The sequence below is a fragment of the Sitophilus oryzae genome, unplaced genomic scaffold (assembly GCF_002938485.1).
Source record: "Sitophilus oryzae breed Bouriz unplaced genomic scaffold, Soryzae_2.0 scaffold_1913_pilon_pilon, whole genome shotgun sequence".
NCBI classification, from domain to species: Eukaryota; Metazoa; Arthropoda; class Insecta; order Coleoptera; family Curculionidae; genus Sitophilus; species Sitophilus oryzae.
Genome location: NW_022146628.1, coordinates 271,943 through 560,300, shown reverse-complemented (window position 1 = coordinate 560,300; position 288,358 = coordinate 271,943). Strand labels below are relative to the sequence as shown.

The window sequence follows — 288,358 nt, the reverse complement described above, 5'->3', positions numbered from 1 at the left end:
GAAAAAGCACTAAGAAATGCGTGCGATAGTGTTAGGCCCAAAGGGCGACCACGGAAAGACACCGTGCATTGGTGGACACCTCAAGTCTCCGATGCTCTTAAAGTAAAAAATGCTGCACATCGCAGGCTTGCGAGGCTACACAAGAGAGGTGCACCAACGGAGGAAGAGACTGCTGCAAGGCAAGAACTCGTAATAGCCAGGAGAGCTGCCAAACGCGCAATTGAGGCTGCAAAAAAAGATTCGTTCAGAAATCTCATCAACGAGGTGGAGAACGACATTTGGGGCACGGCATATCGTCTTGTGACAAAAAGATTTGGCAAACAGGTGAGCCCGGTAGTGCCGGAGTTACTAGGTAGTGCCGGTAGTGCCGGAGCTACATTACAAGAGTGCAGGTAGATAGACTGTTTCCTGACACACCTATAATTAGATGGGAGCTAGATTCAACTGATGGAAATAGTATCCCTCTCATCGAACGAACGGAGATAAAAATTGCGGCAGCCACCCTGAAAATCCACATGGCTCCAGGACTTGACAACATTCCTGCAGAGGCGGTAAAGATTTTGGCAGATGATTATCCCGAAGAGCAGGCAGAGGCCATGACAAAGTTACTGCGCGAGGGACGTTTTCCTGATCAGTGGAAAAGTTCACGAGTCGTTTTTATTCCCAAGCCGGAAAAAGACCCAGGAGAGCCTGGAGGCCTACGACCAATCTGTTTAAACAGCGCGATGGGCAAATTACTTTAGCGTATAATCCATACCAGATTGGAGGAAAATATGACAGCCAATAATGAAGAACTGAACTCAGAACAGTACGGGTTTCGCAAGGGATGCTCCACCGTGGAGGCTGTTAAGAGAATTTTGCAGCTCGCTGAGAGCGCAAAGACTGGTGGTTACAGGCACAGGGAGACCTGCCTGATGGTAGCTTTGGACGTGAAAAATGCGTTTAACACGGCCAGGTGGGTAATAATTATAGAAGAGCTGGAGAAAAGGAGAATACAGAAATATTTACTCAACATCGTAAAGAGTTATTTCTCCAAATGGGTGGTTCTTACTGGGAGTGGTTACAGTAAGACAGTCAGTATGGGAGTTCCACAGGGGTCAGTTTTAGGACCTTTTTTGTGCAACATCATGTATGATCCGGTTCTCGCCATCGATCAACCCAGTGGCGTCTACACGATAGCCTTTGCGGACGACTTAGCCGTTGGGTCTATAGGTAAAGGTCTGGATGAAGCCAAGAGACTTGCAACGGTAGCCGCTGAAAATATAAGACAGTGAATAGAAAGCAGAAGGCTAGAACTAGCTCCTGAAAAGATCTGTGTTTGCAGACTGACCGGCAGAGCAAAACTGGTAGGGGCTTTGGAGGTCAACATTCTGGGAGTACAAGTGCCAATTAAGGACGAGATTAAATACTTGGGCGTCTGGCTAGACAAAAATGGCACCTTTGTCTACCACACTCAGACAAAGGCAAAGAATGCAGCGGAGAGTGCAAGAGCTCTAACAAGACCCATGCCGCGCGATGGTGGCGCCGGCGATTGGGCACGCAGGATGCTGGCAACTGCACACGCGTCGGCTATGCTGTATGCTGTACCCACATGGGCAGAAACCGCTCTAAAGCTGGCAAAGAATGTTGACGCTCTAAACTGGGCACAGAGGACGTGCTCCTATATGTAAGCAGGGCAAACAGGACAGTGTCCACAGAAGCACTACAAGGGCTCGCTGGGATAATGCCTCTAGACCTATACAAGCTAGATATAGGAGCGAATCTTACGGGTTAGAAAAAGGTGCCATCAAGGCAAAAAAAGAAAAATTCCTGGAGCTGTGGAATAGAAGATGGCAAAGTAGCGATCGGGGCGGATGGACTCGGCGCTGGATATCAGACCTGAGACCATGGCTACGGAGAGACCATGGGAAACTGACTTACTGCTTGGTGCAGTTTCTGAGCAGACATGGTACGTTCGCTGCCTACAGGCATCGCATCGGAAAAGCTGGTGGACTAAGCTGGTCGGGGGCCCGGGGCGGCGAAACTAAATGTGGCCCTCGGTCTGTTTAAATAATGATATACTTCTAATGCACATTATGTAAAAATTGATGACGTATGTATAATGGTTGACAAAATTCAAGTATTTATACAGGGTGTCCCAGGCTGAGCCTGCGGTAGAAGTTTCTAGAGAACGACAATATCTAGATACGAGATTTTGTGCATATCATTGTTTCACAATGAGATCTATCGACTAAAAATATTTTCAATATGGCGGCACTTTCGGAAGTAGGTACCGGAAATTGACAGCAACTTTCTTATTTTAAATGGGTGACCCCATTTTTTATTACATACTTAAATTCTCTGTTAAATTTTATGAATTTTGATATTAAACACTCTATACCTAACGTTAGGCCACGGCCACACAGAAAGCGTTTTTTGGGCTTTTAGCGCAAAGCGTCTTTAGCGACTAAAACAAAATAACAGGATTATATAGGAGTGGCCACACCAAAAGCGTATAGCATTCGGCGTGTCTCGAAAAAACGCAAATGAAAACAAATCAGTTTGTTTTCTGTAGCGTCTTTAGCGTTTTCTGATATGAGACCCCATCATAGGCGGACGTTATATTTAATAATACAATAAAAACAAATTAAATAGTATGCATTTTTTTTTATTTTAGGATAATATCTAAAAATATTTTTATAAAGAACATCTACTGTTTAGGAAGATTCTATTAAATTGAAAAATTTGAACGAAATGTTTGAAAAAGTGTAGCTCGAAATCTTGAAAAAGTAATAAATTAAATATTTTCTTACGCGTAAAAAGTGTTTTTTCTGCGTAAAAAAGTTTTTTTAACAGAAACAAATAGTTTTTGACAAGTAAAAAATATTTTTTTACCTGTAACAAATAATTTTTTATTCGTAAAAAATATTTTTTTTTGGGTAAAAAAGTTTTTTTACCAGAAACAATGTTTTTGACGCGTAAAAATTAGTTTTTTACGTGAGTTAAATAACTAGAACAGCCAAATTCGTTTAAAAATATTTATTTATTAAAATTACAACTTTTAAAATGGCATCTGCCTGAACAATAACTAGTAAAAAAAATACAAGTTGTCTAAGCTAGTAGAAAAAATGTCTATGCTGCCGCGGCGACGCGTGCTGCGGGTATATCAGCGAAATATGATGAACCAGACCAGCACTTCTGGGGTAGCGTCACGACATAACTCCTCCCGCCGAAGAGTCAACTATACCGTCTGGAGGGGTAGTTGAATGGTAGGGGTGGTTTCTGTCCTTTCTTTCTTCATGCAGCAAGTCCGTCTAATTTTCTTGACTAGAAGGTAGCTGCACCAAATAAATAATATTCCATATATTATTATAGTCCATATGCTGGGTACTTCTGTTGAATGGAGTCGAAAGTATTCATGGATTTCTTTTGTCTAGTTGATTGATGATCGATTGGTAAAAATGTACTTCGATTTGTTGACAATTTCTTGGTGTAGATTTTGGCATGTTCAACAAACTGACAATACAAGGGATGTCTTCTGGAATTTCTGTAAGCTCATTGGTTTTAGCATAAACAAATTGTTTCAGAGATTTTTTGACAGGGCTCGTTAGAAAATGTGAAGTGCAATTTTTTTTTTTGAAGATATTTTTATTTTTGAATGATAACCTTAAAATGACCCTTATGTTCTATTGGAATAGAATATAAGGTTGTACCCTTGATTATGTATAAATAGATGTACAATGAGGGCTTAGTACAAGCCCGTCTTCTAGATGGCGCCTTGCCCGTTCTGCGTTTTTGTATTCCCCTACGATTTTCTTTGAGGGGAATCCGTTAAACCCGCCCATCGTTCAAAAATGGAAGGGCGCGAGGTCACATCTATTGGGCTACTTATTAGCACGTTTCACGCATGTTTTACGAAAATAGCTTTATCCTTGTTTGTTTCAACTGTGACAAGAAAAAAGGAAAAAAAGTCATATTCGTTTCTAAATTCGGCAGTTTTGTTTATCTTTCTCGACTTCTGATTTCGTTTCGTTTAGGTTATGTCTTAAAAAATAATTATTTATAAGCTTTTGAGTTGAAATATACCTTAATGCATATCTAAATAATTAAAAAAATCAATTTTTTCGTCCCTCACGAAGAAACGAAACAGTATTTTGAATATTTGGATTACAAACTATTATTTTATGAGTTTTATGTGTTGTGTTTACGTGATGTGTAATGTGTATTTTGTACCTGCTGGATAATATTTTGAAACATATTTAATTAAACAAAAGCATCTGTATTACAGGTGAGTAAATACTGTTCATATTTATTTCTAAATTCATATAAATTTGTTTTAAATCACTCTTGGTTTTTAGAGTTTTTATCTTAGAGTTTTACCTCATAGAGAGTCTGAGATAACTTTAATAATAAACATTAAATTTGATAGATTGATAGATAGATTAAACGATAATGGCCAGTTGACTTAAAAATTTAAAAAATACTGATTTTATGCTATAAATTATGTTTCATTTCTTACTTTGCTTTTTTGGAACTGTCAGATATATTGTGTATTTTATAATTTTTCTTAATTAATAACGTAAAATATTGTTTATCTACATTCAACCCTGTGTTTAGATAAAGCTTCATATCAGATTTCTTATTTTATATTTTCACTCAAATCATATTTTTGTAAAATAGGTATGCTTGCATGCAAAAGTAGCGTAAATTTAACAGGAAGGTATTTTTATAGATATACAGGATGATTCATAGATTTAAATACATATTTACTTTAGAGTTGTATAGTTCGTCAAAAGAAAGGCTATATTTTTTATTTTTTCTTGGTGAATTTGTCAAAAAATTGTCATTCCAGAAAATACTATAATGTCGTAATCGTATAGAGTTCATTTTGACCATTTTTGGATTAAATAATAAAATTTTTTGTTTATATAATAAAATATATATTTAAAGCCCTTTCTAAGTTAAAAATAAGTAATATGGAAGTTTTTTACTGGAACTAATTTAAGGTAATGTTCTCTTCATATAATTATATAAAAATATGCTAAATTCCTAAATTATTTATATGATTAAATTTTCTTTATATTATTTTTTTGTATTATATACAGGATGCGTCAAAACTAGATATTATATTTTTCTTTGCTATTTCAAATGGAACACTTTATTTTATATCATAAATCAACAAATCTTTTATCCAACTTTTGTTTTGTTAAGATCTATATCCCAAATTAATAGTTATTGAATTGTTCTCAATAATTGTCTCTTTGAGAATAAACATGATTTGTTTTTCGCAATTTTTATTAGTAGGTTTGTCGTTAAAAGTGATGTATCTACATATTTATCAGCGACAAAAATTAAGAATTAGATGCCTAAAATAATTTCCTAATTATTTTTTTACTTGGCTTATTTTATCGCTGCAGCTGAAAATAATTATGTATTCCAAAAGAGGACATTACTGTATAAATATCGATTATTTGGATTTAAAAATTATTTTTCAAAACAAAGTTGGAAAAAACTACGTTTATGTCATAAAATGTGGAGTAAAAAACGAACAACCAAACCAAAAACCCAACATCTAGTTTTGACGCCACCAGTATATGTCATGCATTATAGTTGATTATACTGCAATTTATTATACATACGTAGTTTTGTTTGGTGAAAATGAAACTTTCTAAAAGTATTCCCAATTAAAACATATTAAGAATTTCCTACATTATAATTTTGAAAGACGTTTGAGTGGGCAGACAATTTGGTCTAAAATAATCATATGTTTAAAAAAATTAGTCTAAAATAATCAAAAACCACTTAACACATATAACTCGCTTTTAAAAAATCTAAAAGAAATAAGTTTGTTTATTATATTCATATTTTATTAAATTATTATAGGTGTGACTGCTAAGTGGTCGTACTCGCCACTTTAACCAACCATTGGTGGGACCATGGTAGGACCTTCAGAGATTATAATGCGAATTTTTCATACCATGTAAATCTATATACATATATTAATAAATGCGTTTATTTTATTAAATTTGTTTTCTTATACGGTATGAGCGAAAAAAAACGGCGTCTATTTGTTTACGTACAAATATATGACATCGATATTCATTTCCAAGCCACCTCTGACGCCGTTTTTTTTTAACGTATGGTATACACTTACATATCCCTTATCCTTTAAATCCGATTTATTTCTAATAATTATAAAAATAAGATACCTGATTGATTCTTCCGAAATATTATAAAATGAGATATCAGGAAGTAAATAAAGTTAATTATCTCGCTTGTTTTGGGAATTCAAAAAAAGGGTATAGAGAATCTTAAGAGACACAGTTCAAATATTATTTTTGAGTATAATGGGTGCTTCAAAAAATGTGGCGGATATAATGTAACATGTTTTTTAATGCAAAACTCTTATTTATAACTTTTATTTTATTTTCGATTCTGCCTAAAATTCTATAATTTTTTTTATAAATAACGTTAGTATTTGCAAAATAAAATTATTCCTATGTTACATAATTGTCAGTTGTTTCCGAAGTTGGGCTACACAAATTTGGTAGGAGTGTTTTACAGAGGTGAAGAAAAAGATATATGTAAAAATACTTGGAGTTAGATGCTACACTGTGTTTTTTTGGGCTGATCCTATATATTATTATTTTTTCTAGTGATTTTAGAAAACCTTTCAACATTTGTTAAGAAAGTATATTAAGTACATCTATACTCTATACAGCTTGCAATCTGTTCTGAATTTTTCAATTTTTATCCTTCTTTTACTTCATTTACACTATAACAAGTTTTGCCATGACAAAACAAAAATTATTTATTATTAAGCATTAAAGTAATTTATATAGTTATATTAATTATATAGACATTATTAATAGAAATTGAAGAATTTTGTAAAATCTATCAGAAAAAAATATAATATACCGGGTGTTTTTCAAAAGTGGCTTGAGTGACGTATTCAATTAGTTTCGGTTATTTCTTGTTTCACCGGAAATGACTACAACTTGGTTTTTAAATGGTACCGTCGGTATTTTTTTACCTTATTTGACAGAATATGGCATTGTGAATAGAATAATTTAATGTCAACTTTTGACATATTTACTTAAAAATTGTATTTTTAAATTACAATCTAGAGTGCCATGATAAAAAACAACATGTAACCGGTCGTAAAGGTAACGACAGTTTGACTCGATGTACGAAGTGTGTGGCACCAAATTACCTATTTACCAGGTACCAAAAAGGAAAAGACACAAAAAATATTAGACGATCAAATCAATTTTTCCGAAGCTCCTTGATTAAAAATTAATGGTTTTAACACAGCCATGACACTAGATTGAATTTTAAAATGCTATTTTTTTTAATTGAAAATGTCAAAAGTTGACATATGATATATGTCATTCTATTCGGAATGTAATTTTCTATCAAATAAAGTATAAAAAATACCGAGGGTACCATTTAAAAATCAAATGTTGTACTCGTACATATAAATTTCCGGTGAAACAGGAAGTGACCGAAACTAACGGAATACGAATCAATCTCGATTTATGTCATATACCTACTAACATTCCGAATTTGGTAAACCCCGAGTTTAATTTTGTTATCTCAAAAAATAAAAAAAAGTTATAGAGGTGAACCACTTTTGAAAAAACACTCAGTATAGGCTGCGTCATTGAAAGAATCTGCAGATATTTTTCTATTTTAAATACGTAGTCGAATTTCAAAAATATATATTGAACACCCTGTAGCATCTACCTTAAATATCTACATATAAATATCTAATATTTTTTCTTCATCAACAAATTGAAATATTATAAAACTAGTTTTAGCTTACACCATTATACAAGAAATATACTTAAAAAAAGTAATAGAATTTTACGCAGAATCTAAAATAAAATAAGATGTTACATTTAAAAAAAACATTATGTTAAATCCGCCACACTTTTTACAAAGTTACAGACGTAGGTAGGTATAGTTTCATATTATATTCTTTAATTATCCATCTAAAAATAAAATATTTATATACCTAATATCATACTTTAGTATCCAACAAGTGGCCATGAAAATCAAAATAAATATAAATCCATGTCCAAAAATAAAAAATGTAAATAACGCTTTGAGGTATAAATTCGGTTCGAATCAGATAAGATATTTTATTCTTTACCGAGAATTAAATTCGAAGAATTCCTAGTCCCTACTTCTTTGCCAAATTCAATAGTCTCCGCCCCTTTTTACGTTTTAATTTCTGCCACCAGTTGGCAGCATCGACTTATACAGGCACATTGACTAACTATTAATATATAAACAAGGGTTGTACTATTGGTACATCTCTAATAAATAAAATAAGCATTGTAAATAAAATAAATCATCTAATTTTTATAATCCTTTTAGACAGTAAAATATTTTCTAACGATATTTTTTTTTAATAAGCTGATAGTAAGAATAAAATTATAAATTGTTTAAAATTTTGTAAATCAATTATTTACTAAGCAAAACTATATATTTTTCTAAGCGGTTTTTTAATATTACTTAGGTGTGCTTAGGTGTACTTTATCGCGAGACTCTGTTGTCGCGGTTTTACGTTTCGTGTTCAGAGATACGATTTGAGTTGGTCTTGCAAATTTTCTCGCGTTCTTTTGTCGTTTCTTGACTCGAACTTCTTGACCTACCTCAAATAAATCTGGGTTGTCACGGTCTTTGTAGACGTTCGATAACCTCGTTAGATTATCGTAGATAACCTCGTGGGTGATTTGGAAAACAAAAGTGTATTTTAATTTTATGCAACTGTAATAATTCAGTAACAACAGTATTCTTAAACTCTGTACCATCATCAATGACAATTTGTTTTGATACGCCATGATGTGAGAAGAAAGATAATAATTTATCGACAATTTCTGTACCCGAAGCTGATTGTATTGCGTACGCTTGTGCGTATTTTGAGAAACTATCTGTTATCGTTAAGAATTTTCCTTGTTCGAGAGTATAAGTGTCTCGCGTTCTTTATTATTTATTTATTTCTTTATTAATTCGAAATATTATAAAAAAAGTATAATATTTCGAATGGTTGTGTAGGTGTGGGTGTTATTTTCATTATCATTTTTACAGGGTGTTGCTCGTATTTTGTCTTTTGGCATATTTCGGGGGTTTCTTCATCGAAATTATTAAAATTAAAATTTTCAATAGAAACGCGACCAAATTTTTCGGCTTCGATTGGTTCGCAAAAATTTAAAGAAATAGAATCGTCGGTATTATTCAAAATTGTTGTAACAACTTTTTTATTTCGAGCTATAGTTAAAGACTCCGGTATCTCGCAATTATGCAGTTTTTGATAAGGTGCTATGGTCTCACCGTTTTTTATAGTTGTTTTAATTCCAATGACCTGCTCCGCACGTGGCGATACTGTAATACAGTTCAACCTTGTTTGAGTGCGATGATACTGTAATTTTATCTTCGCGTGCGGTGTTAACAAGAATCCGTTTTCAAAATCTAAGTTAGCTCGTAAAAGTTTCAAATTATCAAGTCCTAGAAGTCCATCAAACACGTTATGAAATTTAAAGACTCCGGTATCTCGCAATTATGCAGTTTTTGATAAGGTGCTATGGTCTCACCGTTTTTTATAGTTGTTTTAATTCCAATGACCTGCTCCGCACGTGGCGATACTGTAATACAGTTCAAACTTGTTTGAGTGCGATGATACTGTAATTTTATCTTCGCGTGTGGTGTTAACAAGAATCCGTTTTCAAAATCTAAGTTAGCTCGTAAAAGTTTCAAATTATCAAGTCCTAGAAGTCCATCAAACACGTTATGAAATTTGAATAAATAGAATTTTAATTTTTTGTTTTTAGATAAGTTGAATATTCTTGAAATAGAAATATTTGCACTATATTGATGTGCCGATTTTTTGAAAAACTGTTGACACTATAAATGGATCTTTAATAATATTTTGTGAATAAAATTTTTCTGCAATATGTGGATTTAAAAATGATTGAGTTGAACCTGAATCGATAAGTATTTTAAATTTTGTTCTGGAAAAATTACAAAGGGTAACTCACTAGGGCTAAACATATTAAAGGAAATAATTTCTGGTGTTGTGTATTTTTGGTTGTCGAGGAAATTTTCGTTTTCTTGTTCTTGTGAAAAAATTGTTTAAATTTTCGGTATTATAAAATCAGTTTCATACTCGTTTTCGAAGTTATCACTCTGAATTTCAGATTGAGATTTTTGTTCATTTTCCGTTTTGATATTATATAGTTCCTCAAAGGCAAATTGAGGTGGACGGAAATTATTAAAATTAGGATTGTTATTCGGCCTAAAGCTATTAGATGTTTGGTTTGTTGAAATGCTCATAGGCGTGGAACGTGAATTATTAAAATTAGGATTGTTATTCGGCCTAAATCTATTAGATATTTGGTTTGTTGAAATGCTCATAGGCGTGGTATTAAGTTGTGGCAAATTTGGATTCGGTCTAGTAAAATTTGGTTTTCCAAAAACTTGCGAATTTATGAAAAACTCTTGCGGTTGTTGATTTACATTAGGCCTAATTTGAATAGGCTGTGAGGGAAACACGGGCTTTTGTGCAAAATTATTTTGTGTGTTATTATGAGTATTAGGATTAAATGGTTGAAAATTAGGCTGAAAGTTAGGTCTAAAATTATTGGAAAATACGTTTTGATTTTCAAAACTATTTGTACTGTTGTTAGATAAATTATTAGACAATTGAGGTTTAGGCATAAATTTTCCTGAATTTTGTAAATAATGAATATTATGTTCTTCACTCACAAACTGTAGGGCTTCCATTAACTTTTGAGGGTGCATACAACGTATTGTTGTACCCAGAGGCTCCCTTAACCCCGATAAAAATGTTTTCAAGGCAAGTTCATTATACAATTTTCTTTTTAAATTTTAGCTGTTTCTGTTAATTCATATAAATCAATATGCGAACACAGTCAATTTAGCATATGGAGAACTCTATCGTGAAATTGATTGGGTTTTCATTAGGATTTTGTCGCAACATAACCAAATCTCTGTTAAGGCATACTTCAACTCTTTGATCGGCAAAATTACGTCGAAGAGTGTCTTTTAACTCGTCCCAAGTTTTAACGTTCTGTATATTAACAATTAATTTTGCATTTCCCGTCAATTTTCCGATCAACGAGTTAAGTAAATAAGTATTTTGAAAATTCTGTGGTTCAGCAGCAATATAAAAATTATCAATTAGACTCTGACAAGTTACTAAGTATGTATTTAGATCATTTGGGTTACCGTCAAAGAACGGAACACAGTTTAGATATTCTGGTTTTAAAGACATTTTTACGTTTAAAATTAAATTATTTTCTCTAAAATTTCTTAAATTATTAGGTACACTAGGGTCACTTGAAGGCGTTAAATTTAAATTTTGTAAATTATTTATAATATTTTCGAGCTCAGACATTAAATTAAAAATTGCACTTACATTAGTATTTTGGCCATTCTTTTTCTATAAGAATCAGGTCTCTGGTTAGCGATGCTGTCTTCCCAAATTACTGGTTCTTGCGAAATTCGACGATGCTGTTCAAATTCCTGTGGAGTTGATGTTCTGAAGACCAATCTTCGGTAGACCAAAATCTTCTTTCTTGAACACTACTCTGTTTTGGACAGTTTTTGGTTGATCGTTAAACGAAAAATTCAACGTACGATACGCTAGAATCCCAAAAACATCCTACCGACTGCGCCAGTTAAATAACTAGAACAGCCAAATTCGTTTAAAAATATTTATTTATTAAAATTACAACTTTTAAAAATGGCATCTGCCTGAACAATAACTAGTAAAAAGAAATACAAGTTGTCTAAGCTAGTAGAAAAAATGTCTATGCTGCCGCGGCGACGCGTGCTGCGGGTATATCAGCGAAATATGATGAACCAGCACTTCTGGGGTAGCGTCACGACATAACTCGTGTAACAAATAGTTTTTACACGTAAAAATATTTTTTTTGCGTAAGAATGTTTTCTACCAGAAACAATAAGTTTTGACGCGTAAAGAAATAGTTTTTTACGTTAAAACAAATAGTTTTATATGCGTAAAAAATAGTTTTCTACCAGTAACAAATAGTTTTATACGCGTAAAAATAGTTTTCTACCAGTAACAAATAGTTTTATACGCGTAAAAATAGTTTATTACGTGTAACAGTTTTATTCGCAGAAAATAATAAAAATAGTTTTTACGTGTAACAAATGCTTTTTACACGTAATTTTGATTCACTTTACAAAATTTGTATTATATTTTGATCAACACGTGTACTGATCACAAATAGTCGCGTCACTACGTATTTTTAAGCCGTTAACACGTTTCGTTACAACGAGCTCGTGTGTCAAGGCCGTCTCACTAGCTCGTATGTCACGGCCTTGAATTTTTACTCCCAGAGCGCGTAAAGAAGTTTCGTATTCTATTATATAATTATAATTATTTATTATATTATATTATAATTATTACAAGTACTAACCACAACACTACAATATAAAAAAACTATACACATATAAACTAAAATTCGTAATATAAATGGCAAATAATAATTATTATTTTTACACACACCACTGGCACTAGCAGTAGATTGTGTTTGTCTCCGAATATATGCCCCGGCCCGTCCACAATTCAATCCCAGCATCTTTTTTCTTCGTCTTTTCAACGCTAACGGCGCCGATCTCGCCTATCTCTTTCTCACAGGATTGATTGTTGGACGGGCCGGGAATCCACGAGCTTGCGACGTTACTAATTGGCATCTTGATAGAAACTGCAAACCTGCCGCGTCTTTTGCGTGTTTTTAATGGACACAAATCGATAAAAACGCTTAAAACGGTAAAATCGCAAAAAGCGCTTGAGACGCAAAAAACGCAAAACGCTTAAAACGCTTTCTGTGTGGCCGTGGGCTTAACGGTTTTAGAGAAAAAAAATATTTATAATTTTTGGAGGAAAAAAACTGCCTCTCAAAAATATGTATATAGCGTAAACCTCAAATTTAGTGATTACCACAGTCACTGTACCATAAAGAGAAGATAGAATTGAGCTATTAAAAAATTATCATAAATAATTTTTTTTTCAAATGGAAATCCACTTTTTTTATTTCACTCGTGAAAAGACTTTCGTTACTTTCGTTTTTTTTTTTTTAATTATAAATAAAATTTGTTAGTTTTTGACTATACATGTTCTTGTACCTAAAATAAATCGTTTTTAAGTTATTTAAGATTCAGCTTTAAAGCGTACATTTTTCTTGATTTTAACGAGTAGCCTATAACAGTATATTATAGATCATTATTTCCAAGCTAACTTTGGGCGCTATTTTTTTTCGATCGTACGGTATATTATTAAAATATCAACTATTATATATCACTAAAGAACGAAAATACGAGATATATTTATATAAATACACTTTTTAAACTTTTAAGACAACAGCAGTAGTTATAATATAGGAAATTCAAATAATTAATTCATTTTCTGACAGCTGTAAATAAATTGTCTGACTGTTTGACACTTAATGTCAAAGGAAGCGAGATAAAATCAAGAAAAATATACGTTTTCAAACTAAATCTTAAATAACTTAAAAACGATTTATTTTAGATATAGGAATATGTCTAGTTAAAATGTAACGAATTGGAAAACCTTTTCACTAGTGAAATAAAAAAAGTGGGTTTCCATTTGAAAAAAAATATTTATGATAATTTTTTATCGCCCAATTCCATGACAGCTACCGCCATTATTATATGACATTTGAACAATTTAATTTTTGAAATAAATAGCCACATGGCTTTTCTTTATGTCACAGGGGCTGTGATAATCACTAAATTTGACTTTTAGGTTGTACAAATTTTTTTGGCTTGTTTGACGTAAGATTTCTTCTAATGTTGCTGTAAACAGCTTTGTGGATATCGCGTCTTCCTGTCGTACTCCTTTGCCAATTGGGAACTCTGGGGGGTTTTATATTTCATTACTCTTGCTTACTTGGCTTCTTTGTATATATTGGCGAGAGTTTCTATGTAGGGGGCCCCATCTACACGTGTTTTAACTGTTTTGAAGAGTAATAACTTTTTGTCCGTACCTGTATAAAGCTACTCTAGGAGTCAAAGCATATACATTTTTTTACGTAAAAAATGTCTCTTGGTTAAAATCGCTACGAGCGAACCGTTCTCAAGATATTTAGAATGGAAATAGTCAGTACATGTCATTATTGACAAAAAATAAACATATGTTGAGTAGATAGTTATTTGACAGAAATGATAAATTTAGTATTTTTTTTTAATTAATCATGACTTTCTTCGAAAATCAAATTTCTCATCACAAAAAATTCCCAGACACCAATTTTTATCTAAATATTGACTTTACTTCAAAAAATTAAGATTTTCGAAAAAAATCGAAATAAAAATGAAACTTCTACACCATGTATCTCCGAAACTAAGCATTTTAGGACATACATTTATACGTTTTTGAAATTCAGCTCTTTTGAATATTTTTATATTGGAGTTCAAATTTATAAAAAAAATCACAAAAAAAACAGTTTGATAATGACTTAGTATGCCCTTTGTGTTTGAAATTTTCAAAAATTAAGATTATAATTGACTTAGTACCAAACTCTAAATATTCTATACTTAAAATATATGTTTCGATATGTTATAATAACCGTATATACTGAGATTAAAGGAGAATAAAGACCTTTAAAATGCATATATTATACGTTGCATATAAAAAACTAATATGAAATACGTATACTATTTATACCTTTAAAACGATATACGACATTTATACGAGTGGTACGTTTATTAAAGGTATATACTCTTGAACTGTGTTGCTTGGGAATGCATTTTTCTCAAAATGTCAATAATAAATAAATTTTTCCTCTTATAAAGACAATCCGGGGACATACTGTATATAGTATAGAGTTATATTTATTTTTATATAACTATGTTTTAGCTAATATTTCTGTACAGGGTGTCCCCCACTAATAATAGCTTACGGAAAAAAATATTTATAACAAAAGAGGCTATGAGAAATTGCTGGAAATTAGTTTCAAGTTTGTAAAACGGCCGCTAGTGGGCGTAACTGCTATAGAAAATAATAAAATAGAATTTTTACAGAATTTTGCCTAAATAATGTGTACTATAAATAATAGCTTCATAATCTTCAGTAAATTTTGGATTTTTTTGTTAGAACCATTTTCCCCTATCTGCTAAAATAAAGGGGTGGGGGAAGGTTAGATCTATCTTTATTTAAATGTTAATAACTCCGGACTGGATGATCAGAATCCAATAAACAGGGCTTGTTTAAAAGAGCGTTTCTTACTCTATATTATAGCATAAAAATAATATCAAGGTTTTGAACGTAGACGCTAGGGGGCGCTTTCTTACAATTACTAAAACATAACGCGTTTTTTCAAAAAAAATTAAATACTATAGTATATGTAATTTTAGCTAATACTAAAGAGTAGTAAAAGTTTAAAAAGTCAACGAGAACCGCATCTTGATATCTTCTTTCAAACCGAAGATATTAGCAAAATTATAATAAATACCAAAAAATAAGCCTTTAATTACCTTATTTTTACAACACTGTATCAGTAGCCCTCTTGATTATGCCCATTCTAACAAAAAAATAAGATAGAAACAGTTTATTTTAAAATCGACGAAATACCAGAATACCATAATACCAGATGTATTAATATCTAATAATTAAGATATTAATAACAGTGAACAAGAAACGATGATTTAGTGAAGTCATGATAGACTTTGCAAAAAAGTTGCTTTTGACGTAATAGTATAAACGTCAAATTGTTATTAGATCAACATTTTGATAGTCTTAGCAGCGTTTTTTTATCTTTTAATTGCTTTTTCAAAATGCCCTTATTATTTGGAGTAGTTGAATAAGTTGTTGACATTTTGAAAAAGCAATCAAAAGATAAAAGACTATCAAAATGTTGATCTAATAACAATTTAACGTTTACACTATTACTTCAAAAGCAATTTTTTTTCCAAAGCCTACCATGACTTCACTGAATCATCGTTTCTCTTGTGTGTTCACTGTTATTAATATCTTAGTTATTACATATTAATACATCTGGTATTATGGTATTCTGGTATTTCGTCAATTTTAAAATAAACTAACTGTTTCAATCTTATTTTTTTGTTAGAATGGGCATAATCAAGAGGGCTACTGATACCGTATTGTAAAAATAAGATAATTAAGGGCTTATTTTTTGGTATTTATTATAATTTTGCTAATATCTTCGGTTTGAAAGAAGATATCAAGATGCGGTTTTCCCTGACTTTTTAAGCTTTTACTACTCTTTAGTATCAGCTAAAATTACATATACTATCGTACTTATTTTTTTTGAAAAAACGCGCTATGTTTGTTAAATTGTAAGAAAGCGCCCCATAGCGTCTACGTTCAACACCTTACTATTATTATTATTATGCTATAATATAGAGTAAGAAGCGCTCTTTTAAACGAGCCCTCGTTTATTGGATTCTGATCATCCAATCCGGAGTTATTAACATTTAAGTAAAGATAGATCTAACCTTCCCCACCACTTTATTTTAGCAGATAGGGGAAAATGAAAAAAAATCCAAATTTTTCTGAAGATTATGAAGCTATTATTTATAGTACACATTATCTGGGCAAAATTCTGTAAAAATTCTATTTTCTTATTTTCAATCGGCCGTTTTACAAACTTGAAAATAATTTCCAGCAATTTTCCCATAGCCCCTTTACTTTTATAAATATTTTTTTCCGCGCGTTCTACGGCTAATACTTTCCGAGATATAGACTTAGTGGGACACCCTGTACATTTAAATTATCTATTATTGCCCGCATATTTTTCAACTAGATTAAATTTAATACGTCAAATAAGGATTATATCTGATATAAAGTATTGTCAGAACACTAACTGAATCAGAAACTTGGCTCGCCCTGTATAAAGTAACAATTTAATTATTAAATGTTTTAAGTTTAAACTAACTTAGTTTAATCTATAACAAAATATAAAAGAATTTTTATACATTTTTACGATATTTTTGTTCATAATTAACACGGTAACAAAGAGAAATTAATTGGAGAATTAAAAAAAAATAAAAACGCTGTTTTTTACCTTCGTGGTGTACCTATTGATAATTATTCTAATTCTTATAATCTTACACGAAAAAAAAAAGAAAATATCGTCTTCTAGAAGAGCATCTGCATCATTTTTTGTCCTTAAAACACTCTAAATATTAGTATAGTTATTATTGCTTTTTTTGGCACAATATATCGATAGGAATATAGGGCTAAATTTAAAATAACTCTAGTTGAGTTCAGTGTTTGGCTGTGTGAATATTATTTTAAATTGACTATGGCTTTTTCTAAGGCTTCAAGATTCCACGAACAAATTACATGTAAGTTATACAATCTTCTTTAACTTGACTTGTTGAACTTCCTCCCTGACTTGCTGAAGAGACTTTATACCGGGTGCGCCACAAAAGTGGCTCACCCCTATAACTTTTTTATTTTTTCAGTTAAAAAACGAGATTTGGTATGTTAGTATATGACATAAATTAGGATTGATTGACGTATTCAATTGTTTTTGGTCACTTCCTGTTTCACCAGAAATGGTTACAACTTTTGATTTTTAAATAGCACCCTCTGCATTTTTTTTACTTTATTCGATAGAAAATAACACTCTGAATCCCAAATGACGTATCACATGTCAAGTTTTGACATTTTCGCATATGGTTTATTTCAAATGATAACTTGCGGTTTGTAACGAATATTTGACTCGAAATGCCAAGTGTGTGGTATCAAATTATTCGTAAAAAATGCTTTTTCCAAATATTCTAATAATCCACCCGTTCCATTTGAAAAAATTGAAACATGATTAAAAATACGATTTGAGCATTTTTCAACTGGCCAGGACAAGACACTAAAAACATTAGACGATCAAATCTATTTTTCCAAGGTTCCTTGATTAAGAATTAGCGTTTTTAACATAGTCATATAGTCATAGACACTCTAGATTGTAATTTAAAATACGATTTTTTATAAAGCAAGAATGTCAAAAGTTGACATATGTATAATATGTCATTAGAATGTCATTTTCTATCGAATGAAGTAAAAAATACTGAGGGTGCCATTTTAAAATCAAAAGTTGTAGTTATTTCCGGTGAAATAGGAAGTGACCCAAAACAATTGAATACGTCAATCAATCCTGATTTATGTTATATACTAACATACCAAATCTCGTTTGTTATCTCAAAAAATGAAAAAGTTATAGAGGTGAGCCACTTTTGAGACGCATCCGGTATACCGAGTGTTTCTCAAAAGTGGCTATAACCCCTATAACTTTTTTATTTTTTTTATTAAAAATCGAGATTTGATAAATTAGTATACAGGGTGGTGACAATTTCGATGATCAACATTGGCATCTCAGAAAGTACGATAGATACGAAATCGGTTAATGAGACAAAAGATGCGTAATTAGAAGTTTGACAAACATCTATGAAGAAAACCCCAGTATCTTGATTAGTTTCGGATTTATGTAAAAAAAATTAAAATAATCCGTTTATTTTAAATGAGAGTATCTTCAGAACTAGTGTATCTATTGCAGCATAAGTTGGTAGTTTTATATTTTTGACACCGGCCAATTAAATGCCGTTTTCAGAAAATTTCTAAGCTTTCTAGATTTCACAACAACAACAGTCAACTTTTTGTTTTCTTATGGCCGCCATTTTGAATTTTTATACTATTAGATAGAGTAAAAAATAATCTATACGGTGGTGTCTAATTTTTATTCATTATTATGTACATTCACCAAAAAAAAATGTTTTTTTAAAAATTCGCTCAAAAGATCAAGTCTGCCTTGGAAATCGAATTGACACTTTATATGACAGCAAGTTAATTTTGGTTTACTCTATTAAGTATCAGATCTGGACACAAAAAATTATAGTAGATTAGTAAAGTGTATTAACAGTCAACAATATGTTCACAAGTGAGGAAACACGAGATATGTATGATGTTTACTTAAAAAATAATAGAAATTCCGATATGGCATGCGCAAGTTATGGAACATTGTATCCTGAAAGGACTCAAGCTCATCGTACTATTCTCGCAAAGGATTTCAAGATATTTAGCAGTTGCTGGTTGCTGGTAGCTTTAAAAAACAAGAGGGCACTATTTTAAAAAAGCTTATTATATTAATGTACCAGCTTAGAATGAAATAAATCCGGAAAGTTCTAGTCGTAAAATAAGTCGCAAGTGTTTTGTAAGTGACTCTTATGTAGGGAAAATTATCAAAAAACATAAATATCGCAATAATATGATTTTTTTTCTGTTAAATGTACCAGAATTTGTAAATAGAGATTCAACCGTCCCTGATATTTTTATAGAAAAAAGAGGGCTCTCTTGAACATCTTCCCGAAACCGTTTACAAAATTGTAATCTTCTTTCGTAATCACCAGCATGTAAAAATGGTAAACTTGGTAAACATTTAAATTAAAAGTTGCGATATTTATATTTTTTGATAATTTTCCCTACATAAGAGTCACTTACACAACACTTGCGACTTATTTTACGACTAGAACTTTCCGGATTCATTTCAATCTAAGCTGGTACTTAATATCATAAACATCAAACATATCTCGTGTTTTCTCACTGGTGAACATATTGTTTACTGTTAATCGAGCTGTTAATACACCTTACACTATCTACTATAATTTTTTGTGTCCAGATTTGATAATTAATGGAGTAAACCAAAGTTAACTTGCTGTCATATAAAGTGTCAATTGGATTTCCAAGGCAGACTTGTAGGCCAGTGCAAATAATTTTGAATTTGCAAAAATTTTTAGAAAGCTGCGACCATTGAAAATAGTTAGCCTTAGTAACCCTTATTAACATACTAAAAGTACCCATTTGTCCGATGTGTGCGTCATCAAAAAAATCGGCCGCCATCTTGAATTTTGGTACTTTTTGGGAAAAAATGTAAATAACTCGAAAACAGTGCGTTATAGCGAAAAACTTCGAGAGGTAAAACTTAAAGAGAATAAAAAACTCTATGAGAATCAATAATAGAATAGTTTATTATCCTAACGCAGTGACGTACAATTTTTTTTTGAAAATCGAGCAATTTTTAAAAGGAATCACCGAAATGCAAATTACTATTTTTTTAAGCTTATTAACAAGTAACATGGATATTTAGCATCAATTCAACTAAAATACAGTCCTTGTGACATTTTCAAGAAATATTTATAGGTGGTTTAATAATATTTCAAAATTAACAAAAATTGTCAAAGCTATCCTTTACTAAATACATGTGTACTAATAATGTGCGACAGCAGCCTCCACCTTGTTCCGGTCGGGGCTATTTGCACTTAAACCAAGGTCTTTTTATTACCATTTTGTAAACAACTTGTTTTTAAAAATACAGTGACAGTTTGAAAAATTAGGCTACAGGTTGGAAGAAAAAAATAAAATGTAATAAACTACTTGCGAATGTCTTTTTGACATAAATATCATCTACGATCTTAACCTAAGATCTTAACACTTTTTCATTATGATAAATACATTATAAACATACCCCTACAAATCGAATAACAATAATTCAAATTATGACCATTTTAATAAAAATGTGTTACCAACTTGTAACCTAACTTTTCAAACTGTCATCTCCAGAAAAAAAAATGAAATTTACAATTTTATTCGATTTGTTCTTCATCGACCGATATTTGTTTGTTCTCGCAAGAAATACCATTACAGTTACCTCACAAGCATGAACATGGCGTATTGGATTTTAAACATGTACCATTGCGATTAAAAAAAAATAGTACAACAAAATATGATTTAATCTGCTGGTCTATATTCTTGTGTCAGTGTCACGTAATTTTTAAAAAATGCCTTTAACTTCAGAGCAAAAATCGATTATATTTACGCGATTAAGGGATGGGGTTCCCATCTCGGTTCCCATAAAGGACATTGCAGATGCATTAGGGATAAACAAAAAAACAGTGTTGTTGGGTAAATCCAAAAAAAAAATTCAATATAATTCAAATATCCTTATAGACCAGGAGTTCCATCTGGGACTACTAATTCTTGTACTAATTTTTTTTATCGCAATGGTACATAGTTTATTACATCCAGATTTGCAATTACAGTAAATCTTTTTCAATACAAATTCTGGTGCCACTGCGTTTGACATTGTTTTTGGAACTGAGGTATCCGTTTTTTTACTCCATCCACATTCTGTTGCCTCTTCTCGTTATTAAGCGAATACTGCATTTATAAATAGGTCCTATAATAATGATTATCAGCTGCGTTAGTTGTTGGAGGTAAGGTAGCTAAATCAAAATTTTTACTATAAGTACCTGACGAGATGTAAGGGCTTATATTTAAAATACCTCAACTGATCTAAATCTTTTGCTAGCCTATGTCGACCATATAATGAAAATAAGAATGTATTTCCAGCTTCGACTAGCTCAGATTTTTGCTGCAGGATCTAAAAAAAACCGATGTAATTTTTCGCAGATGAGGATCTTTTTGCAACGTTTTGAAAGTCGCCAGTTTACATTACATTTAATTTTTTTCTTCCAACCTGTAGCCTAATTTTTCAAACTGTCACTGTATTTTTAAAAACAAGTTGTTTACAAATTGGTAACAATAAGACCTTGGTTTAAGTGCATATAGCCCCGACCGGGACAAGGTGGAGACTGCTTTCGCACATTATTAGTACACATGTATTTAGTAAAGGATAGCTTTTACAATTTTTGTTAATTTTGAAATATCATTAACCCACCAATAAAAAATATTTCTTGAAAATGTCACAAGGATTGTATTTCAGTTGAATTGATGCTAAATATCCATGTTATTTGTTAATAAGCTTAAAAAATTAGTAATTTGCATTTCGGTGATGCCTTTTAAAAATTGCTCGATTTTCAATTTTTTTTGTATGTCATTGCGTTAGGATAATAAACTATGTTTTATTGATTCTAATAGAGTTTTTTATTCTCTTTAATTTTAACCTCTTGAAGTTTTGCGCGATAACAAACCGTTTTCGAGTTATTTACATTTTTTCCCAAAAAGTACTAAGATGGCGGCCGATTTTTTTTGATGACGCACACATCGGACAAATGGGGACTTTTAGTATGTTAATAAGGGTTACTAAGGCTAACTATTTTCAATGGTCGCAGCTTTCTAAAAAATTTTGCAATTTCATGGGGTCTTTTCATTTGCAAAATACTGGAGTATTGATCTATAAAAATTAGATACCACCGTATAGATTATTTTTTGCTCTATCTAATAGTATCAAATCCAAACTGGCGGCCATAAGAAAACAAAAGCTTGACTGTTGTGCGAAATCTAGAAGGCTTAGAAATTTTCTGAAAACGGCATTTAATTGGCCGGGGCCAAAATTATAAAACTACCAACTTACATTGCAATAGATACAATAGTTCTGAAGATATTCTCATTTAAAAAAAAAATGCATTATTTTCATTTTTTTTTACATAAATCCGAAACTAATCAAGATACCGGGTTTTTCTTCCTAGGTGTTTGTCAAACTTCTAATTACGCAAGTTTTGTCCCATTTAACCGAATTCGTATCTCTCGTGGTTTCTGAGATGCCAATGTTGAGCATCGAAATTGTCACCACCCTATATACATAAATTATTAGGATATGTTGATGAATTCAATTGTTTTCGATCACTTTCTGTTTCACCGGAAATGACTACAACTTTTGTTTTTCAAATGACACATTTGATAGAAAATTGCATTCTGAATAGAATGACGTCAAAATGTCAACTTTTGATATTTTCAATTAAAAAAAATAGCATATTAAATCTCAATTTAGAGAGCCATGACCATAAAGGTAACTACAATTTTACTCGTAATATTCCAATTTATTAGTAAAAAGATACCGTATGATCGAAAAAAAGCAATATCAGCGATGGCTACGAAATGAAGATCGCTGTCATTTTATATGGAACTGTTATCGATCGTCATTTCCCAGGGAACTGGACGCCCTTTTTATTCGAATATACGATATTTTTTCCAAATATGCTAATGGGCCACCCTCGTTCCTTTTGAAAAAATTGAGTTATGATTAAAAATACGATTTGGGCATCTTTTACTCGGCCAGAACAAGACGCGAGAAAACATTAGATGATGAAATCTATTTTTCCAAGGCAATTTTTTTTGTTTTTTTTATTAAAAATGAATGTTTTTAACACAGCACTCTGGATTGAAATTTAAAATACATTTTTTTAATCAAGAATGTCAATAGTTGACATATATGTCATTCTATTCAGAGTGTCATTTTCTATCGAATAATGTCAAAAAATACCGATAGTGCCATTTAAAAATCAAAAGTTGTAGACATTTCCGGTAAAACAGGAAGTGACCGAAAACAATCAAATATTTCAATGAATCATGATTTATATAGTAATCATATAGTAATTACCAAATCTTGATTATTTATTTGAAAAAAAAATAAAAAGTTATAGAGGTGAGCAACTTTTTAGAAACACCCTGTATACGTATTTGTTATAGTTTCTTCTACCTAAATATTTTATTTCGTTATATTAGTTAATTGAGAATATAAGTAGTAGTACGAGAGCTAGCAACGTCGGAAAAACAAGTATTTAAGACGCCTTAAAATACTTTATCGAAAACGTTGCTAGCGACTATAGTATTGCTATTAAATATTCTAATATCCGGATCAAAATAAAATTATTTTTGTTGTTTATTCGGGAAAATACAACTTTCTTTAAAATTTTATAAATAAATGTAGTGTAGGGTTTTCAGAAATTTTTGGTACAATATTTGCAAGCTTATCTATTGGAGATTGGAGGTGGTAATATAAACTTAAAATATACAGGGCGCGTCTTAAATAAGTGCAAATATTTTCAGGGCTGGTAGATCTCGATAAAAGAAACATACATACATATATTCTTTTTACCATTTTTCAGATAAGTCCAAAAACCTAGTCATTTAAGTTTGGAAATCTAAAAAAAAATCTTTTTTTTTTGAAAAAATTTCGAGAGCCACCGGACTTTTTCTGTATTCGCATCCCTTTTATTGCCGTAACTATAGAGTAAAGCCGTAACCCTGGTAATATCAGAGATTAAGAAATTATACCGTGGGAAAATTTACGGTAAACAGGTAGATCAAAAAAGTTTTCGAAAAATATACAGGAAAATTTAAAAGAAACTGCACGATTTTCAACATCTTTTTTTAGCAAAAAAACTCATAGACGTGTTCGTGGGGTCGAAATATACTACCCCTTAAAATATTTGCACTTATTTAAGACTCACCCTGTACAAACTTTAAATATACATCGTTTTCAATTAAAAAAATATAGCCGTAAATTATTGTTAACCCTCTGAATATCTTTTGCATATTTTTAAGTTAAATAAAACTTCCATATGTTTTTGAAAGATGCTTTAACTCAACCCCTATAAAGTGAAATTAAAATAAACAAATGACAATCAGAGAGTTAAAAAAAATTGTGACTTTATTTTTTTAATGGAAAACCATGTAAATTTGAACTTTTTCTGAAAAACATTTTTCTTTTGATTTTAAACATATACAGGGTGGCGCACCCGAGGGCACACCTCATTCACCTCGGTTGATTATGCGAAAATGGAAAGATGTAGAAACAAAATATTTTATGGGTATATGTGCGGAGGTAATGTGCACTATTTAAAATTATTTTGAAATGTACAGGGTGTTTCAGAACTAAGATCCATACCAAAGTTATATTTTTTCTTATGGAACACCCGGTATTTTATTTCATTTTTGGATTCTTGGTCCCAAAAAAAGGCATTTATTATAAGGGTTAAGTATGTTTAAAATCTTTCGTTTTTGAGATATTGAAAGATATTTAAATTTGCATGCTACAATAGAATAGATTATTAACACCCTGTACATTACTTTTCAGCATTACTTGTTGTGCTGAGTTTAAAGGTAGAGAAATAAACTGTACAGAAAAATGTTATTCCTTCCTTAAATGTATACAGGGTATCAAAAATTGCTGGTCTATTTTAAATATTTATTTTACATAAAAACTTCGTTATTTCAAATGCAACACTATGTATTTTTTTAAATAGGTTGAAGCAGATTTAAATGCTCTTTCAAACTATATTAGGGTTTCCTATACCTATCTGGCTCAGATTTTGAATAAAAAACGATTTTTGAATAAAATTGTAATCAAGATGGCTAGTGTCAAGTGTCATGGCAAGTTTCTAGAGACTAAACAACTAAATCGAAATTAGTTTATGGACTTATTTAAATTTATACTAGTTTACTTTTATTTAATATTGTTTATATAAACTTTTATTTAATATTGTTTATATATATTTATATAAATAATATTTATTGAAGAGGTATGTGTTTATTATTCTATCAAGAAAAACGAAGAAGTAGTTTTTTAATTATTTTACGATAACTTGTAGATACATGGATTTTCTATAAAACAGCCAATTACGGCATATTCATTTTCTTTACGACAGGTTTCTGACTAATAGGTTTTTTATAAACCACACTACCAGGCGAAATAGGACAAGAAGTTTTTCAAAAAAACTCTTATAAGGAAGATTCCTATTTGGATATCTTTGAGCATAAGCCCTTGAGGCCAAGAAGCAATTTTTCTCACAAAATAATATCACTATTAACATATCTATTCGTTTCGCCAGCAGATACTGCTTTATCTTTCTTGAAAAATTAATGAATACTTACTTATTAAACTATTGTAGGTAAATTTAAGTAAACTGTTATAAATTATGAATAATAATGTCCATAAACTAATGTCGACTTTGAAAATAGTTACTAACTGTGACTAGAAAATTGCCATCTTGATTTCAATTTTAATATTTACTAGCGTGTACCAGCGACTTCGTTTGCGTCGAATTAATCATTTGTACTGGTGATGATAAAGCAAAGCAAGAATTTCCATTAACATACAAACTGGATAAAATGTTCTCACATTTATGTCAGCATGAGAAAAAACAATATGGTGATATTCTTATATAACTTGGTAATATTTGAGAGGTAGTTTCATCTCGTTGAAATTTGACTTTCGAAAAATCCGTTTGCCAAAAATAAGCTTTTTACGTCAAGCAGTTTAAGCAGAATCGTGGTTAAGAAATTACACAACTTTTTGGAACACCCTGTATGATTTTTTAAAAAATTTCAAAATATGTAAAAAAAACAAATAAATTATGCTTGTCCAAGCGTTTTCCCGAAAGACTAACCGTTTTTTAAATAACAAATATTGTAATATTTGAGGGGCGTTTTCATCCTCTTGGAATTTGAGATTCGAGAAACCCCTCCTTATTGAACCCCTACATCCCACAGTCAATCCGTTTGACAAAAATCAGCTTTAAACGTCAAGCAGTTTAAGCAGAATCGTGATTACTCAATGGTCATATTTTATGAAACATCCTGTATAAATTTATAAAAAATCTTAAAATATGTAAAACAACAAAATAAAATATACGTGTTTAAGAGTTTTTCCGAAAAACTCATCGGTTTTTAAATAAAAAATATTTTAATATATGAGGGATAGTTTCACCCCCTTAGAATTCGAATTTCGAAAAATCCCTTCTTATCGAACCTCTACACCCTAAAGTCAATCTGTTTTCCAAAAATCAACTTTTTACGTCAAGCGCTTTAAGCAGGATCGTAATTAATCAATGACCAGATTTTTCGAAACACCCTGTATACATTTTTAAAAAGTCTTAAAATATGTAAAAAAACAAAATAAAATATACGTGTTAAAGCGTTTTTTTCGGAAACTAGCCCGTTTTTTAAATAAAAGATATTGTAATATTTGAGGGGTGGTTTCACTCTCTTAAAACTGGAATTTCGAAAAATCCCTTCTTATTGAACCTCTACACCCTAGAATCAACATGTATCCGAAAATTGAGCTTCTTACATTGAGTGGTTTGAGCAGGATCGTGATTAATCAGTATGTTAGTCACTTAAGGATTTTATACAGGGTTGTTCACCACATACGACACGGAGTATTGTAGCTAAACGATGAGATTTTTACAAATTGTAAGCTTGGCGTTCGTTGACGGACTATTAGAGCTACAATTTAAAAATATTTTTACAAGATACAGAGTGTCCCAAATAAATAAAAAATATCAAAGTTGTATTTTTTTAAATGGAACACCCTGTATATTATTACATTTTTAGTTTCTACGATTAAAATAAAGGTAAATTTGATTAAGGTTTATTATACTTAAACCTTACCGTTTTTGAAATATTTTCAATTTTGTGAAATTGCAGTAAAAATTTTAAATCTTCATTTCTCCAAGGGTATCAATGTTTTTAATACTAAATATTTAATGAAGTTTATTTATTAATCAGTTATTGTGTTGCAATAATAAAAATAATACTACTTTATACAGAGTGCCTAAAAATTTATCTTAAATAATTATTAGCTTCAAACGGCAATAACTTCTTTAATTTAAATGGAATGCCCTGTATATTTTACGAGAATCAGATGCACAATCAAATTGTCTATCAAGTTGTATTATACCTATATTTTTTACCTATCCCTTCAAGTTTTCGTAGAAAATGCATTTTCTTATAATTTAGACATCATTTATCAATATACCCATGGAATACTGACATTTTAGATGTTTTTAAAGCAACAAATGTACAAAATGTACAGACTAGTAATATTATCGTTTTTAGTAAAGCGATAATATTACTAGCCCATTTGTATGCAAAAAGAAAACTATTTAAATCTTTATAAAAGACTATACCATTAATTAAATATAACACCATTATTTCCGCCCATATACTAATTAATGACATACTTAATTGTGTTCGTTAATAAATTATTATAAATAAATGTGGATTTTTAGTCAGAAATCAATATAATAATAAATTATCAAATTAAAGTCTTTGTTGTTATAAATAAGCATTTATTAAAAAATGAAATATCATTTTTAAGGTGTTACTTTTTATCACACTTTCTAATGCCCATACAAAATTCAGTTTTTTAGTATTTGGAGCAATTATTATTAATCAACGCAAACAGTCAGTTAATGTAGTTTGAATACTGGAATCATATTAATTGGTCCTCTTTAACAAATATTTAAACAGTAATGAAATAAACGAATTATATCGACAATATTAGTATCTGTACTCTTTAAAAATTTGGTACATCTTTAAAAATAATCTAAAATGTCAATAGTCCATGGGTATATTGATAAATAAGTTCTAAATTACAAAAAAAATGCATTTTCTACGGAAACTTAAAGAGATTTTCCTTAAAGAGATAGGTAAAAAATGGTATAATATAATTTAATAGACAATTAAATTGTGCATCTGATTCTCGTAAAATATACAGGGTGTTCCATTTAAATTAAACAAGTTATTGCCGTTTGAAGCTAATAATTATTTAAAATAAATTTTTAGACACTCTGTATAAGGTAGTATTATTTTTATTATTGCAACACAATAACTGATCAGTAAATAAACTTCAGTAAATATTTAGTATTAAAAACTTTGATACCCTTGGAGAAATGAAGCCTTAAAATTTTTACTGCAATTTCACAAAATTGAAAGTATTTCAAAAACGGTAAGGTTTAAGTATAATAAATCTTAATCAAATTTACCTTTATTTTAATCGTAGAAACTAAAAATGTAATAATATACAGGGTGTTCCATTTAAAAAAATACATTTAATTTTATTAACTTTGATATTTTTTACTTATTTGGGACACTCTTTATCTTGTAAAATTATTTTTAAATTGTATCTCTAATAGTCCTTCATCGAGCCCAAAACTTACAATTTGTAACAATCTCATCGTTTAGCTACAAAACTCCGTGTCGTATGTGGTGAACAACCCTGTATATTAGTATAGATTTGATAGCCCTGTATAAATTTAAGGAACCAATACCATTTTTCAGTAAAGTTTATTTCTCTACCTTTAAACTCAGCATAAGAATTAATTCTGAGTAGTAATGTACAGGGTGTTAATAGTCTATTTTATTGTAGCATGCAAATTTAAATATCTCAAAAACTAAAGATTTTAAACATATTTAACCCTTATAATAAGTGCCTTCTTTTGGGCCCAGTAATCCAAAAATGAAATAAAATACCGGGTGTTCCATAAGAAAAAATATAACTTTGGTATGGATCTTAGTTCTGAAACACCCTGTATATTTCAAAATAATTTTAAATTGTACACATTGTCTCCCCACATATACCCCTAAAATATTTTGTTTCTAGATCTTTCCGTTTTCGTATAATCAACCGTTGACTTTCTGAAGGTTAACTATCTTAAATTGGAAATGGCCATAGCACATTGCAAGGATAAATTATGAGCGATAGACAAAGAAAATATTAGAATAGAGACCAAGAAATAATGCATTCAGAAACAGAGGCCGTTCACCAACCAAAAGGAAATATAAGCGATTAAAAAATGCATGTTTTTACTGCGAACGCGTCGTTTTCCTGTCATTATTTGATGACGTCGCGTGGTGGGTTCTAAAATCAAAGTTGACATAGACATTTCTTTAATAATAATGACATGTAACAGATGCCATTAGTATCCAGTGACGTCACAATGGTTCCAGCGCTTTTGTTTCTGTTTGAATTAGTTTGGCGAGGATTACAATATTTAGTATATTGCTCGGTATATTGGTTTTTTATACAAAAACACATAAATTAAGAACCTTATTATCTGAAAGCAAAATAACACTGAACTCTCGACTGAACTGCTACGGACTAGGACTGATATAAAATTGGAAGATAAAATGAATTTTAAGGCAGCTCAAAAAATATGTTCCATTGAAGTCCTTGAATTATTTAATACTGTTGCTGAGGGTGCAGGAACCAAGGAATAAATAAAATAACAATAAATTTAAGAATGGTGAACTTAGTTATATGTTCCTATTTGGAAGAAAATTTGGATTTAAAAAGAAGGTTATATATATGTATGGTATATATATTTATGGTATTGTGTGTTTTTTACGTATTTGGCGTAAATGGCTAATGATGATTAATAAGAAAATTAGAGAACATTTTATTTCAATAACTGTTACACACGCATCGAGCTGAACGATCATGCTCTGATTAATTTAATTATACATTTTCGAGAAAATCCAAACCTCACAGAGGATATGTTCCTTCCTTTGCTTTTTAGCAGTCAAAGCTGTGAGAAAATATTCCGAGCCACAAGGTCCATGACAACAACGCAATCTACGGTAGTAAATTATAGTATTAAAGACATACTGCAACGATTGGACAGAATTAGATCGATTAATAATATTACCCATGATTTAAGAGCTATAATACGTTTCCCAAGAGAGCAGAAAAGATTTGAAAGAGTTCGTTCTCAGGGCCAAAAGGATGCACAAATTGAAGCGCAGAGTGCAAATAATGAGGTGAAAGATATTGAAAATGTATTTACTGATCAATACATTGAGAATATTGTGATGGACTCTTTGCAGGAAGTACATGCTGTAACTGAAAAGCTGGGAATGCAAGTTGAAAATTTTTCATGGAACTCAACCACTATACCAAAAAATTCAGAAGAACAATCTGCAGTAAGTGATGAAACAATCTGCAGTAAGTGAAAACGAATTTGTCATTTATGATTCGCAAATAGCCGAAGAAAGTATTTTTGAAAATCAAGAGGAAGAGATAGATGATTTAAGAATAGGAATCGACCATACTAATGAGCAAACCAAACCAAACTCTTTTTTATCGAGTCGATTTTGGATGCTTTTTACAACTTTCTGTAAAGTTTGAAACTAATTACAAATTTCGTATGCTCAATAGTATCAGGAATTCCCCAAAAATATATATGGGATTTCCCAGGAGGTATTCAGTAATTCTTTAGCTATTAGGAGGTTCAGTGTACAGAATTTGGGTCAGCTGTTTACCCCTCGGGGGAACCCTACTCCATCTATCTAATATATTTTGAGCGTTACAATGTTTTCGCATTATTTGAAAATCTTTTAGCATCTTTGTTATTTTAAATAACATATTTTATTATTCCATTACTATAATTTATTATTTTCTTTCTAATAACTTAGGTACACCTTCTCCCATGGACTACATAATACCAAGCAATTTTGACATAGTTGTTACCAAGAAGCACATATCGTGGTTGGTAAGAAAATTATGGGTTTATTATAATATAAAATGTTTTTTTTAATTACTTATAAAAAAAGTTGTAGAGAATTCAATTCTCTACAATGTGCTCATATCCTTTTTGTCGAAAAAGACAAAGCAAATCGCAAAAAAACATAAAATCCAAGATGACGGACTGACGGACACTTCTCATATCAAGTATATGGGCAAGACTGTGAATTTGTCATCTACTTGTCTGTTGTATAAAAAAATGATTTGATCGTCTAATATTTTTCGGATGCTCAAATCGTATTTTTAATCATAACTCAAGTTTTTCAAATGGAACGAGGGTGGCTCATATATGGAAAAAGCATTTTCTGACAAATAATTTGGTACAACACACTTGCTATTTTGATTCAAATTGTCGTTAAATTGCCATATCATATATTTTCAGATAAAAAACAAATCTCGTTATTTTATCTGACAAAATAAAAAACTTATATGGGGGTAAACTTTTGAAAGACACCCGGTATAATAAATAAATATGAATGTCATTAACAAATATATTTTTATAGCACTTTTTGATATGGTAAAACCGAAAACTACTAATTACTTGTTAATTGAATGAGTTTTGAAAATGTTACATGTAATTTTATTGTTTTAGAAGAATAATCCAAACCTGGGTTTCGGAGATTTTCTAAAATTTTACAACAAAGACTTAAAAACTCTCTCTGAAAAGGTACTTTGATCTAGTTATTAAATGATTTGATTAAAATTTATAACCCATGTTTTTGCAGATATATCACCAAGAATGTTCAAGCGATTCTGGAGACACATATATCGTCAAAAAGAAAACTAATACTGTGTCAAACAGAAGAATAAAGATGGCTGAATCTAAAGTAAGTTTCATACTTATATTTTTCCTTTATGTAATAAATCTTAAAGTAGAAGAAATATACTACACTCACCGGCACGAAAAACGGACTCGCTTAAAATTTTGATGTATTTTAATAGAGTAAGATCGCAGAGTCTGACGTAACTTATTTTCACAAGGATGAAACCTTAGGACACAAACATAGTGAGGCATCTCGATGCGATGCTCGCCAAGACGCTGGCCGTGCTGCTCGCCAGGATGCTAGCCGCGATGCATCCTACGCGCACTGTTTTAAAACGGCGAGTAACTGCGCGTAGGATGCATCGCGACTATCGTACAAACATAGTGCGGGGCATTTCATCTCAACGCGATGCGCGCCATTCACCTCGCCATCCGGCGATGCTGAATCAAACATGTACAAATTAATGCGTCAAAACATACTGGAGCCTCGCACCTCGCCACGCACTTATATGTTTAGCGCGATCCTTCCTATTTGATTGGTCGGTTTAGAATCACAATAATTCGTTGAGCATATGTCGAACTAGAGTCGGGTGGAATAAAATGTTCACAATACTAATATTTAATTTTTCACCAACAATGTAATAACCTTGATTTTACAGGGTCCGGCAATAGTGCGTCGGGCATCTGCAACTCCTATAATAAAAAACTTAAGAATTTTGTAGTTCAGACATAAAGTATGTATTAGGATTTATTTGAGGAAAATATTTGAACTTCTAAAGGGTGGCTCAAAAAAGTGTGAGTAGATCGCGAATATTTTTTTTAAATGGAACACCTACATTTATACGGGGTGGCGCAACTCATTCACCTCGGTTGATTATACGAAAAAGGGAAATATGTAGAAACAAAATATTTTATGGGCATATGTTGGAAGACCATGTGCATAATTTAAAATTATTTTCAATTATATACAGGGTGAGTTTCCTACGATGTTCTCTATGGGTATGTCGCAAACTACTGGAGATAGAGAGTCGGTTAAATGGGGAAATAATTGCAGTTTTGTGGGGTCATAAATATGCGCCTTTCAGATTTTTGAAAAAGTTCATGGCTTACTAGATATTTCGAAAAAAACAAATTTCGGCTATTTTAAAAATTGTCCCTAACTCCATTATAAGATGTTTTAGACAAAAAGTTTTCAGATAAAAGTTGTAGATAATCACATCCTTAATGAGACTGTGTCCTCCGTTTTCTTCTAAAGCCTGTCATTTTTGACATATGACACAAACATATGTTTTTTTTAAATGGAAACCATAGTTGGCCATGACTTCATAAAAAGCGCCATTTTTTAAGCTTTTTAGCGATATAAGCTAAAATATGTTTTCTTCGAGAAATTACTGAGTTATAGCCAATTCTTATAACTTTTACACAATTTCACTTAGTTAGCCATGGAAACAAGTTCTCAACAACAAGAGTCTTTGCTCTCGGAAATGTGAAGCTGTCACATCCAAACTTTGTAAATTAAAATAAGTAAAATTTGTAAAAATGAATTTTTCAAATGCAAAAAAGCGTGTAGGATTATGGGTTCAACTTTTCTTGGCCATATATTATCGAGGATACGTTAACCGGTGAATGTTACGTTTTTTAGAGAACGTGTTTCAAGACATGTTAGAAAAGTTACATTTAGTTATAGCCAATTCTGATCTTTCTTGATTAATTTCAATTGGGTTGCATGGTATTCTTATTCTATTATGATTTATAAAACTTATAAGAAGTTAGAATATATTACTAAACGGTTCTTTACAATTTACACTACACAAACTAAAACTTAAAAAATAATATCACTGCATACACTTTAAGATATTTTAGAAAATACGCCATTGTTTTGAGTTGCATCTTTTTAAAACTGAATTACTACCTATTCTCATAGAAGGACCGGTGGACTTAATTAAACTTCTCTCGTACCGCCACTTCCAGTGCCTCTCTTAATTCACAAATTCTTTTGTAAACCTTATTGTTAACCATACCGCATAAAAAAAATCTAAAATGGATAGGTCAGGTAATCGAGGAGGCCCATGCAATTGGTCCATCTCTTTCTATTCCTGAGTTTGCATAATTTTGATGTAAATAATTTTTAACATTTCTTTTATTATGAGGGGGGATCGTAATAAAAGTCATGTCGGAACCACTCTATTGATGCGGGAGTATCTACACGCTTTTCTTCATTTGAAAAATTCATATTTATAATTTTTGTTTATTTTAATTTACAAAATTCGGATGTGACAGCTTCACATTTCTGAGAGCAAAGACGATTAAACTTGTTTCCATGGCTAACTAAGTGAAATTGTTTAAAAATGATAAGAATTGGCTATAACTCTGTACTTTTTCGAAGAAAGCATATTGTAGCTTATATCGCTGAAAAGCTTAAAAAATGGCGCTTTTTATGAAGTCATGGCCAACTATGGTTTCCATTTAAAAAAAAACATATGTTTGTATCATATGTCAAAAATGACAGGTTTTAGAATAAAATGGAGGGCACACTCTCACAAAGGATGTAATTATCTACAACTTTTATCTGAAAACTTTTTGTCTAAAATAGCTTATAACGGAGTTAGGGACAATTTTTAAAATAGCCAAAATTTGTTTTTTTTCGAAATCTAGTAAGCCATGAACTTTTTCAAAAATCTGAAAGGCGTATATTTATGACCCCACAAAACTGCAATTCTTTCCCCATTTAACCGACTCTCTATCTCGAGTAGTTTCCGAGATACCCATAGAGAACATCGTAGGAAACTCACCCTGTATAAATATTATAAATTATTTTCAAATTTGGATCCTTGGACACAAAATAAGGCATTTATTATAAGGGTTATTATATATTAATATGTTTACAAGCTTTGGTTTTTCAGATATTTAAAGATGTTTAAATATGCATGCTACAATGGAATAGATTATCAATACCCTGTACATTATTTTTTAGAATTAATTATTGTGCCAAGCTTAAAGATAGAGAAATTAACTTTACCGAAAAAATGTATTGCTCCCTTAAATTTATACAGGGGTACCAAAAATTGATGATTTATTTTACATAAAAACCTTGTTATTTCAAATAAGACAACCTGTATTTTTTAAAATAAATCGTAACAGATTCAAATGCTCTTTCAAACTATATTAGAGTATCCTATACCTATCTAGCTCAGATTTTGAATAAAGAGCAATTTTTCAATAAAATGGCAACAAAGAGGGCTGATGTCGTCATGGCAAGTTTCTAGTGACAGTAGCTATTTTCAAAATCGAAATTAGTTTATGGACTTTATTTATTTATAGCAAGTACTTTAATCGCTAGTTGATTAAAAAAAAGTATACCATTAATATGGCAAATTATATGTTATCCTCTCATAGTATAATATGTCTTTTTAATTTTTGGATGATGTAACGAGCACTTTGTTTACTCACTTGTTTTGTCGAACTGCTTGAATCCATTTTTGCTTTTGATCAAATCGGTGTGAGAAACTATAAAGCTATAAAATTTTGTTTCGGGAGAGTTGAATATCCGGGAAAGTTGAGTTATTGAATGTAATTGCACCCAACAACGCCCTAATTACGCTCTCCTTTACGCGTTAACATTTTTTCGGCAATTTTATTAACATTTGAAATTGTCACAACACAGCACGACGCCTGTTCGAATTCTTTTTCATTTATTTTTTACTACCCGAAACATCGTTACATCACACAAACCTCGTACCTGAGTGGTTTATCTCTTTTTTGTCTCAATAACTGCAATAGCAAAAAACTAAAATACTTAAATATTATAACTTTTGTTATAATATTTAAGTGGTTTTCCACGATTTCAATATTATTCTATGGGATCAACATAACGGCGCGCGGCGACGTGAAATAGATAGGGATAATTTCTGATTTTTGCCACTGAAGCGCTGCGGTAGGAATTTGTTGAAATCAATTGAAATGCACCAAACCTATACTAATTAATAACTACTATTACATAAACTGGTGCTTAATAAAACGGCGATGGTAAATGCTTCAGTATGCCTACGCGCACCTATTCGCCGTTTTAAAACAGTGCGCGTAGGATGCATCGCGTCTACCATCCTGGCGAGCAGCGCGGCCAGCATCTTGGCGAGCATCGCATCGAGATGCTACACTATGTTGGTGCCCTTAGGCTCTCAGTAGTGCTCTCATGTGCTTTGAATACCGGCGGCGGCGTGTTTGGGGAGTTCACCCTGTGACACGTTGGCAAAAACCAAACCAAACCAAACTTTGATATTTTTTATTTATTTGGGACACTAGCTTGTAAAAATATTTTTAAATTGTAGCTCTAATAGTCCTTCAACGAAGCCAAAACTTACAACTTACCTTACAACAAAAATCTAATCGTTTAGCTACCATACTCCGTGTCGTACGTGTTGAACAACCCTGTATAGTAAATGTCATATGTGTTTAAAAAAATAATGTTTGTAAACGTAAAAAATTGTACTCAAACAGGCAAAAAGCATTATCGTCAAAAATGTACATTTTATTTTATTTTAATTTTAAGTATGGAATTACTGGTTATTGACACCAAATATTAAACTGTTCTATTAATATTTTTTTTTCTCTTTGAAAATTATCATTGTTACATTACTAGAAAAAAACTGCCTGTAAATTCTAATTAAATATTTTATGTGGTAAAACAAATGTATTTCATTACTGAAAGATTTCAATTGTGATTTTCTTTAGTATAGGTATTTTTCATTAAAAAATAAAAGATTCTATTAATATATTTTTTTCTATTTGAAAATTATCATTGTTACATTACTAGAAAAAAACTGCCTGTAAATTCTAATTAAATATTTTATGTGGTAAAACAAATGTATTTCATTACTGAAAGATTTCAATTGTGATTTTCTTTGGTATAGGTATTTTTCATTAAAAAATAAAAGATTTCTGGGTGTTTTTGAATCATTTATTTGCCAACGCGACGTTTCGATTTTTTTTATGCAAATATTTTTCAAGGCATCTAAAATAATTTAAAAAAACATTACAATACGATTACAATTTTTTTTAAATATATAACTAACATGTGTATAGAGTTAAATATTCTTAATACATAAAAATATAAAGTCAGTTAAAAATCTTACAAAACAATACATTAAAAACGAGGGGCAAACCGCTGCCAAAAATGGTGTACATTAAATACCAATTTTGAGAAAAAAGTTCCAAAAATACCAAATTATTTCCAAAAAATACCAAATTAGAACCAAAAATACCAAATTAGTATTATTCTTTTTAGTATCTAAAGAATTTAAGATATTTGGAGCTTTAGGGCCTATTCATGTCAAACTACGATAATTAGGTCAGAAAAACATATAAGCTTAATTCGAGTTCCAAAAAAGTACGGTTCAAGAACGGTTTAAAATAATCGCACAGTCTAATTACGACAATCATTCATGTCAAAAGTTGCAAAAAATCATATTGTGCTAGTGTTTTGAACCGTTCTAGAACCGTACTTTTGGGGAACTCGAATAAAGCTACTGTCGTGACACGTTTAAAAAGTCATTTTAACGGTTCGATTAAGATCGATACTTCAAAAATTTATAAAATAAAATTGAAAATGTTTCTGTTATCCTATATAAGGGAGCCCAAATCGAATTAAAATGCTACATTTGCCACACCATGACGTCATATATACAAGGGTAGGTATAGGAAATCTCGGCGCAGCGGCGGCAGTCGGCCAGCGCGCGCAAAAACCATTACATCGCTAATTGTTTATTGATATATCTTTATTAGTTTAAAAGCAAAAAATATGGGGTTTGCTTTGATACCTTGTCAAGACATAAGCGAAACTTTTAAATTGTTTCTTTTTTTTCATTTAGGCCTTCGTTTTTCGTTAAATGAAAGTTATATTAAAAAAATCTATTTTTTAAACCAAATTTTCGCATGATTGAAATGATTATTCATGTTTAAAGTTTTTTTGGTCATAAGCGCTAATGGAAATGTTTTTTCGTAAATAATTATAAAAAATTACTCCCTACGAAGACTTTATTGTGTACTGGATCAAAAAATAAGTATTTGTTTTCTCTATACGGTGGTATTAATATATCGATTTTTGATGATAGTGCCCTTTTACCCGGTCTAATTTTGTACTATTATCGGAACAAGGGTCCCCATATCATGTACTGTACTTCCATCCCTGAAAAATTCAGCTTGTGACACCGAAGTGAGAGGTAACGTCAAAATAAGCTTTAATCTACCTACATCATAGGTAGGTGTAGGTACTCTAGGTATATTCTACCTAGACAGTAGCTGAACTAGCTGACAGTAGTAATTAATTTGTTATCCGATAAGTAGTTGTCATTATATAAGTTTAATCATCTTATACCTCCTATAACGGTAGGTTTTGGATTTTTCCTGATTGGGTTTGTTAAACAAAAATATACTGGGAATTTAAATGTCTGTTACAGGTTAATTCGTTAAAGAAATATGTTACACATATATTATTTTAATAATAATGGTATAATAGTAATGGCTATATTATGTTATAACACATAAATATGTACTGAATGTACTTATTTTAACCAATGCATTGTTTTGTTTTTTTAATCTCACAAATAAGAAATGTTTTATAGTTTTTATTATAAAAAACAGTGATTATACAATTTATTTACACCCCTTACACTGTTTTCTGTATGGGGTGTAACCAGGAGTATATTTCGTAACATCTTACGATATAAGAGGGCACAAAGTGTTCGTGACCCCTTATTTAAAGTGGACAAGCTTTATTAGTCAATGTTTTAATTACCCAGCGTCTTTAATAAAAATCTAATGTAATTTTTCATAGAAATGATCTGACATAAAAAGCAAATTTTATCAAAAAACTTTTTGATTATCTACAAGGAGTAAACCGCTGACAAATGTCTGTATACTAATCCCAAAAATTCAAATTAAATACCAAAATTTCTCATATAATGCCCCACTAATGCCAAGCTGATTCCAATATAATACCACTAATACTACGAATAGTATGTAACACATTTGTTTCGCGCATTAACCTGTAACAATACTGGTAGGTACGTGCACAGATTTTTTCCTAGGTAACTTAAAAGTCGTTAAAAAGTCTAATTATATTTAAAGAAGATATAATTCCAACAAATTACATTATAAGGCCAATAATGCACAAGTAATACCATTAAAATTTTAGCGTTTTTAACTTGTGTAACATATTTCTTTAACGAATTAACCTGTAACAATAGTGGTAGGTACGCGCACAGATTTTTTCGCTAGGTAACTTATTAAGTCGTTAAACAGGCCTATAAAAACTATAACAACATAGGTAACTAATATTTATAATTTAATTCGAGTTTTAATCTCAAATAATAAATGTTTTTACTGGTGTATTTCTGAAGTGTTCATTATTAAAAGTAGATATTCTTCAAGTTATGCGAAGTAATAAGTAATGTTTCCGGTGAGACCGCGTATATGTCACCGGATTCTGGTTAGTATAAAGATTTTTTTCTATAGAAAGAGTTTTTTCTATATTTTCCTTTCAAAATAAGACTAATTTCTCCTTATTCTTTTAAATATTACAGTGTTTCTTTTTCCTAAAATGTTATACTTAATTTTCGCTTAAAATTAAAAAATCACCAAATGGAGGAAAATATACTTTATTGAATAAAGTTTATAAAAATCATTTTACCATAACAAAAAAGTAAAAACATGTCATGGCGGAAGATACTCAGGTGGCATTTCACATATTTATCTATTAAAATCGAGATTAAGATAATAAACTTGCGTAATATGTTATAAATGAGATAAAAAGTTTCAGAATCGATTAATACGCAATACGCTACGCAGTCAACTTGCTCCTCTGCGCGGATGAGCGTCTTCAGACTCCTCCATCAGCCAGGGTCACGACGCGACGCCGCACGCCTCCGAAGAGGAATCGGCCTACGTTTGGCTAAACAGGCTGGACACTGTGGACTACGATATTGGCGAGTCTGAATATTTATAAAAATTTGCAAAGTAAAATATGTTGGAAAAATAATTAATCCATACATATATAAAACCTCAAAGGTTTTTTTTGTTGCATCCATCCCGCCGAAACCGCTTCACCAATCTTGATGATTCTTTTTTTGAATGAAATGTATATATGTGTAGATTTGTTATGAAGTATTTTTATAGTGCTTAATGGCTATTTCTTTGTGTAAAACGACTAAATACTAAAACATACCTGAAAACACCTACACACAATACCTCCAGAAATAAATTATTTGTCATTGTCAGTGGTGTGTCAGTTAGATTATATTTTAAGTTTTTAGATATTTTAGGAGTGAGTTCATACCGCCAGGTTTAGATACATAAATATTAGCACAAAGGTTCGTTTAAACGCCATTAGTGAATTAGCTACACAAAGCGATTTTAGGAAATTCATCCTCTTAGAGAGTAAAATTATGTCGGAACAGTTTGCTGTATGAAAATTCCTTACTATTTGGTCTAGAAAAATGAAATCCTACAAAAATAATTAGAAGAAATTTTTGAAATTCATCAACCAAATGGGTAAAGTTAGTAAAAATTTATATAAAACTTGGTGACCTCTGGATTATACACATAAAAATTGGCACAAAGATAAAGCAAATTATGAAATTTATACCCTTAGGGAGTAGAATAGGGAATGAAAATTTGCTGTACGAAAATGCAATATTATAACATTATAAACCAGACAGTATAAAATTTTATACAAGGGTTTATTTAGTGACATCATAACGAAATATATCTTCCTCAATTATCCTTCAAAGAATAAAAAATAACCTATAAAGAGAGTACTAGTGCCCTTAATAAATAAAAAAAAAGATGAAAAATAAAAAACATCTATGCTCACTAGCTATAAAGAAGTAAAAAATCATTTAAATCAATGCATGAACGATTCGAGGTGTAACGCGAACGTAGTCGCGCGAAAAAGCTAGTAATTTATTAAATTATCTTATTTAACTCATTAATTTTCATTGAAAAGGAATTTTTGTAATTCGCCACTATATTAGTTAAAAACTAAGAAACTCATATCAAATTTAAGTTTTGCGATTTTGACTTATACTTTTTACAAAATCTGAACACGTTTTAAAAGAAAAAAAGTTTTTGATAATATTTGTGTAGATTGACTACAAGTTGTATAACATAAATTTCTACGACCGGTCTACCTAGTGGTCTGCAGCATCGCGTTGTGGTGCAAACGTTGGCCTGTTAATCTGTGACGTGACGCACAACAGCCAAGAAAAACAGAAGCGTGGCTAAGAATTTAATAATTTAAAAAAAAAGTCTTTTAGATACAGTAGTAGGTATTAAAAAGTTTTGTGTTTAAATGGGGTTTGCCTTTAACATTAAAACATTATATCGTAAAGTGTAACTTTCCGTAAGAATTCTTTTTTTTTTGCTTGCTTGTTTTACGGATAGGTGCAATCGCATAATTATTATTGATAATGTTTTATTTAATTTTAACATTACTACTTTTTCAGTGAATCTTTAAATCTATTGTTTTTTGTTAAGTTCGTTATTTAAACATATGTATGTAATACACTCATATTAACACTAATCATATTTTTACGTTTTTATTCATCATTTTCAATGCCCCCCCGGTTGCATCTTTGTAAAGGACTGTGATTTTTTTTTCTTATTTACGCTATTTGTTACTTATAAGCTCAAAAATATAATTATATGCACAAGAAAAATAAGAAATTCTAACGAGATCCATATTATGCACTGTAAAAAAAATTGAGTGAAATTTCACTCAGATTTCACTCAATACTTTCTCAATTTCTGTCCACACCCGATTGAGTGAAATTTCTACTCTACAGAACTGAGTGAATCTTCAATTCACGCAGTGAAAAGCACTGAGTGTTTTCACTCAATCGAGATTAGACGAAAGACTCGATTTTGATAATTTATTCACTTTAAAATGAGTGAACTCACTAAGTGTTGAGTTCAAGTACACCTTTTATTGAGTGACTTTTACTCAACTTTGTATTACACTTAACTCGATTAGTACTCATATCTGAGTATTAATTTCACTCAGTATTGAGAAATATATTCTAAATGATTTTTTTAAAGCTATATGTAAGCTAACTTGTCATTTTAAAAGAGGTGGGCAGGTGCCTTTCAAAGGTAAGTTTCAGTTTAGGACATGGTCTCGAACATGTCCATTTCCTAAAATTCACTTTTGGGAGGCATCTGTTCACTTGTAATAAAATAAGAAGTTAGCTTACATATAGCTTTTAAAAAAATCATTTAGAATATTTCGTTTTTTTTTAACAAACCAAATGAAAAACTGTAGAACCTTCAAAAATATTTTTATTTGTCATTTTTATTTGAAAAAAACAAATAAAACCAAATATAACACTATTATTATAATATTAAAATTTTTTTTTAACTCTTTATACAGGAACTTTTTTAAGTTAGATGTCTAGAAAAGTTGCATCACATCGCAAAAATCCGCTTTATTAAGAGCATTCGTCAGTTCGGCCACCTTCTCGAATATTTCTAATTTCTAAACTAACTTTTAATAACCAAAATCCCTCGGAAAATCCAGATACTTTTGCTCCTGAAAATTAAAAAAAAATTGTTATTCTGCCAAATGTTCCAGTTCCCAATTCATGATTGAGAGAAAGTACCTAGATTTTCGCTACGCTAATTAGTCAAGGAAACATCAGCATTGCGGCATTGGCGCAGTCGAATTTGAATCTATGCTATGTTGGGCGGATTTCTGCGATGTGAAAAAAAATGTTCTTAACATAAAACATATTATTAACAGTCACACTTTACATCACACTTTACACACACACTATGGGCTTGTGACCTTGGCACCTTCGAAGGGACAAGACAACCTACGACGTGCTACGACTCGAACAGATAATTACAAACTGAGGAACCGGGGAATAGCTTATTTGGTATCGAAGAAGCGCGTATGACGTATGATTAGTAATGAGCGAAAATACTCTAAACTGGGAGATTTCACTCAAATTTTTAATGTGTTAAACTATAACATGAGTTTTTAAGTTAATTTTTCTATTCCATTACTCAAAGATATATGCTATAACTCGAACATGAGCTTATTCAATCGCTATTGATTAAATAGAGATCATATTTGAGTAAAATGATGAATTTACTCTATTTTAGATGAAAATGTACTCAATTATTTCACTCAAAAAATTCACTCCCTGAGAAATATGTGTTCACTCAGGCTGATTTTTTACAGTGTGTTTCCATGATGCGAGTTCTTTAATTTCTTGACATTTTTTTGTATGACGCTATGTACCGTTTTTGCGTAAAAACCATTTTTATGCATTGAAAACTTGCAAGCTAGACAATTAGTATCGGGTAAAAATAACCTATTTTTCAAATAGGCCAGCAACCTAACCTCGAAACACAAGTAATTATTCTTAAGTATGTATATTACGAGGTATATTTTATTGTTAAGTAGGTACTTACCTTGGACACTAAATATAAAAACTTTAAAATACTTCATATAGAATAGGTCAACACCAAAAATTGATCCTGTAAAAAGCGCGAAGGCCGCTCTTTTTCAATGCAAATGGGCTAGAAATGATGCAATCAGCTTCTATCCCACATCCACCTTTGCCAGATCTCCAACAAAATACCTGTTTAATACCAGTTTAAAACCAAATAAAACCAGTTTATTACCTAATAATACCATTTTTTTATTAAATAATACCAAATTAGTACCAAAATTACCAAATTAGTATCAAAAATATCAAATTAGTATCAAAAGTGCCAAAAAATACCAGTATTACCAAGTGCTTGTACAATAAATACCATCAGCGGTTTGCCCCTCGACTAAAAATTAACAATATAAATATTTTTCAGTGTATTGTATTGAACGATTTTTTAACTGACTTTATGTTTTTATGTATTAAGAATATTTGACTGTATATACATATGCCTTGAGAAAGATTTGCATAAAAAATCGAAACGTTAGCGATTAAACGATTTAAAAACACCCAGAAATCATTTAATAAAGGTTTAAGAAAAAGAAAGATATCTATTACTGAAAGAGACACAATATCCTTAGCTTTTTTCGATTAGTTCATACAGGGTGAGTTTGAAATAAGTGCAATTATTTTCAGGGGTCGTATATTTCTATCCCAGGAACACGTCTATGAGATTTTTTGCAAAAAACGATGTTGAAAATCGAGCATTTTTTTTTAAATTTCCCTGTATATTTTAGAAAACATTTTAGAACTGCCTGTTCATCGTAAATCTTCCTACAGTATAATTTTTTAATATCTGATATTTACATGGTTGTAGCAATATAAAAGCTGCAAATACAGAAAAAAACCGTTGGCACTCAAAATTTGTTTAAAATAAATTAATTTTCTTTTTAATTTCTAAACTTGAATAACTCGATTATTTTGGACTTATTTGAAAAACGGTATTGTAGCAAACTGTATATTAGTATCCTTGCAGTATAGCTATAAATGTATTTTTTATATATAGGGTGAGTTTTCTACGATGTTCTCTATGGGTATCTTGGAAACTATTGGAGATAGAGAGTCGGTTAAACGGGGAAAGCATTGCATTTTTTGTGGGGTCATGGATATGCGCCTTTCAAATTTTTGAAAAAGTTCATGGCTTTTTTTAATGGAAATCATAGTTGGCCATGACTTCATAAAAAAGGATATTTTTAAAGGTTTTCAGCGATATAAGCTATAATATGTTTTTTCTTAGTTATGGTATTCTTATTCTGTTATGACTTATAACTTCTAAATAGACAGAATATTTTATTAAACGGCCCTTTACAATTTCCATTACAGAAACTAAAACTTAAAGAAATAATATCACTACATACACTTTAAGTTATTTTGGAAAATGTTCCGAAAATCCGCCATTGTTTTGAGTATATAAATGCATCATTTTAAAATTGAATTACCTATACTAGTTTTTTTCACAGAACGACCGGTCGACTTTATTAAACTTCTCCCGTACCGCCTCTTCGAGTGCCTCTCTTAATTCATAAGTTCTTTTGTAAACCTTGTGGTTAATCATACCGTATAGAAAAAATAAAATAGATAGGTCACGTGATCGAGGAGGCCCATGCAATTTGTCCATCTCTTCCTATCCCTGAGTCTACATAATTATCATATAAATAATTTTTAACACTTCTTTTATTATGAGAGGGAGTGCATAATGAAAGTCACTCTATTATTGTGCGAGTCTCTAAATTTAACTTTTTTTACATCTCTTGAAAACCGTTATCTAAAAAGCGTAAGTAACGTTCACCGGTCATTGTCTCCTCGAAAATGTATGGCCAAGAAAAGTTGAACCAATACGCTTTTCTTCATTTGAAAAATTCATATTCACAATTTTTGTTTATTTTAATTTACAAAGTTTACATGTGACAGTTTGACATTTCTGAGAGCAACTAAGTGAAATTGTTTAAAAATGATACGAATTGGCTATAACTCAGTAATTTTTCGAAAAAAAAAATATTATAGCTTATATCTCTAAAAGGCTTAAAAAATGGAGCTTTTTATGAAGTCATGGCTAACTATGCTTTCCATTAAAAAAAACGTATGTTTGTGTCATATGTCAAAAATGACAGGCTTTAGAAAAAAACCGGAAAACACAATCTCATTAAGGATGTGATTATCTACAACTTTTATCTGAAAAATTTCTGTCTAAAATAGGTTAGAAAGGAATTAGGGACAATTTTTAAAATTGCCGAAATTTGTTTTTTTCGAAATATCTAGTAAGCAATGAACTTTTTCAAAAATCTGAAAGGTGCATATTTATGACCCTACAAAATTGCAATTCTTTTCCCATTTAACCGACTCTCTATCTCCAGTAGTTTTCAAGATACCTGTATAAAAAGGTACACTAACATTACGTGCATATCTTTTAAAAATACTGGTTTGAAAATTTAAAACAGAAAATCTGAAGTGGAACTTTTTCGGAACACTGAATCACACTGTAGCGACTACATTAATAACGTATATATTTTTTTCTAGGCTCCGTCTTTTATGAATAGAAAAAAGATCGTCCACTGTTGCACATCGGAAAAACCAGCAGTTAATAAATTTCAAAAAAATAGCAGATTTTCTAGCAAGAGAAAGTCTATATGCCCTACACAAAAATCAATAAAATCAGCTAATAAAACTTCAGAAAATCAGCTTCCTTTAGAGAAACATTCTTCTACAAGCTCTCTTAATTACAATGCAGATAGCGAAGGTAGTAAATCTGAGGCAAAACCCTTAAGCGAAAATTGTAATCAGAGAAAAGGGACTTTCATTATAACTAAAAACGATGACCATATTGAATCCGTCCCAAAGTTAGCAGATAAGACTGAATCGCTCAATAATGAATTAGAGCAAGCATCTACGTATTCCATAACTAGTAGCTTAGAAATTGAAGAGATGTTAACCAAAAATTTGTTTTATAATGAAAGTATGTTAGAAGAGGAGCTTAAAATGCAATTGAACATATATTTAGAAGCTGAACAGGCTCAGTCTTCCGATATTGAAGAATGGTTCGAAAAATCGCGTAGTGAAGATAATGAAAAAATTTTAAACTTTAATGCGTTGGAACAACACTTGGAGGAAACGAACAGCGTTAGTGCTGAAAATGAGACTGAATTCTATATGAGTGAAACGTTCATTGATGATGATTACGACTCGTACCTGAATATGGAAAAAGGTGGAGAGCGAGGTGGTATAGATAATGAAAGTTTCTTTGAGGTAATATATTTATTTTTTTTTGAAAACTTTATTCTCTTTCAGAATAACTTGCATTATATTAATTTATAAGGCTTTCCATAAATTTGTCATACTTTTATTACTTAATTACTATATTTTTATACTTTTGCAATTCAGGACGGCTCTCAACTCTCACACGACATGGAAAAGTAAAACGAAAATATATATTGGAAATAATTTTTAAGCCTTTTTGTAGTCTTTTTCACTTAAACATTTTACGGAAATTACTACAACTTTTAATTTTTAAATAACGCCCTCGGTATTTTTTTACTTTATTCTGTTGAAAATGACTCTGTAAATAGAATGACATAATATGTCAACTTTGGACATTTTTCTTTTGGATAAAAGAAGCATATTTTCTCTTTGCTGTTTTCACATAAATTCAAAACAACCAAGTTATTTTACTTTGAAAATTTCCAAAATAAATGATTTTTTGCTAAAATTTTGAAAACCACTGGATCTTTTCTGGATTTCCTTTCTTAAAATCTTTAAATTTAGTCTACTACCTATGTTGCTATATTATCAATAAATTATGTTTTTTAATTAAAAACTAAAAAAAATTCCAAAGGTCCTGGGACGATAAGAATACCGAATCGGCCCCAGAAAGGAATCGGGCTCATAATTTCAGGAAATATTTGTAGGTACCCATAAAATACTTCGATACAGCAAGTGTCAGATTTTTAGCCGACCATACCAACAGGTATGGTAGGCTATTAAGATCTGTCTGTCTGCCTGCCTGTCTGTCTGTCTGTCTGTCTGTCTGTCTGTCTGTCTTTTTTTTTCTGAGGATGGTAAAAAAATCTTCTTAGACGCCTGGTCTGTTGTTCTGGCGACCGAGGTGTGCCGGATTCCTACCGACTAAAAAAATTCCACCCTATTTGGTAGACAAACTGCGCTGGAACTGCTCACGCATTACTTCGGCGCAGATGCCCCTCTCTACGTTAGACTTTGGTCATTCTTCAACCCTCCGTTGATCCAGTTCCTTCTGTCGTAGAATTTTTGATATTAACGCCACGAAAGCCTCCCATATATCTTCGTCCTCCACAATAGATTGTACTAAGTTTTCTTTTTTAAAGGGTACCTTAAAAATCCCTTTGATCTTTAATCTACCTGGTTCCCAGGCCGAGCATTCAAAAATGGTGTAACTGACATCGTCGATGGCACTGCTGCAATATTTACAGGCCGCACTAGCTCTTTTCTTGAAACGATATAAATAATGTTCGAAAGCTCCGTGACCGCTAAGTATCTGGGAAAGATAATAGTCTACCTGTCCGTGTTTTCGTTCAGTCCATCTTTTTATATTCGGGATTAACATATGTGTCCATTTTCCACCGTACGCCTCATCCCATCTTCTTTGCCACAGTTGATATAATATCTCCTTCGCTTCATTTTTGATATCAGCCTTATCTGTTCTTCCTGTAGTTTTCTGATCATATATATAAGCGCTTTCCTTTACTACCAGGTCTATTGGTGGTATACCTGCGACTACGAATACCGCTTGCTCCGCTACAGTTCTGTAGGCAGAAACAACTCTCAAGGCGCTCCGTCGCTGAACTGATAGAAGTTTCTGTTTTTTTAACCTCCAGTGCCTTTACCCATATTGGAGCGGCGTACAAAATACTGGCGTGGGCCACCTCATTTAAAAGTATCCTTTTCTCCTGCCTTGGACCTCCGATGTTTGGCATTACTCTTGCTAATTTAGCCACTGTTGTCTGAGCCTTTACCACTACTGCATGTATGTGTTCTTTGAAATTCAGCTTTTTAGCAATTTGCACTCCCAGATACCTGAGGCTTTTGGACCATTTGATTTCCGTCCCATCCAACACAATCTTTGGATACGTAAAAGATCGCTTATCCGTTATCAGTACAGCCTCTGTTTTATGGACAGCCCCAGCTATCACCCGTAGTGCTTTTCACCGCCTCGATAAGATCATTCTTGGTAATGGAACCGTCTAAGTCTCTTATTTCAAGAAGATATAGTTTCTGAAGAGATTTCACTGATCCTTTGCCTTCCATTGCTGTCTCCATTGCTTTTTAAAAATTTTCAGTGTCAGTCCCCTTTTTAAATTCAACTAATATATCGCCTGACCTAGTGCGCCGCACAACAGAAATCTCCGCTCCTGCACTTTTTGGATCTACGTCTGCTTTCAACTTACGCAGAGTATCTGCATACGTTATTCCCTCGTTTATTTTAATTGTTATGGCCTCAGGTAGATATTTTTCCTCGCTTCTTTTTCACCCTGAATTTCCGATTTATTTCTGGTTTTCTTCCCTTGTCCTACTACTCTCCATTCAGGCTCACTAGGTGTCCCCAGAAATGAGAATGGAGACTAGGTGTCCCCAGAAATGAGAATGGGTCCTGTTGCCTGTGGTGTTAACCCATCTATACCTAATTTTAGTCTCCCGGGCCTTTTATTTGCACTTTTTCTTATGTCTTCCGGTGATTCTGATGCATCCCGTTTTTTCGATCCGGTTGTGTTTGGTGTTCACATTCTTCATTCTCTCCCCTTTCTTTTGTCTTTCTCAGCTCCTATAGCTTTTTTATTTCCTCTCTGTTGTTTTTCATTCTTTTATAGTAGAGAACCGTCAGTCTCAAAGAATCTCTTAAGGTTTTGTGAATGTTCCTTGCACCGCTGACTATGGTATCCATAGACATTATGTTTCCTCCCATTTTAGCCAGGAAAATCTCCTCTGACCTTTCTAGTTCTTCCAGATGCTTTAACTGGCTTTCTTCTATTTCCGCTTTCGACTTACTTTCGTAATCGCCTCTAGATGCTGGTGGCGATCTTAAAATTGAGTCTCCCCTTTTGAAAGGGTTCTCGCTGATAAATGGATGAGTGTCCCCCCCAGAATCCGAGGGACAGCCCTCCGCGCAGGAGGGGTGGGATTCTCCAGTATGTCCGGTACCCACCTGGGGAATATTTCTTTTGTTTTGTTCTTCCATCTCAACTTTTCTTGGTATCTCTTTAGTCCGGCATCTCCTGTGATCCCTGCGGCCAACTGATGGTATGACCCCAGGAATCACAGAAGCGCCGAAGCCCCCTCACCACGTCAAGGTGGAGATACCATAGAGGGGGCCTGTCTGTCTGTCTGTCTGTCTGTCCGTCCGTCTGTAACACGATAACTCAAAAACCGCTAAACCGATTTTAACCAAATTTGGCACAAAAATATTGTGGCACCCGAGAATCTGACCATTAGTTTTTGGTGAGGGTGGGGGTTGGTAAGGGGGTATGGGAGGGGGTGAAAAATTTTAAAAAATCGTAACTCCAAAATTATAGTAGCTAGCGAAACGCGGTTTTCAATTTAAGATTAGGAATAATAATATTTGCAACAAAATTTGTAATAACATGAAAATAAGTCAAAGTCGCAGTTTTTAAGATATTCCGTGTTTCCGTAGTCCGTTTTTGAGAAAATCCGTATGGGGAACTCCAAACTCCCATCGGAGGCGACCCCAAGTGGCGGATATGGGAAATAACCGCTGACCAAAATTGGAAAAATTCCTGTACTTTAAAACTAAAAAAACTGCCTACCAACTTTTTATTAACATATTTTAGTATGGGCGGCTATACGTGCCTCCGGGCGCCAATTTTTTTCTGTAACCCTGTCTGAATAAATCGAGAAATACTGAATATGAGTAAAAATTGATATTCTCGGCCTCTTGTGAGTCAAATGATCTAGTGACCGAATATGTTTTGGGGCATGATGGTAGCTTTTTGGAAAAAAATAAGAGATATATCCGTTCGCAAGAACCTAAAAAAACGAGGTTTTATTCTTAATTTTTAACCATGTTAATAACCGTAAAAATATGAAACTATTTTTTTGAATGAGGAATTCATGAAATTATCAGCTTGGGAAATTTAAATTTTTTTCCCAAGGTAGCAACCAATGTGCTCAAAAATCGGTTGTAGCTCTTATATTTTTCAAATGGATGTAGCTCTTATTTTTTTTCCAAAAAGCTACCATCATGGCCCAAAACATATCCGGTCACTTGATCATTCTTGTGAATCGAATTTGAGACGCTCAGACGAATGAGACGCTGAGAATAACAATTTTTACTGATTTTCAATATTTTTCGATTTATTCAGATAAGGTTATAGATAAAAATCTGAAACTTCCTGTATCGAAGTATTTTATGGGTACAAATATTTCCTAAAATTATGAGCCCGATTCTTTTCTGGGGCCGATTCGGTATTCTTATCCCAGGACCTTTTCAAAAAAAAAAATCGCGAAAAAACCTCATAATCGTGTTTCTGGGATGGAAATAAAAAAATTACCCCTAGAAATATTTGCACTTATTAAAGACACACCCTGTATATGCGAAATGTCAAAATTTGACATATGATATGTCATTCTATTCAGCATGTCGTTTTATATCGAATAAAGTAAAAAATACCGAGGGTGTCATTTTAAAAGCAAAAGTTGTAGTAATTTCCGATGAAACAGGAAGCGGCCAAAAACCATTAAATACGCCAATCAATCCTGATTTATGTCATATACTCATAACGTATAACGTATCAAATCTCGTTTTTTTTATCTGAAAAAACAAAAAGTTAGAGGCGAGCCACTTTTGAAAAACGCTCGGTATACAGGGTGGTCCGAACTATTTTCCGGAAACTTCGGTATCATATTCTGCAGATAAATATAAGTAGAACAGTTCGTATAAATGTATTTATGTCCTAAAATGCTTAATTTCGGAGATACAGGGTGTTAGTTAGTTAGTGTTAGTTGTTTCATTTTTATTTCGATTTTTTTCCAAATAATTGCTGAAGTAACGTCAATATTTGGATGAAAACTGGTCTCTGGGTGTTTTTTGACATGAGAAATGTGATTTTGATGTCCATATGACTCCTACTAGTAGAGGGCGGCACCTACATATTTTTTAACTGGTTTGAAGAGTAATAACTTTTTGTCAGTACCTGTATGAAACTACTGAGTAAAAAATATACATTTATGACGTTTTTTACGTGAAAAGGGCTTCATAGTAAAAATCGCTACGAGTAATGGTTTTCGAAATATTTGGAATCAAAATTGTCAATACCTGTCATCATTGACATAAATTAAACATGTTGAGACTAAATAGTTATTAGACGGAAATTATAAATTTGAAATGTTTTTGTGCCAAAAGTTCAACAGAAACTGTTTTATCATAATTTTTTGCAGAAAATTTTATGATTAATTTAAAAAAATAAAAATTTCCCAAATTTATTATTTCAGTGAAATAACTATCTACTCAATATGTTTATTTTTTTGTCAACAATAACATGTATTGACTACTTTCATTCTAAATATCTTAAGAACGGTTGCTCGTAGCAACAAAGAGACATTTTTTACGTAAAAAGTGTTGAAAATGTATATTTTTTCACTCGGTGGTTTTATACAGGTACGGACAAAAAGTTATTACGCTTCAAAACAGTTAAAACACATGTAGGTGGCGCCCTCTACTAGTAAGAGTCATATTGACATCAAAATCAAATTTCTCATGTCAAAAAACTCCCAGAAACAAACTTTTATCTAATTATTGACGTTACGTCAGAAATTATTTAGGAAAAATAGAAATAAAAATGAATCTTCTACACCCTGTATCTATGAAACTAAGCATTTTAGGACATACAGTCTGACAAACGGATCTGAAACAACGGGGCAACGGTAAGGGGATCGCAATTTTGTGAAATCATGACCGATTTCATTCATAAAATATCCAGGAGCGTGCGGTGTTTCATAAAAATATATCAGGAATTCTTATAATATTTTCCAGTAAAGTTTATAATATTATTTTACTTTAAATGTACCTAGATTTTGTTTAGTCATTTGCCAAATATAGTAATATTTGTTAAAACGCGTGTACTAATTACAATAAGCAGAAATAAAGTTAAAGGCATAAAACACAATATAATACACCGCCACTGGATTTTTCAGTAGTAGTGGCTGTTTCTACTATTCAGAGAGAGGGGTACTATTCAGAGAGGATGCGAGAATCTCGACCAATCAGATTGGTTGAATCCGGGATGCCATGATGAATTTTGTCTGCGTTGCCAGCTTGCCCTAAGCGGACGTTATTTTTAGGAAATACTTTACCTTTTATAATAAGCAGAATGAGGGAGATCAGTTAATTAGATAAATATACATTAATACAATAAGAACAACGTCAAGATATTAGCATATATATAATTATGTATGCTGAAATGGACTAAAATATATTCAATTTATAGGTAATATTGAGCAACTTTGCTTATCTATTATTAAACGTGACAACGTCGACTTTTTTTGCCCGCATTCCTCTTGCTGTTTTAGATCCGTTTGTCAGATATTATATTTAAACGAACTTTTTTACTTATTTTTATCTGCAGAATATGCTGCCGAAGTTTCCGGAATACAGTTCGGACCACCCTCTATATTATTATTAATATTATTAGAGTTTACACTTGATAACGGTCAGTGATACATCTGACTGCAACGTTGATTGCATAGGGTTTCCGGAACCAGAGTTGTCCGGAAATATCGGTACCATGCTTTTAAGGAACCGAGATTTCCCGGTTTTCTGGGTACTTTCGGTACTAAGTAATTTTTGTTCAATGATTTTGATCACTGATGTTTGTCCAGCAGCAAGCAAGGGATGATTTTCTAAAGTAAAATCCATGAAATTGTTTTTTTTCAAACGTATTAATTTTTGCCTAAATGACCTCGGTTGAATTCGGAATACGAGGCTGTCAAACGTACATCCTCTCCACAAAGAATTACTCATTAATACTCCTAATAAAACAATATACTATTTTCATATAAACTAATCAAAACAAATTAGTGATCACATATGTGTGTATCTGTAATTACTATATTTATAGACCTATCTCCGTATCACTTCGATACAAGAAAAAATTCCCGTCATAAAAAATAACAATAAAGACGCACTTGAAAACGCATAAACTCCATAAAATCAATTTCTTATTTAGTGTGAATTTGCCTTCTTGATCGTCAAAATTGGTGTTAAATATGACAAATTTTAATGTTTTGGAAAGACCAAACAGTGTTAGAAGGCGTTTAAATACTGAAGAAGTCATCAAGGAGTCACAACTTTATTGCAGGAGTGTCGGTCGCAACGACACGTGTCGCAGCTTTTTCATGTTACACAATCGGTCATTTCCAGGCTTCCGTTCCGTATCACTTTTCCATACTTTTTATTGTGAAATTTATATCATTACAAAAGTTTAATTTTAAAAATTTGTGTCTTTTGAAAAAGGTATTAGATTTAATTAAGAGGTGAAAGAATAAATAAATATCAGAAAATGTTAACAGAGCTGGTACAAATGTAAGAACTTGACAACGCTGTTTCCGATACGCTTCAGTCCGTCCGTCAAAAAAATGTATGGAAGGAAAGGATATGGAACGGAAGTAAAACGGAACGGATAGTGTGCATTGTCTTATTCATTTACATGATATAATATTTTATGTAAACGCACTGATAAAAAAATAGACTTGAACTAAAGTCGTCATCGTTCTTAAAAAAAAAAAAATTAGTGACAAGAGAATTTATTTTAGCGTAAATGAAAATATTTTGCCTGAAGAAAAATTCTCTTAACTCAAGTAAACTTGTTCTCTTGAAAAATTCGAAAATTTCTCTTGAATCTATTTTCATTCAACCAAGTGCAAGTTACTTTGTTTTAAGATAATAACAAAAATACGCTAGGAAGTCCTTCATTCAAGAAACATGGCCATTTTTCCAATAGCTAAATACTCTTTTGATGAAAAATAATAACGACACGCAAAGACGATGTACGAAGGACGGTATATACAATCAGTCGGCAGTCCGATCAGTCTCACGTCGCATTTTATAGGTCGCTCATCATAATACGCACGGGTTTTGTTGCTTGGAATTGTCCACCTGGGTTTTTGCATAATTTGCTTTTTAAACGCATATCGTATAACAAATTAGTGATCGTTATTAACATGCGTTTATCATTTTTTATGGACACATTTTAGGATATTTAAGATGATATTCTTTAAAGGAGTTTCTGAAAAAATAGAAATTAGAGCATTTATTTGCTATATTTGAAGGTAAGAGACATTTACCTAATGCACCTGTATAGGTAATGCATGCGTGACTATAGATAGAATAAGAATATAGGTATCGATTTTTTTATGCAAATAATTACAAAAAATTTAGAATTTCAAGACGTTGTATTAAAAAAATCAAAATGTGACCAAAGCTTATAATTTTAATAATTTGTTTGCTTTACTTTGATTTCTCGTGATGTAACTTTTTTTTGTAATTTGTAGAGTAACGAACCACCCCAAAAAATACCAAGGAATGAAGAAGCAGAAATAAATACCTACTATCGAAGAAAATAATATCACTTTACTTAGTACAGACTACGAAAACCTAAATTTATCAGAAAATAATATACCTCGTAATATGCCTGTATATGCCTGTATATGATGTATAGACTTCTCTTAGATCAAAATAAATTTTAGTTGAGTCAATGGTATTCGCTATTGGTTTAAGAAAAGTGTCTCTTTAATCAAGAAATGTCCCTTTTCAATCAAGAATTTTTGCATGAATCAAAGAGGCTATTGTTCATGTAGCAAGAACTTCTTTGCATATTAATTTTGGGTCAAGAGTGAAATACTTTGGACAGATATATTCTTCTATTCTCTAAAGTAATTTTTTAAAACTTATGAAAAGATAATTAATGTTTTGGGTAAAGAAACGTCGTTCTTGGCCCTATTGAAAAGCGCGAATCTTTTGGGGTCAAAGTCATATTCATTTCGACTGAGAGATCCTTTTTCTCACTGCGGAAGGGAGCTGATATGGAAGGTATAGTGAGAATCAATCTTAAGGCGGACAACTATGTTCAACAATCAATTCAAACTAAAAAATTCATCAAAAGACAATCTTGTTCAAGCCGCTCTTCCTGAAAAAACGCTTATCGCAAGAAACCTATAAAATCTTCTTACCATTGCCAGAGAAACTCGAATTTCAACTCAGAATATAAGAAATATGAATATGACTTTGACCCAAAAGATTGGCGCTTTTCAATAGGACCAAGAACGACGTTTCTTTGCCCAAAGCATTAACTATCTTATCACAAGCTTTAAAAAATTACTTTAGAGAATAGAAGAATCTATCTGTCCAAAATATTTCACTCTTGACCCAAAATGAATATGCAAAGAAGTTTTTGCTACAAGAGCAATAGTCTCTTTGATTCATGCAAAAATTCTTGATTGAAAAGAGACATTTCTTGATTAAAGAGACTTTTCTTAAACCAATAGCGAATACTATTTTGACTCAACTAAAATTTATTTTGATCTAAGAGAAGTCTATACATCATATACAGACATATTACGAGGTATATTACTTTCTGATAAATTTAGATTTTCCTGGTAGTAAGTAAAGTGATATTATTTTCCTCGATAGTAGTTATTTCTGCTTCTTCACTCCTTGCTATTTTTTGGGTGGTTCATCATTCTACAAATTACAAAAAAAAATATTACATCACGATTAATCAAAGTAAAGTAAATAAATTATTAAATATAATTTTAATAATTTATTTACTTTACTTACTTTTAAGTACTAAAAACAATTTATTTCAGGTATAGGAACATGTATAGTCAAAAAGTAACGAATTGGAAAGCCTTTTCACTAGTGAAATAAAAAAAGTGGGTTTTCATTTGAAAAAAATGATTTTTGATAATTTTTTAATCGCTCAATTCCCTGACAGCTGCCGTCATTAGTATATGACATTCGAACAATTTAATTTTTGTAATAGCCACATGTCTTCTCTTTATGACACAGTGGCTGTGGTAATCACTAATTTTGACGTTTAAGCTATACACAAATTTTTGACAAGCAATTTTTTTCAACCAAAAATTTTAAATATTTTCTCAAAAACGGTTAATGTTAGGTATAGAGTGTTTAATATCAAAATTCATAAAATTTTACAGAGAATTTAAGTTTGTAATAAAAAATGGAGGCACCCATTTAAAACAAGAAAGTTGCTATCAACTTCCGGTATTTCCGGAAGTGCCGCCATATTGAAAATAATTTTAATCGATAGATCTCGTTGTGAAACAATGATGTGCAAAAAATCTCCGATATGGATATTGTACTTTTCTAGAAACTTCTAATGCACACTCAGCCTGGGACACCCTGTATATCAAATTTATTATGGCATCAGTCATGGAAATATTGAAAAACATGAACACAAGCGAAAAAAAAATAGGCAACTTAAAAGTCACATTACACATAATTAACCATCATTATATCACCGTTTTATTTTTATTTTGTCTGTTACCTATGCTTTGGCCTGTATTTTATTTAATATTTCTTTCAGCTCTATCAATCTATAATAGAAAAATACACTAACGAAGTGTTGCCGGCCCAAACCGAAGACCAAGGAAATTATCAGAAATTGGCACTTAGTATGGAAGGTCAAAAACAGGAGAACTCCTTTCTTGCCACATTCGACATGTTGTTTGGCGAATGTAAGAACGGCCGCCGTTTGAGGACGGAAATGGAGAAAGTTGTCAAGAATGCCATTTCTGAACTTAAAGGTAAATGTCCCATTTATAGAAAGTTATTCTCTCTCATAGCATATCATCGTGTTGTTATCGATACTCAGAGATATAGAGGTAAGGAGAATGAGCGTCGAAATTTGTTTATAGTAGCCCCATATTCCCGCTTAGGTCTATAGAGGAGATCAATAAGTAATAATAACAGCTGATAACTTCAAATGTGTTTGAGTTTAATTCTGTTTTTTGTCCTATTATTATTCCGAACATGAACATAAAAAGAAATGTTGCCCAACAAATTTGAAGGAGGAAAAGATCAGTTTGGAAACGCAACGCAAAATGGAAAAAAAGAAGGAAATTGAGAAGCGACGAAAAACACGCCAGTCAAGGTGATTTGAATAAACTAAATAAGGAAATATCAAGCGAAATCAGAAAAGACATAAGAAAGCACAGAAACGAAAAAATTGTTAAAACTATCGAGGATAATAAGAGCATGAAAATAATGAGACGCAAGCTCACTAATGGAAAAAAAGAAATCGTCAAACTCAAGGACAAAAATGGTAATATAACATCTCTAATAGAGAACATTTATTACAGATTGTGGAAACATTCTATGAAACACTATACACCAACCATTCCACTCTAGACTCGAGGAAGTACCTACAAGGAAAGGTTCAAAATCAGGGTACTGAGAATGTTCCGGAAATCTCTGTAAGTGAAATTTACAATGCTCTAAAAAAGATGAAGAACAATAAAGCTCCGGGGGATGATGGTGTCCTCACAGAAGCGATAAAGATGGGAGGAACAGTATTAATGACCAATATTCAACGGCTGTTCAATCTCTCTGGAAAATCAAAATATTCCTACAAAGTGGAATAACTCAATAATTATCCTCTTACATAAAAAAGAAGACATAGCAGACCTGGAAAATTACAGACCAATTAGCCTTCTTAACCATCTTTATAAACTATACCCGAATTATAACAAATAGATTAGAGGCAAAATTGGACTTCTACCAACCTAAAGAGCAAGCTGGTTTCCGTTCCATATTTGGTACCAACAATCATCTGCAGTGTTTAAAAACCTTAATAGAAAAAACCATCGAATACAATCGTCCCCTAGCACTGATATTTGTCGATTTAAAAAAAGCGTTTGTACGGTAGAATTGCCGGCCATCCCAACAGCGCTACAAGAATGTAGAATCGACCATCGATATTGTAACATAATAAAAAACATATATGACAATGCTACAACAACTGTAAATCTACATTCCACAACTGACCAAATAAAAATAAAAAGGGGAGTTAGGCAGGGCGATACCATATCGCCAAAATTGTTTATTACTGCTCTTGAGCATGCATTCAAAATGCTGGCTTAGCAACAAAAAGGAATAGTTATCGATGGAGAGAGACTCAACCACCTACGCTTTGCGGATGATATCGTTATAGTGTCGGATAGTCTGGGCGAGATCAAAGACATGCTTCAAGAACTTAACGATGCATTACACGAGATTGGACTAACAATAAATTTTGACAAGACTAAGATAACGACTAATATGGTGCCCAGCGAACACATACAAATTCACAACAACAGAATAGAATTAGTCCACAAATATGTATACTTGGGCCATGAGATCAAAATAAGCAGAGATAACCAAACCTGTGAACTGGCTAGACGAATTACCTTGGGATGGGCGGCTTACGGAAAAATGAGGGACATCTTTAGAGCAAATATCCCAATACACCTGAAAAGAAAGGCATTTAACCAATGTATCCTCCCGGTTTTGACCTATGGCGCAGAGACACTCACTCTAACAAAAGCAACCGCAGAAAAATTGAGAGTGACACAGAGGCGGATGGAGAGAAAAAATTAAAATTTTTAAAGTTAAATAACTCGGTTATTTTCAATTTATTTTGAAAATGGTAAAGAGAAAAGATGTTTATTTTGACTAGATCCACCATCCCTTAAAATATCTGCACTTATTTCTGGGACACCCTGTTTTGGCTTTCCGTTGGAACTGTTGGTACTGCCGAAAACTGACAAAGTTAGCGAGTCAAATTAAATAAATAAATAAATGCCTTTATTGTCAAAAAATTTTTCAATTTGTGGACAAAGGTAAACGACCCCAATGACCTCTAAATAAATTAATTTCCATGTCATTAGTAAATATAGCAATAGCAAACATTAGACCAGTGTTTTCAAGATCAAATTCGATTTTCAATTCAAATATAATTCATTTACGGCGTAGAAAGCCTTGTCTAGTAAATAAGAGTTCAATGCTTTGCGAAATGAAAAAAATGATGTTATGGATTTGATTTCAAATGGCAGGTGATTGTGTATTTTTTCGAGTTGTATAATATTGAACTTTTAACTAACTCTGAGCGTGGGGTAGGTAGATAAAGATCTTGCTCCGCGTTCCTGAGTGGATAAGTGTGAGATGGCCTTTCTTGAGAAGCTGATACATGTTTACGTATTAGGCAAACGGATTCAAATATAAATAAGGAAGGAAGAGTCAATATTTTCAATTCTCTAAAAAAGCCCCGGCAATGAGTTCTGCTGTTTAGTCCCAGTGAATATCGAACAGCTCTCTTCTGAGCTTGAAAATGTGGTCAAATTGAGCCGCACAACACGTACCCCAGAATGGAAGGGCATACCTGAGGTGCGACTCAAAAGTGCATAATAAACAGTTCTAGCCACTGACAAGTTAAGCTCCTTAGAAACAGACCTTAATGCAAAACAGGCAGAGCTCAATTTTTTTCGACAAAGCTTCGATATGTATGTCCCATTTCAGAGAATTGTCCACAACAAGCCCTATGAATTTTACGGATTTTACGACGTCAATGGTGGTGTTGTCAAGTACAAAAGGCTGCAACGAGTTTTTTATACGACAAAGCCTTAGTTTTAGAAATGTTGAGACTCAGGAGGTTCGAATCGCACCAAGATTTAATGGTGATTAAGTCATTTGATATAATCCTATGAAGTGCCGCGATGTCCTTGTTGCTCCAAGTGAAGCTAGTGTCGTCCGCAAAAAGACATATTTTGCCACTGATGTTTATGTTAGCAATGTCGTTAATAAAAAGAAGAAACAAAATAGGGCCTAGTACTGAGCCTTGTGGTACTCCACATTCTATTGGCTTGCTAGAAGACAACGTGGTATCCACCCTCACAAGTTGACTTCTGTTGCTCAGATACGACTTAAACCATTCGAGAGATGATCCCCTGAACCCATAGTGCTGCAGTTTATTAATTAGGATCTTATGATTTACACAATCGAACGCCTTAGAAAAATCACAGAAAATTGTTGCTGTAGAATGATGGTTGTTTAGGCTGGAGTAAACTTTATTAAGGAGGGAAAACATAGCGTCATTTGTGGACTTGTTGCTCAGAAATCCAAATTGATATTCAGTAAGTATTTTGTACTTAAACAGAAAAGATACCAGCCTGCTTTTAACCAACCTTTCTATGATCTTAGATAGCGTTGGAAGGAATGCAATTGGGCGATAGTTAGAAGCTTCATCTTTGTCTTCTCCTTTGTGCAGTGGAACGATTATTGCCGTCTTAAGACATTTTGGAAAAATACCATTTTGGAACGACATGTTTATTAAAGTTGTTAGGTGATTCAGAGTGCTTTCTGGCAGATTCAAAAACATTTTTAAAGTTAGCCCGTCGGTCCCAGAAGAGGATTTATTTTTGATGGTAATAAGATAATGTTTGTAATAATACAAAACTAATCGATCATAACAATTAATTACCGAGGCAGAGCAATAAGAACACTGAACTAGAAGGAATTGGACCATTATCTCTGTTCATATTATCTTTACATTAATTTATTTATTTTGACGCTCCCATATGGCATATCATTGGCTGTAATTTGAGATTTGTATGATTAATTTTAAATTATTAACATCTATACAATTATCATCAAAAATATGTTGAGTAACGCCAAATTTATCAGCTCAACCCAAAGACATTATAAAGATAGACCGAACATCTCATTCATAAATACTCGTTGGTAGTGTATCAAACATTCCAATGTGTCAAACGAGGACAGAAGAGACAGAGACGTCTAAAATTTCCGACCCCGGCAACTAGGCGCATTTGGATTGTTCTAATGGCCAGTGGCGTATCGTTTTATGGAACGAATTTAATTAGTAAAGTAAAAGTAAAGTAATTAGTAAAATTTTTACTCCATATTAATATACTACATTAACACTTTTTCGTCAGATGAGTTTTGTTATAAGGTCTAATATAATAATTCAATTAATATCCCACATATACTTATGTTGAAACGTTAGTAGTTTTCGAAAATCACTCCAACGTCGATTTTCAATTTAAACTTTCAGTTACTTCTATATAAACTTTCAGTTACTTTTAAATATTTACAGGGTGACTCAGGCTTCCGAAACAGTTCTATATTAGGTTTGTGGTTGGTGACTTTTCTTTCAATTTTTTTTTCAGAATATGGAGGCATTTATGCACATTTTAGACATTTTTGTAAACATAGGTGGCCGGAACATATTTTCAAACCAAAGTTGTAGATTTGCCATTAAATTTCCATTCCAGAAATACCTAGGGTTGCCACTTGTCCTTTTTTGAAAAGAACAGTCCTTTTTTTGGAATAACTTGTCCTTTTGACTTTTTTTGACTTAAAAAGTCAATTTTATTTACATATTTTCCCTGAGAAAATTACCTACAGCAAACAAAAATATTCTTTTCGCCCAAATTTAATTAGGAATGTTATAAAACTTAACTTATAAATAAATTTTTCTTGTTTAGAATAGGCAACATTAATTAGAACTTCCCGTTTAATCTCAAATGATAGTTTAGGTTTTAGTTTTACCTTTTTTTATCTTAAAAAGGACTTTTCAAAATTAGTACCTAATTAGTAACGATTTAGTTAGTTCGCAATCGATAGCTTCCTGTGAAGCTGTCGATTCAATGAAGCTATCGCAATCGATAGCTTCCTGTGAAGCAGCGATAGATAGGTTGTCTCTGTAGTAACGGTCGTTCCCTGACGACTCTGCCGAGAAACACAACACTGTCTTTCGTTTCTCAAGTACACCTGAACTCTCCGTATCATAGCCGGGTATTTTTTTTATTTTAATGAAGCTATAATTAAATTAAAAATATATCGTATTTACTTTTTAACTTTTTTATATTTTATTAAGATTTATGACAGGTTTTTTAAATAAAAGTTTAGAAAAAACAATTTTGAGTCCAAAAAGGATAAAAATAATAAAATATACGTTATAGAAGAAATTTTAGAATCGAAATTGCGTAATTTTTGAAATTAATAATAAATTATTAATTTTAGTCAAACATTTACAACCCCTAATATTAATCAAAACAGGATCTATTCCACAGATATAATAGAATCGGCGACAGGGAGAGAAAAAAAAATATGATTGTTGTAAATTTTTTTTCTGGTTAAGTGATGTCTTATTATGTAAGTTAGGGAAAACATAAATCTGTTCCATTAAAGCAAGGAAGGTGATAGTAAGTGGATAAAATAAAAACTACATTTATTTAACTCGGTACTGTCTTTATTATACCGGGTGCGTCCCAAAAGTGGCTCATCCCCATAATTTTTTTATATTTTCAAATAAAAAAACAAGATTTAGTATGTTGGTATATGAAATAAATTAGGATTGATTGACGCATTCAATTGTTTTTGGTCACTTCCTGTTTCAACGGAAATGACTATAACTTTTAATTTTTAAATGGCACCCTCGGTATAGTTCTACTTTATTCGATAGAAAATGACACTTTGAATAGAATGACATATCATACGTCAACTTTTGACATTTTCGCATACGATTTAATTGTAATTGTAACACGCGGTTCATAACGACAATTTGACTCGAAATATTCGGTGGTATCAATATATTCATAAAAAAATGCTTTTTCCAAATATGCTAATGAGTCACCCTTGTTCCATTTGAAAAAATTGACATATGTATGATTAAAAATACGATTTGTACATCTTTTAACCGGCCTATACAAGACACGAAACCTATTAGACGATCAAAACTATTTTTCCAAGGCTCCTTGATTAAAACTTAGTGTTTTTAACAACATCATGGCACCCTGGATTGAAATTTAAAATACGATTTGTTTTAAGCGACAATGTCAAAAGTTGGCATATGATATGTCATTCTATTCAGAGTGTCATATTTTATCGAATAAAGTAGCAATATACCGAGGGTGCTTTTAAAAATCAAAAGATGTAATCATTTCGGTGAAAAGGAAGAGACCAAAACAATTGAATACGTCAATAAATCCTAATTTATGTCATATACCTACTAACATACAAATCTGTTTTTTTTACCTGAAAAATTAAAAGTTATAGGGGTGAGCCACTTTTGAGACGACCCGGTATATTAAAAAATATTGTTTCATAATGTAATATCATTTTAAAATTCTTGTATGTTATTTTAGATTCTGAAGATAATTTTAGAATAAACCGGAATATATTTTTAATAAAAACATTATTAATTATTAACAGGGTTATAATTATGATTTTGTTACAATGTAAGTAAGTAAATAATGTAATGTAAGAGAAAAAATTCAGATTTTACATTTTACTAAAATATTATCTAAATAAGCGCCTTTCTACAACAACGCCACTGACTCCCAATGGGTAAATTGAGAGTTGCCTACCGGTCAAAAGTCGTTTCAAGACTTAAATGGATTATTTAAGTCAAATTTCTTGCAAATTTGGCACTGGCGAACCATATTTTATAGTTCTTGAACAGAAAAAGTCAATAAAATAAACACTTAAGCACTACAAGCTAAGAAAATGCGTTAATACAGCCGGGGAGATAGCGGCAACAAAGCTTTACCGCACACGTGCGACACGTACTACAAGGTAATAAATGAATGAATAGGCTCCCTCGCCTCTAATCGGTGTTGTCATATTGTAAAGAACTTATCCTTTTTAAACAGTATCCGACTTATAATTTAGTAGTATAAGGACTATTTAATACATCTCTGGAATATTAAAACCTACTTTTTAAACTGTAGTATTAATATCTCAATATATGTGTGTAACAAGAAAAAAAATATTGATAATATTAAAGACGTGACAACATAGGCTGGATGAGGAAGGCTCGGTCGACTGTACCCAGAAGTAAACATGTATACAAAAAAGATTGTTTGACCGCGTTGAGATGTAAATAGTGTAGTCTATATTTTATTTTAAGTCTATGACTCAAACGAAGATTACCATAATAGAAAATTGCCCGAAATGATAATTCCCCTTAGAACATAATACCGAATCAGAAAGTTGATTTTAAAGCCATATATTTTTTAGTATGTTGTTGTAATGATTTTTTCGGGTAATTCTCCTTCGGCTAACTGTTTCGGTCAATTTTGCTATATTCTCATATTTAAGATTGACTGTAGATGAACGCCAAGACACTTATAACCAGGATACTTATTATTACATACTTATACTTCCTGACCTCTCCCTATGCTGACTCCTCACCTCTATATTTCTGTTTCTATCGTTACCACATATTTATTTAATGTTATGCCTTGTAGTACAATTCAAGAAAGAAATCTACAGAAACACTGAAGATAAGTTACATGGGCTTATTTCAGAAATAGTACTGCTGAGTAGAGAGGCCGATCGAAGTACCGAAGATATGTGCGATGTGGCTTCTAACACGTTAATAGCGAAACTGGAAAGTCTCATGAATTAACCATGGTGGTCTCTCAAGGAGACGCAATTATGTGTAATGTGAATGTCCCAATAAAAATGTATTGTCAATATACAATGTTTAATTTGTCAATATACAATATAAAATAATTAAAATAATTTGATTTTTTGCCCTAAATTGCATTAAATTATCAAAATTATTAATGATATTTGCATTTATGATCTTATAGAGTATTTATAGAAATAAGTGACGTTATTAAAATCTGATTTATGTTATTATTATTATAAAAGAGGTACCCGGTGGCGTAGAGGTACAGGCTTTCGTCTACCAATCTCAAGGTAGTTGGTTCGAATCTCACACCCGGCATTTCATCAGCCGACTGTTTTTATTAAAATAAAAATAGTTTGGGTACCTAGGTCGACTCAGCCCTAAATGAGTACTTGGGATTCACAATCCTGAGGTAATAATAGGCGGTTGAAGCGTAGTGCTAGTCACATTACCTTTCTTGTATACCGAACGGCTCTAGTATGGCAAGCTGTACCTTGCTACTCCCAAGGCGTCAAACGCTATATACGGGAGCTATTATTAATATTATTATAAAAGAGAGTTAGAACTTTTAAGTTTGAAACCATATTTTTTGTAGTTGTTTAAAAGCTTGCTAAGAGGATTAATGGATATGACGAACAACAGAGCGCTCAAGCGTTCTCCCTGAAATATTCATTTTTTTATTCTCATGGATGGAACTGTAAGTAACCCAACAAGCAAAATTTATTGCTGGAACATTGCCAAAACTTCGCAAAGCAAGGTGTAACATTGCTTTTTTCATTGTAGGGAGGTTTATGCAAGGTTTCAGGGTAGCTTAATCTTCCGCCTAATAACATTGCAGTGCAAGGTTGCATTTCACAATATTATTGAAACGTTGCTAACGTAACGTTCAAGAAAGTACTAATTTCGGATGTATTAGCAATATTGTTAATTTTACGTCAATATTGGTAAAATTATATTATTAATTATAATTAACTAACTTATTGCTAAAATAATATAGCAAAAAATAGATAATGTTTGCATTAAAAAACCATTTCCTTCATCAGAGGCAAAATATAAAAATTATTTTTTTAATATTAACTTATCAATTAATGAAACAGTTTTTTCTTGCGAACATTAGCAATTTTATGTTAACAATAATACATCAGTAGTAGGTTATAATCAACAGAAACATTAATGGGTATTAAATTGTGGACTTTCACATAGGTATGACATACTTTTACTAATATTGTATTGACGAAAAACATAAACAATATTGATAAAAATATGTAGGTATATCTCTATATCCATTGACTTAGAAAAATTAAAAATGCTCGGTAAATATATCCGAATAAGTCGAATTTGTCAAACAAATTGAAAAAAAAAAACAAATAAAAATTAGAAATTTATCACTTACTTGTTTCAAAAATATCAAAAATACTGTCGAGTACTGAGAACTTACTGATCTTTTCGGCTGCTCATTAAATAAGGAATTACTCAACTCTGACCTCCGAGTCGAATTTCTAAAAAAAATCTTAAAGTTCAATGTCTGAAATAATACAAAATATATAGGTACAGTATAAACATTATTTTATATTTCTTATTCAAAAATACAAAAGGAAAGTATAACATTAAATGTATGTAGAAGGAAAAGCAAACTTATATTTAATTGATTTTTTGGATCTTTCTTTTTTGTCTTCGCATGTTGAATTGTCTTATTCATGGTTTCAAATTCCTTTTCGGTTGTAAATCAGTTGTAATATCAGTTGTAATAAATAAAGCAATGAGAAACTTACCTCTTGTGACAGTAATCTTTGAGGCCCCTTTATGTCCTTATTTTATAACATTTCAAATGATTATAACATCATTAAAAAAATATTATTGAGAATAATTAATACTGAATATTATTTGTGATTTTATCATTATATTGATATACTCGTATCCTGATTTTATCTACTTCAATCTTCAGTTGGCTCAAAGCTAACCTAAAACATAAAATTTAGCTTAAAGACAAACTAAACCAAACAAAATTTGTTATTCTTATTCATGGCTAAGTATTATTAAAACACACATAACAATAAAATTATACTTACATTTACATTCATTAAAATCTCATTCAAAAAGCTTAAAATGTGATATCAAAAACGTAAAAAAACGAGTGCGTTAACCTAACCTAACTTATACCGTATGATCGAAAAAAAAGTCGCCAGCTTTGGCTATGAAAAGAAAATCGCTGTCATTTTATATGGGGAATGTCATCAATATTCATTTCCAAGCTAACTAGACGCCGTTTTTTTCGGTCCTATGGTATATTTGTTATATTATTAATTAATATTAACTTGCGCGGATCTTTCATTTGAATCTTTGTTGCAATGTTGCAGAAAAAACGTTTTAATCACCATTCAAAAACAATGTTTCTGTAGCAAGGTTCCATCAATCACGACACAACGTTTAGAAATCAACATTACAAAGCAAACTGTTTGGGGATTGACTGCAATGTTGCAAATGTAATGTAAGGTTTTTTGCTTGGTGGGAACTTTCCATGGTGATTTAATGTTAAGTCACTACTCCATTTCAACATACAGTGGCTAAGGAAGGATCGTAACTCAGGGTGGACACCGTGTAACTTTAGTACGTATTTCAACCATGAATGTGGCACGGAATCAAAAAAATTGCCTTTTGATAATCTATACAGGGTGGTGACATTTTCGATGCTCAACATTGGCATCTCAGAAACTACGAGAGATTCCAATTCGGTTTGGTTTGGTTTGGTTTTCTTCAACTCGTTTTTAGTTTATTTTAAATGACAATATCTTCAGAACTGTTGTGTCTATTGCAACTCAAGTTAGTAGTTTTATATTTATGACATCGGCCAACTAGATGCCGTTTTCAGAAAATTTTTAAGCCTTCTGGATTTCGCACCACAGTCAAGTTTTTGTTTTCTTATGGCCGCCTTTTTGAATTTTTATACTGTTAGATAGAGCGAAAAAAAAAGTCTATACGGTGGTATCGAATTTTTATTCATTATTATGAAAATTCGCTAAGAAAATAGATTTTTTTAAAATTCGCCAAAGATCAAGTCTGCTTTGGAAATCCAATTGACACTTTATATGTAATCAAGTTATTTTATTTATTCTATTAAATGTCAAATCTGGACGCACAAAAATTGTATAGTAAAGTTCAATACAGATCAATACAGAACCTAAAATTTTATTGTCAAGAATGCCAGCCCAGACGTTCAAAGAATAGGTATATTACTGTGGTCTTGTTTCTCTAATTAAATGAGGATTTTCTTTTGCATAAAAATATGATTTTTTTTTCTGTTAAAGGTACCAGAATTTGTAAATAAAGATTCATCCGTCCATAATATTTTTCTAGAAAAAGGGGGCTCTTGAACACTTTCCCGAAACCATTTGCAAAATTGTAATCTTCTCTGGTGATCATCAGCATGTAAAAAAAATGTAAGTATAATGTGTATAAAGTATAAATGAGTAAATACTAACAACGTAAGCATCATATTGTCTAGGTTACTAAAATAATATGTATCTGTTTTTTTTTCTTGTAAAAACTACATCAATTAAACACTTATATTTTTGTTCATCTATAATTATTTTTTTAAATTAAAATTTAAAATTATTACTTTATTTTCTTCAAACCGTTTGTTACATAAGCTTACAAATAAAGTTTCAAAACTAACTCGATCTCCCGTCTTGGTCTGATCCATCCAGTGTATGTCTGTCCTATGAAATTCTCGCCCTTTTAGACAATGAGCTTGCAAGCCAAACAGGGAATTAGAGCGAAAATACTCGAAAATCCTCCAAAACTGCACTGGATAGATAAACGGGACTCAAAGGATCTTAGCGGAGTCTGTTATTCCTGCTCGATGTGCAACTTGTAGAGCGATGCCAAACGCTGATTGTGGTGCGAGAGGATAACTTGTCAGGGACTTTCCTTTTTTTATCAACCGTCTTTTTTTTCAATCTCTTCCTTGCTGTTATCTTTAATATAATCTATGCTATAAATAATTACATATTATAATTAATATCATAATTAACGGCAATTTTCTATTTTCGTAAAAACATTAACCAGTCTAGGCCTATCAAAAATAAGCATAATAAACCTTGGACCACTAAAGGTTGCACTAAACGCATATCTTCTAAAAATATGCGTTTATTATCTCACTTAAAAAAATTGTCAGACAGTGTCTTATTCCACAATTACATAAAACTATACAGAAAAATTTATCATAAGACTATAAGAGCCGGTAAGAACCTTTATTATAATAGGAGAATCGCCAATTCTGGTAATGTTGCTAAAGAAACATGGTCTATTGTTAATGATTTGAAAAACAAAGCTTCTTCGTCTAGCAATATCTCTACCTCACCTGAGAACCTTAACGATTACTTTGTAAATGTAGCGAAAAATTTAACTAATACCATATGTCCTTCTCAGGATCCACTTTCATATCTCTCTAATGATAATGTAAACTTACAGTTTCTTTTTTTCGCCCGTAGTTTTAGAATAGCTGCGCAGTACAACTAATACCATCAAAAATAAATCCTCATCTGGGACCGACGGGCTAACTTTAAAACTGTTTTCGAATCTGCCAGAAAGCACACTGAATCACCTAACTACTTTAATAAACATGTCATTCCAAAATGGTATTTTTCCAATATGTCTTAAGACGGCAATAATCATTCCTCTGCATAAAGGAGGAGACAAAGATCAAGCTTCTAACTATCGCCCAGATGCACTCCTTACAACGCTATCTAAGATCATAGAAAGGTTGGCTAAAAGAAGGCTGATATCTTTTCTGTTTAAGTACAAAATACTTACTGAACATCAATTTGGATCTCTAAGCAACAAGTCCACAAATGACGCTATGTTTTCCCTCCTTAATAAAGTTTACTCCAGCCTAAATAACCATGATTCGACAGTAACAATTTTCTGTGATTTTTCTAAGGCGTTCGACTGTGTAAATCGTAAGATCTTAATTAATAAACTGCAGCACTATGGGTTCAGGGGAACATCTCTCGAATGGTTTAAGTCACCATTAAATCTTGGTGCGATTCGAATCTCCTGAGTCTCAACATTTCTAAAACTAAAACTTTGTCGCATAAAAACTCGCTGCAGCCTTTGTACTTAACAACACCACCATTGACGTCGTAAAATCTGTAAAATTCTTAAGGCTTGTTGTAGACAATTCTCTGAAATGGGACATGCATATCGACGCTTTGTCGAAAAAATTAAGCTCTGCCTGTTTTGCTTTAACATCTGTTTCTAAGGAGCATAACTTGTCAGTGGCTAGAACTGTTTATTATGCACTTTTTGATTCGCACCTCAGATATGCCCTTCCATTCTGGGGTACGTGTTGTGCGACTCAATTTGACCGCATTTTCCAACTCCAGAAGAGAGCTGTTCGATATTCACTGGGACTAAACAGCAGAAATCATTGCCAGGACTTTTTTAAAAAATTAAAAATATTAACTCTTCCTTCCTTATTTATATTTCAATCCGTTTGCCTAATATGTAAGCATGTATCAGCTTCTCAAGAAAGGCCAACTCATACTTATCCACTCAGGAACGCGGAGCAAGATCTTTATCTACCTACCCCACGCTCAGAGTTAGTTAAAAGTTCAATATTATACAACTCGAAAAAAATGCACCTGCTATTTGAAATCAAATTCATAACATCATTTTCTTCATTTCGCAAAGCATTGAAATCTTATTTACTAGACAATGCTTTCTACGCCGTAAATGACTTATATTTTGATAATCGAATTTGATCTTGTAAACACTGGTCTAGTGTTTGCTATTACTATATTTACCAATGACATCGATATAAATTTATTTAGAGGTCATTGATATTTATTATAAACTTACTAAATATTTTTGAATCTTATTTTTATTTTTTTATTCTTTGACATTGTAAACATTATTTATAAATGTTTATTTTAAACAATAAGACTGACAATGTAATTTGTATAATGTTTTGTATTCCCTTTTGTTTGTTTGTTTGTTTTGTTTGTTTACCTTACCTTTGTCTACAAATTGTATTTTTTTTTGACAATAAAGGCCATTTATTTATTATTTATTTATAATTTATGACATAATATGAGAATTTTTAGATTCATTTTTCCAATTAATTTTAATTTCCCCCGAAGTAGTAAAATTGGAAATCATTGACGGATTTTAACTGGAGGAATTTTATGACAATTAGTCTTCTTCACAAAAGCGCATATACGGGAGGGGTTATAGGGGCAATTACCCCTTCCAGAATAAAATTTATAAATATGTTAAAATGTTGTATTAAAAAAGAGCATTTTAAACATTGCGATGTTGGCAACACCACTAAAGTTTTCCTTTACAGGTTTATTCTGTTGCTCTTGGTGTATGGAACCACTCATTATTTAACCACTTTTCGAATATACCTACAGGGTGGGGCCTGTCATACGCCGCGGAAACGGTAGTTTATATCGAAATGAAATTTTGTCAGCATAAATGTAGGTTAACTGAGAGCATTTTATAAAAATATATAGAATTATACAGGGTGTCCCGAAAAAACGTTACAGATCAAAGTTTGTGAAAAGAAAAGTGTTTTTTCTAATAGAACGAACACCCTATATATTAATTGATTTTCGGATTTTAGGAAAAAAATAAAGGTGAGTCTTATTAAAGAAGCATATACCTAAAATCTAACGATTTTGGCATATTTCACATTTTGTGAAAATGAAGAGTAAATTCTAAATTTTTATAACAGCTACCTAAATTTTAGATGACCTTATATAGCCTAATATTTAATTACAGTAACCATTGTATGTTAAACCAAATTGAAATTTTACTCGAAAAGTTATGCAGGGTGAGCAAAACTAATATAGAACATTAATCACTTTTAAAAGCAAGTTACTCCTTTATCTTAAATGGAACAACCAGTATAGTATTCCGGTGTTCAAATATTATCAAGGTTGCCTACCCCTCAGACAAAGATTTTTCTAGATATTTTAATTTTCATGATTTTGCGTCAGTAGATTTTTACTATAGCCACCCTAGAAAAAATCTAGGGTGGCTGTGTTAACAAAAATTAAAGATTGTAGAGTAAAATACTCAACGGTAATAAAAATATTTAAACGTTTAAAACATATTTTAATTATTACAGAATTAAAAACTAGATATAAACCTATAATTATGTGACAAAAAATTAGCTAGATGAAATCAAATACTCAAAATGCTTCCTTTCCTGTTAACTGCATAAAATGATTGTCTTTTTAAAAGGATCTTTACATTTTAAAAGGCATTATATGGAGTTCTACTGCGAAAAGCAGCTACAATAATTTCTCTCGTGTTGTCGACAATAGTTGGTCGAGTTTTATAAACCCTGTCTTTAACATATCCCCATACAAAACACACTAGACAAAATCAGTAGCATTTAAGTATTATATTAATTCTCTCTGATGTAGAATAAGTTTGCATTTTCGGCAAATTTCTGTGAATTTTTTTTGTTGTAACTGACACAAGATAATAACTAGTTGTTAAAGTTGGATTAATTAGACAGCTATGTTGAAGTAACGTCAGACATATGACACATCACAGCCACCTATATTTTATCAAATATAAAAGATCTACTCAGATCAAATCATGCAAATGAAAATATCTAGGAAAATCTTTGTTTGAGGGGTAGGCAACCTTAATAGTATTTTGAAGAGACATGAATTCTCCACTTAATATCGGAGTAATATACTGGGTGTTCCATTTAAAATAAAAGAGTAACATACTTTTGAAGATGATCAATGTTCAATATTAATTTTGTCTCACCCTGTATAACTTTTTGTATCAAGTTTTAATTTGATTTAAAGTACAATAGTTAATTTAGCTACATATTAAGTTATACCGGGTAAATTACAATTTAGGTAGCTTTTATTGTAATTTAAAAATTGTTCTTTATTTCTAGAAAATGTTAAATATGTCAAAAACCTTACATTTTAGTCATATACTTCTTCTTGGGGGACACCCTGTAGAACTCTCTATATTTAAAAAATGCTCTAAATTAACCTACATATGCTCACAAAATTTCATTTCAATTCAAACTGTCGTTCTCTTTGGAGTCTCCGCGGCGTATGATAGGTCCCACCCAAAGAAATTATAAAGATAGACCGAACATCTCATTCATAAATACTCGTTGGTAGTGTATCAAACATTCCAATGTGTCAAACAAGGACAGAAGAGACAGAGAAGTCTAAAATTTCCGACCCCAGCAACTAGGCGCATTTGGATTGTTCTACTGGCCAGTGGCGTATCGTTTTTTGGAACGAATTTAATTAGTAAAGTAAAAGTAAAGTAATTAGTAAAATTTTTACTCCATATTAATATACTACATTAACACTTTTTCGTCAGATGAGTTTTGTTATAAGGTCTAATTTAATAATACAATTAATATCCCACATATACTTATGTTGAAACGTTAGTAGTTTTCGAAAATCGCTCCAACGTCGATTTTCAATTTAAACTTTCAGTTACTTCTATATAAACTTTCAGTTACTTTTGAATATTTACAGGGTGACTCAGGCTTCCGAAACAGTTCTATATTAGGTTTGTGGTTGGTGACTTTTCTTTCAATTTTTTTTTCAGAATATGGAGGCATTTGGCACATTTTAGATATTTTTGTAAACATAGGTGGCCGGAACATATTTTCAAACCAAAGTTGGAGATTTGCCATTAAATTTCCAGTCCAGAAATACCTATGGTTGCCACTTGTCCTTTTTTGAAAAGGACAGTCCTTTTTTAGAATAACTGGTCCTTTTGACTTTTTTTGACTTAAAAAGTCATTTTTATTTACGTATTTTCCCTGAGAAAATTACCTACAGCAAACAGAAATATTCTTTTTGCCCAAATTTTATTAGGAATGTTATAAAACTTAACTTATAAATAAATTTTTCTTGTTTAGAATATGCAACATTATTTAGAACTTCCCGTTTAATCTCAAATGATAGTTTAGGTTTTAGTTTTACCTTTTTTTTATCTTAAAAAGAACCTTTCAAAATTAGTACCTAATTAGTAACGATTTAGTTAGTTCGCAATCGATAGCTTCCTGTGAAGTACTGTGTAATAGTTGTTTAATCTTGTATTATTAATAACTTCCTATACCTAAAATCAATATTTAATGAGAAAATTGTGTTTGTTTTTGAAAATATGAGACAAGATTTGACTTTCGGTCTTCTTTTTGTATTATGATGGCTCTGATACGAGGCAATTGCCTTTTAGTCTCGCAATAGAAGGCATTGAAGGCACAAAATCTGTGTGCTACAGTATGGGATTTCTGTCGCATAATAATGAATACCTATTACGTTTATTTACAAATCCATTACTTTTAAAGGTAGCTTCATCAGATAATCAAATTTTAGTTAAATGTCCTAATCTTCATGAACTGTATTAAGCATATGTATTGCGGTTTGAATCACCCTGTATGTTGACAAAAATATTTGAAAATGTGCGTTACAATGGCCCCCATCTTATGTAAAAAATTGAAATAAAAAATCACAAACCAAAAACGTAATAGGTAAAAAGCTTTTTGGAGGCCTGGGTCACTCTCTATATAGGAATGCATAAAACTAGTAGCCTAAGAATTATTTACAGTTCGTCCCATTCTAAAAAGAACACACCGTACAAATAACTCTAGGAAGATGTATTTGTACGGTGGTAAAAAATTGTCTAAACAAGGCCGAAGGGGCAGATATAATAAAGCAATAAAATGTAAAAAAGGTCGGGTAAACACCTTTGTTTATTTGTTGAGCAAAATTCCTTTAGAATATCGTATATAATGACCAAAATAGGACGCAATTTTTAAAAAAAAATGTCACTTTCTGGCTTATAATGAAGTTTCAAATGTAACGTTTATATTCAAATTTGTTATGATCTACAACAGTTAGGTAGTAATTGAGACGAATTATAATTTAATTACCGGCTACTACGTTCTTGTTTTAATAGATCAAAGTTCAACAAATATAATTGGAAATTATTTTAATTGTGAGAGGCTCCCTTGTGGGACGCCTATGTACGATTACGGCGCGGCGGGAACAATACCTACCTGTGAAAAGACAAATTCGGGTAATTTGAGCTTATTTGTCCACACATTTGACACAGTCGTACCATATTGAAAATTCGCAGCTTCAAAAGTATATTAAACAAAAACAAAAACTACTGAAAAACACTGAAAAGTTAACTTCGGTCTTGATTCCGACTTCAAACACACCGTAAGCTAAACGGACCATGGGCCGTCGCGAGGGGTGGTGGGACGGACGACTCATTTCATTCTGGAAGACTAGCAGCGACGTTGCCAATAGTTCTAGACGTTTCAGCACATTAAACAGTAAACATGTCCTTTAATAGTAACGTATATATCCTCTGGTTAATAACATATTATTACGCATGCTTCTTTAAAAATAAACTATTAATTTAATTAAGAAATTGAGATTTATTGATATCCGGTGAAGGTTTTAAATTCACCTTTTCTGCAAATCAAACCAAGTAGATAGGCGCAAATTTGATATGTGGCAATGTCGCCTTCTCTATCTCAGTTGGTTTTTACAGTACGTAGTCAACCTCCGAATGTTTGATCGGGTTAAAATGCATAATGTGATATCTGTTCTTCCTAAATCTATGGTCCCACCCTGTATTGTTGTTTAAAGTTCTAGTAATAAGAAATAGAATGGCAACAACGCATCGTGCTTCAAATAAAATTAATGTACTATATGCAAAGTTAAATGTTTATGCCGAATACAAGTATCTACAGAAAAATGAGATGCGCAAATTAAAAAAAAAACTTTTTAAAACGTGATCATAACATTTTTGTAATACACTACATATATAAAACAAAATATTAGGATATGTCGCTTTGTAAACCATGCAACATCTGTATAAAAGTGTTTTCATATCTTCAACAACGACGGTATTGGACTTTCTCGCACTAATGGGCCACCCTGTATATTAAAACTTTTCTATCTAACACTTTTTTGGTCTAATTAATTATGTATATCAAGCAATCATTAAATTAATAAGAAATTGCCAATTTTAATTACATTTTTTAATATCTTTTTTCAAAATTTATCAAGAACTGTTTCAGTTCTATAATTATTCTATTATTATATTATATTATTCTATTATTATTCTATATTATTCTATAATTTAATTCTTAAGTTTAGGAATAATAAATAACATAGACTTTATTAGGAGAAATCAATAAATTATTAATATTTTTTTATATGTTAATTTCATTCATCCCTAAATTGTCAGAATTGTCAGAATATATTTAACAAGTTATTAATTCGTATTTTATGACAAATCCTTGGTTTTGTGTCGGTTTGGTATCTGCAGTGGTTCCTATAGCTTTGAAATGGATGTAAAATGGCCCTGGGACAAAACCTAGAAAAATATTGAATTATTTGAATAGAAATTCACATGTATATTAATTTATTGGGAATTGCAAAGATGGGAAAATCACTATTTTTTTCACACTAAAATAACAGTAAAAATTGACATCAATTAACAATTTGTTAAAGCTTATTGAACAGAATGCGGACAAAACACATTTAAATAAACAGCAATATATTTTATAAATCGCTACCTCTTCGTATGTCTTCGTATGTTTACAAGAGGAAAAACTTTTTTATTATTAGCATTTTGAGAAAAATGCATTCTTCATAAAAAAAATTGTTCTAAAATTGTTAATCCCGTTTATACTTTTCCAAATTTCCATACTGTTTTAGAGAAAATTATAAAAAAAACATGAAACTAGGGTTGATTTTTTACTAAGTCCTAAAAACAAAACGCGTTTCTATGGTATCGATTCTATTTCGATTTCATTCTTTGATGGATGGTTATTATCAGGGGCGGGAAAGTGAAATAGCAAAAGCGGTTCCACCGTTTCCACGGAAATCTCAAAAAAAATAGTTCCAGCCCTAGCCACTAGGTGGTAGTGCAATTAATTTTTAGGTTAAGAAGTTGCTACTAGTTATTGCCAGATGGCGTTAAATCAGATTTTTTTTGTAGTTTCCATAGTTTCCAACGGCCATTGTCATATTATTGGCAAATTCTCAAAAAATATTGTCGTTGTCATAGCGCCAATCATAATATTATCAAATAAATGATTATCAAAACGTTTTTCAAACTATAATTTGTTATATGTGTTTTAATTAGACAATTCCTTTTGTTTGTGGCGCTAAAAATATAATGTAAGTCTTTTATTTTTGCCATCATTTAAGTACCTATTTATATTTACTCCATTTACAAAACTTTGGGCGTATTACGTTTGTCTTGTTTTATTATAATAAACGATGTTTAAATATTTGACTTATAAATAAAAACTTTAAATAATAAATAATATTTCACATGTTTGGCTTTAATTTTATTTAATAATTGTATAAATTATTCTGTTAAATCTTATTTTTTACACATCACAACGATACTTGTTATTAGTATTGTTGAATTTGTGTAAAAAATAAGATTTAATAATCAATTTGTATATATTTTAGAGTAAAATTCAATAAATACGCTCATTTAAAAAGCCCGCGCTTCGGTCCATTTCAAACAATTATCACCCTTCCCGTAGCATTGAACTAAATAAATTTTATGCTTCTTTAACATTTTAAAACAGACAAAAAATATGACTTTAATTAAAATTCTATCAATAACAATCAATCAAAGAATGAAATCGAAACTATATTACCATAGAAACGCGTTTTGATTTTTTCAGTGGCGGCTCGTGACCCGTGTAACTGAGTAGGCGACAAAATTTTAGTTGCGTCTATTTACCCCACCCCCTCCCCAAACAATGTTATCTAATATTTCATAAAATAAAATTCGCAAAGATATTTGACTTACCGCTTTTATTAACATATCGAATTGAAATAGAACAGAGACTTTTCTGTAATATCTGTTGTATCGTCTTCTTGCACAGAATAAAATAACGCGCTTTTTTTTATTTCGGATTCTTTTATTTCTGTGGCGTGTTCTGAAATACAACCGGTTATATCATTTTTAATAATCTCGGACAAGCCCGAAAAATGTTTCCAATGCTTTAAACGATTTTTAAATTTTCATATAAAAGTTTTAAATACTACGTATAATGAATCATATGAAATATACCCTTAATGAAATATAATATATCTCCTTATGAAATATCCGGAATATCTCCTTAACATCTCTGCCTACCGAACCTTCACGACTTCATGCGAAGGCGACCGGAGATTTCGCCTAAGCCCCGCTTATTAATATGATACAACTCCGACCAGGGTTGGAAAAAATCATGATTTTTTTAAAAAAATTAAAAAAAATCAGATTTTTTTTTTATTTAAATCAGATTTCTTTGATTTTAATTCAAAACAATATTTAAATCGGATTTCTAAATGACTAGGACTTATTTCCAATTAAAGGCCTATCCTTAATGGCTAAATCTATACCCCGATACCGATAACATTAACAATTTTACAGGGCGTGCGATTTTTCCACATCGGTCACCAATATATTCCGCAAAAAAAGTCGTTCGCTTCGGATCAAAAGGATTTTTTTTCAAACGTCTCAAAAGTATTAATTTTTGTCATTTTAACGCCTAGGCATAAAAGTAAAGCACTGTTACGCCTATAAGTGCAAAAGTACAGAAATATATTATTAAACTGACATGAAGTGTCAAATTCAAAGAGTGTACAAATTGTTGCTCGATTACTATTTATATTATTTGCAATGTTTGAAACTGATTAAAAAAATTATTTGTAATGTTTAAAAAAATAGTATGTTCTATTCAGAGTAAAAATGTACTTTTTGTGCCTCCCTGTAACATCGGAATAGCTTTCCGATGGTCCTTCAAAGATACAGCATCGTCAAAAAAGTATAATTTTTACTCCTAATAAAACAATACAGTATTGTTCGGAAATAGTCTTAAGTCGAAAATGAAAATAGTATGTATTATCTAATGTCAAAGTGTAAAGTACTTGCCGCAGATAAAAATGTCGGTAGGAATTTGGAAACATACAACCGATTCAAAAAAAATAAAACAAAATATTTTCTGAAAACGATTATAGATTCTCGGGAATGAAGATATAGTCTCTATATTAGAAGGACTTAGTTCTGCACTAGACTTTGCCAATGATATATTATGTATTGGAACAGCGAATTTTTGTCACTTAAACATAAATTTTAAAACAAATCTCCCTGCGTTTAGCCGGTCTTTAGTTCAAAAATCGGTCCAACAATTAGATTGATGAATATATATTTTTATATAGTTTTATAACATTTTCAATTATTTTTTGCGATTTACTATCTGTTATATATGTTATAGAAATATTTTTTATAGGTTTCTAGGACACATTTTTATAACTTTTACAGTTATTTTTTTATTTATAATAAAGTTTCAATAAAATATTTTTTTATTTAAATCACATGATTATAATTAAAAAAATCACTTGATTTAAATCACGATTTAAATCATGATTTAAATCGTGATTTAAACCACCAAACCGCCAACCCTGACTCCGACTTACGTCGCGTCGCTACCGCACGATGAGTTAGATAGAGACAGAAGACTGCCGTACGTCGTGCATCGACTCTGATAGTAGGCGATGTAGAAATCGCCGAACAAAGGCACTCCAACCGTCAAAATTATTTAGTTTTCTAAGCAGCGGCACAGTCAGCGGTCAGCGTACGCCAGCTGTAGTGAATATGTTAATATCGTTAATATACAAGACCACAAATATTAAAATAATATTGATTATTAAAACACACTACCGTGTATTAACAGTATTTTTATGTATTGGCAACATTAATAGTAAATAATGTAATGTAATAAATCGCTTAAATTCTGCCAAAATCTTAGGGTAGGCGCCGCCTACCTTACCTACCCTGACGAGCCGCCACTGGCTCTTTTGGACTTGAAAATTCAACTATATTTTCATGTTTTCCTTAATTTTCTCTAAAACGGTATGGAAGGGATTAAAACCATTTTAGAATAAACAAAATTATTTATGAAAAATGCATTTTTCTTAAAATGTGAACAATAAAAAAGTTTTTTTCTCTTGTAAAGACAATCCGGGGACATACTATACAGGGTGTTTCAAAAAACATGTGCCATCTCTTGCGGGGAGATTCCTCACGTAAAAATAAGATTTATTTTTCATATCAGCATAGGTCTGATTCTGCTTTTTTTCGTAGCTACAGGGTGTTAAAGTGTTAATAATTTTTCGATTTATTATAATTTTCTTCCACAAACTTTCATTGATTTGAATGAAATTTTGAAGGTAAAAATTACTATAAGTGCTACATATTTTAATGCTAAAAAAGTGTCGATAAATTCACCAGGGACGTGCATACGGGTTATCAGATCACTGAAATAATTTTCCAAAAAAAACATGTGCGCCACTGAATTTTTTTCTTTTGATATCAAAATTGTGTAGGACGTTTCATGCCAATTAAGAGTTATCTCTTGATATTTTGTCGAATTCGGCCTCCTTGATGAGATAAACTCAGTTTTATTAATCACAGTTAATACAATTAAAATAAAAGTGAAATTAATAAATAATTAATTATTTTACCTAATTTATGACTAAATATTATTACTATTAGTTATTATTACTATTAGTCTAACATACAGCAATTTCAAATAATAAAATTATGGTATTTAAGATAATTACAAAAAACCTAATTTTAAAAAGTTTTAACATCCTGTAACTCTAAAACTATGCATTTCTATACCCATGTTTATAGGAACTTTTTTCATGTTTTTTGATGAGAAATCAATGAGTACTTATTTAAAACTTTCTCAAGTTAATGATTTTTTATAGGTTGCTATCGAGGGGCAAAAAATATACACGTACTGCCAAAATAATCTTTCACTGTCAAGCGATTGCCAATGACTACGAAGAAGACTGCCATGTAATTATTATAGGCAACTGCCAGAATACTGCCAATGACTGCCAGCGACTGCCAAAAAAATGTACAGGGTGTCCAATTTTAGTCGAAATCATACGGTATCTCCGTTATTAGTAAAGATAGGAGGATGCGGTTTGCACAAACCTGCGCCACTATTTTGTCAAACGGAAGATGCTGTCAACAAAATTTTCATAGCCATCTTCGTTTCTGAGCTACAGGGTCTTTCTTTCGACTTTCAACTTTTGCAATTTGGGACAGTTCCCGTATCTTCGTTATTATGGATGATATCGAGAAGGTGAAAACTGATTCTTGTAGAACTTTTTACGTAGAATACAGCGGCGTAGTCTATTTTTCTAAGGAAAAAATATTTTTGAAAATATGAACTAAACTTATGTTTTTTCAAATGGTTTTCAAACACCCTGTATATTTATAAATCATATGATCCGCCTTGCTATGAGCTTCTCAAAAATATATATCACTCTATATTTATTTTCACTATTTACGGCAATATTTAAAATATATCGTTTTCTTATTAGTAGGCCGTGATAAATAACAAAAAATCATAAATAGTATTTACTAAAATAGTCATACACTTATTAAAATTTTGTTTGGAATTGATATATTTTACTTTTGAACTGTTACCACTCAATCTCTGAATATATTTTTCTTTTTTTTAACGGAATTAATTATAACGGGATGGGTTTGCAAATATCTAAAAGCCTTGCATTAATAAAGAATTTTCCAGGTGTTCAACATTGTGTTAGTTGCCACGATATATTTCATATTTCAAAAATCCCCAAAATCAGAAATCGAGAAAGGACAACTTCAGAGAGGCCATCATATGGGTCCATTGGTTTCAATTATTCATTGATTTGAGAAATAATAATTTTTTACAAAATTCTAATATTTTTGTTGTAAGTTGTGAGTGGGAGTTCCATCTTTGGGGGGTGAAAGTATATTTCACGTAAATTAGCTAAAGGATTATTTAAAATTTCCGGTACGATAGCTTCCAAGATTTACAAATAGCGGTAGAAAGTTAAGTTTCCCTAATATATAAAGAATTTATTAGTGGCTCTCAAAATAAAACAAGAGACAAATAGCAGTATACTTTTAATAATTCTTTAGTTTCCTTTATTATCAATCATTGCCTACTAATAAATATGTTCTTTTAATATATTTTTTAAATATTGCAGTAAATATTGAAAGTAAATATGGACTGATATATATTTTTCAGAAGCTTATGGCAAGCCAGATCATATAATTTATAAATATACAGGGTGTTCCGTTTAAGAAAGCATAACTTTAATTCATATCTTTAAAAATATTATTTTCGTAGAATAACCGACTACGCCACTGTATTCTACGTAAAAAGTTCTACAATAAACAGGTTTCACCTTCTCGATACCTTTCACAATAACAGAGATACCGGGGGTGTCCCAAATTGCAAAATTTTCAGAAAGACTCTGTAGCTCAGAAATGAAGAGGGCTATGAAAATTTTGTTTACGGTATATTTTGTTTGACAAAAAAGTGGCACAGGTTTGTGCAAACCGCACCCTTCTATCCTCACGAATAACGGAGATACTATATGATTTCAACCAAAATGGGACACCCTGTACATGTAATTCCAATAGTGAGACACCCCTCGGTTGCTATTGACTTGGACCAAGGCAAATTAATAAAATTATGTTTATCTCATCAAGGAGGCCGAAATCGACAAAATATCAAGAGACAACTTTTAATCGGCATTAAACTGCTTACAATATTTCGCTAACAAAAGAAAAAAGTCAGTGGCGTACTTGCTTTTTTTAGAAAAATATTCCAGTGATAACTCATATGCACGTCCCTGATTAATATAGCGACACTTTTTAGCCCTAAAATATGTCGCATTTATAGTAACTGTTACCCTCAAAATTTCAATCGAAACGCTCAAAGTACTTGGAAGAAAAATATAATAAATCGAATAAATATTAAGACTTTAACACCCTGTAGCTAGGAAACAAAGGAGACGTGAGGAATCTCCCCACGAGAGATGGCACATGTTTCCTGAAACACCCTGTATATAGAAGCGGCAGAGAGTCCACGTGGACTTGACGTGTATGTCACCATAAACACTCCGCCACCCATTTCACTGGCTACTTGCAAATTTGTCGAAATTTTATTGATGGGACGCGTCGTCGTCGTCTAATTTTTTTACGAGAAAGATCGATTAAACGGTAACAGAATATCGTTTCCCCTCTTACGGATGCCGCATATGTACAGAACGGATGACGTACTGTAGTAGTATAAATAAGAGAATTATAATAATTGTAATAAAATAAATGTGTGTTTTCCTGATATTACTCTTGTAGTTTAATTACGATTTAAATCATTGATTTTCTACTTTGTTAAAGAAAATAAAATAAAGTTTATACATAATTTCTTATTAAAATTTAGAGTAAATATTTAAGTGTTATTGTGTTTTCTTCTATCATAAAAGATTTATACTTACTATAAAATATAGTACTGGTATCTGCAGAACACACTCCTCCAGTACTACTCACACTATTTTTACTACTGTCTCCGTACACTAATTCCGGTATGTATAGGTAATGAACACATCCAGTGGAATCTTTATAGAGATTTAAATAGACTGGTGTAAATCTAAAAACGACAAAAATATATTAATATTACTCTGTTGACATCTATATCGACATCTGTAAGGTAGAACACCAAGTAAATAAATATCCAATCGATACACTTTATAGTTCATTTTCTGCTGATCAATAATATGAAATCTCGTTGTTCTATCTCATAGAGAGCACTGCTAAATTAACGAACAAATTTATTGATTTTAACTTAACACAGAAACTTTTTAGTAGAATTTAGGCAGATGGCGCTGATGTATTTTTGTAAAACATTCAAATTAATATGGAAGTATAAGTCGATAATAGTTGTAGTTTTCTTAATAAATACAAAAAACAATCAGAAGAAACGGGGATTTAAAAAATATATATATTTTTCCATATCTTGTAAGAGTGGAATGGAGTCTGGGTGTGAGGTGGGACCTTTTCTTCTTCTGCAAGGGGCTAATCTGGACAGGACCTACTTTGTTTATACTGAATTCAAAAAAAAATAAATAATAAAAAACTACAGTTGTTTCATGTGTGTCAAGTCTTTAGTATAACTACCTACTAGTATGTAAATTTTTATGTCAGCAAATAGGAAAAGGTATCCTTATTGTCAGTATTTTATCAATGTAGCAAAATTGTTTTGTAATTTTATTTTTAATATAAATAGGTCTTAAGAGGAAAAAAATAGAATATTTTGCACTTGTTATAAGAGGTCATAAATACCAATTACTCCAGAATATTATGGAAGAAAAAATCCAAGGAGGACGTAGTCGGGGCAGAAGACTAGTGTTGCACAAGAGTCTTGAAAGAGTCTTGCAAGACCAAGACTCTTGCAAGAAATTCAAGACAAGACTTTCAAAATTTCTTGTGTTGAATTTCAATACAAGACAAGACTTTAATATGCAAGAAATTTCAAGAGTCTTGCAAGATTTCCTGAATTCAAGATTTCTTGAAAGTTAGAAATGATACATCTTATTAAGTGATAATTAGGTCTTTGCGCAAGTTATGCCGGATTTATACAAAATTTACATAGTCGTAATCACAATCATAGTCATAATCATAAAAGATAAACTATCCACTTCTTATAAACCTGTTGTCATCTACCATGAACTTAGCCTTTAATTATGTTACCCAACTTCACTGATATAAAAATTATGATTATGAAAATGTTCTATAAACGTACATTAAAATTGCGTTGTGTTTATGACGATTATACAACTCTATGTATATTTTTCCTATATAGAAAGATGTGATTAATAAGTTATAATCATTTAAGTGATTATCGCTTGGTGGCTATATTGTAATTGTCATTTTTTGAAATATTAATTCAGAAGTCATTTCTGTCAGTTCCACAAAATATCCCGTCAATTCTTATTACAAAATGTAAAAAATATATGTACTTTATTTCGTTGTATACATATAATCTTGTGAATATAACTCGATGTTTCGGGATTACCTAATACTTTTACCTGTCACTCAATGCGATAGCGGCAACACTACTCTTCCTTCGGAGTCGTATTTACGAGTAGGGTAACGCATTTCGTGTCAGGTAAAAGTATTATTTGGTAATCCCGAAGCCCATCTTGTGGTATTACATTCAATAATTAAGACTGTTATTATGATTACGACTTATGCAAATATTGTATAAACTCGGCATTAAAATTGACCAGTGTTCATTTTTTTTTCTATTATAGCCAGTGTTTTAGATTTGAGAATGAAATAAAATAAAGTCGAGGCAATACACCGTATATTGGTAATTGGTATTATACACAAAATTATATTGGTATAATGGTATTATGAAAAAAAAAACTGTAATAAAGAATGTAAATTTTTCAAAACAAGAAATTTCAAGAGTCTTGCAAGACAAGACAAGACTTTGCCATTCAAGAAATCTGCAAGACAAGACTTTGAAAATTTCTTGTCTTGAATTTCAAGACAAGACAAGAAATTGATTTTCAAGACAAGAAGTCTTGTCTTGTGCCACACTACAGAAGACGAATATCCTGGCTGAAGAACCTCAGAGAATGGTATTGAATGACGTCGAATGGAATAGCCATGGTGATAGCCAATCTCTATTAGGAGATGGTACTTGTAGAAGAAGAAGGGTTGGTCATACAAAAAAAAAATATTGATAAAAATAACAGAACAGATTCACACAAATAGGGAAGATACAAATTAGATATTGCGGTGTTTCTTTACTTTGTAATTTCTTCCCAATGCCATGCACGATATACTCAGTTTTATTTTTCTCAGGTAAGATTTCGACAGATGATGGCAGAAAAATAGAGTTTACTCTAGGAAGGGGAGGAAAACTCATAAAAAATTAATTGTTGACCCAGACCATAATTTACAGTTAATATTCGGTGCTCAGAGACAGTTTGCTATAGTATTAGCCACAAATAAAGGTTGTATACCATCTCGTATATAGTACCAAAAACTGGAGTATCTGTAAAATAACATAACACGATAGGTAAATAATAAATTTTAGTACTGCAGAGAGTCATAATGTCGAAATGTACTGTTATAAAAAATTAAGATTACGGTTCATTAACCAACTTTTAAGGTAAACTCAATAACTTGTCTCAATTAATAAAATATTTTGTTTTATTTATTTCTATTATGATTATTGCAATATACTTTTTTTATTTGTACATAAGTTATTTTGATAAATGTAATAATTAGTGATAAATTAAATAAGTAAAATTTCCAGAAATATGTTTTCGGAAATATTTCCTGAAATATTGGAAATATATGAAATATTTAAAAAAATAAGATAAACTGAAATATTTATTTATAAAAATCATAACAAAACATCGTAAAACACAAAATGCTTATACATAAACACAAATAAAGAGTTATTCTTCAAATTAAAGTTAAATTTGTACAAAAAAAAAATATTTTTGGCACACTAGTCGAGCAAGAGGCATATCTTCATCGCTGTCATCAGCATCAGGCATATCTTTATCGCTGTCATCAGCATCACACTCAATAACATCTTCTTGCCAGTCTACTTCCTCAAATTCTTCAATAGTATCGGAAATAAAAATTGATATATTGCCGTTTCCTATTTTCTTCAGCAAGTTTTCATTGTGGAATACAAGGTAGCTTAGCGGCTCTATCATTAATAAGCCTGTTTCACTTTTTGAATGAATATGACTATAAACGCTAAAACTGCGTTCCGTGGCAGCTGAAGATGCTGGCATTATCAAAATTCGTGACGCTACTTGTGATAATGAAGATGAAGAACACAGTCCTATCCACCAGGAGACTGGGTTATCAAAACTACTTTTCCATATGAAGTTATTTCCAAATAACTTGCCACTTCTACAACGGTAATCTGCTATTTCATCTATTATTTCTTGCTCCTTTATATTGAGTTTATTTTTTGATATATTAAGTAAGCATTCTATGGCAGAAAGGATTTGGGTTTCATCAAGTTCAGAACCTTGTGATTTTGGATTTAGTAATTCTGCAGCATAATGAATGGGTTTAATAGCAAATTTTTCTCTTTTGTCAAAAAACTCCAACAATTCGGATTTTTGTTTGTCGTCAAGTGAGGACAATGCAAGATTATTCTGAATTGCCCTCCCAACTAGCATTTATAGTGGCAGATATGTAACTGCCACTATCAAAGCCACTACAAAGTGGGCGGTTACCATCGGCGGCTACGTCGTATATTCGTAGCGGCTAAGTAACTGCGACCAAAATGGGGAAAGATTTTGAGTAGCCGGGTAGTGTCTTGGGTAGTTTTTGCCACTAAAAGAGTTACTATGATGTGTTACTATAAAGTAGCCTACTGGTGAATGCGACTTATCCGTTACGAAATTGCCTAGTCGCGGGTTCGTGGCAGCCAAGTGTTAGCCACCGACATGTGGAACTTTCGTTAAACTGTTGAACTTTATTCGCAGCGACCTCTTCATGCAATTTCACATTTCATAAAAATAAATGTCATGATGGAAATAATTATGGAAGCCATTATTATTTTTTCGTTATTTAATTTGTTATTTACCGTGCGATTTTAACGCCTTTTTTAGGTAAATTCTAGAACGCAATCAACTTTACTGAATAAAATAGTGGGTTTATATAACAAAATTTTCGAGCGCCTCTCAAAATATTTCAAATTATTATATTATTTGCAATAAAAACTCATGTTTGTAATTAAAAAATAATAATAATTTGCTTGAAACCGGGGTCAAATTTTAAAATATTAGTCCACCGTCAGAAATAACAAAATAACTAAAGAAAAAAGCTTTAATCTAGGTATATTTAGCTTAAAAACGCATAATGTTTGAGCCATTTGGCTGTTCGTCTAAAAATTCATGAAAAAAATATGGCCGTTTAATCCGAAAAATACTGTATAGTCCCATATGCTTCCACAAAGTACCGGGAACAATAACATATTAGGCCAACCCTACCCGTTTGAACCTTTAAAATCTTCGGATTGATAAAGTGACAATTGTAGCTATCCAAAGGCGACTTTATAGAAACAATAACTTTTTTGGAACTACATGGTCAACGATTCTTTGGAACCATAAAGTGATTTTTCCAAGAATGTTCCCTGCGCCACCAAATTACCACTTAATTGGAGCGTTGCTACACTGATCGTGGTGGTGGCGACTATACATTCCATTGGTGCCACTATAACGTTCCGCCTTGTCCTTTGAAGTTATTTTTTATTTATTGTGCATTTTCTATTATAAGTGTTTCTATATTATTCAGAGCTACAAGAGGTATAGAGTATTTTAACGCCCACTCTTTTAGCTCTTGTTTCATATTGTTATTGGTTCTCAAATTAGTTCTCCTCTGAGATTCAGTTTCAGATGAACTAACACTACACTCATCTACAGAAACAGCTTCAAAAATGTCTCAGTCACTAACTGATTTATGATGTTCATCAGTAGGACTATAGAAAGATGTAGTTTTTGTTTCTGATGTTGATGCATCGGCTCGCAGTGATTCATTTTGTTTAATTCTTCGATAGAAAGTACTAGATATTCTAAATTTCTTTTTATTCACCTTAGGGATTTTACAAAATTTTAATACAGCTTAAAAGCAAGTAAAAGAAAACATTAAAACAGAGCAGCACACTATGCAATCTGACGCAATTATATTTATTAGGGTATATTAAGTTACGGTCACTATAAAGTAGCCGTTTTTGACCCCCGTGACTTTTTAGTGGCAATGGATGTGCGACGGCTACTTTATAGTGACCTAGGAAGGTAGCAGTAACCATTTTGCTACTTTCAATGCTACTATAAATTAGAAGTAACTAGGTGTTGTGGCCGCGACTACCCCGTAACTTAAATTGTTACTATAAAGTAACAAAAACTTAATGGAGGCATTATGGTAGCACTTGTTGGTAACCCCTACTTTGAAAAGTTACTATAAAGTTTTTGGTCTTTTATGGTGTCATATTCGAAGATTCGGGTAGTTCCAACCACTTCTTTAAATTACATGTTTGCGACTTGCAATCGGGGTGTTTATTTTCCACTTTTATGGTAGGTAGGGACTAACCGGTCACTCTCGAAATATACTTCAAAGTGACTATTCCTTATAGAGTAACATTTTAAGTGGCAGATTGGGTCTAGGAACTATACTTTAGGGGCAGTGACATTTTAAAAAGGACTGGGAACTATATTTGCTAGTTGGGCTTCTAATATCACAAAATACTTTTACAGCAAAATGAATAGTGCTATAATCTCCTTCTACAATTTTTAACCATTTGCCAATAGGTTCAAAAATGTTAATATCTACGAGGTCGGGACTTGATAAGTTGGTGAATCCTCAAACTCGATATATTCACCATATTATATGTTTGTAAAACTGTTTTATAGTAAGTTTAATGTTTATAGGGTTACAAAATATGAAAGATATATTAATAAACATCGGGTTTGAATCGTTAATGACAAGATTTAAGTATTTTTAAAAATATGTCCAATATTCCCAGAGACACGTTTGGAAATTTCCAATATTTCCATTTACACAACACTAGTAATAATAAATAGCAGGAAGTTGCTTGAGCTTGAAAGTGAGAAATAGTTCTTTATTACATTTTTTTGGTATGTGGTGTTTTGTTTAAAATACACTCTTGTTTGTTTTGTATTAACACATACCGTATTTTTTTTCTAATAAATTAATTCGATTAGAATTATTCCGTTATATAAAGTTTTTTGTTCACAATATTTTGAAGTAATCGCTTGACACTCAAATTTTAAATATATTATTTTTCTGCTATGCGTTGCAACTTGCAATTGTACCAACTTATTTTTTTTGTAAAATAAAATAGATTACTTTGAAATTAAAATGACAGACACATATATCACTGTCAAGAATCTCGTCGTTGGACAGACTATAGATATTTTTTAACGAAACTTAGTGAATAGGTATATACTTACTTTATTCCACAGACATAATTCGGCCTATGAAATCCAATGGCGTAATATTCTGAGTAGGGATAGCTTAGGTAACTACTAGTCGTCGTATCATTGTAACCAAAAGATCTTATTTCGCCAGAGTGTCCTCTGAAATACTGTATTACACCTTGGGGAGCTAACATAAAATAGTAGTTTAGTCAAATACATCAAACTAATAATTATATCGCTAAAATATTAATATATAAATATTATTATTTATACGCCAAATTAGCATCTCTCGTTATTACTGCAAAATAGCTATACCGGGTGCGTCTCAAAAGTGGCTCACCCCTATAACTTGTTTCTTTTTTCTTTTTTTATTTTTATAATATAAATTAGGATTGATTGGCATATTCAATAAATTGTTTTCGGTCACTTCCTGTTTCACTGGATATGACTACAACTTTTTGATTTTTAAAGGGCACCCTCGGTATTTTTTTACTTCATTCGACATAAAATGACGCGCTGAATAGAATGGCATATCATATGTCAACTTTTGACATTTTCGCATATGGTTTATTTGAAATTATAATTTGCGGTTCGTAACGAAAATTTGACTCGAAATACCAAGTGTGTGGTTTCAAATTATTCGTAAAAAATGCCTTTTCCAAATATGCTAATGAGCCACCCTCATTTCAAAACAAAAACAATTAAACTTTAAAAATTTAAGTTATTTCAGAGTTCAGTTTTACTTCATTTAGCTCAAGTTTGTAGTTGTTTTGCACTTTTTTATATTTTCTCTATATTAACTCCAGAATCCCGAAATGTGTTCAGCAGTAAAGGAAAATTTCAACAAAATATATAATATATTGTGTTCCACGTATAATTGTTCAAGGTGTCCCACTAAGAATAGCTCTCGGCTGTATCTCGGAAAGTATTAGCCGTAGAGCTTACGGAAAAAAATATTTATAAATAAAGGGGCTATGAGAAATTGCTGGAAATTATTTTCAAGTTTGTAAAACGGCCGCTAGAGGGCGCAACTGCTATGGAAAATAGAATTTTTACAGAATTTTGACTAGATAATGAATACTATAAAGGATAGCTTCATAATCTTCAGTAAATTTTGGATTTTTTTCGTTAGAACCATTTTCCCCTATCTGCTAAAATAAAGTGGTGGGGGAAGGTTAGATCTATCTTTATTTAAATGCTAATAATTCCAGACTGGAAGATCAGAATCCAACAAACGAGGGCTCGTTTAAAAGAGCGTTTCTTACTCTGTATTATATCATAAAAATAATAATATTATGGTTTTGAACGTAGACGCTAGGTGGCGCTTTCTTACAATTTAACAAACATAGCGCGTTTTTTCAAAAAAAATAAATACGATAGGATATGTAATTTTAGCTGATAGTAAAGAGTAGTAAAAGCTTAAAAAGTTAGCGAAAACCGCATCTTGATATCTTCTTTCAAACCGAAGATATTAGCAAAATTTTAATAAATACCAAAAAATAAGCCCTTAATTACCTTATTTTTACAACACGGTATCAGTAGCCCTCTGGATTATGCCCATTCTAACAAAAAAAAATAACATAGAAACAGTTAGCTTATTTTAAAATCGACGAAATACCAGAATACCATAATACCAGATGTATTAATATCTAATAATTAAGATATTAATAACTGCACTGAGAGAAAAAAACGTTGTAAAATCAAAAATAATGCTAATGAATCAAATAAAATCAAACATGTTTTGGCCTCATTAATGGTCATAATTGCATTAATAAGATATCTATTGATTTTATGCATATACTCGTATACAAAACATACATGATCATTGTCATTGTTAGTGGTATATCAGATTTGGAATAAAAATGCTGCCAAAAATGCTGCTAAAATAAAAATTTGATTTAAAGAGATATACATTTGTTTATTAGTGTTTTGTTTTTGTTTTTCAAATACAGTCCTTTTATTTCAAGCTTTTCTCTTTATATTTTCAAATGCAATGCTTAATGATTTATTAATATGTCACTTTGTTTAAAACTTGAGTTGATTTTAATCGAATAGGATCAGTACTAACAATTTAAATGAAATAAATATCAAATTTATTAGGAAACTAACTTTATTTCGGAATTAATCTTTTGGTGATAAGTAGGTAAATACAATTGTATTGAATGTCTTCCAAAATCAAAAAAAATAATAGATATCAGGGTATCCTGGTGAATTTTGTCTAGTGACGAATGGTTTTTGTAATGTCCTGAAATTGATCTGTCTTTATTAGATTCCTTCAAAGGTCACAGAGATTCTAAAAAAGAAAGCAACGTTTAGTTAAATATATGATATACTTTTCTCCATCTTAAAACTGGAGTTAACCTGAAACAGAAATGTTTATATACAGGGTATACAGGATTTGCAGGTTTTCTGAATCGTATAATTGCAAAAAACAATATTTTTTAGGTTCCTAACGCCACTATAGATGAGAAAACCGCGCTATGTTGAATTTAAAAAGTGGTGTTCTTAAATTTCTTGAAAAAAAAATTCTTCATTCTTTCGCGAAAAGATATTGTCGTTGGGTAATACATTAAATTTACCACCCTGTACAAATTTCTGTTCTGTACAGGATGAGGCAACGATAGAGTATAGTCCATTATCTCAATAATTGTTTGGAGGTCTACAAATAAATGTTATAGGGAAGGTTAAGATACACGTTTTAAATTATTGTAGAATATATTTGTATTGTATATTTTTTTGTAATATTGTATATTTTTTTGTATTGTATATTATTTGTATTGTTATATTGTAGAATATACTGGGTGCTTCATAAAGTAAAAAAAAAAAATAAGGAAGGTTGGAAAAAATATTTTTTTTATTTATTTATTAATATCTCTGATATTATCGAAATATATTTACTCATTATAATATATTATGTAAAGTGGTCCAAAAGGAAGCCAAAAATGCAATAATATACAGGGTGTTCCATTTAAAAAAAAAACATACCGATCCACTTACACATTTTTGAGCCACCCTATAGAAGTTGAAATATTTTCCTGAAATACATCCTCGTACATACTTTAGGTTTGAACTTAAACAAAATTGTGAAGTTTATTATTCTAGGAGCTACAGATGCCCGACGCACTACTGCCGGACCCTGTATATTATAAAAAAAATAATATTAGATAAAAAAGTTATAGAATTTTACGTAGAATTTAAAAAATAAAATAAAAAATAGGGTGTTGCATTTAACAATTTATATCCGCAACACTTTTTTAAAGCACTCTGTATATTCTACAATAATTTTAAAATGTGTGTCTTAACCCTCCCTATAACTTTTATATTTAACATTTTTTGTAAATCTCAAAACAAAGGAGATATTGACCTTACTCTATTGTTGACTCACCCTGTACATTCTGTAATGTTCATCAATATATTTTTTTAGCTTTTATACTGGTACGAGCTGTAGTAAGTTCCACCTTTTTAACAATTTTGCTAGCTTGACTTCGTATTCCTTTACATCTGAATTTTCATCATTTAGTGAAATATTACTTTACAAATTTGAATTGTTGAATTCGTCCAGCGTTAAATTCAAAATCACAATGCATCATTTCGGCCGGCGTCGCGCGTCGGTCGTTTCCATCACTCTTCAAGGAAACCTTTGGCCGCCATAATGCTACTGAAATAATATTAACATTTGATCATTCTAAACAACTACTTAAACAACACATTACCTGTAAACATTACAATTCTCCTTTTTGTCACTAACAACTGTCATATACAAATTTGAATTGTTGAATTCGTCCAGCGTTAAATTCAAAATCACAATGCATCATTTCGGCCGGCGTCGCGCGTCGGTCGTTTCCATCACTCTTCAAGGAAACCTTTTGCCGCCATAATGCTACTGAAATAATATTAACATTTGATCATTCTAAACAACTACTTAAACAACACATTACCTGTAAACATTACAATTCTCCTTTTTGTCACTAACAACTGTCATATACAATAAATATCATTGTACTATTCAAAATCAGGGAACGCGACAAAAATCATACAACAACGTGTGGCTTAATCGGGCTTATCCCGTCAATACCGCCAAACACCATCTTTCGATGTCCACCTCAAATGCATGCATGACTTTCTATTGGCAAATATTAATCACGTGGCAAAAGCCTAACAGAAATGTTAGCAATTCTTATAGAAATAAAATACTCTGGTGCTTAAAATAAATTTATTATAAGGATGTCTTATTGGAATAGACAAGCAACACTTTTCAAAAATAATAAAGCAATGCCAGTTTATTTTAAACCTGGTTCTTTTGAAACATATAGAGTAATAATTACTTTAAAAGGACTAAATATTAGATATCCGATTTTTATTTATTTCGAATGCTTTAATTTTTATTATGTATATACAACAATATTATATTACCAGCAATCGTTATTAAAACAAATAATTAGATAAATCGAATTCCATACAACGAGTTAATTATTTTAACGTGATTTATTGTACATTTTAAAATGCATTTTTTTTGAGTGTGTGAACAAGAAACGATAATTCAGTGAAGTCAAGTAGGCTTTGATAAAAAGTTGCTTTTGACGTAATAGTATAAACGTCAAATTGTTATTAGAGCAACATTTTGATAATCTTTTATCTATTGATTGCTTTTTCAAAATGTCAACAACTTCAGCTACTTCAAATAATAAAGGCATTTTGAAAAAGCAATTAAAAGATAAAAAACGCTGCTAAGACTATTAAAATATTGATCTAATAACAATTTGACGTTTATACTATTACGTCAAAAGCAACTTTTTTCCAAAGCCTACTTGACTTCACTGAATTATCGTTTCTTGTTCACAGTTAATAATATCTTAATTATTAGATATTAATACATCTGGTATTTCGTCGAATTTAAAATAAACTAACTGTTTCTATGTTATTTTCTTGTTAGAATGGGCATAATCAAGAGGGCTACTGATACCGTGTTGTAAAAATAAGGTAATTAAGGGCTTATTTTTTGGTATTTATTATTATTTTGCTAATATCTTCGGTTTGAAACGAGGTTTGAAAGAAGATATCAAGATGCGGTTTTCACTGACTTTTTAAGCTTTTACTATTCTTTACTATCAGCTGAAATTATAAATACTATTGCATTTAATTTTTTTGAAAAAACGCGCAATGTTTGTTAAATTGTAAGACAACGCCCCCTAGCGTCTACGTTCAAAAGCTTATTATTATTGTTTATATGGTGCAATATAGAGTAAGAAACGCTTTTTTAAACGAGCCCTCGCTTGTTGAATTCCGATGATCCAGTCCAAAGTTATTAATATTTAAAGAAAAACAGATCTAACCTTCCCACACCACTTTATTTTGGTAGATAGGGAAAAATAGCTTTAACAAAAAATTATCAAAATTTACTGAAGATTATGAAGCTATTACTTATAGTACACCTTATCTAGGCAAAATTGTGTAAAAACTCCATTTTCTTATTTTTTGTTGCAGTTGCGCCCCCTAGCGGTCATTCTAGAAACTTGAAAATAATATCCAGCAATTTCCCATAGCCTCTTTAGTTAGAAATATTTTTTTTCCGCAGCCCTTACGGCTAATACTTTCCGAGATACATCCGAGAGCTATTCTTAGTGGGACACCCTGTACACTGTCCAGCTACGCACTACCATAAATAATTTTTAGGTATGTTATGAAACTTTTTAGTTAGGAATACCCTTTGGTATTAATAAGGTACATACCCAATAAACTAAAATCGTTTGCTATCTCATCAATATCTGAAAACTTGCTGATATCAAATCGGTGTTTCTTCAAAGGACATTCCAGTTGAGTAAACTTAATTTTCCAGCTTGGTTTCAACAAATTAAGTGTTGTCAATCTATTAGCCATGTTAATTTCTAGGGTAATAGCATTGACGTGGTCATCTGATTGGTTCACATGGACATAAACTTAAATAGAAAAAAATAGTGTTAAACAAAATTATGTTATTATATTCTTAGTTACATTTTTCCCTATGACCATATACTGTAATAATATTCATTGTTTTCTTTGCTGCCTAATATTGTACAGCAGAGGTTGTAGTCTGTGTCAATTTTAACTGTGTCAATTTTAAAACTTTCCACCCTTAATATATTTCTTGCAGTTACAAATATGAAAAATCGGAAAGACACGTCTTACAATTTATTTGTTAGGGGGATACTTTAAATGAATAGTTTTAGCCTTTTTCTTTCAACCCCCTAAGAGGGATAGATGTCACCTTTACAATCTTAAATGGGAATGGGGGTCAAGTGGCACATCGTTTTAAAGGGCGTTTAATTCTCTTTTCAGTGGTATCCTACTTTGTTGCTTTTTCTCCAGAGGTTTTCGAATAATCGCGTTTCAAAGTTGTAGAAATAATTAAACATGCCTGCATTGGGATTTTGGTTTTCAGGCTAGCGTTTACACAAAAATTACTGCAATGGATCTCCTTGTAGTACAAATGATTAGAAGATCCTACATACTACACCACTTACGCCCTTATAAGTTGTTCAAAATGTTTTCCATTTTTCTGTAAACAATTATAAAGTCTGTAAACATTCCGGAAAACTTCACAGGAAATTGACCGGCATTCTGCTGTAATTCGCATTTTCAGATCATCAATCAGTAGGTTGTGTTTTATAAACAATGGATTTAAGATGTCCCCAAAGAAAGAAGTCTAATGGTGTTAAGTCACAGGTGATCTTGGAGGTTATTCAATTGGCCCCTTTCTATCAATCCATGTACCCGGAAATCTCTCGTTTAGCCACTGTCGGACCGGAAGAAAATAATGAGGTAGAGCACCGACCTGCTGGAATGTTAACAAATCCTCTTGTAAAACTGGATTACCCTTTGCATCAATTTGAGTTTCTAGCTCTTGTGTGATAAGAAGATTAATAGTCTCTTGAAGCATATTAAGATACAGATTACCTTTTCCTTCAATCACAACAAGATCACACAGATTCCTTCAATAAATAAAGGACCAATAATGGCATTTCCAAGAATACCAGCCCAAACATTAACTTTTTGGGGATATTGTATATGTCCTTCTCGAAAAATATGCGGGTTTTCGTCATTCCAATTCGTTTGTTCAATTTTGTTTGTTAACATTTCCTACATTCATCGGAAAAAACAGATATTCGGCAGAATGTTAGGGTTGGCGTTAATTTGACGAATCATGATTTCACAAAACTCTATTCTTCTATCAAAATCATCGTCATAGAGTTCTTGAAGTACCTGCATTTTGTATGGATGGAATTTATGCATTTTCAGTGTTTTTCTTACAGTCTCGTGTGATATTCCTGTCTGTTGTGCTACTGTCCCCAAGGAGCTGGTGGGCTCTGCAGCAAATAATCCTAAAACCAATTTGAGCTCCTTCATTCATCACTCGTAGGCTATTTCTTTTTCTATTACTCACCGAACCAGTTTCGGAGAACTTTGCCACCAAATCCAGCACATATCTGTGACTTACTTCACGATATTGATTTCATTCATTGAAAACCAATGCCGTTCTTCGTGCGCACTTTCCAACCTCTCCATAAATGAAAATAATTTCAGTTCTTCCTTGAAGAGAATAAACCATTCTCACACTTTATGGCACTTATTTCACTTTATGCACTTAATTTCACTTATCACTGAACAGCCCAACAAGCAAAAGCGAATTAAGAATAGTCATATTCCTGTTTTAAGTTTTTTAGCTATCTTTTAAATTTGCTGAACATTTTTTTTTTCTTAACACAACAACGTATTTTTAGAATTTGTTGATAGAATAGCAAGGCATTTTGTGGAATTTCAGTAATAAGACATCGAATAAACGCAAATTAACTAGGTAGGTACTATTTTTTTAGATTATTTTTGATGTAAATTTTTTGAGGTTACTTTGCCAATCCCGAATTTGAGAAAAGAAACGTTAATATTTATGATGTTTTCAGTATTTCGACCCCCTAGAAAAAAGTAATGGCTACGTCCATGTTGCCACCTAATCTTCTAATCATTTGTACTACAAGAAGACCCATTGCAATAATTTTTGTGTAAACACTAGCCTGAAAACTAAAATCTCAATGAATGTTTAATTGTTTCTGCAACTTTGACACGCGATTATTCGGAAACCTCTGGACTAAAAGCAACAAAGTAGGATACCATTGAAAAGACAATTAAACGCCCTTTGAAACGATGTCCACTTGACCCCCATTCCCATTTAAGATTGTAAAGGTGACATCAACCCCTCCTAGGGGGTTGAAAGAAAAAGGCTAAAATATTCATTTAAAGTGTCCCCTTCACAAATAAAATTGACGTGTCTTTCCGATTTTTCATATTTTTAACTGCAAGAAAGATATTAAAGGTGAGCAGTTATAAAATTGACACAGTGTATAGATATAATACGTAAACATCATTACACCTGACAATCTATTTGACTTATTAACTTGAACAAAATAAAAGTGGGTAAATTTAACAAAATTATCGTAGCCCTGGGGGGTAGATACTTATATTTCATATAAAGTTGTTATTTGAATTTATTTGACATTAAGTTCACATCTTATACTGCCAAATGAATTGTACAAGACATTTAGCCAATGTAATTAGATAAATATAATACCAGAAAAAAAGGTGGCATTATAAAAATATTTACAATATAAATAAGCATAGTAATAGTATTATAAAGAATATACAAAAATAATTATAGCTTACCGTGCTGGTTAGAATTATTTCCACATAACAGTGGAATTCCGTAAAAACTGGGACCAACTCTTAGTTCATCAGTTGTACATAAATATACTTGCTTATTAGTTTCAGAAGGTAAGGTTACTGCTGTAGTTCCAGCCAATACAAGTTCTTCAAAATCTAGCCTATAATTTATAAGTACAAATTAGCTTTCTAGCGATTATTTGATAGCATCACGTCTGATGATATCAAGAATTTAGGTATATAAAGTGAGCTTCATGAAAATCTCACTAAAGTTATTCGACAATATATGGACCAGAGTATTTTAAAATGTTCTGAAAATTCATCAAATCACATTGATTTGATGAAAGACTAGTCTCTAAAGAAAGCAATTTTACCATTGTTTTTTGTTGACGGTAAAAAAATATTAATATAATCAATAGATATTAAAATATAGCATGCACTACATTTATTTTTTACTGACCTCACTTGACAAACATTTCTGTTTCTTAATTTAATTGTGTATTTACACTGGGTTACCGCCGGATTTAGATTGATAGAATCGAAGTAATCGCTCCTCTTGTCTGTGCTTTTGATACAGTTATTTTCATCTAAAATATGTTTAAATTTATCAATTATGTTAAATGGATTTATTAATAAAAATAAAAAAGAATTAATTAAAACAAAAACTAAAATAATCGGATACTAAAATGACTAAAGTTAATATAAGAGAAATATCTTATAAGAAAAACACAAATAATTTCACTAAAATGAAGCGCTTAATAGTAAAATATATTCCAATGCCAATATCCACTACGGTTACGAATCCTTTACTTGAAAACAATTTGTATTTTTATATTTTAAAAAAATTGATAAATGTTTTATTTTTGTTTAGACTTGCATATATTTTAAACAACTAGTTAAGGACTCAATACTGTACCGGGTGTCCCACTAAGAATAGCTCTGGGCTGTATCTCGGAAAGTATTAACCGTAGGGCATACGGAAAAAAATATTTATAACTAAAGTGGCTATGAGAAATTGCTGGAAATTATTTTCAAGTTTATAGAATGACCGCTAGGTGGCGCAACTGCTATGGAAAATAAGAAAATATATTTTTTACAGAATTTTGCCTAGATAATGGGTACTATAAATAATAGCTTCATAATCTTCAGTAAATTTTGGATTTTTTTGTTAGAACCGTTTTTCCCTATCTGCTAAAATAAAGTGGTGGGGGAAGGTTAGATCTATGTTTATTTAAATATTAATAACTCCGGACTGGATGATCAGAATCGAACAAGCGAGGGCTCGTTTAAAAGAGCGTTTCTTACTCTATATTATACCATAAAAATAATAGTAATAAGGTTTTGAACTTAGACGCTAGGGGGTGCTTTCTTACAATTTAACAAACATAGCGCGTTTTTTCAAAAAAATTAAATACGATAGTATGTGTTATTTTAGCTGATAGTAAAGAGTAGTAAAGCCTTAAAACGTCAGCGACAACCGCATCTTGATATCTTCTTTCAAACCGAAGATATTAGCAAAATTATAATAAATACCAAAAAATAAGCCCTTAATTACCTTATTTTTACAATACAGTATCAGTAGCCCTCTTGGTTAGGCCCATTCTAACAAAAAAATTAGATAAAAATAAGAAACAGTTCGTTTATTTTAACGATATACCAGAATACCCTAATACCAGATGTGTTAATATTTAATAATTAAGATATTAATAATAGTGAACAAGAAACGATGATTCAGTGAAGTCATGGTGGGCTTTGGAAAAAAGTTTTTTTGCGTAATAGTATAAACGTCAAATTGTTACTAGATCAACATTTTGATAGCCTTAGCAGCGTTTTTTATCTTTTAAATGCTTTTTCAACATGCCTTTATTATTTGAAGTAGGTAGTTGGAAGTTGTTGGCATTTTGAAAAAGCAATCAAAAGATAAAAAAAACGCTGCTAAGTCTATCAAAATGTTGATCTAATAACAATTTGACGTTTATACTATTACATCAAAAGCAACTTTTTTCCAAAGCCTACCATGACTTCACTGAGTCATCGTTTCTTGTTCACTATTATTAATATCTTAATTATTAGATATTAATACATCTGATATTATGATATTCCGATATATCGTCGATTTTAAAATAAACTAACTGTTTCTATCTTATTTTTAGGTTAGAATGGGCATAATCAAGAGGGCTACTGATACCGTGTTGTAAAAGTAAGGTAATTAAGGGCTTATTTTTTGGTATTTATTATAATCTTGCTAATATCTTAGGTTTGAAAGAAGATATCAAGATGCGGTTTTCGCTGACTTTTTAAGCTTTTACTACTCTTTACTATCAGCTAAAATTGCATATACTATTGCATTTAATTTTTTTGAAAAAACGCGCAGTGTTTGTTAAATTGTAAGACAACGCCCCCTAGCGTCTATGTTCAAAAGAAACGCTCTTTTAAACGAGCCCTCGCTTGTTGGATTCCGATCATCCAGTCCAGAGTTATTAATATGCAAATAAAAACAGATCTAACCTTCCCCCACCACTTTTTTTTGGTAGATAGGGGAAAATGGCTTTAACAGAAAATATTCAAAATTTACTGAAGATTATGAAGCTGTTACTTATAGTACACCTTATCTAGGCAAAATTGTTTAAAAACTTCATTTTCTTATTTTTTATTGCAGTTGCGCCCCCTAGCGGTCGGCTAAAAACTTGAAAATAATTTCCAGCAATTTTCCATAGCCTCTTTAGTTATAAATATTTTTTTCCGTAGCAGCTACGGCTAATACTTTCCGAGATACAGCCGAGAGCTATTCTTAGTGGGACACCCTGTACAATGCCAAGAAAATGTACAATGATTTGCCTTCGAATATCAAGTCACTTTCATTCTTTCCCGCATTTCGCAAAGCTCTGAAATTATACTTACTGGAGAGAGCCCTATATGCGGTAAACGACTTTTTTGTTGATGTTTAATCATGAACAATTTTAAATTTTAAAATTTTGATCATCTCACACACTGGTTAAAGGTCTAGTATTTAATATTTAATATTTTATAACATAATTTTATCCATTTTTACAGTTTTCCTTTTGTAAAATCTTCTAGATACGCCTGTGTTCTGCAATGTCCATGTATGTTTTATTTGCAATTTTAATGACGTAATTTTTTTGGAATTGATTTGTATTGTATGACATTTTTTATTATTTGTATATTTGTTTTTGTGCTTTTTTGTTATGTGAATGCTTTGTCGATGAAGGTGTTTTGGCTTTTTGTACAATAAAGCGTGGTTTCTTTTTACCAACCTTGTGATGTATAACAATTAACAATAAATTTAACTTACAATTGCAACAGGTAAACAAAAATCCGTAATGTTTATGTGGCGTTCCACCAGTCAATTTGCATTTTAATTCTTCCATGAGAATACCCGTTCTGGAATCATCAATTTTACATTGGGCAAATGGTTTATGCTTTTCTAAAATAGTTATAAATATTATGTATATGTATGAAATAATTGGTTATTAATTTCAGTTCAATTCTATGTAGGGTCAGAGTCATCTCATAAGCAAAAATACAACTTTGACATATTCATTTGAATCAATAAATGTATGCCTACCATATTGTAAAAACTGTTAATCGGCTCATCTCATTATAAATATACCGTTACGATAGGTTTAATAAATAAAATATGACCACTACATTTAAAGGCTTATAAACAGCCGCCCATAAAAACATACAAACATAAAAATAAATGAGTAAGTATTATTGATTTAACTGTACAGGGTGTCCTATTTTGGTTGAATGGGACTCCGTTATTCGTGAAGATAGAAGGGTGCGGTTTGCACAAGCCTGTACCACTTTTTTGTCAAACGGAAGATTCCGTAAACAAAATTTTCATAGCCCTCTTCGTTTCTGAGCTACAGGGTCTTTTTGAAAATTTTGCAATTTGTGACACCCCTTGTATCTCTGTTATTGTTAAATATATCGAGAAGGTAAAAACTGTTTATTGTAGAAATTTTTTCGTAGAACACATTGGTGTAGTCTGGCATTCTACGGAAATAACATTTTTAAAGATATGAGCTAAAGTTATATTTTCTTGAATGGAACACCCTGTATATTTATAAATTATATGATCTGGCTTGCCATAAGCTTCTCAAAAATATATATCACTCTATATTTATTTTCACTATTTAGTGCAATATTTGAAAAAAAATATATTAAAAGTATGGAGGGCTTAAAAAGGAGGTTTATCAGCAATGGGCATATTTGAAATTTCTGTCCCCACTTTTAAGCAGGTTCCTCGGTTTGACAGTAGAGGCACTGCGATCGATAGGGATACTATATTTTCATTGTTATTATACGGTTTAAGTTTGCTTTTGCTAAAATTATAGTTAATTTGTTGAATTTTTAGCAGTATAACAATGAGCACTGTGAAAAAAAAAACTATACAGTAGAAATAGCTCGGTATCTGGCTGTAGAAGTGAATATTTCAATGAAAAAAAAGCGAAGAAAGAAAAGTAACCCAAAACTTTTCAAAGCTCCTAATGTAAGTAATATGATTATTTATTTAAAAAAAATTATGATAGATGTTAAGAAAAACATTAAAATTATATACTATCAGTGTACAGATTTATTTAAAAATCATATTAATAGAGAATATAGCCCAAAATCGAACATCTGCATGACATAACCTAGAGAGCCTAAAATAATAATAATTTAATACTTTAATACCTACTAACATGTTATTATATATGTGCTACTAGGTGTTTAAATTACCTGTTATTAAATAAGTAGGTATTAATAATATATATATTAACAACCATTGCTATTAAATATTATTTGAATATTATAGAAAGTGAATATTAAACATTATTTACACTTCAAAAATGTAGTTTCAAAATAACAGCTACTTCGAATAGAGAAAAATATTTTTTTAAATTTATTTAATAATTAAGTATATCTCTTTTACTAGGATGACTAGGATCCTAGCATCGACAAAGAAGAAAGACATCCTAACTTCCTACAGCATTGGCAAAGTGCAGTTCCCCAGACAAAATACTTCACAGTAGTGATGTGTTTTATGCACTTATTTAGACAAAATTAGTTGACGGAACTATCAGTAGATAAGGGTAGATAATTTATTTTACTATTAGTAGATAATTTCTTTATTGTATATTCAGGTGTATATTACATTTATTAAATTTACCTACTTGGAGTTAGTCAATTAATCGAAATAAAAGTTATGTATTTATATTCCTAAATAAATAAATTTAATGTTTCAATGCTTTCAATGTTTTCTGTAAGCCTATTTTTTAATGTAGTTTTTAGAGAAGGTTTTTTACCATGTTGAGTAAGTTCTTTCTACTTAATGACTTTTATAGTCTTTTTTCTGTAACATGTATTTCCATTTCAGTGTCCTGAGGATGGAATAAATAGAGATTGACCATTAACAAAGTGTATTAATTGTAGTCCAAACTCTTCCAACTGCAACCCCACTAGTTCCTAGATTTTCTTTCTCACTAGTCAGTCGATACTACTCGATAGAATGTATACACTAGGAATACATACAATATGATAGAAAATACGGCGTCAGCGATCATTTTATATATAAAATTATTTGGGGAATGTCATAGATGTTTATTTCCCAGCCAACTGGACCCCGTTTTTTTCGATCATACGTTAGTCCTTGACTTATTATTTTATTTAGAAACCTACCTCATACTCGTATTAATAAAAAAGTGGATATCAACAAAAGGAACTTTAATTACAGATCAAATCAAATGTATACATATGTATTTATAACACAATTGTTAGGTGACATTGAACATAATACATCTTCAATTTAAATGTCTGTGAAACAGTCATAATTGGTAAAACTTTGCTAATGACATCAGAGATGACATTAAAACTTACAATTTAGAAAAGCTAAAAAAAAAAAGTAAAAAGAGATACACAATACCAATCAAACAAGATAAGTGCAATATTTATATTATATAATTCCTGATTAATTTTCGTCATTCATTTGCTGTAATTTGTCATAAACCACTACTAGTTTGAAAGTTTTTAATGTCTATTATTAGTATCACAATGAACTGCACGTAAACATGTCCATTCCAAGTGTTTTCATGAAAAATTATGAAACTTTAAACTGCATCAGCAAAATTATTAATAAATCACTAACACACTCACATCATAAACTATTTAATTCACATTTCTCATCAAGGAACAATTACTGTTTACATCAAATCAAAGGTTGAACTGGTGATACGTTTGTTGCTGGAACTTCTATATTTTGTGTACACCAGTTGAAGGAAACATATACTTTAGCAGCTTATATTTTTCTTCGGCCGTGTATGCACTAAATAGAACCCCATAATAAGACATTTTTATAATAAGAACTTAGGAAAAGAATATTTAAAGCCGGCATCTGATATAACCTAACTAACTTTTCAAACTCAAATTTAAGGTTTTGTATTCACAATTTTAGCCACGCACATTGCTCAATTAGAAAAAAAAAAACACGTTTCTAAAAGCTAACTCTGGTAAAAATATGCCCAAATATTAACTTGGCTCTATAATTTATAACAAAATAGTTATTCTTGCCATAAGAAGCTGTGTATTTCTAGTATCCCTATCGTCACATGCGCCCCTAACGGCGATTTTCGAACTTCATTTAGATCATGAAATCTGGGCCCAAAATTTTTGCGTTCGATTCGCCTCCTCCTTTTAGACTCCATAATTAAAAGATCATATTTATTAGTAGGCCATGACTGATAATAAAAGAAACTAAAGAATTATAAAAAGTATACTGCTATCTGTCTCTTGTTTTATTTTGAGAGCCACTAATAAATTCTTTATGTATTAGGGAAACTTAACTCTCTACCGCTATTTGTAAATCTTGGAAGCTATCGTATCGGAACTTTTAAATATTCCTTTAGCTAATTTACGTAAAATATACCTTCAGCAAGATGGGGCTCCTCCTCACAACTTTACTTACAACGAAAATATTAGAATTTTGTTAAATTATTATTTCTCAAATCAATGAATTGGAACCAATGCACAGTGGTTCCCCTTAATTAGCTGCGCGGTCATAACTGTTAGATATCTAGATACCTATAGCTTGACTGCACTTTTTTTAATAGAAATTAATAACAAATGCTAAATAAATGTATATAAAAAACTTAATGTAATATGTATTAAAAAAATGGGCCCAGTTCGTGTGATTTGCATTTTAAGTTCTATCTATTCGGAAAGGTATACAGATTATGTTTGCACATATGTACATGTTTTTTTCATATTGAAGAGGTCAAATTTATTTTAAATGTTAAAAAAAATAAAAGAGACAGACATTTTATAAATACAATTTTATTGTCAATTGATATACAGTGTGTCCACGAAATAGTTGACACGAAGAGGAAAAAATAAGTTACTTATTTATTTTAAGACAAAAAGTCAAATAACCACCCGATATAACCAACCGGTATAAGATCCGGCGGCAATTCGCGGCAGCCAGTGGCAATCAATTTATATGCAATATACTTTAAGCAACAAGTATTATCATGCCGTTTAAGAGGATTTGAAAGGGAAAGTAGTTAAAAGTCTTAAAGAGTGACAAGCAAAAATGTAAAAATACAAGGGAATATAAGAAAAGTATTAGCAACAGTTTCATGCAAACATTTTGAAATTAATATTTCTAATGACCTATCTGGGAACCACTGTGCAATGGACCCATATGATTGTCTCCCTGATTCCCGGATTTACCCTTTCTCGATTTCGAATTTTGGAGGATTTTTGTAATATGAAATATATCGTGGCAATTAACACAATGTCGAACACCTGGAAAATGCTTTAATAATGCAAGCTTTTAGATATTTGCAAACCCATCCCGTCATAACAAATTCCGGTATAGGTAGAGGTTGAGTGGTAACAGAACAAAAGTAAAATATAACAATATTTTAATATGTGTATGACTATTTTAGTAAATACCATTTTGATTTTTTGTTATTTATCACGGCCTACTAATGAGACAATGATATATTTTAAATATTGCCGTAAATAGTGAAAATAAATATAGAATGATATATATTTTTGAGAAGCTCATAGCTAGGTGGATCATATGATTTATAAAGATACAGGGTGTTCCATTTAAAAAAGCATAACTTTAGTTCATATTTTCAAAAATATTTTTTCGTAGAAAAACAGACTACACCACTGTATTCTACGTAAAAAGTTCTACAAGAATCAGTTTTCACCTTCTCGATATCATCCATAATAACAGAGATACGGGAGCTGTACAAAATTGCAAAATTTTCGAAAAGATCCTGTAGCTCAGAAATGAAGAGGGCTATAAAAATGTTGTTGACAGCATCTTCCGTTTGGCAAAAAAAGTGGCACAGGTTTGTGCAAACCGCATCCTTCTATCTTTACTAATATCGGAGATACCGTATGATTTCAACCAAAATGGGACACCCTGTACTTAAATGAAAAATACTCTGAGATGAAACAATAATTTCATAAAGAAAAATAAAAGTGAATTAAAAAAACTAAAAACTACCCTGAAAAATTCCTTTTTGAGATTTTAATTTTGTTTTAAAATATGCGGACAATGGTAGGATACATTTTAAAACATGGTCAGCCAAATTATATTCATACTGCAGTAGTAGTTTATTAATTAGAATGGATAGTGTTTGCCTATCATTTTAAAAATTAGTGCGTGGTCCCAAAAAATATTTTGTTTAAAAGTGTAGACATATACTGTAGGTGTGCTAGGTTATATCCCATGAAAATATGTTCATGTACTGGTGTGTACGTAAAACTGTAAGCGGGTGGGGGGGATCGCTTTTTTAAAAGGGTGGATTTTTTAAACCCCCTACATATTACTTTATTTCTGTATTCTTTTCTGATAGGTTATACAGGGTGTTACATGTGCCTTCTCTCGTGGGGACATTCCGCACGTAAAAATAAGTTTTATTTTTCATATCAACATAGGTCCGATTTTAGTTTGTTTCGTAGCTACAGGGGGTTAAAATATTCATCTTTTTTCGATTTATTATAATTTTCTTTCAGGTGCTTTTAGTGGTTTGAATGAAATTTGGAGAGTAAAAGTTACTATGAGTGCTACATATTTTAATGCTAAAAAAGTGTCGACAGATTCACCAGGGACGTGCATATGGGTTACAACTAGAATATTTTTTTTAAAAAAACATGTGCGCCACTCCCAAGTAGCAAATTTTGTTTTATAAAGGCTGTATAAACAGCTATGTGATCATTTTTATAGGATACCTCAATTCGTATAACGTGCTATAAGACCGTAATATGATAGCTTTACAACCAAAAAAGGCCCATTTTTATACAACCGTTTAGTAGTATAGAAGTTCTATAAAAAGGGTATACACTCGGGTATACAACTCTTATGCAAGTATTTTACACAGCGTTATATAACTATTATAAAACTAGTTTTATTGTGTATTACGTGCTCACATCTAAGAAATAGAACAATAAAAACATTTGATCATTTATCGAGGTAAAAGAGTATTTTATTTTTTACCGAAGAAAATCAGGATCAAATTATATTTTAAGCGTGTCGTAAAATGAAACTGGAGGATGTGGATTGTTAAAAAGGAGACTTTACTCGACGGTGAAAATGGCGAGTAGAGCTTCTGACACAACAAATATGTAATATTTAACAAATACATACAACATATATATATATATATATAAAAAGTATTTGGATTTGAAAAGTAGGGACAATTTTTGTTGCGCCGAAAATTTTACTGGTAGATTATAGGTAAGTATTTGGCAAAAAATTAAAGCGCTTTATTTTCGATTAAGGTTTACGTATAAATTTAAACAATAAAATAAAATAAAATTTTCAAAAATTCTTGTTTTTAATTTAATTAAACAGATTATTACTGTTATGTGGAAATCTTATAACAAAATAGTTCTCAAAAATAACATTTTACAATTTATTTTGATGTTTTTAATTTTGCTTCATATAATGGCGGCCATAGGCCATACAAAAATTCTGCCTTAAACATGGCGAATTATAATGCAACCATTTTATTATAAATGAATCCCTTAAATAAGTCTTTGTTGTAAAATAAAACGGTATAGGATAAATATCTATCATTACGCAGAATTTCCAGGCACTATAGAACTATTTTTGACATATTGAGATTTGTGACAAATAGATGTTGCCAAATCTCATTTGGTTAGTATTTAAACTAACAAACATGATCAGATTTTCATGGATTCATACACGCAATGCATTTCATGCATGCCCGACGAGTGAGCGGCAACCTAAGGACTTGGAAAAACAACAATAAAACAATACAAACATTACTACAGTAAAACTTTTACATCAACATGGCAACAATGCTTTGAAGAAGCCAGACAACCCGAGAGATTTTGGCTTTTGGGAACCCAGGGAATTCTCGGGATTATTTGCCGTAATTTCGAGGAGTTTTTTCTTACATGCACTTTATAACTACCACTGCGTTTGTTAACTTTTTTCCAACTTTGTCCAGAATTCATAATAGCTGTGATTATACTTCTACGTAGATATTACTTTTGCAACAACAATAACAAAATAAATAACTAGGTATACCATTTAATTTAAAATGAAGTTATATTATACATTACCAGTTTTATAATGCAAATATTACAGCGAATTTATTTTGTTAATCACAATTTTATCATATAAGGCATAAGGCTATATAACTAGTGTTGTATACAGCACCGTAGTTTAATGCAATAAAACATTCTATTATACAACGTAATACAACTTTAATAAGACAATTTTAAGTAACTATTATATGATCTTGTGACTACTAGTTATATGAATATTATAGAACTCTTACATGGTGGGTATAAGAGTCTAATAAAATAATATGTTTTTATCATATAGCATTGTCTTATTAAGTGTTATATCATACTAAAAGAAATTATCGTTTAATGCGTTATAGGATACGTTGTAAAAACCACTAGAAAATAGTTTAATATGATAACTTTTATTAAAAAACAGAATGGTCGAAACCAAACGCTTAATAAAATCAAGCAGTCCTTAAGACAACGCTATTCGACTGTTATAAAATAATTCAATCCTTTTAGAATTTATTTTTGCTACTTGGGCTGACTTTTTCCTCTTATCAGCAAAAGTATGTAGGTCATTTAATGCCGATTAAAAGTTGTATCTTGACATTTTGTTCATTTCTATCACCCCGACAAGATCAAGCAATTTTATTAATCACAATAAAATTAAAACAAATAAATAAAATTAATAAATTATTTACTGAATGTAATTTATTACTATTTTTTTTTTAATTTTGAATACTGATGTACAGTGCTACCTACAGCAAATTTCGCTCAAAAACAATGGTATTTAAGATAATTACATAGGGCCTATTTTTTAAAAGTTTTTACATCCTGTAACTTAAAACTATTTCCGCCTATTTTCAAAAGCCATGTTAGGTTTACATAGAAACTTTTTTTTATATTTTTTGATGAGAAATAAATGAGTAAGTAAATAAATAAGTACTTATTTAACATTTTGGCAAGTTAATGACATTAATTTTTTTAAAGGTTATTGCTATTAGAATTGGATTAAAGCAAATTAATTAAGTTGCGTTTATTTCATCAAGGAGGCCGAAATCGAGATAATATCAAGAAACAACTTTTAATCAGCATTTAACGTTTTACACAATTTTGCTAACATGAGAAAAAAAGTTAGTGGTGCACATATTTTTTTTAGGAAAATATTTTAGTAATAATCCATATGCATGTCCATGGTGAATATATCGATACTTTTTTAGGTAAAAATATGTCGCACTTATAGTAATTTTTACCCTCAAAATTTCGTTCCAATCGCTAAAAGCACTTGGAAGAAAATTATAATAAATCGAAAATGGATTAGGATTTAACGCATTGTACTTGTCGAAACAAAGCAGAATCGGACCTTTATCAATATGAAAAATAAATCTTATTTTTACGAGATGAATCTGTCCAAGTGGAATGGCACATAATTTTTGAGATATCCTGTATAATCCTGGGCTATTATTAAACTGAGAAGAAATAATTAAAGATGCAAATTATTCCGCCGAAATACTTTTTGTTTACTACTAGTGGAGTAAAAACGATATCAAAATGTGTCAAAATTTTTTTTGGAGGTATAACTACATGATATCTATACAGGATTTTCAGTTAGGGCTTTGTGCATGTGAAATGACTAATTACGACCTTTTTGGAGGGATCAGAAATTTTTTATCCCGGAAAATGTCAAAAATCTGTCAAAAATGTATAACCATGTTTTTTACCTTTTCTACGCGATAACTTCTAAACTAATCAACTTATTCACATACTCTTTTTTTCAATCGATTGAGAACACATAGACGGTGATAGCTGAAGTAATTAAAGTTCCATAGTGAGTGTAATTTTTTTTTTGAAAAAAGGATTAAACTTCAAACATTAATTTTATTGTATCATGATTTTCGGTAAGAGAGAAACTTTTTTATTTGAAGGAATTTTTACATAGTATCTGTGTATGAAATAAAGTAAAAATATTACGAGACCGCTCGGACCTCGCCGCCCCAAGACTGATTTTATTTAGCGGCTCGGCGGACGCGATGTTCCGTGGGCCTATTTCTGATTATGTGCATTGTACCTGCAGTTTGAAATTTAGTAAATTCTGTACTAAATTCTCTGTTATAAATTATTTAGTTATGGACTCTTTAATTTGCAAAAAAACTATAAACAAAAATGATAACTTTTTTTTAAATCCTACTATACGAGACCTAATCATAAATGCTGCGGAAAAAGGCAAGATTATGATAGCCATGCGAATATTAAATTAAAAGATGATATTATTATCTTTTTAGCTTAATAATTGTTAATATATTATATTAACAATTATTAAAGTTAATGTTTGAAGTTTAATCCATTTTCCAAAAAAAAAATACACTCATTATAGAACTTTAATTACTTCAGCTATCGCCGCCTATGTGTTCTCAGTCGATTAAAAAAAGTGTGTGAATAAGTTGATTAGTTTAGGAGTTATCGCGTAGAAAAGGTAAAAAAACATGGTTATACATTTTTGACAGATTTTTGACATTTTCCGGGATAAAAAATTTCTGACCCCCCCCCCCCCAAAAGATCGTAATTAGTCATTTCACATGGACAATGTGGTTATACCTTCAACATTTTTTTTTCGTGAAGGAAGCGACTTTTTTTAAGTGATTTTACTCGACTATACAGTTCATCTGTACTTACTTATTGTAAATATCGTAATCGTAAATTTTACAGGGTTGGTTAAGATTTTCAGTTACTATATTATTGTACTACTAAATGTGCTAAATCTGATGCAGGCTTTGGAGATGGTAAAAACCATTGGAAATGGTAAAAAAAACATGTAGGAGTTGTAGGGTTTTACCTGAATTATCAGAAAGGGAAATAAAAATAAAAAAAAAGAAAAGTCTTAAGAAAAATGTATAGCTTCACTTTTCTTAATGGAACACCCTGTACTTATTAGGTTGTTTGGACACCTTGTACTTATATGCTTTCTGCGTGGTACACTCTTGACAACACATTATTAGCCAAAACGTAAATAATAAACACTTACGTGGTAAATTCCACAGCATAGTTAGGGGGTCTTCAACGTCGGTCAAATCAAAGAAACCCGCATGAGCGATCGTCACAACAACACTAAATAATAGAAACCTCAACATCACGCTTGTATTTTTTATAACTATAGCATCAATTTTTCTAATTTTATTGATGTTGTCTAGATTTGGATAACATATAAATTTCGTACTGGCCATAAGTAAAGACAAGCGGACCCTTTTATGCTTTTTTACCCGAAGATGATTGTTTGTATAACAGGACAGTCGGCATTTTTCAAGCAGTGCCTATAGTAAATTAGATGGAGTTGTTAACGGTTCTTAATGGTTGAGTCAACAGCTTTGGTTTTTGAACACATTTTCTTCAAACGATGAGGAAAACAAGGAATTTCTTTAAATAAACATTTACAATTATGCAAATGATACACTAAAACGAAATAATAGGGAACAACGACTTTTAGTTAAACTATATTTGTGTGTGCTTAAGCGCGGTCATTGAAATGTCGTATTAGAAGTAACATTAAACAAGAATTAGATAATATATTTTTAACTGATCATCAAATTAGGGAATATAAGAAACGAATTCCCACAATCTTATATAAAAATTATTTTTTCTACAATCCTGCAAAAATTAACTATTTTTACACTACATGGAAAAAAATTGCTTCTATATTTAAGAACAATCACATACTTAAAATTTTACACTTTCTTTAAGGATAGTATTCTTACCATGAGTACAACAAATATTTGGATCTATTTTACTTTTACACTTGCTTTTTAAATATAGTTATAGTCACTTTAAGTAATTTTGAATCTAAAAAAAAAAAGAATAAAATGACTTATATTTAAGAAAAACTTATATTAATATCAAGTGAATAAAAATCATTTAGCAAAGAAGAAACTATTATTAAATGAAGTATAAATACTTTTATATAATAAGTATTCTTAACTTTTAATAAAAACTTTTACTTGAAATCTGTTTATACTTTAAATAAGCATATTATTCTTGGCGCGAGAATAACACCCCATTTACAAAAGTTACTATTCTTATATTAAGTGACCATCCCCAACAGCAACAACGCAACGTGCATTCCTGATTTCTACCTTCATTTCATTGGATTTCTGTTTCTCTGATGCTACACGAGACGCGCCGACTAGTCGGGTAGGTTTATAAAGTTTTCTTGTTATTGTTTGTGCTCGTGATATGTGAAAATGGAGGACCTTCTTCAGGCATGGGAAATGACGGATTTGATCCCAAAATTTCAAGGTAAGTTTAGCAATAATCCTACATTATTTGATGACATTGGTTGGAGGTTAGGGGGACTCCATTTTAATATGCATTATTTCTTATACACCGGTGGTAAACTAGGTATGTACGCGTTTGGAATGATTTTAATTAGCGATGCCGCTGTTCAATATCTATCTATATTGGGAAACTACACAGTTTTATTATATTTTATTATTACGAAAAGCATATAATTTTGTAGGTGATGTTTGGCTAATCTAATTTAAAAAGTATCAATCATATTCGGGGTTATTCTAGTGATATTTCAATATTCCATACCTATTGTAAATGAAAATTAAAATTTTAATAAACCAATTTTTCTTAGGCTAAATCAGGGTATCCAAAGAGGCGCGGGTTTGAAAAACTATTATGCCGCGCTTAAAGACTTTAGACTGATAAGGAAAAGATTTTACCAAAACAAGAGTTTCTAACAAGATCGAACCCGAACTACCGAAAGCATAGGGAACACGTTACCGAATTTTATGAAAACTATATAGTTTTTGGAACCCGGCTGGTTGAGTGATACAGATATTGAAAAACGGTTTGCGACAGTCAATTCTACGTAAAATGAGCTATCCATAAGAATATTTTAGGTGCGATCTGAAATATTTCGGTTTTTGATAAATTCGACAGGGGGGTGCCGAGGAATTTTTTCGAAAATTTTTGAAAAATCGTTGTTGCTTATTTCGTAATATGTTGTTGTCCTGAAAATGTACTTTACGTAACCGTTTCGTTATTGTGATTCAGACTTTATGTCCCAGAGATATTCGTAGTTAAATATTTCGGAAAAATTAAAAAATGTTTCTTTTGGAGATTTTCTCAAATAACTCAAGATGTCACAGATATCGAAAAACGGTTTGCCACAGTCAATTCTACGTAAAATGAGCTATCAGTAAGAATAGTTCAAATGCGATTTGAGATATTTCGGATTTTGACAAAATCAACAGGGAGAGCGAATTGGAACCCGGAATTTTTAATATTCGGCCTAGGAAAAACTAATTTATTCTAAAATCGGGTTTGTTCGGTACCTAAATAGTGCATATTAAAATGGAGTCGCCCTAACCTCCAACAAATGTTATGAAATAATGTAGGATTATTGCTAAACTTACCTTGAAATTTTGGGATCAAATCCGTCATCTCCCATGCCTGAAGAAGGTCTTCCATTTTCACATATCACAAGCACAAACGTTAACAAAAAAACTTTATATTATTATTTGCATTAACTCTTGTAACGATAGTAACTAACCTAAGAGTAAGAAGAGGCTTTATTTCAAAATAAAGTAATTATTATTGTACACAAAGAATTACTATACTTAATGCAATAATTTGCTAATTTACAAATAAGTATAAGTAGTACTCGAAACAAGATTTTATCTAGAATTGTCTGGAGTGTAGTTATAATCTTAATTTCAATACTAGGTAAATCTTAAATAAAAGGTAAATTCAGTAGTAAGATTTTCTTGAAATGAAGTATAACTAGATTTGCGGAATGGGGAAACTAGCATATCGTTGGTTCAAGATTAATAATCTTTAAGCGAGTTTAGCTTTTTTTCCGTGTATCTACTCTATTAAAAGTCAAATTTTTAAAAGTAGAAAACACCTTAACCCTTGGGCTACGCGCGTGCCCGAGGGTTAAGGTGTTTTAGTACCCAATATGACCGGGCGGCATTTAAGCAAAATGTACCATTATATAGTCCATAATGTGATTTTCCCTGCTCTCATTGGTTGAGACTAAACGCTGGTGCGTTTTGCCAACCGTGACTAAAACGTGGTACGTTCTGCCATATTCTTTCCAGCATCATGCAAATGTTTTAAGGATAATGCCGATTACACTAATATGTTATAAACGCCATTATTAAAATCTTTGATTTTTAAGAATGACCACAGAATTATCCTATTTAATATTTGATCGTCTTTTTAGGACCAGCGTAAAATGTTAAAAACGCCTATTTTATAAAAATATTAGTCTGACACTTTGATTGTGTTGACACTGAAAAATTTGTTTGTTTGATTTCCGTGTGTCGTGGCGTCTCTGTAACACAGACAGGTATATGTGGTCAATGTACATAATTTAAAATTATTTTGAAATGTACAAGGTGTGTCAGAACAAGATCCATACCAAAGTTATATTTTTTCTTATGGAACACCAGGTATTTTATTTTATTTTTGGATTTTTGAACATAAAATAAGGCACTTATTATAAGGGTTTAATATGTTTAAATAGTTTGGTTTTTGAGATATTTAAAGATATTTAAATTTAATATGCATGCTATGATAAAAAAAGTAAACACCTTGTACATTACTTTTCAGAATTAATTCTTGTGCTGACTTTCAAGCCAGAGAAATAAACCTTACTAAAAAATTTGATTGCTTCCTTAAATGTATACAGGGGTATCAAAAATTGCATCATACATAGAAATAACGAAGTTTTTATGTAAAATAAATATTTAAAATAGACCAGCAATTTTTGATACCCCTTTATACATTTATGAAAGCAATACATTGTTTTAGTAAAGTTAATTTCTCTGGCTTCAAAGTCAACACAAGAATAAACTCTGAAAAGTAATGTACAGAATGTTGACAAACTTTTTTATTAGAGCATGCATATTTAAATGTCTTTAAATATCTCAAAAACCAAAGCATCTAAACATATTAAACCCTTATAATAAATGCCTTATTTTAAGCCCAAGAATCCAAAAATGAAATAAAATGGAATAGTATGGATCTGTATCTGTAAAATGAATAGTATGGATCTTAGTTCTAACACACCCTGTACATTTCAAAATAATTTTAAATTATGCACATTGTTTCTCTACATATACCCATAATTTTTTTTTCTCCATCAACCGAGGCGAATGAGGTGCGCCACCCTGTATAATAATGGTCGACCTTCTTTGGAAACTGCGTGATTTTTGTCCCAAAGCCACCTCCATACAGCCTGTCCAATACGGAAAGTACAGAGTAAAAGTTCGCCGTACAATCCAGGCAACTGAATTTAGCGCGAAAATTCTGAAATCCATGCGTCGCAATCGTCTGCTGTTTTTAGTTCAGCATAAATAATGCTACCTTAAACCAAAACTAATTTTACACTGAATCGAAATTGATCCGGTAAAATATACGTCAAACCTTCAGATGTCATGGTAGATATCAATTAAAAATGCTAAAGTTTATTCAAACACACAAAAACAACGTCTGTCTAATGAAAACTACTTGAGAAAAGCGTATAACGGCTGCGTGTTTTTGGCGAAGTTGTCATATCAATCCGTCAATTCTTTTTTATTTTTCTCAGGGCTATTCAAAAGGTTAATGCCATTCAATCTTAGGCATAATACACCACGTTTTAGTTAAGTTTAGCAACATGTACCTGCGTTTGGAATGCCTCACGCTAACGTGGCAAAATTTACCACATTTTAGTCATGTTTGACAAAGCGTATATACCAGCGTTTAGTCTCGACCAATAAGAACGGGGAAAATCACATTATGGACTAAATAATGGTACATTTTGCTTAAATGCGACCGGGCGCCTAGCGGTATTCCGTACCGCAATTATATTTTTTAAGTATTCTATAATTTATTATATTTTATTGTAAAATTTAGCATGCTAAACAAGAACAAGCAACATTTTTAATACATATTACTTTTATTAACACATAAAAAAACTTATAACAAAATATTTTTAGTACTCTAAATAAACTAAACCAAATAGAACCTTTTAAATATAAAAAACATAACCACTGGAAGAAGATGAAACTATCATCTAAATGTTTAGTCTTCGTCTATAGGTAGATATCTACCGGTAATCATTAGAACCTAGATCTTTTTTTTTTTAAATGAAGAATAATTTAAAAAACACATTTTTTGAATAAAACGTCTACATGAATTTTTCTATCAATAAATTTCATAGACTTGGTTATCAAACCGTGTTCTCGTAGATTACTTAAAGGCTGTACTTAAACTGCCGTTAAACGGTAGCTTATTAAAATGCCGTTAATAGGTATGACGACGTTGATGTGACGCACTTGACGGTTTATGAAATATAGGAATTTTATAAGGACTAACCAACACTATCCACCCCACCAAATAACCAACTTAACCAACGCAACTAACCTCGACACTCATAAAAAAAATTAAAAAACAAATATAAATTAGTAAAAACCAACCAACCCCACCAAATAACCAACTATCCAATGAATTAACACCCTCTTTCCGCCGACATGAACGACGTCACAATATCTATTAACGGTATTTTAGTAGGCTACCGTTTAACGGCTGTTTAAGTACATCGTTACTTAAATACCTTCAAATTTTATAAAAAAAATGAAAATTAACACATTTTTTGAACACAACAAAATATTATTAACTAAACCAAACTAGAAAACGTAATTTTTACTACATCGCAAGCAAATAAAAATTAATGCGTAGCCAAGAGTCATAATTCAAGATTTCTCTGGGTGGTGCCCAGGGGGGGGGGGGGGGGGTGTGGGGGCGATACTGCCGGTCACCACTGTAGGACCAATGCCGGTAATACAATTGATTAGTTCTTCACTCTAGTTTTTGCGAATATATTTTTTGCATTAGCTGCAAAAACTAGTAGTTTTATGGGTTTCACATACATGGCAGAGACAAACTTGCTTCTTATTGTTTTTAATTAGTACTCTGAAGCATATTTAGCAAGTAAAACTTCGAAATTTTTGGAGGAGTTTGTATACTGGCCCTTTTCTTTCCGACCTCGTAGCAACATTCCGGAAAAGAGTTTTAAGTGAGGAACAAGAACCCGAGACGTCCACGAGCAGTAATGGAAATAAAATTTAAAGGACTACTGTAAATAAAATTTGTCCATCAATTACTTTAATGAATTTTTCAAAATGCGTTATTAAAATTAAAACGAACTCAAAAGAAGTTATTAAAAAAATTAAAATAATATTTGTTTATAGTGTCATTGTTACTGGTAATATCTTTCCCTAGGAGATGCAAGACCTTGTCTTTGGTGTGGAAGGTGTTAGTCAGGTGCTGGGGGGAATTCTCTCTAGCACATTGGCTTGATCTAAGAAGCATCTCACTCATCGTCTTGTACCAGGCTATAGTATCGTGGCCAGAGAATTGCACCAAGACATATAACGATACCGGACGGGGCTTCCCAGTCCGTCATACTAGGTACCCTCTACTCTCTGTGGCTTTGTCTCACGGATAGAGGGTGGGGGGGGGGGTCTTGTCTTAACCGCCAGGACCAAGAGGAGAAAACCGTACCATAAACCTAAATCCCACGATGGCGGGACGCATATTCATATTCTGCCAACGTAATACGATATTCGGCTAAAGTCGCAAGCGTTCGAGCATAACGTTTGCAAAATATGATTACATTGAACTAACGTTGGCAGTTTATATGGCTGAATTCGCGTTTGAACCTAGCGTTTGGATAATATGATTGAATTGAAGTAACGTTGGCAGTTTATTTGCCATCCGACACAGTTTGTTGTTTAATCTTCAAATGATTTATTTAAACAGTTGGCTTTGCATGTTGTTAGCTATTAAAAATTGTTTAAAAATTGACCATTATGTCTATTCAAAGGCCTCAAGAGTGCAATTATTTTGATCGGCCAGAACGAGTTCGGAATTAACATTGATACTGAAAAATAAGTAGATGTAAGTTGACTTTTATTAATTAGGTACTATTAACATAACCTCACCATTATGCTCACCATATGTAGTATGATGAAAACCACGAATGTTTACGCGTGATTGATCCCTTTTTACCATCCAAACTAAGCTGTTGGAAGGTTCAAGGTCCGAATCAAGGTCCGTGGAACCTTGATTCAGATTAACAGATATAAGCTTTGTTCGGCTTCTTGTTATTACCGATTCTGAACCGTCCTAGAACTCTGCAGCGCATGCGCAAATGAAATAATGTCTTCATATTTCCTTCTGCGCATACGCATCACAGTTCTAGGACGGTTCAGAATCGGTAATAAGAGAAACCCGAATTAAGCTATAAATTGAGTGATACTAAATTTATATCTGTTTTACGTTAGAAGCATAGTGCCGTTTGAAGCGATGAATCATGTGCAAAGATTGATTGAATTCTATTGATAATATTATTATGATTGGAATATTCGTGGCTAATTTGTTCACTAGTTTATTTTTGCTTTGGAAAGTTATATTAGGTTATAACGTTTACTGCAGAGAAACACATAGAGTTTATGTTTTTTTTTCATAATCGGAGCACTTATCCTTCTCCAAAGTTAGGAAATGGATTCTATCTAAAAGTGGAAACTGATGGCGCTTAGGTCGCATCGCCAGTGAAAAGAAGAGCGTAACTTTACGCGACTCTCTACTCAAAAAATGTTATATTAGGTATTAAAATTTAAATAATTTATTACAGAAATGGGTAACCGAATTAGGAAATTTAACAAAAATTACTTGGCGAGCTACCACGACTGTTAGAACACCGTTGGAAAAATCTAAAAAAAAACATATTTAGACGCTATTACCATTGTCATTTATAAAGTTTAACAATCGCGTACAACAAAAAAATCTCGTAATATCGACTGTCCTGCAAAAATGAAAATTTTAATAGAAGAGCCCATGGATACTGCAAGTACATGGCCTTGTGTTGTGCTTTTTTATGAAGAACATAATCACACAATAGAAAGCGGAGCAACCTTGTTAAAAAGACCTATTGTCATCGTTTTAGTTAAAAATTGCATTTCAAGAAGTTTGAAACCGTTCTCATAGCACTTTTTGTTCTTTCCCTTCAAATACTAACCATTCACGCATATGATCATTAAATTACTTAAATTACACCTAGTGCTTAAAAGCTAGATAAAATCAAGAAAAATATACGTTTTCAAACTAAATCTTAAATAATTTAAAAACGATTTATTTTAGGTATAGGAATATGTCTAGTTAAAACGTAAATTGGAAAGTGAGATTTGGAAAGAGATAAAAAAGCGGGTTTCCATTTGAAAAAAAAAAATATTTATGATAATTTTTAAATCGCTCAATTCCATGACAAATGCCGCCATTATCATATGACATTTGAATTTAATTTATGAAATAGATAGCCACATGTCTTTTCTTTATGTCACAAGGGCCATGATAATCACTAAATTTGACTTTTAGGCCGTACAAATTTTCTGGACAGGTAGTTTTTTTCGTCCAAAAATTTTAAATATTTGTTTCTTAAAAATGTTTCCAGGGAAATACCGCGACAAAATATCGCGATTTTGTAAGTCCTCTAAGATCCGAGGGGCCCCTTCGCTGTCTCAGGCCCGTGGCCCCCGTTATACTAAAGACTTCACTGCTCATCATCAGTAATGAAGCTAGAATACAAGTTATGCTTTGCATTGGTTGTAATGTTTATTCAGTAAAAATAAATAATGAAACCATTGAAAAATAACTTAAAAGCTAAAATAAATAAATTCAGTCTCAAAATATATAAAAAATAATAATTATTCGATCTTTTAAACAAATAAAATTACCCCTTGATTTAATTTCCTAAATAGAAAATGCCATTGACAATTACTGGGGCCTGATAATTGATAATTAGGTAAATAGCTGCTTCTATTTATACTGTTTATAGTTGGCGTATACCTATGGTTTGCATACTCCACCTACAAACTGCTTTATAACTACTGCTTTATAACTACTTTATAACACATATTGGCCTTGTTTGCCAGTTAAATAAAAAATTACTTATTAAGATTCGCAGGCCCTCTAAGAGACGGGGCCCGGAGCGGACCGCCCCTTCCGCCCCCCCCCCCTTTAGTCCGCCACTGCTTCTACTCGTTGTAGTTGCAGGAAAATACCATCTGAAGATTCAACACAATATATTCTTTAATTTTACATAAGTTTTGAGTAACTACAAGTGGTAGAAAATTGCGTTTTTGCATTAATTTACCTTTCATAAACGCTTTATTGGTATGGAATTCATAACCAGCGCGCAGCGTCAATCATAAAAGGCTGTGATCATCGTATTTTGACAGTTCAAAATATCAGAAAAACTCGCGTTTTGTTGTAATAAAGAATATTTTGCAGCTTGAAAAACCAACAAAATTCTTTGTTTTAAAAATGCGTGAAATTGTCTGATGTAATGATCAATCACCGTGCGAAGACTTATTTACCCGCATTAATAGAGGATTGTGGCCCCTACTTGAAGAAAGAAAATTTGTTTCAAATTGTTTACGAATATTTGTATCTAAACTAGTCGAGGAGGATATTTGTATCTAAACTAGTCGAGGAGGAACTAGTCGTGGAGACCTGTGACATTGCCTTGATACAAGAACCCTGGATAAATCAGGGTCAAATAAAAGGCCTAAAGGGAGTCGGGGTGGAACTTATATACAGTAGAACCTCTGACAGACCTAGGACCTGCATATTAATTAAAACACACTTAAAAGTACTGCCCTTACTAAAATTCTGCAACAGGGATCTGAGAGCGGTACACATAAAAACGAACGGAGAAGGGCCGAAGGACATTATAATCGGATCGGCTTATCTTCCTTTCGATGACCCTGATCAACCACCACCAGAGACTGTGGAAGAGCTAGTGAGGTACTGCATCTCAGTTGATCATTGGCTCGGACGCAAATGCGCACCACACTTTCTGGGGAAGCACAGACACAAACCCTAGAGGCGAAGCTCTGCTGCAATTCTTTATGGCAAATAATTTAGACGTAATGAATAAAGGTAACAGGCCTACTTTTGTGACCACACAAAGGCAGGAAGTTATAGATCTAACATTAGCCACCACTTTTGTTAGCAATTTCATAAAAAACTGGAGTGTGTCAGAGGAGGAGAGTTGCTCGGACCACAAACACATAAGGTTTGAAATCTCGGGAATACAAAGGACCGTAGAAACCTACCGTGATCCTCGGAATGCAAATTGGGAAGCCTTTGGGGCAGACCTAACTAGCAAACTGACGAGTATCAAATCAATGGTAAGGAATGCGACTGAGGTGGAACTGGTCGCGGAGCAATTGACTGACGCGATCAGATCTTCTTTTGAGGAAAACTGCCCCCAGACTGTCAGAAGCCACAAACGGGCAACACCCTGGTGGACCGTCCAGCTAGAGGCAAGGAGAAGGCAGGTAAGGAAAAACTGGAATAGGGCAAAAAGATCCGGCGATTGGGGGGAATATAAGACCTCTTTGACCGAATATAACAAGGAACTGAAGAGAGCAAAGAGATTATCTTGGAGGAGGTACTGCGAGGGCATTGATAGTACCTCAGAATGTGCCAGACTTCAAAAAATACTCTCTAAGGACTCTCAGACCTCAATTAACTCTCTTGTAACTAGTGCAGGAGAATACACATCCACTGGGAAAGAGACGCTGACCGAACTCTTTCGGGTACACTTTCCCAGATCAATAGCCTTGGAGCAATCCCCAGAAACCTGGAAGAGTAGTGGACTTGAGAACTTCACGAGAAGAGCCTCAAGGGAAGACTGGCAGGTTTCAAAAAGGGTGATTGACCAATCAAAGTTAAAATGGGCTATAAGCTCATTTGAGCCATACAAATCACCGGGACCGGACGGTATTTGTCCAATAATGCTCCAGAAAGGACCAGACCTCTGACGAGCAAACTTTGTACACTACTAAGAGCTAGTCTGGCCTTAGGATATATACCGAGAATTTGGAGGCTGACCAGGGTAGCTTTTATACCCAAGAATGGGCGTCTGGACTATTCTACGGCAAAGGCTTTTAGGCCCATCAGTCTTATGTCGTTCGTACTAAAGGCTCTTGAGAAACTAATGGACAGGTATGTTAGGGATGAAATAATGGGAAAAAGACCATTTCACCAAGACCAGCATGCCTATACAGCAGGACGATCAACCGAATCGTCACTCTATCAGCTAGTAAGCAAAGTGGAGTCGACGTTCGAAACAAGAGAAGTGCTTTTAGGGGCATTCCTCGGCATAGAAGGGGCGTTTGATAACACCTCATTTCAGTCACTGACGAGAGCTACAAGGAACCTCGGATTAGAGGAGACCTGCTGCAGGTGGATAGACTGCATGCTCAAAAGTCGAGTGGCATATACCACCCTCCTAAATGAGACTGTTGCAGTCCGGGTGGCGGGAGGATGCCCGCAGGGGGGAGTTCTCTCCCCTCTGCTGTGGAATCTCGTTATGGACGGACTGCTTAGTCTCAACAGGGCTGGTTTCAACACTCTGGGATATGCAGACGATTTGGTCGTGTTAGTCAGAGGTGAGTTTAACACAACAGTAAGGGAGCGAATGCAAAGGGCCTTGAAGATTGTGGAATTACGGGTGACACGGGAGGGACTAAATATTAGTCCTACAAAGACCGTAATAATCCCCTTCACCAAGCGCAGAATACTTGAGGGATTAGGCCCTCTAAGACTCTGCGGTGATGAGATTCCTCTCTCGGGGGAGGTCAAGTATCTAAGAATCACGCTTGATATCAAACTGACCTGGAACCGACATTTGGAAAATGTCACAAGGAGGGCGGTGACTACACTAGCGGTAGTCAGACGCCTTCATGGAAAAATCTGGGGCCTTAGACCACAGATGGTGCACTGGCTGTACACTGGAGTGGTGAGGCCTTCAGTAACATATGCATCCTTGGTATGGTGGCCTAAGGTAATGCAACAAACAACAATGCTCAGCCTCAGCAAGGTGCAAAGACTTGCTTGTCTGAGCATAACAGGGGCGATGAAATCAACGCCCACTGCATCAATGGAGGCGCTTCTGGACCTTCCGCCTCTTCACATAGTGATCCAGGCGGAGGCAAGAATGGGACTCTATCGACAACAAAGTGTCTTGTCTCTGGGAAATAGGACAGAAACAGGACACTCAAAGATGGGAATCCTATCGGGGACCTCTACTCCAAATGAGATCGGATCAGATGACCCCTCTTTATCACTACCACAAACCATTCGAGGTGAACACAAAATGGATCGAGGAATGTGGACAGATATAACATTCCTTTAGGATGGACTAACCTGGTATACAGACGGGTCAAAGACCGCTGAAGGAACAGGAGCTGGAGTATTTGGGGAAAGACCAAGGGTAAGTTTATCCTTTTCCTTGGGTAAACACTCAACCGTATTCCAGACAGAAATCTTCGCCATTCTACAATGTGCGAGAGAAAACAATAGAAGAGCTTATTCAGATAAGCTCATCAATATATGCTCAGACAGTCAGGCGGCACTTGGGGCGCTTATGAGCCCAAAGGTATCGTCGAGACTCGTCTGGGAATGCCAAGGTGAACTGGAAGCTCTGGCTCGACGGAACAGAATTAAATTATTCTGGGTGCCGGGCCACAGCGGCATCCAAGGCAACGAAAAAGCCGATGAGCTAGCTAGGCAAGGATCATCGGCATCTTATCTTGGTCCAGAGCCAATACTGGGAATACCCAAATGTATGGCCCGTAGTGCATTAAAACTCTGGATCAGGGAAAAGCAGAATGTCCACTGGAGAAACAGACAGGGGCACAGGTACAGCAAGGCTTTTATCCAAGGACCTAGCTCCAAAACCGCAAAAGAACTGCTAATGCTTAGCAGGAATAAATTGCGGATTACAACAGGCCTCTTGACAGGACATATGGCTGCCAAGTGTTACCTGAACAAGCTCAATCTGTATCAAGGAAGTCTTTGCTGCAGACCCTGCGATAAAGATCCTGAAACAGCGGAGCACATAATATGTCACTGCGAGGCTCTGGATCGCAAGCGACACTTTTTATTTGGGAAAGCTAGGCTAGAACCGGAGGAACTATGCTCCCATCCTATCAAGGACCTGCATAAGTTAGTGCAGGGCACAGGGATAGGAGAATGGGTGCAGATATAGAAAGGGGACAAACACAATAGGCCTCACAGGTCGCAGTGTTTCCGGCAGAGGACGGCCCCTTATTGTGGAAAAAAAAATCTAAACTAGTCAAAATTCAAAGTGCTAAATAGTGAATAAAATAGTGTCTAAATCTCGGTCTAAATATTATATATATTTCATTAGACATAGACATTTAATTCAGTCCATTTTTCTAGTCCTACATTTTCGCCATTAAGAAGAAAGGAGGTGTCCAAAGAATATATAGAAAACATCTCAGATTTGTAATTGAAATGTATCAAAATTATCATGTAAACATATAAAAGCCAGACTCTGAAAAAGATATTCTGTCATTATAAACGTCAAAAAATTTCCAGTATAAAGCGTAGTTTACACGGGATAGAAAATTGCGCTAGAACTTGCTAGAGTAACTTGCGATAGTGTTTATATTTAAGCAAATTTTTAAGCAATTTCTTGCAAGAAGTACTTTCTACGCATATGCTTTGAGCAAAAAATTGCATGCACGTATACACGGTATGGTGTATATTGCCCTAGTATATTGTTTAGTAAAAAAATGTCGCGCCGTAAAACGAGAGCTGCAGCCACTGCTCTTCTTGTTGCAATTTTACGCAAACAGCCAAGAAAATCTAGAAAAAGAATATGGGTTAAAGAATGGATTGCCAGAAGGCCTAGTCTTGGAGCTTACGCGATGTTATTAAAAAAGTGTTCAGTTGTGTTGAATTTGTCAGCTATAAATTTGATTGCTTTTTGCTTTTTAGCTCTATCTCTGCAAATTTTCAATTTTTTTTTGCCACAGTTCCGGAAATCCTTCAAATAAATTAATCAAAGTGATGGTATCTTCTTTCGACCACATACTCCATTTTAATATCGTTATTAACACGCCTTCGAAAATCACTTGCACCAAAAACTTTCAACAAGACGGAAACAAATTTTAACTTACCATAGCACTCTCCCAACCTGTTTACACTTGCAAAAGTCTTTCGTCGCAACCACTTCCCCGCCAGTTTTGTGACTTGCTGGGAGAGTGCTTTCGGATAATGTTTACATTATGCAAGTTTGGTAGAAGTGCTCTCAGACATATACTTGCGATAATTTACTTGCCCGTGTAAACTACGCTTTTTATTCGCTGTTGGGTGTTCACAAGGAAAAATTTTTCACTAAAATTTATCCGTTGCCATGGTCATTTGTCAAAAAAACACGTTTTGCTTAGTTAAAAATTACAGGTATGGAATTTTCACTTATAATATCACAAGAGCTTAAATTATTTTCCTAAAATATTCGTGCCCGAAAGAAAATTTCCAGGAATAATTTAAGCTTGCGTGGTATTCGGTAAGAAAATTTCACACCTAAATTTGAAAAAAAAAATATTAATCCAACATGACATTTTAAAATAATTTCAATTTGTTAAGTTGGCCAAGGTATTGATGTTTTTGACATATTATGTGTTTTGTCATTTTTGTTTGCGATTCTGTCATTAAGCTATTACTAGTTTTAAAACGTCTGTACGTAGAGTAAGAAGTATATAGCGAAATGTCGCGATTTGGAAAAGTAAACCAACAAGTCATTAAAGAAGAAATTGAAAATATAAAACCAGATAACACCCGAAAATCAAAATCAAGTGTATATCCATCATATTTCGTTAAATAGAAAAATACCAGCTTTAGTTAAATAAAGGCGGCAGAACTATATTTTTTAGAACATGGCAATTTCGAAGAAATTCATATGTAGGTATATCTAACATATTTCCTTAAATAAAAATATTACCAACCTTAGTTACATCAAATGCTAAAACTCAAATGGGTAATATTTCAATATATAGACATTGTAGTTCATTCACATTATGATTGTAGATCTTATGTTTACCTTTTCAACTGTCAAAAAATTTCCACTAAAGTTTCGTGGCGCCTCGAAAAAATTTCCGGAAATTTTTTCAGTTGCCATGGTAACTAGTCAACATTAAAGCATGTTATTGGTTGAAAAGTAGAGGTGTGAAATTTTCATTGTAACATCGTTTATAGAAATTTTTTATCGAAATTAATTGGAACAGTAAACTTATTACCTGAGCAACGTGATCTGACAGACAGTTTTTTCATACACAAGCATTGACATCATCGATATTATGACTAATACACGTGTAATCTATTAAATTAACAGAAGCTGCTGTAATGCGTGTTGGCTCATTGATAACATTACGCATACCATAACAAAGTAACGTATCCATGAAATTCTGGGCGTCGCTTCGGATGTCAATTCCAGAGAATTAATATTAAAGTCGCCACACAGAATTACATTGTTTTTACCACTTTGACAAATATTGTGAAGCAGATCATTCAATTTTGACAGAAAATGGTCAGTTTCTGTATTTGGGGCTCTGAAAATACAGATGACATACAAAATATAATCTAGATGTTCGATGATAATATCACATTCTTCAAATACGCCATCTGTACATTTTTTTTTTATTTTGTTTAACCTTTTCACAGAAACCCCAAAATTATTATTATATAAAATCAATGTGCCGCCACCACTTCCAGTTTGTCTGCAGTAATAATCACCTAATTTGTAGTTGCTATTTTATACAGTTCAATTTTGGATTCCGCTAACCAGTGTTCCGATATGCAAGCCACATTGACTTTTTTGACTCCAAAGCAAGCATAAAAAACGAGATTTGGTATGGTAGTATATGACATAAATTAGGATTGATTGACGTATTCAATTCTTTTCGGCTACTTCCTGTTTTACCGGAAATGACTACAGCTTTTGATTTTTAAATCATACTCTCGGTATTTTTTACTTTATTTGATAGAAAATGACATCCTGAATAGAATGACATATCATATGTCAAGTTTTGACATTTTTGCTTATAACAAAATTGAATTTTAAATTTCAATCTAGAGCACCATGGCTGTGTTAAAAACACTAATTTTTAATCAATGTGCCTTGGAAAAATAGATTTGATCGTCTAATGTTTTTCATGTCTTGCCCTGGCAGATTAAAAGATGCCCAAATCGTATTTTTAATCATATCTCATTTTTTTTCAATTGGAATGAGGGTAGCTCATTAGTATATTTGGAAAAAGCATTTTTTTACGAATAATTTGGTATCACACACTTGGTATTTCGAGTCAAAAAAGTCGCATGTTGAAAATTCAAATAAACCATATTTGAAAATGTCAAAAGTTGACATACGATATGTCATTCTATTCAGAGTATCATTTTTTATCGAATAAAGTAACAAAATACCGAGGGGGCCATTTAAAAATTAAAAAATGTAGTCATTTCCGGTGAAACAGGAAATGACCAAAAACAATCGAATACGTCAATCAGTTCTAATTTATGTCATATACTAATATATAAAATCTCAATTTTTTATCAAATTTTATTATGAAAAAATAAAAAAGTTATAGAGGTGAGCCACTTTTGTGTCTCAAAAGTGGATAGACGGTATACCCGACACGTCATACTAAATGTGGAATGGTTAACATCGTAATTCAGTCTGTATCATAATCTGTATCATAGTATCTGTATCATAGTATCGTTTGCAACTACACGAGATTTGTACACGAGATTTGTACTTACGCAATCGTCAGCAATATGATCATCCTCACCACACTTTCTGCAAGTGCTTTTTTCTACACACTGATTTACACCATGGCCATATTTGTTACATTTAAAGCATCGAAATAGAGAAACGTATTCGAACACGAGACAGAGAAAATCCCAAACGTAGTTTCCACTGTGACTCCATAATGCGCCAAAACGTATTTGAGTCGCATTCTCTAATAGCTCTATATTTGTTTTTTTTTGGATTTTCTAATAATAGCCATATATTTGGTTTACATCTTTTTTATTGTTTTTACATCAATATGTATATTTTCATGCTGAATAAATTTATTCCGTTTCAGTAAACTGGATTTAATGGCTTCTTTATCAAGATTTTCTTCTATATCTAAGACCTTAATCTTTGGAAGTTTTCGTCCAGGCATTTTTACTTCGTATTTGTTTTTTAATTTTTTTTCAACAGAATTCTATAATTTACTAATATTTTCCTTTGTGCTACATTTCATTAGAATTCCGCCATTATTAACATCTTTCATTTGAATAATGCCTACCTCCAGCTCAGAAGGATTTACAACATTCATAATTGCTTCTTTAGTTTTCTTGTTATCTTGCTTTGTCTTGGGTTTAATATCTAGAACTTCACCTTTACCATTTTTTAGAGCATCATAGGATTGAACATGCTCATTTTTTCCACTCTGTGTGACATTTGCCAGAACATTTGCCTCCTCTTTAACTGCTATATTTTTAATATTGCGTTTTAGTGTATTTTTAAAATCCACAAACTCCTTTCTAAAACCTTCTATTGAATTTAATACTTGTTACAACTTGCACAGAACCAGTTAAGTGCGGGGCGTTTTTAATTACATCATAATGGGATTTTCTAATACCAATACATTCTAAGTGAAATATCAGTTGGCAGACACCATCACATTTGACGATTCCAGTATCGTTTCTCTTAAATTTCAAATTACAATTGCCGCACTTATCACTCATTTTTCAGTTTCCGGCCTGGCCATACTAAAATAGGCCTACCGTCGAACGAACGATGCTATCAGTTATCACTTGTTCCACTAAATTCCAACCGAGATTCCCACTGATAAAACATCGATCGTTTAAGATGTTTGTGACATTATAATGCAATTTTTAACTAAATTTAGAGTTCCAGATATTATCAGATGAACCAATCCTTCACTGCAACACACTTTTTAAAATTTTTGATCACTTTTACTTATTCAAAACTCATTTTTATGACGGACTAGTAAAAAGAAAACATTCACTCAACAAGTTATTTTTCAATCATTATTTATTGATCATTTATTGAACTTCATTAATATCATTTTTCTTTTTATATTTAGTCTTTAATTAAATTATTTTTGGGACGTGTAAATTCAAAATGATATTAAAACAATGATTTTTTAAACCTTATTTTTGACAACACTGACGTCAGTTTGACATTAAAAAAAAATGAATTCGAAAGTGGTATGTTTGTTATTCCAATCAGACTGGATTATTTTTTCATTTAATTTAGTATTTTTTATCTTTCATGACTCCAAAAGGAATTCGTAGAATCTATCGAAAGTGCACAATTTCCTTCATTTTAAGTAGGTTTTTACAAAGTTTCATTTGTATTTTTCCATCGCAAACTTATCCATCAGTTTTAAAATTTTATATGGAATACAACAGAGTGTAAAGGCGAACTCGCACGACTCGTCTACTTGGCAAGTACGCCAATATTTGCGTACTTGGCAAATATCCCCACTTTGTAAACAACATTGGCAAGTGTGGCGCTCACACGACCGGACGTGTCCATTTTAACAAATACTCCAGCACAAACATTGTTTAAATTCTTCGCAAGTAAAGAATATAGTCGGATCCATGGATACCGGTCGTCCCGAAATTGTCGTTGCTAGTGATTCTTTTTTCTTTTTAAGTTATTTTATTATACACTGATTGTAATAAAAGAACATAGTCAAACATAAAGAACATAGAAATCGTATTGACGATTTGTATGTTCTTTATGTTTGGCTATCCATTCAAAAGGCTCATTTTCGCATAAGTCCATAAATTCAAAAACAACATCATTTGAAGACTAGACGGGAAAAACCAGCTTTGTCCATTTTTATTGGACCCGAGAAAAATGGAGTTTAGTGTTTTTAAAGAAATATGTTTATATTTTCGGTTGAATAATTAGAAAAAATATATATTACTACAATCATTAGCGTAACTAGCATTTTATCCTGGGAAGGGCCTGGGGGTTGGGCCGGGGTTGCGCTCAGGGGGGGGGCCTAAAGCTTTTGTTTTTTTTAAATGAAAAATAATTTTAAAAGCACATTTTCTGAATAAAACGTTTTTTTTTACATGAACTTCTCTATCAATAAATTTCATATACTTGGTTATCAAACCATGATCCCGTAGATTACTTAAATACCTACAAATTTTCTAAAAAAAATAAAATTTTAACACATTTTTGAACACAACAAAATAATATCAACTAAACAAAACTAGAAAACGTCGTTTTTACTGCATCAGAAGCAAATAAAAATTAATACGTAGCCAAGAGTCATAATTCAGGATTTCTCTGGGGGGTGCTCAGCAGTACCTGGGGGAGGCCCGGCACCACCGGGCACCCCTGTAGTTACGCCAATGCTACCAATTCTGAATTACTAATATTGTTAATTATCGCCATATTCTGAAATACCGAAATAAAAATGTCAAAATGCAAAACAAAACAGGGAAAAAACCAAGGATGTCCAATTAAAGTTTGTACAAAACCTAAATCTAAACTATTAGTTTTTTGTTGTAGGAAGAAAATTAATATTTAAGTAGTTTTTTTACTAAATGTAACATTAATTGCAAAATGCATACTTTTTGCCCATTCGTAAGGACATCTCTGGTTTTTGCCATTTACGCGTGGACTACACTGTTTTTTCCCTTGTAGAGCAAAATAACCAAGCTGTAATATCTCTGGGACACACTTTTTTGAGCTACTCTGTAGAAGTTAAAATATTTTCCTGAAATACACCTGGTACATTCTTTACGAGGGGTGTCTCACTTGGGTAAAAAATGTACATGTACTGCCAAAATATCATCTTCCTACCAAGCGACTGCCAATCACAGCCAAGAAGACTGCCTATGACTGCCATGTAATTATTATAGGTGACTACCGTAAGACTGCCAATGACTGCCAGCGACTGCCAAGAAAATATACATGTAATTCCACTAGTGAGACACCGCTCGATTCTTTAGCTCTGCATTTAAGTAAAATTCCCAATTTTTTATTCTAGGTGCTACAGATGCCCGGCGACTATTGCCGGACCCTGTATGAGGAAGAAGTTTTTGAACAAAGAGGATGTAGGTGTACAAAAAAACGATTATCCTCTATACCGACGATTTCAGCATAAATCAAAAATCGCTTTGTTTTCTCGCTAGTTGCGTACTGAGTAATCCCCGAGGATCGACAAAAATCCTCGTGACATTCCGAGGATTTGAATATTCGAACAGCCGAGTATTTTTCTTTGGAGTGATCTCATCGCTAGTAATTCCATTAACGGACGAAACAGCTGATGTAGCTAAATAAGTTAGCGAGAATACTAGAGACTGGGCTGAAAATATTATGAACTGATATAATTTTTAAAACGCTCCTACCACAATGAAAACCAAACAAAATTTGTTAATTTGATGCGATAATAAAACAACAATATTTTACAATATTTTTTATTTAAATATCAATGATATACAGAATATTGACTTGCCGATGAGTTTCAATTTTGTAATAATAATTATAAATATTTTTTTTAACATATACAGTACCTATATACAAAATGTCTTACAAATAAATTATCATTTAGGATTACATATTAGGGATTTTTAAATTTAAATCAAACGACAATAAATACCTACTATGATTTTATTGGATCTAGCCATTCTTTTGCATATATCCGCTATCATAAAAAAAACATTGCCAAATCAAAACATTTTTATTCCTTTGATATAACCTATATTATAGACCATTACGTTCGCAGTGATAAATCTTCACTGGTCTTTTTTGTTGTATCTGTAAGAGCTTATTAATTTAATGTATCTAATTTTCAAACGCAAAACAAATGCAAAAAATTCATACTTTTAGTGACAGCGTCTTACTTTTAGTGACAGCGAGTTCTGCATAAAGATAACTACTCTATTATTATTTAGTGCCAAATAAATATCAATAATATTAACAGTTTTCGTTGCACAGTATTTTCTTTGAATTTGTTTATAGACTTTTACTCTTAGAATTGAAATCTGCTGTTGTATCTGTTTTTCATGGAAATTTTTAAAAATGATGACTTATTTTTTATTTCTAATATACATAAGATTCTCTACATATTAATGTGTATTAGAAATAAAAACTAATAATTATATTTAAAGTTAACGGAAAACAAAATTTTCATATAAAACTGCACATATACGCGGATTTCAAATTTTAGGATTAACAGTCTATAATATCAAACATTCTATACATACTTTGTTCCATAACAGTCAACTATTAACAGTCATTGGCTTATCAGATACATACTTCTTTGTTAAGCTTTAATATCATATACGGTTAATATGTGATGACCTGAAATGCAGACAGGACGGTGGCAAAAAAGTGTAAAGCGGCTCTTACATTATCAAACAAATTGCGCAACAAAGCGATGCGCATCTTAGCGTTGCACAACTGATTTAGCGGTCAATACATTATCAAACAAGTTGCGCAACAAAGCCATGTGCAACGTCCCGTTGCACAACTGCATCACCCATGCACGATAAAATTTTGATCAAACTTTTTATTAAAAGTTGTGCATTGTTTGAGAAAAAATCGTGTCCTGAATTGCCATTGCGGCAATTATTATCGTATATACCGTAGATGATGTCAATGATACCAAAAAACGAAAAAGAAAGCAAAGAATTTGGATGAAAGAACTAAAATATTGCACAACGAAGCGCAACACATACATACACTACACAACGCGCTGCGCAAACGCCTGTTGCACAAAAGAATTCAAACGTTCTTGAAACTTATCAAACAATTGCGCAACGCATCACACGTTACCATACATTGGCAACTCGTTGCGCAACAGCCTGTGTTGCGCAATTTGTTTGACAATGTATGGGCCACTTTAGTAAAGAAACAAATAAATATGCTTTAGGAAACATTTTACAAACAAACAATATCTCTGGATTACCTCCTACTATATGATATAATCAATAATCAATAATGATTAACAGATTATATTAAATATTTTTTTGTCAATTTGTCAATGTGCTAAACACAACAATATTTAATAATTTAATTAATTTTGTCATTGTTATAGAAGTAGATAATTTTCGATCACATTTGCCCTACAGGATGATATGCAAATTTTGATATGCTCCCGCTCTATACAAAACAAAAATATCCGCCCATAGAGTAAGGTATTTTTAAACGATCAGTCCCACAGTCCATATATGACATTCCATATCCGCCTACTCGATCATAGAGAGTACAGATATTTTGATATTCATACATGCGGATATCTGATCATTCACATCTAATTCTCAATATCCCTACAAATATTTATCGGTGGTAGTCCAGTAACCTACAGATATTCATGAAAGGTAGAAACTACGCCAGAACAAATCTTTTAAAAATCCCTTGCCTGTATAGGCGGCTAATCAAGCATTGACAGATGCCAATGCTTTTTTATGTGCTAGTTGTGTATAGCGCATCTGCACGGGCTGGAGCCCTTCTTGTCTAAATTAGTTTTTTCTAATGACATATTTTTAACTGTAAATATAATATATTTTTAAAAAAACTTAAAAAATTCCTTAAGGGGAAAAACTACGATGTCACAAAATCAGAAATTTGTTACTGTACGCGTTAGTATTTGGGCAACGTGTGTTATATTCAATTACAATTTAGCATGTGTTTCGGACTTGGCTTACCCAACAAATAAGTTGGTAACTTAAAAAAAACTTAAAATAGACATAGTTTTAAAAAAAAAAAAAGTGAAATCAGAACAAGTATACCGTATGGTGCATCGGAACACGGGACATAGGAAATCCCATGTAAATTTTGAAAGTACAAATATCTCCATAGATAATTTTATGCAAAAGTTGTATTAGACTTCTTTGAAGAGGCGTTAAAGTTATAATTTTGTTTAGAATTTCGTTTCATTTGGAATAGTCATTTAAAAGTTATTTGCAAAAATCTACCTTCAATTTAGTAAAATTTAAATACGGCCCAGAGAAAGCTACAATTAAAATATCAGCAAAAATGTGATTGTGTCATTGTCAAATTCGATGTCACAATATGAAGGTACCAAATAGAGTAATTTTGTGTAAAATAATGATTTTTGCAACTTCTTAAAAACTTGGTTAACTAATTAAAACTTAAATGAACAATGGTTAAACGGAATTTTGCTGGAAATGGCATTTCCGCTGTATTAGATTTGTTCGCAGCTCAGTCTCCGGAAAGCCTATACTGTATAAGTCAACAGTTTATAAAATAATCTAGGCAGATATTTGAAACGAAAGGTGCGGTATTAAACATATGGAACTATGAATACAAAAATAAATGAACAGGAAGAAAACAATTTTCTATATCCCGTGTTCCGATGCACCACCTGGTAGATGGGTATTAGCAATAACTACTAATATAAGACTGGTATTGCAAAGTAAGTTTTCAATTTTTCGTTTGAAGCAGTGGGAAAATCATCAGATATCATACTATATTTGGCGAGCTGTGCACTAATTGAAAATTACAATAAATATTCGAGGGTTTTGTTTTACAATTAAATACTAGATACTGCGAGTTATATTGTTCTCTACAAGGATGTCGTTGGACTAGTACGTCCTTTGTGCTTAAAATCATCATACAACCACCATTCGTCGTCGTTTCCTTTGTCATTATGCCGGCGTCCGCCCATTATTCCGCCGAACACTTCTACAGCAGATAGATAAAACGAAGATTAAACCACTGTCTTATAAGTCTTGTTGCTCTCGCGTATTTACAACGGGAATAAAGCGCTCTAAGTCTATTCGTTCTCGTCTAAGCTATTCACAATTATTGCGAACTAGTTTCTAAAAAAAGGTGTTCGGCCATACGTACTCATTGGAATACCGCTGGGTTTGTAAATGTCGTTTTGGTCGTAGTCGACATCGTAATAAATGCCACTTTGATTCTGGAAAAATGAAAGAATTTTAGTCAATAACATAGTGAAATGCAAAATAAATACAGATATACCTTAGATTTTTATACTTTTTTTAGGTAACAATCAAATAACAAAGGACTATATTGAAAGATATTATTTAACAATGGACTATATCTAGTAATTATACATCGTCGCATATGAATTATAGCTTGTAAATTTTTTAAATTGTAAGGTTCTTCTAGAAGTATCACAAATTTCAAATTTTGAAATTTAGGGAGTTTATAACTAAAGAAAAAAAAATTCTTGAAATATCCTTATGGATTAAAAATTAGATGTCTAGCCGCTACCGGCAACTGACTGTCCAGTCGATAAAAAGTTAGTAAACTGGAATTACGATGATAGGGTTTTTTTGAAAAATTGGAAATTGGTTACCTGTTACGGTATCTCGGAAAACGTAATAAATACAAAGATAGTTAAATTAGGGCATAGTTGCTCCTTGGGATATTCACCAAGATGCCATCAAAAAAGTTTTAAAAATTTCAAGGATTGCTGAGTTTTTTGAAAAGCACAGATTTTTTTTGATAATCAATTTTATTTTGTCCTGTCGTTACTTTTTAGAAAATCAAAAAACTAATAATAAAATAATTGCATATTCTCATAGCCACTTTATTAGGGCTATCTGATGGTAGTTTTAGATTTTCAAATTAGCAGATAATTGTGAGATACAGTGTAGCATTTTTTATTTCCTTTAATAAAATTGAATTTAAAAATCTAATTTTATTTAAATTTCTTAGTATTGGCGCCATCTATTTGCTAGATGCCAAAGATACCAAACTCCATTTGTTACAGCTCACTTGTCTCGATATTTAATTTTTATTAGCGCATCTATTCGCTAGATGTCAAACTTCATTTATTACAGTTCACTTGTCTTGTTTATTAGCGCCATCTATTCGCTATATGCCAAACTTCCTCAATTGCATTTCACTTGTCTGAATCTCACTTCGCTGTGGATTGCGATTTTCTGTTCTAATGATTTCGATCATATGATATCACTTTTTTCTCTCTCTTTTTCTTTCTTTCTGGGAATTTGGATCTGAAGAAGACGCGTGTTTCGGCGTCCGACAAATTTTCCAGTGAAAAGCATTATGAATCCACTTTTCGATTTCCATTGCACGGGTATCCGATTTGGAAATTTGAAAACCTTGTAAAGTATGCAATCCAGAGTATAGATCGTATTTGTTTGGTTTCTTCTTGGAATGATCACCTTATTTCCGTTTTTTATTTCGTTTATTTGAGTATTTAATTACTGGTTTGGATCGGCATATGGTTTGAATATATTTATGTAAAGCTGATTTTCAGACCAGTAACTACCACATGGTACTCAGTAACTACCACATGGTACTCAGTAACTACCACATGGTACTCAGTAATTACCACATGGTATGCAGTAATTATGCAGTAATTATTGTATGTTTCACCCACTTCATTTTGTATGGACCTATGCAGACCTTAAGACAGTGTTCCTGACATTACAATCGTTCTTTTGGCTGATATCGAAGACTTCTCCTGCCATAGTCATCTGCACCCACTTCTGTTAGTCTGGAGAATACCTACCTACCTGTTTACATCATAAGAAACTATATACAGATAAGTCTCTTAAGTTTGATACACAAGGTACGCTTTTATTTTATAATCTTTGAGACAACAGATTTAATAACCTGGTAAATTATCACTATTTATCCCACATATTGTAGTCAACATTATTTTTTATTTAACGTTATAAGTTATAATTTGATTCGTACAGTACACTCTTACGTAGCTATGATATTTTATATGAAAATTATTAACATGTATTCATTTTAAAGGTTTTTGTACACGACATGTTTCGAAACATCATCGTATTGAGATATACATAAATTTCACCTGTTTTTATATTAAGTAGCTTACTTAGTTCAAAGAATACAGTTACTAAATTCGAATCTATTTAAAATAACTTGCGGTTTAATTGGGATCACTGTGACTAATTGATGATACTTGTGTTCGTTTTCAATAAATGTTTAATGTAGGATAGTTATTTCTGACTTTTATTCCTGATAAACGTAATAGACCCTTAATGCTGTTGATTACTTTATTTTAGCTATGTTGTGATATCGTATTTTTCGTTTTGGTTTCTTACTTTACCACTCTCATAAACAAAGTAAGTGGCGCCCTTTTCACTGTCTTTGACCATACCTATTTGAATTCTTAACATCAATATTAAAATCTCTGCAGCCTATATGTTATCATTTTTTTATTTTTTAACAACATTAGAAAGTCACTATGAGTCAGAAGCCTTACCTACGAACGTAGCTTTCCTCTAACCCTGAGCAACGGATTCTTTTTTCATTCAATTTGGGTAACGACAGAAAAGTCGTCACAACAGAAGCGAACTTATTTTTTTCTAATACGGATCTGCATTTTTTATTTCGGGTTTTGAAAGAACTCGGTCTCCTGAGTACAATGATATGCCACACTTGCTACTTTTTTTTGTTTTGGATACCTTAACAATAACAAAAACATTTAATTATTTTTTAAAATAATTTCAAGTCCGACTCTGGTTTTTTAATTAATTTAATCTGATTATATTCATCGCAACAATATTGACCAACGCTAATTAAGATCGAATAAGGAAAATCAAGCCAAAGAACGATCTAATAATATGCATAATATGAATCGTAGTTATTATAAAGAAATCAACTTCTACAAACTAGTTTCTAATGGTCTACCATTTTTGAAAGGGTTAGCAAGTTTCAATTTTATTTATAGCTCTTTGAACAGATCTTCCTTATACCTGAATGTATTTTGTACTCTTTATTGTAAACGTTAAAATGTATACGTACTTTTACAAATGACGTAAAGGCGTAATGACGGTCCAGGAAACTCACTGGCCATTATACTGCTCTACCATTTCCAATCCATCTTCCGGGGAAATTATTTGGTTGTTTATAATATATTATATTAATATTATTTATTTTATCCTATTTTTTATTATTTTTATTGCATTTGATTTTCCGTATTTAATGTTTTACCTTGCACGTCATCGTTAAGTTTGAAAGCTGATCAATATTGTAACGATGAGTAAATTAAATATTTAAAAAACAGAGCCGTAAGTACTTGAAATTAGTTTAAATAAATTGTGTTCCAATGTCCATAAAAAAATATAAGTGTGGTATATCGTTGTACTCAGGAGACCGAGTTCTTTCAAAACCTGAAATAAAAATGCAGGTCCGTATTTAAAAAAATAAGTTGGCTTCTGTATGCCACGAATTATCAGCTAATTTGAAAATATAAAAATACCACCAGATAGCCCTAATACAGTGGCCATGAGAATGTGCAATTAGTTTTATGATTTTCTGAAAAGTAACGACAGAACAAAATAAAATTGATTTTCAAAAAAATCCGTTTTTTCCAAAAATCTCAGCAATACTTTTTTGATTGCATCTTAGTGAACATTCTAAAGCGCAAATTTACCCCAATTTAACCATCTATTACGGTTACCGAGATACCAATGCTCGTTAAAGCGAATTTGTAGCACCCTGTATGAGCCGGTAAAAAGCAAAGTGGTGTAAGTCAAGTAATAGTACTTCTGAGAAACACAAAGTTTTGCAATTGTGTAAATAATAAACTCCCAAATTATAAAACCAAAATTTAGTACAAAGGGATGTTGTAACAACATCCTAAAGTTTTATTGTAAAGTTGTATGAATACTAAAATCGATGCAGTTTTTGTTTTATACGGGCGCAAAGTGACTTACACCACTTTGCTTATCAATGGAGTCCTTCTTCTAGTTACAAAGGTCTGCAAAAAAATTAAAAAAAGTACATTATTTTTTATTTTAAGTACTATTTAATGTAGAAATGTAAGAATTCTACAAAAAATACATTATCACAAAAGTAGAACGAAAAAATATAACATTAATGTTCGGTTCCTTCTTCCTCTTCAATATCCATTAATGGAGTTGTATCGTTCGTATTTGGCGCCGTGGATAAATTCCTAAAGAAGTCATGGTGAATGGGGGGTATGTATGGAAGAAGTTCCAACATGTCCTTTTTTTGCCGCTGTCACTGGTCGTGTCTCAGAGTACAGATCTGTAGTCGGTATATTTGAAAGAAGTGAAGGTCTTCCACCTTTCTTGGGTTTTAGAATTATACATGCAAATGGAAAGTCTTCGGAAAGCGTTTCTTTGTATAATACCATGTAAGGATTTTCTTTCACAACTCTGATCCATTGAATTTTGAGCCAATTAACTGCTCTACTGAATGGAAATCTTTTCTGAACATTTTAGTCAGGTGGAATGGTTTATGTCTTCTACACTGTGTAATTATATTACACCAGTCTTCAGGAACGTATATGGTTTTGTTCCTGGCGTATGTTTCCACAGAACCATAATCGGAATCATTTGGTAAGAATGAATGTCCGCTAACCATAAATTTGTGATCTATGACGTCAATTTCATTCGCTTCGCTGCTCACTAATTGCATGAAAAAAAGCACTATTTTGATGTTACGATTTTGTCCAGTACATGCATCGCTATAGGCCACAACGTGCTTGCATGTTGAAGCTCGAGTCTGGAGGTGTTTGGAGATACATGAACCGATTTCTTGAGAACCCCTGGAAGCAATCGTCTCATTCCAAACGTACATGTAACCTAGATCAGTTTCCATTTCGTGGCAACCAAGGTTGTATACGTACATATTTGTTTTGTAGTATGCCAGTGAAGTTGATATAACTGGTAATGGCAGGGCTTTTTCTAAGTCGAAAGTAAATGCATAAAAGCCTTCCTCTTGCTGAGCCTTCAGTTTATCTCGTTTCAAGGATTCTCTGGCCGCTTCTGCCTTTCTTAGGTGTAACTCATGCTGTTGTTTGATCGTAGCTCTTTCTTGCTCATTCTGCGATGCTTCCAGTTTTACTTTCCAAGAATCACATTTGGAGCATGTGTCTTTGGAGGGTTTATGAAAATGCAAATTAAAAGAATTATTAAACGTACGTCTGTAAGTGGCTTCTTTTACTGGCCGCAAATTTTCCTGCAAGCAATGTTCCAAGTACAGGTTGTACATTGTGCGCAAATTTAAATTTTCTGCTAGGTAGCGTCTGTTGGGGTTATGAGCCCTGGTGTAATGGGATTGGTATGAAGGAAATGAATTGATATGATTGAGAAGTTCGTTCATTTGCTCTACAGAAGTTTTATTTTTTGGAGCTCGTCGTCCACGGTCATCAGACCCAGCAGGCTTTCCAAGCATTACCTTGTTTAGAGCTCGAGTTAGCCTCCCATCAGAAATTTGTAAAGTATTTAGGAAAAATTTTTTGCAAACGATTACACTATTTCCTTCTACCTGGAAACGGTAATGGTTAATCTTCTGCTTGGGCGGTCTTGAAGAATTTCTTGGGCGTCTGTTAGAAGGTAATGTCTGCTGCACTAGGCCACATAGATACGCGTTTTGAGTTTGAAACGATCCCATGTCCCAAAAGTTTTTAAACAAAGTCTTGCGTAAGGCCTCTTGTATGTTATTTGCACATTTTTCGACATTTGCATTCAAAGTTAGCGGAAAACTTCTTTTCAGCAACAACCTTCCCTTTACTAGTAACATAGGTTTGGCCAAAATTGCGTGCCTTCTTCTGAGCCTCTCGCTTCCATTCATATCTCTGGCGTTTTCTACTTCTAGAAGATCTATTATCATTTTGCGAGTCAGGTGTGGATTCTAGAAAACCCAAAATAAAAGTTATATGTCATATTACGTACACCTAATAATTTTAAATCTAGCTTTACCGGTGCTTTCGTCGGAATCCGGAACAATTTCAACGCTGCTCTCGTTTTCGAAAGGATCTGCAGCACTACTGTCCGAATCCATCTTTACAATTCGCCAATGAACCACGAAGAACAAGCTGGTGCACAAAACACTCAAAAATATATTGAAATAAATAAAAAAACACCCAAACTATGACACTGTAAGTGCAAAAAAAATCTAAAATTAGCATTTGTGTACCGTCAAAGCGGTGTAAGTCGACGTACGTCACTTTGGTTGTCAACGTATCCGCCGATTAACTCACAAACTGAATTTTGCTGCCATCTGTTGACCCTCGTTTTAACTTCTGACTTGCACCGCTTTGCCATTAAACAGAACCTATTGTCTAGATTTGAGATATGGACTTAGTTCACTTTAAACAAAAAATTGACTTACACCACTTTGCTTCTCATCGGCTCATATTATAAACCTGTGTACAAGCCTATGTATATTATTTAAAAAAAATCCAAATCCAAATAAAATTGCTCTTCAACGATATATCATATTCCTATACCTAAACATTCTGGCTCCTTCAGTAAAGCCATTTAAAAGATAATAATTCTGTTATAAATTATAGTTTCGTTTAGAGAACACGTTACCATGACAAATATTCAAACTTAAAGTATCAATTAAGGGCTTTGGAGTTTACATGCTAAATTTCTAAAATTGTCATAGTAACGAAATTCTTGAAATGAAACTGTAATAATAGAATTATTAATTTTAAATAGCTCTACTTAAGAAACTCGAGGGTTTAGAGTTATAGGAATATGATATATCGTTGAAAAGCAATTTTATTAGTCTTCTGATTTTTTTAAATAATATAAATATAAATGCGATTTTTAAATAATATATATATAGGGTTGAATTTAAAATAACAAAGATATGATCAATTTTCTACAATCTACAACGGTTATAAAGAAAAATGTTGCTCTCCCTGTGTAATATCCAATCGGTTATTAGGCACATTATCGGTATTCATACAGATCGAATATATCGACTTTCCTTATCTTATAATCAAAATTTTAACTTTAAAAATGTTTAATTCATGATTTTACCAATGCTTATTTACGATAATGTTTTTGTCAATTTTATTTTTTATGTCAAAAACTCTTAAGGATATATGAAATAAGAAAGATATCCAACTTTTCAAATGATGTGCAGGTGCCTTCATGTAAAAATCCAATTTTTCAAAAAAATTATATCACCGGTTCACCATAAATGTCTAACGTGCCGTAAATCACCCTGAATCGCCGTGAATCACCCTATATATCAATGTATTTTTTTTTTAAGAACAATAATAAAATTTATAAAATAATGTTAGTCAAACTTCTATAATTTCGATAGACTAAATTTGACTATTTACAAATATTGAAGTGTGAATATTTTCTTTGGATACTTACAGCTATTGAAGCGTTGCTTCGGCTTTTGGGTCTGGGTACATGGAAATTTCTACCCAAAAGGTCTACTTTGTCTTCTTCCTCGCTTGAACTGCTGTTGTCTGGTTTCATGCTAGCCGCTCTGCTAGCCATTTGAGCCTAAAATATATTTTTAATTCAGAGTAACGGAATTTGTCTTGTCGGGTGTGAATACAGAATGTTCATTCAACAAACTGTGGTTAGGTATTAACAACAATTTTTCAAAATGTCGATAGTCTCAAAAAATCGCATAAATTTTGCGAAAGACAATGCGAACAGATATTCGTAAAGATATTTTCGTAGCAGGTTATAATAAATCTAGCAACTTACTTGTAAATTCAATCTTGGGAGAGGAACAGGAGGTAGTGTACCACACACCGAACCTGGATGCCTTTGCAATGTATTACCAATTGGCAACGTTGGATAACCAAACATTGCCGAGGATGGTCTTGTTGGAGCTAATCCAGGTTCCGGCTATAAAAATATAAAAAGTGGTTATTAAGAAAATGTTAATAAAGAAAATCGAGTTATTACTTATACAGGGTGAGTCTTAAATATGTAAAAATAATTTTAGGGGTAGTATATTTCGACCCCAGAAACTTTTTTTTTTGCGAAAATTTCGAATTTTTTGTTTTTATTTTAATTTTTAGTTATTGAACATAAATTTTTGATAATATTAGAATAAACTAACAAAAAAGTAAACATTTTCTTGGAAATTTTCAAAGTAAATTAACGGAGTTATTTTGGACTTATTTTAGAAACGGTAAACGGTATTTGACATTAAAATAAATATATTGTATTTAATACACCATCTAAATTTGTATTACACCAATTAAATCTATGTTTCTTTTATCGAGATCTACCAGCCCTGAGAATATTGGCCCTTATTTAAGACACACCCAATATAATAAATACTTACAGCATAATGATTGGCCTGAGCCATTACATCGGCTATTTGTGCCCACCTCAAACGGTCTTCGAGTGTCAGTTGATATGGAGGGGCACCTACCACAGGTGTTTTAACAGTGTTACTAGCGGTTGCCATATAACCGAAGACAGGACTGCCTACAGCTGCTTTTTGTTCTCTGCTCCACTTCCGACTAAAATAAATCAAATAAAATTAATTTTTCATAAAAAAGAAGACAAATTAATAAAAAAAACTTTAATATATTATGTTATAAATAATATTTTTAATGTCTAGAAGCGAATGCATATAAATGAGGCGTCAAGTTGCAAAATCTGCCTTATCCATTTAAAAAAAATGGCCTACTGAGCACAAAAAGAACCTAGTATTTTTTGTTGCAGTTGCGCCCCCTAGCGGTCGTTCTACAAACTAGAAAATAATTTCCAGCAATTTCTCATAGCCCCTTTAGTTATAAATATTTTTTCCCGTAAACCCTACGGCTGATACTTTCCCAGATACAGCCGAGAGCTCTTCTTAGTGGGACACCCTGTACATTTGTGTAAAATTTCATTTGGTAAAACTAAGCCAAAAATGCCTTTGCAAGTCACACAATATACAAATATTCTTCAGGTAATTTAATATTACCTCTTTTTATCCACCGTGATATACTAAGGGCTGGCCAAGGTTAGTCTTGGGTCGAGATTATGGAGTGTAGAGGTAAGGAGAAATAACTCTTACGGGACTTTTATTGAAAAAGTGGTCACAAAATGGGAAGAATAAGGGTTCGCCAAATAACCACAGTGGCGCTAAAAACGCATGATTCTAAAAAATGAAAAGTAACCATAGATAAGAGAATAAAAAGAAATATAACCAAACATTACCCAAAAAAAATTTGTTTTTATTTTTCAGACAGAGTTTTTGAATATAAAATAATTATTGTTTATCAATATTTTGTGCTTTATTTATTATTTAACAATGGTTAAAGTGTGTGTGGTGCGAAGTTGATTGAATAGCAGATGGAAAAATAAAGAACAAAGGCAAAGCCTACGGTATGTAAAATACATAATATAATTCAGTTTTGTATTATTTGTATTATATGTAAAAATTAGAGTCAATCAAAAGTGTAGTAAACATTTTTCGTAAGATTATTGACATACATGTTACAAAGTATATTTTTACAATCCTTTTTATAAAGTTACAACCTAAATAAAATTTATTTTTAATGATTTTAAAGTTTGACAGACATGCACAAATTGTTTGCATTTTTTTAAACAAGTAAAAGTAGGAAATACATAAAATTTTAGGTACATTCAAGAAATATAGTTAACTGTAAGTGTTGTATTTTAATAATCTATCAAAAATCAAAATCATCAGGATGATATTAGGTATTGATTTTCAGACAAGAATTAGATTACAGTGATGGTCAAAAGCATTTAGATATTGCTTTGAAATCTACAGATAAGGTATGGCAGTTTCATTTTAAAGAACAAGATGTTAAAGTTTGTGATAAAATTGTCATCAGAAATACTGTCCACTTCAGTATTTACAAGTACACTTCAGTATTAAAAAGAATTATTAAAAGTAGTTATTGTTACGATAGTTAAACCATCCGATTATCAAATATATTTAAAATCGACTATTCTGAATGAATAGGAACTACCAACTTGGGAGGAAGCTGCGAGAACGATTCTATTGGGTGAACTACAAGGAAGACATGAGCATCTGGAAGGGCTATAAAATTATATTATTTCACGTTCCAAGCCATGTTGGAATAGCTGGGAGTGAAAAAGAGGATAATACTGCACACGATTCTTGTCTAGAAGTAGTTGATATTAAGGTAGTTAAGCCATCCGACTATCGAACATTTAAAATCCCCTATTCTGAATGAATGACAACTACGATGGCAAAACGTAAATAAATACTTGTACAGTATAAAATTATATTATATTGGCTTAATTTTTATACTAAATAAAATGTGTTACGTTATTTTTGACCTGCATTATATTTATTTAAATCCCATATCATCAATTAAACTTTTAATAAAGTTTTCCTAATTATAATTAACATTAATTTTAAACTAAAGCTTTTTCATCTTGAATGAGATTTACGAAATAACTTATGAGAAACAATAAAAAGAGGCTCTGATATCTGAATAATCAATAATAAAACCACATATTGACTTACTTTTATACTAAATAAATGTAGATATGAAGTTATTTTAAAGCTGCATTATATTTATTTTAAACCCATCACCAATCATTACTTTAAATAAAATTTGTCTTAATTATAATTACCATTAATTTTAAGCTAAAACGATAAGAATATTTTTTCGTCGTCTTGAATGACATTTGCGAAATAAGTTATGAGAAACAATAAAAAAGGGCCTAGTGTATTGCTGCTGAATAAAAATCTGTAATTTATTTCATGCAACATGAAAATAAAATTGTATTTTTTTTAAACCCGCGGCTTCGCGTTTGCTTCACGTCAAATATTTATGTCTTGAATCATCTGTTCTAAAATGTTCGGCGCATGTCTTAAATTTTAGAATCTTGCTACAGCAGCACCATCCTAATTCTTCCCTTTTTTTGACCATTTTTTAATGCACGGAGTTATTTCTCCTTACCTCTACACTCCATAGTCGAGATTTCCGTATGTAAGAAGAGTACAATGCGTTTATAATGTACTGAACAAAGAGAGGACAGTAAACACGTTGCCAAACGTATGAAATAAACCGAGAAACTGTGCACACCGCTAAGGGACGTGGAAGGGGATATAGCAGATTTGTCGCAGTTGACCGGTCGACCCAATCAATACCTCTGTCAGTACCTACTTAAAGTTCTAGGGAAAGGTGTACGTCATGCGTTCAGCTTCAGGATTTAATTACGTCTCGTGATACTTAATTTGTTTATTTATTAACGAGTCGTTGTAATTTTCCCTATAGCTTGAATTTTTTTAAGTGCAAGCTAGAAACACTTGCATTTTTGGTAAAAAATAAGTGGAATTGAGTGGGTGTTCGATAGTGGTCGCGCTATTAGAACTCTGAATTCAAAAATCGATATCTCGAAATCTATTAGAAATAATAGATTGTAGTTTTTTCAAGAACTTTGTTAATATTTCTGTTGTATTTTCTTTGTAGACAGTATGTGAAAATCTTTATCAATAAAAAAATTACACGATTGCTGAAAATTGCTATGCTCTAAAAGTAAATGGATGGATTGTTTACAATTTTTGAATGGAAAAAACAACTTTATCGAATTTTTCTTATGTAAAATAATGTAAAATATCCAATCTTGAAAATAAAAAAAAAGTTTCAATATCTAAAGTGGTTCTTGAGTTATGGCCTTTTATGTGTTAAAAAGTTGAGTTTTTAAATTATCGCGATTACTGACGTTTTCTCGTTATAAAAAAAATGACACCCTAACGATATCCTTATAATTCCATTTCAGATGCTCAGAAACATGTCTAATGATTTTATCTAGTTATCTCTTGAAAAAAAAGTCTTTTAAAAATAAGCGGTTTGCCATCGTGATTTTACTTTACTTGATAGGGAAAGGCGTATCGGCAACGCCGCAACAGCACACCGTCGCGCGTCACGTCAGTCGGTCGCATTTCTCTCACTCCGACTTAATAAGATCCCTATGCGATTTACTTCCACACATGTAAATGCCGACCCAAAAGTAACAGAGGCCAGCACGGTATATTTACCTCTGTGTATATTATCAAAATTTGAATTCCATTACATATTTTATAAATGAAGCAAAACTGTTTCTATATTTTTTATAATTCATTAATAGTAAGCTTAATCGAAGATCACTCGTATATTTAAGCTGCTATAATATTATAAATAAAAATATACCGAATATATCTTACCTCCACATGACTAGACAGACTAGGGTGAGACCTATAATTATAATAGCTGCCACACTTGCGCCAATAGCCACTCCTAGTACTTCACCATCAAGCTCACATTGATTTCCATAATAATTTCCGGTGCAACTAAATAAATTTATTGAAAGAAATTAATTAAAAACACTTTAACAGTCATTAAAAGCTCAAACATGCAATAATTATTTATTTTATATTACTTACACGCATACTTCCTGTCCATTTTGGTATTTACATTCGCCTCTGTTATTACAATGAGCAGCGGAACATTGCTCGCAATGTCTGCCAGCTCTGTGCTTATTGTCTGACCAGGGATCTCTTAGTCCGTCATTACATTCGCATTTGAAACTGCCAAAAATATTGACGCACGTTGCTTGAGTATGACAATCGTGAAGCTCGGGTGATGAACATTCGTCCAGATCTATTAAATATATCCAATATTAAATCACCAAATCCTATTTTCTATACCTTCAATGTTTGTTAATTTTACCGAAATTCTGGGATGTCTATTATATACAAACTGAACTAACTATAAAAGGTGAGCCTTAAATAAGTACAAATATTTTCAGGGTTCGTATAAAAAAAATATTTTCCCTTTACTGTTTTTCAAATAAGTCCAAAACAACCGTGTAGTTATTTTACTTTGTAGGTAGTGTTTAACATGTTACCTGTTGTGCCATCTCACATGGAGCGAACCATGTTGGTTGAACAAATACCATGAGTTTATTTGAATATTTTCACATGGGCGCGGATCATCCAACCGGATAATTTCGTCCGATGGCCATTCGTCGAGCCCTTGCTTCGACACTGTGAAACAATGTTCATGTGCCCATGTGAAAATATTCATGTAACCTCATGGAACTCGATCAAACAATTACTACAACTTGCAGATTGCTCCATGTGAAACAGCGCTAAATTTAAAAATAAATTATTTTTGTTTAAATTTTAAGAACCACTAGATTTTTTCTGCGTTTTCATTTCTCGGTAAATTTAATCTACTACATATGTTGTCATATTATCAATATATTATGCATTTTAACTAAAAATTTACAAAAATCTGATTTTTTTCTAAAAAACATATTGTTTGAAATACATTGGTTGTAATAAAAATTTTCAACTACGTGTTTTACCTACAACTTTTAGGGTCTAGTAAATATGCCGAATATGACCTCAATTAAATTTAATTTACACATAACCATACCATTTTCTATCAATTTTTTTTGTGAAAAGTAAAGTCTGTCCGTCTACCCAACAAGTCAGGGAAGAATAATTTTAGCAGATAAGGTTTATATTAGCTAAATAAACCCAATTTATATTCCGACGATCCATATTTTGTCAGGATTTCAGAGTTTTATGGAAACCTTAGATTAGGGTTGCCAACCGTCCTCTATTTCAGAGGACAGTCCTCATTTTGGTCGGACTGTTTTCTGTTCTCTCACATATTGAAAAAGTCCTCTTTTTTCATACCAAATCCAAGATACAGAAAATAATCGTCATTACCAAAATGCTTAATAAAATTGTTAACTTGGCAACAATATGTCTTTCGATACTCCTACTTTTTGTACAGAAAAGAGATACTTATGTACAAGAATTTTTGAAAGCTATCCGTATTTAGCTTTTTTGTGTTTAGAGTAGCTTATATGTTTTGAAATAAAAAGTTTTGTAGAAATTGTTTTCTTATATTCTAACAAGTTTTTAGTATAAATATTTTTAAGAAAGCAAGAATGACCATCAACCGCATAACGTTTGCATAACTTTTGGTAAATTTTTGAATTTGCGTGAGGTGTCAAAAATTTTTCGCCTGCGACGCTTTTTTACTCTCTTCTATATTTTTTTATTTTGAAAGTTTGTAACCCTACCCTAGATACAGGCAGGTGGCGCACCTCATTCGCCTCGGTTGATTATACGAAATCGGAAAGATGCAGAAACAACATATTTTATGGGTATATGCGGGGAGGCAATGTGCACAATTTAAAATTATTTTGAAATATACAGTGTGTTTCAGAACTAAGATCCATACCAAAGTTATATTTTTTCTTATGGAACACCCGGTATTATATTACATTTTTGAATTCCTCGGCGAAAAAAAAGGCATTTTTTATAAAGGTTAAATATGTTTAAAATCATTGGTTTTTGAGATATTTAAAGATATTTAAATTTGCCTTCTACTAGAGAATAGATTATTAACACACTGTACATTACTTTTCAGAATTAATTCTTGTGCTGAATTTAAAGGTAGAGAAATAAACTTCACTGGAAAATGTTATTGCTTCCTTAAATTTATACAGGGGTATCAAAAATTGCTGATCTATTTTAAGGATTTATTTTACATAAAAACTTCGTTATTTCAAATACAACACCCTGTATTTTTTATAATAAATCAAAGCAGATTAAATTGCTCTTTCAAACTGTATTAGGGTTTCCTATACCTATCTAGCTCAGATTTTGAATAAAGAGCAATTTTTCAATAAAATGGTAACCAAGGGGGGTAGTGTCGTCATGGCAAGTTTCTAGTGACAGTTAGTAGCTATTTTTAAAATCAACATTAGTTTATGGGCTTATTTAAATTTATACCAGTTTATTTTATATTTTATTAAATATGTATTTATTATTCTATAAAATATATAAATATATTCTTATAATAAATGACTTTTTTTGGGCCCAAGAATCCAAAAATGAAATAAAATAGCGGCTGTTCCATAAGAAAAAATATAACTTTGGTATGAATCTTAGTTCTGAAACACCCTGTATATTTCAAAATAATTTTAAATTGTGCACATTGCCTCCCCGCATATACCCATAAAATATTTTGTTTCTACATCATTCCGTTTTCGTATAATCAAACGAGATGAATGAGGTGCGCCACCCAGTATATAAAACTTACAAATGTTAGGCAAAGTCGTACTGACCTTGTAAACTAGAAACGGCACCTGGTGGACTATCAACCCAAAGAGCACTATTTCCAACATTGTTACTTCGTCTTTGAATAACACCCAACAAGTGTTTCTGGATGTCTCCCCTTACTGACGGTCTGGAAGTATCGGCGTTATCTTCCAGCTGAAGTGTGATATTAACAAATACTCCCGCTTGACCTTGGGATCTGTCCCCGCGATATATATTGTTTACCTTAGCACCCAAATATTCGTCACTGAATGGTGTCATTGACATGGCCGATTCAAGCTAAAAAAATCAAGTTAATTAGCGTTTCTTGTAACTGAAAATAATTTTAGTTATACAGGGTGAGTCTTAAATATGTGCAAATATTTTTAGGGATAGTATATTTTAACCCCAGAATCACGATTATAACGTTTTTTTTTGCAAAAAAAATTCTTAATTAAAAAACATAATTTGTTGATAATATGGCATCTTGTGTAGTAAATTAAATTTACAAGAAAGAAAATCCAGAAAAGATACAGTGGTCTTCAAAATTTTAGAAAAAAATATTTTTTTAGAAATTTTCAAAGTAAAATAACTCGGTTATTTTGAATTTATTTGAAAAGCGGTAAAGAGAAAATATGTTTCTTTTATCGAGATCTACCAGCCTTGGAAATATTTTCACTTATTTAAGACTCACCCTGTATAATACAATTTCTCTCATTGAAATGAGTTTGTTGACATCAACTGAAGAATAACAACAAAAAAAACGTTTTATATAAAAAAAAGTTTATGACATACTAGATATTTCGAAAATCCCATTCTTAATGGGAATAAGTTCTCCTTTTTTTTCTAAAACCTGTTTTTTTTAAATATACCTATATTTTTTTAAAAGGAAACAATAGTTGGCCATGAGTTATAGCAGCCAATTCTTGTAATTTTTAAACAATTTCACTTAGCCATGGAAACAAGTTCAATCGTCTTTGCTCTCAGAGATGTCAAACTATCTACACTTATCAAACTATCCACACTTTTTAAATAAAAATAAATAAACTTTGTAAATATGAATTTTTCAAATTAAGAAAAGCGGTGTAGGATTATTGGTTCAATTTTTCTTGGCCCTACATTTTCGAGAATACGGTGACCGATGAACGTTACTTGCGCTTTTTAAAAAACGGTTTTCAAGACAAGCTAGAAAAGAAACTTAGAGACTCGCGCTGGTTCCAAAATGAATTTTTAAAAATTATTTATATCATAAATATGCAAACTCAGGGATGGGAAGAGGTGGACCATTTGCTTAGGCCTCCTCGTTCACCTGACCTATCCATTTTAGATGATTTTATACGGTGTGGTTAACAACAAGGTTTACAAAAGAACTTATGAATTAAGAAAAACACCCGAGGAGGCGGTACAAGAGAAGTTTGATAAAGTCGACGAGCCGTTTTGTGAGAAAAGCTTGTAATTCAGTTTTAAAAAGATGCATTTTATGTACTCAAAACAGTGGCGGAGTGTATGTAATAATATCAGCCTTTTAAGTTTTAGTTTGTGTAATGTAAATTGTAAAGAACCGTTTAATTAAATAGTCTGTCCTTTTATGTTATAAATAATAACAGCATAAGAAAACCATACTAACTAACTGAAAGTAGACAAGAAAGAGAAGAATAGGATACAACTCAACGACACGCTTATATCACTGGAAAGCTTTAAAAACTACGATTTTTATGAAGTCATGGCCAACTATGGTTTCCATTTAAAAAAAATATATGTTTGTGTCGTATGCTAAAAAAAGACAGGCTTTAAAAATCAGCGAAGAACACAATCTCATTTAGGATGTGATTATTTCCAATTTTTATTCGAAAACATTTTGTCTAATATAGAATATAATATAATTAGGGACCATTTTTATTATTATAATAGCCGAAATTTCCCTTTTTGAAATATCTAGAAAGCCCTAAACTTTTTCAAAATATGAAAAGCGCATATTTATGACCCCGGAAACATTAAATTCTTTCCCCATAGATACATCCAGTGTGGCCGTAGTTTTAATTCGATCACACGGAACCATATGTATTTCAAACACTATATTATAACGTCTACTTATAGACATATAAAATAAGGGAAAAGTATACATTACCGCTCTTTCAGCTTCATAGGAGAGTTGCCCATAACTTTCACTACTTTTTTCTAGTAGCTCATCCGCCCAAACCACTCTTCTTTCATAGATTTTATCTACTCTAAGAGACAATAAAACTGAAACGATTTTTCTGCAAGGGTCTCTGTGTTTTCTGCGTGCTGTTCCTGGCCTGCAGTGGCAAGCACTAACGCCCAACTCAGTTCTGCAGATCTCATGTTGAGATACGTCACAAGTAGAATCATCTCCGACTATACATGTGTCGATTCTAAAATTCAAACAAATATATTGATTATTTTCTATATGAACTGTTTTTTTAATAATTTAATAAAATTATGAATTTAAGATGACAACAGTGATAAAAAATAGGTACATAAGAATATAACAATAAATTCTAGCATCATGAACACATGATTACATTACAATTAAACTAACTTGCTAACATAATGGAATCCGCCGGTGCTGTCACCATCGGAGAATATCGTAAATAACTAGTATATACAAATACACGGGTTTAAATCGCAAATATACGAAAAATGTATTATATAATTGAGCGTCCGGATTGCACAACGAACAACGACCTTAGCGCGTGGCCGTGGACAGCCCAGTAGGCAAGCAAGACATCGACGCTTTGCTGCGCGCCGATTTAACAAAATAAATAATTTTAAAACTGCCGTCATTTCGTTAGTAATTATCGTATCGTGCTGAGTTTTGCATAGAAATACTCATGAGACTTTAGCGCTTCCAAGAAGTCTAAATAACTGGATTATTTTTTATATTTTTGATTTGTTTACTTTACCGAGCATATAATATATAACTTTGAGATAAAAATCTCTGTTATAAATTTTAAACCTGACAAATATGAATACTATCATTTAATTAGTTATACATTTAGTTACAGCATATTCAAAGTTTAGGTCTATCGGTTTATGCTAGCAGTAATAAAGAGTATATATAAAAAATGGTCAGTAAAACGCTCGCCGTTTTTAGCGCACGTTCAGTTGTGTTTAGTTTTAGCGCTATTTTTACAGAAAATAAATTCTGAACTTTGATTAAATGGCAAGAACATTATCATTGCCAATATCTCCTGGTTGTAATATAGTTCTTTTTTCAAAATATTGCATTTTTTTAGCTTAAAAAAACTTGAATTATGCGGCTTCTTTTGCGAGGGCGACCGGAGCTGCGTTAATGAAGAGATAGCCACAATAGACTGTAATTTTACCTCGTCACGAGATTTTTTGGAAATATTGCACTTCTATTTATCCGGATTTCTACTAACTTTTGACCTTTCTTTTCGGTCGCATTTTCCTCTATTTAATAATAAATAATTTAAAAAACGCACAAGTACTACTGGTAGTAAACAAGCTATGGCAAAAATTTTCTATACTCCGTGTAAACAAAAGACTATCGCAAATACTGTCTTTCGATTGACGTACATAGCCATCTCTTTATTAACGCAGCGCAGGTAGCTCTCGCAAAAAAAGCCGCATAATTAAAGTTTTTTTTAAAGCTAAAACAATGCAATATTTTGAAAAAAAAAACTACATTATAACCAGGAGATATCGGCAATGATAATATTCTTGTCATTTGATCAAAGTTCAGAATTTATTTTCTGTAAAAATAGCGCTAAAACTAAAACCAAAGCTGAACGTGCACTAAAAACGGCGAGCGTTGTACTGACCACTTTTTTATTTATACTCGTTATTACTGCTAGCATAAACCGATAGACCTAAATTTTGAATATGTTGTAACTAAATGTATAACTAATTAAATGACAGTATTCATATTTGTCAGGTTTAAAATTTATAATAGAGATTTTTATCTCAAAGTTATAATATGCTCGGTAATGTTATCAAATCGAAAATATAAAAAATAATCCAGTTATTTAGACTTGTCGGAAGCGCTAAAGACTCATGAGTATTTCTATGCCAAAATCAACACGATACGTTAATTATTAACGAAATGACGGCAGGTTTAAAATTATTTATTTTGTTAAATCGGCGCGCAACGACGCGTCGCTGTCTCGCTTGCCTACTGGGTTGCACGCGGCCACGCGCTAAGGTCGTTGTGCAATCCGGACGCTCAATTATTCTAAAAGTGTTAAGATAATTTATAAAAATTCTAAAAGTAAAAATAAAAAATAAATATTTTGATATCTTCCTAATGCCTACCTTCTACTATAATTTATTATTCCAGCTAAAAAAACTTTTTAGATGAGTTCAACTATGGTAGCGGGCATAGTTTTACGCACCGGTTCTGCTAGTGGCATATATCTTGGGCTATCTCGGCTATGACGAAATTTTTTGAAGGTACATAATTATAATTTTGGAAGATATTGATAAAAAATTTAAGCACTAGTAAAAAAAAACACTATACCATTAATATTTCAAATTATTTTTGATCCCCTCAGAGTATATGTCTATTTAATTTTTTGATTATGTAGTGGGCACTTTGTTTCAGAACACCCAGTTCGAGGTTCATTTTCACTTCATTTTTACTACCCGAAAACACGAACCTTGCACTAGCAAAAAAACTAAAATTCTTAAATATTATGACAAAGCAACGATTTCAATGTTATTTTAACGTGATCAATATGAACTGTAACCGGGACGGCGTGAAATACATAGTGAAAACTTCTGATTTCTGCCATATAGAGTGCTGCGGTCGGAATTTTTTGAAATCCACTGAAATGCACCAAATGCGTAAATATATGCAGTAAAAAATGCTATCTAAAAAACTAAAACTTTAGTTTAATTTTTTTTTGCATGATACTGGAGTATCAGTATCTATGCAGCTTATTATTGCATGCATACTTTATTAAATTAATTGCAGGTGAAACTCTCAAAAATAGTAAACCTTATATAGAGTTTTTTGAACACTGTATCACCATAAGAACAATATTATCGGGTTTGTTATAATAATGCATTGAAACCAAAAAAAGTAAAATAATTTTAATTACCTCACTGGAGGCTGACTTGGTCGAGGTCTTCCATAGCTCGGTCTCCTCTGAGCTGGTTTAACTGATCCCAAATTTGGTTTGCTTGTTTTGTCAGGCTGAACGTATCCAGTTCCTTGTACCACTTGGTTGCTTGAAGCTGCACTAGGCTTGATAGCTAATGTTCCAGTTGGATCAGGATTATCTCCAAATAAGTTTAGATATGTCCTTTTTCCATCGATTGATACAAAGCCTTCGCTTCCGACGGGTGACGTAATTACTTCGCCGTGACCATTAATGTTTTCAATATCAACTAAAAAAAACACAGATTTATATATTTAAGTATTAATAATGTGACAAAAGAGAGTTAACATAGTGTGCTATGTTCATAATGTAGCCATTATAGCGGATATGGAGGATGTATGCAGATACCTTAGACTAAGAGGCAGACAGCTTTATACAGGGTTGTTCACCACATACGACACGGAGTATTGTAGCTAAACAATTAGATTTTTACAAATTGGAAGTTTTGGGTTCGTTGAAGGACTATTAGGGCTACAATTTAAAAATAATTTTACAAGATACAGAGTGTCCCAAATAAATAAAAAATATCAAAGTTGTATTTTTTTAAATGGAACACCCTGTATATTATTACATTTTTAGTTTCTACGATTAAAATAAAAGTAAATTTGGTTAAGGTTTATTACACTTAAACCTTACCGTTTTTGAAATATTTTCAATTTTGTGAAATTGCAGTAAAATTTTTAAGGCTTTATTTCTCCAAAGGTATAAAATTTTTTAATACTAAATATTTACTGAAGTCTATTTATTGATCAGTTATTGTGTTGCAATAATAAAAATAATACTTCCTCATACAGAGTGTCTAAAAATTTATTTTAAATTATTGCTAGCTTTAAACGGCAATAATTTGTTTAATTTAAATGGAACGCTTTGTATATTTTAGGAGAATCAGATGCACAATTTAATTGTCTATCAAATTTTATTATACCACTTTTTACTATCTCTTCAAGTTTTCTTAGAAAATGCATTTTCTTATCATTTAGACCTCATTTATCAATATACCCATGGAATATTGACATCTTAGATTGTTTTTAAAGCAACAAATGTACAAAATGTACAGGCTAGGTTAGGTTATTATCGTTTTTAGCAAAATGATAATATTACTAGCCCATTTGTATGCAAAAAGAAAACTATTTAAATCTTTATAAAAGAGTATACCATTAATTAAATATACCACCATTATTTCCGCTCAAATACTAATTAATTACATACTTAATTATGTTCGTTAATAAATTATTCTAAATAAATGTGGATTTGAATCAATATAATAATAAGTTATGAAAATGAATGTCTCTGTTGTTATAAATAAGTATTTGTCAAAAAATAAAATATCATTTTTAAGGTGTTAATTTTTACCACACTGTCTAATACCCATACAAAATTCAGTTTTTTAATATTTTGAGCAATTATTATTAATCAACGCAAACAGTCAATTAATGTAGTTTGAAAACTGGAATCATATTAATTGGTCCTCTTTAACAAATATTTAAACAGTTTTATTTCTATTTCTTAATGAAATAAACAAACTATATCGACAATATTAGTATCTATATTCTTTAAAAATTTGGTACATCTTTAAAAATAATCTAAAATGTCAGTATTCCATGGGTATATTGATAAGTTTTAAATAACAAGAAAATGCGTTTTCTACGGAAACTTGAAGAGGTAGGTAAAAAATGGCATAATACAATTTGATAGACAATTAAATTGTGCATCTGATTCTCATGAAATATACAGGGTGTTCCGTTTAAATTAACCAAGTTATTGCCGTTTAAAGCTAGTAATTATTTAAAATAAAATTTTAGACACTCTGTATAAGGTAGTATAATTTTTATTATTGCAACACAATAACTAATCAGTAAATAAACTTCAGTAAATATTTAGTAGGTATTAAATACTTTGATACCCTTGGAGAAATGAAGCCTTAAAATTTTGACTGCAATTTCACAAAATTGAAAATATTTCAAAACGCTAAGATTAAAGTGCGGTAAACCTAATCAAATTTACCTTTATTTGAATCGTAGAAACTAAAACTGTAATAATATACAGGGTGTTCCATTTAAAAAAATACAACTTTGATATTTTTTATTTATTTGGGACACTCTGTATCTTGTAAAAATATTTTTAAATTGTAGCTCTAATAGTCCTTCAACGAACCCAAAACTTACAATTTGTAAAAATCTAATCGTTTAGCTACAATACTCCATGTCGTATGTGGTGAACAACCCTGTATACTCCCCGGCACAAAATGTTTTTTTTTGCAATAAATTCAAAACACCCTGTGGAATAAAATGAGACGGGCATTTTGGATAAAAAATGCTTTCCTGTAATCCTAGATGTATTCCTAACATTTGATTTTTTGAATTATCCCATTATCTCTATTATTTTATGAGCTACACATTTTTAAGTAAAGTATTCATTTCAGAAATTCTTTTATTGACAAAAACAATAATTTTATAATTTTAATAGAGTGTATGTATCCACCTCTCGCAGCGATAACAGCTCGAGGTCTTCGTCGTATCGAAAAGTAAGGGTAGATATTCTTTCTTCAAGTCAAGGTGTAGAGCAAGAAAACCCTTTACAAGACCTAAGGCTAGCATTAATGGAGGAATCTCCGTTAATGCTAGCCATAGCTCTTGTAAAGTGTGGGGTAGAATAGAACGACGAACAGCTCTTTTAAGTTCATCACACAAATACATGTTCGATTGGATTGAGGTCGGGACTACAAGGAGGCCGTTCCAATCTTCGTAGCCCAGCCTCATCTACGCATCCGTTAACTACTCGTACTCTTAACGCGTTACCCCGCCAACGTGAGGCCTGGCATTATCATCCATCTGTATAATCTGATTTCCAATGAAAGGAGCAAATGGAACGCCAACTTCTTGGAAGACATCCTCAATTCAAAAAATTCAAAAAACGAAATATTAGGAATTAATTACAAGAAAAGATTACAGGAAAGTGTTTTTCATCCAAAATGCCAGCTCCATTTTTTCCACAGGTTGTTTTGAATGTGTTGCAAAAAATGAAGTTTTGATTTACCCCGGTATAAACCCACCTAACCTAAATCTATAAGCCATTAAGATAATAAAAAAATAATGGCAACAAATTTATCTACAAAATAATACCATAATCATAAAAATCGGATTACAAATTCAAAAATTACGAAACATCAAATTTAGTTAAATTTTAGGGTGGCGGAATTTTGTACTGGGGAGTTTATATTCAAGTTAGCTGATAAATAAAGATGATTAGTTTTACAGAAACAAAAAACGCTTTTTTCTCAAACGCTTAACTTTTGTCAAAGACTCGGTAAGATGCAAACTAGTAGTAGAAAACAAATTTATTGAGCGAGTAACGCAGTTAGATAATATAACTTAAGTGCAACACGAAACATTAAAGTTTTGATTATTCCGATAAGTAGGGTTATTAGTGTTTTCAATAGTTTACCCACTAATGTAACATATGAGAAGCGCCCAAATATGTTTATACAGAATCTAAAAGAATATATCAAATAAATGTCTAAGTTAATTTAAGATAGTTAAGCCATGTTCCATTCTGTTATTACTAAAATATCAAACATTGTCATATTATATTCATAGTTAGTTAGACATAGTATTTATAGAGATAGTTGTGTTCTTCTCTTGATAGGAGTGTAAAGAAAGGGAATTGGAAAAATAAAGGATATTGTGCATTAATAACTTAGATATCAAAAATGCTTTCAATACTGCAAGCTCCCCATCTTGCAACCTTATACGAGTCTTGGAGAGAAAAGATTTCCCAGTATATCTGAAAAATATTGTAAATAGGCTATCTTGCAGAAAGAAAGATATTCTATCTAACGTATGAAAGAACAAAAACGCATGACATTACAATGGGAGTTTCCAAAGGATTGGTTCTAGGACCGTTGTGGCAACGGCAAGTAAAACAAAACCAGTGGAGATTGAAGTAAACAATAGTTTGGATAGAATACACCGGTGCGGTGGCTGAAGACTGAGAAATTTGCAACTATATATATATAAACGGGATTTGGTTTAAGTATTTAATACTCATTTCCAACTACAGCCTATTGCTGCCTTCCCGTTATCCTACGCCACACATCTCGATTTAGAGCGTCATCAGCTTCTAGGTTACGAGCTTCCATTGCTTCCGTAACCGTTCCGTTCCAGGATTTTCTAGGTCTACCTCTCTTTCTTCTGCCCTGGGGAGCCCATTGAAAAACTCTTTTTGGCCACCTGTTCTCCGGCATACGCAGAACATGTCCAAACCATTTTAAGCTGGATTTCGGTTTCCTCCGATGCATTCATGGTACGCCTGACCTCGATGTTTGTCTTTTTTCCATCCTAGATATGCCTGCACTTCTTCTAAGGTAGTCCATTTCAACAACTTGGATTTTGCGCTTCGCGTCTGCACTCAGAGTCCATAGCTCTGAACCAGTTTCGGTCCCACCAGAGGCTGTTAAGACATCCAATAACTTGTTTGCTCTTCTGAATTCGGGTTTGTATTTCTACTTTGCCCAAACCCTCGTTGTTGATAGTAGCACCCAGGTATTTAAATTTGTCTACTTGTTGAATCTGGACGTTATCATTAATGAAGACTTCAAAACAAGCGTTGGAATTGACAGCTAAGTATTCGGTCTTCTTTAGACTAACCTGAAGTCCCCATTTGTTGTATACTTGATAAAGCCTCTTAGTCATGAACTCTAGATCGTATGAGTCCTGCGCAATCACGACCTGATCGTCTGCAAAGCTCAGGGTAAATAGTGTGTTGTCCCCAATGGGTATTCCCATACCTTGATATTTCGTCTTCCATTCCCTAAGGGCTAATTCGACGTAAGCGTTGAAGATCAGAGGAGATAAGCTGCATCCTTGTCGCAACCCTTTTGTGGTGTTAATTGGATTAGATAGCCTGTGTCCTATCTTAACGTACGATTCATTTTCTTTATATAGCTATTTTATTATCTTAAGCAAAGGTCTATCTACTTCTAAGATATTCAATACTTCCCATATCTTGCTGCGGGGAATAGAGTCGTACGCTTTCTCCAAATCAATAAATGCTAGATGGACTTCTTGATCTACTGCTATCTTTTTTTCCATCACCTGCTGCAGGACAAAAAGGTTATCTGTGAAAGATTTCCCCGGTGTGAATCCGCTTTGGTCTTCCGAGATTTGTCACCAATACTGTCCCTGAGCCTACCCTGTAGCACCTTTCCAAAAAGTCTGCTGACCGAACTGTTAATGCTCTATAACAAGTGGGGTCGTTACGATTTCCCTTTTTAAAGATGGACACTATGTGAGCCACCGCCATTCTCGGGGTAGTTTACTTTGCAGGCAGCACTGGTTAAATAGCTCTGCCAGACGCCAGCGCAGTCTTTGGGTTCCACACTTTAACAATTCCGCTACAATATTACCAGGACCTGGTGACCGTCCATTTTTCATTCTTTTGAGACTTTGATGTACTTCTCCTTCGCTTATCATTAAAGTGCCTGCAAGGTTGTTCTCATCTTCTACTGCTTGGAATTCTGGTCGGTTTTCTGTCAATAATTCTGCATAGTAGTTGCGCCATTTTTCTATATCCATTCTATTCAAGAGCTTGTCCGTTTGATTGGTTTTCATTTGTCGGATTGTTCTCCATACCTCAGTACTCCGTGCGCCCCCTATTAGGCTTTCCACTTGCTGGCACCTTCTTTCCCAAATATCTGTTTTTCCTACCTTAATGGCGGCTCGTACCTCTCTATTTTTTTGCTTGTAATGACTCCAGTTAGTATCTGTTCGGTCTGAGAGCCATCTTTGATAGAATTTTTGTTTGTCATTGATTAAGGCCTTTATGCTGTCAGTTATCCAAGCTGGTTCATCTTTTTTTTTTCTGCATGTTCAGTTCACCTAAAACTTCGAAAGCTACTTTTTTAATTAGGGTTTTTAGGTTGGTATACTCTAGTTCTACATTGTTACAGGCTTTCACTTCCTCTAGGGCTGCATCTAATCTTCTCTGGTATAACCATTTAATACTGGCATCGTGTAGTAAATGAAGCTTGTACTTAATACGCTCAGATTCTTCAATTTCCAGTTCTTGTGATGTTGTGTATTCTATACTTTTGGCTCTGCTCTGGAAAGGTACTACTAATTCTGCAACGACCAGACGGTGGTCAGATCCACAATTTGCTCCTCTCTTAACTCTACAGTCTTTGAATTTGAGTTTCAATATTTGTTTCGCAATCATATAATCAACTAACAGTCCATAAAACAGAGACCGAGATACCGATAACGGATAAGCGATCTTTTACGTATCCAAGTATTGTATTGGATGGGACGGAAGTCAAATGGTCCCAAAGCCTCAGGTGTCTGGGAGTGCAAATTGAGAAAAAACTGAGCTTCAAAGAACATATACTGCAGTAGTAGTAAAGGCACGAACAATAGTAGCTTAATTAACAAGATTAATGCCAAACATCCGGGCTCCAAGACAGGAGAAAAGGATACTTTTAAATGAAGTGGTCCACGCCAGTATTTTGTACGCCGCTCCAATATGGACAAAGGCACTGGAGGTTAAAAAAGAAAAACTGAAAATTCTATCAGTTAAGCGAATGAGCGCATTGAGAGTTATTTCTGCCTATAGAACTGCAGCGGAGCAAGCGGTATACTTAATAGCAGGTATATCACCAATTGACCTGGTAGTAAAGGAAAGGGCCTATATATACGATCAGAAATCTAGAGGATGAAAATATACGGCTAATGTCAGAAATGAAGCGAAGGAGATATTATAATGGCAAAAAAGATGGGATGAGACGTACGGTAAAAAATGTACACATATGTTAATCCCGAATATAATAAGATGGACTGAACGAATGCACATGACAGGTACACTATTATCTTTACCAGATACTTAGCGGACACGGAGCTTTCGAACACTATTTATATCGCTTCAGGAAAAGAGCTAGTGCGGCTTGTAAATATTGCAACAGGTAGATTGAAAATCAAAGGAACTTTTAAGGCACCCTTTAAAAAGGAAAACTGAAACCCTTTGTTGTGGAGGACGAAGATATATAGGAGGCTTTCGTGGCATTTAGGTATATCACAAATACCTGATAGAAAGAGCAAACAAAGGGCTGAAGAATGACTAAAATCTAATGAAAAAAGGGGCATCTACGCCGAAGTAATGCGCGAGCAGTTGAAGCGCAGTTTGTCAAGCAAATAGGGTGGTATTTTTTTAGTAGGTAGGAATCCGGGACATCTCGGTGGCTAGAACAACAGACCAGGCGTATAAAGATTTTTTTACCATCTCAAAAAAAAGTTATGTTCTTCTTTACCTATGTTAATAAACACTGATTAGAAGATACCTTAATTGTAATATACAGGGTGCTACAAATTCGAGGTACGAGCATTGGTATCTTGGTAACCGTAATAGATACGAAGTTGGTTAAATTAGGGCAAAGTTGCCGCTTTGGGATGTTCACCAAGATTCCATCAAAAAAGTTTTAAAATTTTTAAGGAATGCTGAGCTTTTTGGAAAAAACAGATTTTTTTGAAAATCAATTTTATTTTTTCCTGTCGTTAATTTTTAGAGAATCGAAAAACTAGTTGCACATTCTCATAGCCACTTTATTAGGGCTATCTGATAGTATTTTTATATTTTCAAATTAGCTGATAATTTGTGAGATACAGAGGCCAACTTAATTTTTTTAAATACGGACCTGCATTTTTTATTTGAAGTTTTGAAAGGACTCGGTCTCCTTAGTAAAATTATATTCCACGCTTGATACTTTTGTTTTGTTTTGGGTACCTTAACAATAACAAAACTATTTAATTATTATTTAAAATAACTTCAAGTCCGAGTTTGATTTTTTAAACTATTTAATCTGATTATATTTATCGCAATAATATTGACCAGTGCTGAAAAAAAAATAAATAAGGAAAAACTGAAAGATTCAAATAAATATTATCCAGGTTAGCAATTTGAAGATATTATTTTAACTTTTCTTATTATGAATTTGAAATATCAGTGTACGATCTAATAATATGCATAATATTAATCTTAGTTATTATAAATAAATCAACTTCTACAAACTAATTTCTAATACTCTACATGTTGGAAAGGGTTACAACCCTCCCTAATGCACAAATTTATTTTTCGCTACAACCCTCCCTAATTCACAAATTTATTTTTCGTTCTATCTTATTTATAGCTCTTTGGACATATCTTGTTCTTATGGACGATAGAAACCTCGCTGGCCATTATAGTGTTCTACCATTTCCAATCCATCTTCCGGGGAAATGAATTGATTGTTTATATTATGTCATATTTATATTATTTATTTTATATCATTTTTTTATTATTTTATTGCATTTGATTTTCCGTATATAAGGGTCCGTTACAGTAGCCCCCCCCCGGTTGTCCAAACTCTTTAATATTTTAGCACTGTATTGCACCCACCTAGCACTACCTAGCACCCAACTTACAGAGCTAGCACCACAACCCCTAGTGAATTACAGGACATTTTTACCGGGGGGGGGGCTAATGTAACGCTAGCCCCCCCGGTTGAATTTTTCCCTTATAACTTTAGCACTCTATTGCACCCACCTAGCACTACCTAGCACCCAATTTACAGAGCTAGCACTATACTCCCAGAAGATAGCATATTTTCACCTGGCGCACAGTGGGGCGGATGGCAATTCTAGTGGGACAAAACGTCAGCGATGTTTGGGACTTTATTATCTCGTAATACGAGATAGTAAAACTAATAGGCATAAAACTGTTATAATATACATGACACAAAAACCGTACTGTAAACTATTGCCAAATAAATAAAATTATGATATCAGGTGAAACACTTACAAAAAACTCTATTTAACAGTTATTTCTTAATTCTTTGTAATCTTGTTACACCCTGTATATTTTATTTTAAAAAATACTATGTTATTAAAATATAAATAAAATAGATGTTTAATTTTAATTTATATATGTACATATATAGTAAGAATCTAAGACAATATTTTAAACTTTTATTAAAACTAATAAATCATTTAATTTTATTAGAAGTTTTAAGAAATTTAAAAAAGGCTTTTGCATATCATCATGTTTTATTTAACTAGAACATCATGTGGATGTTTTTGTCTTGAGGAAAATTGCCGAACTGACTATTGGTGTAATTCATTGATTTTTTGAACTCAGTGCCTTTCGATAAAGTTTCAGAGTTTTCAACAATTATTACAGCAGCATCCCTACTCCCACTAGACCTAAAGTTCACAGTACTTGCAAAACCCAATCTTCTTTTGAAAGGTCTTCTATTAACCCTTTAACGAGTCTTTGTTTCGTGTTTATACTAGCTGATTGAAATTAAACTTTTAAGCGTCCACCAGTTCAGTTTGAATTCCCTGTCACTAATAAAATGCCTTCTAGACACGATTTATTCTATTTGCGAAAACTGTTTACGGAAAAGCAACTTTTTTCTATTTTCGATATAAAACAATTTAAAATGATTGCAAATGGGTCTTTTCAACACCTTTCGTTTTATTGTCACTAAGAAAGTTGGGATCCAAAAATTGCATCACGACATCCCACAAAACGGTCAAACTGGTCTTAGATGTTGATTTTAAAACGCCTTTGTTTCTTGAGGGCTTCAAAAAATTCTTGGCAGTTGACTTCAACCTAACCTAACCGGTGAATCGGTGAGAGACCCCTAAAAATTATGTTTTTTTTTCAACAATTTGGCAACGCCCGGTACAAATAAATATGGTTTACTTACTACTTTTTGGTAACTATTGGTAACTCAAAAAATCTACATCATTCAATATATCGATATTTGATAAAAAAAAGTGAAAGTTTGATATCTGCAGAACAAAAGCACGAAATATTTTAACGAATAATATACGTGTAGTATAAAAGTAAATAACATAATTTGGTTTTGGAATAGAATGTATAAGTACTTGTAAATATTTTGTTTTCGTATAACTTCTGACTTGCTGAGCAGAAAACGACCTTTAGTTGATAAAAATGTATCGAAATACATACAAAGAATATATATAACCAAAAAATAATTGATGCATTTTTATATCTATTGGAATGCCTACTATTAATTCATCAGTACACATTTTTTGGCTTATTTCTAACAAAACGGTTTTGTCCCGCTAGAATTACCGTCCGCCACACTGTGCGCAAGGTGAAAATATGCTATAACCACAGACTTAACTATGGCCACCGTCTAAAAATATTCTAATTAAAAATTTTTAGACGGTGCATTTGCTATAACCACCTATAACTCTTCTGGGGGTGTGGTGCTAGCTCTGTAAGTTAGGTGCTAGATAATGCTAGGTGGGTGCAATACAGTGCTAAAGTTTTAAGGGAAATATTCAACCGGGGGGGCTAGCGTTACATTAGCCCTCCCGGCAAAAATGTCCTGTAACTCGCTAGGGGTTGTGGTGCTAGCTCTGTAAGTTGGGTGCTAAGTAGTGCTAGGTAGGTGCAATACAGTGCTAAAGTTTTAAGGGAAATAATCAACCGGGGGGAGGGGGGCTAGCGTTACATTAGCCCCCCCGGTAAAAATGTCCTGTAACTCGCTAGGGGTTGTGGTGCTAGCTCTGTAAGTTGGGTGCTGAGTAGTGCTAGGTGGGTGCAATACAGTGCTAAAATATTAAAGAGTTTGGAGAACCGGGGGGGCTACTGTAACGGACTCATTAGACACCCCGGTTAAAATGTTCTGTAATTCACTAGGGGTTGTGGTGCTAGCTCTGTAAGTAGGGTGCTAGGTAGTGCTAGGTGGGTGCAATACAGTGCTAAAATATTAAAGAGTTTGGAGAACGGGGGGGGGGGGCTACTGTAACGGACCCGATGTTTTGTCCCACTAGAATTGCCATCCGCCCCACTGTGCGCCAGGTGAAAATATGCTATAACTCTTCAGGGAGTGTAGTGCTAGCTCTGTAAATAGAGTGCTAGGTAGTGCTAGGTGGTGCAATAGAGTGCTAAAATATTAAAGAGTTTAGACAACCGGGGGGAGGGGCTACTGTAACGGACTCATTAGACACCCCGGTTAAAATGTTCTGTAATTCACTAGGGGTTGTGGTGCTAGCTCTGTAAGTAGGGTGCTAGGTAGTGCTAGGTGGGTGCAATACAGTGCTAAAATATTAAAGAGTTTGGAGAACGGGGGGGGGCTACTGTAACGGACCCGATGTTTTGTCCCACTAGAATTGCCATCCGCCCCACTGTGCGCCAGGTGAAAATATGCTAAAACTCTTCTGGAAGTGTAGTGCTAGCTCTGTAAATTGGGTGCTAGGTAGTGCTAGTTGGGTGCAATAGAGTGCTAAAGTTTTAAGGGAAAAATTCAACCGTGGGGGGCTAGCGTTACATTAGCCCCCCCCCCCCACCGGTTAAAATGTCCTGTAACTCGCTAGGGGTTGTGGTGCTAGCTCTGTAAGTTGGGTGCTAGGTAGTGCTAGGGGTTTGCAATACAGTGCTAAAGTTTTAAGGGAAATATTCAACCGGGGGGGGCTATCGTAGCATTAGCCCCCCCGGTAAAAATGTCGTGTAACTCGCTAGGGGTTGTGGTGCTAGCTCTGTAAATAGGGTGCTAGGTAGTGCTAGGTAGGTGCAATACAGTGCTAAAATATTAAAGAGTTTGGAGAACCGGGGGGGGGGGCTACTGTAACGGACCCAGTATTTAATGTTTTACCCCACGTCATTGTGGGGTAAAACATTAAATATTCTCCGTCCCCAGTTTGTAAGTTTATCAGTATTCTAACGATGAATAGATTAAAAATATTAATTAAAATATAAATAATAATAATAATTAAAAAAACAGAGCCGGATTTGAAATTAGTTTAAATAAATTCTGTTCAAATGTCCGAAACAAAAAAAATATTGTGTGGCATATCGTTGTACTCAGGAGACCGAGTTCTTTCAAAACCTCAAATAAAAAATGCAGGTCCGTATTTAAAAAAATGAAGTTGGCCTCTGTATCTCACAAATTACCAGCTAATTTGAAAATCTAAAAACACTATCAGATAGCCCTAATAAAGTGACTATGAGAATCTGCAGTTAGCTTTTTAATTTTCTAAAAAGTAACGACAGGAAAAAAATAAAATTGATTTTCAAAAAAATCTGTTTTTTTCAAAAAACTCAGCAATCCTTAAAATGTTTAAAACTATTTTGATGGCATCTTGGTGAACATCCTGAAGAGCAACTTTGCCCCGATTTAACCATCTATCGTATCTATTACGGTTTCCGAGATACCATTGCTCGTACCTCGAATTTGTAGTACCCTGTATACCTTTACATGTAACTGAATATCGTGAAAAGCCTAAATAAAGGATATTTAAATTAAAAATAATTAAAATATAATATAGTATATATATACAAATATATATATACCATGATCCAGAGAAGGATCTAAAAAAGCCAGATAAATGCGTTAAGAGCGTGTCGGATGTCTGAAGCAAATAGTATGGACAAACCCCGTAATGCAAACAGACAGAAATAGAAATTCGAGAGGAAACAAAGAAAATCGAATGCATGTTAAGGTTAGCTAAAATGAAAAACCTAAGAACTATAATGTGGAAATTGTAGAAGACTAGAAGAGATCGGAATGTGGAATACAGGAGGTAATAAGATGGGGAGACAAAAAAAGACAATGGTTAGCACGCGTAAAACCTCTGGAAGGGATACCGGTTGGTAGGAAACAGCCTGGAAGACCTCTAAAATGATGGAAGGACATTGAAAGATTGAAGGGGTGGCTGCAATAACCAGGCAGCTCCACTTTTTTTCGAAAACGAGATTTTTAATCAATTACCCTTTAAAAAAATTGACCGATCGTTTCCTGCAACAATCAGTTCTCTCAATATAACAGTACATAAATGGCGACGTTAGTTGGAGCTGACTTGCTCTGAGTTGGCGACAAGAACCGAGTAGCTCTTTTTCGATTTCCCACAAATCTATTAAAATGGAGCTGCGTGGTTATTGCAGCCACCCCTTCAATTAGCAGTCCACCTCTCAAGAACTCCTGATCGACAGAACTCAAGTAAATAGAAGAAGAAGAAATTTTAATAATAAAATTTGGTTTACCTGGTATTACATACGGCTGTCCTTGACCAGCTGATTGACCACCAGGTCCCTGGATAGCCGACACTGTGACATCAAAAATATCACCGATAGCACCTAAAGGAGGTCTAGTTACGATTGGCTGCCTATCAATTCCGCCTGGTTTATACTCGGTATCATCTAAAACAATACCTGGACGTGGTCTATATGGGTAGTAAGGAAAAGCTGTAGACGTTGTTTGGTTATCAGTGCCTGTAAGAAAAATAAAATAAATATACATTTTATAGAATTTAAAATATATTCAAAAGAAACTAAGATAATTAAAAAAGTTCTACTTACTAGTTTGGATATAATTTACTTGTGTTCTGCTAACATTGTGGGTCTGAGAGATTGATGGTAATTCCGAGGTCGCTGTATTACTTAAGGCAGTCGTACTTTTACTATTATTACTAGTTGGAAGGACCTCTTGAATAGACGATTCCAAATGGGGAATATTGTTGTCGTGGTCTTCAGGTAAACTAGTTGTAGTAGATGAACTATTTTCCGATTGAAATGCAGAGCTGCTATCGTGTGTTAATTGAACTTCACTTTTCAACGAGCTGGTAGGGGATATGGGATTACTGACTTCTGAACTATTTTTAGCATAACTGCCTTCAGTAATCAGCAATATAGGAGTTTCCAATATGGGCAGGCCCGTCTTCATTGTCGGTGTGACCAGTGTAATCTTTTTAAAAATAAATAAATATGATTTGTAGTAATCATTAATTTATGTCTCTAAAATTAATTCATTAGTTTATTTCTCTATGTTTAATGTCTTGTAAACATTGTTATATTGTCCTGAGAAGTATTTCAATCTACTAATCTATTTCAAATCAAATTTTTCTTCATTCTTACCTTACTACTTTTATCTGGTTTAGGATTCTTCTCCTTGTTCTTTTCAAAAGCTGCATTTTCCTTATCAATAGCTTCAGAGGTTTGCTGATCTTTATTTAAATCCTGTGGCAATAATGTCTGGGGGTCATCTGTAATATTTTAATATGTCAGTGAAATTTTACTAATAACACAAATGTTCCTGAGAAATGTGTCGGAAGCAAAAAAAAACCAAAGAACTAATAAATCAACTATTTAAAAAGTATAACTATTATACAGGGTGTTTCAAAAAACATGTGTCATCCCACCAAGCAAAAAATCTCACATTACATTTGCAACATTGCAGTCAATCCCCAAACAGTTTGCTTTGTAATGTTGATTTCTAAACATTGTGTCGTGATTGATGAAACCTTGCTACAAAAACATTGTTTTCGAATGGTGATTAAAACGTTTTTTCTGCAACATTGCAACAAAGATTCAAATGAAAGTATAACTATTATACAGGGTGTTTCAAAAAACATGTGTCACCCCACCAAGCAAAAAATCTCACATTACATTTGCAACATTGCAGTCAATCCCCAAACAGTTTGCTTTGTAATGTTGATTTCTAAACATTGTGTCGTGATTGATGAAACCTTGCTACAAAAACATTGCTTTCGAATGGTGATTAAAACGTTTTTTCTGCAACATTGCAACAAAGATTCAAATGAAAGTTCCGCGCAAGTTAAATAGTAATTAATAATATAACAAATATACCATAAGATAAAAAAAAAGGCGTCTAGTTGGCTTGGAAATGAATATCGATGACATTCCCCATATAATTTTACATATAAAATGACAGCGATTTTCTTTTCATAGCCATCGCTGACGCCTTTTTTTCAATCATATGGTATAAGCTAGGTTAGGTTAACGGACTTGTTTTTTTACGTTTTTGGTATCACGTTTTATGCTTTTATGTTTTAGGTTAGCTTTTAGCAACTGAAAATTGAAGTAGACAAAAACCAGAATACGAATATATAGGGAAATTAAAATAACTTTGGTTGCACATCATAGTAAGACCACCAGCAAACTCCATAAGACGACGCATGGTGTCATTGATGACGTGCAACGAAAGTTGTTTTAATTTCCATTTATCATTATATTATCAATTTCATGAGATCAAAGATCACAAATAATATTCAGTATTAATAATTATTCTCAATAATATTGTTTTAATTATGTTATTATTTGAGATCTTTAAAAGTCTCTGAAGTAAGATTTCGACAGACGATGGCAGGAAAAAAGCAGATGACGTCAATACCAATCCATTTATTTCATTAAAAAAAAAGTTTCTAATATTTTTTAAGTAAACTATGGATGGGTTTATAAATAAATTCGTCATGCGTCGTCTCTGGTTGTTTTTAATCGGTTTTAATGGTTTATTTTAAAAATGGCAGATCGTATTTCAATATTATTGGTTTGAGGGAACGATGAACGACAAACGGACGCCGATGCGCATGAACCCGACTTAAGATTTTTGAGAGTTGTCAAACTCTTATCAAATTATAGGTTATAATTTTGTGTCAAATTATGTCAAATAGAAATGATAAATAATTTGCATTTTGCATTTTGGACTGCATTATTACGTGTGTTTCGTGTTTTTTAAAATTAAGTGGAGGAAAACTCGAGGAAAAATTAAGTATTGACGCAGACCATAGCTTTAGTTGATATTCGGTGCCCAGAGACCGCCAGAGACACAGTTTGCCAGAGACTATGACCAGAAAGTTGTAATAGCCACAAATGAAGTTTGTATACCATCTCGTACATGGTACCGAAAACTAGAGTATCTGTAAAATAACATCACACGACGAGGAAATAATAAATTTTAGTACCGCAGAGAGATAATGTCAAAAGATATTGGTTTAAAAAATTAAGATTAAAGTTAATTAACCAACTTTTAGGGTATAAAATTCAGTAAGTGTTATTATTAATAAAATATCTTGTTTTCTTTATTTCTTTGCAATATTTTTTTTATTTGCACGTAGGTTATATTGACAACTGTAATAACAAATGCTGGAAGTTGCTTGAGTTTAAAAGTAAGAAATCTTTTTTATATTTTTTGGTAACTTTTTTTAATAAAATTACTCGATTAGATTTTTTTAGTTCTATAGGTACAGGTTTTTTACAATATTTTGAAGTAATCACTTTTTCAAGTCACTCAAATTTTAAATATTCGAGCTGCGATTCTGCTTTATGTTCCGATTGCACCAACTTATTTCTTTGTAAAATAAAATAAACTACTTTGAAATTAAAATGAGAGACACACCCCACACCTATCACTGTCAAGGATTTTGTCGTTGGACAGACTATACATAAAATTCCTAACGTCATGTTGGTAAATTTTGACAATGACTATACATACCTTTGGTCAAATTTCCATCAATCTTCTCACCAAGCGTATCATCATCAAACGATTGTTCGTCTGTTTCACTGTGAATTCCGAGTTGGGAGTCCAGATTTAATGTTAAAATGTCATCAGTAGGCAGCTCAGATGTCAAGCTGACTAGATCTGTATCTGTCATGGACGGTAATGGCTTGTAAGGTGGTACGTATGGATTTGGTCGTTTGGTTGGACGTCTTCTATTCCAAGGTGGTGCTGTTGGAGGCTTGTAGAATCTAAAATATTGAAACAGTTTAAATGTTTTAACTGTTTTCTTTTTATTATAATATAAAATATCGTTAAAATTTTTAACATCAACAGTTAACTAAAAATGATAAATGTATTTTATTTGACTGCATCTTTAGTTTTATCGTCTAAGAGCTGGCAACATAAAAAACCTTATCATCGTTACATGGCTAATTTTCTTGTGAAGTATCCTTTTGTGTAGCCATTATGAAATAGTCATGTATGTATGCCAGCGCGATTCCGGGGCTTAAATCGGGGACGGCCAATAGAAAGGGTGAAATTTTGACACTAAAAATATTATAAGGTACACGAGTTATTATTGCGAAAATAGCTTTTATTTATTATTAAGAAACATATATGGACAATTGTTGGCAGATATTTTTCTCGTCGCTAAAATGCCGTCAGACAACGCGAAAGAGGCATGAAAAATCAGAGGCCATATTTTTTTTTTAATTATGTATATTTATTTTAGAAGCCGTATACAAAAGGGCAGACAAAAAGATCGTTGCTAAATCAGCGACAGACAGTTATCAAAAGCGCGATATTACTCTAGGAACACGTCTATGAGGTTTTTTTGACAAAAAATGTTGAAAATCGTGCATTTTTTAAATTTTCCGGCATATTTGTAACTTGTAACTGCCTGTTCACCGCAAATTTACGCACGGTATAATTATTTGTTAACCTACCATGCTTACCGCTTTACTCTATCGTTACGAAGTGTCGTAAAAGAATGGATGCAAATACAGAAAAAAACAAATGGCTCACAGAATTATTAAAAAAATTCAATTACTTTTTAAATTTTTAAACTCGAATAACTCGGTTATTTTGGACTTATTTGGAAAACGGTAAAGAGAAAGTATGTTTCTTTTATCGAGATCTACCAACTCTGAAAATATTTGCATTTATTCAAGACTCGCCATGTAGAGAGTAATATCGCAGTTTTGATAACTGTCTACCGCAGATTGAGCTACGATTTTTTTGTCTGCCCTTTTGAATTGGGCATTTTATATAAATAAACATGAAATTCCACCAATCGGCATGTACGTATGCGATGATTTTTTTGTCAAAATTTCATGCCTCTTTCGCGTTGTCTGCCGGCATTTTAACCACGGGAAAAATATCCGCCAACAATTTTCCACGTTTTTTAATAATAAATAAAAGCTATTTGGGAATTTGCCTTATAAAATTTTTAGTGTCAAAATTTCACCCTTTTGATTGGCCACACCTGCTTTAGCCCACGGCCACACAGAAAGCGTTTTTAGCGTTTTGCGTTTTTTGCGTCTCAAGCGCTTTTTGCGATTTTACCGTTTTAAGCGATTTGTGTCCATTAAAAACACGCAAAAGACGCGGCAGGTCTGCAGTTTCTATCAAGATGTCAATTCGTTTCTATCAAGATGTCGACACGTCGCACAGTGCTTCGAACATATGGCTCTAGAGGACAAAAATCCAAAACTTCTCTTTTATTGTAGGCAATTTATTCAAACTAGGTTTATTTGACACAAATGATGAGTACTCTCATTGTACTAAATGATGATGTTCTTAGTCCCACGTTTATGAAAAAAAAAATCTTATAAATAATAAAAATGTTGGAGCTGTATTCCATCTAAGCAAATAATAATTTATAGTATTAAAACCGAGATTAAAACGGTGTAAGTATAAAATAAATCCCTGTGATAAAAAGAATTGAAATAATATTAGAACATGATTCCTACAATATAAGCCTAATATAAGATAAAAATGTTTTTCTTTAATGAAAAAGAAACATTAATGTTATATTTAATTTAAAAAAAAAACTTAAGATACTATAAATTTACTTTAGGACAACAAAATGCATAGATCGTAACTACTCTGATTCAGAAGAGTCACTGCTGACAGAATCTTCCAAATTTATAATATTCAAACCACAGGTAGATGAAGTATCCTCACATATAAGATATTTCTGTACATTATTTTCTAATATGTTACTTTTTCGCGTTGTTACTGTTCTTTTTGTTCGTATGAGAGGTTCGGATGTTAATAGTTACCTCTTTAATAGACCATATCCATATATTATTTTTTCCTTTTCTTGGGTATGAGGTTTTATAATAAATTGAAAGATTGAAACTTTTTTTATGCGGCGTTTCGCTCCAACATAGTGGATTTTTTCAGGCACAAGTGGTATCTCATTTGACTGGAAGGTTCATCAATATCTAATAAAGAACACATTTTTTGAAATACAAATAATTTTGTGTTCTTGTCCTTATGATCAAGCCAAGTATTAACCAGATCGGCATTGCTTATCAATTTTACTCCATCTGAAAAGTATTATAAAATAAAGTTCGTCGCAAGCAGACGCAGGTGAACTATACAAAAATTAAAAGTGTATGAATATGACAACACAAATATTCAATAAATACGATATGTTTTGATATGTTTTTTTAAATGCCTTTTTGAAGTTTGAAAACGTAAAATTTTTATACCCATTTAAGAATCATCTTAAAAAATAAATAAAAACTAAACAATCACGAATTTGTTTAGAAATAAATTTAAAGTACATACCTTGTTTAACAATATCCATAGTGGCTTTCAATTAAGTACGTACCGTTGAACTCCATAATATACAGAACTACTATGAATGTTATTCTTTTCACTGATAAGATAATGATCGCAAAATTTATTTTTAGTGAAAATATTTACTAACAAAAAACGCTGTTTATGAAAAATAATATACGGGATGGTTGAACATTGCTATAAGTATAAAATTACATATTCAGATATTAGTAAATTTTAACTTTTTTTTCGATTTTTGTCCATGGGACGAAGCACTGTGCGTCGCAAGCTCGTGGATTTCCGGCCCATTCAACAATCAATCCTGTGAGAAAGAGATAGGCGAGATCGGCGCGGTTAGCGTTGAAGAGACGAAGATAAAAGATGCTGGGATTGAATTATGGACGGGTCGGGGCATATATTCGGCGACAAACACAATCTACTGCTAGTGCCAGTGGTGTGTGTAAAAATAATAAATAGTATTTGCCATTTATTTTACGAACTTTAGTTTATATGTGTATAGTTTTTTATGTTGTAGTGTTGTGGTTACTTGTTATAATTATAATATAATATAATAAAGAATTATAATTATATAATAGAATAGTAAATATATATTACTAGCTGCCAACGCAATTTTAGAACATAATTTATGAAACTTTTTGGAGTGAAACTTCTCTACGCGCGCTGGGAGTAAACATTCAAGGCCGTGACATACGAGCTATTGAGACGGCCCTGTCACACGAGCTAGTTGTAACGAAACGTGTTAACGGCTTAGAAATACGTAGTGACGCGACGTGTATTTATGCGCAGTCCTCGTGTTTATCAAAAATATTGATATTGTAATACAAATTTTGTAAAAGTGAATTAAATTATTACACGTAAAAAAACTATTTTTATTATTTTACGCGAATAAAACTGTTATACGTAAAATCTATATTTTACGCGTATAAAACTATTTGTTACGTGTAAAGATATATTTGTTAAACCTAAAAAAATATTTCTTTACGAGTCAAAAACTTATTGTTTCTGGTAAAAAAACTTTTTTACGCAAAAAGAAATATTTTTTACGTGTAAAAAACTATTTGTTAGACGTAAAAAAAAATCTTTTCGAGTCAAAAACTTATTGTTTCTGGTAAAAAAACTTATTTACCCCAAAAAAAAATATTTTTTACGTATAAAAAACTATTTGTTACACGAATTATATTTCTCCGAACGTTGAGCGTGTTTTAAAAATATAACTTTATTGAGAAGGTAGGTAATACAGTACTAAAGTTGCCCATAACTCACGTAAAAAAACTATTTTTTACGCGTCAAAAAGTTATTGTTTGTGGTAAAAAACTTTTTTACACAAAAAAAAATATCTTTTAAGTGAAAAAACTATTTGTTACGTGTAAAAATCTATTTGTTACACGTAAAAAACTATTTCTTTACGCGTCAAAAACTTATTGTTTCTGGTAAAAAAAACTTTTTTACGCAAAAAAATACACGTATTTTTTTATATATATATATATATATATATATATATATATATATATATATATATATATATATATATATATATATATATATATATATATATATATATATATATATATATATATATATATATATATATATATATATATATATATATATATATATATGTATATATATATATATATATATATATATATAAAAATACGTGTATTTTTTTATGTAAAAAAGTTTTTTACCAGAAACAATAAGTTATATATATATATATATATATATATATATATATATATATATATATATATATATATATATATATAGATTTATTAAACCGCTTATACGAGCCCAAAAACTACGTTGCTTCATTGGCCTCAGACCCGATTTCGACATTTCAGGCCCGGGGTCGGGTCTGAGTACGATTTCAGTGGTTATCGTCTAGAACGGCTTCCCCACTTTCCCTGACCAAATTTCAGCTGGGCCTGAAAAAATGGTTTTATGTTTTTTATATACGATTGGGGGTACACCGGTATTGTCACGGGCGGCGCCACCTTCGACATTAGTATAAGCGTATAAGCCGATTTACGTTGAATCGATGTATTCAGACCCAAGAACCGGCAACACGGTAAAGCAAACTATTAAAGAGAAACGAAGATATAGCCGTGTTATATTTGGTAGAAAACAAAATGCTCATACTCTAATTAGAATATTAAGAAATTCAGACGAAAAAATGAAAATAAGTATTCTTTTAAAATTATTCCTATTAGTTTCATTTAAAAATATCAATAATTTACGGTCTAATCTTTTTTTGAATTGCTGTCATCACCGGATTTGTAGAAGTAACAAACTTTTATTGTCGAAACCCGTCGTTCGGCTAATAAATACTAGAAACAAAATTATTTCGATCGGCGGGTCAAAAATTGTACGAGTACCTACAAATTTACTTCGATGCTATGATTTCGTTGTAGAAGTACCTAATTTCTTTTTCATCTAAATCGATCAGCGATCGTCGCGTCGTGTCAAAGAATTGTAGGAGTAACTACAAAATTATTTCGATGCTGTGATTTCGCTGTAGAAGTACCTAAAATGTTTTCGTCTAAATCGATCGTCGTGTCAAAAAAATGTACCTAGAAATTTATTTCGATACTATGACTTCGTTGTAGAAGTATTTAAAAATTATTTTCATTTAAATCGATCGTCGTATACCGGGTGGGTCTCAAAAGTAGCTCACCCCTACAACTTTTTTTATTTTGTCAGATAAAAAATCGAGTTTTGGTATGTTAGTATATAACATAAATTAGGATTGATTGACGTATTCAATTGTTTTTGGTCACTTCCTGTTTCACCGGAAATGACTACAACTTTTGATTTTAAATGGCACCCCGGTATATTTTTACATTATTCGATAGAAAATCACACTGAATAGAATGGCATATCATAAATATGTTAATTTTTGACATTTTCACATATGATTTATTTGTAACATGCGGTTCATAATGACAATTTGACTCGAGTACCAAATTGTGGTACCAAATTATTCGTAGAAAAATGCTTTTTCCAAATATGCTAACGAGCCACCTTTGTTCCGTTTGAAAAGATTGAGATATGCTTAAAAATTCGATTTTGATATCTTAAAACGGGCCCGGACAAGACACGAAAATCATTAGACTATCAAACCTATTTTTCCAAAGCTCCTTGATTAAAAATTAGTGTTTTTAACACATCCATGGCACTCTATAATAGATAGAAATTTAAAATACTATTTTTTAAAGCGAGAATGTCAAAAGTTGACATATGATATGTCATTCGATTCAGAGTGTCATTTTCTATCAAATAATGCAAAAACATACCGGGGGTGTCATTTAAAAATCAAAAGTTGTAGTCATTTCCGGTGAAACAGGAAGTGACCAAAATCAATTGAATACGTCAATAATTCCTAATTTATGTCATATACTGACATACCAAATCTCGTTTTTTTATCTAAAAAAAAATTCAAAAGTTATAGTGGTGAGCCACTTTTGAGACGCACCCGGTATAAAATAACAGCAATCTTCATTTCATGCCACCGCTGACGCCGTTTTTTTTTCGATTATATGGTAGTTAATCAGTACAATAATTAATTTTATTACATTACTACGTTCACTAAGATCTAAAATAGTAATTTTAGTGTAACAAAAATGTTGATTGCTACAGTAATACGTTGTATATTCAGTTTACGGTTGGATGCTATCTACCAACACCATATAAATATGACAAACACGTTCTATGGTTGCATCTCTATAATATGTTCTATCTTCTATCTATGTTTACTTACTATGTATTCGAAAACTTAATTTGAGTAATATATGGTAGTATAATATTATTAATATTAATATTCAGTAATCGCAATATGAATGAGAATAGAGCTTTCTTTTAATCACAATTCTTATAAATTGAACTTGAAAGTATGTGTTTCCCAGAAAAGTAGGTGGTTCCCAGACTATACAAATAGGGAATTCCCAGAAGTTCATGCTTTTAAACCTACACTTTTTTTTACTACTTTACTGCTATACGAATTTTATTTAAATTTAAATGATTACATTACACTTTTAAACATTTTGTTTACAGTTTCATCCAAACTCAACTCGCCAGATTAGACTTTAAATTATTTATATTTTGTGACGGGGATTCGTTACAATTATTTTATTGGGTGTCGAACCATAAACTTTATGATAAAACTCGAAGAATTTCAACAAAACACTTTTATTAATAAACTTCACGTTTCCGTGACAAATCAAATCATATGTTTTTTCTACCTACTATCCCTCGCTCTTTTTTATAATGGACTGGTCCAAGCGGTCCGAGAGGGGCCCTATAATAATAATGGTTCTCTGTTACAATTTTTAAATAAAACTTGTAGAAACAATCTTAAAAAATACTTACTACCTATTTTGATTTTTTTCGTCTGAATTTCTTAATATATTCTAAATGAATACACTTTACTTATTAGATAAGTATACACATGGCATATATATGATTCCAAAAAACGGCGTCAAATTACCTTTGAAATGACAATCGTCAGAATCGATCGTCGTGTCAAAAAATTGTACGAGTATCTAAAGTTTTTTTCATCTAAATCGATCACCGTGTCAAAAAATTGTACGAGGATCTAAAAATTTATTTCGTGCTATGATTTCGTTACAGAAGTACCTAAACATTTTTTTTATCTAAATCGATCGATGAGTCAAAAATTGTACGAGTACCTAGAAATTTACGTAGAAGTACCTAAAAATGTTTTTCGCCTCAGAAAACAGATCGTCGTATCAAAGAGTTGTACGAGTACCTAGAAATTTATTTCGGTACTGTGATTTCGTTGTAGTAGTACCTAAAAATTTTTTCGTTTAAATCGGTCGTCGTATTTGTGTTTAGACATTATTCGATACAAAATTACACTTCTGAGGGTGCATCCACACTATCTTTAAAACGACGTAACGGCGTGACGACCTTGAATAGATTTCGAGTAATTCTATTGGCTGAAATTTTTGACAGATGAATTTGACAGATAAAATTTATGACAGATGAATTTTTCAGCCAATAGAATTACTGGAAATATATTCAAGGTCGTTACGCCGTTACGCCGATACGCCGTTTTTAGGATAGTGTGGATGCACCCTCAATAGAATGTCATCATAATATGTCAATTTTTGACATTTTCGCATATGGTTATACATATACCATATGCGAACCTAAAGTTTTTTTTCATTTTAATCATCATCGTGTCGAAAAATTGTACGAGTACCCAAAAATTTATTTCGGTACTATGATTTCGTTGTAGTTTTTCATCTAAATCGATCGACGGGTCAAAGAATTGTACGAGTACCTAAAGATTTATTTCGGTGGTATGATTTCATTGTCGAAGTAATGACATCAAAATAATTACGATCATCGTATATATGATAGTGACTGTACGATAAGGCGGTTTTCTATGATATTCCTCCCCACAGGAAAAAGTTTAAACAAAAAGGTACCGTATGATCGAAAAAAAGCGGCGTCCAGTTGGCTTGGAAATGACGATCGATGACATTCACCATATAATTTTACATATAAAATGACAGCAATTTTCATTTCATAGCCATCGCTGACGCCGTTTTTTTTTCGATCATAAATATGATAGAATTCAGTTATTTCACAATAATTAATTTTATTGCATTACCTATTTCGTTCAGTGAGATCTAAAACAGTAATTTCAGTGAAACAAAAATTTTGACGGCTACACGTATTCTTTAAACTGTGGCTACACACTACAGTAATAGGTACGTTGTATATTCAGTTTACGGCTGGATACTATCTACCAACACCATGTAAATATAACAAACACGTTTTATGGTTGCATCTCTATAATATGTTCTATCTTCTATATTTACTTTGTATTCGAAAATTTAATTAGAGTAATATTTGATAATATAATATTCTTATTATTCATTGATTGCAATATGAATGAAAATAGTGATTTGTTTTAATCACAGTTCTAATAATTTAAACTTGAAAGTATGGGGTTCCCAGAAAAGTAGGTGGTTCCCAGCCTCTACAAATATGGAATTCCCAGAAATTGATGCTTTTAAACCTACACTTTTTCCTACTTTACTGCTCCATGAATTTTATCAGACGCAGAAAATTTAACTTATTACATTTATACTTTTAAAATTTTGTTTACAGTCTCATCCAAACTCAACTCGCCAGATTAGACCTTATATTATTTATATTTTTAAATAAAACTAGTAGAAACAATCTTTAAAGAATGCTTATTTTCATTTTTTTGTCTGAATTTCTTAATATTCTAAATGAGCATCTTTTTTCTACCCGTCTTGCCCACAGTGCAAATTTTTAAATTGCCGCCCTCATATCTGTATGTAATAAAAAAATAAGTTAAAATAATTCTTTATAACAAAATAGAAAAAGGTTAATGATAAATACACACATACCCTATGATTCCAAAACACGGCGTCAAATTACCTTAGAAATGACAGTCGACGGAATCGATCGTCGTGTCAAAAAATTGTACAAGTACCTACCTAAATATTTATATCGATGCTACGATATCATTGTAGAAGTAACTAAATCTTTTTTTGTCGGAATCGATCGTCGTGTCAAAAAATTGTACGAGTATCTAAAAATTTATTTCGATGCTATGATTTCGTTGTAGAAGTAGCTAAACTTTGTTTCTTTTAAAGTATAAAGATAATAAACGGGGTTCCATCATCACTTAGTAAACACTTACAAAATGCTTATTACAAAAAAATTTCAGATAGAAACGCTTTCGCACAGATGCATTTATAAGACAGAATATATATAATACTAACAATAAGTACAATAATATTCACTATAGCAGAAATGCACCGTTTTTACTTCTGCACTGTGATCAATTACCGCGTCAAAAGGTCCGTTCGTCTAATTCTAATATAAATATTTGAGAATTAAAAGCGGCAACGTCGTGGGTCTGGCGAAAACGAATAAACTTCTATTTTTTATATAAATGGGACAAATTAAACGGTCCAGCATCAGGGCCTGAAGGCATCGCTTGAACATTTTTCGTCCGATATACCCCGGGTCTGACGGCCTATCTTCAACGTACCGGGTCTGACTCCGTCGATTTAATAAATATATATATATATATATATATATATATATATATATATATATATATATATATATATATATATATATATATATATATATATATATATATATATATATATATATATATATATATATATATATAATAACATTTACGTGTAAAAAAACTATGTTACATTGTAAAAACTATGTTGTTACACGTAAAAAACTATTTGTTTCTGTTAAAAAAACCTTTTTTACGCAGAAAAAACACTTTTTACAAATAAAAAACTATTTTTTATGCGTAAGAAAATATTCCTTTAATTTATGACTTTTTCAACATTTCAAACTACATTTTTTCAAACATTTCCTTGAAATTTTTGAATATAATAGAATCTTCCTAAACAGTAGATGTTCTCTATAAAAATATTTTTAGATAATATCCTAAAATGAAAAAAATGCTATTACTATTTAATTTATTTTTATTGTATTATTAAATATTACGTTCGCCTATGAAGGGGTCTCATAGAAAACGCTAAAGACGCTACAGAAAACAAATTGATTTGTTTTCATTTGCGTTTTTTGCGAGACACGCCGAGCGCTAGACGCTTTTGGTGGGGCCACTCCTATATAATCCTGTTATTTTGTTTTAGACGCAAAAGACGCTTCACGCTAAAAAATCAAAAAACGCTCTCTGTGTGGCCGTGCACTTAAGCCTCGGGATCGCGCTGGAAGACATAACTAGTTCATAATGTCTACACAAAAGGATACTTCACAAGAAAAATTTACCATGTAACGATGATATTTTTTTTATGTTGCCATAGCCAGCTCTCCGTCTATTAGCAGTTAATTTGTTTTTGTGTTTGGAAGAATTTAGTAGGCAATCACATTTTACTGTTGCTGTTAAGGTTACAAAACTTAATAAATTTAAAACGTTAAACATTAGTAAAATAATATATTTTACAGCTTACCCAGGTCTGCCATTTCCCGTTTCTGAAATGCCATTTCCAGGTTTGCCCGGATATGGGCGCTTTGGTGAGACGTTTGATGGTGGAATCTCGAAAGGGTATGGTGCTGGAGGTCGTGTTGATACAGGCGGTGGTACTGGACCTACAAAAATTTGAAATCGGAAACATGATTATTTTAAATGTTTTAAGTTATATATTTTAAACTTCAAGTTTTACAATTATAGCAAGAAGAAGGAAAGAAATTTAACAGTTTTAATAATTTTATTAATGTTATCTTTATTTCTTTAAAAATATTTTCTATGATAATTGATAAGTATAAAGCAAGTATAATCTTAAAAAATATTTTTAAAGAAAATTGCATACCACTCCTGAAAATTGCCACAAAAAGTACATAGTATTTTTAATCAAAACCTCATTTTCGCCTGTATTTATGAATAAGAGAATACACTTTTCACAAGGTGTCTATCAAAAAGTTGCCGCAACTATGTTTAATTAATAATAATAATAACTGATTTTGGAAATGACAATACGCTCATAAACATTTTTGATCATTTATATATGTCAAATTAAAGCTTCGACTCTCTTTGACTGTTGTGTCTAATTTAATCTTTGTGAATCCGACTGTGTAAATAATTCAATCTTATAGTGGGTGTTTTTTAAAAGTCGCTCACCCCTATAACTTTTTATTTTTCAGATAAAAAAGCAAAATTTGGTATGTTTGTAAAATCAAAAGTTGTAGTCGTTTTCGGTGAAACGCGAAGTGAACGAAACTAATTGAATACGTCAATTAATTCTCATTTATGTTATATACTCATATCCGAATCTATTTTTTTTTATCTGAAAAAATAAAGAAGTTATAGGGGGTGACACCTAGTAGAATCCCATTTTGCTGGTTGGGATACATTTTCATTAAAAATCTATCTGTGTAGAGATCATGTAGGCATCATCATGTGTATACAGGGTGGCGCATCTCATACGCCGCGGAAGCTCCAAGGTCAACGGTAGTTATATCGAAACGAAATTTTGGCAGCATATGTGGGTTAACTGAAAGAATTTTATAAAAATATATAGAATTATACAGGGTGTCCCCAAAAAAAGTTACACATCAAAGTTGTGTTTCTTCTAACGTAACACCCTATATATTAATTGATTTTCGGATTCTAAGAAAAAATAAAAGTGAGTTTTATTAAACAAGCATATACCTAAAATCTAAGGATATTGACATATTTCACACTTTGTGAAAATAAACAGTAAATTTTAAATTTCGATAACAGTACCTAAATTTTAGTTGACCTTGTATAGCCTGATATTTAATTACAGTAACCATTGTATGTTAAACAAAATTGAAATTTGACCCGAAAAGTAATACAGGGTAAGACAAAATTAATATGGAACATTAGTCACTTTTAAAAGCAAGTTACTGCTTTATTTTAAACGGAATACCTAGTATATTTTTCCGGTGTTCAATGGGGTGTGTCTACCCCTCAGATAATGATTTTCCTAGATATTTTAATTTTTATGATTTTGCGTCAGTAGATCTTTATTATTTGAAAAAATCTAGGGTGGCTGTGTGATATACCTTTTGTTAATTTAACAAAAATTAAACATTTTAGAGTAAAATACTCAACGGTACCTAATAAAAAGATACACGTTTAAACATATTTCAATTATTACAGAATTAAAACTAGATATAAACCTATAATTATGTGATAAAAATTAACTAGATAAAATCAAATGCTGAAAATGCTTCCTTTCCTGTTAACTGCATAAAATGATTGTCTTTTCAGAAGGATCTTTTCATTTTAAAAGGCATATGTGAAGTTCTACCTTGAAGTTCTACCTCGAAAAGCAGCTACAATAATTTCTCTCATGTTGTCGGCAATAGTTAGTCGAGTTTTGTGAACACTCTCTTTAAATATCCCCATAAAAAAATAGACTAGATAAAATCAGGATTATTTAAGTATTCTATTAGTTGGTTTGGTTGTGATAGGATAAGTTTGCATTTTCGCATTTTCGCAAATTTCTGAATTTTTTTTGTTTTAACTGACACAAAATGATAACTAGTTGTTAAAGTTAGACTAATTAGACAGCTATATTGAAGTAACGTCAGACATATCACAGCCACCTAGATTTTATCAAATAATAAGGATCTACTCAGATCAAGTCTTGTAAATGAACATATCTAGGAAAATCTTTGTTTGAGAGGTAGGCAACCTTAATAGTATTTTAAGGTGTTCCATTTAAAATAAAAGAGTAATATGCTTTTAAAGGTTCCAATGTTCAATATTAATTTTGTCTCACCCGGCATAACTTTTTGGGTGTAGTTAATTTAACTACATATTAGACTATACCGGGTAAATTCCAAATTAGGTAGCTCTTTCATTGAAATTACCGCAACCTTACATTTTAGGCATATACCTCTTATCAAACTCACCTTTATTTTTCTCCCAGAACCCGAAAATCAATTAATAGATATGTAGGGTGTTCCATTACAAAAACACAACTTTGATGTGTAAATTTTTTTGGGAACACCCTGTAGAACTCCATATTTTTAAAAAGTACTCTGAATTAACCTCGGAATTAACCTACATAATATGCTCACAAAATTTCATTTCAATATAAACTGTTGTTCTCAATATAAACTGTTGTTCTCCTTGGGTCTCCGCGGCGTATGAGAGGCGCCACCCTGTATAAATAAAACACCTGGTCACGTATCAAATTAAATTGTTACTTAGGATACCTGTAGGTGGTAGTTTAGGAGGAGCTGGCAAATTGAAATCAGGCGGCAGTGGCGGAACATCAGTTATTCTTGGTGGGCCCCTATTATTTATTCTTGTGGAAACTGGTCGAACTGGACGGCCCATTTCTAAAGCTGTATTGGCATGAACATTGACGTTTCCATTCAAGAGTTTGACCAGACCAGTTATGATATCCTGTATATCTGGATTGGCCTAAAAATAAAGGATATACATATATACAAAAATATTGATTGAATCTAATGTCTATGTAAAAATATTTTAAAATTATCTTTTAAATCATAAATAGTGAAAATAAAGTGCATTGTTAGATATAGGGAGAGAATGTAAATCAGTGATTCCCAAAGTGGTCCAGGTGGACCCCCAGGGGTCCACGGGAGACTTGCTGGGGGTCTACGTAGGCGTGAACAAAAAATGGGGGTCCATAAGATGTTAATGGGGGTCCACGAAAATTTATCTGCTTTTGATAGTAAAGAGCAAAAATGTAAGCATAGTTTTTATAAGGGCCTACCTACATTGTTTTAAGTACCTATCTAAGCAGATAATATTTTAATAAGGCAAGCGACTGTTACTTGTCCAAACTTGCGTATTCGATATTACGTACAATTTCGTGTACAGACTTGCAAAGCGCTATCCGCCCGACAATGCTTAATGCTTGTTCAGACATGAACTTGATCACCACTATAAATACTTGATGCCAAAGGCAAACGCATTCATTTGTTTCCGGAATTTCGAAAAAAAGGCGGAATTTGGAAAAAAAGTTGTGAGAAAATTTATATCTGTGTTTGCTAGTGCCGGAGAAAAGTAAGTAACCTACCTTTTTTTTGTTATAGTACTTAAGTATTTTGTTTACGTGTACTAGTCGGTTGATCACAACGGCCTGTATAGATAAGTAACTTAGTAACTTACAGATATTTTAATTGTCCTCTTTCGATTTGAAGACAAACACAGCACGTTTTATTCAATTGTTTTTTCACGAGAGAAACACTGCCTCTCTAAAAAGGCCGAATAAGCAATATTGCAGAGCAATTAATTTTGTAATTTTTCTTGCAAATAACTACTAATTTTATAAAACAGTAATTTCATAATCATTTTAAATTGGTTTTGAAGTAACTATTTTATCAAAACTATTCCTTTTCGGAAAGAGCGAGCGGTGCGCGGGCGACGGGAAAAGGGCGGGGCTTGGACTTCGATGCCAGTTTGTCACGTTTTAACAATGAAGCCGCAGACAAAAAATACGCAAATACACGGAGCGCGTGAACTCATTGATTTAATAAAATGTTAGTTATCGTTTTTATGGACAATTTTGGGATTTCGACTTTTATTTTTCCTACACAAATATGATCAGTATTCGATACTGAGTACACCAATTTTTATTTATACTATTAAAAATTAGTGGTAAATTATGTACTTTAAAATTGATACCGTTTTGTGAAAACGTCTGTATTTGTCTCAGCGGTTTATTAGTTGGTCCCTTTACAAGCCGTAATTCTATTTCCGCGTGCTGACAAAGGCTGCGGTGTGATACCTATATTCAGAAAAAAACTTGGTTACTAAAACATTTTTTTACAGGTAAGGTAACTGACACGAAACATGGCTACAGCAAAGAAAAAATGTCGACAATATAGTATCGATTATTTGAAATATGGTTTTGTTCCATCAGAGGCAGACAAACAATTGCCCATGTGCCTATTATGCAACAAAGTTTTGAGCAATGACTCTATGAAACCATCAAAGCTCGAAGATCATCTAAAAAGGTGTCATACTGATAAAATAGGTAAAGATTTAAAATATTTTCAAACATTGAAAGAAAAATATGGAAAGAGACCCACCATGCACAGTATGTTCGCTTCAACATCTCAAAGTAACGATGATGGCTTGCGGGCATCTTACAATATCTCATTACTTATAGCAAAATCTGGAAAACCGCACACTATCGGAGAACAATTAATTTTACCCGCTGTTGAAGAGGTTTTAAAAACTGTTTTGCACAAATCTCCATTTGACGTACTAAAAAGAATTCCATTAAGTAACAATACTGTACAAAGACGCATTGATGAAATGAGCTCTGATATCGAAAGCTTTTTGTGCAATCATCTGCAAAAAACTCATTTTTCTATACAACTGGACGAGTCAACGTTACCCAGTAATGAAGCATTACTATTGGCATATGTCCGATTTATTGTTGAGGAAGAAATTCACGAAGAATTGCTATTTGCCAGAACTTTGGAGACTGACACTAAAGGCGAATCAATATTTAATGTCCTGAGTAATTTTTTTACGGAAAAATCGATCCCATTTACAAACATTATTTCAGTGGCAACAGACGGAGCTCCTGCAATGGTCGGGCGATATCGTGGGTTTATAAGTCATCTCAAAAGAATTATACCAGGACTTACAGCTATTCATTGCGTAATCCACCGACAACATCTTGTGGCAAAACATTTAAGTGACAGGTTGAACCAATCTCTTCATTTTGTAATAAAAGCTGTCAACAAAATCAGAAGCAATGCATTGAATACGCGTTTATTTGCTCAATTGTGCGACGAAAATGATGAAGACTTCCAACGACTGCTCTTACATACTGAAGTACGCTGGTTGTCGAAAGGTGCATGCTTAACGAGATTTTACTCTGTTTTCGATTCCATATTAGAGTTCTTAGAAAGTAGAGATCCAGATTTAAAAGAAAACTTGATCAAATTCAAAGCAGACATTGCGTATTTGACAGATTTGTTTAAAAAATTTAATGATATTAACTTGCAGTTACAAGGGGACAGCCTGAATTTAATAAAAACAAAGGGGATAATTTCGGCTTTTCTTGGGAAATTGAAATTTATGAAGCAAAACATTAGTCGGCGCGAATTCTCTCAATTTCCAAACTTGTCGCAGGTAGAATGTATTGATGAGGATATCCATACCTACAGTCAACATTTAAGTGCTCTGCATGATGACTTCAAAACCAGGTTTGAAGATATACTGACGATGGATATACCACCATGGATCATAAATCCATTTGATGAAACGGAAGTGGCCAATGTTGTATTACAAGAGGAGCTGCTCGAGCTAAGCACTAATGAGGAGCTGAAGGTGAAATTTAGAAAAGGCTACCCAACATTTTGGCTGCAAGCAGAAATACCCGAAAAATATCCTGGACTGTGGGAAATCGCAAGGAAATTTTTAATAGCTTTTCCCTCGTCATACCTTGTCGAAAGGAGTTTTAGTGCCGTTACAAACCTCTTAACAAAAAAGGAGCAAATTAAACATCACAGAGCGGGGGATTTGCGGTTATTGCTCACAAAAATAAAGCCAAACATTGATCGTTTGCTGACACTCCATCAGATACATCCTTCCCATTAATTAAAATTATGACCTGAACCTATATTACCTTAATATTTTTTCTTGTAATTCTATTCTTTTAATAAATAAAGTGATATAAAATGTACCATTTTTCGTTTTTATTTTACATATCGGAATATAGGGACAGAACTCAGAAGTGACACAATTTTTATTTTTTGGCGACTTTAAGAATGTGGTAGAAATGTAGCAGCAGGGGGTCCACCGAAACCAGTAAAATTTTGAAAGTGGTCCACGAGAAAAATAAGTTTGGGAACTACTGATGTAAATAATAGTGTCAATATTTTTTTAAGTGAAATTTAAATAATTTGTGTTAGTGTATCTATGAAGGTTTTATAATACAGGGTGGTCCAAACTGTATTCCGGAAACTTCGGCAGCATATTCTGCAGATAAAAGTAAGTAAAAAAGTTCGTATAAATGTATGTCCTAAAATGTTGAGTTTCGGAGATACAGGGTGTGGAAGTTTTATTTTTATTTCAATTTTTTCCAAATAATTTCTGAAGTAATGTCAATATTTTGATTGAAATTGGTGTCTGGGAGTTTTTTGACATGAGAAATTTGATTTTGATGTCAATATGTATGATACATATTTTTTAACTGGTTTGAAGAGTAATAACTTTTCATCCGTACCTGTATAAAACTACTGAGTAAAAAAATATACATTTACGATGTTTAACATAAAATCGGTCTCATGGTAAAAATCGCTACGAGTAATGGTTGTCGAGATATTTGGAATCGAAATTATCAATACCTATCATCATTGACAAAAATTAAACATGTTGACTAAATAGTTATCAGACTGAAATCATAAATTTGAAATGTTTTTGTGTCACAAGTTCAACAGAAACTGTTTTATCATCATTTTTTGCAGAAAAATTTATGATTAGTTTAAAAAAATAAAAATTTCACAAATTTATTATTTCAGTTTAATAACTATTTACTCAACGTATTTATTTTTGCCAATAATGACATGTATTGACTATTTCCATTCTAAATATCTTTGAACGGTTACTCGTTACTCGTAGTGAGTTTTACAAAGAAATATTTTTTAAGAAAAAGTCACGCAAATGTATATTTTTTCACTCAATAGTTTGGTTTGGTTTGGTTTGGTAACGGACGAAAAGTTTTTACTTTTTAAAACAGCTAAAACACATGTAGGTGGCGCCCCCTATAAATAAGAGTCACGTCGAAATCCCAAGTTCCTCATGTCAAAAAACTTCCACACACCAATTTTCATCTAAATATCGATATTAGTTAAGAAATTATTTTGAAAAAATTGAAATAAAAATGAAATTTCTACACCCTGTATCTCCGAAACTAAGGATTTTAGGACATACATTTATACGAACTTTTTTACTTATTTTTATGTGCAGAATATGCTGCGGAAGTTTCTGGAATACAGTTCGGACCACCCTGTATTTGAAAATGGCAAGAGGTAATAAAGATTTTGTTCAAATTATCCTATAATGATCTGTTTAATAATTGATTGTATACAGGGTAATTCACGGCCATGGTAGGTTAGACATGTATGGGGAACCGGTAATCCATACATATATAAAAGCTCAAAGGGTTTTTTTCTTACATCCATCCCGCCGAAACAGCTTTACCAATCTTGATGATTCTTTTTTTAAATGAAAGGTTGTGATGTTTAGATTTGTTGTGAAGTATTTTTATATTCTTTAATGGCTATTTCTTTGTGTAAAACGACTAAATACCAAAACATACCTGAAAAACACCTACACACAATACCTCCAGAAATAAATTATTTGTCATTGTCAGTGGTGTGTAAGTTAGATTATATATCAAGTTTTCAGATATTTTAGGGTTCAGTTTTTCAAATTCATATTCTTAGAGTGTAAAATTATGTCGAACAATTTGTTGTATGAAAATTCCTTACTATTTGGTCTAGAAGAATGAAATTCTACAGAAAGAATTAGAAGAGATTTTTGATATTCATGAACCAAATGGATGAAGTTAGTAAAAATGTATAAGTCTAAACCTTCGTGACTTCTAGATTATACACATAAAAATTTGCACAAACGATCATTTAAAAGACATGAGTAAATTATTTGGACAAAGCGAATTCATACCCTTAGGGAATAGAATAGGGAATGAAAGTTTGGCTGTACGGAAATGCATTACTAACTAATAAAGAAGTATAATTTATATACAAGGGTTTATTTAGTGAAATCAATAATATGAATAAAATTTCTAGGAATAAAAAATAACATAATATAAAGAGTGTATTAGTGCTCTTGAAAAATAAAAAAATCAGGGGAGTATATCAAGAAAAGCGACAATTGAAAACTTCAGATTTTGTAAAATTTGGACTTTGGTTTCAGTGAAAAATAACAAAATCGATTTTTTGAAAGGATATGCAGGGTGAGTCTTAAATAACTGCAATGATTTTTAGCGGTATAGTATATTTTAACCCCAGAAATACGATTATGAGCTTTTTCGCGAACATTTTTCTTGGAAAATTTGGAATTTTTAAAAAACTTTTTTTTTAGTTTTTAGTTAAAACCCATAATTTCTTGATAATATGGCAACATACTGTTTGACCAGCGGATCTGAAGCTACTGAAGGAATGCGAGAAAAAAAAATCGATATTGCCACGTTTATCTATAAAATTGCAAAATTGCCAGACATGAACTATAAATTTAATATATTTTTATTATATATAATGTGTTTAGCATATATTCTGACGTATATTACTAAGGAATTTTAAGATAGTTCATATTGTTGGATATGTTTTATTTAATAACTTATTTCTTTCATTCTGTATAATCTGCTTATTACGAAAGGTGAAGATATTTCAACGATATCATTGGCAAACCGGCATCGCCGCGCATGACCGCCTATTCATCGAACATGATTGGCGAGAGTACGTTACAGGATTTGTTACCACGCGGTTGCCATGGCTTTTACGCCTTTCCTATTCGCTAGTCTTATCCCCACCTTCACGGTAACTTCTGAAAAGAGCAGAAATATTGAATACTATTGAAATATCCAGTGGCGGTGTCATTCTTTTGATCATTATTACTTTCTTTCATTATTTAATACCGGTTATCCTAAACTTTATTCCTATATTTTTCGTATATTTAATAGTTAAAATGTGTTTTATTGTTTTGTTATCTTGTTATAATGTTTTTCGTTCGTAGTTTTTAACTATTAATATTAAGTTTGATCGTATATTTGTGTTTCAAAATGAATAAATTTGTTAAGGGTAAGACGCTACATAGCCAGGACAAGAGAAATAATAGCTAATTTATATAGGTAAGTAGAATAATAATAATGTAATTATTAGAATACTAAAATTAAATATTGGCTAAAATGAAAAGCTCCCATTTTACCTAAATATTTTAGCTAAACTAAAATAAATGTAAATAAACGTGGATGAAATCTCATTTGGTTTATTTCCTTGTGTTCATAACAGGGTTTGCGACGAAGAAGCTATAGAGAGTTCGCTTAAGTTGCCGCTTAAACGTAAACTTGAGCGGATATCTCTTTATACCGGAGTTAGCGTATCGGATATAAAAAAACTCACACAGAAGATGAAAAAGACTGGAAACTAACCCCGATAAAATGATATCCAGCCCTGGAAAGAAACGGCTACGTGAGCTCGACGACTTTGATTTCCAAGTGGTCAGGAATTTGATAAATAGATTTTATCTCGAATTCAAAGTCGTCCCCACAATTAGAAAGCTTTTGCAAAAATTGCAGGAAGAATCGAATTTTCCTTTGGCAAGGAAACGCTTAGGGGGTTATTAAAATCAAATGGATTTTTTTGGCGTAAATGTTAAAATAACAAAATAACAGATAAATATTAATGGAGCGGCCCATTATATCGCAGAGAGAGATATAAATATATACGCGAAATTCGAAAATATCGCCAAGTATTATCTATTTGGATGAAACATGGGTACACAATGACCTAACCTTTAAAAACTGCTGGCGGAGCGATACAATATCTGGTGTAATAGGCAATATTGGATCTACTGGTGAGTAAAATTATGTTTTGTTTGCGCTTCCAAAGTTAACTATTTTCAAGATTTTTTTTTTGCTGGAAATAGTTATATCTAAAATTATGTATTGTAAAAAAAATATAGTTATAACAGATATATAAATAAATATACCTCAAGACTCAGTCTTGATCATCTGCTGATGATGTTAACATGGTTAGCGAAACGTGCGCCCAGTGTAAAAGTAAAAGTGTTTTGGTGTATTGTGCTGATTTAGTGTTTTATTTTGCTGTGTAACACCAAAGGTTCCAACCCCCTGCTGTAATTATTTCTTCTATTATATTAACAACACATAATAATAAAATTATTCAAAATATTTAAGGGAGCTTTAATAAAAGCTTTTAGTGTGTTTATCTGCTAACTCAACAGTAACGATTCAAACAGGATAAAGTTTTTTAAAAAAAATTATTTATATATTTATTGTATTGTATGTATTTAGCTTATTTATGACCCAAATAATTCATTTTGAGTAAAATTAAAAAAACTTTTTTTTGCCGATCTTAATAGCCTACCATACATGTTGGTATGGTCGGCTAAAAACGGAATGAAATAAAAACAAATATAATTAAACACTACAACGGAATTGACTTAAAACTTACAAATGTTTTAATTTTTTTTAAATGTTTGAATGAACGACCAGATTAGATTCTGATTTTCTAGATTAAAATTAATTCTTTGTCTAGTTTCTAAGTTCACAGTAAGGTCATCAAATTCGGAATGCCTCTATATCTTTATAAGTTCCAGCCATAAAAAGAATATATTACAGGAGATTCGAGTTTTAAGTGGAGGAAGTCGCGGGCAGAAGCTAGTTTACATATGAAAATAGTGATTCAACAATATAACAATCAAACAAACAAACACAACGCTTTATTGTACAAAAAGCCAAAACAGCTTCATCGACACAGCAAAACAAAAAAGCACAAAAACAAATATACAAATAAACAAGTAAAAATGTCATACAATACAAATCAATTCAAAAAGAAAAAAATTTACGTAATAAAATTACAAATAAAACATATATGGATATTGCAGAACACAGGCGTATCTAGAAAATTTTACAAAAGAAAAACTGTAAATGGATAAAATAATGTTATATATTATAAAATCAAGAGTTATAAAATATTAAATACTAGACCTTTAACCAGTGTGTGAGATGATCAAAATTTTAAAATTCAAAATTGTTCATGATTAAACATCAACAAAAAAGTCGTTTAGCTCTCTCCAGTAAGTATAATTTCAGAGCTTTGCGAAATGCGGGAAAGAATGAAAGTGACTTGATATTCTAAGGCAAATGATTGTACATTTTCTTGGCATTGTACAGTATTGAGCCCTTAACTAGTTCTGAGCTCGGGGTTGGCAGATAAACATCGTGCTCCGCATTCCTAAGTGGATAGTTGTGAGAAGGCCTTTCCGGAATAGAGAATATGTGCTTGCGGATTAAGCAAACGGATTCAAAAATGAATAAGGAAGGAAGAGTCAGTATTTTGAAATTTTTAAAGAAATTCTGGCAGTGAGTTCTACTGTTTAGTCCCAATAAGTATCGAACTGCTCTCTTTTGAAGTTTGAAAATACGATCAAATTTTGTCGCGCAGCAAGTATAAAATCATGCTTCTAGTTCATGTTTCAATGAAAGATTTTTATCTGAAGATAACATTCTTTCATTGAAAAAAGAAGCAATAGAAATTGATGAAGCGGTAGCTGCTTGAGGAACTAGATAAAATTACGTTTTGATTAGTGATGAGTGAGACTGGTCTTGGTCTTGCATTTTGTCTAGGCCAAGAGTCCAATCTGCGACTTACGCAAGATCAAAACCCAGCATGCAATACTCTTGCGGTCAAGTATTCTTTTCACGTTGTTTTTACTTCGCATTTTTCATAGTTAATAATTAAAAAAAAACTTGTAATTTTCATTTTTTTATTTTCCACCGGCCTACAATTTTTTAAATAAAAATATTAAAAATAGTTACTCCGAAACTATTGCCAGCAAAAATTTACTTTATGGTACATAGCAATAAAACAAAAACAAATACTTTTTGTCGAAACATACCGAATATTACCGTATCAGTCAAGGCACTCATGTTTTATGAGAAGACCAAGACTAAGACCAAAGACCAATATTAGTATTAGTGTTGATTGAAAGAATTGGGAAGATAACGCGAGCTACATCTCGAACAGGTTTGGTGCCACGAAATCGCCCATAAGGTTGCGCATCTTCTTGAAATAACGCTATTAGACTGCGAGTCCTGATATTCGTCTTGCCTATCTCCATCATTACTTTTGAGGTTTTGTTTATGTATGAATTAATAAAAAACGTTCTCTTACCTGTCTAGGCTTGCCAGGTTCACTAGAGAGCGTAGCAGTAGTCGTCAATGTCGTGGCAGTTGGCGATATTTCCTGGGGCTCCTGCAGAGATCTGCCCTGAAGAGCCCCTTTCACTTCCCCCGAACTTTGGTCGACGGTTGATTGAACGACGCCAAAATATTGGTTTTTGTCCTAAAAAGCAAGGCACACATTTTAATTTTTATTCGTATACAGGGTGTCCCATTATTCCGTGGACTTAGAACTACCATGTATTTTTGAAATCAAATTTTTTGGGCATTATGTAAGTAACGGATATTGGAGATGGAGAACTACCCTCTATAAAACCGTCCCAGATACTGGCTTTTGTCAAAGCCCTGGGACTGTATGATGAGTTATGATTCAAGAAAGGGGGACACAATGGATCTGTAAGGTCGAAGTGATTAACCCCACTCCCACTCATTCTAAATTCTAAAAATTCTAAAAGTAACAGATATCAGAAAGTAATCTTAAACGGAAAAGATTCTCTTTTATTCCAAATAATATCTGGCGTACCTCAAGGATCCGTTCTCGGGCCTTTGTTATTTTTACTGGACCTATACATCAGATTCACCAACTCTCAATAGAAACTCTAAATTAGCTTTATATGGTGATGATGCACCAATGTATTATTCTTTTGATTTGAATAAGACTCAAATAGCATCGGTCAACATTAATAACGACCTAAGCTCGATATCAGAATATGCCTCAACCCACTCTCTTAAAATTAACCCTGAGAAAACAAAGGTAATGTTATTTGCCCCCAAAAAGGTAAGAGAGTTTATACAGGATGTCATTGAAATGGTGTAATCGGGGGGTGATAGTACTCCTAAAAATAGTAAAAAAAGTATAGGGCGGAAAATGCATATTAAGGGAGTTAGGGGCACTGAAAGGGTGAATTTAAAAAACGGTTGTTTTGAAATTGTAGGCTTAAAAAACGAGATAAGATTTCAAAAAAAAATGCTCTGCCATAAATTTTGACTCTAAATCAAATGGTGATACTGAAAAATTATTTGGAAAAGCGGAAAGGGTAGTTTTTGCAAGGGCAGGGGTTGTTTTGTGAATAACTTTTTTGAGGTTATTTTTTTGAACGTGGGTCCTTTTTTTTTGAAAACTACATACTTTTTCCTACAAAAAAGGTACTCTTGTTGCACATCGCCCAGAGTGATGGTTTTCGATAAAATTGAAGGCAAAGAGTTTGCTCTGATGGGTTGGTAACTCAACATAAACTTATGAAAGTTATGGCGGTTCAAAAGTAACCAAGTAGTTATTAAATAATTAATTGGAAAATCAAAATTTCATGATTTTTAAAACATTTTACTGCTTTAAAAACGAAATAAACCAATTACCAAAATTCCTTATTAAAATAATGCATTCCTTAATTCATTCACGGTAAATGTTTCAAGTGACCACCATTCATTTCAATGCAGACATCTGCTCTTCTTCTCCAAGATCTGCGTACCCTGTGGAATATCTTTGGTGTTTGTCCGAATTTGATTGGAACAGTCAATAATGCGTTGCCGTAGTTGTTCTTCAGTATTAATCGGCACTGAGTAAACCAAAGCTTTCAAAGTGGCCCCAGAAGTAAAAACCTAGTGGATTATTTCGTTTTTTAAAGCAATAAGATATTTTAAAAACCATAAAATTTGGATTGTTCAATTAATTATTTGATAACTACTTGGTTACTTTTGAACCGTCATAACTTTCATAAGTTTATGTTGATACCAACCCATCAGAGCAAACTCTTTGCCTTCGATTTTCTCGAAAACCATCGCTCTGGACGATGTGCAACAAGAGTACCTTTTTTGTAAGAAAAAGTATGTAGTTTTCAAAAAATGAACCCACGCTGCAAAAAAAAAACCTCTAAGAAGTTATTCACGAAAGAACCCCCTACCCTTACAAAAACTACCCTTTTCGCTTTTCCAAATAATTTTTCAGTATCACCATTTGATTTAGGGTCAAAATTTATGGCAAAGCATTTTTTTTTCGAAATTTCATCTCGTTTTTTGAGCCTACAATTTCCAAACAACCGTTTTTTAAATTCACCCTTTCAGTGTCTCTAACTCCCTAAATATGCATTTTCCGCCCTATACTTATAGAAACGTTTTTTTACTATTTTTAGGAGTACTATCACTACCTGATTTTTTTACACCATTTCAATGACACCCTGTAGAGTCTAATGTTTTTTTTTGCAATTAGATGGTAAGGCGTTGAATTTTTGCTCTTCCGCAAAAAGTCTTTTTTTGGCAAAAAAACATAGGCGTGTTTCTGGGTTCGAAATATACTACCAGTATCTGCACTTATTTCTGAGACACCCTGTATAAAGTCATAATTTATTTTCAATGAAGTTTCAGTGCTCACTTGTCTGGAATTTCCAAAAACTTGTATGGAAATTATTAGCACCCTTTGGGTGTAGAATAAAAAATAAAAAATTATATATCTTTTACCGCTAACTTTTGAACTCTACGTGTGAATTAACATTAATACTTACTGTTCTGGACGGTTGAATTAAATGGGCAACCCTTCCCGACAACTCTACATCGTTTCTATCAAAGGAATCTTCAATATTTTTGAATAGTAACAAATTATCCTCGGCCGTTGTTTTTGACAATATTGGATCAGCTGAACGTTCTACTCGTTTCTCTTCAACCGAGGAAATGCTGACACCCAACAAATTCTCGGAATTTGTATCCAAATTTCCCCTGTCTTCATTGTCATCTTTCAATAGTAACGTTGGAGTAATGTCTTTGGGTCCCGATGTTTTTAACGCCTCTGCCGAGACTATCTGTTCTGGATGTTTGTCAGCAGAATTTGGAGATATGAATGAGTTGGGGTAAATATTTCCGAAACCTGTAACAAGAAATAACAATATTAATATTGCATTATTCTTTAACGGTTTTTAGGTTAACGTACCGTAAACATAATCAGTGGTTCGGAAATAAATCGTTACTATACATACGGAAAGATATGCGATTAAAAATGATTTAAGATTTGTTAATAGAAACGTAACGTTATATTTATATAAATATTTTATGAAGTATAACTGGTTCCTTCGGCTATAAACAGTTAGAATTAAAAAGTGTAATTTATAGTTATTTCAACCTTATAAGGGAAATATACATTTTTAATTTTAATGTAAGTAAATCTGCTGTGAAAAACACCTGGCCCGTAAATGAGTTTTGTCTAGGTAATGTCATCTCTCTTTCTCTAATTGTGCTCTTTTCACTAACCTAAAATTATGTTAATGCGCGTTATGATCATATTAAAAGAATTATAATAATAACGGTATTATTATAAAATAGAAAACAAATTTCTTGCAATATAGGTATATAATAAAATTATATAAGAATTCTTGCCATTTAGCTGTTGATATAGAAATTTAATTCCACGCTGTGTTTGTCATAATGTGGATCAACCTGCTCTCACTACCGGTTTCGGAGCCCTATTCCGTCATCAGGTGAGCTTGGGTAGAGTCCACAAAATGACAACCACAGCGCAGAGTAGTTAATTCCGACTTGTCGAAAAGTATCAGTTAGATATTTAAGTCCCGAACGGGAGATAGCGGCCTGCGTGCAATGGTAGTACTTTCGTACCACCGAGGCGCAAAAGGATGGTAAAAGGCTTTTTTATTAGGCATTTTGGAGTATGACTCCGAGACCGGTAGTGAGAGCAGGTTGATCCACATTATGACAAACACAGAGTGGAATTAAATTTCTATATTAGCAGTTAAATGGCAAGAATTCTTATATATATATATATATATATATATATATATATATATATATATATATATATATATATATATATATATATATATATATATATATATATATATATATATATATATATATATATATATATATATATATATATATATATATATATATATATATATATATATATATATATATAATTCTTATTATTATAGTAATATAGATATGGTATTATACTAGTAATATAGACTATAAAGAAGTTTTTATTGTCAGTATGCAGTATCTTGACTAGAACGACCGCTAGAGGGCCCAACGCTGTGGCGAATAAGAATACAATACTACAATTTTTACAAAAATTTGACCTAAGGGATACCAGAAATAATAGCGGCATAATCCTCAGGCAAGCTCCACATATGTGAAGGGCACAGAGGGTCAAAAGAAGTGGAGGAGTGTTCCTCCTTCGGAGGAAAAACATCTGTTGTCAGAGGAGGATTAGAATTAGGAGGTTATAGAATGTGTGATGAGTTATAACTCAAGGAATGGGGGCACAAAAGATATTTAGTGTCGCAGTGATTAACCCCCCTCTCACTCATTCTACATTCTTCTTCTACATCCTCAGCAAATTTCAGACTTTTTTGTTCAACCATTTTGCTCTATCTGCTAAAATGAAGTGGTGGAGAAAGGTTAGATCTGTTTTTATTTAAATATTAATAACTCCGCACTAGATAATAGGAATCCAATAAACTAAGTTTCCTTTAAAACAGTGTTTCTTGTTTTATACTCTACCTCAAAAGAATAACTATATGGATTTGACCAAAGATTGCCTGATAATGGAAAAACGTAAACAATTGTTATCTTGTTGCTTATCAAAATTGCAACGATGAATAGATTAAACATTAAAAAAAAAACAGTGCCGGACTTGAAATTAGTTGAAATAAATTATGTTCAAATGTCCGAAACAAAGAAAAAGTATAAAGTGTGGCATATCATTGTACTCAGGAGATCGAGTTCTTTCAAAAACTGAAATAAAAAATGCAGGTCCGTATTTAAAAAAATTAAGTCAGCCCCTGTACCTCCCAAATATATATTCCAAAAAACTCAGCAATCCTTGAAATTTTTAAAACTATTTTGATGGCATCTTGGTGAACATCCCAAAGCGCAACTTTGCCTTAATTTGACCTTGTTCGTACCGTAACTATTACGGTTACCGAGATACCAATGATCGTACCTCAAATTTGTAGCACCCTGTATACTGTCGATAATATAAAAGAGTATCATAATGTTATTATATTGTAAATATAATAACTTATACAGGGTGTTATTATATTGTAAATATAATAACTTATACTTATACCTCATACGCCTCGGTTAAATATACGGAAACGGAAAGATGTAGAAACAAAATATTTTATGGGTATATGTGGGAAGGCAACGTGCACAATTTAAAATTATTTTGAAATGTACAGGTTAAGTCAGAACTAAGATCCATACCAAAGTTATATTTTTTCTTATGAAACACCTGGAATTTAATTTCATTTTTGGATTCTTGAGCCTATAAAAGGGAATTTATTATAAAGGTTAAATATTTTTAAAATCTTTGGTTTCTGAGATATTTAAAGATATTTAAATATGCATGCTACAATAGAATAAATTATTAACACCCTGTACACATTACTTTTTAGAATTAATTCTTGTGCTGAGTTTAAAGGTAGAGAAATAAACTTTACTGAAAAATGTTATTGCCTCCTTAAATTTATACAGGAGTATCAAAATTTGCTGATCTATTTTATGCATTGATTTTATATAAAAACTTCGTTATTTCAAATTCAACGCCCTGTATTTTTTAAAATAAATCGAAGCAGATACAAATGCTCTTTCAAATTATGTTAGAGTTTTCTATACTATCTAGCTCAGTTTTTGAATAAAGAGCAATTTTTCTATTATATAGGGCTAAATACCGTCATGGCAAGTTTCTAGTGACAGTTAGTAGCTATTTTCAAAATCGAAATTAGTTTAGGGACTTTATTTAAATTTATTGGAGTTTATTTTTATTTAATATGTAGAATAGTATTTATTAAATATGTATTCATTATTCCATCAAGAAAAACGAAGAAGTAGTTAGTACTTTGATTTATTTTACGATGACTTTATATGGCTTTTTTTATTTTTATTATTAACTTATTTTAGACAATAGTTTTTAGAAAAATTAAATAAAAATTGCAAAACAAAAACCATGAGTTTGACAATAATTTAAAATAAGCCATATTCAAAATTACGGTAAAAAACTTAATAATTTCGAAGGTTTCGACATAATTCTATTAAAAAATCAGGTATTATTCTTAATGCATCAATAACTATGCAAATATCTAAACAAACCGCCACCTTTATTAAGTTTATTCCTAGCCCCCTGTGTGGATTTATTTACCTTTAATAAAAACAAGAAATGGCTGTTTATGTCCTTGCGTATAGTATCAATTGCATATCAGTGGAGGCTCGTGACCCTTGTGACTGGGTAGGCGACAAAATTTTAGTTGCGTCTATTTGACCCCCCCTAATTTACATAACACATACAGTTTCACTTGGAGCGGCCCAGATGTTACGGCACTATATAATACTATATCCAGTGACTTACGCACCATTAAATCTTGGTGCGATTCTAATCTCCTATGCCTCAACCTTTCAAAAACTAAAGTTTTGTCATATAAAAGTACTATACAACCGTTTGTACTTAATAACACCACTATTGACGTCGTGGACTCTGTGAGATTTTTAGGACTTGTAGACAACTCGTTAAAATGGGACGTCGGCACATCGAAGCTTTATCAAAGAAACTAAGCGCTGCCTGTTTTGCTCTAAGATCAGTTTCTAAGGAACTTAACTCATCAACCTCTAGAATGGTTTATTATGCCCTTTTTGAGTCGCATCTTCGTTATGCCCTTCCATTCTGGAGTACTTGCTGCGCGACAAAATTTGATCGTATTTTCAAACTTCAAAAGAGAGCAGTTCGATACTTATTGGGACTAAACAGTAGAACTCACTGCCAGAATTTCTTTAAAAATTTCAAAATACTCACTCTTCCTTCCTTATTCATTTTTGAATCCGTTTGCTTAATCCGCAAGCACATATCTGCTATTTCGGACAGGCCATCTCATAACTATCCTCTTAGGAATGCGGAGCACGATCTTTATCTGCCAACCCCGAGCTCAGAACTAGTTAAAGGTTCAATTCTGTGCAATGCCAAAAAATATACAATCATCTGCCTTTGAATATCAAGTCGCTTTCATTCTTTCCCGCATTTCGCAAAGCTCTAAAATCATACTTACTGGAGAGAGCCCTATATACGGTAAACGACTTTTTTGTTGATGTTTAATTATAAACAATTTTGAATTTTAAAATTTTGGTCATCTCACACACTGATCAAAAGTCAAGTATTTAATATTTTATAACTCTAAAATTATATCTATTTACTGCGTACTGTTCTGCAATTGTCCATGTATATTCTTTTTGTTATTTTAATGACTTAAATCTTTTTGAATTGTATTATTTCTATTGTGTATTTTTTGTGGTTTGTATTTTTTTTGTGCTTTTATTTATTTTGTGAGTGCTTTGTCGATGAAGCCGTTTTGGCTTTTTGTACAATAAAGCGTTGTTTATTTATTTATAATACCCTAAACCAGTTTGTAAATATATTGTTATCTCTGGGTTAAAAACATAGCTCAAGAATATTTAGGAGAAAACTAAAGCAAAAATAACAGCATTCAACGTAATTATTAAATTAATTAATTATTACTATGGAGGACAATTTAGAATTTTATTTTATTTTTATTTATTTACGCAAACTTAAAAAGTGGTAGTATTGAGAGAAAGAATAATTATGTTTTATTATCTCTATATTAAATTGATGAGTCGGTCTCTTAATAAAGAAAAGTTATTTATTATTATATCAATAAAATCATCAGTTTGTTGAAGAGCTGTGAAAAATCTTTTTAGATTGAAAGTAAGGCCAAGTAACGATAAACGTTTATTTTTTGGTTGGTTTGATTTTGGCTGGTTTTGGTTTGTTTAGATTGGTTTAGTTTTGGAGGAGTTGGTCTTGTTTGGTCTGATTCTTTTGTTTTTTTTTCGTATGTTAGAAAAATTTTTCTCTTATTTTACCAAAAAATGGCATTTTACCTCAACTCAAGCTCTATGTTTGTCTCAACAGCATTAGAATATAATTTTAATTTTTTGTTTTTTTAAATGGCTATTTTTTAAAATAAAAATACAAAAACAAAAATTTCAAAGAAAATTCAGTGGGACTGGCAACATGCTTTTCCTTCTGTCCGTGTCATGTCAAATCAAGTGTTAAAATTCTCATAACGTCAAATATGTATCAAATATTAAATTAAAATATTTCGAAATTCCATGCATAATCCATATTTTCTCAATTTTTTTAAATGGAAAATGCGATTTTTCTATATTTGTATGTCATGTTTTACCCAGTTTGTAGGCTTTTACCCCGCCCAGCACCTCTATTCGCTCCCCGGTCCCGTAAGTTTGTTTGATTGAAAAAATACTTAAGGAAACACATTTTATTTTTATTTATTTACGCAAACTTAAAAACTGGTAGTATGAGAGAAAGAATAATTATGTTTTATTATATATTAAATTGATGAGTCGGTCCCTTAATAAAGAAAAGTTATTTATTATTATATCAGTAAAATCATCAGATTGTTGAAGAGCTGTGAAAATATCTTTTTAGATTGAAAGTAAGGCCAAGTAACGATAAACGTTTATTTTTCTTCGAATCTCTACTATAAATTTTAATGCATTTCAAACATGAAAAATGTCTCTCAACCCAAGTACTTGTAAATGGTGTAGTAACAAACAAAACAAACTATTTGAAAGCCTCTGGAAATATATTTTCAGGATTATTCTCCTTAAATTATTTTATAATCGAAATTATCATATCTATTATTAATACCTGCAATTTATTCATTGATTTAAGTTGATCAATATATTGATGTATCAATATAACAAGTGTGTTAAATCAGATGTTAAATGCGTTGGAATTTTTTTATAGGATTCTTTAAATTTCGGATCTGCAAGAGATAAATAAAATAATTGCGACATACGAGTACCTCTCTGCAAACCTTATTTCTAAATGTTTAGCAATGTTATCTAATATTTAATAAAATAAAATTCGCAAAGATATTTGACTTAGCCGCTTTTGTTAATACATCGAATTGAAATAGCACACTGAGACTTTTCTGTAATATCTATTGTATCGTCTTCTTGCATCGAATAAAATAACGCGCTTTTTTTATTTCGGATTCATTTATTTCTGTGGCGTGTTCTGAAATACAACCGGTTAATGGACAAGCTCGAAAAATGTTTCCAATTTGCTTTAAATGTTTTTTGAATTTTCATATAAAAGTTTTAAATGCTACGTATAATGAATTATATGAAATATCCCCTTAACGAAATGTGATATATCCCCTTATCAAATATCGGGAATATCCCCTTAACTTCTAAGCCTACCGAGCCTCCACGACTTCATGCGAAGGCGACCGGAGATTTCGCCTAAGCCCCGCCTTAATACGATACAACTCCGACTTACGTCGCGTCGCTACCGCACGATGAGTTAGACAGAGACAGAAGACTGCCGTACGTCGTGCATCAACTCTGATAGTAGGCGATGCAGAAATCGCCGAACAACGGCACTCCAACTCCAACAGTTAAAATTATTTAGTTTTCGCAGCGCAGCAGTACAGTGAGCGTACGCCAGCGATAGCGAATATTTTAATATACAAGACCACAAATATTAAAATAATATTGATTATTAAAACACACTTCCTTGTATTAACAGTATTTTTATGTATTGGCAACATTAATAGTAAATAATGTGATGTAATAAACCGCTTAAATTCTGTCAAAATTTTAGGGTAGGCGCCGCCTACCTTGCCTACCCTGACGAGCAGCCACTGTTGCATATCTCTTGTAAAAGGCTTTCCGAAGAAACAACATCGAGAGCCAAACGCGTACAAATTTTAAACACATTTTAATAAAGACGACATTTAAACCACGAAGTCTTTGTTTAAAACGAATTTCTACTACACTCTAGAATTTTAATTAAATCATATGTATAAACGACATTACCAACGAAAATAATAATACCAAGAGAAAGTAAAAGAGAATAGAAAGTTGTTGGCCATAAAATAAACAATGGCATAATATTGTTCCAAGTACATTATATGTCCTTCCATCACACAACGTACCAGATATAGAACTGTGTTGAAGTAAAGCAGTACTATAAAAAGTTAAGTCATCGATATTTTAACGTCGTTGGTAGAGGAAAATTTTATTTTTTAGTTTATGCATCTGTTAAAAAACAAGCCTTGTAATTTTTTCGTGGTTAATCGAAAAATGTATTTATTAAGCACGTTTTAATTTACGCACTTTTAAGCCTTTATTGATTTTATTTTTTTTTTCCTTGTTAATCGTCAGCGAGCAATGAACATCCTGTATATTATTTTTCTAATAGATAGAGAATAACATTTTTGTGTGGACATTTTTTGTACTTTGGAGTATTTTAAAAATTTTAACGGCTTCGCAGCTACTGGCGGTTTTACTTCATATGGCTCTTTCAACGGTAAAATACGCGAGAAAAACCATTGGGTGGTTTTGATAAAAAATTTCTGGGGAAAATGCAAAAAAAAATTATTTTTTTAAATTTTTCATCTATTAAATTAATATAGCGGGTGTTAACCATGATTTAAGATTACGATATTTAAAGCAAGGTAACTATTATAGAACATCTAAAGTAAATAACCTGATATAGTTTTGATTTCAGGACATTTCTTGTATTTTTAATGATCATCCCGAACTACTCACACTTTTTTGAGCCACCCTGTAGAAGTTAAACTATTTTCCTCAAATACATCCTAGTACATACTTTCGGTTTGCGTTTAAACAAAATTCACAAGTTTTTTATTCTATGAGCTACAGATGCGTGACGCACTAGTACCGGACCCTGTATATTTAGGTTTCGGACAAATACCGTTACATTATATGACTCATTGGCATTTTGTTTGTAATAAAGAGGACTTTCCATTTCGTTATTAAAGTTTCATAATATTTTCACCAATTTTGTAATTCGGTTACTAGAAAATGCACAGGACCTAACTTTTTTTATTTTACTAGATTTTTGGGCTTTTTTTAATAATCACAGTTTTTGGTATTTTTGTTATTGTTTTTTTAGTCACAACGATTTATGCCAAACTGAAAACACTTCTAAATATAAACAATAACTGTTTATATTTACTATTTTCAGATTTAAAGATGTTCATAGTTTATAGCAATGGTTTAAACTACAGAGAGTTTAGATTATATATTTCATATTCTTTTGGTATTTTTAAATAATTAATTATAGTTTTTTTAATTATTGTATTTACATATTATTATCTAAATTCGATAAAATACTGTAATGTTCTAATATTTTTACAATTATAAGTAATTATATGTACAGGGTGAGTCAACGATAAAGTCCATTAACTCATTTGTTTCGAGATTTACAAGAAAATTATAAAAATATAGAATATAAAAAATACTAGCTTTTTCCCGCGACTACGTTTGCGTTACGCGTCGCGTCGAATCGTTCATGGATTGATTTAAATGATTATTTACTTCTTTATAGATAGAGCTAGTGAGCCTTACAAATGCAATATTTAAACTATGTTTTTAAGCGTTTTAGAGTTACTCGTATTTCATATGGAAGTTAGCAATTGTCGATTTTCTGGGTATTATACAGGGTAAGTCTTGAATAAGTGCAAATATTTTCAGGGCTGGTAGATCTCGATAAAAAAAACATAGTTTCTCTTTACCGTTTTTTCTATATTAGTTCAGTCATTGGGGATCAAAAAAGGAGCCTGCTTCGAGAAAAGTCCGGAAGTTTTAAAACTTTGCAGGTTTATAGGTTTTGGCGTCCCTAACTAAAATCCATAAAATGCACACTTCCAGTGCAGAAAAGCAGGATTAAAATGTTCAATGATTCGTGCATACTGCAATGGGAAATCCTGTGACAACGTCACTGAAGTGTCGCTCGACAAATCCGATGAAGAGGAGTTGGACTTGCCTGTAGATATCCGTCTGGCGGCTGAATATGAAGAGTTGGACGTATTGAGAGACCACCCTGGTGAGCCCAGCACGCAGCAGACACGATCGAATTTGACATCAATGAGCCAGATCCGTCGGGCTTGTGCAGATGAGTTAAAGTTTTTAATTTATCTAGTGGAGTAGGCCTCCGGGGAGACCACGTTAAAATAAGCGCGCCATGTACTTTACCTCTTGGGTGGTGTGGAAACAAGTACACATTTCAATAATTAAAATTAATTATTCATAAATTAATGAGCGAATTAATGATACGCCACTGTGTTATGACAAAATTGAAAAAACTAAAAAAAAACTTAAACTAGTTTTAGTGAACCCTAATCGACATTTGATTTCGGAAAATCGACTACATAATATATCATATTTTACGCAAAATTGTAAAATTTACAAGTATTTTGTGCCTAAACGGTTGACTTTAGCAAAAAAATTTAAACCTTTTTTGTAGCAAATTTTATTCTCTTTAATTTTTCTCTCGTCAAATTTTCGCGAAAAACGCATAGTTTTCGAGATATTTACAAAAAACCTATTTTGGGCGCCATCTTGGCAAGATGGCGGCGCCGGCGGCAAATCTGGAAATGTGCATTTTATGGATTTTAGTTAGGGACCCCAAAACCTATAAACCTGCAAAGTTGCAAAATTTCCGGACTTTTTTCCAAGCAAAAATCCCTAATGACTATATAATAACTCCAAAATAATCGGGTTATTTTACTTTAAAAATTTTTTACTTAAATTTTGAGAAATTTAATCTGCTACCTGTATTGCCATATTGTCAAGAAATTAAGGTTTATAATTAAAAACAAAAACTAAAAAAAAATCCAAAAGGTTTTTTAAAAAATTCCAAATTTTCAAAAAAAAATCGCTAAAAAACTCATAATCGTGTTTCTGGGGTCAAATATACTACCGCTAAGAATAATTGCACTTATTTAAGACTCGCCCTGTATATCCTTTCAAAAAAATCGATTTTGTTGTTTTTGACTTATTACACATTTTTTACTTAAAATTTATAAAAAGCCGTCAAAATGCCAATTTCAAGAGCATTTTTATTATTTTTAAATATTATTATGTATTTAAAAAAATCGTTTTTTATTTTTTCATCGCGTGTATACGACTTTATGACACACTTTGTATACAAAAAATAAAACTTTTGATTAGACCCGTCTAAAATAAATAATCTTAATAATTTTAGAAGATATGGAAATCAAAGTATTCCAAAGAAGTTCAATTTTGGCCCCAAAATGTTTTTAAAATCTTGCTTTTTAACACTTTTTTTTTCAAATTTTTCTAACTACTTCCATTGACTGAAACTGAAACTAATTATGTATGTATGGATAGAGGGTGGATGGTGCTCTTCCATGGCGGTTTTTTATTTCTTAATTATAGTATAGGGTATTTTAGAAATCGAATCAAAGTCGAAATTTTGCAAAATCTGAGAAAAGAAAATCTCTCCAAAATATTAAATAGTGAAATGACTATTTACCCTCTATAGATATAACCCTGCCTATGGTCCCTTATAAACTATATTACTAAAATAAATATGTTTTGACATATATGAAGCCTTCAATTGGATATTTGAAATTTTCAATTGTCGCTTTTCTTGATATACTCCCTTGATATATTTTTTTTAATTTTTCACCTCTTTTTTTATTTATTAAGAGCACTAATACTTTATACGTTATTTTTTATTCCTTGAAGGATAATAATTGAAGAAGAAATATTTCGTTATAATGTCACTAAATAAACCTTATATAAAATTTTATACTGCTAGATATTATAGTAATACATTTTCGTACAGCAAACTTTTATTCCCTATTCTACTCCCTAAGGGTATAAATTTCATAAATTCGCTTTATCTAAATAATTAACTCGTGTCTTTTAAATGATCCTTTGTGCCAATTTTTATGTTTATAATCCAGGAGTCACCAAGTTTTATATAAATGTTTACTAACTTTACCCATTTTTCTAGACAAGATAGTAAGGAATCTTCATACAACAAATTGTTCCGACATAATTTTACTCTCTAAGAGGATGAATTTCCTAAAATCGCTTTGTGTAGCTAATTCACTAATCACTATTGTCATTTAAACGAACCTTTGCGCTAATATTTATGTATCTAAAGCTGGCGATACGAACTATCCTCTAAAATATCTAAAAACTTGATATATAATATAACTGACACACCACTGACAATGACAAATTATTTATTTCTGGAGGTATTGTGTGTAGGTGTTTTTCAGGTATGTTTTAGTATTTAATCGTTTTACACAAAGAAATAGCCATTAAACGATATAAAAATGCTTCATAACAAATCTAGACATATATACCTTTCATTTAAAAAAAGAATCATCAAGATTGGTGAAGCGGTTTCGGCGGGATGGATGTAACAAAAAACCCTTTGAGCTTTTATATATGTATGGATTGTGATTAATAAAATTGCGTTTATCTCACCAAGGAGGCCGAATTCGACAAAATATGCCGACATAACTTTTAATTGGCATTAAACGGCCTACACAATTTTGATATCAAAAGAGGAAAAGTCAGTGGCGCACATGTTTTTTTAATATATCAGTGACAACACATATGCACATGCACGTCCCTGATGACACTTTTTTAGGATTAAAATATTTTGCACTTATGGTAACTTTTATCCAAAAATGTCATTCGAATCACTAACAGTACTTGAAAGAAAATTATTTTACTTTAATACTCTGTAGCTAGGGAACAAAACAGAATCAGACCTATGCTGATATGAAAAATAAATCTTATTTTTACGTAAGGAATCTTCCCACGAGAAATGGCACATGTTTTTTGAAACACCCTGTATAATAATTTTAAATTTTTTTTTATATTGAACTTTTTTTGTAACCTTCGAAACAAATGAGATAATGGACTTTACTCTATGGTTGACTCTCCCTGTACTTTTTTTGATATAAAAAATGTTACAAATAAACATATTTTTGTTAATTAAAACATTTTTTTTTCATTTACGTATTAAGTAAGTTTACATGAAATCTCTATAATTTTTCACATATTATAGTGCTTTCTAATAATTATAGACACACATTCTTTTAGCTATGAAATATAGCTACTTCAAATTCTCACTAGTATAACCACTAGGGGTCAAATTATTTCCGGAAATTTTTTCGAGCTCATGAATATTTTGAAAATTATCCCGAGTCGAAGAGGGATAATTTTCTAAAAATAATCATGAGCGAGAAAAAATGTCCGGATTTAATTTGACCTCGTGTGGTATTTGGTAAGAAAATTCCACACCAAATTGTGTTTGAAAATCAAATAATTAAAATGTATTTTTCGATTTTTGGTCGAATTGATTATTTAGTTACTATGATAACTAAGTGACACCCAAACCTAAAAACTATTTTAGTTTTGAAGCTGTCAAGCGGCACGGCTTAAAAAAATGTTTCGCTTCGGTCATGAAAGCAAAGAAAATATTCGCCAGGAGATTAAGCAGTTGACATTTGCGAATACTAGGAAATCGAAGTCAAGCGTATGGAAGCAGTTTCCAAACTTTCATCTCAGCTTTGTAATTGAAATGTATCAAAATTATCATGTAAACAAATAAAAACCAGACTCTCAAAAATATATTCTGTCATTATAAACGTCAAAAAATTTCCAGTATATTTCGCTGTTGGGTGCCCACAAGGAAAAAAAATTCACTAAAATTTATCCGTTGCCATGGTGATTTGTCAAAAAAAAACACGTTTTAATTGGGTAAAAATTACAGGTGTGGAATTTTCTTAATAAAATATAATATTGATATCATTTAAAAAAGAAACTAAACAAATTACTAATTCAAGGTCTTCGAAAACATTGTCGACTATGCGTCCGCCTCGTGAAAAAGGCATTATATCGGAATAAAAATAAATTCATAAGGAAGGTAAACGGCTTGACTGGTACCGTGTCCAATTTAGATGGTACGTTGACCACGCTCCGCGAGTCCCACTTTCTATTTGGAACGCGTCACAGTCACTATAGATGCACCTTTCTTTTAAATGTAATGCCGGGGTTTAGAATGGGACTGGCATTGAATTGAATGTAGCGTGCGAATGTACGTGCCCGCATTTTTAATCAACGCTGTTGTTTCTCCATTGCTGTCTATATAATATTTAGAAAATATGTTGTTTCCTCGTAATCGATGATATATTATTTTGAGTAAAAATTACCAAAATAACCACGGATTATATTAATCATAAACTGTTGCCTAATAAAGGATATGAAAGACCGAAAGTTAATGAATGAAAACAAATTGTTTGTCGAGACGTATAGTATATTACAATTGATTATTTTGGATCTTTTATTATTGGAAATAAGACTTTCTAATATTGAATTACGGAAAATTCGGCTGCTTAAATAAATAAATGCCTTTATTGTCAAAAAAATTTACAATTTGTAGACAAAGGTAAAGTAAACAAACAAGCAAACAAAAGAGAATACAAAACAAGTATACAAATTACATTGTCAGTCTTACTGTTTAAAATAAATATTTATAAATGTTTACAATGTTAAAGAATAACAAAAATTAAAATAAGATTCAAAAACATTTTGAAAGTTTATAGTAAATATAGTAAGAGCAAATATTAGACCAGTGTTTGGTCAATGTTTTAGACCAAAGTCATTTACAGCGTAGAAAGCCTTGTGTAGTAAAGATTTCAATGCTTTGCGAAATGAAGAAAATGATGTAATGGATTTCATTTCAAATGGCAGGTGATTGTGCATTTTTTTCGAGTTGTATAATATTGACTTTTAACTAACTCTGAGCGTGGGGTAGGTAGATAAAGATCTTCCTCCGCGTTCCTGACTGGATAAGTGTGAGATGGCCTTTCTTGAGAAGCTGATACATGCTTAAGTATTAGGCAAACGGATTCAAATATAAATAAGGAAGAAAGAGTTAATATTTTTAATTTTTTAAAAAAGTCCTGGCAATGAGTTCTGCTGTTTAGTCCCAGTGAATATCGAACAGCTCTCTTCTGGAGCTTGAAAATGCGGTCAAATTGAGTCGCACAACACGTACCTCAGAATGGAAGGGCATACCTGAGGTGCGACTCAAAAAGTGCATAATAAACAGTTCTAGCCTCTGACAAGTTAAGCTCCTTAGAAACAGATCTTAATGCAAAACAGGCAGGGCTTAATTTTTTCGACAAAGCATGTCCCAAAGCACAGCAGCGTCTGATTCAGATTGAGCGGCTGCAAACAGTGTCTGTCCCAGAATGGGCGGCTGAATAAAACTCACCAACCCGCCTGGCAAGCGTGGTGTTTTAATGCCATTACCCCCCAAGGTAGAAATCTCATGGCGAATTTGAAAACGAATGGAAATGGTCCCCAGGTGGGTAGGGAATATCCCGAATTCCACACCTCTATGGTCTGCCTTAAGGAATCGGGGAGAGGCAAAAACTCGCTTACGAAAGAAAAAAAAACTCAATAAGAAGACTAAGACAAAAATTTCAAGACTAGTGGTGGGAACCTTCAATATTAGATCTATGAACACCGATGAAAAAATTAACGAACTGGAAGAAGAGCTCTCAAGAATAAAATGGGACATCTTAGGTCTGTCAGAGATTCGACGAAAATCAGAAAACCGAATAGATCTAAATTCCGGTAGCCTACTATACTATAAAGGTAACGAAGAAAACACCAATTTTGGAGTAGGATTCATAATAAATAAAGCCATAAAGAAACACGTCCAAACTACTAAAGGAATCTCAGATCGTGTTGCCTATCTCATACTAAAAATGAAAAGAACATCGCTTAAAGTAATCCAAGTGTATGCCCCCACTTCTACCTACGATGACGAGCACATCGATTTATTCTATGAAGATATTGAATTTCCAGATATCATTGCCATAACTGAGCACTGGTTAAATTTTGATGAGCCTGTGTTTGTTAAAAATTATACCACAGTAGCCAGATTTAATAGAACAAATTTTTCTCATGGAGGTACTATGATAATGTCTTTAAACAATGACTTGGTACAATGATTTGTTATCTGAAAAAGTATTCGAGTTTTCCATTGTCCACCATAATGCTTATGACCTTTACATTATTTGTATTTATAGAACACCTGACTCTGACGTGCAATTATTCTGTCAAAATCTACTAAGCTTGCTTGAGTCCCTGCCCTTAAAAAGCAAATTAATTTTGTGTGGTGATCTTAATATTGACTTTCTTAGTGTATGTGCTGGTCAGGAGTTTCTTCAGTCCATTTTTGATTCTTTTGGAATAGCCATGCATGTAGGCTCACCTACCAGAATATCCAATACCAGTTCTAGTACTATAGACTATGTTGTGTCATCTTTTGATCCTAACTCCATCGCCTGCAACGTCTTTAGCTCGGGTCTCTCTGATCATGAAGCAGTTTTAACTGAATTTTCGTTGAAGTCCAAAATCAAAAATGCCCTTCTTAAATTATGCCGTATTTTTTCAGAAAAGAATGCTCAAAAGTTCAGCCACTTATGTAAAACAACCAACTGGGATACTGGCTCTTATGATGTCGACACCGAATTTTCTATTTTCGTAAAAACATTAACCAGTCTAGCGTTCAATTTTTTTCCTGTTAGGCCTATAAAAAATAAGCATAATAAACCTTGGACCACTAAAGGTCTACGCATATGCGTTCATTATCTCACTTAAAAAAATTCTCAGACAGTGTCTTCTTCCACAATTACGTAAAACTATACAGAAAAATTTATCATAAGACTATAAGAGCCGCTAAGGACCTTTATTATAATAGGAGAATAGTCAATTCTGGTAATGTTGCTAAAGAAATATGGACTATTGTGAATGAGTTGAGAAACAAAGCTTTATCGTCTAGCAATATCTCTACCTCACCTGAGAACCTTAACGATTACTTTAATTAGAGCAACAGAAGTCAACTTGTGAGGGTGGATACCACGTTGTCTTCTAGCAAGCCAATAGAATGTGGAGTACCACAAGGCTCAGTACTAGGCCCAATTTTGTTTCTTCTTTTTATTAACGACATTGCTAACATCAGTGGCAAAATATGTCTTTTTGCGGACGACACTAGCTTTACTTGGAGCAACAAGGACATCACGGCACTTCATAGGATTATATCAAATGACTTAATCACCATTAAATCTTGGTGCGATTCGAACCTCCTGAGTCTCAACATTTCTAAAACTAAAGCTTTGTCGTATAAAAACTCGTTGCAGCCTTTTGTACTTGACAACACCACCATTGACGTCGTAAAATCCGTAAAATTCTTAGGGCTTGTTGTGGACAATTCTCTGAAATGGGACATACATATCGAAGCTTTGTCGAAAAAATTGAGCTCTGCCTGTTTTGCATTAAGGTCTGTTTCTAAGGAGCTTAACTTGTCAGTGGCTAGAACTGTTTATTATGCACTTTTTGAGTCGCACCTCAGGTATGCCCTTCCATTCTGGGGTACGTGTTGTGCGGCTCAATTTGACCGCATTTTCAAGCTCCAGAAGAGAGCTGTTCGATATTCACTGGGACTAAACAGCAGAACTCATTGCCGGGGCTTTTTTAGAGAATTAAAAATATTGACTCTTCCTTCCTTATTTATATTTGAATCCGTTTGCCTAATACGTAAACATGTATCAGCTTCTCACAAGAAAGGCCATCTCACACTTATCCACTCAGGAACGCGGAGCAAGATCTTTATCTACCTACCCCACGCTCAGAGTTAGTTAAAAGTTCAATATTATACAACTCGAAAAAAATGCACAATCACCTGCCATTTGAAATCAAATCCATAACATAATTTTTTTCATTTCGCAAAGCATTAAACTCTTATTTTCTAGACAAGGCTTTCTACGTCGTAAATGAATTATATTTTGAAAACCAAATTTGATCTTGTAAACACTGGTCTAATGTTTGCTATTGCTATATTTACTAATGACATCAAAATGAATTTATTTAGAGGTCATTGATATTTTACTATAAACTAGCTAAATATTTTTGAATATTATTTTTATTTTTTTTGTTCTTTGACATTATAAACATTTATAAATGTTTATTTTAACAATAAGACTGACAATATTATTTGTATAATGTTTTGTATTATCTTTTGTTTGTTTGTTTGTGTACCTTGTTTTTTTACTTTGTTTGTTAGTTTACCTTTGTCTACAAATTGAAAAATTTTTTGACAATAAAGGCATTTATTTATTTATTTATTTATTTCAAAGGCTATGGAATAACATAAAACTCGCCTTACGTTAGTAATGGGAGATTTCAATCCCAAATTAGGTAATCCCAAACCAAACCAAATTAGGTAAGAAAATTCACATAGAAGAAACTAAAATAGGGGATTTTGGATATGGAGAAAGGAATGATAGAGGCACGGCCTTAATAAATTACCTAGAGGAAAAACACCTATACGCAATGAACTCATTCTATATGAAAAAACCGCAACGAAAGTGGACATGGCTCAGCCCTAATGGAGCAACGAGAAACGAAATCGATTATATAGTAACTACCGAGAAAAAGATCGTTAGGAATATAACAGTCCTAAACAGCTTTGCAACAGGCAGTGATCACAGGATGGTCAGAGCAAAAATATCTATTGATAGTAATTTCGAAATGAAAAAGAAAATTAATAGCAACCACGAACAACTGGACATGAATAAACTTGCAGAGAATAAAACCACTTATAAAGAAATGCTAAAGGAACAGTTAGAACAAATCTTAAGAAGTGAAAATGGAACTGTAGACGAAATAAACGATACACTGACAAGAGCGATGAAAAAAGTAGGAAAATAAGTCGCACAAAAGGGCAAAAAGGAAGAAAATTACATCTCAGAAGTAATAAAAAATATCATGGATAAAAGGCGTAATCTGAACAAAGAAGGAAAAAGGACATCGATGGAATACACAGAGATAAATAAAACTATAAGAAAAATGATAAAATAAAATAAAAGAAAGAACCAAGAAATACAAATTGAGAGAGTAATAGAAAATAACTAAAGTATGAAATGTCTAAAACCCACTCTAGGTAGATTCGAAAAAATAAAATAAAGGACAGGAACGGCATAGAAACTGACATTAAAGATGACATTATAAAAATCACACAGATGTTCTATACAGAACTATACGAAACAAAACGGGAACCGCCGGTAGACACGTAAAGAAACTCCAAACAAAAATAAGAAACGTAAACTCAGAACTACAACCTGAAATAAGCAAATCGGAAATTAAGAGAGCATTGAAGAAAATGAAAAACAACAAATCACCTGGAAAAGACGGAATAACAATAGAAATGCGAATGTACGGCGGAAAAGCTGTTAACTACAGCTTTTCCGCTTATACTCTTCATATTCTCCTGAATAAAATCCTAATAGAAAAAATAATCCCAAACGACTGGAAGGAATCTATAACCATTATCCTACATAAAAAAGGCGATAGGGTAGATCTAAAAAACTATCGTCCTATAACGCTCCTTAACGTAATTTATAAGCTCTTCACGAAAATATTAACCGATAGACTAACAACAAAATTTGACGGATACCGAGCAAAAGAACAAGCAGGCTTCAGAAAAGGATACAGTACAGTTGACCACTTATTAACTATGGCAATACTAATAGAACGAGCCAATGAATACAACATCCCACTATATATTGCATTTGTAGATTTTGAAAAGGATTTTGATAGTATTGAGCACTGGGCAGTAAAAACTTCCTTAATAAATAGCAGGATAGACTACAGATACGCAGACTTGATAGCCAACATATATAGCGAAGCAACAACAAAAATTATAATCCACGAAGGAACAAAGCCAATTCGCATAGGAAGAGGTGTTAGACAGGGTGATACAATATACTAAACTCTTTAACCAGGCATTAGAAGACGTTTTCAAAAATTTAGACTGGGATGAAAAAGGTATCAAAATATGTGGACAATTCTTGAATCACCTAAGATATGCGGATGATATCGCCTTAATAACAGAAAAGAAAGAAGAACTGGTAGAAATGCTGGAAGAACTGGATACAGCAGCTAGAAGAATAGGCCTAAATATGAACTACACTAAAACTAAAATCATAACAAACACAGATGAAAACATAACAACCAGAATAAACCAAGAAAAAATAGAACAAGTTGAAGAGTATAAATATATATCTGGGACAAATGATTAAACTGAAAAAAGAAAACCAAACAGCTGAAATAAAGAGACGATAAGACTGGCCTGGGCAGCATTTGGAAAATTAAGTTACATATTAAAAAACAAAAGATATCCACAGTACCTCAAAACCCAAGTATATAATCAATGTGTACTCCCTGTACTTACTAACGGATCCCAGACCTGGACACTGACAAAATCAAATATGGATAAGGTAACCAAATCTCAAAGATCTATGGAAAGACAAATGCTACATATAAGGCTGGCAGATAGAAAAAGGAATGAGTGGATCAGAGGAAAAACTAAAGTAAGGGATGTTAGAAGTGAAGTAGCAAAATTGAAATGGAAGTTTGCCGGTCACAGTGTCAGACGGGAGGATGATCTATGGAACAAATGCATCGTAAACTGGAGGCCCTGGGAGAATAGAAGAAGTAGAGGAAGACCCCAGATGAGATGGGCGGACGATCTGAGGAAACATGAAGGCACAAGATGGATGAGCATGGCGACAGAGAGGGAAGAGTGGAAGAGATTGGGGGAGGCCTATGTCCAACGATGGACCGAAGAGGCTGGATAGATAGATAGATAGATGTCCCATTTTAGAGAATTGTCTACAACAAGCCCTAAGAATTTTATCGATTTTACGACGTCAATGGTGGTGTTTTTAAGTACAAAAGGCTGCAGCGAGTTTTTATACGTCAAAGCTTTAGTTTTAGAAATGTTGAGACTCAGAAGGTTCGAATCGCACCAAGATTTAATGGTCGTTAAGTTATTTGATATAATTCTATGAAGTGCCGTGCTTCCCCTACGAGATGCGAGACCTTGACGTTGGTGGGGAAGCTCCCGGCCAGGGCACCGGAGGGGACCCCTCTTGCGCTCTGGCTAGGTCTAAGGAGCATCTCAATGTCTTGTCCCTGGCTGTAGTGTCGTGGCCAGGGAACTGCATCAAGACATAAAAACGATGCCGGACGGGACCTCCTTCGGGACTTAACGTCCGTCATACCGTAAGTCTCTCTTAGGAGAGACATGGGGGCTTTGGCTTTACTGTCTGAGCCGCGTGGATGAGGTACCACTATAAAAACCTCCCCAAATCCTACGGTATAGTGCGCGCCAAGGGATGGATGGTCGGGGGGAAACCCGACCACTAGCGACTAACCTGGGATACCGGGCGACCTCCCAGCTCATAAATGCCTAGTCACGGTATTGCGGGGCTCTGCCGTGATGGTCGTTTCTTTCCCCTGCTACTCGTGGGATCATTATATGGACCAAGAAAGCAAAAAACCCAATGACGAGGATGGATCAAACCGTCCCGATCCTTCTCCTAAGGAGGAGGAAACTAAGGAGCGTGGGACTATTCCTACCCCAAACAACTCACCTCAGCCGGATCAGGAAACAGAGGGGCCCAGATCCCCCTCGCCTGAGAAGGCAGAAGGTGAACCTCCTTTCGGGGTCTCCAAGCAATTGGAGAAATTATCCCTGGAAAAGAAAAGGTTTGCAGGGGCGACAAGAAAGCTCCTCTCAAGACTTCTCAAGGGCGGAATGCCCTATGAGACCGCTCTGCAGACGATTCTGCAGCGACAAGCGGAGAAACAAAGGGCACAGATAAGTGGGGGTACCTCTTCCGGGAAGAGACAAATCAACCCGGAGGAGAATAAACCTCACACTGGTGCTCCTAATGCTAGCAAGCGCATCCGCTCGGATGCAAGCACGCCTGAACAGAGCGCTAAGAAGCCTTGTAGGGAGGGCGCAAGAAGCTACGTGGAAGCCGCTGGGGAAATAAGGGTTGGAGTAATCCGACCTAACCACCCAGAGAACAGCCTATCCACCGAGCAACTCTTGTTGTTGAAACGTGCCATTATGAAGGCCGTGGACGCAAGCACAGAGGAAGGACTACAGGTACGCTTCCAAGGCTGCTCGATTCGGCCTGGATGGCTGCTTGTAATCTGTGCCGACGAGACCAGCGCTGCGTGGTTAGAAAGGATGGTCAACGACCTTTCGCCATGGCAGGGCATGGAACTCAGGGCAGTAAGGGGGCGGGATATACCCAAGCCTCATGTCTGTACGGCCTACATTCCCGATGATGAGCCTGGAGAACGGCTCAGAGGGGATGTTGTGCTGAACAGACTTAGAAGAATGAATCTTAGCCTGCTAACTCAGGAGTGGAGAATCCTCCACCAGAGTGATGCAGGGCCGGGACAAACCTGGACCTTTGCGGTTGATGAGAGATCCATGGATCTCCTTCGCCGCAACGGATTCAGGGCCTACTTTGGGTTTGGGCAGATTACCTTCCGACCCAGAGATAAGGAAAATGAAACCAATACGGAGCAGACCAGGGCGTCAGTCTCGGGAGATGGTGGGGACCATCCTACAGCCTCTCGGGTGACGACTGACGCCACGAGGTCTGGCAACACCCAGAGGGAGAGAGCTGGAGGCAAAGTAGTGGCACGGAAAAACCCGGCCATGAAAGGGTCTAAAGCTAAACCCTCTGGAGCCTCGGGGAAGCCTGGCAACTCGAGTGGGAACAAACCCACCCGGAAAGGCAGGCGGAACGAATGTAGGTTTCCCACCAAAAGGGGACGTAGACCCCCTGACGGTGGGAGCAAAACCTAAATTTGACTACTGCAGGGATGGCTGCAGCAGTCAAATGTATACAAATTAACCTGCAACATGCCAAGGCCGCCTCTAACGTCCTTGGCAGAAGGTTCAAGAAGGAGGACGTGCATCTCGCCTTCATTCAAGAACCCTGGGTTAACTCAGGCCGCGTATGTGGCCTTGGGGACGCAGAGGGTAGGCTAATTACCGCCCCTGGAGTAACCAGACCTAGGGCATGCATTTTAGTAAAAAAGAGCGTGCACTCTTTTAACCTTTATAGGTTCTGCTGTCAGGATGTGGTGGCGGTACATATCAAGATCCGAGCGGGGAGGAGCGGTGGAGGAGTGGAGTTCATTGCCTGCTCAGCATATTTCCCGGGAGACAAGACAGCGGATTTACCTCCTCCAAAGTAAGTGAGAGAACTAATCTCCTTCTGCAAGAGGAAAAACCTACAGCTGGTGATAGGATGCGACGCCAACGGCGACAACGAGGCATGGGGAAGCACGGACACCAACTTCAGAGGTGAGTTAATTCTTAATTACTTAATAGGTGAAGGGTTAGTAGTTAATAACATAGGCTCCGAACCAACCTTTGTTACTTGTAACAGGAAAGAGGTTTTAGACATTACGGTCAGCTCTAATTATTTGATCAACAGGATATCCAATTGGAGGGTATCATCTGAGCCATCGTGCTCGGATCACAGACACATAAAGTTTGAAATAAGCGTAGGTGAAAGAACTCTCCTGCAATATAGGGATCCTAAGTGCACGGATTTGGAGGATACAACCGCTCACTCGTGCATCTGCTGGAACCCACAATTGCAAAAGTGAGAGATCGCGACGAGATCGAGATTGCAGCGGAGCAACTGCAATGTGCAATTATAACGGCTTATAGTGAAAACTGTCCACTTAAAACAAAGAAGGATAATAGGAAGTCCTCTTGGTGGAACAACAAACTGGACAAAAGAAGAAAAGAAGTGCTGCAGCTTTTTACCGCGCTAAAGTGTCAGGTAACTGGGAAACTTATCGTGCGACGTTGGCGGAGTACAATAAGGAAATAAGACGGGCGAAGAGAGAGTCCTGGAGAAGGTTCTGTGGGAGTCTGGTCGATCTACCTCAAAGCACCAGAATTCACAAGATTCTCTCAAAAGAACCAGTGAATGAGCTAGGGACGATACAGCGCCCCGACGGTAATTTCACAGAGTCCAGGAAAGAAACGCTACAGATTTTGGCCCAAAAACACTTCCCAGGCTGCTTGATACTAGGTGATGAAGAGCACCCCCCCCGATACTCATGCGTCGTAAAAACCGGCCCAAAAAAGAGGATTGGGAGATAGCGAAGAAAGTAATCACCTATAGGGAGACTAAAGGGGCGATCGAAAGTTTCGACCCATTCAAATCCCCAGGAGAGGACGGAGTGTTTCCGGCCTTATTGCAGAAGGCTGAGAACATTATCGTCCCTCGCTTATTAAGAATTTTTAGGGCAAGTCTGGCATGGTCACACCTGCCAGCTGACTGGACGAGAGCAAAGGTGGTATACATACCGAAAGTGGGGAAACAAAACCTACAACCTGGCTCATATCGACCAATAAGCCTTACATCATTTCTGCTGAAGACTCTGGAGAAGATATTGGATGGACACATTAGGGGGAGGATTCTTACGTCTAATCCCCTGAATGTCCGACAATATGCTTATCAACAGGGAAAATCAACAGAACTGGCCCTCAACAATTTGGTAGGGGAAATTAAGAGTACCTTTGATCGCAAAGAAATTGCGGTAGGGATATTCCTAGATATTGAGGGAGCATTCAACAATGTCACCCCTCAATCGCTCCTAGGCGCTGTGAAAGCACGAGGAGTCGAAGCTACCATAACTGAATGGATTGAGCAAATGCTCAAAAATCGAGTAGCAACGACCTCGCTCAGTGGTGAGTCCGTTAGGTTTGTTCCGGGCAGGGGATGCCCGCAAGGAGGAGTTCTCTCTCCTCTTCTGTGGACCCTGTTAGCGGACGACCTGATGGCAATCATCGATGCATACGAGGTTGAAGCACAGGCATATGCGGACGACCTGGTGATCCTAGTAAAAGGACACAAAGAGGAGGACATCTCCTCAAAAATACAGGAAATCCTAGATGCAATTCACGGCTGGTGCACACTGGAACAATTAAGTGTAAACCCACAGAAAACCGTGATCATACCATTCACCAGAAGAAGGAAAACAGACAAACTGAAACCGCCCATTCTTCTTGGTGAGACAATTCCGTTTGCGGAGGAAGTTAAGTATCTGGGATTAAACCTGGACAAAAAACTTAGCTGGACCTCTCATCTGGAAAAAACATCAAAAAAGGCTTGCTATGCTCTATGGGCATGCCGCCGAATTTGTGGTAGAAACTGGGGATTAAACCCCAAAAATATGTACTGGCTATACGTGACGGCCATCAGACCTATTATCACGTATGATGCAGTTACCTGGTGGCAGAAAGCCAACCAAACAACGGCAAAGAATAAATTGTCGAAACTACAACGACAAGCATGCTTAGCGGTGACTGGTGCCTTCCATTCCACGCCGTCAAAGGCTATGGAAACCCTACTCGATCTACCTCCTCTTCAAATTCTTTTGGAAAGAGAGGCGAGATGGGCTACATATAGGTTTCTAAATATAGAACGAGGAAGCCAAGGAACAATTATGTTCATACAAAACCGCTAATAGAAGAACTACAGTCGGATGAGATTATGGGAATGATCTCGGATCTTACACCACCAGTCCAACTCTTGACGCGCACCTACAACGTCCTGTTTCCGAATAGGGACGAATGGGATAAGCCGGGAAACGGCTTATTACATGCGGAAATGTGTTGGTACACGGACGGATCCAAAAACGAAAAAGGATCTAGCGCAGGAATTTACTGCAGCAGTCCAAAGACTGAGATCTACCACAGTCTTGGAAAACACATCACGATCTTTCAAGCTGAGCTATATGCTATTGAAACCTGTGTGCAACTGCTGGTAGAACAACAATACACCGGGAAAACAATATGCATATTTTCGGATAGTCAAGCTGCGCTGAAAGCACTTGAGGCAACGAAAAGCACGTCTATGACGATTCTTCATTGTAAGAAACTACTCAATATACTGGGAATAGGAACAAAGTGTCGCTAATATGGATACCGGGACATGTCGGCCTAGAGGGAAATGAACGTGCTGATTCCCTCGCCAAAATTGGTGCAGGCGCGCCATTCGTGGGCCCAGAACCGACACTTAGCGTTCCCAAAAATCTCGCAAGAGACAGGCTCTGTGAATGGGTTAGGGGTGAGACATTCCGAGACTGGAATGACAGTCCCGGAATGGAGCATGCCAAGAAAATCCTAGCAGGGCCATCCAAACATAGAACAGGAGAACTCCTAAAGGCCGGTAGGAATGGAACGCGTGTGCTCACTGCAGTGTACACGGGCCACTGCCGGCTGAGATCTCACCTGCAGAGGACGGGACTGGTGGAAGACGCCGAATGCCGACTCTGTATGGAAGATGATGAAACAATGAAGCACGTTATGTGTATCTGCCCCGCTGGGAGCAGGACCAGGTTTGAGATGTTTGGCAAACCCATGCTAGACCTATCAGACCTAGGAGACATATCGCCCTCAGACATAACGGCCTATATTAAGAGGCTGGGTCTTGAGGATGAACTTTGACGCTCTTGTAAATTAGAGCTTGTAGAAACTGAGCCACAATAGGCCCTCGCGGCCTCAGTGGAGGGTCCCCCTTGGGACCCACTCTTAGTCAAATACAATACAATGAAGTGCCGTGACGTCCTTGTTACTCCAAGTGAAGCTAGTGTCGTCAGCAAAAAGACATATTTTACCACTGATGTTTATGTTAGCAATGTCGTCAATAAAAAGAAGAAACAAAATAGAGCCTAGTACTGAGCTTTGAGGTACTCCACATTCTATTGGCTTGCTAGAAACAACTTGGTATCCACCCTCACAAGTTGACTTTTGTTGCACAGATACGACTTAAACCATTCAAGAGATGTTCCCCTGAACCCAAATTCCTGCAGTTTATTAATTAGGATCTTATGATTTACACAATCGAACTCCTAAATCTCCTAAAATCACAGAAAATTGTTGCTGTAGAATGATGGTTATTTAGGCTGGAGTAAACTTTATTATGGAGGGAAAACATAGCGTCATTTGTGGACTTGTTGCTAAGAAATCCAAATTGATGTTCTGTTAGTTAGCCGGTCGGCTCTAGATGAGGATTGCATATTCTGCAGATAAAAGTAAGTAAAAAAGTTCGTATAAATGGTGTAGAAGTTTTATTTGTATTTCAATATTTTCCAAATAATTTATGAAGTAATGTCAATATTTGGATTAAAATTGGTGTCTCGGAATTATTTGGCATAAGAAATTTGATTAAATAATAATAATAATAAATAACGCTTTATTACACAAAATTCTTCATTGCTTCTTGACAAAGCATTTAAAAAACAAACAAAAGCACAAAAAATGCACAAATAATAAAAGATCTTACCAATCATCATACAATTCAAAAACAAAAAAAAATACGTCATTAAAATTACAAACAGAACATACATGGACATTGCAGAACACAAAAAAAACTATCAATAAAATTTTACAATTGGAAAATTGTGAATTGTGAAAATCTTCAGCAGCATATTCTACATATAAAAATAAGTAAAAAAAAGTTCGTGCATGTTCTAAAATGCTTAGTTTCAGAGATACAGGGTGTAGAAATTTAATTTTTATTTCGATTTTTTCCAAATAATTTCTGAAGTAACGTCAATATTCGGATGAAAATTGGTGTCTGAAAGCTTTTTGACATGAGAAATTTGTTTTTGATGTCAATATGACTCCTACTTGTAGAGGCCACCACCTACATATTTTTTTAACTGATTTGTAGAGCAATAAATTTTTGCCCGTACCTGTATAAAACTACTGAGTAAAAAAAATAAATTTTGGTCGTTTTTAACGTAAAAAAGGTCTCTTGGTAAGAATCACTACGAGTAATGGTTCTCAAGATATTTGGAATCGAAATTATCAATACCTGTCATCATTGACATAAATGCAATATTTTGACTAAATAGCTATTAGACTGAAATCATAAATTTGAAATGTTTTTGTGCCAAAAGTTCAACAGAAACTGTTTTATCATCATTTTTTTGCAGAAAATCTTATGATTAATTAAAAAAAATTAAAATTTCCCAAATTTATTATTTCAGTCAAATAACTATCTACTCAAAACGGGTTTATTTTTTGTCAATAATGACATGTACTGAATATTTCAATTCTAAATCTTGTGAACGGTTGCTTGTAGAGTTTTTTGCCAAGAGACATTTTTACGTAGAAAGGACGGAAATGTATATTTTTTCACTCAGTAATTTTATACAAGTACGGACGAAAAGTTATTACACTTCAAAACAGTTAAAAAATATGTAGGTGGCACCCCCTACAAATAGAAGTCATATTGACATCAAAACCAAATTTCTCATGTCGAAACACTTCCAGACACCAATTTTCATCCTAATATCGAAGTTGCTTCAGAAATTATTTGGGGAAAAATTCGAAATAAAAATGAAACTTTTATACCCCATATCTCCGAAATTAAGCATTTTAGAAGATTAGACCAGTCGGCAAGTGCATCGATGGCGGGATCAAATCCGGACAAGCTGGAATAAGTTTTATTTTGTTTAGTTTGGTGTCGAGAAGCACGTATTAAATTTGCACTCCCCTTAAAGCGGGGATTTGGCCGCCATCTTGGAAAAATTGGCTAAATTACGGTTTATTTTTCATTATTTGTCCATAACTCGATTTCTATCAACTTTAGTGCAAAATATGTAGAGACCAAAAGAGGAAAAGAAGAGGAGGAAAAACTTTATAAAAAACGTATGTTTTTTTTTCGTGCGACTACCCAAAGTATCGAATTTTACGAAAACAAAATTAAAGTTTGATATAATGTACGTGTTCAATATATCCGGGGTTAACTGTACTTGTTTCCACACCACCTTGATCGGCACCCCCGAGACATAAAGCCTAAAAACTTGTTTGCTACTGGTTGGCAGTAGCCTGCTGTCGCGGTCATAATGGAAGAACGCAATTTGCATTATGACCGTAATAACGGACTAAAGTTTTATTGTTACGCGACTGGTGGAAAATCAAGTTTAACCGCCTTATCTCTCAGGGAGCTGCTTTGAGGTAAAGTACCCGGCCCATTTTTTTTAGTGGTCTCCCCATTCCCAATAGGCCTAATCCACATGTCGTCAACATAGGTTTCTTTTGAGGTGGAAGTTTCATCAGAGTCCCTTCGTTTTTTTGATGTTACTGGCTGTTCAATATAATCTTCCTGAATGTCTTCCACATCTGTATCATATTCCGGATCTGGTTCATAAGGTGCAGAATATTCTTTTCGTTAATCTTTATCGAGAGAAAAATTGTACTCATCTTCGTCTAATTTTGCCACCTCTAAACTATTCGAACATGATTTGCCATGACAAAGTGCACACATTACCGAGCAACGCAAACCTGCTTTGCCGCAACTACAAGATGTATTACAACCTTTGGCACATTTACATGAAATCAGATTTAATAATTCTTCGGGAGCTGCATCTTGGGAAGTAGCAATGGGCATCAACCCATTCTTTGAATTTTTCCATCCCCAATCTAGAGGTGATTTTTCATTCCCATACCATAGCTGTACCTGACTGTACCGGGTGGCCAATTAAGAATTGACGCCGGCTGTATCTCGGAAACTATTCGTCGTATAACTTTGGGGAAAAAATTCTAATAGTAAATCGACCAAGAGAAATCGCTGGAAATTATTTTCAAGTTCGAAAAATATCCGCTAGAGGGCGTTTCTCTGATAGCCAATCGGAAAACAGAGTTTTTCTCAAAAATATGCAGGTAAACAGGTATTTTAAATATTACTATTGTAATCGCCGAGAAATTTGTAATTTTTTTGATAAAGAGTATTTTGCTCTATCTCATAAAATAAAGTGGTGGGGGAAGGTTAAACTTGATTTTATTAAAATAAGGATAACTCTGGTTTAGGTTAGCCAATTTAAACAAGCTAGGGCTCCTTTAAAAGAGCTTTTCTTCCTTAATAATCTCCAGTATAAATTTTGTTTCCATAATTTTTTTCGTAGTAGCTAGAGGGCGCTGTTTGACACCATAACAGATATTGCGCTTTTGCAGAAAGAAAATAATTAGGAGGCTATATTTCTCTTTACACAGTTAAATAGAGCACAAAATTTCCAAAAAACCAGCGCAAACCGCAACTTTCTATCTTCTCTCTAACCGGAGATATTAAGAGAACAAATCATCTTAGGCTGCCGTTTAGGATTATATGGTCTAAAAATTATAGTAGTAGGCTAGGAAACAAAAACAGGTGACTTGATTACGTCAAAATATCAAAACGATTAAGTTCAGTTTTCATGCATCCGAATTTAGGTCGTTTTCTTAAAAAAAAATGACGTCATAAGTTTTTAAATGTGTTTATGTAACAATATCGTCCATCAATACAATTTTTACGAATTTGTTGGTTAATTATACGTAGATTAAAATGTCCAAAAGTCGGACAATCAATAATTTTATTAAAATTTCTAGAAATTTTGTGCCGCCATATTGATTTTAACAGAAAACGGCCGAATTTCGTATGGCCGAAAACTAGGGGTTTATTTCATGTAACGTCATTTAGTTATTTATCCAAGTTCGTCCATGATTTCACTTGTTTTCGTGTTTTACCTGTTGTTTGTGTTATTTATTATTATATTAAAGTTTATGTCGTTTGGGTCACTTTTCAATATGCACTACTGGTCCAAGTCTACTCTCTTGATGCAAGTAGTTCAGCACCAAGACCGTTGGTCGGTAAATGTTTAGGCAGGAATTCTAGGATGGCGAATGATTGGACTTTTTTAATTATCTGAATGAAATAATAAACTATCCATAATTTCTAAGAGACGAATTACCAATTTTATTAGGGGATCCATCATGATGAAATTGCATTTGTTGCAATTTCATCAGCATGAGTGTAGTTGGTGTAGTTGATGCAGTTGGTGCAGTTGTGCCGTTTATTTTGCTATGAATGTGTGGGGCTTCTTGGATACCACTTACTTTGGTAGATAAAGTCGCTGGAGCGGCATATTTTCCATAGCCCGCTAGGTTATTGGATTCAATATGCCTGGGTTTTAATTTATGGTATCGAATCAAGAACGAACATGGATAAATAACAATTAAATGATATTGAAATGAAACTAAAATGTATGTTTTGATATTTTGATGGAAACTAATTTACCTCTTTTTGTTTCCTAGCCTACTACTCTAATTTTTAGACCGTATAATCCTAGGCGACAGCCTAATATGATTTATTTTCTTAATATCTCCCGTTAGAGAGAAGATAGAAAGTTGCGGTTTGCGCTGATTTTTTGGAAATCTTGTGCTCTATTTAACTGTGCAAACGGAAATATAGCCTCCTATTTAAATTTTTTTATGCAAAAGCGCAAAATCTGTTATAATGTCACACAGCGCCCTCTAGCTACCACGAAAATAAATTTGGAAAGAAAATTTATACTGGAGATCATTAAGGAAGAAAAGCTCTTTTAAACGAGCCCTAGTTTGTTTAAATCGGCTAACCTAAACCAGAGTTATCCTTATTTTAATAAAAGCAAATTTAACCTTCCCCCACCATTTTATTTTATGAGATAGAGCAAAATATAGAGTATTTTCTTATTACTTATTTATTCTATATCAAAAAAATTACAAATTTCTCGAGGATTACAATAGTCATATTTAAAATACCTGTTCACCTGCATATTTTTGAGAAAAACCCTGTTTTCTGATTGGCTACCAGACAAACGCCCCCTAGCGGACATTTTTAGAATTTGAAAATAATTTCCAGCGATTTCTTTTGGTCGATTTACTTATTATAATTTTTTTCCCAAAGTTATACGATATGTAGTTTCTGAGATACAGACGGCGTCAATTCTTAGTTGGCCACCCGGTACGTACGGAAGGAGTGCAAGCGAGCTGCGTTTTTGGTCAGTGGTAATGATGCTAGGTTTGGTAAGCTTTTGGTAATAGATTTTACGAAACACTGATATCTGTACTTATCTAATGAGTCGCATTTTTTGGATCCATATAGTGAAGAAGAAATCGTTCTCCAGCTTTTTCTATATCTTCTGGGGATGCGTTTGGGCCTTTGAAAGTTTGTGCAACTGTCTGTAATAATTCTTTTTCTTGCTGTAAAACTTTAACGAACTTCAGTTTTCCTTGTCTGTATAATGCGGATGTGATGTCGCAGCCACTAAATGCGTGGAGAAATAAAAAGTGTTCTCGGAAAGACAAAAACTGCCTAGAATAGAGGAAATAATAACTGCTTTTAATATATTCAGCGTGTTTAAACCGAGATAACTTGGAAACGGGTCGTCGCACGGAAAAAGTACATAGAACGTTTTTTATAGAGATTTTCCTCTTCTTTGCACTAAAGTTGATAGAAATCGAGTTATTGACAAATAATGAAAAATAAACCGAATTTTAGCCACTTTTTCCAAGCTGGCGGCCAAATCCGGGCTTCGGGGGTGGTGCAAATTTAACACGTGGTTCCTTACACTAAACTAAACAAAATAAAATTTATTCTAGCTTGTCCGGATTTTCTCCCGCCATAAGCTATTTTTTAATACTTGGCGACTGGCCTACATATATTTATACGAACTTTTAGTATTGAAAATACTTCTGGCCGCATTTATATGGGACCCGTCTTTGAAAAAACCACATGCTAGATGCGACCATGGTACGGTCCGAGTTCAATAACCTGCCTAATCAACTTGTCAACACGGAAGTCGATAGTTTAGCCGGCGTTGATCATCTAATAGAGTAAGACCTTCGAGGCCGAAATGAGGTCTTATCGAAGCCGATATTATTATAAAAAAGAATTTGCATAAGAAGAAGGCATGGGTTGTTAGGTACAATTTGGGCTATTTTAATCACTTTCCATGGGGCAAATTATACGTGAAAGAGCGGAATAACATAAATAATAAATTTAGACTAATGCAATATTTTTTCTTAGCGCTTTGGATAGGTAAATACATTAGGGAATAATTAATTAAATCATTAAGTTCCAAAACATATAATAACTCGGGTCTCATCGGATCTGCTCATACATTGAAAAATGGACAGGAGCACTTAAAATCACTTCATAGAGTATACCAAATATGCTAAAAATAATAATTCCAATAAAAAAAACACAAATATCACATTAAAATCTGTATTATCTGAAATCAAACTATACCTAAACGGCTAATAAAATAATAGTGAAAAAACTAAATAAAAGTGACAAGACGCCGACATCGATAACGCGATGCGCAATTTTTAATAATTAATACTTGTTTTACAATTATTGTAATGCAGTAGCATTCCTTTAAATAAATTTTGATTGCAGTATTGTTAATATAGTCATATTAATGATTATAGCCCGTATGCAAAGGAATATTTTTGTTAAGTTTACAAATACTTAAGGCATGCAATAATTAAAAAAAAATTGACGTGAGATTACACTGATGTGAACTTAACAGCCAAAAGATAGCGGCCGATTTGCCGAACATAGCCGAAGGGCCAGTGGCGTCGGGCGACTTAACTTAATATGAAATAATCATACAATTTCTTGCAGGAGAATTTTATTAATATTTAAATAGTACTAAAACGAAGTATGCTTCATTATGTTAATAAATTATTACCGATATTTTTATATCGGATTAATTATTATAATTTTAAATTGACACGCCTAGTGTAATTTTATAAAGTATGTATACATTATACTAATGTAACCAAAATTAAAAAAAAAATAAAAAAACTAATTCATTTATGATAGTACTAGTACTACTACCTTTATCAACAATTCGTTACTATCATATCGACAGAAACAACAAAAAAAAGGTCATGATTTATATCACTACTACTACAGTGGCGTGTTCTTGATCGATTTAGTTTTCGGTATTTTCGTCAGCAGCTAATTTGTTTATAACGTTTTTCCGATTTTTCTCGAAAACTACGTATACTAACAAGATCAACATTTCAGGGATTATAGGGGTCCACTAGACTAATAATAATCCCCAGTGGCGTGTTCTTGATCGATTTAGTTTTCGGTATTTTCATCAGCAGCCAATTTGTTTATAACGTTTTTCCAATTTTCTCGAAAACTACGGTACTAACAAGATCAAAATTTCAGGGATTATAGGGATCCACTAGACTAATAATAATCACCCAGTGGCGTGTTCTTGATCGATTTAGTTTTCGGTATTTTCGTCAGCAGCTAATTTGTTTATAACGATTTTCCGATTTTCTCAAAAACTGCGTATACTAACAAGATCAAAATTTCAGGGATTATAGAGGCCCACTAGACTAATAATAATCCCCCAGTGGCGTGTTCTTGATCGATTTAGTTTTCGGTATTTTCGTCAGCAGCCAATTTGTTTATAACGTTTTTCCGATTTTCTCGAAAACTACGTATACTAACAAGATCAAAATTTCAGGGATTATAGGGGTCCACTAGACTAATAATAATCCCCCAGTGGCGTGTTCTTGATCGATTTAGTTTTCAGTATTTTCGTCAGCAGCCAATTTGTTTATAACGTTTTTCCGATTTTCCCGAAAACTACGTATACTAACAAGATCAAAATTTCAGGGATTATAGGGGTCCACTAGACTAATAATAATCCCCCAGTGGCATGTTCTTGATCGATTTAGTTTTCGGTATTTTCGTCAGCAGCCAATTTGTTTATAACGTTTTTCCGATTTTCTCGAAAACTACGTATACTAACAAGATCAAAATTTCAGGGTTATAGGGGTCCACTAGACTAATAATAATCACCCAGTGGTGTGTTCTTGGATCGATTTAGTTTTCGGTATTTTCACAACCAAACCGAAAACTAAATCGATCAAGAACACGCCACTGGGTGATTATTATTAGTCTACTGGACACCTATAATCCCTGAAATTTTGATCTTGTTAGTATAGGCAGTTTTCGAGAAAATCGGAAAAACGGTATAAACAAATTAGCTGCTGACGAAAATATCGAAAACTAAATCGATCAAGAACACGCCACTGGGTAATTATTATTAGTCTAGCGGACCCCTATAATCCCTGAAATTTTGATCTTGTTAGTACACGTAGTTTTCGAGAAAATCGGAAAAACGTTATAAAGAAATTGGCTCCTGATGAAAATACCGAAAACTAAATCGATCAAGAACACGCCACTGGGTAATTATTATTAGTCTAGCGGACCCCTATAATCCCTGAAATTTTGATCTTGTTACTACACGTAGTTTTCGAGAAAATCGGAAAAACGTTATAAACAAATTGGCTCCTCATGAAAATACCGAAAACTAAATCGATCAAGAACACGCCACTGGGGGATTATTATTAGTCTAGTGGACCCCTATAATCCCTGAAATTTTGATCTTGTTAGTATACGTAGTTTTCGAGAAAAATCGGAAAAACATTATAAACAAATTAGATGCTGACGAAAATACCGAAAACTAAATCGATCAAGAACACGCCACTGTAGTAGTAGTGATATAAATCATGACCTTTTTTTTTGTTGTTTCTGTCGATATGATAGTAACCAATTGTTGATAAAGGTAGTAGTACTAGTACTATCATAAATGAATTAGTTTTTTATTTTTTTTTTAATTTTGGTTACATTAGTATAAAAATATCGGTAATAATTTATTAACATAATGAAGCATACTTCGTTTTAGTACTATTTAAATATTAATAAAATTCTCCTGCAAGAAATTGTATGATCATTTCATATTAAGTTAAGTCGCCCGACGCCACTGGCCCTTCGGCTATGTTCGCCAAATCGGTCGCTATCTTTTGGCTGCTAAGTTCACATCAGTTGAGATTACTTCATAATTATTAGAAGTCTTGCGTGATAAAGATGTGAATTATTATGGGTCTACTTTGTTTAAGAACCTAACAAATAATTTCAAAAACTCAACTATTAAAATATAATGAGAGCAAATTTTTAAAAGCTTGCATAGGTGTAATCTCGGGTGTAATGACATACATATTGGAAATACTGAATGTAAACTAGGTATAGTTGGTGCAAGCGATAATATATTTTGCTGCTTATTTTCATCATAACAAAAAACCGTCAATACCCCTACTCATATTATGGACACCTATGTATACTTAAATCTCATAATGAGGTTTAAAAATACATAGGTATATACTATGAGTAATGGTTGTGACGGTTTTTTATTAGGTATGATGAAAAAAAGCTGCAAACTAAATTATCGTTGGAGCCAACTATATTTTAATTTATTTTTATCTACAGTAACTATGCACGGTAGGGGTTCAAAATATGTACTGTGAGGCAACTGACGTCACGAATGTGAAATTGCTTTCCAAACAAGGTTTAGTTCTTTTATATTTCTATTGAGCTCTTCCAAATGATGTCACAAGTTAATATAAAATGTAAAAAACAGGTGATTTCCGACAACCGCCGACTTGTGTCTGGTATTTTCAATACGCCTATGATGTTTGCGCATGTTGCAAAATCTGTGAATTTTTTACTTATTTTTATCTGTAGAATATGCTGCTGCAGTTCGGACCACCCTGTATAAAAAGATAGGATGTTACGCAGAAAAATAGGCGATACCTCATAAATGTAATACCATGTATTCCATATTTATTTCATTACTAGCGTGTAGAGATGAGCAGAAAATCGCAAACTGCGATTTAATCGCAGCGACTGTAAATTCGCAATCCCAACCTGTGATTCCTTTCCATAACAAACTGCGACTTGCGATTGAAACATATATCTGCCGATTTTGGATTTTTAGGCAACCAATATTACACCAGTTGCGATTTGCAATCGCAGTGGACACGCGAACGAAAATCACAGCATTGCGATTTTCGTTTGCACCGGCGCGGCGGAGCATCGACACGGCACTGAGAAGCCGAACGATGAGCTGGGAACGAAAATCGCAATATTGCGATTCTCGTATGCACCGGCTGGCGGCGGCGCGTCATCAACACGGCAGTGGGCAGGCGAACGAGGAGCTGAACAAAAATCGCAGCTCATCCCAGCATTGAGATTGCGATTTTCGTTGGCACCGGCGGCGCGGCATCGGGAGTGGGCACGCCAAGGAAGAGCGGCTCCCAACACATCGGCCTAGACTAGATCGCAAAATCACATTCGCAATCAGGGCCCCGTAATTTTTATGAAGCGTTGGAAAATAGGCTTATATATGTTTATATACCGCATAATATATATGTATAATTTTTTAGCTTTAAATTTTGATAATAGTTTTAGATTTATAATATAATTATGGATTTAGGAGGTTAAAAAATTCTTGTTTTCGGTTATGACTAATTATAGTTACAGTTGCTCCCAGGTAATGATTCAGGTAAAATAATTCGTTCAAGGACAGTTTTGGATTCAAATTATAAAAAATTATCTATTTTTATCCTTTATTTACTAGAAGATATAGAGCACGAAAAAGAAACAGCCCTTTCTCTTTATTATATTTTGTTATACGTATATTATATTATTATAAACATTTTTATAACAATCCATAATATAATATAATTTTCTGAATATACTAACAGTTGTGGATCGGCTGCTATGTTAATTTAAATACATCCTTTACAATCAGTTTTTTCATTTTAGAGAAATTTCAAATATAATAAAATGTGATATTGTCCTTTTATTTATCTCAAAGTTCGAAAGTTTGCACTTGCACTGGACGGGCCGTATCAAAGCCGTCGGCGTCGGCTTCTTTTGAGTTACATATAAAGAAAATGTTTTTAAAAGAAAAAAAGATAAAATAAACAGTTTTTTTTCTCGTTATCTGAATTAGGGTTGGCGGCAACCTTTTTTATAATAAATTTTTCGTTAGTATACCTACAGACTAGCGATGGGAACTATCGAATGAATTAGACTATCGAATGGTTAATGAATGAATGATTTCAACTATCGAATGGTTTTATTCGAATAAAATCATTCATTCATTTGTAAACTAAAGCATATGTAACAACCTCGTCGTGCGACTAAATGGTTATCGTTGAGTCACGACTATCGAATGCTTTTGATAAATGAAATTTAGTATTCGTTTGGATTTTGTATGCGTCAGTGCATTATTGGTTCTTCCAAATTTTTATAACTTCGCCGTATAAATACTGTGCTATTTTTGCGTTTATTAAAATAGTTAAAATACTAAAATAGTAGTTATTTTTTAATTTTATTTATTGACGATTGTGTGCATGTGCAGGTGGTCAAAATTTTTCCGATAATTTGTGTGGTTTTCCGTAGTCCGATCTTTCAATTATTTCATTTTATTGGTATATGGTCTATTTTTAATGGGAAATTTTGAGAAGTAGCAATTTTTAAGAGATGATGAGATGAACTTACAATTAATTTTAAAAATGCATATTTGTATTTTAGATGTTTTAATAATATGAATTAGTTGAACTTAATAATCATATTTAAGTAATGTGGTTGTATAATCATATTTAAGTAAATTGTTATCGAACTCAAACTATGGGGTGAGAAAATTAAAATGAAAGTTTTACACGTGCCAATTCAAAAAAAAAAGTTAACGATGTTTATATTTTGTTTATGCTAATTCTCTTACATGTAGTTTTTTGCGAAGAAAAAATATTTCATTTATTTTTTAAAGTAAATGCCAGTAAGAGTAAATATAATTTTTAAATAGTAATATAAAGCACCTAATATAAATAATTTTGATTTCTAATTTTTTATTTATATTTTCCTTCCATTACACTGCATGCTTAGAAAATTAATAAATGTTTATATTTCATGATTTTAAAATTTGTTGTTAATATAACAAATTAGTTCTGTAATTATTATTATTTAATAAACCAACGTTGCCAAAAAAATTAGAGACTATATTATTTTTAAATATGATCTAATATAATTAATTTTGACATCTAATTTGTTGTTTATATTTTGCTACTACTTAAAAAAAATATTTATATTAAATGATTTTAAATTTTGTTGTTAATAGGTATAACAAATTATTACTATTGTTATTATTTATTAAACCAGTCTTTGCTTAAAAACATTAAAAATAATTTTCCTACATCCAAAGTAACAAGTATTATTGCAATATAACAACAGAATATTAATAAAAAAATGCAGAATATATAGACATACTATCCCTAACTAACTAAAGCCAAACAATAATATTCTTTGCTAATATCAACTAATACAAAAATATGGCAACAGCGCCCTTCATAATGTATTTTCTGTGTAAATACTAGCACCTCAATAAAAAAATAATGTGTCCTTATCTATATATGACTCCGCAAAAATCAAAGATGCCGGCTTCTTTCATAGCATTGCCACCGACCGCTTTCTCGGAAAAAAAACCTACGTCGCCGGGCGACAACTAAAATTCAGTTAATATTTTATTATAATCGATCCTGACGAATAAATGAATTTCATAAATGAATGAATTTTATAAATGAATGAATTTTATAAATGAATGAATTTTATAAATGAATGGTTTTTGCTGCCGAATTACTAGAATACAATATTTCAAGGCAGATGACGGATCTATTCGATAATTTTTATTCGAATAGTTTTCAACAAATGTTTTCTTACTAACTATCGAATTATTCGAATGAATTGCAACTATCGAATGTTTCGATAGTATTCATTCGATAGTTCCCACTACTACTACAGACTGTCTAAAAGCACATTCGAATATTTTGAACATTTTATGTATTTTTTTCCCTTTTAAATTTATTCGGTCTATTCTAATCAAAAATGTTTAAAAAAGGAAACTAAGTTATTTGTGGTTTGGTTTGGTTTGATTTTTTTTGGTAATTGATGAAAATTTTAAGTGCAATATGTGTGCAGAGCAAAAATATCATAAAAAACACTTTAAAAGGCATATGGCATCCAAAACACCCAACAGTTTCTTTGTAAGATTTTATTAAAAAAAAAATTATTCCCCTATTTATTCTGTTTTTTCTCAAAAATTTTGGGATTGAGCTTCCCAGTTTACAGCGTACCAATTTAAAAATATCAAAATCGCAATCGCAGCGATTTACAAATCACAATCGTAGTTTCAACTGCGATTGGAAATTCGCAGTTTTGTTCATCTCTACTAGCGTGTACCAGCGACTTCGTTCGCGTCGAATTAATCATTTGTAATGGTGATGATAAAGCAAAGCAAGAATTTCCATTAACATACAAGCAGTTTAAGCAGAATCGTGGTTAAGAAACTACCCAACTTTTTGGAACACCCTGTATGATTTTTTAAAAAATTTCAAAATATGTAAAAAAACCAAATAAATTATGCTTGTCCAAGCGTTTTCCCGAAAGACTAACCGTTTTTTAAATAACAAATATTGTAATATTTGAGGGGCGTTTTCACCCCCTTAGAATTCGAGTTTCGAAGAATCCCTTCTTATCGAACCTCTACACCCTAAAGTCAGTCTGTTTTCCAAAAATCAGCTTTTTACGTCAAGTGCTTTAAGCAGGATCGTGATTAATCAATGACCAGATTTTCGAAACACCCTGTATACATTTTCAAAAAATCTTAAAATATGTAGAAAAACAAAATAAAATATACGTGTTTATGCGTTTTTTCGGAAACTTGACCGTTTTTTAAATAAAAAATATTCTAATATTTGAGGGGTGGTTTCACTCCCTTTGAATTCGAGTTTCGAAAAATCCCTTCTTATCGAACCTCTACACTCTAAAGTCAATCTGTTTTCCAAAAATCAGCTTTTTACGTCAAGCGCTTTAAGCAGGATCGTGATTAATCAATGACCAGATTTTACGAAACACCCTGTATACATTTTTAAAAAATTTTAAAATATGTAAAAAAAACAAAATAAAATATACGTGTTTAAGCGTTTTATCGGAAACTTGACCGTTTTTTAAATAAAAAATATTGTAATATTTCAAGGGTGGTTTCACTCTCTTGGAACTGGAATTTCGAAAAATCCCTTCTTATCAAACCTCTACACCCTAGAATCAACCTGTATGCCAAAATTGAGCTTGTTACGTTGAGTGGTTTGAGCAGGATCGTGATTAATCAGTATGTCAGTCACTTAAGGATTTTATATATTAGTATAGATTTCGTAAAACCAAACTTTATCATTGACTCACCCTGTACTAGCACGCATGAAAGTAATATTTTAATAACAATAAATCCACACGAGACGAGAAATTAACAAACTCAACGCTAGCAGTCCGTCTTTTTTCGATATCCCGTTAGATGTCCGTTAGTTGGTCAGAGGTGCGCCGTGGTACGTTCTTTCGGTTTCTCCTAGGCCTAAGACAGTACCAAACCAGTACATTTTCCGATGGACGTTTACCGCATTTTTTCACATTCCAAAACATTAGGTATTCTGTTGGTTAGCTTCGGTGGCTTGGGGCCACTGCCGAAAAAGAGGTTTAACCAGTTATCTGGGTCAAGCATTATGAGGTTTCTGGTTCGGCTATAATTGTATAATATTCAGCACTTGTGATATAATTGGCTTCGTTATTTGGTAGCTTCCATTATTTATACGGAGTATATGTTACATTAGAAGACGTTATTAAGAAAAAGTAATACATTATTTTAAAAATCGTGCATTATTAATTTCTACACTCAGATGCAAAAAAAACGCGAGAGATTTTTTTTTTAAATTAAATGTATTATATATTTTTTTTATTTTTAGTCCTATTTTTATGAACTGTTTAGTAAACAGTATATAAATATAGAGGGTGCTATAAATTCGAGGTACGATTATTATAATATGGTTTAACGAGATAGCAATGCTATCTCGGTAAACCGTAATAGATACGTAAATGGTTAAATTGGGGCAAAGTTGCGCTTTGAGATGTTCACCAAGATGCCATCAAAAAAGCTTTGAAAATTTCAAGGATGCGGAGTTTTTTGGAAAAAAACGGATTTTTTTCAAAATCAATTTTATTTTTTCCTGTCGTTAGTTTTTAGAAAATTAAAAAACTAATTGCACATTCTCATAGCCACTTTATTAGGGCTATCCGATAGTATTTTTAGATTTTCAAATTATCAGATAATTTATGAGATACAGGGGCCAACTTAATTTTCTTAAATACGGACCTGAATTTTTTATTTAAATTTTTTAAAGAACTCGGTCTCTTAAGTATAGTGGTATGCCACACTTTATACTTTTTTTTGTTTCGGTCATTTGAACACAATTCATTTAAACTAATTTCAAGTCCGGCTCTTTGTTTTAATATTTAATGTATTCATCGTTACAATATTAATAAGTCTTCAAACTTGACAATGATGTGGGGTAAAACATTGCATAGGGAAAATCAAATGCAATAAAAAAATAATATAAAATAAATAATATAAATATAATATAATATAAACAATCAAATCATTGCACCGGACGATGGATTGGAAATAGTAGAGTAGTATAATGGCCAGCAAGGTTCCTGGACCTGTTGACAAGAGGCGGCGGGGGGTATTATTTGACGTCATTTTTGTAAAAGTGAAATCAATATTTTTCAACATTTACAATAAAGAGTACAAAATTCATTCGGAAGTATAAGAAGAAGATATGTTCAAAGAGCTATAAATAAAATTCAAGGAATAATAAACATGTGCATTAGGGAGGGTGGTAACCCTTTCGAACATGTAGAGCATTAGAAACTAGTTTGAAGAAGTTTATTTATTTTTAAAACTACGATTAATATTATGCTACGTACAATAAAATTTCAAATTCACAATAAAAAAAGTTAAAATAATATCTTTAAATTGCTGACCTGAATGAACTTTGAATTATCGTATAATTAATTACTAAGTCAGATAATATCAATAAAACTAATTCTAGTTTTCTAACGACTTGTGTTTCCGACTTTCGTTATAACTCAAATAGCAACTTTAAAAATGTTCAATTCATAATTTTACCAATGCTTACTCAAAATTATTTTTTTGTCAATTTTACACATATTTTATTTTTTATCTCGAAAACTATAAGAGATAAATCCGTGAATTATTGTTTAGGACATGTATTTAATATTTTACAATCAGTATATTAACGAAAATAAAATAAAAAAGTTATGCTCCAATGCAGCCTCGAACTCGGGCCTCCCGAGTTCGGCCTTCCGTACTAGCGGAATACTTTGCCACAGCGCTGTCAAGCCTTGTTCGAAATATGTTCAAGCCTAGCATTTAACATATTAGAGTAAAAAAATAAATAGGGACTCTTCATTACAAATTAAAGTCTGACTAGAAAAAAATCATAATCCTTGAATTATTGTTGGTACATTGATATATAAATAAAATCAGAAGAGACCGCTCCGATTAATTCCAGTTTTCTATCTTTTTCTCGACTGGAAAGCTAGCTACCGGTAGCGGCTTGACAGCTAACTTTTAATCCATAATGATATTTCGAGATTTTTAATTTGTTCCTTTGGTTATAAACTTAAAACTACCTAAAATTCTAAATTTGGAGTTTGTGACACATCTAGAAGTATCTTAGAATTTTGGTGATCTCTCAGTGAGTTAATGTCGAAACTATGAGGGATAATTACCAAATATTTTAGTAACCTAGCCAGCTATAGTATGTCTTCAAATGTAGTGAAAATTAATATTCTTCCTTTATCCACAACGAAGTTACAAGGTGGTCAAAAGTGCCGCTAATACCTTCGAGAAAAGGATGGTACGACTGTGCTCGAATAGGCGGGGGCACTGCCGTGCCCCCAGATAATGGTTTTTGATTGAAAGAGAAAAAAATATTTTTCTGAAAATAGATTTGTTTGTCTGAAAACGGTCCTATCCTCTTTAAATGTCGTTTAGAGAGTGACCCCGCTAAAATTTTCATCAATTTTAATTCCCAGCCGTCTTTGGCGCAGTATTTTTCGACCAAACGGTACTTTTTGTTTATATTGTTTAATATATTATTATGCTATTTAATTATGTATAAAAACTCAACACTTCTTTGTTATTTTTAATAAAATAACTTAAGAGAGCGCCAATAATAAAAAAATAAAAATGTATTTTTTAAATGGATAGTTAAGACTTGTAAGTAATGTATTAAACTAAGTATAGTGATGTAAATAAATATTGCATTTTACTATTTGCTGTTTTCATATTTCATATTGTAAATTTTGTAAAACACATTTTGCTAAACAATCGAATATGTATAAAAGATCGCGCACACTATACCTGCACGGACCGGCACGGACCAGACCAGTAAAATCTACCGGTGAAGGTGACCGTGTTATTTAATAGAGTAGAGCACACTAGACCAGTACCAGCACGTACCGCCACAAGCCACGACCGTCAAAACAGGTCGTGTCGGTCAGGGACAAATATGACCGTATTTTATGCGCAATTAATTGCTGGTCCGACCTGGCCTATTGCGCACCACAGCGAACAACACACCTCCACAAACATGCAAATATTAAGGGTTTGTCAGTATTTCGAGTACGCTAGCTGGCTCAAGTTGCATGATGTAGGTTAGATTTCGTTTATTTTTGTTCGAACCTTTAAATCGTTTTAAATATGAATGAAAAAAAGCTTATTTTACTGGTACAAAAGTATTCAGAGCTGTGCGATACGAGCCAAGCATTTTATATATAGAGACCAAGAAAGAAAAGATGCAATATGGGAGTCGATAGCAAAAAAAAATAATTAAATTTGATTTGTGACATTCGAAAATATTGGAAAAACTTTTCTTCGAATCTTTTTAATTCAGGAAACAAATAATGAAATTCGCCATATTGCTTTCTCTTTTGATTTATAGGGTGAACCCAAAATCTTCTTTTTTTCTTAGCTTCCTTCTCTTCCTCCTCTTCTTCACACAACATGGCTAAATAATAATTTCTTCCTCTGAACTACTCATTTTCAATACTTCTATGTTGCACGCTCTAGTAGTTGAGCCTTGACAACTGTACTTTTTTCGAAACTCTCGCTTATGTTGCTGGTCTGTGACGGTAAAGTGTGCGATGTCATGCAGGATGCAGGTTTGTGCTGTGCTGGTCCGTACTGGTCCGTGTAGGTATAGTGTGCGCGATCTTTAAGAGTACCTATATTATGTAATACATTTATAGTGATGGGCATTGGGGGGCGTTTCTTTCTAGTGAATCGAATCACGTGATTCAATTTCTTCTTATAAATCGAGTCTTACGATTCGATCATTTCAATAAAATACAAACAGATTTTTGCTATCACAGTATATAGATATATTAGCGTGTACCAGCGACTTCCTTCGCGTCGAATTAATCATTTGTAATGGTGATGATAAAGCAAAGCAAGAATTTCCATTAACATCCAAACTGGATAAAATTTTCTCACATTTATGTCAGCATGAGAAAAAACAATATGGCGATATTATTATATAACTTGGAAATATTTGAAGGGTAGTTTCATCTCGTTGGAAATTGACTTTCGAAAAATCCGCTTGCCAAAAATAAGCTTTTTACGTCAAGCAGTTTAAGCAGAATCGTGGTTAAGAAATTACCCAACTTTTTGGAACACCCTGTATGATTTTTTAAAAGATTTCAAAATATGAAAAAAAAACAAATAAATTATGCCTGTCCAAGCGTTTTCCCGAAAGACTAGCCGTTTTTTAAATAACAAATATTTCAATATTTGAGGGGCGTTTTCACCCTCTTGGAATTTGAGATTCGAGAAACCCCTCCTTATCGAACCTCTACACCCTACAGTCAATCCGTTTGCCAAAAATCAGCTTTTAAACGTCAAGCAGTTTAAGCAGAATCGTGATTACTCAATGGTCATATTTTATGAAACACCCTGTATAAATTCATAAAAAATTTTAAAATATGTAAAACAACAAAATAAAATATACGTGTTTAAGAGTTTTTCCGAAAAACTCACTGGTTTTTAAATAAAAAATATTTTAATATTTGAGGGATAGTTTCAACCCCTTAGAATTCGAGTTTCGAAAAATCCCTTCTTATCGAACCTCTACACCCTAAAGTCAATATGTTTTCCAAAAATCAGCTTTTTACGTCAAGCGCTTTAAGCAGGATCGTGATTAATCAATGACCAGATTTTTCGAAACACTCGGTATACATTTTTAAAAAATTTTAAGATATGTAAAAAAACAAAAATACGTGTTTACGCGTTTTTCGGAAACTTGGCCGTTTTTTAAATAAAAAAAATATTGTAATATTTGAGGGGTGGTTTCACCCTTTGGGAACTGGAATTTCGAAAAATTCCTTTTTATCGAACCTCTACACCCTAGAAATGTATGCCAAGATTGAGCTTCTTACATTGAGTGGTTTGAGCAGGATCGTGATTAATCAGTATGTCAGTCACTTAAGGATTTTATATATTAGCTATATTAGTATAGATTTTTGTAAATAACTTTCACATCGCTTGCATTTTATAATCATCATGTTTGTTTAGGATTTTTGTTCGAGTTTGTTGATGCCTTACTACCTTAATATGAATTACTCCTGATTATGAAGATGTCGTTAAATTATAGTTTATTAATTTGGTAGATAATAATACTCGTTCAATGAACGACTCCTTCAATCTTAGCCTACCTCTAGTATACAGGGTTATTCACCATATACGACACGAAGTATTGTAGCCAAATGATTTCATTTTATTTTATAATAGGTTATTTCTTTATTAGTGTTTTACTTCCTGTTTCTTTATTAAAGTTTCTTTATTTACTAGTGCAATGTATCTTAAATTTTATATATTTAGATGTAGATTATTGCCTTAAATAAAAGATTTTAAAAATTTATTTTTTAACCACCGTTTTTTAATATTCTTCACAAAATACTCTAAATTAGAATCGCCCTGTTGTTTAGGTACTATGCAAAAAATAAATATAAGTCATAAAAAGCACCCCCCCCCCCAAAAAAAAAACTCGCGAGATTTAATATCTCGACCGGACTGTAACGATTTCTGTTTATAACGAAAAACTACGAATAAGAATACAAATCGGGCAAAAGAAATCATGATTCATCTTGCCCGATCCTGGTTGCCCGAAATATAGTGAGAAAATTTAATATAAAATCTTGACAGGTGTAAACATCGTCAAAGGAAACAATTTGTAGATTAGGTTCTTGCTTAAAGAACGTATTTTCTAATAATGTAAAATAGTTTATTATTAGAGACCGACTTAAGAGCATACCAACCCTTTTACTGAAGTTCATTACTAAGTTTAATATCACAAAAAGAATAAACAGGGTATAAAATACTTACAATTGACCTAAAACAGAGAACCGCCTAGTCATAAATCAAAATGACCGGTACGTTATGGAGCAATGACAGTGTTTGTTATGTTGATATTTATTCAGATGTAGAACATATTTATGTGATTCCTTTTGCCCAGTACGTATATTCTTCTTGCCCGACTCATATCTCGTATAGTCTTCTTGACCTAGCTAATCGAAAAATGAATTTTAGTGTCCACTAAAAAGACTAAATAACCTATATATGATTGTATCTATAATCATAAGTTACCCATTGAAATTATTATGAAAGTGTTTTATATTAAATCTAAGAGACGAACTAAAAAAATACTTAGAAAGCTGAACCAGTTTTTAAGGATGTATTTAAAAATAATGTAATTTCTCTTTCTTTATAACGAAATTTCTACTTAATATTTCTCTTAAACATACATCCTATGAACGCATTTATATTTTATACGTTACTACGTAACATCCACATCTGGTGGTTGAGATGCAGAATCTGGCCTGCAGTAATTTGCATTAATAATATTCTTTCTTTTGCATGCGAACGAAGACTCGTTTGACAAGTGAAAAAGTCCGGTACGTTTTCCATTAGCTACATATTTCAGTACAATTGGTACTGGCGATGGCGGTTTAATTTTAAAATACATAGGAGAGAAATAGCATTATAAATTGGTGTAAGGAGGGCGGGGGGGGGGAGTAGAATTGCTTTAGAGAAAAAGTAAATTCAGGTATTAACGAACATAGAATCCAATTCTGCTTTGTTTCGTAGCTACAGGGTGTTAAAATATTAATAATCTTTTGATTTATTTTAATTTTCTTCTAAATACATTTAGTGATTCCAATGAAATTTTAAGGAAAAAATTACTATAAGTGCTACATATTTTAATGCTAAAAAAGTGTCGATAATTTCACCAGGGACGTGCATATTAATATCACTGGAAAATTTTTCAAAAAAAAAAACATGTACGCCACTGACTTATTTCTTTTGATGTCAAAATTGTATAGAACGTATAATGCCAGTTGCAAGTTATCTCTTGATATTTTGTCGAATTCGGACTCCTTGATAAGATAAACGCAATTTTATTAATCAGAATGAATAAAATTAAAATAAAAGTAAACTTAATAAATTATAAATTTTACCTAATTTTTTATAAAAATAAAAAATAATGGTATTTAAAATAATTACAAAAAAAATAATTTTAAAAAGTTTTAACCACCTGTAATTATAAAATTATGCATCCATACCCATGTTTATAGGAACTTTTTTTTATATTTTTTGATGAGAAATTAATCAGTACTTATTTAAAACTTCTGCAAGTGAATGATATTAAAATTTTTAATCTACGACAATGTCATTATGACACATTTAACATTGTCATTTGGATGTCATTATGGCTTTCATAATAGCACTAGTGTTATTATGAATTAATAACACGCAAATTTTAAAATAAGAAACAAGCAAAAAAAGCTACCTAAATACGTTTATTTATTGTAAACATTAATTATAATATCAGTACAACTGGTTAAATTAATTCCAGACGATGACAGGTGAGTTGAATTTTTAGAAAGTAAATTTATTTCCTGAGTGCTTGAACTTGTTGAAGATCCATTATTGCCAGAAATGTTACCCAAAATATTACATGACAATTTTTTCTTATTTTCTTCTCGATTTTCTTTGGAATTTTCCATATAGCTCTCTGCCACTGTGTTAGAGCACCAACCACCAAGACTTTTAACAGTTAATAAATCCACTCCTGAATCTGCAAGCAACAACGCAGACGATCTACGGAAACAATGTCCAGTGTATTGTTGTGGATTTGGAAGACTTAGGAACAATGCTATTTTATATGGCATTTTCCCTAAAGTATTAATCCCAACGGGTTGCTTAATACATTTTCCATTTCTGTACCCCACAAAAAATCGAGTATGCTCTGTGTTGCTTGGCCGCATAGCTATATATCGTCGAACCATTTCCACCATATTAATTCCTTCGACATTCCATGACATTCCATCTTTGTTTTCGTAAATGGAATAATGACATGAATGCATTGTCCTTCATCTTTAACATTTTGCAGCTGCAGATTTGTCAACTCGATACGCTGTGCAGGCAAGCTCCCGCAAGTCCCACTATCAATAAAACTTTTGTCAGGAAATAAGTTTTATCATCGGCTTCCAACAAAAAACGAGTTATGTCTTCTTTTCTTAAAATTCTCGAATTTTTTGACCGAAATCCTTTCGATTTTCATTTTAGAAATGCAATTAAATGGACGTACTTACTAATATCTGTATTTTTCTTCACTGATATAACTGAACGTAGCATGGAATAATATACCCAAAGTGATGAAGCCTACCTATGTTTTGAAAGATATTCAAAATATGCCAGGACAACCTTTTCGTTACTACTATTCTTGATTCCTTTCCCTTTACACCAATCTTCAAATTTTACATAGGCTTGCTCATACGTTTGTCTTGATATTTCGGGAAGTAGGGAATCGACAACGTTTTGCGCAATGCCTTCAATATCCGAAGGGACACTTTCAGAATCAGAATCACCCATATTAATATTATTATTTGCTTTTTGCTAAAACTGAACGTTTAATACAAAATTGAACATCAATAATTGAGTTGTCAATATCAAAATGGAAACAATCAACAAGCACGGTTACCACGGCGTCGACTAATATGGGCACCTGATAATTTTGAATTTTAATTTTGATGAGGATATCTCTGATATTTTAAATTAAATCAAATCTCTTTGGATCGTCCCTCGTTTCGCGTTGTGGATTAAATTTTGAATGATACATGTTCGATACGAACTTTTTAATGAAACTTGTGTAACTAAGCCACTCGGCTAACGCCTCGTGGCTTAACGTTACACGCGTTTCATTGTGATGTTCGTATCGAACTTTTATCATTAATAACTATTAAAAGTTGCTATTAGACTTGGATCAAGGCAAATTATTAAAATTGCGTTTATCTCATCAAGGAGGCCAAAATCGGCAAAATATCAAGAGGCAACTTTTAATCGGCATTAAACTGCTTACACTATTTCGCTAACAAATATACACAGTAGCGTACATGCTTTTTTTAAAAAAAATATTCCAGTGATAACCCATATGCACGTTCCTGATGAATATGTCGACACTTTTTTAGCTTTAAAATATGTCGCATTTATAGTAACTTTTACCCTCAAAGTTTCATTCGAAACGCTAATGGTAGTTTGAAGAAAATTATAATAAATCAAAAGATTATTAAGACTTTAACACCCTGTAGCTACGAAACAAAGCAGAATCGGACCTATGTTGATATGACGCATGGAATCTCCCCATGAGAGATAGCATATGTTTTTTGAAACACCCTGTATAAATATAATTTATTGTATAGAGATGGTTCAATATACTATACCATAATACCACATAATACCGTATGAAAAACGGCGTCAGCGATGGCTATGAAATGAATATCGCTGTCATTTTATATGTAAATTTATATGGGAAATGTCATCGATGTTCATTTCATAGTCATCGATGCACGTTTTTATTCGATCACACGGTACTATACTATAACTATAGAATAATACTAAAATAGACATTTTTAAATGAGTGTAAAGCTTCATTCAGAACCTCGAAATTAGTGGAACATAATAATGTACAGGGTGTGCATTATCTCATTTCTTTCGGGGTTTACAAAAAAATGTTAATAAAGTTATAGGGAAGGTTAAGATACACAAATATTAGAATTATTATAGAATATACAGGGTGCTTCGAAAAATGGTGGCAGATATAACTTATATTTTTAGATGCAACACCCTCTTTTTGAAATATTACAAAAACTAATAGTTTTGTAATATTTAAATTTGTTTAAACTTTAAACCAATGTTGCAATTGTTCCTCAAGTTGGTAACTAGTAAAATTTGATAGGAGCATTTTATAGAGATGAAGATAAAGGTATATGTAAAGATACTGTAGTTAGATGCTACAGGATGTTCAAAAATATTTTTATGATTTTTTTATTTATTTATTTATGATCTATGGGGGTCAAGTGGCACATCATTTTAAAGGGCATCTAATTCTCTTTTCAGTGGTGTCCTACTTTGTAGCTTTTTGTCCAGAGGTTTCCGAATAATCGCATTTCAACGTTGCAGGTGAACAATTAAATATGCTTGCATTGGGATTTTAGTTTTCAAGCTAGTGTTTACACAAAAATTATTGCAATGGCTCTCCTTGTGGTATAAATGGTTAGGAGATTAGGTTACACTCTATCTTATAAGTTGTTCAAAATGTTGTCCATTTTCATTTGTAAACAATCATAAAGTCTGTTTTCAAACACCTCCCTAACATTTCGGAAAACTTCACCGGGAATTGACCAGCATTCTGTTGTAATTTCCCTTGTAAGATCATCAATATCAGTATGTTGTGTTTTATAAACAATGGATTTAAGATGTCCCTGAAGAAAGATGTCTAAGGGTGTTCAATCCGGTGATCTTGGAGGCTATTCAATTGGTCCTCTTCTGCCAATCCATGTACCCGGAAATCTCGCGTTTAACCACTGTCGGACCGGAAGAAAATAATGAGGTGGAGCACCGTCCTGCTGGAATGCTAACAAATCCTCCTGTCAAATTGGATTAACCTCTGCATCAATTTGAGTTTCTAGCTCTTGGGTTATAAGAGGATCGCAATAGTCTAAGCATATTAAGATATAGATCACCTGTCAACTTTCAACTTTCAAGATCAATTGTCAACATGTTTTTATTGTAAGACAACAACGTATTTATAGAATTTGTTGATATAATAGCATGGCTTTTTGTGGAATTTTAGTACTAAGACAAAAAATAAACGCAATATAACTAGGGAAGTACTCGTATTTTTTTTGGACTACTTTTTGATGTAAATTTTTTGAGATTACTTTGCCAATTGCCCAAAACAAAGTTGCAAACGGTGCTACTTATGGACTTATCGAAGGGATAGCAGGGGTGGGCCATGCCCCCCCCCTCTGGAAGTTGCCACTCATTCCAATTTGAGAAAAGAAACCTTAATGTTTATGATGTTTCCTGTTTATTAGTATTTCGATCCTCCTAGAAAAATATAATGGCTACGTCCATATGTACACCTAATCTTCTAATCATTTGTACTACAAAGAGACCCATTTTTTGTCCATTCCAATAATTTTTGTATAAACACTAGCCAAAACCATCTCAATGTAGGCATGTTTAATTGTTTCTGCAACTTTGAAACGCGATTATTCGGAAACCTCTGGACAAAAAGCAATAAAGTAGGATACCACTGAAAAGAGAATTAAATGCCCTTTAAAACGATGTGGCACTTCACCCCCCATTCCCATTTAAGATTGTAAAGGTGACATCTATCCCTCCTAGGGGGTTGAAAGAAAAAGGCTAAAACTATTCATTTAAAGTATCCCTCTAACAAATAAAATTGACGTGTCTTTCCGATTTTTCATATTTTTAACTGCAAGAAAGATATTAATTTAAAACTGGCACAGTGCATAATTACTCTATTAAGTAATTACTCTATAAGTAATTCTGTAAGAACGTTTTCTAGCCAAAATAGTAAAACCTCTTGCTGGATTAATTTGGTGATATAACAGTTTTTAAAACTCTAAAAAAACAATTTGTGTTACTTGGGATATCATCAGGGGCGGCTCGTAGCACTGGAAGATGGTGAGGCACATTAGAAGAGAATTTTTATTAGTATGTATATAGGGTGGCCATTAGTACGAGGAAGTTCTATATAAAAAAAGTACATATCCTAAAAAAATATTTTCTTTAAAATTGCAATCGCATTACCATTTTTCTGTACAGAATTGGATTCAGCATAAAATTCAGCATACATCACACTATTGATTTGTTTGAAGCACTATATATGCGGGATTTCCATGAAAATTCATATTTGAAAAATTTCATCTTTTAAAAAGTGGTAAAAACCTGGAGTGAATTTAACTTATTGATATATTATTGCTTAAGTACGTATAATATAGCGAGGTATGTAGGATAAAAGAAGAAATCCGAGAAAAATTCACATTCACAGGGATTTTTTTATGGCGCTGCCAACATTGCAATATTATAATGCTATATCTCAGTTTTTTTTTAAATGCAATACACACTATATTATTTTTAGTATTTTAGATACCTACAGACTTAAAAAGCGCACATTTTTGTATTTAAAATATTTCTAAATTTTTAGCAGTTGCGGAAATAGCCTTATGTAATATAATTCGCAGTATTATACCGTATGATCGAAAAAAATACGACGTCCAGTTGGCTGGGAAATGACGATCGATGACATTTCCCATATAAATTTACATATAAAATGACGGCGATCTTCATTTCATAGACAACGCTGACGCCGTTTTTTCTCGATCATACGGTACCTATTACATAGGGCTATTGCAACAATAAATTTTTATCAAAGAGACCTCAGGATATTTTCTCTTATATTTTACTCTGTATGGTAAAATTATGTTTTTCTAACCATCCTATAAAAATAAAACAAAACGAAATCTGTAACAGGTCGCTTTACTTTTTGACTATACAAAATTTTTCTAGAAATAATTCGAAAAACTTTACCTGGGGAAGTCCTCTGATGATGCATGGTCCCTCTAAATCATCATATCAATCAACAATAAGTCACTGCCCACTTTTTAGGTATTTACTTAATATGTACAATAATCAGTAAAAAGAGTAATTAAACATGCAATTCACAATAAAAAATGTAGATATTAATCAATTAGAGACAAAACAGTGTAATAATCGGCAGAATTAATTCAAACTCTGATTCAAACTAAGCCAAATTCCCAAATAATGCAATTCTGCATTTTCAGCCTGTCGCCTAAAATCTCTCGGGCTGATAGGGAACTGATCGGGAAGTGATACATATTTTTAACGAACGGCTTTTAAGATTCAAATTTACATTTGAGGCTCGCCTCAATACGGTCTTTTTACGCGCTACTGCTCCATACATTTTATCTCTCTTCAACTAAAGGTTTTGCCTATGCTGTTTCTTTTCATTCTACAGAGTTAAGATTACAGTGAACGCTGTCGCTCCGTCAGTGCGATATACCACAATACGCGAGACAAGGAAAGGCGAGAGGCAAACCTCTGCACATATACTTCTTAAAGACCAAAGGAGATGGATAAACATCGTCGAGTTTATCGCATATGGGAACAGGGAAAGGAAGCGCGTTTAAAGGAATACCATCGACGTAATTTATTGTATAATGACGGTTAAAAAATACAATTATTATTGATGCAAATAGGGAAAAAAATATAAAATTGTGATTAAAGATGTATCGATTAATACGTGTAATTTTTCAAATGTATTGGTGAGGCACTGCCTATCTGCCTCATAGGATAAGTCGCCCCTGGATATCATATAGCTATTTTTAATAGTTTACGATTTATTCTGAATTTTTTAATTTTCATTCTTTTGTTTTAACAACTCATTTATGCTGAAACATCATAGTGGCCATGTCAAAACAAAAATATTTATTATTAATCGTTAACAAGTTGTGTAGTAATTAGTTACAATAATTGTTATTGCTTTAGTTACAGTTATTAAGATCTGTTTCTAAGGAGCTTAACTTGTCAGTGGTTAGAACTGTTTATTATGCACTTTTTGAGTCGCACCTCAGATATGCCCTTCCATTCTGGGGTACGTGTTGTGCGACTCAATTTGACAGCATTTTCAAGCTCCAGAAGAGAGCTGTTCGATATTCACTGGGACTAAACAGCAGAACTCATTGCCAGGACTTTTTTAAAAAATTAAAAATATTAACTCTTCCTTCCTTATTTATATTTGAATCCGTTTGCCTAATACGTAAGCATGTATCAGCTTCTCAAGAAAGGCCATCTCACACTTATCCACTCAGGAACGCGGAGTAAGATCTTTATCTAGCTACCTCACGCTCAAAGTTAGTTAAAAGTTCAATATTATACAACTCGAAAAAAATGCACAATCACCTGCCATATGAAATCAAATCCATAACATCATTTTCTTCATTTCGCAAAGCATTGAAATCTTATTTACTGGACAAGCCTTTCTACGCCGTAAATGACTTATATTTTGATAATCAAATTTGATCTTGTATACACTGGTCTAATACACTGGTCTATTATAATAATTACCAATGACATCGAAATAAATTTATTTAGAGGTCATTGATATTTATTATAAACTTCAGGATAATAAATTACTTACTAAATATTTTTGAATCTTATTTTTATTTTATTATTCTTTGACATTGTAAACATTTATAAATGTTTATTTTAAACAATAAGACTGACAATGTAATTTGAATAATGTTTTGTATTATCTTTTGTTTGTTTGTTTACTTTGTTTGTTTATTTTACCTTCGTCAACTTTTCTTTATGTCGACAAATTGTAAATTTTTTTGACAATAAAGGCATTTATTTTATTTTATTATTAGTTTATAATTATTAACACAAATAAACTAAAATCAGTCGTAAAGTTCTTGGCGTCTTTCTATATTATGAAAGACACCAAGCTTTAACTAGTTGAAAAAAGATAATTTTGTATATTGTTTAAGATCTGTTAAATTATTTTAACACTAGTAGTATTATTATTACATTATAACAATAACTGAACATTAAAACATGCTATTTAAATGTGTTTATTATTAATTTACCGTTAGGTATTATTCATTGAATTCTAATACGGTCTGTTAGTTTAATTTGTCATGCTTTCTCGATCAATACAAATTAAACTTACATGCGCTTTTGTCTTAGCTATAACTTTACATTAAGAACGGAGTTTTTATTTCATAATTGCGAACAACTATTGTGCCATATGGTAAATAATTTATTCCCTTCCATGGAAAAATATTCTTGGTTCTGCCTCAGAAATTATTCGAAGTTAGGTATATGATTTCTGATGTAAAGACTAATAAGATTTTAAAAATGGTTGAAGTTATTTTTTATAGCCAAAAATTCACTCAATTCTTTCAGTAACATTTAAAGAACCTAAACGATTAAAACTATTGAAATACGTTTATCAATGAGATCAACGCTGTAATCTCCAGTTGTATATATTAATAGATTGATTAAATCCAATGCAGAATTGGCTGCTGTTCGTTAAATGTGACGATTTTTTCATCTAGATATCTGAAAATTGACATATTTTACATATATACTACAGAATTAAAAGTAGACAACTTTTTCAAGTAAAGTTTTTCAAAATTCGGCTTGGAACTTTTATTTATTTAAATGTCTAATTTGGGAGATAGCCGAGGGCTAAAATTTAATTTTTCTTATGTAGTTTTAAATCGCATTTGAAGCAAAAAGTATCGCTGAAGTGAAATTCAACTTAAGACAAATCTAAAATTCTATATTATGTGGAGAACTCTGTTTGTGACACAATTTAGATTAAAACTTTTGTTGTTAGTAATTAAACGTTACTTAAATAAACTAAAACGTTTATTTACACTCTAGACGAACGGTTTGCTAAATGCGTTAGCATTGCTAGCTACTGAATAAACTAGTCTTTTCATCAAAACAGATGTTAATCAACAGATTTCTTGACGATACTAGTTGATGTCTTATGACAACAAAATAAATGCTTTAGGCATGTAAAAAGTGGAGTAAGATGACAAGTTATTCAAAAGCGCCAAAGAAAATATGAGTTTAGATTTGGTTTTTACGTCCACTTCTCAAAAATATGGACATTTGATCGTTATGGAAATATTTTAAAAACCTGTTTTTTTAAGTGAAACTTCTTTAAGCGCGATGGGAGTAAAAATTCAAGGCCGCGACACATGGCCTTGAATGGCCGAAGCGTCACGCGAAGCATCACGCCAAAGTCGCCAGGCGTTACAAAAATAGGATACTGTAAAATACGCAACTAACCGTCCAATCAGATCAAAGCTGTGGAGACGTAGATCGTGCGGTATCGATGATGTTCGGTACCGGGAGAAAATTGCTGCGTTATTTTGATTATTTTATAAATTTGTGGTTGAGAATCGTTGTTTATTTCAGATTTTCTAGTTCGTTTAATTTAATAATTACTAAAACCAGCAGTTCCAAAAATATATTAAAAAATAAAAGATAAGAATCCAAAATAAAAATTATCTATTAACATGGATTTAGACGATAATAGGTAAGAACCAAGGTTGGCATGATTTAAATCATGATTTAAATCGTGATTTAAATCAAGTGATTTTTTTAAATTTTAATCATGTGATTTAAATCAAAAAGAAATAATTTTATTGAAACTTTATAATAAATCAAAAAATAACTGTAAAAGTTATAAAATTGTGTCCTAGAAAACTAGAAAAAATATTTCTATAACAGATATAATAGATAATAAATCGAAAAATAATTGTAAATGTATATAAAATGTATGTAAAACTATATAAAAATATCTATTCATCAAAATTTAAGTGTTGGACCGATTTTTGAAGTAATTTCGTGTGAATCCATTGACTGATAAACGCAGGAATTTCTTTTAAAATTTATGTATAAGTGTATTAAATATATAAATCATTCGCAAAGTCTAGTGCAGAACTAGGTTCTTCTGATATAGAGACTATATCTTCATTCACGAGATTCTATAATAGTTGTCAGAAAATGTTTTTTATATTTTTTTGAAACGGTTGTATGTTTCCAAATTCCTACCGACATTTTGATCTGCAGTAAGTACTTTACACGTTGACATTAGATAATACATACTAATTTCATTCTCGACTTAAGACTATTTTGAAGACTTATGTGAAAAACTACATAACGAAAATGCATGTATATTTATTCTTGGTGATTTTAATGTAGATTTTCTAGTCAGTAATAGAAATTGTCAATCTCTATTATCGGTCATGGGGTCATATAATCTGCACTTTGCTATTATCGAACCCACAAGAATATGCAAAAACAGTTCTACCTGTATCGATAACATAATTACCAATTTTAGTGAAAATTATAAAACTTATGTATTGCACACTAAGATCTCCGATCATACTGCACAAAAAATTGAATTTATATCGGAACATAAAGATAAAAAAAGAGAAAAAGTTCGAATATTCAGTCAAAAAAATAAAGCATTGTTCAAGTCATCCTTAACAGAAATATCATGGGATACAATTTATAAGCTGCCACCTTCGCATGTAAATAAACAATGGGACTTATTTCTAAAAATTGTTTTAACACATTTTAACAAATGTTTTCCTTTAGTAGAGAAAAGAAAAATGACACCCAAAAACAACATTATAAAGAGTGAAGCAACTATAAAATGTAAAAAAGAACTCGATATATTATATATGTTAAGAGAAAAAAATCAAAGTTATTCGCAAATTTATAACAATAAAAAAAAAGGAATATAACAAATTATTAACGGAAAATAAACAAAATAGTTTTAACAAAATGTTAGAAAAATCTGAAAATAAATCTAAAACTAGTTGGTTTATTGTTAATGAGTTAACAAGTAGAAAAAGTAGTGAAAAGAAAATAAACATTGAAGGTAGTCCTTCAGAAGTTGCAAACAAGTTTAATCATTTTTTTATAAACTCCGCATTATCACTCTTACAAAAAAATAAGCAAACTCCCTTTACCTGTAATGTTCCATATTATCATGAAAATTTTAAATTTAGCAACGTAAGTATAAAAGAATTAAATAACTGTAAAACAATTAAAAAATAAGCATAGTGCAGGTTATGATGAGATTTCTACATGTCTGAGATAAAATTTGTAATTAATATTATAGATAAGCCATTGTGTTACGTAATAAATAATTCGTTCAGATATGGTATATTCCCGGACCGATTGAAGCTGGCCTTAGTTATTCCTGTATATAAAAAAGGAGATGACTCTGATATCGAAAACTATCGCCCAATAAGCACATTATCGTCATTTTCAAAAATTTTTGAAAAAATTATGTGCAACAGAATATTAAATTTTATGTTCCGAACAGGACAATTAAATAATGTACAGCATGGGTACTCAGAAAAAAAATCCACCGTCACAGCTTTGTTTAATTTCTGTAATGAGATATTGAAATCTTTAGAACAAAATGATATTCCCTTGGGCTTATTTCTTGATTTGTCTAAGGCATATGACACTCTGAATTATGATATTTTATTGATAAAATTGCAATACTATGGATTTCGAGATTTTACACTTAAATGGTTCGAATAGTATTTGTCAAATAGAAAGCAAGTAGTGATCCTAAAAAACTGTAACGGTGTCAAATCTGAAAGTGACGATATAACTCTAGGAATACCTCAGGGAAGTGTAATCGGTCCAATTTTATTCTTACTGTATATAAATGATATATTAGAAATAACAGAAAATATTATTTATTGTAACATAGTGACATATGCTGACGATACAAATCTCATTAAAGCAAAAAATATGCCAGAGTTGTTAGATAGATCAAGGGAAATTATAGACAATGCAAACATTTGGTTTAACAAAAATCAGCTTATTTTGAACAAAACTAAAACTAAAATTATTTTCTTTCAAACGAAGCGCACGAATATACAATATTCTGATATTATTCTTACAGACGATACACATTTAACACCAGAAAACAATGTAAAATTTTCAGGATTATATCTAGACAAAAATCTTTCATGTTGTCGCCATTGCTGAAATAATCATGCCGTCGAGCTCTACTTCAGGTGCATTTACAACTTTGCCTTTATGAACATTCACTATTTGATATTTGGAAAGACCAAATGTCATACCAATATCTTGACTAATACTATGGACAACTTTCAATATATCTTGTAGCTGAGTGTTGTTAAAGGCATATATTTTCAAGTCGTCCATGTAAAACAAATGGCTTACTGTTGCAGTTACAGTAGATGCTTTTAATTTGTATCCATGTCCTGTTTCTTTTATGGCATTAGACAGAGGATTCAATGCTATACAGAACCATAAGGCACTCAACGAATCGCCCTGGAATATTCCCCTACGTATTTTAATATTTTCTGTCTCGACGGTTCCAGCGGAGGAGCGAATAACTAGCTTGGTGTGCCATTGTGTCATTGCGTGCTTCAAGAAGGTTGAAATATTTTCATTGATTGCGTAAATTTTAAGCACGTGCATTAACCAGGTATGAGGGACAGAGTCGAATGCCTTTTGGTAATCGATGTATGCCATGTTAAGATTTCTGTTTTTCTTTCTGGAGTGTTCTAGTACTACTGCGTCTATGGCCGCCTGTTCCTTGCATCCCCTTGCTCGCTTCCTGCATCCTTTCTGCTCTGGAGTTAAGATGTTGTTCTCCTCAAGGTAAGTATATATCTTGTTTGAAATAATAGCTGAAAGTATTTTGTATAAGGTTGGTAAGCAGGTAATAGGACGGTACATTGAGGGATCATCATAGTTTTCATTCTTCGGGAGAAGGTAGGTATATCCTCTGGCCATAAATTTTGGCATTGTTTCTGGTTTTTGAAGGATGTTGTTGAAACATGTTGCCATATATTCGTGAAGCGATGAAAATTTTTTAAACCAGAAATTATGTACACCATCCAGTCCTGTATAGTTTCAGGGGTGGGAGCATTTCGAGGCTCGGGCTTTTTACTTTTATCAAGATCCCTATAGAATTGTGTCTCACTTTGTCTGAAGCGTTTGTTGTCTGTTTTGCGCTTGTGGCTTTCCGTGTATCGCTTTAATCGTTTGGTTAATGCAGCTAATCGCTGCTTAAGACTGTCAAGGTAATCGCGAATGACACTATCTTTTTGGGCAGGATTGGATTGGATTATTATTTATTATTATTATTATTATTTCCGAACAATAGTGTATTGTTTTATTAGGAGTAAAAATTATGCTTTTTTTGACGATGCTGCAGCTTTGAAGGACCATCGTAAAGCAATTCCGGCGTTACAGGGAGGTACAAAAAGTACATTTTTACTACGAATAGAACATAGTATTTCTTTTAAAACACTACAAATGTTTTTTTTAATCAATTTCAAACATTACAAATAACTGGAACAGTAATCGAGCAACAATTTATACACTCGTTGAATTTGACACTTAATATCAGTTTAATAATATATTTTTGTACTTTTGTGCTTAGGCGTAAAAGTGCTTTACTTTTATGCCTAGGCGTTAAAATGACAAAAGTTAATAGTTTTGAGATGTTTGAAAAAAAAATCCTTTTGATCTGAAGCGAGCGATTTTTTTTGCGGAATATATTGATGACCGATGTGGAAAAATGACAAACGCGCCGTAGAATCGTTAATGTTATCGGTATCGTGCAGAGTTATAAAGATTTAGCCATTTAGGACAGGACTTTAATTGGAAATAAGTCCTAGCCATTTGGAAATCCCATTTAAATATTATTTTGAATTAAAATCAATAAAATCTGATTTAAATAAAAAAAAATCTGATTTAAATCAAATAAATCTGATTTCATAATTTTTTCCAACCCTGGTAAGAACACTATATTGATTATCTACTATATTCGAAATAAAATTGTTTATTAGGTTTTTAGTTTGCGATGTTTGTGGTAAATAAGTTTTATGTTCATCGTCTTTGAATGGACATGAGGAGTAACTAATCTGAAAATAAGCTAACATATCATTTGTGTGCTAACGAAAAATTTTCCTTTTCGCATCATGAGGAAGTATTAGTATCATTTAAAAACTGATGGGAAGTTGATTAGGCCAATGGAAATTAATTGTAATAGAAGTAATTCTAGGGGTAAAATGTCATCCACAGAGACGGAGTCAAATCCCTCAAATGGCAATGGGCAGGACACATGGCAAGAAGGACGGACAACAGATGGACCACAAAAATTACAGCATGATACCCACGAGGAATTAATAGACCTAGAAGAAGACCGAACCTGAGATGGGACCATGCTGTTAGGAAATTAGACGAGGTAACTTGTGCCCGCTTAGCCAACAATAGACAACAATGGGCCCAACTACAAAGAGAGTAACTAAATATATGAGAGAGGCTACACCATAACTGAAAATGGTTGAATAAGCTGCAGATGATGAATGAATTATATTTTAAAGTTAGCGAATATTTTGCAGTATAAGCGTTTTAGAATTACTGTAATAATATAACAATAGCGTTTAAAAGAGATGCATTTAGTTATGACATTTACCATGTTGAAATTGCAAAAATTTTTAGAAAGCTGCGACTATTGAAAATAGTTAGCATTAGTATCCCTTATTAACATACTAAAAGTCCCCATTTGTCCGGTGTGTGCGTCATCAAAAAAAATCGGCCACCATCTTGAATTTTTGAACTTTTTGGGAAAAAATGTAAATAATCGAAAACGGTGCGTTATAGCGAAAAACATCAAGAGGTAAAAATTAAAGAGAATAAAAAACTCTATCAGAATCAATAAAAAAACAGTTTATTATCATAACGCAGTGGCGTATAATTTTTTTTTGAAAATCGAGCAATTTTTAAAAGGAATCACCGAAATGCAAATTACTAATTTTGTAAGCTTATTAACAAATAACATGGATATTTAGCATCAATTCAACTAAAATACAATCCTTGTGACATTTCCAAGAAATATTTATTGGTGGTTTAATAAAAATTCAAAATTAACAAAAATTGTAAAAGTGTATCCTTTACTAAATACATGTGTACTAATAATGTGCGAAAGATGCCTCCACCTTGTCCCGATCGGGGCTATTTGCACTTAAACCAAGGTATTTTTGTTACCATTTTGTAAACAACTTGTTTTTAAAAATACAGTAACAGTTTGAAAAATTAGGCTACAGATACTGATTTGTTAGTTTTATTACTGCATTATCGGACAAAAAAATCTATTTTTATGCTTCGGCCTGGAAAATCGTCCAAACCTCACAGAGTAACTGACATCGGTAATATGCAGAACAAGATTGGTGACATGAAGCATTCACTCTTATTTGCACATGCTATATGAGGATGTGATACAACCTCGTGCTTGTTTAAAAAAGGTAAACTGGCGATTCTCAAAACGTTGCAAAAAGATCCTCATCTGCGACAAATTACATCCATTTTTTTAGATCCTGCAGCACAAAAATCTGAGCTAGTCGAAGCTGGAAATACATTCTTATTTTTATTTTATGGTCGACATAGGCTAGCAAAAGATCTGGATCAGTTGAGGTATTATAAAGATAAAACCTTTACATCTCATCAGGTACTTAGTAAAAATTTTGATTTAGCTACCTTACCTCCAACAACTAACGCAGCTCAAAATTATTATTATATATCATTTACAAATGCAGTATTGGCTAAATAACGGAAAAGAGGCAACAGAATGGGGATGAACTAAAAAAACGGATACCTTAGTTCCAAAAACAACGTCAAACGCAGTGGCACCAGAATTTGTATTGAAAATGATTTACCGTAATTGCAAATCTAGATGTAATATACTATGTACATGTTTAAAATCCAATATGCCCTGTTCAAGCTTGTGTGGTAACTGTAATGGTATTTCTTGCGACAACAAACAAATCTCGGTCGATGAATAACAAATCGAATAAAATTGTAAACTTCATTTTTCTTCTACAGAGGTGACATTTTTATTAAAATGGTCATAATTTGAATTATTGTTATTCGATTTGTAGGGATATGTTTATAATGTATTTATCATAATGAAAAAGTGCACTTTTTTGTCAAATGGAAGATGCTGTCAACAAAATTTTTATAACCCTTTTCGTTTCTGAGCTACAGGGTCTTTTCGAAAATTTTGCAATTTGGGACCGCCCCCGTATCTCCGTTGTTATGGATGATATCGAAAAGGTGAAAACTGATTCTTGTAGAACTTTTTACGTAGAATACAGTGGCGTAGTCTGTTTTTCTACGAAAAAAATATTTTTGAAAATATGAACTAAAGTTATGTTTTTTCAAATGGAACACCCTGTATATTTATAAATCATATGATCCGCTTTGATATGAGCTTCTCAAATATATATCACTCTATATTTATTTTCACTATTTACTGCAATATTTAAAATATATCATTTTCTTATTAGTAGGCCGTGATAAATAACAAAATCAAAATGGTATTTACTAAAATAGACATGCACATATTAAAATTTTATTTGGAATTGATATATTTTACTTTTGAACTGTTACCACTGAACCTCTAAATATATTTTTCTCTTTTTTATAACGGAATTTATTATAATGGGATGGGTGTGCAAATATTTAAAAGCTTGCATTATCGAAGCATTTTTCAGGTGTTCAACATCGTATTAGTTGCCACGATATATTTCATATTTCAAAAATCCCCGAAATCAGAGATCGAGAACAGACAAATCCTGGAATCAGGGAGGCCATCATATGGGTACATTGCCATTGGTTCCATTTCATTGATTTGAGAAATAATAATTTAACAAAATTCTAATATTTTCGTTGTGAGTTAAGTTGTGAGGGGGAGCCCCATCTTGCTGAAAGTATATTTCACATAAATTAGCTAAAGGAATATTTAAAAGTTCCGATACGATAGCTTCCAAGATTTACAAATAGCGGCAGTGATTTAAGTTTCTCTAATATACAAAGAATTAATTAGTGGCTCTCAAAATAAAACAAGAGACAGATAGCAGTATTACTCTTAATAATTCTTTAGTTTCTTTTATTATCATTCATGGCCTACTAAAAAAATGATCTTTTAATATGTTTTTTTTCAATATTGCCTTATTATTATATAAATTAAATAATGAAAACAAATATAGAGTATTATATATTTTTGAGAAGCTTTGCAATTTGGGACCGCCCCCGTATCTCCGTTATTATGGATGATATCGAAAAGGTGAAAACTGATTCTTGTAGAACTTTTTACGTAGAATACAGTGGCGTAGTCTGCTCTAACAAGCCAGATCATATAATTCCTAAATATACAGGGTGTTCCATTTAATAAAACATAACTTTAGTTCATGTTTTTAAAAATATTATTTTCGTAGAATAACATACAACACCACTGTATTCTACGTAAAAAGTTCTACAATAAATAGTTTTCACCGTCTCAATATCTTTAACAATAACAGAGATACGGGGGGTGTCCCAAATTGCAAAATTTTCAAAAAAACCCTGTAGCTCAGAAATGAAGAGGGCAATGAAAATTTTGTTTGGTTTGGTTTGTGGTACCTGTGCCACTTTTTTGTCAAATGGAAGATGCCGTACTTCCATTTGACAAAAAAGTGGCACAGGTATGTGCAAACCGCACCCTTCTATCTTCACGAAAAACGGAGATACCGTATGATTTCAACCAAAATGGGACACCCTGTACACATGTATTTAGTAAAGAATAGCTTTTACAATTTTTGTTAATTTTGAAATATGATTAAACCACCAATAAATATTTCTTGAAAATGTCACAAGGATTGTATTTTAGTTGAATTAATGCTAAATATCCATGTTATTTGTTAATAAGCTTAAATATTTAGTAATTTGCATTTCGGTGATTCCTTTTAAAAATTGCTCGATTTTCAAAAAAAAATTGTACGTCACTGCGTTAGGATAATAAGCTATTATTTATTGATTCTGATAGAGTTTTTTATTCTCTTTAATATTTTTATCTCTTGGAGTTTTTCGCTATAACGCACGGTTTTCGAGTTATTAATACTAATGCTAACTATTTTCAATGGTCGCATCTTTCTAAAAATTTTTGCAAATTCAAAATTATTTGCACTGGCCTATTGGTTCCTCATTAGTTTTGATCATTTGGCCATATACCTATTTACTTAATTCTAGATTATAGTATTAATTTTATTTATAAAATTAAATTATACTTATTAATGAAAACACAGAAGATTAGTAATCTATATGTTACAAGAGGCCAACGCATATTTTGCCCCATTTTTATATCACTTTTTCTCAGTCATGAAGATGCTTTTCCATTAAATTTTTCATCATAGTGTATCTATTTTTTGTGAAATCTTAGTTAAGTTTATGGTTAATGCACTTTTTATATTGCTGTGCTACTAGGGAGGATATTGTAGTAAGTAGGAACTGAGTTATCTTATAGGTGCATATAGGAACAATACATATAGGTACAATAAGCACAATTTATAAGAACAAAAAGACGTTTTAATGTTTTATAAAGCGTTTTGGTTTAAATAAAAATATGTTTAAATTTTGAGTTTGAGTTGGAAACAATAAAAGAAAAATAACGAAACGAAACCGATAATGTGTCCGAACTGTCAAAGTTCTACTGTACAGGTTGAAATCATCTTTACTAATAACGGAGATACCGTTATTAGTAAAGATAGGAGGATGGGGTTTGCACAAACCGCATCCCCCATTTTTTTTTATCAAACTGAAGATACAGTAAGCAAAATTGTCATAACCTTCTTCATTTCTAAGCTACCGGGTCATTTCGAAAACTTTGCAATTTGGAACAGTCCCTCCGTTATTGTGGATGATATCGAGAAGGTGAAAACTGATTCTTGTAGAACTTTCTACGTTGAATTCAGTGACGTAGTTTGTTCTTCTACGAAAAAAAAATATTTTTGAAAATATGAGGTAAAGTTATGTTTTTTTTCAAATGAAACACCCTGTAATTTATAACTCATATGATCCGTCTTGCTTTATAAGCTTCTCAGAAATATATATTCACTTATTTCTAGATTAGACTATTAACTTTATTTATAAAATTAACTTACACTTATTAATGAAAAGACAGCAGATGATTAGTAATCCATATGTTACAAGAGGCCAACGCATATTTTGCCCCATTTTTATATCACTTTTTCTCAGTCATGAAGATGCTTTTCCATTAAATTTTTCATCACAGTGTATCTATTTTTTGTGAAATCTTAGTTAAGTTTATGGTAAATGCACTTTTTTTTTCGAAAAACAACTAGTCAAAAAATAATCCCATTGAATACGCAAACAGTACAAAACGAGATTCTTCAATATTACAGTACATCACTGGTTATTTGGGTCAGGTGAACCGGAGGCCAGGTCAACCAACGAATAAATAGTCACTTTTCGTAAGTTTCGTTCATTATCACGGACACTTCCACGATATATTTTACTCGTACTAAAATATCGAATATCTAACTTCCCTTGTTGAAATATTTTTATGTAACTCGGTTTAAAAATGATGCGAACACGCTGACGCGCAAGGTACTCGACAGACTGAAGAAGATAACGGAACTACCCAGCGAAGCAGATATGTTAGTCGATGGTATTCGGGTTCTTGCGGTGCAGGTGGGGTACTTACGAAGCGCAACTTGATTTGGTATTACAGAACAGTGTGGACAAAGTTTATTTTAATTATTTTACACCGGTCGAATACAGGGTTTTCTAGCCGGAGAGCTGCCGAAATATTTAGAGAACATATTTTAGGCAAGTTAGAATAACAAAAAAAAATAACGTTGAATAACTTTTGAACCCAGAATCCTAAGTCTGGCTGGGGAGTTAGGGGTATTTCGCTACTGCGCAACCCATAACATTGCAAAATAAATCCAAAAAACATTCTTTAGGCAACTTGAAATTTATTTATTCTTAAATTTTAGCATCTATTTAACCTAGAAATAAGTATACCAGACTTTTTTTTCGGGTTTAAAGTGTCACCCGACCATTCCAAATATGTTTAATTATTATACCTGGAAAACATACTTTAGGCATTCTAAAATTTTTACAGCGTGTTTATTAGATGATATTAACCCTTAACTGGTCCGGCGTCGTCTGACAGACTACGCCAAATAATTAACTCATTCTCATCAGTTACTGGGACCGCCTACAGGATTGGCGTTCCAGCTAATCCTCCCCCTCACGGTCAACAACTGATAGCCATATTTATGCCCAAACTGGATTAGTTTTTTAGAAGTTCTGGCAGAAGTTACTTAAGCCGTAGTCTCTCAGACGACGCCGGACCGTTTGTGTAAGATTTTGTGTGTGACAAACTTTTGTAAAATATGGCCGGGCCTTCTAAAAGAGTGCGTTTAGGAGACCTTAGTTATGAAGACACTATTAAAATGATATGATGAGGACTGTGACAGTGACAATATGACAATCTGCCAGACAAATGCGTTTGACAATGTCAAATATTCCACGAGAAATACACTTTACAATTGGTAGAATACTTCCAATTTCTGTTCAACCAGAACATTGCCACGGAGATATTCTTATCCTATAGAGTTCTTATCCTAGTTAGAGACAATGTTATGTCCTAGTTAATTATTTTTAATGCTTAGAATGTACGAATCCATTGTATAAAACATGTTTAGGAAAACAATGAACTTTGCCTCATGCTGTAACTAAAAACTTTTTCTTAACTCCAGTTTTATAACTTATTTTTTTTATATATATAGTATTACAAACTTATTTCTATATTGTAATGACTGTTAGTAATTTGGTTTTATTTTTTAGAGCTTAGTAAAAACTTAATTGATTTTTTTTTTCAAATTTATATGTATGTTATTTTATTTTGTACTATATTTTCTTAAAGTTAATATTAATTGAACCCATTTTTGTCTAGATTAGTTCAATAATACATAATATAATATATAATGAAATAAAAATTTGTTATTTTTTCGTTTTTGTTTGTTTTTTAAACTTTTTAGAAGGCGTTACATATCTATTACCGGACCAGTTAAGGGTTAAAAAATATGTGTTAATTGCCAGACGAATTCAACGGGTTTTAATACTTACCTGACGCGAATAAAGATTTAAATGAGCGCGACAAAAAAGTCTTATGAGTATCTATCTATAAGCGCGAGAAAGATAGTTTATTGAGACCCGTCGGCAGCCGATGCGGCTGACGTAACAGTATTTTGGAGTACTTCAAAATGTCATAAAAACAATTTTTTTTCGGTTTCATTTCAATTATTTGCAGGCTTTTAATTCAGAGATTATTTTGTTGGAATTAAGTTACCATGTACAAATATGTATTTATAAATTAAATATTGATGTGCATAGTGTAAATAGTTTAGAATAATTACTGCAAATAAATATTTTAGTAACTACTAACTTCGCTACTAACTACTAAATCACAATGGATAAAAAACATTTAAGTTGTGTAGTTTGTAAAAATGTTACTAGTGTCAAAGTTATTGTTTTTGATGAAGGCAGACTACAAAAATGCAAAGAATTTTTAAAAGTGCGCCAACAACATGGTTTAAAATTTATAGATGTGGTTGTACCAGAAAACGTAGTCCCAACAAAAGAATACCATGTACAGTGCTAAAAAAATAAGTATTCTGGAATTTTATTAAAGTACCATTGTCGAGACCATTGTTAATCTTTCTAAATAGATTCAAAAGTAAGTAAAAGTGGTTTACTTTTATGCTTAGGCGTTAAAATGACTTTTTTATATTGTCAATCATGTCGCAAACATTAATAATAATATAATATGTCACAAAAGTATAATAACAATTATACTTTTCTGACGTTTGAAAAAAATATATTTTATATTATGCTAATTTTTAAATAATTATTCGTCTTTTTATTCTTTCAGATACAAAATACTTAAATTAAAAAGTCTTCTTATTGAAAGAATTTCAATCATACATTTTTATTAAAAAAGGTTTCTTTTTATTTATTCAATATTAGTTAGTTTTTTTTTAATTTTTACGACTCCAAAATGCTGTCGTCGGCAGCCGATGCGACTCCGCATCGGCTACCGACGGGTCTCAATAAAGTATCTTTCTCGCGCTTATAGATACTCATAAGACTTTCTTATCGTGCTCATTTAAAATCTTTATTCGCGCCAGGCAAGTATTAAATCCCATTGAATTCGTCTGGCAATTAACACATATATAACTGGCAATTAACATATATATATACACGCTGTAAAAATTTTAGAATGCCTAAAGTATGTTTTCCAGGTATAATAATTAAACATATTTGGAATGGTCGGATTACACTTTAAACCCGAAAAAAAAAGTCTGGCATACTTATTTCTAGGTTAAATAGATGCTAAAATTGAAGAATAAACAAATTTCAAGTTGCCTAAAGAACGTTGTTTGGGTTTATTTTTTTGCAAATGTTATGGGTTGCGCGAGGGGTGTCTCACTAGGGTAAAAAATGTACACGTATTGCCAAAATGTCATTTTATACAAGACTGCCAGTGACTGCCGACGACTGCCAGTGACTTCCGACGACTGCCAGCGACTGCCAGTGACTGCCGACGACTGCCAGCGACTGCCAGTGACTGCCAGCGACTGCCAGTGACTGCCAGCGACTGCCAGCGACTGCCAACGACTGCCAACGACTGCCAACGACTGCCGACTCAGCGGTATCTTAAGTTCCGGGCCTTTGTCGACCCTTGACATATACTATTTATCAACACATATACAGGGTGGGCCAAATTGGACGCTATTAAAGGGAAACACCTTTTTCTGTAGGAGATAGACGAAAACTAACATCGGTGTCTGGAGCTTAATTTTTATCAAAAACATGAAACCGCACATAGATATGTGTTACCGTTTCGGAGTTACGGGATGTTTTCAAAAAAGTGCATTTTTAACAAATCACCGTAACCTTTTTGCTATAGAAAATTTTGTATTTTTATGAAAACATTTCCAAAGCACATTTTTATATAGAATTTAATAGTTTAAGAATATATTTTTTTAAATTAACAATTTAGGAATTATAAATAGAAAATTTGATTTTTTATATGGGACGCCCTGTATATTTTTAATTCATTGAAAATAATTTAAAATTAGCTTGATATTTTGCTCGTTTCCTCTTCTCTCCAGATACACAGTTTGTAAAAATTCGCCCACTTTGAATAAGTCGGCTTTGAACGGCGGAATAATATTTGCAATGAGAGATGCAGAATTTTATAGCAATTTAAATTACATTTAACAACATCAACACATTTAAACTATATCTAATAACAATAAAAATTAATATCAAACCAAGACTTGAGATTTTGGTTGTTCGATATGTCGACCGTCTTCTGTTATGGATGGACGGGGCCGTTTTTGAACATTTCTCGCGGAATTAATTAACTCAGTGGGGATGAAAGATACCCTCGCATAAGTAGTTCTAATTCTTGCCTAGATTATATATGGGCAATTTAAAAACAAGAATCTTTATTCTTCCGCAAAAATAAAAATCCATAGGAACTAAGTCCGCCGCGCCGGCCTCGATGTCCAACGCCTGGGATTTTGGTTAGTTATTCAATTATTCTCGAAATTGGCTGCAAAAATTTTCTGATAACTTCAGCATTCTGAGGCGGTGCTTTGTCTTGCTGGAAAAATAAGTTTTCGTTTTCGATTTTTTCGAATATACAGGGTGTCCCAGAAATAAGTGGAAGTATTTTATGGTGTGGTAAATCTCGATAAAAGAAACATATTTTCTCTTTTTCGTTTTTCAAATAAGTCCAAAATAACGGATTTATTTTACTTTGAAGATTTCGAAAAAACATGATTTTTTGCTAAAATTTTGAGCTGGATCTTTTCTGGATTTTTTTTCTTGTAAATTTAATCTAATACCTATGTTGTCATATTATGAAGAAATTATGTTTTTTAATTAAACACTAAAAAAAATCCAAAAAATTTTTCAAAAAATTTCGAATTTTCAAAAAAAAAAAAACTCGCGGAAAAACCTCATAGGCGTGTTCCTGGAGTCGAATTATGCTACCAGTTAAAATACTTGCACTTATTTCTGGGACACCCTGTATATACAGGTTTCAAAAAACATGTGCCATCTTTCCTCACATAAAAATAAGATTTATTTTCATATCAACATAGGTCCGATTCTGCTTCAACATATTCACCAGGGACGTGCATATGAGTTTTCTTTGGAATATTTTTTTAAAAAAAGCATGTACGCCACTGCCTTTTTTTCTCTTGTTAGCGCAATAGTGTAAGCCGTTTAATGCCGATTAAAAGTTGTCTCTTCATATTTTGTCCATTTCGCTTTGCATTTGATTCAAGTCTAATAGAAGCCTTATAAAAAAATAATATCATTAATTTGCAAAAGTTTTAAAAAGTACTTTTTGATTCCTCATCAAAAAATATGAAAAAAGTTATTATAAACATGGGTATGGAAATGCATAGTTTCAGAGTTACAGGGTGTTAAAACTTTTTAAAATAATTTTTTTTTGTAATAATTATCTTAAACATCATTATTTTTTTATTTGAAAATGCTGTATGTTGGACTAATAGTAATGATAACAAACAGTAATAATATTCAATAATAAGTTAGGTAAAATATATAATTTATTAGTTTTATTTTTATTTTATTTTATTAATTGTAATAACAAAGTTGCATTTATCTCATCAAGGAGGCCGAACTGGGCAAAATATCAAGAGATAACTTTTAATTGGCATTAAACGGTCTACATAATTTTTATATCAAATGAAAAAAGTCAGTCAGTGGCGCACATGTTTTTTTTTGAAAATATCCCAGTGATAACCCGTATGTACGTCCCTGATGCATTTATTAACACCTTTTTAGCATTAAAATATGTAGCATAGTAACTTTTACCCTCAAAATTCCGTTCAAATCACTAAAAGTACTCGGAAGGAAATTATAATAAATCGAAAGATTATTAAGACTAACATCCTGTAGCTACGAAACAAAGCAGAATCGGAACTATGTTGGTATGAAAAATAAGTCCTATTTTTACGTGAGGAATCTCCCCACGAGAGATGGCACAGATTTAAAAATAATAATCTATATATATAAATCTAACTGTCCTGACTGATACTGACTCATCAACGCCCAGACCAAACCCTTGACCCTAGAAAGCTGAAATTTTGCACAGGGGTTCCTTTCATGATGTTTACGTAAGATAAGAAAGGATTTTTAAAAATTCATCCCCTAAGGGGGGGTAAAAGGGGGTGGAATATTACAATATTTTTTATTTAAAAAACGGTCAAGTTTCGAAAAAACGCTGAAACACGTATATTTTATTTTCTTTTTTACATATTTTCAGATTTTTTAAAAATGTATACAGGGTGTTTCGAAAATCTGGTCATTGATTAATCACGATCCTGCTTAAAGCGCTTGACGTAAAAAGCTGATTTTTGGAAAACGGATTGACTTTAGGGTGTAGAGGTTCGATAAGAAGGGATTTTTCGAAACTCGAATTCTAAGGGGGTGAAACCGCCCCTCAAATATTAGAATATTTTTATTTAAAAAACGGTCAAGTTTCCGAAAAAACGCTTAAACACGTATATTTTATTTTCTTTTTTTACATATTTTCAGATTTTTTAAAAATGTATACAGGGTGTTTCGAAAAATCTGGTCATTGATTAATCACGATCCTGCTTAAAGCGCTTGACGTAAAAGCTGATTTTTGGAAAACGGATTGACTTTAGGGTGTAGAGGTTCGATAAGAAGGGATTTTCGAAACTCAATTCTAAGGGGTGAAACCGCCCCTCAAATATTAGAATATTTTTATTTAAAAAACGGTCAAGTTTCCGAAAAAACGCTTGAACACGTATATTTTATTTTCTTTTTTACATATTTTAAGATTTTTAAAAATGTATATAGGGTGTTTCGAAAAATTGATTAATTGGTCATTGATTAATCACGATTCTGCTTAAAGCGCTTGACGTAAAAAGCTGATTTTTGGAAAACGGATTGACTTTAGGGTGTAGAGGTTCGATAAGAAGGGATTTTCGAAACTCGAATTCTGGGTGAAACCACCCCTCAAATATTAGAATATTTTTTTATTTAAAAACCGGTGAGTTTTTCGGAAAACTCTTAAACATGTATATTTTATTTTGTTGTTTTACATATTTTAAGGTTTTTAAAAATTTATACAGGGTGTTTCATAAAATATAACCATTGAGTAATCACGATTCTACTTAAACTGCTTGACGTTTAAAGCTGATTTTGGCAAACGGATTGACTGTGGGGTGTAGAGGTTCGATAAAGAGAGGGTTTTCGAATTTCAAATTCAAGCGGGTGAAAACGACCCACAAATATTACAATATTTGTTTTTAAATACGGCGAGCCTTTCGGGAAAACACTTGGACACGCATAATTGATTTTGTTTTTTTACATATTTTGAAATTTTTTAAAAAATCATACAGGGTGTTCCAAAAAGTTGGGTAATTGATTAATCACGATTCTGCTTAAACTGCTTGACGTAAAAAGCTTATTTTTGGCAAACGGATTTTTCGAAAGTCAAATTCCAATGAGATGAAACTACCCCTCAAATATTATACCAAGTTATATAATAACTAGTGTGTACCCGCGACTTCGTTCGCGTCGGATTAATCATTTGTAATGGCGATGATCAAGCAAAGCAAGAATTTCCATTAACATACAAACTAAGATAAAATTTTCTTACATTTATGTCAGCATGAGAAAAAACAATATGGCGATATTATTATATAACTTGGTACAATATTTGAGGGGTAGTTTCATCTCGTTGGAATTTGACTTTCGAAAAATCCGTTTGCCAAAAATAAGCTTTTTACGTCAAGCAGTTTAAGCAGAATCGTGATTAATCAATTACCCAACTTTTTGGAACACCCTGTATGATTTTTAAAAATTTCAAAATATGTAAAAAAACAAAATCAATTATGCGTGTCCAAGTGTTTTCCCGAAAGGCTCGCCGTATTTAAAAAACAAATATTGTAATATTTGTGGGTCGTTTTCACCCGCTTGGAATTTGAAATTCGAAAACCCTCTCTTTATCGAACCTCTACACCCCACAGTCAATCCGTTTTCCAAAAATCAGCTTTTTACGTCAAGCGCTTTAAGCAGGATCGTGATTAATCAATGACCAGATTTTTCGAAACACCCTGTATACATTTTTAAAAAATCTGAAAATATGTAAAAAAAGAAAATAAAATATACGTGTTTCGGCGTTTTTTCGGAAACTTGACCGTTTTTTAAATAAAAAATATTGTAATATTCCACCCCCCTTTTTACCCCCTTAGGGGATGAATTTTTAAAAATCCTTTCTTATCTTACGTTACGTAAACATCATGAAAGGAACCCCTGTGCAAAATTTCAGCTTTCTAGGGTCAAGGGTTTGGTCTGGGCGTTGATGAGTCAGTATCAGTCAGGACAGTTAGATTTATATATATAGATATCGCCATATTGTTTTTTCTCATGCTGACATAAATGTAAGAAAATTTTATCTTAGTTTGTATGTTAATGGAAATTCTTGCTTTGCTTGATCATCGCCATTACAAATGATTAATCCGACGCGAACGAAGTCGCGGGTACACACTAGTAATAATATAAAAGTAAATTATACACCCTGTATAATTTTTGTGTTTCGATTAGGGGCAGATCATAAATAAGAGGTCCACAGCCTACTAGATAAAAGTGACAAACTTTTAAAAATTCTATATTTCAACGGGGACTATAACAAAATATTAAGTGTGCTATATATATTTTTGGAAAGGTAATTTTAAATTCTTTTCATTTAATTAAAAATATTCTCAGAGTGTCCCAAACAAAAAATTATTTTTTCTAGTGATAACTCGAAACTTATTATTAATTTTAAAAAATATACTTAAACCATTAAATTCTACGTAAAAAGGTGTTTCGGAAATGTTTTCATAATACATACATAATAATACAACAATATGAAAAGTAATGTATTTATTTTTACTTACTTACGGACGGCTACGACTGTCGACTGCTTCAACGTATCTGTACCCCAGAAGCAAACTATAGGGAACTTCTCGGTACAGGCTCGGGTACAGGCACAAAACACATACACAAGAAGAAGTGCGAGCGCCTTGCTAAATATTGGAAAGTGAAATTGACGTTTAAATTTGACACTGTTGACAAGTCTACTGCTACTAGCGCCCCCAATTTCGCTTGTAGGAACTACGGACTAAATTGTCACGCATGGCGGGAAGTTTAAAAGATAAAAAAAATATTTCTTCATTTATTTTTAATTATGACATACACAAAACCACAAAAAATACACCATTTTTTAAAAATATGTTTAATATCAATATCAAATATACAACAGAAATTAATTTCACCACAATAAATTAATAAAATTAAAAGAATAATGTTACAAGTAGATCAAGTGACAAAATTAATTACAACAAAACTGAAAAAAATGGCGTCATAGATGGCTTAGAAATAAAAGATATATCATAATTTTGAAAGTAAAATTATATGGGAAATGTCTTCGATCATCATTTTTAAGCCAACTGGACGATTATTTCAAACATACAAGCTGAGTTCGTTCATAGTGCTCTGAGAAATCTAGATAAACAGAGAGAATAATAAATTAAAAGTATTCCAGGGGAAAAGAGAGGAAAAAACCTGTATTGTCTCTGATATCTGTCAGGGTATTGTTGAAAGTGTCATCTTTTTTTGCTCGAAGTTTTCAGGTCGATCAAAAGATGACATTTACAACAATACTTTGCTGTAACTTTCACAAATATCAGAGAGAGTACATACAGGTATTGCCTCTCTTTTCCTCTGGGATGCTTTATATCTGTTGTTCTTTGTTTATCTATATTTCTCAGAGCATAATGCCGAACACGACTACAGTATATAATAATTTCAATATCCGAAGTGGAAAGAAAAAAGATCACCTTTCTGTTTTGTACTATGGTCTCTTTGTTCCGATGGCTCATCTCGTTGATATTTAGAAAGGATAAATAGGAAGGAAAATATAAAATTCAATTTGATTTGATGATCCTTTACTGTCACCTAAAATCAGGAGAACGACAATGAGCATGTTAAGATGAAAAAAAAATTATCAACACTTACCTACACGTTAGTCCGAGAAGTTTTATTAAAAACCTATATTTGCCTAAATAATGTATGTATAAAATTTGCAAAGCAAAATGCAGCGTGTAAACAAAAGAAATAAAATGGCGACAAGTCAACGTCAACGACCCGACAAGGAGAAAAGTGGTGTTCGAATAACAAATTATGGGTCACCAAAAGTTGTTTTTGTCTCCTTTCAACGCACACTTTAGAAAGAAAAAGAGATGAACTGGAATACTGAAAGAACGTCAAGGTTTTATCTGTCACTCTTGTCAATAATTTATCGGTAAGGAAGATTCCTAGAAAGTCGCTTGTAGTCAAGTTTTCAACCATTGCCAGTTCACCCATAAGAAGTGTCATCCACTTGGGTCCAGGTATGTAGTTTGTATACTAATACCCCCTAATACTAAATCGTTGGTGCGTCCGGACTGAACTCGTCTGTGATCGAGTCGCATCGGCTGCGTCTCGACTGCTAGGACCAGTTAAATCGCAGTCGCTGCGTAATTATGGCGCGTTTTTTACCAACAATAGAAAAAATAAACAATAGCCTTCCAATTACGAAGATGAAAATTATAAGAATTTTATTTCTTCCTAATTAGGCAACTTTTTATAATAATTGTTATCTTCGAATCATATATAGATGGGTATATTTCTATTTCTTTGGTTGAAATTTCAAATTTTTTTTTTATAAAAATGAGAAATTTAAAAATTACTCAGGGTTTCTATTTTGCAGAAAAATAGTTATTTGTACTTATTCAGGCCTATGCTATATCATATACGAAACATAATAACTATAATTAATCTGTTTCACTGTCTGTTTCTATTTCCTTAATCGGTGCGTCTCGATCTAGAATCGAGACGCACCGGGCTCGATGTGGCACCGAAAGCACAACTCAACTGCGATAGCGAAAAATCGTAGTCGGCGGCACAGAATATACTAACGAAAAAGAAGCCCAAGTTACTTGTAATAAATCGGTTCCATTTTCGTGTCGCCATCTCTCGTTGTAGAGGACGTTTATAGGATAGCCAAAGGGGTGCGGGGCCGGGGGGAACAGGCGGGAATTGTAAAATACACTTTTTTATTTTAATTATTTTTATTCGCTTAGTATGTCAATCACATAATATGTTTTAAAAATAAAATTACAAATGGAAACAAAAGGAATTAAATAATCTGAAAATCTACTAAGTTTATTGATAAAAAAGTTATTAATGCAAATTGATATATTAAGTATAACCTCTTTGGTATAACATTGTTAAACAAACATTAACAAGTCATAACATATTAGATCATAGAACTAAAAAAGTACTATTACATAAAAACAGGTGATACAATACTTCAAAATTAATTTTAACATAATATCAAAACCGAAAAATCAAACTGCAAACACAATAACACTTATCAACTTATCACAACAGAAATTAACACACACTTCAGGGCTGTCTAAGAGAGACTGATCGTTCTGATTGGTCCTGGTCGTAGCTTACGTCGTATTGTCTGTAAGGAAAATCCCTGTACAAACATTTTTCCATTATTTTGACGATCAGCGCCAACAGCCGTCGTGAATCAAAAATTTTTGCTGGATTTTGAATATTTAACTTAACATGGCCCTGGTCGGCAGTGGCAGTTGTTTTAGCCCGGTGGTACACTGTGCGTTTTTGCGACTGTTATGTCGCAGAAACACTGGCGCAGACGCTCTGTGTAGTTTATTTATGGTCGATGCCGATGCCGCGCGTTTCTGCGGCAACCACAAAAACGCGCAGTGTATAACCGGGATTAGTCGCACCAGTTAAAAAGTATGTATTATCATTTTTTCTGATAGAATCTACAAATTTTGCGTCACTGATAATTTTTACCGTATCGAAATCTAACATTTCTCTATATAATATCATATCGAGGGTCACAAGGCAGGATCTCGTATTAATTATAAAACAATTTTTGCGATATTTTCACAAAAATAATTCAAAATATTTCATCTGATAATAAAGTATTGATATCTCGGCTCTATAAGATAATAATTCGTTTAAAAAAAATATAATAATTTAATGTAAAATTGGGTATGTTTTGGGGATTTCCTGGAAAATCGTATCAAAAATGATACGAGTTACTGCACTGTGACCTTCGATATACAAAAAAGTTACCGAATTGTACGTAGAATCTAATTATAAAATAAAAATAGGGTATTATCATTAAAAATATATGTTATATCCGAACAACAATCACAAATCCAAACATTTTTTGATGTACCCTGCATACTCTACAGTAATTTTAAAATGTGCTTCTTACCCTTCCTTATAACTTTTCTGTTTAACATTTTGTTTTAAAAAGCGTTAAAAAAACAAAACCAAAACATTTTTGATATACCTTGTAGTCGATAGCTTTTCATTATATATTATACTGCAGTTATTATGAATTAATTTAACATCATTAACCATAAAACAAAAATCTATCTGAATGTATGTGAAATTTTCGAGAAAATTTTCGGATGACTCGTTTTATATGACTCGATAATGATCGGATGACTCGTTTTATATATATTTTGTTAAAGAAGAATTATGCTGCAAGTTTTTTTTTACATTAAATTGAAAAGAAAAAAAAAATATATATATATATATATATATATATATATATATATATATATATATATATATATATATATATATATATATATATATATATATATATATATATATATATATATATATATATATATATATATATATATATATATATAATATATATATATATATATATATATATATATATATATATATATATATATATGCTATATATATATATATATATTTGCTTCAAAATTGACGTTTTTATACAAAACATCTCGAAATTTACCGATTGACTTCTGAATTCCAAGAGACTGCCACTGACTGCTGCGACTGCCTAGCGACTGCTAACGACTACCAAGCGACTGCCGATCGACTGCCGAGCGACTGCCTATGACTGCCATGTAATTATAGGCGACTGTCGAAAGACTGCCAAAGACTGCCAGCGACTGCCAAGAAAATGTACATGTAATTCCAACAGTGTGACCCCTCGGGGTTGCGCAATAGCGAAATACCCCCAACCCGCCAGCCAGACTTAGGATTCTGGGTTTATCAGTTAATAAACTATACATTTTTAGTTATTCTAGCTTGCCTAAAATATGTTCTCTAAATATGTCGTCAGCTCTTAGGCTATTCGTGCAACTTTCCTTAAAGTTTTTAGGATCTCATTTAGATAGAAATCCGGATGTTTTAACCCTCGGGCAGGCGCGTACTTTAGAATCACACGACCGGGCGCGTAGCGGTATTCCGTACAGCATTTATATTTTTTAAGTCTTCTGTAATTTAAAGTATTTTATTGTAAAATTTAGCATGCTAAACAGTAACAAGCAACATTTTTAATACATTTAATTTATTAACACATAAAAAAACTTAAACGTAATATAAAAATAAGAATATATACAGGGTGTTTCAAGAAACATGTGCAATCTCTCGTAGGAAGATTCCTCACGTGCTGTAGGGTTATCACTGGAATATTTTTCAACAATAAAACATGTGCGCCACTGACTTTTTTCTTTTGATATCAAAATTGTGTAGGTGGTTTAATGTCAATTAAAATTTATCTCTTGATATTTTGTTGAATTCGGCCTCCTTGATAAGATAAACGCAATTTTATTCTTCTTCTTCTTAGGCCGCTGTCTCCCTTCGGAGGTTGGCGATCCAACTGGCTATGATGGTGCGTGAAACCGCACCTCTGAAAATTTCGATCGATGTTCTTCCGATCCAACGACGCAGATCCTTGAGCCAGGAGTATTGCCTTCTTCCCACTGATCTCCTGCCCTCAATTTTGCCCCCGATGACCAGTCTGAGCACCTCATATCGATCACCCTCATGATGTGACCGACGTACTGACTAACTTCCTTTCCTTCACTGTTGATAGGAGCTCTTTATGTTTGCCCATCCGCCTGAGTACCTCTTCATTTGTCACTCTATCCATCCAGGATATAGGCAGCATATGACGATACAAGTACATCTCAAAAGCATTAATGCGGTTTTCCAATGTCTGAGTGTACAACTCTCAGAGCAGTAGAGGAATACTGGAAAGATTTAGCAACGCAGCATAGGGATGCGCAGTTCGAGGCTTAGATCTCGGCTGGAGAATTTCAGTTTTGGGGTCGTAAGCGTCGTTAACTAGGGCTCCTAGATACTTTATGGACGATACTTGTTCTACCACCTTGTTGTTCTGAGGACAGTCTTTCCCGGTATTTTGGAAAATACAAGTTTAGTTTTGTTAACATTGATGTGTAATCCGTACTGCATGCTATGTTCAACGATGTAGTCCATCATGTTCTGAAGGTGTAGAATGTTGCCAGCCAGTACGACCGTATCATCTGTGAAGCGAATATTGATGATCAGGGTACTATTGATTTTGATACCATCCTCAACGCTCTCTAGTGCCTCACGGAATACCGCCTCGGAGTAGATGTTGAAAAGGAGTAGGGATAATAATACACACCCCTGCCTGACGCCCCTCCTAATTGCTACTTCATCAGATGTTCCGCCATCCGCCCTGATCTCTGCAGTCTGGTTCCAGTATAGCTGGGTGATAATGCGCAGGTCCCCCTCATCCACACCTGTGGTTCTAAGAATCTCGGCAAGTTTTTGGTGCGACGCACAGTCAAAGGCCTTTCTATAATCTATAAAGCAGGCATATATATCAACGTTCATGTCGTTCATGTTCTAAATACAAACTGTGTATCCCCAACCTATCCTTCGCATCTGTTGTATATACGGGTATGAATTACGCGGAGGAATACTTTGAGAACATGCGACATCAGGCTGATTAACCGGTGATCATCACATTGAGAAGCGTTTAGTTTTTTGGGTAATGGGATAAAAGTGGATTTTAGTCAAGGAAAGTTTTTTTTAGTTAGTTAGGGAAAGTCATACCAAGTATTTCTCCAATGGCTCTCCAAATAAAAATAAAACTTTTAAGGCTTTTAAGGAAATGACGCGAACAAAGGATCAAGCACCCTCTGAAAAACTAGACGATAGTAAGCTTTGTGTTTTTCTAATTAATATTCAGTCCTTAAGACATAAACGGATGAATTATATCTTTTATTAGAAGAGCTCAATTTTCCAGAAATTGTTGCCATAACTGAACATTGGTTAAATATGGGTGAGCCTGTATTTGTCAAAAATTACACTACAGTAACTAGATTCAATAGAAGTAACTCATCTCATGGAGGTACTATGATAATGTCTACTAACAACGAGTTTTCGGCAGTAACTAAGTTCGATACTCTAATATCCGATTTTTTTTTGAAATTTCCGTCGTTTATCATAATGCTTTTGACCTTTATATTATTTGTATTTACAGAACACCTGAGGTGTATATTTTCAGTCAAAAATTGCTAAGCTTGCTTGAATCCCAACCTATAAAAAGTAAATTAATTTTGTGTGGCGATCTAAATGTTGACTTTTCCAGTGTGTGTGCAGCTAGGGAGCCTCTCCAGTCCATTTTTCATTCTTTTGGAATACTCATGCGTGTTGACTCACCAACTAGAATAACTAAAACTGGCTCTAGTACTATAGACTATGTCGTGTCGTCTTTTGACCCGGAATTCGTTGACTGTAGAGTCCTTCACTCAGGTTTCTCTGATCATGAGGCAGTATTGACAACGTTTTTGCCACAGTCCAAATGCAAAAATACCTCGCGCAAATTGGGCCGTATTTTTTCGGGCAAAAATTTTCTAAATTTTCACCACCTATGTCTAAGAACTAGTGGGTTGTCCTCTCAACTGACGTCGATTCCGAATTTTCTAGATTTATAAATACCTTGTCTAATCTGGCGTGCAAGGCGTTTCCTCCTAGGACTACCAAAATTAAGCAAGGTATTCCCTGGTCTACAACAGGCTTGTTTATATCTGCAAAGAACATGCGCTCATTATCTCACCTTAAAAAATTCACAGACAGCGTTTTCTTTCATAATTAAAAATGTGAAACTTTATAGAAGGGTTTATCGTAAGACGAAAGCTGCCAAGAACATTTATTATAATGGGAGGCTAGCAAAATCCGGTAATGTTGCTCAGGAAACTTGGGCTATTGTAAATGACTTAAGGAATAAGACTTCTTCGTCTGGCACAGTCTGTAATTCACCCGAAGATTTAAACACTTACTTTGTTAATGTGGCTAAAAATTTAGTGAACACCATAACTCCTTCCCATGATTCACTTTCATATCTCCCTAAAGCAAATGAGAATTTACACAGTTTCTTCTTCACGCCCGTAGCATTAGATGAGCTCCGTAGTACAATTAAAAGTATTAAAAATAAATCCTCACCTAGGACTGATGGGCTTACTCTCAAAATGTTCTCTGAACATCCGGAATGCACGTTAATCTATCTTACTACTTTAATTAACGAGTCATTCCAAAAAGGAGTTTTTCCAAACTGCCTTAAGACAGCAATAATTATTCCTCTGCATAAAGGAGGAGATAAAGATCAAGCTTCGAACTATCGCCCAATTGCTCTCCTGCCCACATTATCTAAGATCATTGAAAGATTGGTTAAAAAATGGCTTCTATCTTTTCTCCTTAAATATAAAGTACTTTCTACCCATCAATTTGGATTTCTAAGTAACAGTAACAAATGATGCTATATTCGACCTTTTTGATAATGTCTACTCTAGCCTGAATAACCATCACTCTACAGCTACAATTTTCTGTGATTTCTCTAAGGCTTTCGACTGTGTAAATCATATCTTAATTAACAAATTGTAATGCTATGGATTCAGGGGAGTGCCGCTCGAATGGCTTAAGTCATATCTTGGCAACAGAAGGCATCTTGTGAGGATTGACACGTCAATGTCTTCTTGTAAGCCTATAGAATGTGGTGTCCCTCAGGGTTCAGTACTTGGCCCTATTTTGTCTCTGGTGTTTATCAACGACATTACAAATCTGGACATTAGCGGTAAAATCTGCCTCTTTGCGGACGATACTAGTTTCACTTGGAGCGGCCCAGATGTTACGGCACTATATATAGTATAATACTATATCCAGTGACTTACGTACCATTAAGTCTTGGTGCGATTCTAATTTCCTATGCCTAAACCTTTAAAAAACTAAAGTTTTGTCATATAAAAGTACTATACAACATTTTGTACTTAATAATACCACTATTGACGTCGTGGACTCTGTGAAATTCTTAGGACTTGTAGACACTCGTTAAAATGGGACTTGCACATCGAAGCTTTATCAAAGAAACTAAGCGCTGCCTGTTTTGCGCTAAGATCAGTTTCTAAGGAACTTAACTCATCAACCTCTAGAATGGTCTATTATGCCCTTTTTGAGTCGCATCTTTGTTATGCCCTTCCATTCTGGTCATTCGCGACAAAATTTGATCATATTTTCAAACTTCAAAAGAGAGCAGTTCGATACTTATTGAGACTAAACAGTAGGACTCACTGCCAGAATTTCTTTAAAAATTTCAAAATAGTGACTCTTCCTTCCTTATTTATTTTTGAATCCGTTTGCCTAATCCGCAAGCACATATCTGCTATTCCGGAAAGGCCTTTTCACAACATCTCACACACTGGTTAATGGTCTAGTATTTAATATTTAATATTTTATAATTCTTGATTTTATGATATATAACATGATTTTATCCATTTTGTAAAATCGCTTTTCTGGGGCTTACTCAACCGGGCCTCACAATGCAAATTCACCTCAATTATCCATTTAGTTGGTCATTGGCAAGCAGACTCTCATTGTACATGAAAATAACAAAACAAACATTTACTGAGCTGGATAAAATTGATAGTTAAATAGTAAAACTCACCCGGGGGTACTTCGCCCCCAGGCCACTGACATTCTGTTCAATATATCCCATTCCATATCGTCAATCTAATTCAAATATTGTTCGGATCTATTGGTTAATCTTCAACAACTAGCTGGTGTCACCTGAAATAAGTATAGGGGCTTCCACAGGACGCAAATCTGCCGCTACACAGACTGGCATCCCTAATAGTCAAAAAGACTCGCATCATAATAGTCAGAAGATTCGCATCCTTAATAGTTATAACGAACTTATTTTCCAAGTTTTACATTCGGCCAACCTGAACTTTGTTGCGCCCACGCAAGTCTAATCTGACAGTGTCTGTCTCCTTTCTCTAGCAACCCAAATCTTGTCTCTGACAACTCTAATCTGGTCTCTGAGAACTCTGATTCGTCTAATAAAATAAAACAAACAATTGACAACCACACTAACGTCACAAAATTAAACTCTCAAATAAAAGTGCCCTACACACTTGTTGTCTTACACACAAGTCGTAGAACAGATGATATGCGAATGCATACAAATTTAGAAAATTAATTCAACACACAAAATAAAGGACACAGTCTAAAACAGTAGTTAATGACAAAAATACCTGCTGTTTGGTCGATGGACGATTATTGATTGCCTGTGTTCTGCAATGTCCATATATGTTTTATTTGTAATTTTATGACGTTTTTTTTTGAATTGATTTGTATTGTATGACATTTTTTGTATTATTTGTATATTTGTTTTTGTGCTTTTTTTATTTGCTTTGTCGATGAAGCTGTTTTGGCTTTTTGTACAATAAAGCGTTGTTTAGATAGCTCAGAAATATATTCAGATGAATACCAGTGTTTGGAAGTTATTCAATCAAATACATAGACAACTAAAAGTTCTGTTTTAGTAATGCGGTTATAAATGAACAGCGGCCATTCGTAGTTAACACAAAAAATTAGTAAATTGACTAAAAACTGCATAGTAGAAAGCATCGAACCGCCGCGCCGACTAACACAAAAGTAAATCGGCTGCACACCATATCGTTCAAACAGAATGCGATACAGAAGAATCACTGCACAACTTTACCAAGCATTAAAAAAATTCAATCTCTATACATGATATTAACTTGGATACAGAACAAGTACGAAATTTGTTTTAATGTTATATTAGAGTGCTCTAAACAACCTTTTGATTAGAGGTCAACAGACCTCTAATCAAAAAGTCAATAATCATCTCAAACCTTTGAGATGAAATCTAGGATTGACACTGTGCATTCGAGCCTTTCAATTGTCAGACAAAACCTAAAAGATGTTCACTTGAGTGCGACACTTTCTCTGTTTACCAGTATGTAAACGTATTATTTCTTTATATGGTGCAGATACAGCCATATAGCGAACAACTACCGTAGCTCCAGACCAATTTGTCCAAATTGCCGCGGAGATCATTATATATAGGTTTGTACAGCCTATATAGACAAACATGTTCTAACTGTGAATACAAAAGTGATGTTGAACTTTAGAGATATTGACATGGAAAACATTCGTATCGAAAAACTGTAAATATATCAGATGACAAACACAACAGAGAATTGAATAGCAGTTTTTTTTTTGATATTACGAAGAGTTCATGTTTATATTTAAATGCTGCTGTTATAGTAATAAAATGTTTGAACTGAGAGACCCATTTGAATCAAGAAAATCTCTTATTGTATCTCTTACAGAACGCACATATTAGATACTTTTGTAAATAGTAAAGTATCAGTTGCTGGTTACAGGCATTCTGTTTGCCTATCAAATAACCGTCACACTGTTGGCGCAATAATAAAGGTGATGAGCTAATTACCGCACCCATAGACCGATCTCAATCTCAGCCTTTAGTTGAACCTAGCCAAGCCATACTCAAGACTCGAGATTCCGTCTCTACGCATATAGATGCCGCTTTCTTGATCAAGTCTCCTTTATAATACGCATTTTGCATCTCCGTGCTCAAGCCTGAGGTCGGCTCAAGTACCGACCATAGGTTATGACAAGTACCTATGTACGGCAAATAAAGTACGTCAAAAAATCCCAGTGACTGTACTAAGAAACGAGGCAAATATGGGACACCACTGTCCTCGATCGCTACACAACAAAATCAACAATAAAAACGCCATTGTCAGAGCCGTACAACGCCAAACATGAATGTGGAATCACCTCTAGAATGGTCGAATCACCGTTAATGAATGTTGGAGAACAAACTGCACTAATAAAATATATCTGGACCCTGTTCAGACATCAATTACACACTACCTACAACAGCTACAAAAAAACATAGTTACCACCAAAACGACATAGATTACGAAACCATAAAAACCTCACAACAACAAAGAGATGCGGCATATAGAGCATCAAAGTGCACAGTCGCCGAATCAACCATCTCAGATATGCTGATGATGCAGTAGTAATGACAGACAGTAACAAAGATCTGCAGAATCCACTTCGAAGAATCAATGTCTCCCGCAAACGACATCATCCGAATATGAATTTGACGAAACAAAATTTGTGGTTACGACAAAACACCAAAAGACAATGTGACGATAGAAAAAGTCCAATACTAAAAGCACTTGGGCACAATAATAAATAAACAAAAACTTGAGTGCGACACTTTCTCTGTTTACCAGTATGTAAACGTATTATTCCTTTATATGGTGCAGATACAGCCATATAGCAAACAACTACCGTAGCTCCAGACCAATTTGTCCAAACTGCAGCGGATCATTATACATAGGTTTGTACAGCCTACACAAACATGTTCAAATTGTGAATATACAAAAGAGATGTTGAAGATTAGAGATATTGACATGAAACGTACGTATTGAAGAACTGTAAATATATAAGATGACAAACATAACAGAGAATTGAATAGCAGTTTTTTTTGTATTACGAAGGGTTCATGTTTGTATTTAAATGCTGCTGGTATAGTAATAAAATGTTTGAACTAAGATACCCATTTGAATCAAGAAACCCCCTTATTGTATTTCTTACAGAGACGCACAAACACTAACAGAAACACACATACTTTTGTAAATAGTGAAATATTAGTTGCTGGTTACAGGCATTCTGTTTGCCAATCGAATGACCGTCACGTAGTTGGTGCAACAATACAGGTGGTGAGCTAAATCCCAGTGACTGTATCAAGAAACGAGGCAAATATGGAACGCCACTGTCCTCGATTGCTATAAAGCAAAATCAACAATAGAAACGCCATTGTCAGCGCCGTACATAGCCAAATAGGAATGTGGAAGCACCTTCAAATGTTCGAGAGAAAGTAATGAATTATCTCTTGATAACACCACACAAATCAACAATTGCAGTATATTTCGATGAATGTTGGAGTACAAACGACACTAATAAAAGATATATAGACCCTGTCAGACATCAATTACTGATACACGCACTACCCACATCAGCTACTAAAAAAACATAGTTACCACCAAAACGACATGGATTACGAAACCATAAAAACCTCACAAAAACAGAGAGATGCGGCATATAGAACATCAAAGTGAATAGTCGCCAAATCAACAATCTTATAAATGCTGACGATGCAGCAGCAATGATAGACAGCAACAAAGATCTGCAGAATCTACTTCGAAGAATCAAGTCCCCTGAAAACTGCAAACGATATGATCCGAATACGAATTTTATGTAACAAAGTTCGTGGTTACGACAAAACACCAAAATATAATTTATGATATTATTATATCCATAGAAAATGTGACAATAGAAAAAGTCCGATACCACAAGCACTTGGCCACAATAATAAATAAAACTGTCGAACAGTTACAAGAAATAACATCGAAGATCGAGATAGCCCAAAGCTTTCCTAAAACTCAATAAATCTCTTTGCAGTAGAAACATTAATTTCCAATTAAGAACAAAAACGCTCCGATGCTTCATGATGTCAACCTTATTATATGCCACCGAAATATGGACCCTTAGAACAACCAAAATTGGTGACTTCCAAAATATGATGTTACTGTCGCATGTTACGAATTTCTTGGGCTGATAGATTTACAAATATCATGGTTCTACACCGTATGAACAAAGAAGAAGACATATTTAAAACCGTTTAGAAATTCCTAAAAGATGACAAGTCTCAGTTACTGCAGAATATTCTGTGCCGGGAAAATCTAGGAAGGACGTAATCGAGGCAGAAGTACATTTTGGTTGAAGAACTTCAGAGAGTGGTGCCCAATATCGTGAGATGGATATTTAAAACAGCTACAGATAAAATAAAAACAACCATTCTGATAGCCAACCTATGTGAATGCATATTTTTTTGTCGATAATGTCGAGTGATATTTTTCAGTCAGCCTCTAGTTACATAAACATACATAAACAACTGAATGTTTCGAGCGAAATAAGAATTATTCTTGTCTTTGATTTACGGTGTTATCAACGGATATATTAATACCCTAGAAGTCTCGTCTCGCTTCAAAATCCGCCCTGTCGATGCCGTCGATGGGGCCTCGCTATTTTGCTCGGAATTGAACGAATAGACGCGGGGCGTTGCCTTGTTTTGTGTGTACTTTCTTGAATAGTTTTAAATTATAGTTTTAAATTTCATATATTGCTATAGTCAGTCTTTCCGCTCTCCGCACTCTGCAGTTTTCATATAATATTATCTATATAATTCCCGTGTTACAGTTTTAGTTACCGTACTCCTCCGAAACGGCTTAACCGATATTGATACGTGTGTTAAGTTAGCACAACCACTTTAAAAAAAAGTATGTAACTATGTGGAATAATTGCCGTAAATTAGCCGTGAAAACGAAAAATTTGCCGCTCTTTGCTAAGTATGTTAAATCGTTGGTTGTGCTAAGTTAATATTAAGTTAGCACAACCACCATTGGAAATCAGTGAAAGAACATAGAAATTTTACAGTATAGCAGGAATTTGCCGTTTTTTTGCCGTTCTTAGATACAATTAAAAAAATATCCTTCGATCCTTTTCTATCCCCCTGCAGCAAAAAATATAATAGCGTCAAGGTCATATATTAAGTTAGCACAACCATTCCAGTAAACGTTAAGTAGAATGCCTGAAATTAGGTGGAACAATTGCCGTAAATTAGCCGTAAATACACCGTGCAAACCAAAAATTTGCCGCTCTATTATTTGTTTACAAAATCGATAATTTTTTTAATTAACGTAAACGATAACGTTAAATTAATGCGATTTTTCTTAAAATTCACTAAATGGGATCAATAGTGACTTTATAGTACAACAGGAATATGCCGTAAATAAGCCGTGAAATCGAAAAATTTGCCGCCCTTTTATTTCTCAATAAAATATACAGGGTGATTCAGGCATCCGAAAAAGCTCTATGTTAGGTTTTTGGTTTGTGAATTTCATTTCATTTTTTTATATAATATGGAGGCAATGGTAACGCATATTTTGAAAATATTTTTGTCAGCATACAGGGTGATTCAAACATATTTTCAAACTAAAATTGTATATTTTTAAATGGAATACTATATATTTTTTTAGCTCAATGGATTTGCCACTAAATTTCTGTTTTAAAATACCCCAATGTCATATACTAACTATACCTAATTAACTATACCTAATGGTTTTTGAAATACAACCGTTTTTAAACTAAATTTACTGCTTATTTAAAGCCCTCTGAAAATTCTAAATTCGAAAAATTAAAAAAAAAATAACAGGGAGAACTGTATAATAGTGTCGTCTTCAAAATTCGGTCTACCAACATTTGCTATCTTGTTTGATGTATACAGGTGAGTCAAAACTAAATGTTGTTATTTCATCTACTATTTTAAATAGAACACCCTGTATTTTGTATCATAATCGAACAAGGTGTTGGTTAATCTTTTTGTTTCATTAAGTGCTTCTTATGCTGAAAATCGATATTTAATAAGAAAATTTTTTATCCCTCTGCAACAAAAAATGTAATAGCGTCAAGGTATTAAGTTAGCACAACCACTCCAGTAAATGTTAAGTAAAATGTCTGAAATTAGGTGGAACAATTGCCATAAATTAGCCGTAAATAGGTACACCATACAAACCAAAAATTTGCCGCTCTATTATTTGATTACAAAATCGATAATTTTTTAAATTAACGTAAACGATAACGTTAAATTAGCGCGACTTTTTTTCAAATTCATTAAATGGAATCAATAATGACTTTTTAGTACAACAGGAATATGCCGTAAACAAACCATGAAATCGAAAAATTTGCCGCTCTTTTATTTCTCTATGAAATCTACAGGGTGTTTCAGGCTTCCGAAAAAGCTCTATATTAGGTTTTTGGTTTGTGAATTTCATTTCATTTTTTATATAATATGGAGGCAATGGTAACGCATATTTTGAAAATATTTTTTTCAGCATACAGGGTAATTCAAACATATTTTCAAACTAAAATTTTATATTTTTAAATGGAATACTATATATTTTTTTAGCTCAGTGCTAAAAAATAAAAGTGCTAAATAATTAAACTTAATAGATGACCTTGACGCTATTACATTTTTTGTTGCAGGGGGATAGAGAATTTTCTTATTAAATATCGATTTTCAGCATAAGAAGCACTTAATAAAACAAAAAGATTACACCTTGTTCGATTATGCTACAAAATGCAGAGTGTTTTGGGTACTACTTAAAATAGTAGATAAAAATACAACATTTAGTTTTGAGTCACCTTGTATATATCAAACAAGATAGCAGTAGACCGCATTCTGAAGAAGACACTATTATACAGTACTTCCTGTTACTTTTTTTTAAAATTCTTCGAATTTAGAATTTTGAGAGGGCTTTAAATAAGCAGCAAATTC

At 32.6% G+C, this 288,358-nt stretch overlaps 4 protein-coding genes across 4 annotated transcripts; 1 reads left to right on the top strand and 3 right to left on the bottom strand.

Annotated features, from left to right (window-relative positions):
- Positions 1-10,116: 10,116 nt before the first annotated feature.
- Positions 10,117-10,767, bottom strand: LOC115883477 (probable serine/threonine-protein kinase clkA). Its single transcript, XM_030901841.1, has one exon. It carries the CDS (start codon positions 10,765-10,767, stop codon positions 10,117-10,119), a length of 651 nt encoding a protein of 216 aa, XP_030757701.1.
- A 6,489-nt stretch (positions 10,768-17,256) lies between these two features.
- Positions 17,257-64,934, top strand: LOC115883482. Its single transcript, XM_030901846.1, has 7 exons — positions 17,257-17,358; positions 31,004-31,080; positions 31,705-31,779; positions 31,838-31,939; positions 45,882-46,607; positions 56,951-57,170; positions 64,671-64,934. The coding sequence occupies exons 1-7, from the start codon at positions 17,316-17,318 to the stop codon at positions 64,829-64,831; spliced, it is 1,404 nt and encodes a 467-aa protein (XP_030757706.1). The 5' UTR covers positions 17,257-17,315; the 3' UTR covers positions 64,832-64,934.
- An 11,153-nt stretch (positions 64,935-76,087) lies between these two features.
- On the bottom strand, positions 76,088-127,169 carry LOC115883484. Its single transcript, XM_030901848.1, has 8 exons — positions 127,110-127,169; positions 101,699-101,830; positions 98,846-98,972; positions 98,389-98,546; positions 95,427-95,633; positions 89,731-89,884; positions 83,215-83,366; positions 76,088-76,228 (listed from the first exon to the last, which is right to left on the bottom strand). Exons 1-8 carry the CDS (start codon positions 127,141-127,143, stop codon positions 76,116-76,118), a joined length of 1,077 nt encoding a protein of 358 aa, XP_030757708.1. The 5' UTR covers positions 127,144-127,169; the 3' UTR covers positions 76,088-76,115.
- A 7,677-nt stretch (positions 127,170-134,846) lies between these two features.
- Positions 134,847-264,222, bottom strand: LOC115883483. The gene is made up of 19 exons (XM_030901847.1): positions 263,727-264,222; positions 197,880-198,238; positions 195,374-195,544; positions 185,660-185,870; positions 182,923-183,061; positions 172,103-172,356; positions 169,726-169,853; positions 169,171-169,555; positions 168,856-169,083; positions 155,755-156,043; positions 152,799-153,063; positions 150,700-150,970; positions 147,995-148,211; positions 147,776-147,901; positions 143,921-144,101; positions 143,332-143,475; positions 142,987-143,121; positions 135,722-135,794; positions 134,847-135,556 (listed from the first exon to the last, which is right to left on the bottom strand). Exons 1-19 carry the CDS (start codon positions 263,797-263,799, stop codon positions 135,438-135,440), a joined length of 3,768 nt encoding a protein of 1,255 aa, XP_030757707.1. The 5' UTR covers positions 263,800-264,222; the 3' UTR covers positions 134,847-135,437.
- Between the last annotated feature and the right edge of the window lie 24,136 nt (positions 264,223-288,358).

Excerpts from the sequence above, each read along its gene's own strand:
- LOC115883482 (XM_030901846.1), top strand. The coding sequence starts at position 17,316 with ATGGCTTTTTCTAAGGCTTCAAGATTCCACGAACAAATTACAT. Across the intron at positions 31,780-31,837 it reads TAAAAACTCTCTCTGAAAAG|ATATATCACCAAGAATGTTC; the intron begins GTACTTTGATCT and ends ATGTTTTTGCAG. Across the intron at positions 57,171-64,670 it reads TGCCATTTCTGAACTTAAAG|TACAATTCAAGAAAGAAATC; the intron begins GTAAATGTCCCA and ends TATGCCTTGTAG.
- LOC115883477 (XM_030901841.1), bottom strand. The coding sequence starts at position 10,767 with ATGGAAGCCCTACAGTTTGTGAGTGAAGAACATAATATTCATTATTTA.
- LOC115883484 (XM_030901848.1), bottom strand. The coding sequence starts at position 127,143 with ATGAAAAAACTGTCTGTCAGATCACGTTGCTCAG. Across the intron at positions 89,885-95,426 it reads AAACGATTTTAGTTTATTGG|CTCCCCAAGGTGTAATACAG; the intron begins GTATGTACCTTA and ends ATTTTATGTTAG. Across the intron at positions 83,367-89,730 it reads AATTATGTCTGTGGAATAAA|ATTTACACCAGTCTATTTAA; the intron begins GTAAGTATATAC and ends TGTCGTTTTTAG.
- LOC115883483 (XM_030901847.1), bottom strand. The coding sequence starts at position 263,799 with ATGGGGCAAAATATGCGTTGGCCTCTTGTAACATATGGATTACTAATC. Across the intron at positions 153,064-155,754 it reads CCAAGTCAGCCTCCAGTGAG|AATCGACACATGTATAGTCG; the intron begins GTAATTAAAATT and ends TTTGAATTTTAG. Across the intron at positions 147,902-147,994 it reads AATGGACAGGAAGTATGCGT|TTGCACCGGAAATTATTATG; the intron begins GTAAGTAATATA and ends AAATTTATTTAG.